Genomic DNA, 264149 nt, shown 5'->3' on the forward strand with positions numbered 1-264149 from the left:
TATGGAAAAACAAAAAAAACCAGGATAGCCAAAACAATCTCATACAATAAAGGAACTTCTGGAGGTATAACCATCCCTGACTTCAAACTCTATTACAGAGCTACAGTATTGAAAACAGCTTGGTATTGGCATACCATTCTTGGTATGGAATCGAATAGAAGATCCGGATATTAACTCACAAACCTATGAACACTTGATTTTTGACAAGGGAGCTAAAGGTATGCAATGGAAGAAGGAAAGCATCTTTAACAAATGGTGCTGGCATAACTGGATGTCAACCTGTAGAAGAATGAAAGTAGATCCATATCTATCACCATGCACAAAACTCAAGTCCAAATGGATTAAAGACATCAACATTAATCTGTCCACTTTGAACCAGAGAGAAGAGAAAGTGGGAAGTAGTCTATAAGACATAGGCACAGGAGACCACTTCCTAGGTAGAACCCCAGTAGCACAGACAATAAGAGAATCAATGAATAAATGGGACCTCCTGAAACTGAGAAGCTTCTGTAAAGCAAAGGACACCGTCAGTAAGACAAAAAGGCTACCTTCTGACTGGGAGAAGATCTTCACCAACCCCTCATCAGATAAAGGCCTGATCTCCAAAATATACAAAGAACTCAAGAAACTAGACACTAAAACTCTAATTAACCCAATTAAAAAATGGGGTACTGATCTGAACAGAGAATTCTCAACAGAAGAACTTCGAATGGCCAAAAGACACTTAAGGTCATGCTCAACCTCCTTAGCGATCAGGGAAATTCAAATCAAAACAACTATGAGATACTGTTTTACACCGGTCAGATTAGCTAAACTCAAAAACACCAATGATAGCCTATGCTGGAGAGGATGTGGAATGAGGGGAACACTCATCCATTGTTGGTGGGAATGCAAACTTGTGCAGCCACTGTGGAAATCAGTGTGGTGGTTTCTCAGGAAACTGGGAGTCAACCTCTCTCAGGACCCAGCAATTCCACTCTTGGGAATATACCCAAGAGATGGCCTATCATACCCCAAAAACATTTGTTCAACTATGTTCATAGCAGCACTATTTGTAATAGCCAGAACCTGGAAACAACCTAGGTGCCCCTCAATAGAAGAATGGTTAAAGAAGGTGTGGAACATATATACATTAGAGTTTTACTCAGCGGTAAAAAACAATGACATCTTGAATTTTGCATGTAAATGGATGGAAATAGAAAACGCTTTACTGAGTGAGACCCAGACCCAAAAAGAGGAATATGGTATGTACTCACTCATAAGTGGATTCTAGACATAATTAAAGGTCTTTGAAACAGTTGACTCTTAAAGTAGTAAAAAAATATTGAAGAACGAGGGACTTTAAGAAGTGGGACTGTGATGTATAGTATATTAACACCAGATGTTGTGTACAAAGAATGAATAGTTAGAGTCCAAAGTGGTGAGTTCAAGTGCCAAGGGGATAGGGTGTCCTAACTGGCTTTCATTGTCAACATGACACAAGCCCACAGTCACTGAGAGAAAAGCCTTGACTGAGAACATGCTTAGGTCACACTGGACTGTGAACACTTCTGTGAGTGATTTCCATGATTATTGATTCATTTAGGAGGGCACAGCTAATGGTGTGGAGACCATCTCTAGTCAGATGGTCCCGGGCTATATAAGAAAGTTAGCTAAATAAACCTGTGAATGAGAGACAGCAAAGATCCTTCCTTCATTGTTCCTGCCTCCCAGTTCTTACCTTGAGCTCTTGCCTTGTGACGGACTGTGACCAGGAAGTATAAATCCTTCCTTTCCCAAGTTTTCAGTTATGGTGATTGTAATAGTACCAGCAAAGAAATAAATACACAATCTGCTCAACTCTCCAGCACATCCCAGCCACTGATTCAAGGACTACAAGAACTACGGTGTTATATGATGTGCACAGCTAATCCTTTGTCATTGGGTGGCCTAGTGCACCTTGTAGTTGTGACTTCTGATTCACCTGTAGTAGGAGTTGGGTTTGGAGCTGTGAAATATTTCCGAATATCTGCTGCAGAGTTTGGTGATTAATTCGATTGTTACAATGATTAGATTAAGAAATACCTATAGCAGGGACCAGAGAAATGACTCAGTCGTTAGGAGCACTTGCTGACCTCTGAATTAGTCACATTTCTTCTGCTCTGATAAAACACCACGACCAAGACAACTGACAGAAGAAAGGGTTTATCGGTTTTACAGCTCCAGAGGGATAACAGGCCATGCTGGCAGAGCAACAGAAAGCTGGAGCGGCAGCCAAAATTTCAAATCTCAAAATGCAAACAGGAAGCAGAGAGAGCAACTGAGGTGAGCTTGTGGCTTTTAAAACCTCAAAGTCCATTGACAAATGTCCTCCAGCAAGGTCACGTCTGATCATCCGCCACCCAAAAAAGTTTGATGAAGTACTGAAATGCCTGAGCCTTATAGGAGGCATCTCGTTAAACTATCACCATCTCCTAGAGATTCCAAGTTTGGTTCCTAGCACCCCTGTCTATGTGACTCATGACTATGTAACTCCAGTTCTAGATCTGATGCCCTCTTTTGGGCTCCCTGGGTACCCCAAACATAAATAAAAATAAATATAAAGAAAAATTTAAAAAAAATACCCAGAACATGAATGAGGCACACCCTTAGATGTGTCGATGATGATGTCTCAGAGGAGACGGACTGAGAGGGGAAGATCTGCCCCAGATGTGGCTGGTACTATCCATAGGTTGGAATCCCCAAGTAAATAAACAACGGAAAAGGAGAAACCCAACTGAGTTTCAGTGTTACCCTTTCTCTGCTTCCTATCCCACTGAGATCTCAAAAGGAAGTTTGCCACTTTCCTGCCAAGAAAGAGCCACCTGCTGCCATGTCTTCCTCACTATGATTTGGGCTGCATCTCCTCCGATCATAACCCTTAAATTGTTGCATATCAGATATTTGATTCCAGAGATGAGAAAATTAACAAATACAGTAACCTCTTCAATGCCACTCAGATCTCCTAGAGCCTCTTTTATGAATCCAGAAGCTCTCCCTTTCTTACCTTGTTTACCCTCACTCTTCTCATCCATTCATCGAGTGACACAGAGAAAGCTTCTCTAGCATTCCCTTCCAAAGGCAGTAGTGACCTAAAGACCTTCCATGGAGCTCCATTTCACAAACATCCTACATTTTCCTACACAACCACCCAAAGGACCAAGTTCTTAGCACATGAACCTCTAAGGAAACACATTTTAATGATATCCAAACCACTGCATTGCAGAGTTCCTCATGAACTGAGGATTTCTTGAGGATTTCTCAGTGAGCATTCAGTGGATAAGCATTTGAGGAAGCCTTGGCTAATACTGTTTTATCAAGATCAGAGGGTTTCCTGGTCACTTTCCTAGCATTCGTGTGTAATATTGAATTAGTAGATTGTTTTTAATAAAGGAGAGATGGTAAACATATCAAAAAGTGAAGAAGGCATTTGAGTAGGAAGAGTAGTTGGGGAAGAAGATGGAGAAAGGAGAGAAGGAAACGAGCAAGAAAAGAAATAGTGGACAGTTACTGTCCAGGGTGAGTTCACACAGCGGACCTTGAGACCAACCTATGGAACAAGCATTACTGCTTGCCTAGGAGAGAAAAAAACCACTCCACTTGGAGGAATGTGAGAACCCACTGAAAGTCTTCCTGCAGTGACTCAGCAGGAATCCAAATATAGAGCGTCTAATGTCAAATTCATGTTCTTGCCATTACATCATACCACTAGAGAAAGCAGACACATGAGAAGGAAAATGGAAACACTGTTGAAAACGATGTCAAAGCATTAAAGATGGATCTGAGATTACAGTTTTAACATCTGACTTTGACCCATTTTCTCAAGCCCTTTTCCATATGACACAATTTATTGCATAAGCAAGCAATAAATTATTTATTCTTAATGTTGAATGTCATAGTTCTATTACATGACTGCATATTTTCAATAGCCAACCTTAATTATAGATGAGTGATAAGTTATAGCATATTTAAGGTATGCAATTTAATTTTAAACTCACTTAAGAATATTACTATGCAAAGTAGGAGTTACAACATCAGATAAAACTATAATGAACTATGTTGACCCCATGAAGGACACACATCCATTGTTGACACCAAGCAACATGGGTTGATCAGATCACAGTCAATAACAACACAGCCTCATGTTTCAAATTAGTGGAGGCACTTCTGGGTTATCATCAAATTCAGGATCTTCCATAGTGGGTACAACTTGGGCTTGAGAGTCTATTCTTTTGAGTTTATGTTTTTTCTCTTGTACTATTGTAGTCACATCAGGGCAGGAATGCTTGCTGGGATCGACTTCTAATCTTTCTGTCTGCTTTTTTCTACAACAGAAAAAGGCAAGGGAATTAGTATTATTATTACATTGCTTAAAATTAAGGTTCAAAAAAATTAAACTCATTTACTCACTCAGTGAATACTTAGCAAATGCCATCTATGTGGCATGGCATAGGCCAGTGGTTCTCAATCTTCCTAATGCTGTGACTTTAATAGAGTTCTTCACATTGTGGTGACCTCCAAACATAAAATTATTTTTGTTGCTACTTCCTAACTGTTATTTTACTACTGTTATGAATTATAATGTAAATACATGATATGCAGGATATCTGACATGTGACCTCTGTGAAAGGATTGTTCAACCTCCAAAGAAGTCAAAATCCATATGTTGAGGACTTCTGCCATAGAGGGTAAGAAAATGCTGTCCCTGGCTTCAATGATTAGGGAGATTTCTAGAAACGATATTTTAACCCATTGAAGAATAAAGAACCTAACAGGCTGTGCTGCTATACAGACAGTAGGAGGTGAGGAACTTGAGAAAACTTGTTTCCTCAGAAATTAAGATGATCCAACCAGCAGGGTGACACAGCCAGGATCAACAGGACACTAGTCAAGTTTAATCCCAGACTGCAGCTGCCTGGGTTTTGTTCTGGTGGGGATGTTTAGACAACAAACTCAGGTACACAACAAAGCTCAATCCACAGCTTCTACTCCCACTGCCCATGCCTAGTTCTTAGAGGCAGTATAGCTGCGAAGGACCAGCAAGAAACTCCTTTGCCACAGGCTCCCAATGCTGTGCTCACGGAGGAACTGTGTGCACCATGCACATTCCTGTGTTGTGCTCATGGGGGAACTGTGTGCACGATGCACAATGCTGTGCTGTGCACACGGAGGAGCTGTGCACATGATGCACATTCCTGTGCTGTGCACACGGAGGAGCTATGTGCACGATGAACATTCCTGTGTTGTGCTTGCTCATGGAGGAACTGTGTGCATCATGCACATCCCTGTGCTGTGCTCACAGAGGAACTGTGTGCATGAAGCACATTCCTGTGCTGTGCTTGCTCATGGAGGAACTGTGTGCATGATGCACAATCCTGTGCTGTGCTTGCTCATGGAGGAACTGTGTGCATGATGCACCATCCTGTGCTGTGGTCACGGAGGAACTGTGTGCATGATGCACAATCCTGTGTTGTGCACACGGAGGAGCTGTGTACATGATAAACATTCTTGTGCTTTGCTTTTGGAGGGAAATGAGTGCATGACTCACTTTCCTGGGCTGTTTTCACAGTAATTTTTCTTTGTTGCACTTGGACTCCAGACCACTGATCTTCACCTTTCTAACTTTCCCAGTTTTGCTTCAAGCACCCAGACACATTCTACAACCACTGCATCACTCATTCATTCATTCATTCATTCATTCATTCTCTCTACAGACACATGTCCAATACCTCCATATTCCTGACATAACAGCGGAAACTGAGGACACCCAGTCTGTATAAAAGGACAGATTTCTGGCAATGACTAGTGCAGTACAATGCACAGACACAGAATGTATTACAGCACTGTGGAATTCTATCATACTGTTCTGTTTTCATACAATGCTGGCATATTCAAGACAGAGATTTTGTATTTTTAATTTTTTCCTTGACATACAGTAATATTTAACAAATGTTTACTCTGTAAGTGAAAGGTATTATCCTTAATTGGAAAAATAATGAATTTCTGTGAGGAACTGATCAATTTTTGTAGGAGTTACAAAGTGATGTCCTCAGGTGACATGCGCCTAGCAGATGCTGTCTGCCACAAAGAGAAAACTGTGTCCCTGGGAAAGTAGAGATTCTCTGTTGTACTTGAGATCCCCCTCTTCATCGCTGAGATTCCCCCTCCTCATCGCTGAGATCCCCCTCTTCATCGCTGAGATTCCCCCTTCTCATCGCTGAGATCTCCCTCCTCACTGCTGAGATACCCCTCCAATGCTGAGATCCTCCTCCTCATCGCTGAGATCTCCTTTCTCATTGCTGAGATCTCCCTCCTCGTTGCTGAGATCCCCCTCCATCGCTGAGATCCCCCTCCATTGCTGAGATCTCCTTTCTCATTGCTGAGATCCTCCTCCTCACTGCTGAGATCCCCCTCCATTGCTGAGATCCTGCTCTTCATTTCTTGCTTCTGCTCAGCTCTTCAAGGCATTTGGGTTAATTCCTCTCAGTGTTCTGAGTAATGCACATAGACTTGTTGAGGGAGAACAATAAGAACAAAGAGATTATAAAATAGTGCAGCTTGTTTATTCTAAATGAACTCTGTATGCTATAGGAAAAGAGAAGAGACCAGAATGAACTGTGCCTTCACTGAAGTAGGGACTGAGATAGGTCAGAAGACAAGGAAACTGGTACTGAGATAAACGACCAGCGCAGAAGAACAAGACCTGGGCACCCTGTCTCCCTTGATCTGATCATAGATAAAAAGACCTGCAAGGCTGGGACTTAGCTGCAAGCCATGTCTCTATAGTGACATGAAACTTTTCTTGGAAGTAAGGCTGCTCACTCTGCCAGCAGCATATGTAAGTAGTATGGTGTGTGTTTTTCTTCTGGGAGTAGAATTCTGGCATGTTCTAGCCCCTAGTGAAAAGACTAAAGCACCAAGCCTCTAATGAACCTGCCTAATGCAGCTTATTAGTGTTTCTCTGCTGAAGAAGTTACATGTTCTGTGTCACTCTAGAGGAGAGGACCTTTAAAAGCCCCATTATCTTCAGACTTGCCCTTGACTAATATTGTTTTGTTTTGTTCCTGTAATAAATATTACCCACAAGTGTGCCTGTGCTGAGTCCTGTATGCTAACAGACCATTGAGCCTGGGGTCCTCATGGAGATGCCAGACATTGCATGCAGATATACCTTTTATTACTTCCTTTAAATCCCCAGGGTGATGTGGGAGTCCCCTCTGTGTATTGCTTGTATTGGTTAATGAATAAAGAAACTGCCTTGGCCTAATAGGAAAGAACTTAGGTAGGCAGAGAAGACAGAACTGAATTCTGGGAGGAAGAAAGCAGTTAGTGGAATACCATGGAACTGCCAGAGACAGACATGCCAAATCTTTCCCGGTAAGCCACTGCCACATGGTGATATACAGATTAATAGAAATGGGTTAAATTAAGATGTAAGAATTACCCAATAAGAAACTAGAGCTAATGGATCAAGCAGTGATTCAATCGATACAATTTTTGTGTGGTTATTTTGGGGCTAAGTTAGCCAGGCGGCCAGGACAAACAAGCAGGCCCTCCTGCAACATCAGGTAACCTTTACTGCACCTCCTTCTGAAGCCGAAGAACAGGAGGATGTCAGTCAAAGCCTCAGAGATAAACAATCAATGCTGAGGAGCAAGGCTGGGTTGATGACAATAACTCATATAAACTGTCACTCAGAAAATAACCATATACAGCACAGACACAAGGCTGGGTTGATGACATGAGCCCACATAAACCATCACTCAGAGAAAAGAACCATATACAGCACAGACAGTAGCTTTTTCACCCTTGGACTTTTATGCTAAACATTCCATCAAAAAGCCTCCAAATCAGTGCTAATCCGACTGTCATCTCACTGACTTCTTAGTCATCTCTGGTTACTAGCTACTAAGCTATAGCTCTAGAGTGAGGGGCCCAGCCATTATGCCTCAGTGGATTTATCATTAAAACTAGAATGATGACAACCACATGTGGATACTGTCCAGACCAAATTAGTTCACAGAAGTGAAGGAGAGGACAGAGTACCAGGAACTCAGCAGACACTCAGTGAGGGTGGGATCCGTGCAGAAAAGAGAGCATAGGTCAAGGACATTACTCCAAGGGTAAGAGCCAGTCATTTAGTTCAGTGTGCTTTTCATTACACCTCTTTCGGCTGCCTTGTGCTATGATCAGTACTAGGAATTTAAAACTAAGACATGACTTGTGTCCACAATCTAAGGAAGAAGGCACAGATAACACACACTCAACTGCCATGCCCCAGGCTGCTTGGCAAGATCTCTGGTATTGACATCATAAAGGCTGTTGAAATGCCAAGGAGGCAACAGCAAATGTGTGGATGTTGGGAGTTATGGAGGAAAGGGCATTGATGCTTTGTGAAACTACGTTTGTAATTAGTATACAAAGTAATGGGCTTCACTGTGACGTTTTCAGACACATACATCATTATACTATGTTCTCATTTGACCCCTCTTTCCCTTCCCCATCCCTCTGACCCACTTTTGACTGATTCTCATCCACTCACCAGTCTTTCTTTCTGCTTCATGTCACATAGAATTACTTTTTCTTCTTTCATGTCACACACACACACACACACACACACACACACCAAGTAAGTGCACACCTTATTTATCTTAGCCTGAATTCTTTCTATGATTTCAATTTCTATAAATGTTCCTACAATTGTCACTCTTTCATGGCTTCTTGCAAATAAAGAAAATTCATCCATCCATCTATCTATCTATCTATCTATCTATCTATCTATCTATCTATCTATTCTTATTTTACATATCAATCTCACAAGACACAAGAACAGCCAAATCCTCTTCAAGAAGGTGAGACAACCTTTTTCTTAAGTTATAAGGACTTATTATAAAGCTATGAAAATCAAGCAAGAATCCAGACCTTCACATTCAGATGCATGATTTGTGACACAGGGGTCTTGATGACCAACATTTTAGAGCCAGTGAAACATAAAAAAAAATCACTCCTTAAACAAAACTCAATTCCTGATAGAAAGCACCCAAACAGAAAAGGCAAGCATACAAAACTCTAAAACAGGATAAGATTCCTAGAGTAAGGCAAAGAAAGCGTCAGTCATAGAACTATTGCTAACTTCAATTCAGGGTGTTAGGTCATGACTACACTATACAATATAAAGGATAATCCCAAAGCATCACAGTTCTGGATCCATCTCTCACTCATTCTGTGATATTCAACTTCTGTGCATCTCAGTAAGAAAGGCTTTTTTCCATGCCAAGTTATTTTGATAATGAAAGATAGTTTGTTTTGTCTAGGATCTCAGCAACTGCATCATAAATATTTTCACTTTTGAGGACCCTGCACGTTTCCCTTTGCATCACAGTATGAAGAGCCACATTCATTCACCAGGTGCTTCCCTCCAGCCATGAGGGATAAACCATCCCTTCTTCCTCCTCTACCTGCTCCATCTGCTCAGCTTGAGAAGCAGACTGATCCAGTTAGGAGAAGGTGGAGGACTCTTTCAGTCCTCCCAGATTCCTGTTATATTGCTATCCCTCTTCTACAAAGACCAACAAGCAACCCAAACTCAGTCTCCATGCACACCTTTAATAGACGACTTTAGTTAATGGAGTTGCCCAGCCCAAAAGCAGTATACATAAAGAAGGGCTAAAGTATACATTGAAGTTTTTCAGGGATGAAGGAGCTCCACAGACAGCCTCCACACGAGCCCTGGGTGTGGGGTTAGGAGGTGAGCTTTCTCCACAATGAAACTGAGAAAGAAATCATTTGTGGATGTACTGTGCTAAGACTTCTCCAACTGCCAAATCTAATCATAGCAATGACAGTCTTTCTGAGGTCTGATAATGACCTCTAAACTACAGTGGTTTGCCTTCCTATCCTGTAATCCTTCGCAAATTAGCTCAGATTGTTTACATGGCTTGAGGGTGTTGGGGTTAATTATGACTCTAATAGTCACATAAGTCGTGATACCCCAGGATCTTGAATCTGTAGTAAAATTCACTAGGTTGACTTTCCAAGGTTAAAACAGCAAAATGGTTTTCAGGAGAAATTCAATTTCGTACCTGTTCTTCACGCAAATTCCATGTTTAAAAATCTCTCTAAAACCTCAATGGTCACCTTTGGCTATACACATGGTCAAGGCTTTATAATGCAGAACACAGATACAGCGCTCGTGCAGGTATTTTTATGATGTGATCCAGAATATACATTTGTAGCACCGAGATAAATTTGCCTTAGTCCAAAATAGATTTTGCCATCTGGATGTTAAGAGTCTGGAAGTCATGAGAAGTAGGCTAGCTGAAGGAACTGGGGCCTTATCCAGAGCCTGGGAACAAGGAGAGCTTCGCACAAACTGACTTCCATGCTGGCATGTTTAGAGGAGATTGGCTTTGTTCTGAAGCTTTCCAGGAGACAGGGCCAGGATCTTGGGGAAGCAGTTTCTAACACAGTGGAATACTGGAAATGAGGGAATATTCTCTTGAGAAAGTGAGAGTTTGGCTGAAAAATGCATTTAGGAAGAGGCTGTAGATAACCTATGGTCAGGACATGGAGAAGAGGGCAGTGATATAGGCTTTTATATTTATGGAATCCAGAAGGTTTGGTGACAAGGGATCATACAGGGGTGTGATAAAAGTGGTATTATGAACATGAACTGGTTCAACATGCTCCATGGCCTTTGGGACACTCAAATCCCTCTTGAAAAGTTGGGCTTGCACAGACTAATGTGGGTACAAAGTAATATCAATATCAATATCAGTAAATATCAGCAGTCATGGTGAATATTATCAGTCTTACTATAATTTTCAGAAGCAGCTGAGACATGCATAGATACAGGTTGGAGTTTGGAACATAAAGAACCTTATAAATGAGGAGTCTAGGGAGTTGAAACAAACATGAACATGCATGGTCCAAGCATTGCCAAACATTAAATGCTTACAATTCTTCTGGAAGCTGCGTTCTAGCCACTGTGTGATAATGAGAAGAACAAAGTCATATAGGCAAGGACAATCAGGAACATGATACCTGTGGTTCACTTGCTCTCTGCCGCTGTCCAGGCTGTTTTTCACAGACGTGGGTGTTCGCTGACCTCCTGTGATCACTTCTCCAACCTAAAATAAAAACATGACATGTGTAGAGTGGTGCATTTTTCCTTGGTATATGTGAATTTTAAAAAAAACTATAAAGCATCTGAATTTTTCTCTTACATATTCCATACAGGAATCTTAATTTAAGCCTCTTAAACACAATAGTCTTGCAAAGCCTCAGGCTATCGAAAGATTGCCAAAACCAAGCATGCAGATTTGGTGAATTAATTTATTTAACAAATGTATTTTATCTGAAAGCCAGCAACATGCCAGCCACTGAAGGGAAGTGTTCGGGATGGATGCTGACTTGAGAAGACTCTTCCTTCCCAATGAACATATGTTCCCAATGAACATATTGACAAAGAAAGCACCCTACCCTGGAGCTCTTCCTATTACAACTTAGACCTCTTGTTTCCATTTTGAAATTAGGAGGGGAACAGACTGTGCTCTCGAAGGTCTTTCTGGGTCTGAGAATTCTGTAATTCCATTACTTCCTTTACACTAGATAAGTTCAGTGCTAAGCATGTTGTGATTTTAATAAACAAAGCTGACTAATTCCATTCAGCAAACAAAGACTATTCAAAGGTGAAGAGAGGTCACCTAATTTGTGCCCTCAATAACTGTCCAAGCTCTCCCAGTGGAGCAGGAAGAGGGCACACTGGTCCATATCATAACCCAGCTGTGCAATAAGCCTAAACTTACCCTTATTATTTATGTTGCATGCTTTACCTATGACTCCCTCAGCCCCAAACATCATTCTGGAGACAGGGATTACTTGTAGGCAAAGGCATCTAAAACCCCTCTCATTGTGTTGCTTGGGTCTGGTGACCAGTTCAGGCTCATTTTTCTTTTCTATTCAAATGTCATGGAGGGATATCGTCCCTCATGCAGCCTCATCATTTCCTCCTCCTTGAGGGAGGAGGATTCATTCCTGAACACATCTGCACAGGCTGAACAGCCCTGGTTTTGAAAGTTGACATGTGATGTGGAATTTCCCTCTGTATGCTGTGAATACCATTGGTTAATAAAGAAACTTCTTTGGGCCTAAGGCAGAGCTATAGGGGAACAGAGCTAGGTGGCGAAAACTAAACTGAATGCTGGGAGAAAAAAGGTGGAGTCAGAGAGAAGCCATGGAGCCCCACCAGAGACAGATGCTGAAACTTTGCTGATAGGCCACAACCTCGTGGTGATGCACAGATGAATGGAGATAGGTAAAATTAATATGTAAAAGTTAGCAAATAAGAAGCTAGAGATAACGGGCCAAGCAATGATTTAAATAATATAGTTTCTGTGTGATTATTTTGGGAGTCTGGGTGGCCCGGAATAAACAAGTGGCTTTCCTCACTACAGACATGAACCTGCCATCCTCTTCTATCCTACCAGAGACTTGGTGTGTTACACAGCTGTGGCCCACAGTCCTACCATGAATTAAGGAAAATTCTTAGGCCTGGACTTACAGGATCATCTGCCGGCACAGCCAAGCATGCTGGACTCATATTTGCATTTGGGAAGGGAGTTGGTGGCCTAGGTTAGCAACAGCCCTAAGTTTGTCCACCTGAATGCATAACCAAACTCACACATAGGAAAATATCCTTTGCCATTTGACTAAGAAATTTGTTTTGCATACTCCACAGAGCTCAGAAGGGTGGGTCAGGCCCTGTTTAGGCTGTATCACTGCTCAGCTTCTCCCGCCTCCCACCCCTGGTACCTTCTCTCCCTTCTCAGGAGTTGATGCTTGGGAACTCCTTGATATTTTGCAATTCATCTACATCTTAGAATCTGCTTGAGGGGGCACAGTGGCACCTTAGCATCTTTTTATTATTTAAATGCTTTAATCATTTTAAACAACATCATTGTGAGTTAAAATGCATTAAAATATCAGCCTTGTTGTGGGGGCAGTACACATTTTATATTGCTTCCCATTGTAAACACACTAACAAGAATGAGAACCTATGCATAATTAGAGCCTTAAAATGCCTACTTCTAACACTGTTATTTGTCACATATTAGGCACAAAGATTCTCTGTGTTTATGGAAATGCAAATAGAGTCGCAAATTTGGAACTTTTCTTCGCAGGGAATTTGCTGTGCAGCAGAATCTGAATGTGCTTCTTATTTTTAAAAGATATTTTCAGCACGGTTTGTTTTTAAGGGTCTTTTAATTTTGAAAGTTGCAGGGAATCAAAACATCAGCAGTGAGAAAAAATATGGGCATTGACATTCTTATAACACAGGAGTCTGTCATCACCAACACTCACAGCAAACACAGGGAGCCCCTGATAGGACCTAACTTGTTGGCGTGGAGGGATATAGGCTCAGAGTGCCAAGGTTTGGAAGTCGTGTCATTCGATTTCCCATGATCCTGCAGTTGGGGGCTGTGCTTCCTCTGGATAGCAATGATCATTATCAGTGTCTTATTCGTTGTCCCATGTATGTTTTAGGGATGACTAATGGAAAAGTTGTAAGGACCAAAATATGTTCAATAAATTAGATAATGTGAGACTAAGAGTTTCCTGAACCCGCAGAGAGAAATGTAATTAACTCCTCAAAAATTCAATTCTGGGACAGGCACAGAGATACAAATTAACATTTTAATGATGTTGCATTGTTTTAACCCTCGGAGGTTTGCTCTGGAAAGCTGGTACAGAATACAAACGCAGTGACAGGGCTCAATTGTTCACAGAAGACTCAAATCCTGCCTAAGGCTTTTCTGACCACTGACTTTCCCAACTTTGCTTGGCTAATAGCCTGAGGGGGGGGGGTCCTCATTACCTCCTGAGCCAGAAGCCTGCATTCGGAGGGTCTATATGGATATTAATAAAATGTATACGGTTGCATTGCTAACAGTAAATGGCACGCACTCTGAGACTGTGGCTGTAGAGCGGCTGCGAAAAAGAGCCTGAGCCCTTGATTCCCACTTTTTACAGTGAATCACGGGAACTGCCAATCTGACTCTTTCTGATGCTTAGGAGAGTAATTAAATATGGCTCAAATCAATATCTACTTATATGACTCTACAAAAATATGAGTGAATGATCACCATTTTAGTTGAAAGCTTGCTTGTAAATTAGAATAAAATAAAATATAATTAAAGATCTTTACTGAGAAAAGTATACAATCACCTGTGGTTGAACACACTGATAATGACCTCTGAGTCACCAATAGTGTGCCGGTGCTGCCTTAAGGAGAGAAATCGTAGCACTTCCCCTTGGTGTCATTAACCAAGTTCAAGCCCAAATTTGAATTCTCTACTATGTTTTCCCCTGTGTCTTCTGCCCTCCCTCACAAAGGGCTTTACTCTGTACTTATTGAACCTCACTGTTAGTCTTCTGCTGCCACTTTAAGAACTAACCACGCCCACCCAGCCACTTCTGACCTCCCCCTTCGCCATCTTTCTCTCTCTCTTGTGTGGTTGTCTCCTGTCGTGTGCACATGTTTCTCTCTGTCTCTGTGTCTTTATGTCTATATATTTGTCTATCTCTGTCTCTCTGGGTTTTTTTATTTCTTTTTAAGTAATAAATGTTTACCCTTATGTTTATTTACTATGTCTTGTGAGCCTTTTATCCGCCGTAACTGCCCACCTGACTCCCACGGCCGCATAGCGTTGCAGGGACTCACGGCCATCCTTGCCGGACTCCGCCAGCCCCCCGGGACATCCCATCATCATATTCTTTTTAAAAGAACAAAACTCACAAGGGAGGGAATGAGAGTTACTTTACAATTTTACTAGTGAACAAATCACTGACACTAACAGATTCCAACTGACCCAGATAACAAAAAGTATTATAAACATCATTGCTTATCAAACAACATCCAAATGTCTTCTTCCACATTTGTGGTGGATAGTCACGTTATGATTGTTTTCCACTTCTATTTTTGCTGTTTTCAGCAAGCGATTGTCAAACATGCCTGCATTACTCTTGGTCAAGAGCATAAAAGAGTACACAATTCGATATTATAACTATGTTTTAGCTTAGGTTGTAAAGTTGACTACTTGGGAAGTCCAAGGTAAGCATACTTGACTGTTACATTGTTCTCTAGAATGCAGGTTAAACACACAGGCTGAGTGTACCCAGCGCTAGTTTTAAACTTAAGTGACCTTAAGGTGTATTATTAACTCAGCTGTGAGGTTCAGCAAAATGCTAGCCTCTCAGAAAGTAAGAGATATATTTATCACAATGCATTGCCACACTTTACTGTTTCTTATAAATTTAGCTCTGCATCTTAAATATAATATGCATGAAAACCACAATAAATTCCTCTTGGAGACTTTGCTTTTCCCCCACCGTTTCAAATGTTACCTCCATTAGGTTTACTTCACTGAACCCCTACACTGGACTAAGCACGAGACCAAGGGACAGATTGAGAACAGATGATGGGAAACAACCTCTGGTCATTTCACAAGGGAAAAAGACACAACCAACTGGAACTCCTGGAGGCATGGAACTGACAGACAGATGTATGGCCAGACCTCAAGAAACTTATTAAAGACAATGGTATTTCATAATGGAAAGAACAAGCTTGAATTTTCCAGAAGACAGAAATGAGAATGTTCTGGGAAAAGAAGAAAAAAAAAAAGCAAGATCAACCGGATGGTGGTGGCACAAGACTTTAATCCTAGCACTCGGGAGGCAGAGGCAAGTGGATCTCTGTGAGTTCAAGGTCAGCCTGGTCTACAAGAGCTAGTTCCCAGGACAGATTCCAAAGCTACAGAGAAACCCTGTCTTGGAAAACAAAATACAAACAAAGCATGATCAAAGGCAGGAAAGTAAATGGACATGTAAAGCACACGTGGCTGCCCATCACACCTGGGGATAAGACTGCAGACCTGGGAAGCATGTGTGCTGTCTTCCTGTGAGGTGTTCAGGTTTCTCCCATGAGACCGTGGGAGCTTTGTGGTGCTTTACTTACTTGTTCCTGTCAGCTCATGAGGAATATTTAAGCTTGCTTCCTCATTCACTTAGGCCAAGTGTGTGGGAGCAACCACAACACCTGTAAATCCCCACAAATTTAATCTGCTTTATAAGGTAACAGTGTATATGAAAATTACATTTCCTTACAGAATTCACTCTCAGTTTCAACATTTACTTCCATTAAAACATCTCAATGAAAAGTGTACTCAAAGCCTTTCAATATCAAAGTAATTGCCGATTTTCATCTTTCTGTGTTTTGTCATGAGGGCAAAGCCCCACATACAGTAGACCAGTATTTGACTAATCTAAGTTATATCTCCTGCCCTTGCTAGTACGGTTTGAGATGCTAATTGATCTGCCCTGTGTTTCTCAGATGCTTAAGTATTACTGTTGGAACAAAGTTCAATACCTCCTTTTAGAGTCTCCAGAGTCTAGTCTTTAGCCAGATGTTTCCAGATGTTTTCTAGGTGGTTCTTACATGCTGGTAAGTTTGGAATTTGTCTTGGCTGACTACATAGCATTCAAGCTTTTCTGGGTGCTGTTGGTAGAGGTGGTGGTGGTGTGTTGTTGAAGTGTGTGTGTGTGTGTGTGTGTGTGTGTGTGTGGTGCTGGGGGACTAACTTTTTGCATGCCGAGAAAATGCTCTACCACTGAACTATGCCTCATAACTCCATATGCACTTACAGAATCTACATTTAAGGAATTATGTAGGAACTGGAATAACATGAAGCTATGGATGAACAATAAGAGCTCTCTAATATTCCATTGTGTGATATACTGTTCTGTAATAAGCTGCTTGTGGAAACTTAAGATGTTTCACAATTTCTTATAATTACATCACACTATCTACCCATTACATAAATTTGTACCATTGATTTATTTTTCTATAGAGTCCAAAAGTATAATTATGAAGTCATAGCATACATCTTAAGACTTGATATATGGTGACAGTTTTTATTTCCAGAAAGATTAGATCACTTCCTATTCCCTCCTGCAGTTTATGAGAGCACTCTTCCATTGTAGCCTCACTGGCATTGCATTTTTAAAACGTTTCTGATAGAAAGCTGGCAGTGGTGTTTGCCTCTGAAAGAGAAGGTTGCTGAAGAAGATGGGAAGATAGTTTGCTATGCAATGTAGACTTTTTAATACTCACGAAATTTATTCTGCAAAACGTATTTTATGCAAATAAACATAAAACTTAAAAGTTTGTAATTAGATAAATAGGCATAGTGCTTTTGTTATAAAGTATAACATTTTTGATACATGGATATTACCTCACTTGATCTTTTGTGTGTGTTTTTCCTGCCAGTGGAGCATCAGCATTAGAAAAACTGAATACTAAATTATTTATTTATTTAGTGTATCTCTTACCCCCACTAAATGCAAATGCCATACAGAAAGGAATATCTGTGCTGGGTATCACTCAGGCCTCAGTAATTTTATTAACTAATAAATAAAATTTAAACAAACATTAAATACTGAAGCTTTAAATATAACTTTTAAATCTTAATAAAAACTATAGAATGTGGCCTCTATTTTAGTTTTGGGAAATATGTCTCTAGAGAGAAATAAAGTGGGTATTTAACTATATTTTTATATTAAAATAATATCAACTACTAAATTTATATGAAATTTATTCTGATATATATTGTTAAATAAGATGATGTTAACTTTCTTTGTGGTGAGGGGAGGGACTCCTCAGGGGTTATGAGCACTGTCTGTTCTCTAGAGAATGACTGTTTGGTTTCTCACAGCCACATGGGAAGACTCATGACTGCCTGTAACTCCAGCTCCAGCGGATCAGATTTTATCTCCTGGCCACAAGAACTGCACACATATGGCACACCCATACAACACAAGTGCACATAGATAAAAAGGTTTAGAAATCTTTTAAAAGATGGCAAACAGGTGGTTTCTGGTTGTTCCAACTTGCCAGTGAAGTAGACATGCCTCTTGTTTTAGGGAGCTTGCAGTCTAGTGGAAGGGGAAAAGCCCATGGGCAGGATTAGAACCATGTAATCCAGGCACAGGGTACCAGTACCATGTGCCAAGGGACTCCCTGATGGCTCAAGGTCAATTTCCACCAGTGTCATTTGAGCTAGGAAATAATTATAAGTTGAAAATTACGTACATGCCTTCCAAAGAGAGGGAAAACCTGTGTGAAATGCTTCCAAACAGGAAAGAATTGAGAGCCCCAGAACTGTTAACAGCTCTGGGCTGCACAGACCTGAAGCAAGAGTCCTGGCAGAGGTGAGGGTGGGAGCTGAGCTTCCAGACCTAACCTGGAAGCTCATAAACCAGCACCACAGCTGGAATCTTATGCTACAGATGAGAAGGAGACACTCAATAGGCTTTAGGACAGGAAAGCGGTATCATAAAGTTGGTGATTTGAGAGGCTCGCTGAACAGCACAGTAGATATGCATGGAAAGAATACCTGGATAAAGCAATACCACTCCTAAGAATGTTATAAGAATAAGATTTAAGATAGGATGATAGTGGCAAAGAGAAATCAGAGTGAGATATAAAAGTGGCAGACCTAGCAGGCTGGAGCACGGAGAGGAAGGGCAGAGGGAGATGATGACAGAGAATCACTCAGAAAAGGGATTAGGGAGGTATAATAAGAATGGAAGGGAAATGAGCTCATATTTTAACTGAAAATCCTGACATACATATTCAAGTTATCAGGCAAAAAGTACCTTAAATCAATATATCAAGTAGGATCAGACAGGAAAAGGTAAAAGGAGAGGATACAGGACTGAGGAAGGAGCCAGAAGAAAGATAAGGATGAAAGCAATAGGCCAACAAAGTAGTGCATGCACAAAATGATGATCAGAGAAATGGGGGAAACAGTAGCACAGGACTTCACAGAGCTATAGAAAGAGCTTGGGAAAGAAGGTGTACCCCAAAGAAGCTCATATACTGGAGGGATTCAATGATTACAATAAATGTTTTTATAGTATGTCCATGCAGACATACATGCATATATACACACATACATATACACATATGTGCATACACACAATACAAATATACACACATGCATACACACAATACAAATATACACACATACATACATACATCATTTAAAGGTATTAAAGACAAACAGTAGAAAACAGAAACTAAAGTGTAGTTGATCTATAGTGGTGGGGCGGGGGGCAGGAGTAGCAACCAACAAGAGGCAAGCTCATATGAAGTATTCCTACAAGGTTCTTTCTGAGCTGGATAAGGAAGCTGGATAAGGCAGCTGGAGCTCAAGAAGAAAAATGTACTCCTGCTGACCTGGTGAGTCAAAAGGTGGAATATCAGTTAAAAAGAGTCCACAGAAAGGGACTCCAAGTTAAGCACGTAAATGCTACTTAAGTCCTCATCTGGTCACACACAAGGTAGAGATTGCAAGGCACACAGCAAAGTGCAAGGACTGAAACAAAACTGAGAAGAGACTTTAGCTAAAACCAAGTTCATAAATGGTACACAGTTTAATAAAATGCCAAGAAAGTGATCAAATGTGACATCTGTATCACAGGCATTCAAGGTTCAGGGAACATTGTAAGGAAGGAGCACAAAGATCTACGTGCCAGAAGTTAGAGAACTGCTACAAAATGGTGTATTCTGGGTATGGCAAGATTACTGCAACTGTGAATGCAACAGCTGCAGCTGCCTGCAGAAAGTCAACCCACTCAACACTCTCACATGAAGTGGGGAGAACTCACAAGGTACCACCCTGAAGAGCAATTGACAAATGATCACTTCTAGGGAGGGGAGAGTCTACTGTCAGGTCAGCCATGTGCTGGTGGATGCCCCCTCGCCTGTGAATTGGACTTGATTTGGGAGCAAGTTGGTAATGGGGTGGGCGGTAGGGTATGACTCTTGGAGTGAGAGGTGAATATAATATAATCAAAATACTTTGTCTGCATGCAAGGAGGTGTTTATGGGAGGGGATAGAGTGAGGGAGAGAAATGATGCAATTATGTTATAATCTCAAAAGTAAAACAAAAGGGGTTTCAATAAAAGAGTGAATACAATTATATTTAAAAGCAAAGACTATCAACATCCTATATCCAGAGAGAGCATCCGTCAAAGGCCAGGATATGTAGCCGTGCTGAAAGCACTAATTCTGCATTTGATCTACTGCTAGAAACACCTGGGAAACAGCAAAGACAAATGAAATGACTGTTAAGGAATAGTGTCTAACAGCAAAGAACTGTAATCTACAAGAATAAGGAGGCACACAAACCGAGCCCTACGGTACACTTTATGTGGATGCACCTTAAAATGGAAAATAAATAAACTAAGTATATAAAAACTAACATTTTAAAAGAAGGGAAAAGATTGAGTTTCTTAACTAAGAAATCCTCAACAAAATTTAACAAAAGAAGACTACCTTTAGTAATTAAAAGTGATGAGTGTTTCTAGTAACTGAGAAGCTTTGTTAAGGCCAACATTTTTTTTAATTACTTTTATTTCTATATATACTAGTGCGTTGTCTTGGTTAGGTTATATTGAGGTGGCCCCATTTCCTGGCAGGCTATCCTAGATTGTGTTAGGATGGAGAAAGCAAGCTGGGGAAAGGCATGCATGCAGCATTGTTCCCTGATCCTGTGTACCGGTGCCACGTAACCACTTGCTTCCTCATGCTGTGTGATTGAGTCCTTCTCCACAATGATGAACTATAACCTGGAAATGTGAGATAAAGAATCCCCTTTCTCTTTAAGCTGCCTTTAACTTAATCAAAATAATCTCCCATGGACATACCCAAGAGGCCCATCTCCCAGGTGATTCTAACTTTTGCCCAGTTGAAATTGATCACTAGCCATCTCAGAAACCAATTGCTTTTACAGAGGGCTCAAAGGAACTCAAAGAGGAAAGGAAAGCCTGGTGGTGCTAGAACTGCAGATTCCTACAAGGAACTATCTCATGCCATACAGAAAATCAACTTGAAATAGGTCATATGTCTGAGAGTAAAAGCAAAAATGGAAAAGATTCTGGAACAGCTAAAAATGTCATGAACAAGAATGGGGGAACAATCACTCAAATGGAAAAAAACATAGAGACTATGTGCTAACAGCAATCCATTAAAGTTGTTTTTATAAGGATATTTCATTCATCACAGGAACTGGAAAAGCGGCCTTATAGGCAAAGGCCTGCATTTAGCCTTTTTAGTTTGCACACTTACCTGTTCATCCTCATGCTGCACTAAGACGGCCTGACTCTACACTGAAGCTGGAAAGCTAGAGCTCTTCCCACCTTGCTGTTTTTATATAAAGGTGAGGACCAGAACCTCAGTTTCCACACCAGAGCCTTGTTGGGATGCCGCTAGAGATGCACTGAATCTGCAGGTAAGCCCGGGAAGAACCAGCTCTTAATAAGGTGACATTTGTCCATGGTCATGGGACTTCTATCCATTAAGTATTTAAAAATTTATCTCTGCAGAAAAACCAGGACTCTGTCATAGTGTTATTACATTGCCCAAAATAAACCAATCAATGGGTGTGAGAAAGGTGACTATATCAGTCATCTTACCCTTATTGTGAAAAAAATACTCACATAAACAACTTATTAAGTAATAAAGGTTTATTTTGGCCTCAAAGGTGTCAATCCATTGTCACTTGTTATGATTGCTTGGGGACTGAGATGGCATAGTAGGCCATGACAGTAGCATGTGGCAGAAAAGTCTGATCTGAAGGCAACTGAGAAGAAGATGGGGAGGGGAACAGAGCAGGGTAAAGAGAGAAGAGGAGGGGGGAGAGAATGGGAGGAGGACTAAACCAATACTGGCTGGGGTCCCAGTATTCTCAATGGCACCCCTATGATCTGAGTTACTCAGCAAACCCCTACCTCAAAGTTACTCCAGGTTTGAAATGATACTTCAAATACCTGATCCTTGGAGGGGTCATTTAAGTTATAGCAATGACAGAGAACATGTCACAGTATCAGCGAAAGCAGTTGGGAAAAGGCAACATTTGAATTAAGACCTGATTATATGTTCCCAGAAATGAGGGGAGTGGTGTCTGGAATGATGTGGTATTCCCCTCTGTATGCTCCGAATATCATTGATTAATAAAGAAACTGCTTTGGACCTACAGCAAAGTAGAACTTAGGCAGAGAAAACTAAGATGAATGCTGGGAGAAATGAGGCACAGTCAGAAAGAAGCCATGTAGCTCCACCGGAGACAGACCTGGAACTTTACCTGGTAAGCCACTGCCATGTGGCAATACACAGATGAATAGAAATGGGTTAAATGAAGATGTAAGATTTAACTGATAAGAAACTAGAGCTAATAAGCCAAGCAGTGATTTAATGAATATAGTTTCTGTGTGATTTTTTCAGGGCTGAGTAGCCAGGAACCAACAAGTGGGCTCTTACAACATTGGAATATATAATAAAGAGGGGAAAGTGAGAGGTGTCAGAAACACAGGCCAAAGCTGATCAAAGCTGAACTACAACAAAGAATGTAAACATTATTCTATGTGCTATAGATGTCATTGGAGGCAGGGGGCCCTGGCAAAGGAATACAAATGCCTTTAATGGGGAACCTGAACTTCTCTCCAAAGAAAGAATTGAATATGGGAAGAGTAGTGAGAAGGCCTAGGGTTGAGAGCTGGTTGAGAGCTGACACTAGGCTTAACAGAGGTGATAGGTGTTAGCATCAACCAAACAAGCAAGCGACACATACCTCCTACTGTGTGACTTGATCACTTGGGCACAGGCTGGTACTGCCTTCTAAGAGTGGTATGACTTTGACAGAAAATGGGTACAGACCAGATATGGTTCATTGGACAAACTATGGGTGGATCAAACATGAACATGCAAGGTCTGTGCTGGCCATTTGTTTGTGACCTTGTCACTTGGCAGGTGCACATAGAATATTCTTTATTCTAGTGTCTGCATGCTTGCAATATTTATGCCTGTTGTATTCCAAGTAGCAATGGACTAAATTTTACTTCCTTTGTCATTCAATAACACCCTGGAACAGCATTTCCATTTCCTCAAATTTATTTGCTGGTTTCTCTGTATTTTATATCTAGTTTTATTTTGTGGACTATTAAATGGAATATCTATATTTTTTTTTTCCTTTGGGAATGAAAATCAAAAATTTCCCAAGGTTTTGTTTACTCTGAAGCTATATTCTGTAAACCCATTAATATTTTATAAGAGGACATTTAGCCTTCTGGCAAGGGATGTTTGTTATATTATTCAAATACTAAATCTCACATATTGTTGATCATATCCATGAAAGAAAGAACGGTGTGCGAGTCTCCTAGTACAATTGGTTCTATTGCTACTTCTAAATCTTATGGTTTGTACACTATTAATGAGCAGCATAATGTGGAAGGACCTTTGGAAGCCATCTCTATGCTCCCTGTGGAATAGGAACACTGGAATCCTTCAGTTGCTTTTCTTACTGCTCCGATAAAGCAGCCTACACAAGCAACTTAACAAAGCAGCATTTATATTAGCACACAGTCTGGCGGGGGGCAATCTATCCTAACATGGAAGGCACGGCAGAGAGAGCACCTGCAGCTGTAGTGGCGACAGCACGAAGGAATTGGCCACACCTTGTTCGCAGGAAGCAGGCAGAGATGCAGACTTCCTCACTCTTTTGACTCAGTCCAGGACCCCTACCCAGGGGTTAGTGCCACCTGCATTCATGGAGGGTCTTCTCTCCTGAGTGAAACCTTTTTTGAAAACTTCCTGACGGGCATCCCCAGAGATGTGTCTCCTGGGTGACTCTCAACCCAGTTAAGAGGACAAGGCACATCAAGTGCCACGAAGAGAAAGACTCTGGGTGCCAACAGTGCTATTTTGCTTTAAGTTTTGTCGACTGATAAGAATTTAGCTGTAGTGACTCCAGTTTTGCTTAGATGTACCGAGTAGAGCTTCTTGTGTCCTCTAGACACAAGGAAGTACGCTAGATGTCAATTGACTGCCTCTCGGCCACCTGCTTACCAATATTCCCCTGCTGCTTAATGTTTTTCTGTACCTTTCGCAGTTTTTAATGCCACTTAACTGTACTGGGCTTTGTTTGCAATTAATTTCTGTAATGCTTTGTAATTTACATGTTTTAATTAAACTCTGCTTACTTTCCCTGACCTGTTTATGTTCAGTATCAGCATGAATACGTGCAATAAAAGCATCTGGGGTAATAAAACAGGGACGTATTGACATTTGTTCTTCTTTGACACAATTTTTCCATGTCATGTTTTAACCTAAGTCCCCTAAATCATAGGACTTTTTCATAATCTCATCTTTACCATTTCTACATGGGAAAGTAGTCACTTTGGGGTGGTTTTGTAACACGACTTATTCCAAACAATTGCCACTATTTATATGAACCATGGAATGCACTGGAGAGATGGCAATTGCTCAGCAGCAGAGCTTGAGTGAGTGAGGATGGAGGAAGTGAAGCGAGAAAATAGAATCACTCCCCAGGCCTTCGCCTCAAGGAATTATGGGAGAAAGGATGTATTGCAGCCTCCATGTAACTCTCCGTGAGGACAGCCTGGGGAAAATCTAAGTCTGCGTGAGACCGCTGTTTCCTCTGCATGTCTAACAATGCATTATAAGTACCTAGCACATAGCAGATGATAATTAAAATTTCTGGAATGAATGACAGAATAAACAAATGCCTACAGGCTAGAACTAACAGAAAAGACCTCTAGAGACACCTGTTCCTTCCTGTTATGTCTATGAATGGAGGAGAGGGGGTCCTGCTGATGCTGGGTATAATGAGAAAGGGCTAGAATTTGGGAAGCCCCAAGAGTCCTCATGTGTTATGAGGGGATGATGGCTATGGACTGAAGGGGGAGGGGACAGGAAGGAGCAGCTGAGGGACACAGATCCCGACTCTTTACTCTTCCACAGTAATTCACACAGAGCTTCGTCTGCACCACAAGCTTAACAAATGTCAGTTGGATTTAATAAATATTTTACATGGCTAATTAATAATTCATCAATTTAAACTTTTTCAGAATTGTGCAGACTGCACTCTGTTGCTGAGTTCTAGCACCTCGCTTCTACATCTGGAAAGATGAACGTGATAAATTATCCCCTCATCTGATATTAATAACTTTCATATCAGTTATTTATGGTGACTGCTTGTCTTCCGTCTATCATCATTTTGCTTAAGTGCACACATTTAACATCCTCACCCATGCCTGGTAAATAATTTCTAAAAATGCTTCCACATATTTTTTCCTGCATAAAACTTCCAAACTGTCTACATCCTTTAGATATGAACCTGCCTTGACATAACGCAATTATGTTACTTGGGAATTGGGGTGAGTTGAATCACATTGTATTAATAGCACTTAGTAATGAGGCCCAGCCATGTAATTAAAATAGATTACTATTTTCTAACAATCCTTCTGTCAACTGCAGAATTTTTTCACATGTAAACAGTTCATCTTATTACATAATATCTGGTATTTATAGTAATTATATATACATATATATATATAATTCTCTTGTATAGCATTTAAGCTCTGACTTCTAGAAAGATGTATTATTCATATTAAACCATGGAAATATAATTTTCTGTTCATATGAATGTTCTGTTCATATATATGTATAAATCTCCCCTAGACATACATGATATGTGTGCATATATATATATATATATTTGATATTTTGATTTCATATTTTTAAAAGGAATTTTTGGTTTTATTTTATCTTCCCTTTTGCATCTTTCTAGATAATTTGTTTGCTAAATGCCACTTGATTTAGTAAAAAGAGTTGCAAAGTTGGTTATTAAAATGAAATTGTAACTGTACTATATGTCAGTACTAAGTCTGCTTTCTTAAAATCTGAGGCTCAGGAATCTATATCAAGTCTACCCACCAAGAGAGTAACACACAGCACACCTTCATAAACATTTTCTGAACATATGAAGTTATGATTACTATATATCATAAATCATTTGTAATAAAGTAACTCACTCGCTATGACATTTCTATACAAGACAATTAAATTTGTATTTACCTACCCATCACCCTCTTTTTGCATTTATATAGTTATGCATTGATTTATATATGTAATAATAACAATTAAAGAAAAAGAGGCCATGAAAGGGGTCGAGTCTGGTGTATGGGAGAAGTTGGAGGAAAGAGAGAGATGTGAATGATATAATTAGGTTTTATTATTTAAAACTGCAAAAAAGCAAAAATAATTTGGCAGAGGATAAGAAGAAATCATAGACATGAGCCATCATGCCTAGCTTGAGTATTAGACCAAAATCAATTTTGTCTATATTGTAGTATACTTGCCACTTTTATTTATTAACAAATATATTAATAGCTGAGAAAATGTGGGGTCTTTTTTTTTTCAAGAAAGGGTTCCTCTTTATCTTTGGGACCTGTCCTGGAACTCACTCTGTAAACTAGGCTGGACTTGAATGCACAGAGATCTTCCTGCCTCTGCGTACCAGGTGTTGGAATTAAAAGCGTGTGCCACTACTGCCCAGACGAAATGTGTTCTTATTTAATCAAACATTTATATACAATATATAAAAATGACTTTATTTGGATTTTATCACCTCTTATCCATACTCATTGTTGCATCAAAATTACATCCTCGAATTAGTGGATTTTTACTTAAATTTTTTCTCATAGCCTATATTTTGATCATATTCTTCCTCTCCCCCAACTCCTCCTATATCCTCACCATCTCTTACCCACCCAATCTCAGGTTCTGTTCTCTCTCTCTCTCTCTCTCTCTCTCTCTCAACATAAATAAATTAAAATACAAAAATCAAATTAAACAAATCAAAACCAATCAACCAAACAAAACCAGTAAGACAAAAAATAGCAAACCACACCAAACAAAAGGAAGTAAGAAGCACGTGCATGTGCACACACACAGAGGGAGAGAGAGAAAGAGAGAGAGAGAGAGAGAGAGAGAGAGAGAGAGAGAGAGAGAGAGACACACACAAAAGCCTGGAACCTATTTTATCTTGGCCACCCCTGAGCCTGATGCCCGCCCTGAAGAATGACTCATATACCCAGTGACTCTCCAATGGAGAAAATTGGTTTTCACTTTCTTAATGGTGTAAATTACAAATAGCTTCATGGTCAGGGGTGGGACGTTGTGTCTTCTCAGCGCTGGGATTTCCCCTGGTTTAAACCTGTGCAGGTCTTGAGCCTGCTGTCATAGTCTCTGTGAGGTCCTGAAGATCGGCCCTGCTGTGTCTGGAAGTCACTGTTCCTTTGGAATCATCCACTACCTCTGGCTTTTACAATTATTCTGCCCGCCCTTCTCTATAGATCCCTGAGCCTTAGGGAGGGGGGGTGATAAAGACGTCCCATTTAGGACTGAGCACTTCAGAGCCTCCCACTCTCTGCACATTGTCCAGTTGTGGGTCTCTATTAATCACCATCCACTTAAGGAAGAAGCTTCTCTGATGAGGACTGAGCAAGTAGGACTGCCCTCTAGACAAAATATTTTATATTCTGATTTTCTTAACTGGGTTCTGACTGATAAGAAAAAGCATATAATTTACTACTTCTCCAAGGAGAACAAGATCTATTTTTCTATTTAAAGCAAGTCATTAATTCACAATATTAGAAACTATGGAAATTACTATTGGCATATTAAAATCTTTGAACAGATTAAAAAGTACTTGCACAAATCAAACATTTCTTAAGTATATTCTATCTCAGGTCAGTGTGTAAGTGCAGCAAGGAAAAGCTCAATTTTGAGAATGATCAGAAGAGCATGTAGGATGAGGGCATACAGCTCTGACCAAAGTTGCCCACCCCGTTGTCTCAGGGAAAATGTTAGAATGGTGCGATGTGAAGTGATGTGCGTTATATGATATATATTATACATGTATGTATGTATGTGTACACACACACACACACACACACACATATATATAACACTATTCTTAGTTACATAAGACAGCAATGTGCTGTCTAAAAGCAGACCAAATGTTACCATCACTAGGTTCCTTTCAATTCTTTCTTCTAGGCAAGTGTAATCTCTCTGACTGTTCCCCATAGACGATCATTAATGCACTGCAGGCTCAGATGAAAGGAGTGTTTTACTAAGTTAGAATGAGCACCAAGAATGACGGTGTTTCCAAAGAAAACATCATTTTACACTCTTGCCAGAGATAGTCTAATGGGAAAAGTCTCTCTCTTCAGCTCTAGAAATTCATGATCATCATCGCCATGCATTCACTCATTCATGCACTAAACATTTATGGAGGTATCTGCTATCATCCAGCCAACTTTCTACATCTTGGGAATTGATTACTGAATACAACTCACAATCCTTTGCGTTCATGAACTTTTATTACAGTGGGAGGGAGAGTGGAAGGAAGCAAATACTGGACCTCCAGAGCACAGCAGTGCTGTGGAGACCAGGACAGCAACAAAGATGAGAAAAAGCTAGGGTGGGCCAGGAGGTGGGGAAAGCAGCATTCAAAATTGTTGTTTTAAGGAAATAGTGAGATTAAGGGAAGGCTTTAAAGAGTAAACAAGCCCTTGAGGGACCTGAAAGGAATGGAAGTCAACAAGTGAAAGGCCTTATAATTTGGTACTATTCTTGCTGCTGTAATGGGATTGGGCAGGAACAACCTAAAAAAGAGAATTGTCACACCGCATCGGAGAGGGCTGGTTGGTTGTGACGGGGAAAGAAAGTGCGGCGGGACAAATGGCTTCATCCACATGGCAGTATGAGTGCTTGGTGGTGGACCGTCACACAGTATGGACGGGAAGGCCAAGTATTCAGGCTGGAACTAGAATTTGCTACAAACTTCAAAGGTCCATCCTCAGTTACCCACTTCCTCTAGCCAGGCCCTGTTTTCTAAAACATGAACTGGGGGTGTCAGGGGTGGTGGTTAAGATTTGCACACTCACCGTGTCCGAGAACAGCCTGCCCTGAGGAACAGCCTGCCCTGAGGAACAGCCACATGGGGCCAGAGAATGTTGTTGGAGTTGTACTGTGGTCAACATCAGGAAACGATGCTTGTGAGGAATCTGGGAGGCACAGCCAAGGAGAGAGACCTCAGCCACTGACTCAGCACAAAGCCTGTGATGAATGTAACGCAAGGCATGTGACAGGCAAGCATTTAAGTCTTGTAACAGGTGGCACTGAGAGCTTTCCATGTGCAAAGCCATTATTCTTAGATATAGAGAGTCTGTTCTTCAACTTGTGGGGTTAGTCCAAGAGACCTCTTCATGTTGCAAAGTTAAGTACAATAAAGGTTCTCCTAAAAGGACTCTGAGTAGTCACCTAGTTGTTCTGGGACAGTCGTAGACTGTCTATCCTGAGGAGAAAAGGAACAAGGTCCTAATCTCATTTCCACATGGAGGTCTCCTTAGCTTCCGAGATGTGCTGGGTTAAAGAGGAACCAAGGCTCACCTAAAGGCCGCCACAGGCGCCAGGAAAGAGGATGTTGGCAAGATAACTCTTTGAAGGTAGAGATGGCCAGATTCTGCATGGCGGACAGCACCAGCAGGGGTTAAAGAGGGCCAGATGTGTGAGTGGTGACGTCCATGCTGCTGCTTTTAAGCCTCTCCCAGGTTGTCATGGGCATTTCTGGATGCTACACAGTTGTAAAACAGCAGGGAACCAGGGAACAGGTACCTACGACTCTTACTGGGAAAGTCATGCCAGTCCTTTCTGACTGTAAAGTTTCCAGACGTTCCGAGAAAGGAAGGCTAGCCAGATCCTGGACCAGAACTACTGCCCTCAATATCACAGGGCGCCCTAGTCTTGTGATCCCTTCTTCTCTTCTTTCCCTCCCGAGAGCAACGGCTGTATCACCCTGAGGGTCTCCTCTCCAATGGAGGCCTATCTTTCTCTTGAACTCTGATGAACCTTGTTTCCAGGCGTCTCCTCTCCTTCCAGCTTCCTTTACACTGGGCTTTGTGTTGGGCTTTCCAGTGCTTTACACTCTTTATGTGGAAAGTTAAGCACATGGAATCATCAGTGTTGGGCTATGCTTTGATCTGATTACTCTGCTCCTTTTTTATCTCCATGGAAGATTTCTTAAATTTCTCTTTGAGATCAATGCAATAAAGAAAGACATAGTGATCAAAAGAAAGAAAATGTCATTTATGCTTTCCTAAAAACTATTGATTTAATTGTGTCTGATGAAAGATCAAGCGACTACAAAATTAATAATATTTTTTTTTTGTAATAAGGGTTGCTGCCACTTTCCCCTCAAGTGGAATGAGGTTGCTGAACTAATAATGACAAGGTTCCACTTTGGTCAATGTGTCTGAGGAATAAACACAAAACAGAGAAACGGGTATCTTTTCTGAGCCTGAAAACTCGTGGGACAGAGTTTCTTGTCAATTGGCACTTCTTCGTGGGCAAGAGGGGCTATGTGGAAAACTGAGGGCTGGGCACCGAAAGATAAGCATGCTTTTATCCCCTTTGGGTTATTATAACAGTACCTGACCCAGACGGGGTAATTTGAAGAGGAGAGAGGTCTGTTTTGGCTCATAGTCTAGAGGCAGGGAAGGGCAAGATTAAGGGATGCATCTGGCAAGGGTTCCATTTTACCTCATAGTATGGCGGAAGTTGGGGAGGGAGACAGTTTAGGTGTGTGAGAGAACAGAGGACTGCACTTCTGCAGTAGGGAATCCATTCCTGAATGAAGGCAGGAACCCATTTGTGAGTGCTCCACCCCTATGCCCGCCCTAAACACCTCCCATCCTCTGGCACTCCCACATTAAGAAGCTAAGGCTCCATTGAAAAACACAGATTCACAACATAGTTCATCTAGAGGCAGATTAGAGGAATTCAACCCATCTCAAGGGTATGTGCTTAGAGACAGCACTGTTAAATACTACTAAGAGTGATCATTTCTTAGGTTTTTAGTGTGAAGTACCCTCTAATTTTTCCTGTTTAGTGATGTATAAAGCAACTAGTTAAGAGTAGGCCATTCCTTCCCCTAATGACAGCTGACAGATCTTTCCTTTATGCTTGGTTGCTGTGAGTGAGAAGCTGTCAGGTTAAGCAGCCCCTGTTTTTGTCCCTCGGGAAGTCTTTTTTTTTTTTTTCACATTCATAAGCACTCTGAGGAAACGTCACTCTAGCTTCAAGGGCCTCCCAAACCACAGTTGCTGCCCAAAGTACAACCCCTGCTCCGGGAGGCCTTCCTCCAGGCTAGCGTGCTAATTTGGAAGACTCCGGTGACACTGCTCGTCCTGTCATTGGTCCCCCTTGGGAAGCAGGGAATAGCACATCCCTGGTGAATCAGCAAAAAGCCCATGATTGGTGCGATGCAAGGCTGATGGCTGGTAAGTACTGAAGGCTGGCAAGTGATAGGTGGCGCTGACAGACTTTCGCATGCAAGGCTGAGATTTCCAGCTATAGAGAGTCACTTCTAGGACTTGTGGGCTTAGTCCAAGAGGCATCTCCAATACACCCTATCAGTCAAGCAGCAGCGACAAGCATAATGGAGGTTCTCCTAAATCATTTTTTATTTACTTGCAATCTTCATCATAGGTAGAATGAGGTAAAATGATTGTATAAAAAAAAGACAACTCCCCGGGCTTTTAGTCCTACATCCATCTAGCAGCAGCACAAAGGGCCGCTGACAGTGGGCAAAGATTCAAAGTTAGGGGTGTTAAGACTCAAACCTTGGGAACTTAAGCACAAGGTTGTGGGCTGGGCTGTTGACGCTCAAACTGCAAAGTAATAGCTCTTGACATAATACCTACATGTATGTGCCTTTGGCTTTGAAGGCTTAGAGGAGCGAGCCTTGAGTCTACAGGGTCTAGAACTATAGGACAATGATTTTAAAAGTCTAGAGCATGCTCTGTCCTGAGCACCTAGACAGATGTCAGGTTTCTAAAGACTATAACCATAAGTCTCAGTTTCTCAGAGCCTTGTGTTGCATATTTCTGGGCTTGTGAGTCCAGGCTGTTAGACTCAGGGCTACCAACACTAAGGGAGCTGTGCTTTGTCTATGTATGTCTTCTATCTGAATAGAGCAAAATCATCCCCAAGTAACTACTGATGACAATCTGATGTGTCCAATTGATAAATAGACACAATATTCTTTTAACGGTGAAAGTTTTGGCCAGGAAGGGATTATAGAGAAAAGATAAAGTTCAGTTAATTGAACTGAGGCAATGAAATGAGCAAATTCGAGAGACCTAACATTGAGAACCTGTGAAGCCTTAGCAGGGGAAAACAGGAAGGTTAGGAGGTGGATGGAGGAAGAGAGAGAGGCAGAACAATGGAATATTTCCTAGGAGCTTATAAACTGGGGGTTAATGAGGAAAGTCAGAACCACATGACTCTGATGCCACTTCTGGTTGCCAGGAAACTGGATTTTAGGTGATAAAAGGGACATGCACAACTAACATATATATATATATATATATATATATATATATATATATATATATATATGTGTGTGTGTGTGTGTGTGTGTATATATATATACATATATATATCAGGATATATCCTGAGTTGTTTTTTGAGCATTACCTTTGGAAAACATCTCAGTGTTTGAGGGGCCTTTGAGCCACAGACAAGAACAATGTCCAGAAATTAGTCCTCTGTCCATCCAAATGGCAGCTCAGTACACATGGCCTACTGCCTCTACTTACAGTGGTGCCATTCATGTTAGATAATAATGTGGGTAAGTAACCAGCCTGGTACTCAAGCATACTCCAGTCTCACCCAGAAAAAAAAAAAACCCTAAGAATCAGAGACTCTTAAAGTAAACAGTAAGTACCTATTTCTTAATTTTTATAGCTTCTGGTTTCTTATAAGACATTTCAAGTTTCACCTTTTCATCCACATTTAATTAGCATCAGTGTCTAAAGGAGACATTATCTGTCTCCTAACCACACCCTTTGGACTTGCAGTGTCCTCTAACAGGTTCTCATACACCATTACCTCCACCTCTACCGCTTGGGTCTTCTCTCTGAAATAACACAGGAGTGCATAGTCTATGGCACCAGAACAACCAAAGTACTTGGAGCTTATCACATAACTACCACCTCACACCAGGTAGCAGTCAGCAACAGCCGTTGGATTTAAACTGGAAGTGAACAGATATCCTAGTTGACATTCCTTCTCAGGTAAAAATGTCCTGATACATGTGTTTTCTACAACATCCTCTAATTTCCTTACCAGGGTGGTTGGTCTAATATAGAACTGTGTTTTGGTTTCTTCCCTTCCCTACTTCTTGACCATTATCCCTTCACTTTTAAAACCAACTGCTATATTCAAATGCCTAATATTCAGTTCCTATGAAGTCAGAATTTAAGATGTGTTTATAAGTATGAAACTGTGGGTTGTAATTTAGTAGCTACAATATCCATGGAACTCTGATTATTACCTCCAGGCAGAAAAGCGACAAGCTGGCATGGCCAGATTCAAACACTCACTGGGTTTCTACAGTATCTTACAGATGTTCTCAGTGTCTGGGTTATCTCTGTGTGCTGGATATTCATTTGAAGTAAATCAACATTCTTCAACCCACAATGAAGCCAAGTCTGATGTGAAGCTTCTGTATGTTGTGCATATGATTGGTTAATTAATAAAGAAAACTGCCTTGTCCTGTTGATAGGGCAGAACATAAGTAGGCAGGGAAAACTAAACGGAATATTGGAAGAAAGGAGGCAGAGGCAGAGAGAAGCCATGTAGCCCTGCCGGAGACAGATGCTGGAACTTTAGGCGGTAAACCACAACAACGTGGTGATACACAGATTAATAGAAATGGATTAAACTAAGGTGTAAGAGTTAGCCAATAAGAAGTTAGAGAAGTGATTTAACTAATACAGTTTCTGTGTGATTGTTTCAGGGCTGAGCTGATGGGCAGCCAGGAAACAAGCTAATATCCTCCTTAAAACACATGTCCTGATAAACCCATTGGAAATTACCTCTGCATGCAGTTGAATATGCACTTAGTAACATGGCCTACTGAACATCCTAGGTTAGGAGTATAACATACTTCAGTGACTTAGCCGTTTGCCCTTATAACTATGTGACTAACTGGGAGCTGTTATTATTGCACTGCAAGAAAAGATCGTACCACATAAATCTAAGATAAAACAAAATCTGAAGAATGGCTTGAACTGAGCACATATCATTATGAAACATAAAAGAGTTGAGTCATCATAAAAGACCATGTGAGTGCATGTGTTGTGTGGGGGGAAATCTTTGCTCTTACATCATACCTCTAGAACAGATTTCCATTTGTAATTTGTAGAAAGTGTTTACATGAGATTCCATTTCTTCATGTTCAAGGCCCAATTTGAAGACCATTTTAAGATACAATGACAATTCACAAGACCTCTGGAGGAATGGCTTATTTCTTGTCTTGATTTGAAATTATAATCCTTCAGAATCACATTTCAAAGTGGGAGGTCATATAAAAGAGGCCCCCTCATTGACTAAATCTGAAATCCAGCTGCTTTCTGTGTAATAACTGTAATGCAAGGTTTATCTTCAGCCTTTCCACTGGATCAGTGAACATAAATTGTTTATTATACTCTTAGGTACTAAAGCTACTAAGATTTTAACTCTCCTCACTAATTATTTCTCCTCATTATTTATTGGAAATTATCAGATGATGGAGCTCTGCGACATTTAAAGTTGTAAAATTATGCAGAAAACAAATATACTGGAACAGAAACTGTCTAGGAATGAAATTGAACACTCCCACTTTCAGGCTACGGTATGAGAAAGAAGCATCCAATTTCTACTGTTCAAATACAGCCAGGGAGCAGACACATTCAGTGACACTCGGAGACACCCCATGAGAGTGGCGTAAGAAAAGTGAGGAGAGGGGCCGCTTAATGGCAAGCAACAAAGCAAGCAAGCAAGCAAACAAGCAAACACACAAACAAAAGCCCTGCACATGGGTCAGATGGGTGGAGGGTGAGAAATGGTCACAGGAGATAGTAGTGTCGGTGATTGCAGACCTCAAGAAGATATTTCAGGGGAGGCCAGTTAGGGAAACAATCCCTTACTGGAGTTGGCTTGAAGGAGTGTGAGGAAAGCCACCAAATCAAGTGACAGCAATGCTGGCGAGGATGTGGGGAAAAAAAAATTAACCTTTGCTCACTGCTTCAGTCATTACGGAAATCGGTATGATGGTTTCTCAAAGGCTAAAAATGGAACTAACATGTGACCAATCTATATCACTTCTGGGCATATACCCAAAGGAATCTATGCACCACTACAAAAATTCTTGCTTATCCACACTTAGCTATGCACAATAGCTAACAAATAGAACCAGCCTAGCTGTCCATCAATGGATGAATGAATAATGAAAATGCTGTGTCATATACAATGGAATTTTGCTGAGCTGTACATAAAATTGAAATTTGAATGCCAACAGATGGACCTAAGAAAAAAAGTACTCTGAGTGAGGTACCCAGACCCAGTATACATGTTCTTTATCCTATGTGAATCCTAACTTCCACTCTTTATATCTGTGTGTTGAACTTGGAGCTCCTATTGAAAGCCAGGAAAACAGAAAGGAGCTACTGGGTGGTGAATACTTTAAGAAAGTGGAGTTAGGCAGATGAGGGCAGAGTACGGGAGAGATAAAGAATTAATTGGGTTTGGGGGTTTGGGGGTTTGGGGGCAATAGGAGGGAAAGGGGTCATATGAAATCAAAACGAAGAACATATGAAAAAAGTCATAGGGAAACCTACTATCTGCAAGTTGATTATAAATATAAACTAAAATGTAAGAACTAGACGAGCTCTTTTGCTTGACCGGATAGCACGACTCCTAGAAGTCATGGATTATTAAACAAAACCCACAGGAACAGCTATGTTGTTTTTATGAGTTTTTCTTTACTTTTTCTTTTTTGGTTAAAGGGTACCCAGAGGCCCTTAAAATTGCATGTTCTTGTTATTCTTCTTGGTCGTCCACCAGAATGAAATGATAAGACACCACATACCTTGGTTATAAGATATAGAGAAGTTAATGCAGAACTGAGCTGAAAAACCTGTCTCCTTCTGCATTAGCTTTCATAATGCTGAAAGGTGCTATGTAGGTAGTAGGGAAGAAAAGGTATTGGCAGTCTTATCCACCTGTGAGTCCTATGAACTACAAACCAACCCAGGCAAGATATGTCCACTGCTACAATAGTGCCTCAACCATTAAGGCAGCAACCAACAGCTCTCTTAATGGTGGTTTTCCATTAAGAGGAACATTCTGCAGGAAGGAATTCATGTCTGGTGTTGAAGTCACAGGGAAACCTATGCCTGTGGATGTCATGAGCCCTAGGAGGGAATCAAATACCATCATTTAGCTAAATGTACATGACATCAAACTACAATCGCTACTCTTAGCTTAATCAGAAAACTGTCTCTTTACAGTGAATGGTCATAATACAGAGACTCTTGGCTGCCCAGTGTACTGAGAAGGGACAATTGATTGTACAACGCTATATCACAGGACATTTATGCCATCAAGTCTAGGCTCAGGAGTATCAGAGGAGATGTGGCAAAAGAACTCAAGGACCAGAAGAAAGGGAGAAGGGCAGTAGGGTGCTATTCTCTAGGCATGCCACAGGCATTCAGTCATGAATTCACAGAAGCTGCTCTTCCATGCAGTGGCAAGGCTAATGGAGCAATACCCCTCCATGCTGTACTACTTGGCCATTAATGGATTCTGGTGGAAAGGGAAGCTATTAACTTCAGACATACCCACACTGATAAGCCCACCAAACTCCACAGGATAGTTCCATACCTGTGAACATAAGATGGGCCTGGTTAAGTCCAGCAGGTCACAAAGCAAAATGAAAGAGAAATTAAAATTGGAAATGGAGCTGCAGGGTGGAGGAGGTGTTGGCAAGGTTGGTGAGGTCAGAGAGTAGCCAGAATGCACTGTATACAGGCACAAAGTTGTCAATTAATCCTCCGAGCTTATTTTGGTTGTTGTGATAAAATATGGAGATATAAAGCAACATAAACGAGGAAGAGGTTTATTTGACTTGTAATCCAATTTATTGCCTATCATTTCAGGGAAGTTAAGGCAGGAATGCAGGCAGCTAGTCATATGGCAGTCACAATCAAGAGCTAAGACAGAATACATTTTTGCTTCCCTGATTGCTCTCAGCTAGCTTCCTCCTTCCTCATGTTGTTCAACTGCCCAGGGGATGATGCTGTCCACAGTAGACTGGGCCATCCTACATCAATTAACAGCCCCCTGTAGACATGCTCACAGGCCAACCTCATTTAGATAATTCCTCAATAACACTCTTTTGCCAGGTGATTTTAAGTTGCATCAGGTTGACAATTAGAACTAACCATCTCAGAGAACAAATTTAGTTAATGAAAATATAATATATGAATAGAAGAGGTCCATTTTAAGAGTCCTATAATAAACCAGACAAGGGCAATAGATACAGGGGAGGGTGTTTTTCATTTTCTATTTTTGTTTTTTTTAGAAAGAAGGTATTTCCAGGATGTTTTTAGTATAAGATCCAGATAAACAAACTTCACTGAAACAGTACAGAGAAATAGAATTGCCAAAGGGGAATGAAATCATTCTTTGAAACTTGAGTGGAAATAGGATCTAAGCCTCCTGGGAGGAAAGATGTGGGAAAGACCACAGGTTTACACAACTAGAAAAAGGGAGGGCAAAAGAAGGACTAAAAGGGTTGAAGTCGGTGGTGATAACCTTTCAATGTTTCCATTTTCTCAGGGATGGAAGTTTCAGGAATGAGTTCAAAACAGAAATAGAAGAATAGCACTCTGAATGCAATAGACAAGCCTGTGAGGTGACCAGTGAGCACTCCTGGCCCACACAACAATCAGAGAATAAGAGTGAGTCTATGTCGGCTATACCACTTGCTTATGTGCGTAGAAAAACATGTGTCTGAGTAATATGGAGGAAGGTAGTCCAGGTTTTATGCAATTATGGTCTGTTTTGGACCTTAATATGCGACCTTCATCTCCTGTGTTTGGTGTAAGCAGAGACAGACATGTTCACCAACCAAAATGGAAATGCATTTTGCTGATCAGTTCAAACAGCAACTTCCTTAATCTCAGTTAATTATTCTAAAAGACATCCCAAAGGAAATCATGAAGCATGGAGCACTCCTATAATTTGTCAACTGAAATATAGATGGGAGTTCAACTAATGAACCAGCTTAACCTGATTGAAGTGAGCAAGGCCTCTCAGTGCATGCAAAATTTCAGTTGAATCTTGTTAAGCTGGACTGTGGGGAGACGGCAAGCCCAACATCCCCAGGTGAATGTTGAGAAGACCATCATGTACAGATTGCCGAGTCTAACGACACATCTGGAAAATGGGCTGGACGGCGAGCATACGCTCTGGGAAACTGTGAAGAATAGCCTCGCTCAGAATAGCAACTAAGATTATCTCTCCGAAAAAGTTACACATGTGCAGCAACTATGCATAGCAGACCGGTGAAAGACGAAACCTTCGGAGGGACAGAAGTACCACAAAGGAGAAGGACGCTATTGTGTTTCAGGTTTTCATAATGTAAATACATCCATTCATCCCACCTACAATCTACAAACAGCACATTCTCAGAAACTGCCATGGCTTGGATGTGGTTTATCCCTATCAAAGTCTATTGCCCAATGTAATCATACCAGAAGTGGGAGGGTGATTTTAAGAGGTGACTGAGGCAGGGCCCCTTTGTGAAGGGATCATGCAAGTCTTATGGAGGATTAGTTCCCGAGAGCAGTCTGTTACAAATGGGCAAGCTTGGGACCTCTCCACTTTCTTACTGATTCTCTTAACACATGGTACTCTGCCCATTGCCCTTTGTCTCCAATCCCATGAACGTTCCACACAGCTTCATGTATCAGGTTCCCATCTAGCCAGGGGATCCTTGTCAGATTCTTGCACTATTTGTTCTTCTAGAACTAGAATTACGAGTCAAATAAGCTTGCTTTCTTCATAACTTACCCAAACCAGGCCATCCTGTTATAGGCCACAGGGAGTGGGCTAAGATACTAATTACAAAGCAATATTAACTGATATTATAGTACAATATTAATAAATAGTAACAAGCAATATTAATCAAAATTATGCATGTCTAAATACAAATAATATTATATTCCAAACACTGTTCTGGGTGCTTTGTTTTATATCAGTTTATAACATGCTTACAAAAACTTCTTGAGGCCTGAACTATTACAATCACTTTATAAATGAGGCATCAGAGGCACAGAGGAATTAGTAATTTTCTAGGGGTCACACAGATGCTGAGAAAAACTAACAAGATTTGACTTAGGCGCTCTAACTCCAGAGGCTGTGCTTTTAATCATTGCATTCCATCGTGTCTGATGGGTGGCAACAGAAACCACAGTGGGCTTCTTTTGGAGGCAGAATCTCATAGGTTTATTTTAAATACTATCTGAATAATATAAATGGGGAAAATGTGAAATAGTTCGAGATAGTTGATAATTAGGATGTTAATGAGAATGTCTTAAAAATTCAAATTCAGTTACTGTATTCACTCATTCAAATATATATATTTGATATATATTTGAATACATCAAATACAGGCTTTAGTTTAGGTCACAGCAATAAGGCAGTTTGGAAAAGGCAAAACCATGTGTTCTCTAGAGGCTTATATTCTTGTCAGGGAGAAACTGACAGAGACGGAAACTACCAGGCAATAAATGCTATAAGGAAAAAGTCAGCAGAATGAGAAGCATCTTTTAGAATGCAGGTGGGTGCTTGCTGCGGCAGCACATACACTAAAATTGGAATGATACAGAGAAGGTTAGCATGACCCCTGCACAAGGATGACACACAAGTGTTTGAAGCATTCCATATTTTTAGAAGACATTTCATATTAGTCACAGGAAAAACTCCATCAAGAGAAAATCTTAATACTGAATGTCTATACCCAAAATACAAGGGCACCCTCATATGTAAAAGAAACACTACTAAAACTTAAATCACACATTAAACCCCACACACTAATAGTGGGAGACTTCAAAACTCCCCTCTCACCACTGGACAGGTCTGTCAGACAGAAAATCAGTGAGATGTTATGACTCAAATGGACTTAACAGACATCTATAGACTATTCCATCCAAACATATAAGAATATCCCTCTTCTTAGTCCCTCTGGAATCTTCTCAGAAATTGATCACATACTAGGTAACAAAGCAAACCTCTACAGATTAAAAAAAAAATTGGAATAACCCCATGTATCTTATTGGATCACCAAGGCTTACAATTAAAATTCAACAGCAACACCAATTTCAGAAAGCCCACAGACACATGGAAATTAAACAATGCTCACCTGAATCATCAATAGGTCAAGAAAGAAATAATGGAAGAAATTAAAGACTTCCTAAAATTCAATGAAAACAACCACACAACATACCTATATTTATGAGATACAATGACAGCAGTGTTAAGGGGAAAGTTCATAGCACTAAATGCCTACATAAAGAAGCTGGAAAAATCTCACACTAGTGAGTTAACAGAACACCTGAAAACTCTAGAACAAAAGAAAGCAAACTCACCCAGGAGGACTAGATGACAGGAAATAATCAAACTGAGACCTGAACTCAACAAAATAGAAACAAAGAAAACAATACAAAGAGTAAATGAGACAAAGAGTTGGTTCTTTGAGAAAATCAATAAAATAGACAAACCTTTATCCAAATTAACCAAAAGGCAGAGAGAGAATATCCAAATTAACAATAATCAGAAATGAAAAGGGGACATAACAACAGACACGGAGCAAATACAGAGGATCATCAGGTCATGTTTTGAAAACTTGTACTCCACAAAATTGAAAAACTTAAAGGAAATGGACAACTTCCTGGATAAATATCACTTACCAAAATTAAATCAAGACCAGATAAGTAAATTAAATAGACCTATAACTGATAAAAAAAAATAGAAACGATCATCAAAAGTCTCCCAACCAAGAAAACTCCAGGGCCAGATGATTTCAGCATGGAATTCTATAAGATTTTCAAAGAAGACCTAATACCAATACTCCTCAAATTGTTCCACACAGTAGAAACAGAAGGAACATTGCCAGCCCCAGAAAGACAAGTATCATATGTACTCACTCATAAGTGGCTTTCAGACATAAATCAAAGAAAAACCAGCCTACAAATCACAATCCTAGAGACCCTAGACAGCAAAGAGGATCCTAAGGGAGACATGTATAGATCTAATCTACTTGGGAAGTAGAAAATGACAGGATCTCCTGAGTAAATTGGGAGAATGGAGATCATGGGAGATGGTAGAAGGAGAGGAGAGGGGAAGGGAGGGGAGGGAAGGAAGGGGAGAGGAGGAGAGGGGAGGGGAGGAGAGGGAAGAAAATATATTGCTCAATGAAACAATTTTTTTTTAAAAAAAAGAATGCATGTGGGGGGGATGAGGAACCACCTCCTTGATCAGAGAACACTTGAGAAGAAATCTGAAGGACAGGGCACCTTACGAGAGTGGCTCCTTCCAGGAACGAAGAGCCAAGCTCCCAAAGAGTTTAGCAACAGAAAATTTAGCCTTGGTCTATGTGACATGAACAGACTTAAGCTGGTGGAATTTGCCTACTGGTCAGTACTCTGAACAGATCTGAGCATCTTTATGAGTAAGAAAAGAGAAAAATATAATCTAGACATCGTGAAAAATGCCAAAAGATGTGTTTACTACATAGCCAGGCCTAGTAGCTCAGATCTGTATTGCAGCAACTCAGGAGGCTGAGGCATAGGACTGTAAGTTCAAAGCTATTTTAGGCAGCACAGTGAGTCCAAGGATAGACCAGGAAACTTAGTAAGAGCATGTCTCAGTGAAAACAATTGTAGAATAAAGGTTGAAGATGTGCGGTTCAATAGTAGGGCAGTTGCCTAGTATGTACCAAGCCCTGCATCCAATTCCTACTTACTGGAAAAATAGAAAGAAAAACATATTTCTGATTTTTTAAATCTCAATAAAAAGGGTTGTGTCTTTGGAAAATGAACACAAATTTCCACAAATCCACATGATACGGTCATTGCCATGTTCAATCAAGCAGGCCAGCCTTTCACATTGTTCTTTACAAATACACCACCGACAGACTTGTTGGACATCAACTCATGATACACTCTGATTTAGACGACCCAAGCAGTCTAAGACACAAAGACTATGTTAGATATCCTGGAAATCCTAGTTTCGCTTTACATGCTAACGGTAATATTCTATGAATGAACTGAAATGCCATGTCTGATTGAATTGGTTTTTATTCGTTTTTAGGTGAGACAATACATTTTTATTTATTATGTAAACATCTTTGAGTCATTGAGTTTTCATATTCTGTTTTGGTTGATTCTCCCATCCCATCTCTCTGCCTTCACCCCTTTTCTTGGTATTCATTTTTTTCGATATTATTCTCCCTTCTGTTTTGTTCTGTTGTCTTTCCCAACCCATCCCTTACTCTCTTAAAAGTTTTGTATTTTATCCAGTCATAGGCCCTTTCCAACTTTCCTGGTCTTTACCCATTTTACCACCATATTCACCATAATTTTGTTTTCTATCTCTCTATATTTGATTTTCAGAAACATTCCACCTTAAGGAATCTTGCGCATGTCCTTTCTGTGCCTGGCTTGTCCCACTTAGCATGATATTCTCCAGGTTAAACCACCCTATGGAAAACATGCATTTACCTTTGTATGAATATATATAATAGTATATATAATAGTTATGATATAGATTTACATGCACAAAAATTTATTTTTAAAATAAATTTACTCATGAATTTATACTGAGGTTTATTCTTAGAATACATTTTAATATTCCAAGGGTTTTTCTTAGTAATCATAAAGCAGACCAGACTCATGCAACTTCCTCATAAGTCAACAAATCCAGACACATGGAATACCTCACTGGGTTCAATGACAGTATTTTAAATGTTTTACTTAGAAGCAGTATTATGAAGGTGTTAGTTTTCAGTAACACTCACGTTAACCATAATATAAATGAACTTAATTTTATTCATTAGCATTTGATGATTCTTAGAAAAAAAATATTTGTTGTCAAGTTTATATGGTCATGAATGAACAACTATTAATTTTAGGCAAAAGGTGTTTATTCTCTGAGGTCTGATTTTAGTGACTCCTCTTTTATGGAGCAGTGGTACAAGATGGCTAATCTATACCTGGTTGCCCTCTCTCATGATATTAGGAGATAATCCCTCAAAGAAAAACATTTTCTAAATCTATTTCTGAAGACAGACTAGAACCAGTTCTACACAGTCTACGTGCACCATCTCACCTAGATTCTACTCTTAACCATGCTACATATGCTACAGTTCTTACATTTTAACATGAAACACAAGGGCAAATATGAAAAGAAGAAACCCTACTCCTCAGGAGGTTAAGGTAGAAAAATCCTGAATTTAAGTCTCGTTCCATTATGGAAGTAAGACTAACCCCCAAAACAACAACAAGACAAATTGCAACAGGTAAATGCAAACAGGAGGCTGTGTTCTTTTAAAAGGCTCATAAGACAGACTACAAAGACAGTGATGGCACTGGGTTTTAATCCCAGCACTTGGGAAGTAGAGCAGGTGGCTCTCTGTAAGTTCAAGGCTAGCCTGGTCTACAAAGCAAATTTCAGGACAGCCAGAGCTGTTACATAGAGAAACCCTGTCTTGGAATAACCCCACCCCAGCAAAGAATAGCAGTTACCATTTCATCATTATATTGTCAGTTATAATAGAAGTTTCCAAACAATTGGGGGTGGGTTGCTGATCATGATGTCACACACATGTCTCTTTTGAGTATGGAGGTAATTATGCTCTCTCTTAGATTTCCCTGCAGATGTTCTAGTTAATATAGGCACACTCCTTTAGTTTGTTGTGGCCACCAAGGACAGCATAATCCTTACAGTAGTGTTTGTTATTTTATTGCCTGACAACAAATTTCACTTTCTATTTTTTGCCTCAGGAAAAAAAAATACAAAATTGATTATCTATGGTCAATCTGTTGGAAAATTGGCTATGGAAAAGGAAGGACTATTCAATCACTGTGGAAGCTTTACTGGCTAATCAAATTTATGTTCTTCCTAACAGACACTCTCCTTCCCATTATCCTTTCCTTCTCTGGCAAAGAAAGCCCATTACTGGTTTCTCTGTTCTTCTCCTGGAAACCTAAGGGGCAGTGAAGAAGGTAACCTCACCTTAGCACAAGGGATGACGTCTAAGGAGAGATCAATCAAACTTGTCACCAGCCCATTGGCCAAAATGGTTTTATGTTTCAGGGTGAAGCTAATCAAGAAGACTAGACAGACTCTCCATTTAGTTGGACTGTTTTTTTATTCTAGAGGGACTTTTGCTCCAAGGTGATGAGAGATTCTCTCCATGTGTCTTTGAATTCTGCCCATTTTAAGTCAAGTAAGGTTGGGGCTGGGCAGGAAGTGTAACGCCTGCTACTGCCTGTGCTCATCTGACAGGAGAAGTTGCTTTGAAAATAAGCTGACATTTCAGAAGGTCCTTGGCTCTACCCACTTAGAGACTCTCTACTTTCTCCTACCTTCCTATAAAAGACAAAATTGTTTCTTTATAGTTAAAGTCAGTTTGTGAGGTGAGATTCTACAAATGACAGACGAAAACAGTTCAGCTCTCTCAGTAGCTTATAACAAGCAAAAATTTTAAAGCATCCTTCCTTAATCTTTTTCAGAGTTCTCCTCTATGATAAGACTATGTTAAGTTATGTTTCTGATGTTCAACCTCGAGATCAAAGGAAAATTGCATAAAATCTGAAAGCAAACAGAGAGGATCCTTCCAGCCTGCAGCAGTTATAAATGCCAGGGCTTTAATCTACCAGGGGAACACAGACTGGATCCTTAGCTTCGGTTTCCACTCAACATTCAGTGACCCTTTTATAAACTCAACATTCAGTGACCCTTTTATAAACAATCTCCAGTCTTGAAGTCCACCCTTGACTCTTCATCCCTGGGTAGCCATTGGCCTGTTGCTTGATTCCCATTTTCAGCAAAATTTCCAAAACTAGCTGTCTGAACCTTCTCTCCCCTGTGTTTCTAATTCTGGCAGGCTTCTCTGAGATGGCTCTCAGCACTGTGGCCTCCATTTTGACAAATCCAGTGAGCACACTGGTGTCTTTCGTGGACTCAGCTTCCTTCTTGAAAAGGTTTATCTTCTAGACGTCCCTGGTACTTTCATGAGTCTTGCAATTCACAGCTTACTCACAATAAAGCTGTAGGCTGATCTCAGAGTGTAGCTATGTCCCCTCTGCTGCTCATGAACTCACACCACCTGTGCCCACAGAAGCCTTTTTTTTAGCACTCCCTTTTCCTACCATTTCTATGCTCATAATTTCCGGTTCTCTACCTCTGACCAGTTCTTTCTACTGAGCTCAAGGCAGACACATGTAAACACCTACCTAAGAATTCAGCTAGATGCCCCATGGCATTAAGTTTTTAGAATCACTACACGAAACTGTGACCCGCTTAGCTTAAATCCTTCAGAGCCCTCCCCAGCTGATAGGGCACCGGAATACGCCTGTTAGTTAAAGCATCTTTGACTTCCTCCATCAAAATATATCCTCAATGTGGTGACTCATCACCTGTCTGGCAGCTCTCAATAGGGCTCCCTCACTGCAGAGACTTCTCACTTCCTTATTTTCTCAGTCAATTTTTTTTTCACCCTTGGGGTCTTTATCCACACAGAAGACAGAATTACCTCTTTAAAATGTTTGTGGAGAGCAGTTCTTCCCAGAGAGGTGAGTGGGTGCTCACCGGGGCAGCCTGCCTGCCCACGAAGAGAGCACAGCCCCCCCCCCAGCTTCTGCAGCAGGGTCTTCGGTGTTCCAAGGGACCCCTCCCCTCCCCCCACTGCTGCGGGCCCTTTGTCTCCTGAGTCCTGGGAAGACCAGCTAGCCCTGTTGCCCTGCTGAGCAGTTCTTCCCAGAGAGGTGAGTGGGTGCTCACCGGGGCAGCCTGCCTGCCTGTCCGGGAAGGGAGCACAGCCCTTCTCCCCTCAGCTTCTGCGGCAGGGTCTTCGGTGTTCCAAGGGACCCCTCCCCTCCCCCCACTGCTGCGGGCCCTTTGTCTCCTGAGTCCTGGGAAGACCAGCTAGCCCTGTTGCCCTGCTGAGCAGTTCTTCCCAGAGAGGTGAGTGGGTGCTCACCGGGGCAGCCTGCCTGCCTGTCCGGGAAGGGAGCACAGCCCTTCTCCCCTCAGCTTCTGCGGCAGAGTCTTCGGTGTTCCAAGGGACCCCTCCCCTCCCCCCACTGCTGCGGGCCCTTTGTCTCCTGAGTCCTGGGAAGACCAGCTAGCCCTGTTGCCCTGCGGAGCAGTTCTTCCCAGAGAGGTGAGTGGGTGCTCACCGGGGCAGCCTGCCTGCCCACGAAGAGAGCACAGCCCCCCCCCAGCTTCTGCAGCAGGGTCTTCGGTGTTCCAAGGGACCCCTCCCCTCCCCCCACTGCTGCGGGCCCTTTGTCTCCTGAGTCCTGGGAAGACCTGCTAGCCCTGTTGCCCTGCTGAGCAGTTCTTCCCAGAGAGGTGAGTGGGTGCTAGCCTGGGCAGCCTGCCTGCCTGTCCGGGAAGGGAGCACAGCCCTTCTCCCCTCAGCTTCTGTGGCAGGGTCTTCGGTGTTCCAAGGGACCCCTCCCCTCCCCCCACTGCTGCGGGCCCTTTGTCTCCTGGGTCCTGGGAAGACCAGCTAGCCCTGTTGCCCTGCTGAGGAGTTCTTCCCAGAGAGGGCTGAGGAGCTCTATCCAGAGAGTGCTGTGAAGTCCTACCCAGAGAGTGCTGAGGAGTTCTATCCAGAAAGTGCTGAGGAGTTTCATCCAGAGTGGGGAAGATGGGCAGGCGCCAATGCAAGAATTCCTCCAACAACCTGAAAGGCAACATGACACTGCTAGAATCCAGGGAGCTCGAAACTAGAAGAATTGAACACCCTACTCCAGAAGAAATAGAAGAAATCGACTCTAAGCGCTTCTTTATGAAAATAATAGAGGAACTTAAACAGGAGGTGAAAATCTGCCGTAAAGAAATGGAAGATAAGTATAACAAAAAAATTGAGGAAATGAGTAAAGAAATGGAAGAGAAATATACCAAAAAGTTTGAAGAAATGAGTAAATCCGTAAATGAAATTCTGGGAAACCAAGAAAAAACAATCAAACAGGTAATAGAAACAGTTCAAGATTTGAAAACTGAAATGGAGTCAATGAAGAAATCACAAACCGAGGGCCAGCTGGCTATGGAAAATCTGGGTAAACGAACAGAGACTTCAGAAACAAGCTTAACCAACAGAATACAAGAGATAGAAGAAAGAATCTCAGACTCTGAGGACACCATAGAGAAATTAAACACTCTGTCCAAAGAAAACAGCAAATCCAACAAATTCTCATCACAAAACATTCAGGAACTGTGGGACACAATAAAAAAAACCAAATCTAAGAATAATAGGAGTAGAAGAAGGAGAAGAATTGCATTTCAAAGGTCCAGAAAATATACTCAACAAAATTATAGAAGAAAACCTTCCCATCCTAAAGAACGATATTCCTATGAAGGTTCAAGAAGCATACAGAACACCGAATAGACTGGATCAGAAAAAAACATCCCCTCGTCATATAATAATCAAAACACAAAGCATTCAGACTAAAGAAAGGATATTGAGAGCTGCAAAGGAAAAAGGTCAAGTAACTTATAAAGGTAAACCTATCAGACTTACACCAGACTTCTCGATGGAAACCATGAAAGCCAGAAGGTCCTGGATAGAGGTACTGCAGAAACTAAGAGACAATGGATGCAAACCCAGACTACTTTACCCAGCCAAGCTATTGTTCACTATCAACGGAGAAAACAAAATATTCCAGGATAAAAACAAATTTAAACAATACGTAGCTACTAATCCAGCCTTACAGAGAATACTAGAAGGAAAATCACAACCCAAGGAATCCAACATTCCCAACACTGCCTACATTAACTCAGACATCTAGCGACCCTTCACAAGCACAACTCAAAGAAGGAAAACACATACACGCTACTACCCAAAAAAATGACCGGAGTCATCGATCACTGGTCATTAATATCACTTAATATCAATGGTCTCAACTCACCTATAAAGAGGCACAGACTTAGAGATTGGATACGAAAACAGGATCCAACATTCTGCTGTCTACAAGAAACACACCTCAACCACAAAGACAGACACCTACTCAGAGTAAAGGGTTGGGAAAAGGTTTTCCAAGCAAATGGACCTAAGAAACAAGCAGGTGTGGCCATTCTAATATCTAACAAAATCGACTTCAAACTAAAATCAATCAGAAGAGATGGAGATGGACATTTCATACTCATAACAGGAACAATTCATCAGGAAGAAGTCTCAATCTTGAATATCTATGCCCCTAATATAAAGGCACCCACATATGTAAAAGAAACTCTTCTAGAACTCAAGGCAGTCATCAAACCACACACACTAATAGTAGGAGACTTCAACACTCCTCTCTCACCAATGGACAGGTCAATCAGACAGAAACCTAACAGAGAAATAAGAGATTTACTGGAGGTACTGAATCAAATGGACTTAACAGACATCTATAGAACACTCCACCCAAATAGGAAAGAGTATACCTTCTTCTCTGCAGCCCATGGAACCTTCTCGAAAATTGACCACATACTTGGTAACAAAGCAAACCTCCACAGATACAAAAAAATATTAGTGACCACCTGTGTCTTGTCAGATCACCATGGATTAAAATTAGAATTCAACAACAATGGTACCCCCAGGAAGCCAACAAACTCATGGAAGTTGAACAGTCAACTACTAAATCACCCCTGGGTCAAGGAAGAAATAAAGAAAGAAATTAAAGTCTTCCTTGAATATAATGAAAACAAAGACACAACGTATTCAAACCTATGGGACACAATGAAAGCAGTGCTAAGAGGAAAGTTCATAGCACTAAGTGCCCACCTAAAGAAAACAGAGAAAGCACACATTGGAGACTTAACAACACACTTGAAAGCTCTAGAAAAAAAAGAAGCTGATTTACCCAGGAGGAGTAGAAGACTGGAAATAATTAAACTGAGGGCTGAAATCAACAAAATAGAAACACAGAAAACAATTCAAAGAATCAATGAAGCAAAAAGCTGGTTCTTGGAGAAAATTAACAAGATTGACAAACCCCTATCCAAACTAATCAAACGGCAGAGAGAGAACTTGCAAATTAATAGGATCAGAAATGAAAAGGGGGACATAATCACAGACACGGAGGAAATTCAGAGAATCATTAGATCTTACTACGAAAGTTTATATGCCACAAAGTTGGAAAATGTAAAAGAAATGGACATTTTTTTAGATAAGTACCATATACCAAAGTTGAACCAAGACCAGGTGAACAATCTAAATAGACCTGTTAGTCGTGAAGAACTACAAGCTGTTATCAAAAATCTCCCTACCAAAAAAAAGCCCAGGACCAGATGGTTTCAATGCAGAATTCTACCAGAACTTCCAGGAAGAGCTAATACCTATACTCCTTAATGTATTCCACAATATAGAAAAAGAAAAGTCACTGCCAAACTCCTTTTATGAAGCTGCAGTCACCCTAATACCAAAACCACACAAAGACACAACCAAGAAAGAGAATTACAGGCCAATCTCACTCATGAACATCGATGCGAAAATTCTCAATAAAATACTGGCAAACCGAATCCAAGAACACATTAGAAAAATCATCCATTATGATCAAGTAGGCTTCATCCCAGAGATGCAGGGATGGTTCAACATACGCAAATCTATCAATGTAATCCATCATATAAATAAACTGAAAGAAAAAAATCATATGATCATTTCATTGGATGCTGAAAAAGCGTTTGACAAAATTCAACACCCATTTATGATAAAGGTGTTGGAGAGACTGGGGATACAAGGATCATACCTAAATATAATAAAAGCAATATACAGCAAGCCGACAGCTAACATCAAATTGAATGGAGAGAAACTCAAAGCCTTTCCACTAAAATCAGGAACACGACAAGGCTGTCCACTCTCTCCATACCTCTTCAATATAGTGCTTGAAGTTCTAGCAATAGCAATAAGACAACATAAGGAGATCAAGGGGATTCGAATTGGAAAGGATGAAGTTAAACTTTCGTTATTTGCTGACGATATGATAGTGTACATAAGCGACCCCAAAAACTCTACCAAAGAACTCCTACAGCTGATAAACACCTTTAGTAACGTGGCAGGATACAAGATCAACTCCAAAAAATCAGTGGCACTCCTATACACAAAGGATAAAGAAACGGAGAGGGAAATCAGAGAAACATCACCTTTCACGATAGCCACAAACACCATAAAATATCTTGGGGTCACTCTAACCAAGGATGTGAAAGACCTATTTGACAAGAACTTTAAGCCTTTGAAAAGAGAAATTGAGGAGGATACCAGAAAATGGAAAGACCTCCCCTGCTCTTGGATTGGGAGAATCAACATAGTAAAAATGGCAATTCTACCAAAAGCAATCTATAGATTCAATGCAATCCCCATCAAAATCCCATCAAACTTCTTCACAGACCTTGAGAGAACATTAATCAAGTTTATATGGAAAAACAAAAAACCCAGGATAGCCAAAACAATCTTATACAATAAAAGAACTTCTGGAGGCATTACCATCCCTGACTTCAAACTCTATTATAGAGCTACAGTATTGAAAACAGCTTGGTATTGGCATAAGAACAGAGAAGTCGACCTATGGAATCGAATAGAAGACCCAGATATTAACCCACAAACTTATGAACACCTAATTTTCGACAAGGGAGCTAAAGGTATACAATGGAAGAAGGAAAGCATCTTTAACAAATGGTGTTGGCATAACTGGATGTCAATCTGTAAAAAAATGAAAGTAGATCCATATCTATCACCATGCACAAAAATCAAGTCCAAATGGATTAAAGACATCAACATTAATCCGTCCACTTTGAACCTGATAGAAGAGAAAGTGGGAAGTAGTCTACAAGATTTAGGCACAGGAGGCCTCTTCCTAAGTAGGACCCCAGCAGCACAGACAATAAGAGAAACAATGAATAAATGGGATCTACTGAAACTGGGAAGCTTCTGTAAAGCAAAGGACACTGTCAGTAGGACAAAAAGGCTGCCTTCTGACTGGGAGAAGATCTTCACCAACCCCTCATCAGACAAAGGTCTGATCTCCAGAATATACAAAGAACTCGAGAAACTAGACACTAAAACTCTAATTAACCCAATTAAAAAATGGGGTACTGATCTGAACAGAGAATTCACAACAGATGAACTTCGAATGGCCAGAAGACACTTAAGGTCATGCTCAACCTCCTTAGCGATCAGGGAAATGCAAATCAAAACCACTTTGAGATACCATCTTACACCTGTCAGAATAGCTAAAGTTAAAAACACCAATGATAGCCTATGCTGGAGAGGATGTGGAATGAGGGGAACACTCATCCATTGTTGGTGGGAATGCAAACTTGTGCAGCCACTTTGGAAATCAGTGTGGCGGTTTCTCAGGAAACTGGGAGTCAACCTCCCTCAGGACCCAGCAATTCCTCTCTTGGGAATATACCCTAGAGATTCCCAAACATACTACAAAAGTATTTGTTCAACTATGTTCATAGCAGCACTATTTGTAATAGCCAGAACCTGGAAACAGCCTAGGTGCCCCTCAATAGAAGAATGGTTAAAAAAGGTGTGGAACATATACACATTAGAGTTTTACTCAGCGGTAAAAAATAATGACATCTTGAATTTTGCATGCAAATGGATGGACATAGAAAACGCTTTACTGAGTGAGGTAAGCCAGATCCAAAAAGAGGAACACGGTATGTATTCACTCATAAGTGGATTCTAACCATAATTTAAGGTCTTTGAGCCTATTATTCGTGATCCTAGAGAAGCTAAATAAGAAGACGAACCTGATGAAGATTATTTAGCTATCCGCCAGGAGGTAGGAAATAGTCAAGAGTCCCAGGTAACCTTGGGTGCATGGGGGGTGGGGGGGGTGGGAGGGTTGTTGGAAGGGGAGAGGGTTAGAGAGAAGGGAGTAGGGGAGGAATGGAGAAAGCTTGGTTGACCGAGATGGGGGGAAGGGAGGAAGGATGAATGTGGGATCAGGGAAGAATATATTTCAACTTAGGGAGTCATTTTAGAGTTTACAGGAAACTTGATTATATATGGGATCCCAGGTCCAAGGAGAGATCCCCAGATTGTTCTCTGGACAGAGGAGGGGGTGCCTGAACCGGCCTTGGCCCGTGACCATACTGATGAATATTTTGCTTATCACCATAGATCCTTCATCTGGCGTTGGATGGCGATACAGATGGAGGCCCGCGTTGGAGCACTGAACTGAGCCCCCCAAGATCCAAATGAGGAGCAGAAGAAGGAAGAAAATGACGAAGGACTGCAAGGGATACTATCACCCACTGATACAAGGGGTCGGATCTAATGAGAGTTTACCAAGGCCAGATGGTCCGTGACTGAACGAGCGTGTGATCCAACCAGATTCTCTGAATGTGACCGGATTTTCTGAATGTGGCTGGCCTGCAGTCTTTCTGAGAAGCCATTGACAATGACACTGGGACTGGTTTCTTCTGCATATACTGGATTTTTGGGATCCAGTCTGTTTGGATGCTCACCTTCCTGGACCTGGAGGGAGGGGGGAGGAACTTGGACTTCCCACAGGGCAGGAGACCCTGACTTCCCTTGGGGACAAAGAGGGAGGACGAGAGGGAGGGGGGGAGTGGGAGGGCGTTGGGAGGAGGGGCGTAAATGGAAACTTTTTATAATTTAATAAAATTACTTTCAAAAAAAAAATAAAATGTTTGTGGAGCTGAAAGGATGGCTTAACCATAAAGAGAGTATGCTGCTCTTGCAAAGGACTTGATTTAGGTCCTCAGAATCCATGGTGGAAGGTTCACAATTACCTGTAATTCCAGATCCAGGGGATATGACTCCTCCATCTGGCCACTTTGGGCTCTGCGCGCACACACACACACACACACACACACACACACACACACCATTTAACAAATAAATCTTTTATACAAACATAGGTTTTAATTCTTGCTGAATAGCTATCAGTGAGTGTCCTTGGTCCTTGGACTAATATCTCATATTACTTGTTATAGCCCAGAAAACTATGTGAAAGTTCCTTCTGCCAGCATTTCTGGCATCTTCTTTCTACTTCATTCATTCGGTTTCAATTATACTGGATTTTTCTTTTATGCAGTAGCCTCTCTTCCATCAGTTTCTTTTTACTTACTATTCTTTCTACTTAGCACAATACCTTTCCATAAATGGATCAAATACATCATTCAAGTCTCAATTTAAATGTTGTTTAGACACTGTTCTATTGTTGCAAAGAGACAGCATGACCAAGGCAACTCATAAAAGAAAGCATTTAACTGGGGGCTTGTTTACAGTTTCAGAGGCTTAGTCCAATATCATCATGGCGGGGAGCATGGCAGCACACAGGCAGACGTGGTACTGGAGAAGTAGCTGCAATCTACTTCCTGATCTCCAGGCCGAGAGAGACACTGCACCTGGTGTGGGTTTCCGAAACTTCAAATCCCACCCCCCCAGTGACACACTTCCTCCAACAAAGCCACATCTACTGCAACAAAACCACACCTTCTAATCCCTTTAATCCTTTCTAACAGTAACACTCCCTGGTGACCCAGCATTCAAATATATGGGCCTATGTGGGCTATTCCTATCCTAAACTACCACAAATGTCATGTTTTTATAGGTGCTGTTCTTGATCCTTCCATCTAAAGGAGTTCTTAATGTTACTGTATGTTTTATCTTCAGCATGGGGCCTAGCTCCTTCAACAATAATCTCCTTTGTTTAACTGTTTGTGGTCCCTTGGTTCACTCAGCACCGGGAACAGAATCTGACTGCTGATAGTATGTGCTCACCACACTGAATTGTTCTTCTACCTGGATTCTTCCAGGGGCTGCCTGTCTGGCTTTTCTAACACATCCATACTAAGAAATTGTATCGAGGGGAGCTTGGGTCTGAGGTCACCCACGGGGCTTTCTGATGTGCCTCCTGGCTCGCTTTTCCTGTCCTCTCTGACAGTTGTCCTTTGCTGCAGTCACACAGAATCACTTTCCAGTCACACATGTGCTTCACCTTCCTTGTTTCCTTGCCATTTGGCTGTTCTGTTTCCCATGAATCACAGCCAGCTGACCCTTCCAAATTGGTCACACGCTTCTTTATCAAATTAGCCAGTAACTCCACTATTTCTAGCTCATGCCTCCTTAATTGTTTTCTTCTCAGACTGTGATTATATACTTATAATCATGTCTCCCAATTAGAATCATTAACAATTCTTATTCATATTAATCATCAAACTGGAAGCTGACAGCAGGCAGGCATTCAATAAATGTATTGAACTGAACCACTGCCATACGAAAATATAGAACATCAACTACTTTCCTTCAAATGAATGAAATTTAAGGAAAATAATGTATTATATTATTAAAAAGCTATATTATCAGCATCACAGAATGGTATTTATATTGTAAGTTTTGTTCACATTCTCATTCTTAAAAATTATAAAAACTGGCTGGGTGGTGGTGGCACACGACTTTAATCCCTTGGGAGGCAGAATCAGGCAGATCTCTGTTAGTTTGAGGCCAGCCTAGCCTACAAGAGCAGAGAAAAAATCATAAAAACTAGAAGCCTGAAGTGTTAGTAACTTCCCCAAAGTTATAAAACTATTAAGCTGACTGTTGAGAAATCAAATACAGTATTATTAGCGAACCAAGGCCAGCTAGACTCCCATGCAGTAGACAGGATCATCAGGACCAGTCTCACTTAAAAGAACCATATGATCTGTCACTGCAAGTACTACACAGACTCTGGTCTGTAGAAGTGATCAGATTGGAAGGATGAGTCACCCAGTTACACCCCAGTCTCAGAAATTTTTCCTCTGAGGGCCTTTGCTTTCGGACCTGAGCAGAGGTAAGAGTATTTCTGGTTTTCTCAGCTAAGGGCACACTAATCAGAAGTCATCATTAGCCCCCAAAAGTCACACTCCTTCAAAAACCATCAAACTCAGACGTGAAGTTTGTCCAAATGCCATTTCCTACCTTGGGCATGCATATCAGCAAATGTCCTGTTGTTTGAGACCTTTTAGCGGAGCTCTTGTCAGGCTGGACCTCTGCAGAAAGGACAAGCTGAAACGGCTGGAGGTGAGAGCACCAGGGGGAATAGAGAACAAAGGCATCTTAAAAGGAAAGTCCACCTCAAGGGACATTCTCACCGTCAATTCATCACACACTGTTACATTAATAAAGCTGATCAGAAGCACTTGAACATGCTATATATGCCATTCCTGATATGCTTGGTTTATGTGCAATCTAAAGAGTATTCACCAGCCACAATCAGTGAAATCTTCATGAGACCACGTAGGGTAGAAGGGTCACTTGTAGATAAAACATCAACCTATTTCTATTTTAATGTCTCTCTGGGCTAACCCAAATGAATGCTCAGAATTGGAAAAAATGCTATTACATAATGATCAAAGTATAGTTTCCATGAATGAACTCACTGACCACTTAGAATGGACATTCAATTGAACTTTATGGCCATGATATGAACTTTGGAAGATTACAGTGTACCAGATGCAGGTTTAAAGCATCCATATTTCTGAGATACCGGAAGGTAACAGCCATCCCCACTGTATAACATCCCTGTGGTATAAAACCACACACCTAACAAACAGCACACTGGCTCGGTTTCTAGTTTTTCTAATTAGGTAATACTTTTTAAAAACTGGGACCACACAGCTTAGGTCAAGACTTATCTCTTAAAAGAACAATATTCCACAGTTATGCATACCTTTCCTTTGACCATTACTCGAACATACGTGGGCTGCACATCAACATCAATTAATGAGGTATCCATGTACCTTAAAAATTAAGTATATCAGATCTAGTAATTGTTAAAAAAACATTCATTTCAAAGCAGTAAAACATGAAAGCATGCTTGCAAGACCATTTTAGATGAAGAAAGTTTTAAATGTCCATGCTAAACTGGTCCTAAAATACCAACCTTAAATTCTGCCTAGTCCAGAGGAAACTCAACATATCAGCAATTTCATTTTTAGACATACAAGTACACTTGGCATTGATTGCCCCAGCTCAAAAATATCTGAGGTCTGAAATGCCAGAGGTTTTCAAAAAAATGGTTTGTCATATTCTTCCATGAATATTTTATTGAAGCCCCTAGGATGTCAGCAGCCTGTGGTGCTGATCCACCAGCTCTGCTTTCTAGATGCTCTGTACCCTACAGCTGTTGCACAGGTGCACAGGACCTTCACCGCTGGGGTGGTGGCTTCTTGCCCTAGAAGGTAGAAGCAGCTGAACTACAGTGCCTTCCAGGGACAGCAGCCACCCAAGGCCAGGCTGCTTTATTTTTCCCAGGCAGATTTTATACCCCATGTTAAAATAGGTTTAGTCCAGTAACTATATCTTAAAAACCGATTATGAATATAAGGAAACGGGGCAATGATTCACAATTAAGATGGGGGAGGGGCTCATCCAGGGAGCTGTGGTGAGGATCAAAGGCCCAAGCTTTGGACTCATACAGGTTTGTGAGGAATCCACTCCTCTGATTCCTGTTTCATGGCCTTGGACCGCATTCCCGAGTTCTTGTTCAGTCTGTTCCTTCCTCTGCACAGCAAAGAGCACCCTGCCCTCTAAAAGTGTTCAGAAGGCACACAAGCAGTGTTCCTCAGACAGTTCATGCTAATAGAGTATTATGTTATCAACTCTTAAATAATAAGAATGAAAAACGGACAGAGTTCTCTCCCATGCTTGAAATTCCCATGTGTTCACCTGCTCCTGCCTATAAGACCTTTGTTTGTTTCTTACCAGGTTTTTCTGGGGCAAACTACTTCTCATCTCCCTGTTTTTACTGCTCAAGCCAACAAGTTCCACTGGCTACCCCACGCTACCAACCACCAACCTCACAAGCCTGACATTCTGCTTCCCTGACCTCTCCCTTCTAACTTACTTTTCTACCTAGAGCCTTTCTCTCTCCGTAGTTACTGGCTAGGGGTCTGACTGCTTAGTGCCCATGTCCTCTGCTGGGGGCACAGGATAAAGGGAGCTGTAGTCATGTGCAATGTGCTGGTGACAAGCCCTCATGCCTCTCACAGTGTGGGCATGCTGTGTTTTTAAAATAAATCCATTGTGAATGGGTTGAACTCCTCCATAAAGTCTCATGTGCTGATAAACTCCAAAAACAACCTAAAAAGGAAAATAACCTGAAAGGATGGAAAAGGTGACAGCTATTTACCACCAAGACAACAACAACAACAATAAAAACAGAAATGGGGGCTGAGCATTGTAAGAATGTAGGGTGTGAAATCAGTATGAAAAAGATCCAGAGTTTTCTTCAACGGCAGGGAGGGCCAGGCAGCAAGTAGGCAGAGATTGGAGAAGGTGGAGGGAAAGAGTGTGGTGTGAAAAAGAGGAGAGCATCTAGGACTAACCCCATTCAGCACAGCTGAAGGGAAAACACAAATACCCAGAAACTGAAACATAAACAAGATGTAGTATACCTACACAATGGAATATTATGAAGCCAAAAAGAGAAATTCTAACACACGACACAAATAGATAAGCCATGTAGGATCCATCTATATAAGATCTATAAAATATGCTCATTTAAAGATACTGAATTTACATTAGTAATTAACCTGAGGAGGAAGAAATGAAGACTGCTTGATAGATATGGGGTTGAGGTAACAATCGCTAATGGCTAAACAGCACTGTGAATTTACCAAGTGCTACTGAACTATATATTCCAAAATGTTATGTAATGTGTGTTTTGCCACAATAATAAAAGCAAAGTTGATAAAAGACATAAATGATTATGTTCAACTCCTCCAATTGTTTACTGTGTCAAAAGTCAGTCTCTAAAAACACACCTTCTCTAGATCATTATAGAGTAATAGTCTCTCTTACCTCCCACAGCTACTGCCAAACAAAATGAAACACAGAACATGTAAGAAGCCATTAACTAGCTAGGCAGTGATACCTTTAACCACAGGACTTGGAAGGCAGAGGCAGGCGGATCTCAGTGAATTAGAGGACAGCCTGGTCTACAAAGTGAGTTCCAGGACATCCAGGACTGTTACATAGAGAAGTCCCATCTCAAAAAACCAAAAAAAGGAGAAGGAGGAGGAGCAGGAGGAGGACAAAGAGGAGGAGGAGGAAGAGGAGGAGGAGGAGGGGAAGGAGGAAGAGGAGGGAAATGGAGGGAGGGAGGAAGGGAAGGAAGGAAGGAAGGAAGGAAGGAAGGAAGGAAGGAAGAAGGGAGGGAGGGAGGGAAGGAGGGAAGGAAGGAAGGAAGGAAGGAAGGAAGGAAGGAAGGAAGGAAGGAAGGAAGGAAGGAAGGAAGGAAGGAGGAGAAAATTTGCCAGAGCTTTCACGGACATGTTCATGGACTCCATTATTGTCAGTCACTCACTCACTACCTGTGAGGTCCTCCTGGCCATTATTTCAGATACTGAAGACATTCAGGCCATACAACATTTCTTCCTGGACCTCAGAATTTAAAAACTCAATGAAATCTATATTTTGTCAGAAAGCAAGTGAATAACAAGAGTGAATGAAAGTTCTGGGGAAGGGCAGGCCCTGTTCTTCTCAGACAGTGGGCAGAGTCCTCTCTCATAAGGTGGCATCTCATCAGGGGTTGAAGGACAGAGACATTGATGATGACAATGACACAGGCACGGGAAAGTGGGTACAATTAGAATGGGCAGCACAATGATTAGATATCACCAGGGCAGTAATCAAAATCTAACACTGTCAAGAAATGAGGTGCAGTGTGACCTGGAAAGCTTCGGATTCTTGTTGCAGGAAGGGTAGGTGACGATACAGGCTGAGTGTGAGTATCAAACCCCGGGACCTTTAGAAAAGAGAATTAATAGTCTGCCATGGTCATGGGAGACAAACAGGTCACACCTTGCCACAGTAGTCACGCCTGTCCACTGGAGTAAAGTACAACTGGAAACCAGTCACAACGTGGGGAGCTCAGAGAAGAGTGTCTCTTGTGGCCAAGAGTTCTAAGGTGGAGTGAGGAGGAGAAGGCTGACCATCTAAGACTCATGACTATGTCACAGCATTTTGTAAAAAGAAGAGATCTGTCAAAGTAAAGCAACAGTCCTGGAATAAACAGTACCTGAGATATAGCATCAGAAAAGAGCACAGCTCTGAGAACCACTTCAACTCTGCTTGCATGATTCAAGAGCCCATAGCCATCCGGCTGCGGGGTTATTGGTTTCCCCCTTTTCATCTTTGTACACTTAGATTCCCATGAGGGATGTAGAGATGACTCAGTGGCTACGAGTACCTGTTGCTATTGCAGAGGACCTCGGTTCACGCTCCAAACAAATGGCTCATGACTACCTGTGACTCCAGCTCCAGGGACTCCAGTGCCCTATTTTGTCCTCTGTGGGAATCAGGCATGTACATGGTGCACGCACATTCATACAGGCAAATTTTATACATATAAAATAAAAATAAATCCTTTTTAAAAATTACAGTGAACACTTTATCTCTTTAAAACAGCAAACCGATTTCCATTTCAGTGTTTCAGAATTCAGGAGAATGCTACCTAGAAAGAGATCTGATGGGAGGGCCATGGGAATGAATGCATAATAAAGTACCTTACCTATAGACAGCCAGGTCCAGGATGATCTGGTTGTGTTTCTCATCATCTTTCAAAGAGAAATCAAGTCTATAAAGAACACATCATGGGGGGTGTGGCTTTAGTACGTTGTAAAGATAACCCAAACATATAATCGAAAGTAAATGACAACTGTATATAAAAATCCTCGAAGCCAAACATACTTTGCTAATTAGACAATAAGACATCTACGTTAATTTAGAAAAATCTAAGAAGCCTGAGTGGCCTATGGGCAGATTGCTCTTGCTGATTTTGTTTGACATGTGGGTTTTAAAGGTAAATCATATGCAAAGCACTTGCTGGGGTTTGGTGCAGAGATGGAGACACCTGGTGGCCGAAGTGTTCTTTTCCATTCAGTTTGAGTTTGCTAGAACCCAACTAGACTATGGCTGTCCTTTTGGGGACAAAAATGCTGGTCCTGCTTGCTGTGCTCCCGATACCCCACCCCTCAAGTCCCTGGCAGTCTTCCTTATTTTTCCTTACCACATCGTCTCATTCCTTTTCATGTTGCCATCTTTTGGTCCTGAGACAGTGAGCAACTTATGACATCTATTTTATAGCTAAAGAAACAGAGGTTCATGGAGGTGGAGATGTTCAGAGAAAAGGCATGGGGACCTGGATAGGCAAGAGCCAAAGCCCCTGACTCTTCAGCTATACTCCCTGGCTGAGTCCTAAGTATAACTGCCACACTGGCAGCATATTTTGTGGAATTACTTGGTCAGTTTCATTTTGAGCAACTCACTTACTAAACTGTAATCAGTATAAGGCAACAACATTAAAAAATAGACACAAATTGTTTGGAAAATACAAATTAATCTCTAATTTTGGTTATTTTTTCAGGTCTGCTGTGGCAAGGACTCTTGTCATTCCCAAGGCTAAACACACAGGCTTCTTCAGGGTCTGATATAAGCCCTGTACTCATCTCCTGGGAGCCTTCTGTGCGCTGTGCTCTGTGCTTTGATACCTTATCTATAGTCAGTTAATCTGAACTCTCTTCCTCTGTAACTTAAAACCAGTTTTAGAGGATTTTTATTTTTGTTTCCTATTGTTGAGGATCACTAGAAAAGTCCCTACAATTTTCCTTTTATCTCTAGTAATAGAACCCCACAAAACACATGCTACACAGAATAAAGAGCCCGTTTTCTATCCTCCCTTGATCCAAGGTTAGAACATATGAAAGAATGTGTTGTGGGCACTTCCCAGCAATTTCTCTTAAGAAACAATGTGTGTGTGTCCTTTCCTGGCTCCTTTATTCAGCCGAGAATAACAGATCACGCTAACACATGAATGGCGGAGATTATTTATTAAGCTGCTGCGATCGTCTAGGCAAAAGGCAGCCTCGACCCACTCTGAGATGGAAGTGAAGGAGCTGATGCACAGATGGACGCTGGTACTTTGGGAAGAAAAGTAGATGGTGATCACTGATAAAAGGCCAGGAGAGGAGAGTCGGGAATCAAGGGATTCGCGCTTTAGCATCAATGAGTGGATAATTGTAACCAAGATGGAGACGGTGGGAGGCAATCACGGTGGAGAGGTGAGAGCAGTAAACAGCGGCAGAGAAAACAGTTGTCCTTTCTCAGTCATGTACACCAACAAACTGATGCCACCTAGCTGACTGGATACTGAAGCCTTGAACACAGGGCAGAGGCAGGAACTTGTCCTGCAGTCTGAACCCTGTGATCAAAGCTACAGGGTATATTTTTTAATTATTTATTTTTGTCACATTTAAATTTGTTTCATATGTGATATATTTTGATTATATTCTTTTCTCTCCCACTAAGTCCCCCCAGATCCTCTCCACCTCCCTGTCTACCCAAAATCATGTTCTTTTTCTCTATCTCAAACAAAACAAAACAGACTAAAAATAATAACAACAACAAAAGCATGGAGTCCATTATGTGTTGGCTACTATTCCTGAGCATGGGCCCTGTCCTGCGGTGAGGTTGATAGAGCCAGTGTCACTCCATTGGAAAAGACTGACTTTCCCAGCAGACATCAATGGCAAGTAGCTTCATGATTCGGGAAGCTTTGCCCACTTTCCCTTCTTAGTGCTGGAAAAAGCCACAGGATTTGATGAAGTCCTGGCCCAGAAAACATGACAAAAGTAAAGAAGGAGAGCAGCTGAGAAACTTCCTCTAGAGCTCACAGAAGCAGGAGGTCCATCCAAGGATAAGAGCAAGAAGAGCCCACTTTCACAAGGAAGGGGATGCCCTGCTGGATCTAAATTCCTGAGACAGAATACGATGGGGGCTGGGCTTTGAATGCTCACCGTGCAATGATGGGACGATGAAAGTTTTCAGACAATGCAGTATTCAGAGGTGGCTTTAAGAAGAAACACAAAGAGCTGTGTGGTGGTGGCACATGCCTTTAATTCCAGCACTTGGAAGGCAGAGGCAGGTGGAGCTCAGTGAATTCAAGGCCAGCCTGGTCTACAAAGTGAGTTCCAGGACAGCCAGGGCTACATAGAGAAACCATGTCTGGAAAAAACACAAACAGGGAGAAGAAACCTAAGCAAAATGTCAGAGACTGGGTACTGACAAGTCTGCTAAGAAATTTGGCTACTGCTTGGGGCAGAGGAGCTCACAGGTCCTGGGGGAGAGGAGGTGCTGTTTTTGTTAAAGTTCCTGAAGCCTGCCTGTTTGCTGGTGCCATTGGTCCGGTAGAAAGGGGTGCTGCCGGAGAGCAGGGGTTGCTGAGAAGCTAAGCCTTGGATGGTAGGAGACAAAAATCCTGAATCAGTGAGTCAGCAAGGGGGCTGAGTCTGAGAACAGATCCAGCCACCACAGAAGAATAGTGTCTACCACAGAAACAGAAGATGCCTGGTTGAGGAGAAGGAGATGTGAACACTGCCTGTGAGCCACTGAGAGAACGCTTTTCAGAACAGTACAGGGCAAACACAGTTGACTTAAGACCTGTGGCCTCTCAACTGCACAGCGAGCAACAGGTAAAGGTGGATACCTCACTCCATGCACACTGAGCAGGAGGAATGCTCAAGATTAAGCAGTGCCTGGATTTGCGAGTTGGTGATGATGAACAGAGAGAGAGAGAGGGGACTGAGGATGAATTTCTGTGAGGGATATAAATACTAAATCAGGAAGAGAACACAGTGTCGGGACCGTAAGCACAGCTAGAGTGTGTGTAGGTTCCTGCATGAATGGCGCTTGTGGTTGCCGGGTGGGAGGGAGTCTGTGACACCGGAGATGATGTTCGGTGAATTGATGAGATTACGGCTCAGGACATGGGCTATTGATGGCAGCAACTAGAGAAATAAAATCAGGATCTTGTGGCTGAACTGAGGGGAGACAAAATATGTCAAAAGTCACCAGGATTGAGAATAGGGTTGATAAAGCAGAGAAATGGGGATCAAAGTGTTAAGATCTTCCATGAACAGAGAGGGCAGGTTGGGGACTGACTTGGGTTATGCAGAAGACAAGAAGAAGAAGAAGGGATGGACATTCAACAGGGGCTGGGAGATTTTAGGGAAAGGGAGTTGGATAGACTGAATCTTACCTGAGGTGTGTAGAGAGAAAGAATAGGATCAATGATGGAAGCAGAAACACTGACCTTAGTCCCTGGACAAAGATATGCAACACCCAAAGGAGGAAATGATGCTGGTGATGAGTCTGTAAGATCCAGAAAGTGTAGGTGGATGGTAGACAGGAACAGGAGGGGAGGGAATAGGGATAGACATAAGGGGATATAATTCTGATGAGGACAGACAACCTGGTACATGAAGGAGGAGAGATGTTCAAGGAATCCAGGGACTAGGGGCAGTAAGGAGTAATTTCTTCATAGAGGCTTCTCAAGAGAAGTGGCTTTAGGACAGGTAGGGTAGTTAGTGTGAGAGATAGGACTGGGTGCTCTGTCCAGGAAAATGTAAGGCTCTGAGGGTCTTCCTTCTTCCCCGTCAGGCTGGAGACAGAGCAGCTCCTGTCCCACACTCTCCCACACCAGCAGTACCTAGCCTAGAGTCAGGAACTGCATTCTTATCTGCTGGATGAAGAGAAGACATGCTACGCGGAAGACTATAGACTCGATCGTGGAAACCATCACAGTGTGTACAAGGCCGAGGCATCAGCTTCATAACTGTGTGACTTGGGCCATATCGCTGGCTAAGGAGATGTTATTCTGTGTCCCAAACATGCTTTCTGTGGAGATGAGCAATGCCTGGGAGGACTCGAGATTGTCTTTGTTGTGGTAATGGCATCCAAATGAAATGATGGCAATAAATGGGTTTTGAGTAATGAAATGAAGCTAATGAGATTTAGCCCATAGGCTTGTTATCTGCATTGTGACTGTAAAAGGCACTGTGGGTATGCTCTCTAGTTATCAGCTTTCAGACAGACAGGCAGACAGAATAGCTCAGGTATTCTGAGACTTGAGGCTTTCCAGGTTTTTCTCTCTCCTTGACTGAGGTATTTCTAGCACTGCCTTTCACTAGCTTTTGAATGCTCTGTAGATGTGTTCCAAGGAAAATGTAGACATAAAGGAGATGCCTCGGTGTTCTCAGACAGATTGCCTTGTAACAGAGTCTCAAAAATTCGTAAACACAACAATGACGCAGTGACAGTTTTCAGGCATAAAACTGTACATGGTCCAGGATTTCATGGGATGCAGAAAGAACTAAGATTCCCATATGTCAGGACTGTTTTCTAGAAACCAAGAGAATTATGTGCTAGAAATAATCAGAGATATCTAGCTTCTATCCATACACAAAATGACATTCTGTTACCCCCATCAAACTTATTCACAGTGGTCAACATGCTCTCGTCAGAGGAAGCCTGTCATGGAGGCCACAGCAGTGTGCGTGCACCAGTGCGACCCTCAGTATCTCCACCTGTCTTCACGTACTTGGCTTCATTGACATTCAGGACCTTCCCATCTTCAGTGACCAAAGTCCGGGGTGGTTTCACTTTCTTCTTATTTCCACTTAAGGTTACGGGTGACAGGAGAGACCGGGGGCAGGAGTGGTCAGGAAACACAAAATGAGTATGAGTATAAAAATTACTAATGCATCTTTGTGATATACTTTAAGAAACTTAATAAGGTATTTATTATTATATTTGCAATTCACTTAAGACTTTGTCCTCTTAATCCTATACTGCTAGTTAAAAACCAAGCCAAATTTTACGTGGTTATAGCTATATCTCCAAAGCAAAACTGTGACCAAGACAATTTGCCAGGGAATTTGAATTGGGGAAGTAAATTCCCTTTCATGAAATATTCATGAATATTTAAATGAGTCTATTTTATGCATGATTTACCCAGATAACTGTCAATTCTCCATGTGTGTGTATGCAACTTCTGCTTTAGTTAAAATGACAGTTTTTGAAATGCAAGTGAAAACTATCCTGTGGAGATAAAGATACCGGTACATAAGGAATGTGTTACCTGACACTTCTCCCAGCATCATTTCCAGGGGCAAGTCCCGAACTGCTCAGAATGTCTATCAACACTGGACTGATTGGCTCTACTGTGGTGCAGAACATCGAGCAGCACCTCACAGCTGTTAAAAATGTGTCTGCTCCTTACACACTGATGAAGAAAACTGCTGATGGGGTATTCAGCAGCAAATATACATACACCACAGAAGTTTACTTTTTTGTGTGGAGCTGTGGATTACATCAAGGGGTGCATACAAGCCAGGAAAGTGCTGGACCACTGAGCTAGGCTGAAGACCACTCTTTATCCGACTCAAACCACACTATAGGTTGATCTACACACAGGTTAGAGGTGATTCACACAGTTGCAGGGAGAGGAAAAAGCAGGGTGCTACCAATCCACACTTGGTCACTCTTACTATGCTGAATGGCAGTGTAGGAGAAGCAAAAAGTTAGCACATGTTTTTCTTTACAGAAATAACATTTGAATAAGTAAATGGGCATAGGTGGACACAAGGAAGGATGATATAACCAGAGGTAATCATGTGCCTTGAATTGTTACTGTCTTTTAATAGAGATTTTGTGTTATCTGACTTTATTGTTCTAATATCACATTCTTTTGCACAATAACAGAGTGTCCTGATCTGATCCAGCTATTTTAGTGAGTTGGGTCAAAAAACGGAGCCAAAAACACCAAGCTTCACTATTATCAGCACAGGCAAGAGTTCAGGTAGGACAAAAGGCACACCTGTGTTCTTGCTTTCTCACAGCTAATGAAAATGCTTGTGTATTTAAAAAGGCAGGCACATCTCAGAGACTAAACAGGGTGACTGAGACCTCCATCCAAATACGTTGTATTTTTTTAAGTATTAGGAAGAAAAAAACCTTCTTGGTTTTCTAGATTGCTCTAGATTTAGTGTAATATAAATTATTTATTCCATATATATTCAATATAAATAATGCATACACAATCAAAACATATTCAGGTACATATGTTAAGAATACTGTTAGTCTACAAACATGCAGAATTTATATTTCAAAGGGCTCCTAAATCTGTATAAAATCTTTGTGTTTAACTGGCTCATCTGCTTTTCTCAAAAAATATATATATATATATAGTGGAGTGTTAAAACAGGTCATATGTTCTGCTTAACATAGTAGGACCAGATGAAAAGTTAGGTACTCGCAAGCATGACAGCAGGTGGTGGGGTCAGGACATGGATGCTCATTTTCTGATGCGGCCCTCCTGCTCTTCTCAAAGCAGTATGTGGCTTTAAACAAATCACTACATTTTGCATCTTCCTATCTCTCCAAATAGTGAAGAGCATTGCACGAACGCAGGAGAGATTTTTAGGAGTCTTCCTACTCAGATTCTTGTTTTCCATTGACAATCATAGAAAAAAAAAAACGGTTTTTTTTTCCCACTTCATTGCCATGCAGACAACTATTTCAGAGATTATTGATGACATTCTCAAGCTCACAGATTCCAAGTATCCCTGTCAGTGATATATTTTACATACTAGATTTCAGTATTGCCATGGAGTGGAAGGAAACAGAGCCTGTTTATGAAAAGGTGCAGTTGACAAAAGAATTGCTTATGGATCCTAGAAATAAAGAAGTAGTGAAGTTACATCCAAACTCTTGGAAGTGGCACCGCACTGTGAAATGTCCGGGAGAGCTGCACCATGAGAACGAAAAGCTTAATGATTCTAATTCTAATTCTTCATTCAAATTAACAGAACAGACTTAAAGAATTTCATTCACCCCACAAAATAATCTTTTCCTTTGAGCCATACGCAGTATTTTTAACTGAAGCCAAGCTATTTCTAGATATACAAACAGCAGATTAAAAAAGGAAACTCCACCTAAAATGGCAGAAATCCATGATGTTCTAAACTTGGATTTTTATGTTAATAGAAGGTAACAAATAAAATTTAAGAAAAATAATCTACATTTGGAAAAGGCAAGATTCATGGGTGATGGTTACTAATGGTTTGGCGCAGACAGCACGTGAGGCATCTACATTGTGAACACACAGTCCATCAGAGAGGGCTGTCTGGTTCATTCATAGGAAAATGGAATACCTTAATTTTTCTTGGGCTTTACGTTGTTTTTCCATGTGTCTAAGAGTTTCCAATCTAGATTCAGGAGTGAACAAAGAGGGTTTGTTCCAGAATGCCAGGTCATCTTCACTTTCATCTGATTTCTTTGTGATGTGTTCCTTTTCTTGTGTTTCTGGTACCTGGAGATGGTCTTTGTCCTCTATGGAAGATGGGCTGGACAAAGCAAATAGAGCCAGAGCATGTAAGGCCAAGAATGGACGTAGGAGCTTCAACTTTAATGCTTCCTCTTATGATTTTCCTCAGTTAACTTCCTATCTGTGAATGACAAATGACCTTAGGAGTCCACATTAGCTAAATTGAAGGAAATTATTGCCTTATCATGAAGGCAGACCCTCATCTTCTGTCTTTAGAATAGCGCAGTATCTAGTTCAAATGTGCATATGCCTAGTTAATGTGAGTTGGCTGGGAAGCTTTATAAATAATAGAGATTTCTGAGCTCTCATTAGATTAGGGGCTCCTGGGTCTTTGTGGAATCTTGCAGGAGGTTCTGATGACCAGCTGGGCATGGAGCTCGCTGAGCCTTTGTGATTTCCCCACATCCAGCCCTATCCCTGTCACACCGCCCACTCTCCACATTGTTCCTAGTTCTGGATCTAATTGACAATTTGATCATTTGACGTCCAGGTTCTTCAGCAACCTCCCCCTCTAAACCCTTTCAGGAGACGCGAGGAACTCTCCTGCTATGCCCTCCAGTCTATTCATGGTTAACTTCTGATTATGATGCTGCATACATCAGCCGTTCTTTGTTCTCTCCTTTATTCTGTTTTGTGTATTGTCTGGGAATTAAATGATCTCTCCATGTAATTGAATGAGATTACACTGATATTACATTTGCTCAACATGAATTCAAGACATTTACTGTGCCAGAATCCTGGGCAAGATAGACCAAAAGACCACTTTCAGCACACGGTTCTGTTCTAGTAGAGAGAAAATGATACCAGTGAACAGCAAACGCTGGGAAAGGACTCTCTCCCCTCAAAACGCCCTAGAATACACTCTGTTAAAAAAATGGTATTCAATGTAAACTTATTTGAAGCTTTAAGTTCATTATTCATTAGGTTTTGGAGTTGTTAAAGTAGTTATAAAAAAAAAAAGAGTCAGAGACAGCCCCTGTTCCTGCTATTAGGAGTCCCATAAGAGGACCGAGCTACACAACTGTAACATATACACAGAACAACTAGGTCAATCTCATGCAGACTCCCTGGTTGTTGGTTAAGTCACTGTGAGCTCCTAACCCTAGGACAGACGACTGTGAGCCTTCCCATAGTGTCCTTGACCCTTCTGGCTCCTAAACCCCTTTCTCCTCCTCTTCCCCAGGATTCTCAAACTCTACCTAATGTTTAACTGTGGGTCTCTGCATATCCATCCCATCATCAGTTTGATGCCTGCCTAATGACAATCGGGCCAGGCACCAATCTGGTCACAGGAGATGGCCAGTTCAGGCTACATATCTGTTACTGTGACTCTTCTACTGGCTTTGGGATTCTACTTCTCATACTGGGTCACCTTGCCCAGCCTTAATGCTTGGGGAGGTGCTCAGTCATACTAAAACTTGATATGCCATGCTTTGTTGATACTCATAGGAGACCTGCTTTTTCCTGGATGGAGACAGAAGAGGACGGGATGGGTGTGGGAGGGGGAATGGAGGAGAGGAACTGAGAGGGGTGGATCGGGTGGGGGAGGCTGCAGTTGGGATGGAAAATAAATAGATGAATAAAAAATGGTTAAAAGAAATCCTCTACTTACGAAAAGCCAATACCACTATTCTTCTAAATGAACAGAGCACCAAGTGACTCCTTCTGACTTGTTGTCCATAGGTCACTGCACTGCTCTCCCAACATCAGAGAAGCTTCTTGCAGCAGACCCACAACTAGACCGTGTGCAGAGAGTGAGAGATTTTTAGAGCACTCAGAGTTAAATGGGATGTCTTATCAAATTCCTCCCTTAAGGCTCAGGGTCTATATGGAATGGTGAGACAGAAAGATTTTGAGGGCCTGAGGTGATAAATGACTCCAAGGAGACAGTGTCTTCCATACTCGTGAAGACTGATGAACACAGACACTCATAGCGACTTTGAAAGCAAGCACAGACCTGCACAGTTTCAAGCCAGACAAAATCAGCACTGAAAAGGGGAAGTGAACACACAGTCCCACCCCTAGCCAAGATGCCTGTTTGCAATTGGCAGCTGTTGGAGAAGGAAACTCTGTTTTCTCCAATGGGGTGTCACTGAAGGAAACAATTCAAATCACTGAGAGGAAGTGCTTTGCCCTAGAGCTAAAGTGTGGTATATTAACCACACTCCAGGGCAGGCTGCGAGCCTCATACAGTTGGTCAACACAAGTCAGACTCTGTGGTGTGGTATGTGTGTGGTATGTTGTGGGGTGTGTGTGTGTGTGTGTGTGTGTGTGTCTGTGTGTGTGTGACACACTTATGCACTTTTTTTGTTTGTTTGTTCGGTGTCTTTTAAGAAAGAGAGTGAGAACACGAAGTGGGTGGGTAGAGAAAGAGGAAGATCTCAGAGGAGTGAATTAAGAATCAAACATATTAAATGAAATTCTCAATAAAGAAATAAAATATAGAAAAGATTTTTTTAAAAAAAGCCAGTAGAATCATTAGCTAAGTGACTTAAGTCTTCAAAATTGAATCAGATCCAAATGTAGGTAGCTGGTGCTAAAGTGTCGGGGCTCTCCAGAGAATGAACACAGTTCCATCCTCAGCACTGCTTTCGAGTCCCTCTTTTGTCCCTCTTTCTACCTACCTGTGAGCAGAACCTACCATCACTGCTGAAGGATAAACTGAATTCAGCTAAGACTCACTTCCAGGCCTTAAAATATCTACAGTTTAAATAAAACTCAAGACTTCCATCTAAGCTGAGGCCCCTTACTCCCTCTCCAAGTTCCGGTCTGGCTTGGCCCAGCTCACAGTTGGTTTTGCCTGGGAGATGCGTAGTCTCCTTCCATTTCCTGCCTCATCTGTTGTTCAGCTCTGTGCTCGTCATTATGCCTGGTTAGATTCTCCAGCCCATGTCTGCCTGGGAGGATGGGAAGCAGAGGTAGGTGGTGGTCATGCCCACTTGACCATTGCTCCCGTAACCTTGCTGGTGCTGCCTCTGTCCAGACAATGACTTCTCTTTCCTGGGGTATCTTGGACATTTTCAGAGACACCATAAGAGTTCTCCAACCACACTGTTCCCTGCTGAGGTAGTCAGAATACTTGATTGACCCTTCTGGGACAACTCCTGAATGTCTGACCCTGACAATTCAGGTCACAGACTCTTATTGTGGCCATTCTCTTGGTGGTATCCCTTCAGAACACCTCAAGCCTGATTCCTCTTAAAATCAATACTTTCTTTGCCTGTAAGAGAGTCCCAGGTCAGTACCATGGGAGATGCTGGCAGTACCCCTTCCATGGTCACTGTGCTCTAGGCTGTTGCAACTCACTACCCATCTCTCCCACTCGCCATTAAGCAGAGAGGGGAGACGTTCGCTTGCCCTCCCTGTAGACCCTGAATCTCAGTGTTTTTTTTTTTCTGAAACATTTGGGGAGGCACTTACTTTTCCTCTCCATCTAAACCAATGACTCAATAGGTCAGCAGGTTCCCTACCTAGCCTGCATCATTGAGGGCTTGAGTACAGATAGACAGACGTCATGTCAAGAAGGATTTCATAAGCATGATAAAAAAGTACCAAAATAACATTAACTACATTAAGATATTTTTTAGAGAGATGTCACTGCATAGCTCTGGCTGGCCTGGAACTCACAAAGATTTGCCTGCCTCTGCTTCCCAAAACTGGTGATAAAGGAGTGAGCCACCACACCCAGTTACATTAAAATATATGCCAAGTATGTGCAGGCTTCAAGGCAGCAGACACCACTGAGGATGAAGAGGGGCACAGACCAGAATACTCAGTAGGCTTTTAATGCTTTCATGGCATTTCATTTTTTTCTAAAAGATTCATTACAAGCATACAAATGACTATGACAATTCTGCCTGGGTGGTGGAACAATAGCTTCTTGCTTATATTGTTTATAAAGCACTTGTATACATCTGAAATACTTTAAAATTACTATTTTCTGAATTTTAAGAAATATCTAATACTTTCTTATGTAGAACTGAATCAAGTGACTATAATTATGATCACGTAAGATAAATACCATGAAAAATTCAGATCCATACACAAGATCAATTAGAGGGTTATTAATCACATTTTAAAATGCATTCACTATATAATTCACAAAATAGGATGTTTTATGATGCAATCAAAATTATTCATTATATAATTGTGTGATTTGCATTTAACTTTCTAAACTATTCCTGCCTTAGAAATCAAGGTACACCTGTTAATTCATCTTCCCTGTACATGTTTAGAGAGATTTCTTTTGGTATAATTTCAGATGCAAATGCAAGTTGCTGGTTGGGAAAAGCAATTTTTCTAAGAAAAGAAATCCTACTAGACTCATCATCATGGGATACTCATGATACCTGCCCCCTTGCCATATTATGTCCTGGGTAATAGATGCTGTGAACACTTTCGGGAGGGAATACTGCTTCTGTTTTGATGGGAGTTAACAAGAAAACAAACCACTGATCTACGCACCAAGCAGTATGAATGTCTGTGTACCAATGCCCGTCAAAACCTGGGCAGCTTTTCTTCTTGTCTTCTTCTTCCTCGAGTTTCCTCTGAGCCTCCTCTTTCTCTTTGGCCCGTCTAAGGCAGTAAGCTTTCTCTTGTTCTCTGATTTGCTGTTCAACTGCTGGATAGTCCTGTAATGCCTGGATCCTTTCGGAACGCTCTATTTCTTTCCCATCCAACCACTTAAACAAAAAGCAACACAAAGTACAATTATTCAATTCAGCCAAGCAAAATTATTCATGCCTGTAATACTAGCACTCAGGTGACTGAGGCAGGAAGACTTCCAGGAGTTCAAGGGCAGACTACGCCAATTTGCAAAGGTAGGAAGGAAAGGGGCGGGGAGAAAGAAATGGAAAAAAGGAGGGAAGATGGGAACGATCAGTCCCAAGTTTATGTTGATTGATATATTTTTAAATTAGAAATAATGCTGCCAAAGCAACAGAAAATTAAAACAAAGTAATTAATGAGAAATATCAGAAATAGTTGTCTAAATCAATGCTTATTTCATACAAGTAATAAAGTTTACAAAGCACCATTACTGGAAATAAGTGGGTCTTCTGTCAAAATAATTAATGACAAGCTCTCAAAATATTTCTATCAATTTCATAACTGCTCACTATATTAAGGGTGTTGATGCTTAAAGCAAGTCACAGCTCCTGTAACAACGGCATTCTACAAGTTTCTTCATAGAAAGGACCCTAGACAAGATCAAGTGCCACCCTGGAGGACGTTCACAAAGTGGTCTTTGTTGTATACAGTGTTTACACGATATGTATATAAATTTTCCAAATTAAAATGTGTACATAGAAGGTGAGATGGTGGCTCAGTAAGTCAATTGCTTGCTGTGCAAGCATAAGGACTGTGCTCTATCCCTCGTACCCAGGTAAAAAGCCAGGCATGGAGGTGCACACATGTAATTCCAGAGCAGTGGAGGTAAACACAGGTAAGGCTCTGGGACTTTGGTCAACTAGCCTACCCTAATTGGTGAGCCCTGTAAAAACTGTATAAAAACAAACAACAAATGGTATACAAGGTGACTCTTTAGGAGGAATCATACCTGAAGTAATGCTCTGCACTCTACCTACATATACATACAATCCCAATATGTATCCATGCCCCCCACATGAACACACAAGCACGTACATACATGCATGCCCCACCCAAAAAATACACAAGCAAATGGTAAAAAAAACATGCCAACTAAAATACAAAAAGTCAAAGCTTCCAGTTCAAAGAGATCTGTTATTATCCCAGCCTCATTCTGCAGAAAGAGGTAGGGATTTAGGTTGCTGCACTTCACTGACAATGGTTCCCCTTGGTGCCTGTGATCTAGTCACTGTGAATGTCACCACACCTGGTCAAAAGGACTTCGATGTGATGTAGTTAATGATCTTCAGCGAGCAGCTGGATTACTATCGGATTACAGAGAGCCTATAAGTAGGAAAGTTGGAAGTACATGTACAAGCCTCAGAGTTACAGAAGTAGGTGAAGACAGAGGACTTGAACTTGTTAATTCCATAGTCAGACTAGTTCCTGGACCCATTTGCCTACTCACATTTACATATTTAAAATGTGCAGAATACTGAATTCCTTTCAAAACTTCACCTCCTTTTTAAAGCCATTCTTGACCATTTTTTAAAAAGGTGTATCTCTCTTCTTGTGTGTGAAGAGAAGTCATGCATCATTAAACTTCATTATATAAAACTAAAAAGAAAGGAAAGAAAGAAGGAAGAAAGGAAGGAAGGAAGGAAAGAAGGAAGGAAGGAAGGAAGGAAAGAAAGAAAGAAAGAAAGAAAGAAAGAAAGAAAGAAAGAAAGAAAGAAAGAAAAAGTAGCCATAAACCTAAAGATACAGTCGCCCTCTAGAGGTGGCAAACAGCAAGGCACATGTTTTTCCCTATGACTAAGCGACCTTTCAACACCTAGATTTCTACACCTACATTTCACATTTCAAACCCTCTGAAGCCTAAGGTGAATTTGTCTAGCTTTAAGGCTTTAAATTTGTGTTAATCCACTGAAATAGGAATTGAAAACCAGCACAAAGTGAATTTAAAGAAAGATAAATTTAATGAAGTATAAAATTGCCAACTATTAGGATAAGTCATAGTATACATTAAAATGATATTGAAGAGATGAGGAAGCATGTTTTCATGAGACTCACACAGCTGCTATGCATAGACTAGAGATTTCATTTTAAGCTTCCTGGCAGTCAGAGTAAAAGAGGAAAACATTATTAGTCAGATGTTTGATTCTTTTCACTCTCTTGAATTTTAAAATATATTAATTTCTGGCTTTCATCTAATATCTGGCTTTAAAACAAATCTTTAAAGGGGAGTGTCATAATGGAGATCAGGAGAAATGTTACATACTATCTGCAGAGAGATACATAGCAGAGTTCCAGACTTTCAAAGGCTCTTTGTTTAGTATCCATCCTTGAAGACTGAGGCATGGTGACGACACCTCCTGTTGAAGCTATCACTTAAGGTAATAACTGCAATGCACTTTTTAAAAGCAACTCAGTTCAAGCTTGAGTTAAGGTCTAATCAAGCTGGAAAATTCTGAATGAAATATATTCATGACACAAGTAAAATAAATCTCTGCAATAAGCACAATATGTAAATTTGCAAGTAAATATTAGCATGTGTATGTAAATGAGACCATAAAATATTAACATAAATATGGATTGGACATTATTGTATTAGATTGGGAGATTCCAGTTAAAAAGAATTTTTTAACCCAGGATTCTGATGAACTTTGGGAAGCAAGGTGCTGTTCTTGGTGGTGTCTGGAGCATATTTGCCTATTTGATTCATAATGTCTTCACAAATGTTTTAAATTTGTATTTAATCACATGTACTGTTCCTAAGAACATGAAAAAAGACCCATCTATCACCTTCCAGACTAGAGAGCTCACACAGAGAAGTGGCTTTTCATTTGGCCCTGTGCCCAGCACCTATCATAGGGACCACATTTATTTGAAGATTTCTGTGAGGCACTGTCTAAACTTCCCCCACATATTTTCCAAGTCTGAACAACCCCTTCTGAGCAAGGCAGGCCCAGAGAAGCAAAGGCAGTGGAAGCTTTAGCATTTCCTGACCTTCCTCCAGGCAGGGTTCCTGCACCTGGAGAAGCAGGGTGTTCAAACTTGGTGATGATAACCTTGCATGGGTCCACACTTATTGATAACTGTACATAGTATCCATGTTTGCTGGTGATAATTGTCATGGGTACACACTAATGGTAACCATGCATGGATATGCACTTACTATTGATAACTTCATGGGCCCATGCTTACTGGTGATAACTGTCATGGGCTCAAACTGATGGTAACCATGCGTGGATATGCAGTTACTGGCTATAATTTCATTAGACCATACTTACTGGTGATAACTGTCATGGGTCCACACTAATGGTAACCACGAATAGATATGCACTTACTAGTGATAATTTCATTGGTCCAGGCTGACTGGTGATAATTGTGCATGGGTCACTACAGAGGAAAGCAAATGGGGCTTCACTAAAGTACCCTAAAGGAACAATCAACATCCAGCTAGAGATGAGTAAAATAAAAAAGGATCTGCAGCTCACAGGTTGGATATAAGTAACACCATGCTGTGTGCTATCATGGTCAGTCCTCACTGACTACCTGGAGTGATGCAGACTTCAGGAAACCCTGTGAATGGTTGGGTCTCCTCACATATTCTCTGTTCTTGGAGGCTGAGTTAAAGTTCTAACTCCAGGACCACAAAAATTGACTATTTGGACATAGGAACAGTATAGGTATGATTCATTTGGGGAAAAAATGGAGTAATCTCATAAAACTGGTGTATTTACAAGAAAAATTTCATGTGAAGGAACAGAGGTCTAAGAACAGTGTGACATGATGAAGGCAGAGGTCAGAGTGACAAATGTACAGACAAAGAATGCCAAGCAGTACCAGCCAGACCTGCTGGGTAGGAGATAGGCATGGAGTCTCATCATCAAGAACCTAAGAAGGACCCAACTCAGTCTAATTTTCTATAACTTTATTGGACCATTTGTTCTCCCGAGCTATGGGATAAGCGGTTTCTGTCATTTAAGCCACAGATAGTCGGTGCTTTTCTCACCGCAGTTCTAGCAAATTAACACATTTGCCGCCACCACGCCTTTCAAACACACCTCACAGACCCTCGACGACACTGTGACTAAGATTGGAAAGTGCACTGCTCTGTTTCTAAACATCGGTAAACACATTTCCTAAAACTATTTTTCCACAAGCACCAGTGGCCTTGTGTGGAGGCTGAGTGAGTGCAGCCTGCTGAAAGACTAGTGGCTGACATAACTGGGAGAGCAGCAGTGGGCATGTGAATGGTGGACAGCGGGGGTCCAGCGTCAGACACAGGGACGAGCAGAGCCCTCCTGTTCCATTTCTCAGGAGTGTCAGGCCAAATAGGAAGAACCAATTCTTTGAGCACCAACTTTGCATCACTAATACACTTCACGGTTGAGCCTGGGACCTCAGAGACATAGTGAACAAAGCGCCCTGTACCACTCATAGCCAAATCCAATACCTAATGATATCTCACAACCTTGACCTGATCACAGGCACACAGACAAGTTCAACTGTAGAGACCATGCAGTCCCAGTCCCTGATCCCTTCAGGTTAGTGACTTTCACATTTAGTCTCCAGGATCCATCTCTAGCATAAGCGGTTTCACTTCATTCCTTTTCTAGGAAGACCTCGTGGGATGATGACCACTTGGCTTATACATTAAAATGATTTATCACTTATTCTAGGTTCAATTATCTGACTTATTTTTATAATCTAAGAAATTTTATATCAGAATAAATGTGTTCTAGACTCTAGCAGTTGTTATGCCCAAATCACAGAGTCCCCCCCCCCCAAACCAACTAGGAGACTGAGTCCTGCATGTAAAAGCAAAGAGCCTTTCTTCTTGCACAGGTTTGCAAGCTCGGACTTCCCGTGTGTCCAACATATTAGAATGATCAGAGAGCCCCAAGCTCAGTTAGGGCTAGATTTTTATAGTAGTAAAGGTGGCAGTGAGGGATTTCTAAGAGTCAGGAACCCTGATTGGCCGCCGTTTGTCTGGGGGTGTCCTGGTGAAAAGTGATGCATGTGTGCTGGCAGGTGATCCTATCTACAAGGGTTGGAACATTAGGAATTTCCTTTTGATGGTCTTGGTAGACTCAGCTTGTGGTCTTTCTTGAAACCAGGTAATGCTTTAGGGTAAACTGAGACTCAGGCCTACATAGAGCTTGTCATGACTAGGTCCTATAGCAGTCAGCGATTTCTCAACCACAGAGAACACTGAAGATGGAAGAACAAATACCCAATGAGAACTAAGTCAATCAACGTCATAAAAACCAATCCATTCCCATTTTCTTTTATTGCAGAAGCTTAGAGCCACACATGGACTGAGAACTTTGAATTTGTGTGAAAACTAATATTCTCCCTTTAATATTCTCAGTTGTGTACTTTCTCTAGAATCATATTTTTCCTAAATATTAGATCTAATATTATCCCAAATAATATTAACTCTAAAATTATTAGATTTGGGGAATACAATGACAAAATATGAACATATTGTGATACACAGTTTGGTTCTAACCATTGTCTCTGACCTAAAATGTCTTCCCCAAGTGAATGATGTAAAATCTATAATGTGTCCCTGCCTTTAGGGGATCATAAAAAAATTCTCTAGAGCTGAAAAGATGGTTCAGTTGGTATAGTGTTTGTCTCATCAGCATAAAGAAGTGAGTCTGATGCCTATTTTTTACATAAAATGCCAGCCAGACATGGCAGAACACACTTACTCCACCATTTAGGGAAGCAGATAAAGGAAGAACCCTGGATTTCACTGGTCAATCTGTCTAGTCTAATTGGTGAATTCCAGGTCAATGAGATACCTTGCCTCAAAAGAGGTGGACAATGTTCTTGAGAATGACACTAGAGTTGTTCCATGACTTATACAAACACATACACACACACACACACACACACACACACACACACACACACACACTTAAAAAAAAGAAAAATTCTCAGAGCTACCTTGTAGTAATGCCCTCCTCATTCAGCAAACTTCCTGTTCCATACCTATGGAGGAATAAAGGGTGGAGGACCTAAGTAGACTTTATGCCATAAGTGTAATGTTAAAAATAAAACAGCACCATTCCCCGAGGGGCAACCGTGGGCAGCAGGCCACAAGAGGCAGCAGCTCCCAGGCATGGAGCTGCACAGCCTGTGAGAGAACTCAGTGGGTTAGCTGGTCACATGAGGAGTCATGGAGGGTGAGAGACAGAAACAGATAGGCATGCCATGCAGAGTAAGGTTGAATATTTATTCAGTGGGTTATGAAGGGTAAAGGAGGGAAGGGAAAAAGGGAGAGGGAGGGAGAAGGGGGATAAGGAGAAGGAGAAAGAAAAACAGAGAGGGGAGAGAGGAGAGGAAAAGCTACATCTTCAGGAGAGAGATGGAAAAGAAGGAGCTCAGGCTAGAGGCCGAAGGAAGATCTGCTTGCCTGGGTGGATGGGGTAGGGAGTGGGCAGGACTTGTCTCTTAAAGGGGCAAGACAGACCATTACATTCCCATCTCTTTTTTATAATGAAAAGTTGGGAGTTTAGGCATAGCAGGTTAAAGGAATTGGGACAGTGGATTCTCAAGACTGATTTATGCTTGTTTGTGGGTGTCTTCTTGGAGGCAGAATGTGAAAAAGCTGGGGTAGCTGGTCTCTTTGCTCCTGTCTGGTGTTTGTGGTATGGAAATGTCTTGTGTCTCTTACATCTGTTTAAGTTATTGGCAGAGCAGTGGACAAAGTTAAGTTTAGGAAAAAAAATATTTAGGACCAGGGAATTGAGAGGGGTGTGTCTGACCTGTTTAAAGTGGATCCTTTAATTCACCTCCCTGGAACTCACAAGATTTTTTTTAGGTTTGTGAAAATATAAGTTTTAAACAGCAGCATATCTATATCAGAATGACTGTGACAGATATTTTTGCAAAAAGAAAAGTATCTTTAAGACTATGGAAGGCAGCATGAGAGAGAGATTTGATAACTTTTATTTGTTTTCACACCTTTATAACTTGCAGGTACACACTTAATAACCTGTATTTGTATTTTACTAAATATTGATTGGTGAGGTTGTCCTTTCAAACTGAAAAAACCTCTCAGCTGTCAAACTGTATCAGAGATCTTTGAGAAGGATAAAATTTTACTTGAGTTATTGATTAGAAAATGACAGAAAACTCACTTGGTTGGCACCTAGAGCCCCTCCTCAGGGTCCTCCATGGTCGCTGAGGGTTGTATTTTTCTTTTGCTCTTTAGAGCAGGGCCTGCCAGGCTCCAGAAGATCCTGTGGGCTAAGAAATCTGTAGGAAGACAAGTCTACCTTGACCTGAGCAGCTAGGCTGTCAATTTCAGTGATTCTGTTCACTGTCGGAGATGTTCAGTTTAGGTGAAAGGCAATTTTGCACAGTGGTCAGTACTTGGCAGTTGAAACAAATTGCGGATGGACGTTGTTTGTGCCCATTTGTTTTCTGTCTTCTTTGGAGGAAATAGAGTGCTGCTGCTAGGAGGCAACGCTTCTCTTTTTGTTATGAAAAGTTTTTTTAATAATTAAATATTTAAATACCATATTCCCTAGATATCTGAACAATTGATGGCTGTTTATCAGGTAAGACCACAGTATAAAATATGCCTGGAGAGCTGGGTCCAAGCTTGACTGTATTGGCTCTCAACTTCATAAGCAAGATTTACACTCGCAAAAAGACAGAAAGAAGAAAAAAACTGCTTGCAATTGGTTAATGGCAGAACTGACAATAGTAGAAAACAGCTTAATATATTTTATACCATACTTTTGTAAGAGACTTAAAGGTACGCACCAATTTAAAACATGAGACTTATTGTTTTTGCAGTCTGAAATGAGACACAATGAACAGACAATTATAACGTTTAACAGTAAACATAGGTGCATTTAAGTTATATGTATGACATATACATACAGTGAACAGGAATTGGGCAAAGTGAATGTCCTTGATGACATTCACTTGAATGACCCTACCAAAGGCATGCCACTGCACAAACACACATATAACAGAGTCAGCAAGAAGAATTTAGAGACAAAACCATAGGTAAACCGGGGGACCAGGCAGGGTATACCTCAGTAAAGATGACAGGACTTGGTCACCTGACCTGGTCATCAGTTAAGATGGCAGTAAGGTCACCTGACCTTGGTCAAAATGGCAGTGGTCAAGTGTTGTATGAAAAAGTCACATTTTTTTTGAGCTGTGGGAGTTTTTAAATATAATAACAACAGAGACTTAGAGGCATAATCTGCCCTGCCACTGTGCTGCTGCACCACAAGCCGCAGAGAGGAGCAAAGACTGGAATTGAAAACAACTGCCTTGTGGATCCACTTAATTTTGTCAGTTTCCACAGGACCGGTGGTAGTGGTGGCAGTGATAGTTTGAGGAAAAGCAGAGCTGGTGGGACACCAGCAGGTGGCTGATACTTTGAGAGTTTATATTCCATGGATGAAAATGTGAAAACCTGTAAAAACAGCAAACAAACTGCAAAGCCTGCAGAAAAACATCTTCTCTCTACAGGCGGGGTGTTAATGAAGTCAGACTGGCTCTGGGTCCCGGTGACTCGGAAGCCAGAGGCTACAGGCTGCTCTGAGTGGTCTCTCACGGCGAGGACCATTTCTGAGTGGTCCAGAAGAAAAGAAAAGAACAGAAAAGAAAAGAAAAGAAAAGAAAAGAAAAGAAAAGAAAAGAAAAGAAAAGAAAAGAAAGGAAAAGAAAAGAAAGGAAAAGAGAAATAAAAATCCGAGGGATCTCGGGCACCAAAGCAAAGGCACTACTCAGCATGTGCAGTGCTAGCGCGGGAGGACTACCCTGGGTCATCCAATCACATTTTTAGCTATGGAAGGCAACCAGAAATGAATGTCAGCAAAGGTTCAACCATAGCTGTGAAGGCTGTGATTGGGGGTAATCTCCCCATTTCTAGGAACACCATAGGATTTCCAGGAGCTCAACAGTCAATTCTTCGGGTTCAGAAAAATGGTTTAGCTGACTGAAAGAGAAAAACTCACCACCAAAGCTGCTGGTGTGCTTAGAGGTTGGCATTCAGGCAGATAGAATGTTGGGCTATTGTAAAGAAACCTGGTTCCTGAGCCCAGGGTTCCACATGTCCTCAGCTGGCCCTCTGTTGGTGGGAGCGAACATGGAGAGAGCCTGGCCAAGTCATGGAGTGATGGAGTAGGGTGATATGTCTATGTGTTACTTTCATTGGTTAATAAAGAAATTGCCTCGGCCTTTGATAGGACAGTAGCTTAGATAGGCAGAGTAACAGAACAGAATGCTGGGAGAAAGAAGGCAGTGAGGCAGACGCTATAGCTCTCCTCTCCAAGATGGACGCAGGTTAAGATCCTTCCTGGTAAGCCACCACCTCGTGGTGCTACACAGATTATTAGAAATGGGTTAATCAAGATGTGAGAGTTAGCCAATAAGAGGCTACAGATAACGAGCCAAGCAGTGTTTAAATGAATACAGTTTCTGTGTAATTATTTCGGGTAAAGCTAGCTGGGAGCCGGGCGGCAGGAATGCGGCCCACAGCTCCTTCTACACACGAGCACCATTGTAATGGTAAAAATAAAATAGCACCATTCCTTCAGTTCCAGCAATTGGCAGAGGGCCACAAGGGTCAGCAGGTCCCAGTCAGGGAGCTGTATGACAGGTGAGAGACCTTGGTGGATCAGTCGGTCCAACAAGGAGCCACAGCAGGTGATGGAGATGGATAGGCATGCCATGCAGAGTGAGGTTGGATATTTATTTAGTGGGATTTAGTGGAGGAAAAAGGAAAAGGAGGGAAGGAGAAAGAGGAAAAGGAGGGAGAAGGGGAACAAGGAGAGGGAGGCTGAGAGATAAAAAGAGAAACAGAGATGGTTGAGGAGAGGAAAAGATACCTCTTCAGGAGAGAGATAGGAAAGAGAGAGGAGCTTAGGCTGGAAGTGGAAAGAAGATCTTGCCTCAGAGAACAGGGGAAGGAGTGGGCAGGGCTTGTCTCTTAAAGGGACAGGACAGACCACTACAATAAGGGTCAATAAAATCTATCAGGAGTGTCACATTTTTGGGGTGACTTCTGCCACCTAGCCACAGCAAGATCATTCCAGGGTATGGGTATGAGGATTAGAAATGTTATACAGGAAGAACAGAGATAAGAAAGAAACACAGAGACAGGGGAGAGTATCAGGAGGGCAACTCAGCATCTCTAACATACTGAGTTCACCATACACTTTTATACCCCAATACAAATGGGGGAAGAAGGCAAAAGACTGCTTTAACATGATACAAAGAACAACTAGAACAGTTACTTGCTCCAATACTTAAGACATCAAGTCAATAATTCCAGAGTAAAGTATTTGATGTTTGGGCAGTGAATCTACCCTAGAACAAGTATCTTGCAAGCAGCTACGCCCTAAGTCAAACTTCCTATTTCAAAAGAAGAAGCAGAAATAAGCTTGAATTCTCCGACCTTTGGTGAGGGTGGAGCAGATCTAACTCTATGGGCCATTTTATGTCCAAAACACCAAGTAACCACACCTTAGGGCAAAGTATTGTCAAAATCTAACCTATAGACAAGGAGAAATAGGCTCACATGTTTGGGTCCTGAGAAAAATAAAAAATAAACTCAACTAAATTCTCCCTTGTCACTGATCACAAGCATGTTCCTGGAGAGTGGCACACTCGGGACATTAGAGGCCCAAGCTCTTTCTCCCAGACCTCATCTTAGTCACAGTGCGTAACTATAAAGGCATGTCCTTTAGTGTTCTGTGAGCTGTTCAAGTAAATTAATAAAACTGAATAAGAGATCATAGAAGCCCTGATTATAAACAGAAGTGTAGATTAAAACTACAAGGGCTCATAACTGGCGCCTAACCTTGGGAGGCAGTCTGGCAGGCTTGGGATGAGATCTGAACACCATCTCCTGTAGGATCAGGAGTGAAGAAGATCAAGGGCACCAGATGCTGAAGAAATGACCCACTGCTTGATGTGCACAAGAAAACCTGGTACATTTGATGTCAGAAAACTCATACTGTTCTGATGTGAGAACAGATGGGGAAGAAATGAAAGTAACTGCTTTTGTTAAATACACAAAAAACAACAGTAGCCCCCAGGTAAGTATCCTGAAACATTACCCAAGGGTTTGCTGTATATGTAAATCTCATGCCCTGTGTGATTAAGACCCAACTCAGGAGTCTTGAGAATGGGGCATGGCAGCCTGTTTACTTTGGTTTGACTGGTTATTGCTGTTTTAAGGCAGGTCTCATTATATAGCCTTAGCTAGCTTTGAATTCATTGTGTAGACCAGGTTGGCTTTGAACTTGCTTCCTCTGCTTCTCTGCCTCTCATGTGCTAGAATTGCAGTGGTGACATATTAGTAAAGATGGGGGTGTACTTCAAAGAATGAAACAACTGGTCAATAAACTGCTACATTCTGTGCTTTGATGAGACAGTGGCAAAATATATGATTTACTTTTTCAAATTTTGTAAATGTTTCAAAAACAATGACAAAGGTATAGAAAACAAAGAATGTGATCTTATTCTGTAGCTCTTATTCCTATCTCTAAAGCAACAAATTTTCCCAAACAACTCCAGGAAAAAAAAACAGGAATTACTGTGGTTGCTGATTCTTGTATTTCTCTGCATTTCTTGCCATCTTTTCTCTCTTTTATTTTTTCTTGTTTTGCACCTTTACTCTAAGCATACCTTTAGCTGCTGTAAGGTCACCACCACAAACTGCCTGTAGCCATCAAAGTCAGCACACGGGTTGCCCATGAGGAAGAGCTCCTTCAGGTGGATGTTGTGCTTCAGGGTTTTAACACTGCTCAGCTCACCAATAAAATTTACAGTTAAGTCAAGTTTTGTCAGCCACTCACATCCTGTCAAGATAAGAAGAAAGAGAGAAAAGAAAAAAGAGAAAAACGGCTGCAGCAATAAATTTATACAATAGCAAATAATAGATGGAAGAGATGTTACATTTTTAATCTTCTGATTAGTTGCATTTCTTGCCAATGAATGATTTTTCAGAAATCTCTACTAAATTCATAGTCTTATCTCACTTTTCTATCTATAGTTTTGATTTTCAACCCCCTTGATTCTTCCATCCAGATAAGGACCATATCCATTCTCATATTTGTAAGACCCAGGCTGATAAAGGTTTGGATTTGGTCATTTATCTGGAACAGAGAAATCAAAATGTCCACTGCTCCTAGAGTAGGCATTATATAGGCACGGTGCCTGTAAGCAGGCTTCTCAAAGATTTTACTTGGAGCTTAAGACATGTCCTCAAGGAAATACATGATGGAAAGTATCCACCAAAGAAAAGACATCTCCTAAAAGTAGTATCTCAGAATTCAAATTTGCAGAGTCACATAGAGGAATCACTGGCTCTAAAGCCACCAAGAACTGAAATATCAGGAGAAGGAGAAATAAAAGGTTTAAATTTCCTGTTTAAAAAAATACGGAAAAAAAGCCAGGTGGTAGTGAAAACCTTTAATTCCAACATTAAGAAGTAAAAGCAGGCCAATCTCTGAGTTCTAAACCACAAAAAATGTGAGGGGCGAGAAGAGAAGAAAAGGGGAAATAGGAAAAGGACAAACTATTGTTGACAGAGATTTCTGTCCCACATGGTCCTGCAGTTGTTCAGTCCCAAAGAAGCACACAGAGGCTTACATTCATTATAAACTGCTTAGCCTAATACTTCAGGCTTCTTATTAACTCATATCTTACATTAACTCACAATTCTTGTCTGTGTTAGTCATATGGCTTGGTACCTTTTATCAGTGAGGCATTTTCATCTTGCTTCCTTTATGTCTGGGTGACAACTACACCCTGAACCTTCTCTCTTCCCAGAATTCTCCTATTCTTGATGTCCCACCTATACTTCCTGCCTGGCTTCTGGCCAATTAGCATTTTATTAAACCAATACAAGTGACAAATCTTTACAGGTTACAAGACCATTGTCCCATAACACTCCCCCCCCTTTGAAACTCTGAATCGAATCTCCTTTGTTTAATGTTTTTCCGGATCATTATCCATAACAAATTGTAACCAACACTTTAAAAAAAGACCAACATCCATAATCTACTTTTTTTTCAGGGGGAGGAATGTGGGCATAGTTTTCAAGGATACTTCATGCTGATTAGGAGCACTGATTAGGGGCATTAGGGGACCTAAAGATAATTTAGGATTATGATCAAGTCCTGACTGGAATATTCTGTGAGGCTTGATCATCTCAACCAGCAGTCTTGAAGCTATTTGGATGAAAATATTTGAAACTATTTTTAAGAGAAAACTCCAACAGAAGTACTCTGAAATGGGAGATCATCTGGGCATCTGCTCCTATCAGAGATTTCCAGAAGTCTTGGTCCATCAAAACTAATTTATCTGGAAGGAATTCACAGGTTTTTATCCTCAATAGAAACAAAAGAAGAACCTCTTTTCCAAAGCAACATATACTTAGACCCAAATTTTGAAGACACTACCCCCCCCCCATTTTGAAGCTTTTGGGGTAGATGGCTCTTATAAAATACTAGATAAAGCTGATATTTGTAGATGGTAAAACTCCGAGATGGAGGAGATGTTGGGACTGACTATCCCCCTTTGGCAAATGTTGAACACAACTTGTCTTGTACACCAGACAACCTCTTCTTAACCTCACTTGTGATATGGCTGAAGTGTGCCCAAATATCATGGGTATTTTTGAATCTGCCAAGAGACAGGGGTTACTCCCTGCTTATCTGACCTACTGATCATTCAGCATAATGATACTTGCCTGCTTGCATTAATTTTCTTTTACAAACTTTACCACATACAAGATCACATGCAAGAAGAATTCCTGCCCCGAAGACATAAGAGAGAGTCCCTAATGGCACTGGATGTCACCACATTGATGGGGCTAGGGGTCGCTGGGACTGCCCTGGGCACCTCATCTTTGGTGATTTTACAACAAGAAATGGGAATAATTTACCTACAATTGACAGCAACCTTAGAAAAGACAAAAACTGCATTATGTTATTTACAAAAGTCTTTGGATTCCTTAGCAAGGGTAACCTTACCAAATAGGAGAGGTTTGGACTTGCCATTTATGGAACAAGGAGGAATTTGCAGGGCACTTAGGGAAGAATGTTGCTTCTATTCAGACCATTCCAGGATAGTTACAAGAACCCTAGATGAGTTAAGAAAAGATATTGATTCATTTAAGTCAAGGACCCCCTTTGAGACCTGGTTTAATTGGCACCCATGGCTTACCACACTCAGTTCTTCCCTAATGGGGCCAATGGTCATTTGTTTATTAATCTGTCTTTTTGGCCCATGCATTTTCCAAAGGCTGAAACAGGCACTGCAAAAACAGGTACAACTCATAGCCTTTTGAGTACATTATGATAGGCTCAATATATCTCACCCCATGGATGAACTATTAATTTGAGGGTATCCAGGCTGAAAGTCCAGGTGGGGTGGCCCTGACTCATACACTCTTCCCAGTGTGCTATTCTGACTTGGTGACCAGGGTTCAGGGTGGGTATAAAACAAAAAGGGGGAGATGCTGAGCCAAAATTAGCTGAGGGCCTGTACCTTGAGGTCTGTAGGACAGAAAAAAGCCTGGCTCAAGTTTGAAAGATAGTCTCAAAGCTAACAAGTGAGAATGAGACAGCAAAATCAAGGTAGACACCCCTCCCGCCAGAGGGAGGGCTTGGCTGTCTCTCATTGGCTGGAGGTACCCCTGCATCACAGGATATCACTTAGCCTATATAAGCAGATGCTCACAGTAATAAACAGAGTTCCTGCTTTGACTTGACTCCCTATCGCATCTGATTGTCCTGCGTCATGGGGCTGCAGAATGGGCAGATAGTGCACTCACCTTTCCCTGGGGAATAAGGCTAAGATTCCCTGGCAAATCATGACACATTGACTTCTTCCTTTCCAATTTGTATACCCTTGATCTCCTTTGTTATTGTTATAGCTCTATTGAGTAGATATGGAGAGAGTGAATAGCTTTGTTTTGTTCCTGATTTTAGTGGAATTGCTTTGAACTTCTCTCCATGTAACTTGATGTTGACTTGATGTTGTTATATATTACTTTTATTGTATTAGGTACCTCCCTTGTATCCCTGTTACTCTAAAAGACTTTTACAGGAAGGGTTGATGGACTTTTTTGGCATCTAACGGGATGATCATGCCATTTTTTTTCTTTTTCTTCAAGTTTGTTAATATAGTGGATTACACCAACAGATTTTCATAAATTGAAGAATTCTTGCATCTCTGGGATGAAGCCTACTTGGTTATGGTGGATATCTTTTTGATGTTTTCTTGGATTTGGTGTGCCAATATTGTATTGAGTATTTTTACATCAATGGTCATGAGTGAAATTAGACTGTAATTATTTTTCTGTGTTGAGTCTTTGTGTGGTTTGGGTATCAGAGTGATTGTGGCCTCATAGAAAGAATTTGGCAATTTCTGTTTCTATTTTGTGGAATAATTTTAAGAATATTGGTTTTAGCAGTTCTTCATAAATCTGGTAGAATTCTGCTTTAAAATCATCTGGCCCTAAGTATTTTTGCAGGGGGCGGCTTTTAATGACTGCTTCTATTTCCTTGGGGGCTATTGGTCTATTTAAGTTGTTTATCTGATCTTGATTTCACTTTGGAAAGTGGTATCTATCAAGAAATTAGTCCATTTCTTTTAGATTTTCTAATTTTTTGGCTTCTGGTTCAGCAGGAGGCTGCTGCCTGAGTTTGGGGCTGAAGCCCTAGCTGTGTATGTGCATGGCTTCTGATCTGGTCAGGCGTCTCTGCGGCTGAGATAGTGGCTTGACTTCTGATGGGCTGTGAGGCTTCTGCCTGATTTTCATGGAGTTGGCCTGGTCTCTGGGGTTCCGAATGCTAAACTGTTCTCTGGAGATCAGGATTCTGGCCTGGCTCTGATGCAGTGGAAAGATTCTGCTAGAGGTGTAGGCCAAAATATGGTGACAAGGAGAGGAGGAGCTGTGGGGGTTATGTTGGGAGGTATGGGCAGGGTTGGCAGACAGTCTTATCTGGGGTTCAGGATGCTGGCCTGAACTCTATGGGAAGAGGAGGCTTCTATCAGAGGTGTGGGCCTAGATGTGGTAACCCTATGCTTTTTGATTATACTGTTTTCTGTTGTTTTCCAGAAGATAATTAACTTGAAGTAAACTTGGGTATGTCAGCAAAATGAATTAAGTTCAGATTGGTTCATAGTTCTGCAATCTTGTCACATTTGATGAATGACCTCATTTCTCAAAGTTGTATAATGGAACTGAATTATTATATGATAGTTTCCCTTCCCACCCCTTCCATTCACCTTTCCTTGAGTTTAGCCCTTGATCCCATTTTGGCCTGGGTAGGAAGTCATTTACTGTAGCAAGGACAGCTTGCCAGTGGCTATACCACTCATGAGAATAACACCCCTTCTCATTTTTCTCATATATTTCCTTTCTACTAAACTACTATGAACACTCTAATTTTGGCCTACTAACTTTTGTATAAAATATGAAAATAATCTTCTAAACCCATTCATAACAAGGATATATAAAGCGGAAAATGAGATAAAGTGGATAAAGGACAGAGAGAACCCAACATCTTGGCATGCCACAAAGCAAGGATTTGTTCAGAGACTGTCAAGAGCATATGAGGACATGGTTTATCTGTTTGGAAGGACTGCGCTGGCCATGCTTGGAACAATGTGAACACCAAACTATAATATTAAAAAATAGAACACCAATCTACTGAATTAACACAATGACACAATCTACTGAATAAAGCAAGGGTCCATGTACACAGAAAAATATAAAGTGGAAGAGAAGGTGAAGTTTTTGCTTAGAGTATAATGTCATCCAACAAATAGAGAATAACAGAATTGCAGAATCATTGATGAGTATATTAAAACCAACACATAAAAAATGATAAGGGATAGGCTATTCACATAATGTCACCTAATTTCCTCCCATCAATTGCTTAATAACCAAAAATGTAGGAACTGTACAGTAGAGTGGCAAATTAGATACTGACTTCCTTTGGTTCTTTTTGTGACATTTAGACATTCTCTGTTTTAATTTTCTGTACAACTTTTGCTTTTCTGATATTTTCTTGTGCTGTAATTGAATTCTTATAACTTAGCTTTTTCTATTATAATCTGAGTTCCTTGGGCATTGGAAAACTGTCTTAAACTTGTCTTAGTTAGTTAGGGTTTCTATTGCTGTGAAGAAATACCATGACCACTGTAACTCTTATAAAGGAAAATATTCAATGGGGTGGCTTACATTTTCAAATATTTAGTCTGTTATCATCATGGTGGGATGTTGCGGCAGGCAGACATGGTGCTGGAGAAGGAGCTGAGAGTCCTGTATCTGGCAGGCAACTGAAAGTATGCTGAGATATTGGGTGTATCTTAAGTATATATGAGACCTCAAAGCCCACCTCCATAGTGGCACACTTCCTCCTATAAGGCCACACATACTCCAACAAAACCACATCTTCCAAGAGTGTTACTCCCTTTGGGAGCCATTTTCTTTCAACTTACCACAAAATGGCTTTGCCTACTACATATAAAAAGCTCCTTAGCATAATATAAAAGGTTAAGAAATATTTGTGGAAGAAAGACAACAATGGGGGAAGAAAGAGAGGCAAGGAGTAAAGAGAATGATGAAGATTTTAAAAAGCCAGGGGATCATGGATAACTGAGCAGGTTGGATGCCAGAGAGATTATTTAGTTGGCCAGATAAAAATTAAGGAAAATACAGCCTTAAAGATAATGGGGCAACAGAGGAAAGATAACTGACAAGGCTGAGTACAGATCAAATTCTTTCTGTGCCACTAGATGACTATTACTGTTGGATGTGATGTGACAGTCAGCAAATACACTTCATAAAATACATCAGCACATAAAGAAAATTAGCCACATTCCTAGCTTATAAAAGTGCTTAAATGTGGCTGGGAGATAGTCCAGTGTATAAAATACTTGTTAAATAACCATGAGGATCTGAGTGCACATGCCCAGAACACACATGAAATCTGAGCACAGCAGCATTCACTTCTAATCCCAGTACAGGAGGTAGGGTAGGGAGAGGTAGATACTGGGTCTCACTAGCCAGCCAGTCTAGTCTAATGGCAAGTACAGGGTTCAATGGAAAACCCCACCTCAAACAGAGAAGAGGAGGGGAGGGCAAGGGAGGGGAGGAAGGGGAGGGGAAAAAAGAAGGGAAAGGAAGGCGTAGGGGAATGAAGGAGAAAGGAAGAGGAGAGGAGAGGGAAGGAGAGAATAGAGGAGAGGGGAGGGGAGGGGAGGAGAGGAGAGGGGAGGAGAGAAGAGAAGAGAGGAGAAGAGAGGGGAGGGGAGAGGAGGGGAGGGGAGGGGAGGGGAGGGGAAGGAAGAGGGGAGGGGAGGAGACCTTTGGCCTCCACACATGAACACATAGACAAGTTCTCCCACACACACATATTACTATGCATAGACACATATATACAACTTTTTAAAACTGGCTAACCAAACTCTATTGTATCTTTTCACTCCACTCTTACCCAAAAAGCATTAAGAATTATGGTTACGATATCTGTATCACAACATGGGGGAGCTAACGATCAAAGTGAAAAGAACTCAAATTTACATTGTCCGTGTACTGTGGCTGTGCCCTAGTACAGGTGGGAAAACAAGCATGGACAAATGGCAATGGCAGTGGTAGAAGTGAGAGTGAACCACTCTTTATTTCAAAAAATTGCAACATGGCTCTGTCTGATATTTTATACAAAAATAGAAGAAAATTACAGAAAGCCAAGACACAGTTTCTAAGATTTTCTCTGATATCCTGCTACAAGAGAGGACAAGGATTATCAAAGTGTAGTATACAGATATATCAAAATGTCACAGTGAAATTACTTTTTATACTTAACATAGGCTGAGGAGATAGCTTAAGTGTAGGAGGGACCTGTGTTTTTTGATCCTCAGAACCCACATACAAAGCTAAGCATAGACACACATGCATACCTGTAATCATAGTGCTAGAGAGTGGAGACAGGAGGATTGTTTGATCTTACTGGCCAGTTGGCCTAACTATAAAATGGCAAGCTCCCAGTTTAATAAAAATTCTCATCTCAATAAAGAACAATAAACAAGGGTATTTGATGTCTTCCACTGATCTACATGCAAACAAGTCCACATACATGAATAAAACATAATGAAATATGTTTTATAGGCACATAATGTGCTTGCTACCTATATGACAATATCTTATTCAATCCCAACACCATGCCTATGAGCAAGAGATTATGATGATCACTATTTAAGGTCAGATTGATAATGGTGGCACTTGACTCCATGATGTTGCCATCTTCATGGGCACTCAGGCCATTCCATGGAAGTTGGCATCTAGTTCTATTCACTCTCCCGGTACCTCACTTGATCTCAGAGACTTCCAGCTGATACACTGCAGCAATAACGAAGTTATACATCTTCCAAAGCTGAGTCAGATGCTCATAGGGTCTCCCAGAGTATGAGGATGTTTACCAATGCATATAATGTACACATGAATAAGTATGACTTGGTACTTCCTAAGTATGCACAGCTTTTATGTTCCAGTTAAAATGCAGAAAAAAATAACACATTAAAGCTTGCTCTTAGAACAATTGCTGTAGGCGACTCAGAAGCCAGATGAAAACACTGATCTCATGAGCTCACTGAACTATCAAAGTTCCAGCTGGTTGGTGCAGAAGTTGAGAAAGGAATCAACAGCCATTTGCTCTGAAATTCTGACTTATAAAACTGTTGGAGCAAGGCGGTCTACGGAGATGTGAAGTTTTGTTTAGTTTGTTTTTTTCACTGCATTGGGTAACTGGAACTCTACTGTATATGAAGCAAACTATTGCCCATGTTCTCACAGCTCCTGAATGGTTGAACTGGGGCTTGAACTCAGATTTGCCTTCCTTAAAAGCAATGCTGAACCAATATGTCAGTTTATTTACAAAGACCATCATCATCACCATCATTAATGATCATCACCATCATCATCATGAATCATCACCTTCATCATCATCACCATCACTATCATCATCATCATCACTATCACTATCATCATCATCACCATTAACCATCATCACCTACATCATTATCACCATCATCATCATTATCATATTAAAGTTCTCAAGTTAAAACTTTTATGAAACACATTTTGGGGTCTATAAATGAAAACACTTGTCACCACAAAGCTGGAAGTGGCCCAGGCTGGACTGAACTGGAATCCACAATGGCGAAAAAGGATACTTCCTTTCAAAACCATAAATTTGGTTTGTTTTATCTTTAACTGAGTTTTAACACAAAAGTTCTACATTCTTGGTTTGACAGCATATTTGTTATTATACATTACATATTTGTATATATAATATATGTGTATTAAATTGTATATTTATATGATTAAGTAACCCATGAAAGGGTATGATTAAAATAAAACAAGTAAACTATCATATAAAATTAATCTAGGCTCTAATTTATAAAGTAACATAAGTTTTGGGACAAAAGTCCCAGCCTTAATGGCCCCATCAGATTCTGGTCCCAAAGCAGTAGAGCTGAGTAATGGTGAGCGCAGGAGAGAGAAGGTTTAATCAATGTGGCCTTGTTAGAAGAGACAAATGAAAAGGTCCAGTAACTCCAAGTCTATCTTTGGGGTACTGAAAGAGCTCTAGATTTAAATAGAAAGTAGGACAAGGGGCAAGAGGTACATATAACTAAAGTCACAGTCACTGCGTCCCTTCACTGATCATGGTATAAGTTCTGGTCTGCAAGTACATATCACATGGATGGACAAACTCTCCCCTAAAGACTGTCTTCTTGCCCACTCAGATGCAATACTACCACTTCCTACAGAGAAGTTTTCCTAGTGTCATGGGACATAAACCATCTTGCTTCTGAATGCACAGAATGCTTGACCAACAAGGCAATGGTAAACTCCCCAGAAAAAAGCTACACTTATATTGATTGTGGCTGACTGAATGATTAGAACCCTGTGACTGTGGGGAGCTGAAACAGTGTAGATACAAAGTCTTGTTGTCTCATCTATATCTAGTTACTTTAAAGCCATTTGGCACTCACCTTCTGTATCTGACACATGTCCTTTCAAATACCAGGCAAAACCTTCAGATGGTATGAAATTAGCAGATCACGAACTGCCAGCAACTCCAAAGCCATCAGACAGCATTGACACCTATGGCATGGGGCATGGTTTACCCTGCTTTGCTGTAACCCACTAATCTAATGTCTCCACTAACGCATTTGAAAAGTGCCTTAATTTATGACTTTATTCAATGACTATAGAAGTTCATGTAAACTTCCGTGTGGTACACTTTCTAGGTTATTTCTAGGTCACAGTCACTCCTATTTGGCCCAGAATAAACAATCTCTAGCTACCTGTGAGGTAAGAATTGTGCATTGTGTAGATGGTTGGTATTACACTGACTTCGAAAGGTTCTGTAAAACATTTAGAGGTATCTTTCTTTTATGTAAGAAAAGACTGATTTCCAAGATTCCAACAAGATAAAAATTTCTTGATTTGGGGATTTGCTGCAGTTTTATGTATCGATGACTCATGATTCTCTATATGTTCATAATAGTTTTTTTTAAAAAAACAACTCCATTTTGCTTATACTTGACCTAAACATAAAAAAGTTAAACATGTTTTCCATGCTATAGAAGAGCATGGTCTTAGGTGCCAAACTTAACCAAGTCTTCCCTGCCAAGGCAACCATTCTCTCCTTTACCCTTTGCCTTCTATCCTGAAAAAGGCCAGCTACTGACCTCAGGGATCTAAGGTCATTTAAATTAATAAGATGATGGCCATAGGTGGGGAGGCTGCTCGAACACAGTACCCTTCCAATCCCTCCAGATTAGGGCAGGACGGTTCTGTGCGAGGGGGAGCGGGCACTTCATTCTACCCTGGTAAGTCCTAAACATAGAAAAGAAAAGAGGGGAAAGAAAAATAGAGTCGTTTCTTTGTTTTGATTTCCCCTCCCTGCTCCTCCTCCTCTTCTTTGCCATCTAGGTAAAAAGGAGAGAGGGTATAAAGGTGCCCGTTTCCTTTTGAAAATCAAACTGAGATGTACTGTAGCAGATGGATTGAATATATACATCCATCTTCATCTTCTCTCACTTCTAGCCCTTCAAAGTAAACAAACAAACAAAAAAGATAACCCTCCTTCTCTCTTCACCCATCCCTCTATACATCCCTGATCTCGAGATGCATGTCCTCAAACTAGCCTGTAACCGGTTCCTCCGCATTAGAGCTGGAAGGCACAGAACGGAAGAGAGCACCTGTCCAGATGGGTGAAACGCTGGAGGCACACCACTGACAGCCTTTTGCAAAGTTCCAAACACAACAGCAGCGTTGTTGCCCTCTAGTGGTGGATGTTCAGAACATCTGTTAAAAGGGAAGTTCCCAGTCCTGTACCAGTTTCAACAAAAACAAACCCTGTATAATTCCAAAAAGTGAAAGTTGACATTAAGTTGTCATTTCTGACATTTACATTAAAATTTTATTACCATAAGCATGCATGCTGAGTAACTGTTGTCACTTTGTTTGAACAAAAGCTAACTGTGACAGAGCTGTTTTGTACAGGGAAACAGTCGTGTCTACACTTCTAAAACAAGAAGACACTGATGGTGCTCTGAATCTCATCACCGATACACTCACTGGGTTTGGGGATTTGATAAAGACAATTTCTAGGTTTTGAAGATTAAAAATTCAAAAGGAATAATGTATATTTATGTCTGTAGATACGTCACTGAAATACCCATTCCACATGGGGAGGCAAAGAGACTAGATTCACTGTGTCCTAAGTGAAATCCTCCCAATTTAGCTATTGACAGATGGGAGTGGGCTGGCAGAGCAGCTTGCCTGCCTCTGCTCCACGCCCCTCACTCTGCAGCAAAGCTGCCAGTCAGCATGCTCCACCCACTCAGAGGGCACATAGCCCCGCCATACAGAAGAAAGGTTGACTGGGGAAACCGAAGCTCACAACTGCAAGCTCGCGCCAGCCACTGGACACACCCGATCCTCTGTGATTACTGTGGGCCATCGAGTTACCACCTAAAGAAAACAGCCCAGGTTAGAGAAGGCATTCAGAGAATGGAAAGAATTTAAGTTGGAATTCTAACTACAACCACACCTGTGTGAGATGCTACTTTATCCATCCAATAACAATAGCGCTACAGGAAAACAGCTATCATCAATACAGGAGTGAGAAGGGATGAAAATCGTGGCCACATCAAAGAGTTAATTGCAAATGAAATGAATTCTAGAATGAGAAAGAATTAACATAGCATAATTATTCTGGGATTTAAATCTGGTGAGATGTCTCAGACTGCAGAATAAAAAGACGAACTAGTTTAAATAGACATGCAGCTTAAGAGGCCTGGATGTCAGCTGAGTATAATCAAATCCAATTAATACACTAAAGGTCATGAGAATGAGATAGAGATAATTAGAGAGACAGAGAAAGGATGTCAGAAAATAAGAGAGAAGAGCAAAGAAAAAGGAGCAAGGGAGAAAGGAAAAATGTTAAGAATTCTTCATCTGGAAAACCACCCTTCGAAATGTTTTTTTACAACTAAACAAAAACTCAGATTTTGTCAACAGAAAATCTACCACACAGGAAAACATGAAATACAACTTTTGGGTTGAAATGAAGTCACTGGAGAGTAGCTCAGATTCATATGAAAATATCGGAACCAGCCTGCCAGCTGTTGTGGATGGAGCTTTTGCAGGCACAGGGCTACAAGCCACTGTGTGGGTTATTGGTGTTCTGGCCCAGGATGCCTTGCACCGGGAACTGGAATCATGGAAGAGTTACTCCAGTCTTGCCCCACAAATTACCATTGAAGAGAGATACTCCTTCTGGTGGAGGCAGAGAGTTGAGTCCACTGCCTCTATAAATAGGATTTCAATCTACTGGAGGCAATGACTACTAAATGCAAAAAACAAGATGGATTACATCTGACTAAAATGATGCCTTCACAAATTCAGGAAGAGCCACAGACAAAAGGCCGAGAGAGCTTCATGATCTACACTAACTCGGACACTGGACTGGGGGAGGGGGTGCTTAGCTGGGGAGTTGATAGCAAATGTCATTCAAGAAACTCAGTCCCAATACACAGTCTATTACCATATCAAGATTTGCAGTTGAGAAGCATGGACAGGGAAAAGCAAAGCAGTGTGGGCCAGTAGTGTGGGCCAGAAGAAGATGTTATAGAATGTGAACGGGGGCCACAGAGAAGAATTCCCTCCCCACCACCTATCAAAGAAGCAAGGGCCCAAATGTCTATGTTTGGGATTTGTCAGGTCAAAATCAATGATGTCCCATAGAAATATTCAGAGGTAGAAAATGTATCTGCGGTGATGCTGCCAGCCCAGCTGAAGATGATGCAGAAAAAAGTTGAGTTCATTAAAACACATGTGTTCATGACGGTGATCTGATCCTTAATATGTCATCAGCAGGTAAGGAGGAACCCACGTGCACTATATGCTAAAGAAAGTGAGGTTTCTTTTTCCATGGAAAATAGAAGTGTATCAAAATCTGATGATGTGTGCATTCACACTGGTAAATTTTATGGTATGTAATTTGTATTTCAATTTTAAAGTATGGTCCAAGTACTTCAACCATGCTACATTTTGAGAAAACAGTACCTTCTGATTTAGCATACATGGCAAACTTGAGATGGATTAGAGAGGATAAGTGTGAAAGATTAAGTCACTGAAAGTAGAACTCAACACAAAATAGACTGTATTTAGAAATTATAAGAGAGGAGGTTGATAGCCTAGTATATTATAGTATAAAACTTCTGCATACCAGTATCATAACTGAAAAACATGAAAAAGTGGTACATAAAAGGAAAATGTCTGTATTGTGTGACAAGAGTTTAAGTTTCAGAATATGTGAGAGCACACTTTCCATAATGGCAAATCAATCAAAAAAACAGGCTAACACATAGGAAACATGTTAGAATTCACCTAAGAAGAAATATCAACATTCTGTAAGTGTCTTTACATGGTAGCCAAGATCCATACTAGCAAAGAATCTGAAAGCAAACAGTGATGAACAGCGTAACGCTCCCATGTGTGTTCCAGTGTGCGGGAGGCTTTCACAAAGACATCAGAAATGACACTCATGTGGACCAGCAGGTGCAAAGAGAAATTGATGCAATCCTTCAGAAGAAAACTTGGCAGTGTATTTCAAAATTTGCATATTTAAGCCTAGGAATTTCAAGTCTAAATAAAACCTGGAGGTGGGGGGAGCATGCTCAAAGAGTGGCTGAAGAAGGGTGCACACTGTCGCCAGGGTATTATAGCAAAGCACAGGAATCCTCAGATGTCCATCTACGGACAAATGCTTAGCTAGCCCCCTCTATATTTATGGCATTCCACAGACTCAGATCCCTTTGCTTACATATCAAGACAACAAGGTATTTTCCAAGAAGAAATGAATTTTCAGAATACTCCTCCTAAGGATCAGAGAGAGAGTTCAGCACCTGCTGTCAAACCCCAGTAAGAATCCCCAGAACCCATGACATGGAAGGAGAGAACCGACTCCTACAAGCTGTTCTTTGACATCCACATGCACATGCACACATGTGCACACACATGCACACGCACACACACACCAAAATCATGTTAAGAATGATATGGAAATATGATCTGATAGAAAACAAAACAAGAGAGAATCGTGCCACAATTTCCAAGATGTCGGCTGCAGACCAACCTAGGGAGGGGTGAAGTGAGGTACATTTCTGGCTTTGAATTTACATAGCACTCTATTGTGGCATTTCTATAAAAACTGAGATGAGCAAGATTTATGGAAAATATAATTTTAAAATCTACTGTTTTGTATCTACAATACTGTGTAAAGCTACTTTCATGTTTTCATTGATCTCATAAACAAAACAGGAAAATTCTTACCTTCCAAATTTTCAATTCTTTCAATGTTGTTTAGTGCTAAATTCAAATATTCAAGTTTCTTGAGTTTGCTAACATTTTCTGAAATACAAATAATATAATTAATTAAGCTTCAGGAGAGAAGACCATTTCACAACTTATGAAAATATGGGTAGCAGGTGGCTAGCAGCTTTTCAGATCTTCACTATCTTAGTCGGGATTTCTATTGCAGTGCTAAATCACCAGGACCAAAAGCAACCTGGGGAGGAATGTGTTTGTTTCTTCTTACATGTCCAGATAACAGTCCAACATTGAGGGAAATCAGGGCAGAATCTCAAGGGAAAAAAAAAATGGAAGCGGAAGCTGAAGAAGCCATACTGAGCTGCTCCCCAAGGCTGGCTTTGCTTGCTATCTTATACCATCCAGGGCCACCTACCTGGGCTTAGCACCACCTACAGTGATCTAGGCCCTCCCACATCAATCATCAGTCAAGAAAATGTACTTTAGTCTTTCCCACAGGCCAACCAGGTGGTGGAATTTTCTCAACTGAGTTCCTGATAACAAGGAAGCGGTTTCTGGTGGCTTGCAGCAGAAAATCCTGAGAGCTGGGGTGTGGCCACTAATCAAGGAGAGCACTGTATAAGCTGCCCTGGAGCACAATAAAATTAGCATTCATGTTTCAAGAGTGATCCATGTCTCTGTGGGGACTTTTTAATCCCCAGACCCTTGCCCCATCGCAGTTCCAGATGATGCAGGAGCCACACTAGGCTGTCTGCAGTTTTCTTCTCTTCCTCCCTTCTTCTCAAGAGTGCCAATGGTAGCTCATGTCTCTACCCATCTCCAACTCCACTGGGCTATATTAAGAAAGCTGAGCAGTGTATAGTACTTGGTATCTCCGGCTCCGTTTTGAAGGCAACAGAACTTAGAGTTAAACCAACCTCACAGCATCTTCTGGCAGCCACATCACAAGTATCCACAGTCAGTTAGGCAAAAACTTAATCCTCTCTGTTTTGGGGCCGCCTGTCTCTTTTACCACAAGATGGTAACAGGGAGAGAATTCTTCTTCCCTATAGTACTAAAGCTTGGTCACAAGCTTGTACATAATGTCTACCCTGTGGTGGGGGAATAGAGAAAATGGATCCACTGCTTCTGAAGTCCACTTTATCTTGGCCTATGATAGGACAGAATAGGTTTGCTTACTGTTAAGCCATGGGAAATGGAATTTCCTTTACTTAAAGCTAAAATTAAACTAACATAAGATTATTTTTTTAAATAAATCTGGAAGGTTACTCAGACAAAACAAGTATGAGCTGGCTAAGGAATTGCTGTTGAATAATTGTCTCTAAAAACAGCTGATAATAAGGCACCACCATTTTGCATATGCCATATTATATCCTAGACTTATCACATATATTACACTGTAAAAGCCATTTAATTACATTTATGTATTTCGTATATATGTGTGTGTATACATATATATATATATATATATATATATATATATATATATATATATATATAAATGAATTGCCATAGGATGTGTGTGGGCAGTTGTGGCAGTTGAATCTCTTCCACCCCCATGTGCATCCTGAAGTTTGAACCCAGGTCATCATGTCTAATATGTAGAGAATTAATGTACATGTCCAAGATTAAATGATAGAGCCAAAAGACTTTGATTCAAGAGCTGTGCACTAAATCATTACACAGTCCCTTAAAAAAACAATTCCTTTAGACAAATAGAAAGATGGCATCCCTGTGAAGACATGCACATTTGGGTAGCCTTGCCTAAGTGAAGCTGCTCTCCCAGATGCTCAGAGATACTATGAAGAGCAAACATGCCTTACTATCATCGCACTAAGCACTATCCAGAGTTCATCTAAACTTAAGTCATAGATATGGCCTCATAGATCTGAGAACATTAGTTCTCAGGGCCTCAGGTCCACTCATTTTTAAAATGAGACCCTAAATCAGAAGTAAGATTCTCTCAGTAATTATTCAAGTAGTAATGTTGTTTACAAAAGGATCTCTAGTAACATCTGAGCATTCAGTAGTCAACATATTTGGAGGTTTCTGTGTGCCAAGAATCAGAAACAGCGGAGTGTCTTGTCTACATCCTGGATAGAGATACCCAGTCACTCCTGTCACAATTGCCATCCACAGTGGGACACCTGCTAGGCAAAGAGCTCTTTCTCCTGCCCTTGTTATTTGTGTGGGCCTCAGACCCCGGAGTCACCCAATAGGAACTAACACAAGAGCCCTTTAAGAGGAATTTCCTCAGTTAACACCCCAAGAGACAGGGAATCAAACTGGCCAGGAGAAAGACAAAGACTGTAAGTAAAACTACATAGGCCCTCTCCAGCAGTCTGAAGGGAATTTGAGAGCTCTAGCCCTAACCACCGTGGGAGCTATTGACACCAACTGCCACAAGTAGGCCCACAGACTTCTGGTTAACCAAATCCCTTCACCCTTGAAAGAAGCTTGTGCACCACCCAGCCCCCCCCATCTTTACAAGGCCCACAGGGGAGCTGTTGGAAGAGTTGATCACTGGTGGCTACCCCCACACACACAGGCTCTGCACTTTGGTGGAACCCCAGATGGTCCTTGGCTCACACTTACTTCATGGCTAAGCGGAGCCATCCTCCTACAGTCCATCTGTCCCACCCAACGAGCCAGGGAGCTCTAGGAAAGGCAGTTGCTTTGCAAACTTCCACCCCAATGGCAGGACAGCATGTGTGGATCCTGGAGAAGTACTTTTACTTGCTAAATACATGCCTAAATACCCATGGGTGGAACAGCATTGAAAAATCCCATTATTAGAATTTAAAAGTGTTTAATTTAAGAATACTTTGGAAGCAAAAATTTAAGCTTTCTCACAGCTCTGAAAAGGCCTGAAATACTATGCTACTAATTAGTAATTGTGATGGACCCAGCTGTGGAGATTAAAATTTCGGGAACTCTTTGAGATCCGTACAATTAGCATCGTTCTTCAAAGTGCCCATGAATAAAAGCTGGTGGTTTTCTCTAACCGCCTTTCTAATTGAACAGCGTGCCAGAGTTTCCAGTTCCTGGTAAAGCAAAGGATGCCAAGAATATTTATCTGAAGAAATATATAGTTTTCCTAAATCTTCTAAAATGATGCAAATCTGGGCTTTTTATAATCCGTGTGCCAATTTTCAATTACCCACAGAATCAGAGGCACCCACATGACCAGGGTTTCTCGGTTTCAGTAATGCTAGCATTTTGAGCTGGATAATTCTTGTCCCGTGCGATAGTGTCCCTGGCCTCTTCTGAGTAGGACCAGTAGCTTACACAAGTCGAACACACACACACACACACACACACACACACACACACACACACACACACATGCGCGCGCGCGCGCATGCACGCATGCACGCACGCATTTCCCATAACCAAAATGTCCCCAGTTATGGTTAAATGCTCTCTATTGAAAACTTATATATAACTTCAAAGCTGACCCCTGTACTCCAGTGGTAGCATTCTCTCCATCTCAACTCACTTCATCAGTTCTTCCAATTCTATTCACTTCCCCCTTCTGCCTCTGGCTTCATTTGGCTACCCAAGACAGCCTGGGCTAAGACAACATCAGTAGACTGGCAGCTTTCAACCACAAAGCTCTTATTTCATTGTAAACACAATAATCTCACATCACCACATGCCATCCTGCACCCCTCATCACAAGAGGTGTCTTAACAGTGTTTTATGAATACTCTAACTCAGTTTTGGTCAGTTTAACTGATTTGTTTATTTTCACACAGCTCACAAATAAGTGACAGAGGAAGGGGTCATAGACAAGTCTACTTTCGGCCAGAGACTTGTATGCCTTTACATAGAGGTAGAGTTGCTTTAACAAAAAATATGTCTCCACTGTTCCCATGCAGCAGGACCCCACTAAATGACTCTGTAGATCACCCTTATATCAGTCCCATAATTCATTGTTAGGGCAAGGAGGGATACAAGGAACAGGGGAAGATCAATTTCCCCAATGGGTAAGGTGGGAGAAGAAACTGGGCATTCTAAGTCTTCTTCCTTCCTCCCTCCCTCCCTCCCTCCTTCCCTCCCTCCCTCCCTCCCTCCCTCCCTCCCTCCCTCCCTCCCTTCCTTCCTTCCTTCCTTCCTTCCTTTCTTCCTTCCTTCTTTCCTTTCCTCCCTCCTTCCTTCCAGGATGTCCTACCAGAGAACATATGAATCCAGTTCCCTCCTGCCATAAAACATGAACCTACTTGGTTGGGGGAAAGTTGTGGGTGCCCAGCTTGGTCTGTAACTGAGAGGTTTATTCTGAGGGCAGTACTTGCAAGTCCATTTATGCACTAGTCTGTACTATGTTCTGCAAAGAGCATGATCAATTTAGTTTATGGTGGCTATAAGAGCTACCATAGGCTCATAGGTTTTGAATAGTTGATCCTTAATGGTACTGTTTGGGAAGGATGGAAGGGAAAGGAGGTGTGGCTTTGGAGGAAGTGTGTCATTGGAAATGGACTTTGAGACTTCAAAAATCCATGCCTTTATCTGTGTCTATCTCTGCCTTGTTGTTATTGTCTCAATATGTAAGCTCTTAGCTACTACTCTGACACCATGCCTGCCTACCTACTGCCATATTCCTCACCAGAATGATCATGAACTAAGCCTTTGAAACTGTAAGAAAGTCCCCAATAAACTCTTTGTTCCATAAGTTGCCTTGGTTATGGTATCTCTTCATAGCAACGGAAAAGTAACTACGATAATCAGTTACAATGCTAACATTTTGATCTTTTTTCCAATGACTTCTACATTTACCTGTCAATTCCATTTCAGACTAAAACCACTTTAATACACTAAACTGATCACACTACCTTGTACTCAACAATATGGTATTACTGGCTAACATAATCTGTAGAAATCTCACGAAGACATTTAAAAATATATTCCTATTTATGTTGATAGAAAAATTTAGCAAAACTTACAGCTCTCATATACTCTATTCCTTCCCTGCCCAACCCAAATTACTGTCCCCAACACTTTATAAATAATCTATGCCAGATTATAGGACTCATTTTAATTGATAAGCCTACTTTGACATATCATCAATCACACATTTTCTCTTGGCATTATACATCCTGTGTATTTTGACAAATATGCAACTACAACAACATGTATCCACCATTATCCTTCATGCCTTATTTGTTCTTCATTACTATTAGCTCCTAGAAACACTAATCTTGTTTCAGTTTCTATGGTTCTGCCTTTTCCAGAACATCAGAGTTGGACTGATGTCGGCTCAGTTTTTTCGTATTGGTTGCTTTCTCTTAGTGAGGACATTTAGAGTTTCTCTATGTATTTTTATGATTATGTACCCACTTCGTTTAAGCTATGAATAGTACTTCATTTTAGGGATTAAGCCATTCATCAACTAAAGGTTATCTTGGTTTCCTTCAAGCTTGGGTTCTGTGGGACAATGGTCTGTACCCTGTCACTTGTACTTTAGATAGAAGCTGATTTGCCAGTAGCCAGGCAGGAAGTATAGGCAGGGCATGGAGAACAGGAGAATCCTGGGAAGAAAAAGAGGCAGTTTGTAGTCATCACCCAGACACAGAGGAAGCAAGATGTGACTGCCTCACCAAAAAGGTACCAAGCCACAGGGCTAACACAGACAAGAATTATGGGCTAATATAAGTATAAGAGTTAATAAGAAACCTGAGCTAATAGGCCAATCAGCTTATAATTAATATATGCTGCTGTGTGTTTATTTCAGACTAAATAGATGTGGGACCTGGTGGAATAGAAACCCCTGTCAACACTTGGACATCTGTGATCTTTATTAACAAAAAAATTATTGGTATACATATATGACAAGAACTTTTAAATTTCAACATGATCTTTCCAGTTTTACAGATATAGAGCCACAGCAAATGCATGACTCATATCCACCCCCTTTTGAATGCTGGTAGGAGATCATGTGCACACATAATTCCATTTCCAGTTCCAGAACAGCATCCCTCTAGGCACCATGGCCAACTATACATAGGAAGTCCTGGGAAATATTCTGCAAGCAGCTACTGAGAGGGGGTTGCATCTCTTTTCTTGTGACCTTCTTGTTCAGTTATTTTCCAAATTTTTCCCACTCAAATGTTAAAATGTTATTAGAACAAATGAATGAGACTTACCAATTTTTCCAATGAGGTTATTTTGAAGATAGAGAATTTTTAAATCTCGGCACCACTTGTCAATGTGTTCTAGTCTTTCTATTTCTTGCTGATGCAGGGAAAGTTCCTCCAGGGAAAAAATTACACAGTCATTGTGCTCAGCATTCCGTCTAATAAGATCTTCTGTGACTGAAAGAAATTTTGCAGCATATTATATTCCCATTGTTCAGTGCTGGGTTATTATATTATTAACACACTGGAGTTTCTTTGCAGCTATGTGGTGATTCTTCAGGCCCAAGCAATTTTCAGACAAATGTTGCTTGCTGCCCACCTCAAGGAGTTTGAACAAAGCTGCGATGTGAGACAAAATAAATCCTTAGGTCTCATTTGTCTTTGTATGTGTAAGATCTATGTAAGTTTTGCTGCATAGATGGAGGAATAATTGACATCTGACAGCTACAGGAATAAGAATATAGGCTCTCCTGGTGGAACCAGACCAAACTGGATGAAATTCACTATCGGACCTAAGAGAGCAACTGAGTCACAATCTCACTGTCAAGGGACAGAACATAAAAAACTTTTCCCACCATCCAATAAGAAAGACCACTCATCATTTAACCAATAATTGTTCATTTAGAGCTTCAGAGAAAGAAAAGAAGAACCCAGATTCCGGATCTTGCATCGCAGATTTATAAAGTAGCTCTTATTTGCTGTGTTTCCTGGAGGAATAAGAAAGAAAGAAAGAAAGAAAGAAAGAAAGAAAGAAAGAAAGAAAGAAAGAAAGAAAGAAAGAAAGAAAGAAAGAAAGAGAGAAAGAAAGGAAGGAAGGAAGGAAGGAAGGAAGGAAGGAAGGAAGGAAGGAAGGAAGGAAGGAAAGAAGGAAAGAAGAGGTCTGTTTTGACACCAGCAATCAAGACTTCCTTACCAACACTGAAACACCTGATAGCTTATCACAGTTTCTGGAAGTAGGATGATGGGGTTGTTTTAACAGACCACTTATTCTTAGCCACTGAATGACACTACCTTCTACATGAGCAAGTGAGAGCCTCTGGAAAGTCCTCAGGCTCCTGAATGTATAGACTCATTCAGCTGAGACAAGTCCCTCACAGCACTATCAGCTGCCACAACTCCATGCCACATTCCAGAAAACAGAGTAGATATGAACTCCACTGCTTGTTTGCAGTGTATGTAACTCTATGCTCCTTCCAATGGGAGGAGAGAGGAGTTAAGATGACACTTCTCTAGAACGCAGGTTGAGAGGCTACAACACTACCCAAGATGAATGTTCATGCTACTCTAAGGGCCGTCTCAGAAGACAAAGAAAGGTGGCTGCAAACTCAGTCCTGGGAAAGACAAGCCAAAAGTATTGCAAAGAAGCAGAAAGAGGAAGCCTAAGCAGCTCTGGCTTGCTGGATCCCTCTGCTATGTCCGGAATGTCACTACTCATTTATAAGCCAGCTTGCACTACTATTTAAGAGAAAGGATCAGGAAACAAAAGCAACATCAGCAGCAACAAAAATCTTCCTAGTAACCAAACACTGAAATGGGATATTAAACTTGCCCTCCTACTGGACACATAACATACACACACATGAAGGCGTAAGTCACAAACAATCCCACACCAGTTTTGAATTTTGATTAATAAAATGGTTATTTATTCAAAGGGGAAAAAACTTACAGATTACTGTCCCAAACAACAGCTCCTCAGTGCGATCAGGAAAGGAGTCTAGGAGCCTGAAGCGGAGTCAGAAGCCAGAGAGGGAAAGGAGGACAGCTGCTGCTTTTTTAAAGAGAGAGAGACCACGCCCCAATGGGCTGGTATCTCAGCGGCTATTGGCTGAAGGAGCAGAAGGAACTCCCGCAGCAAGCAGTTTTGTTTTTTTGTCTTTGGGGGTGGGGATCAAATCCAGGACGTCTGCCACTAGGCATGTGACCTATGGATCTACACCCTTAGTCCCACATGTTTATTAAATAATTGAAATCAACAGACAATGCATAAGTAATGCCACCCACTTGAGACTACAACAAATCAGTTGTATAAACTAAAATCATCACCTTTATCTGCAATCTACAACAACTCTCTTAGCAAGCATGCAACTCGTGTTATGGTTTGAGAGGCATAACCCATATTATCAGAGCTATTTTAATGAGATATGTAATTATTCGCCACTACTGACTAGACTCTCAAGTGCCTAATAGTGTATCTGTGACTTAGACTACAAAACTCATAGGAGAGGATGGATTGTTGGAGGCCGTTGCTATTAGAACCAAGATGTCCCCATTGAGAAATTATTCCCTCCATTTAGACCATGTCTAGGCAGGGAGCAATGAGATTCAACACTCAAGGAGCCCCGTATCTGCTTCTAAGTTCCTCACTATTCATGTTGGAGGGTCATTTCCAAAACTGGCTATGCCACAGTGTTCACATTCCCAATACCCACTGCTTCCAAGGAGCTTCCATTTGCCAGACACATGGATGACTTGGATGTACAGGCTGGGGTGAGCATGGGATGGAGGAAGAATGGGGGATACAGACAGGGAAGGAGGAGAAGTGGGAAGTGAGTCTTCATACTCTAGCAAAGACCCACATGAGTATGAAAAGTTATATTAACTGTATCCTTTGGGTTGTATGAAAATATACTTCTCAAAAGAGGAATATGTACTTTATTAAGCAGTTTGGTTTATAACTTGATGGTCCATTATTTATCTTGTCCCCAAATTCTGGTCAAGGCTTCATTTGGTATCCACATAAATACATAACCTAACTAGTCTGAACACAGAAAGTTGCCACCATGGTCAAGTCAAATATGCTCATGGGAACCCTGGCAGCATCTGAATTACCATGTGATCCATGAGTACCTACATGGCACACCCAGATAACCTGGCTGCTAAAGGTTTCACAGCCTCCTCCAGCTCTGTTGTCTCAAAGTCTTTGCCACTTAGAGCATGGATGAGGTTCCTACTTGTACCAAAATTTCTTCTCTTACTGCATTTCCCACAATATAAGAAAGTCATATCATTGTGTTATAATATAAGTAAAGCAGGCTGTCAGCATGTGATTGCCAAATTTTCCCTTTCAGCATTGTGGATAGACTTTAGGAAAAAAGTATGTTTATTCTATTTCCTAAGCACAGGAGTTAAAATGGTAAGAATCACTATCAGTTTAAGTGGTCCTTTAGCATGGAAGCTCCTTTAGCATGGATAACCAGTCACACAGAGAGGAGGGATCCCACAGCTATGCTCAGAACAATGTTTCTGAATAGCAGCTATTGTATAACAGTAGAAATATTTAAAGTGTAGAATCACAAAGGAAGGTAGAACTGTGATTATATGAAATTTCCTAGTGGCCCTTTTCTGAACTATTTTTAAAACTAACAATTTTTATGTAGTCACTGAGAATTTCATACATTTTATATTTTGATCATACCCATCTACCACCACCTCCAAGTCTTCTTAGCATTCCTACTTTAAATCTCACAAAAATTTAAGCTATCTTCTTTTGTCGTTAATAAACTCCTTACACCCAATAAGTGCAAGTCATATGAACGTGGGTGTGGGCCTTCTACCAGATCATTCAAGACTCAGAAAACATCACAGAAGAGGGGGCAGACAAAATGTAAGAGCTGAAGTGGGTGGATGGGAGGCAAAGCTGTAAAATGTTCACTTCTGGACAGGATAGGTTGTTGTATTCACCAACTTAGAGCAACTGTGATTCCAAGCACAAGATCAAGTCAGTCAAAATTCTTAATAGGTCTATAGGAGGCCAACTGTTACGTGACAAATTATGTTATGGCACTCAGAAAATTGTTACTTAATACTACCTTACCTGTAAAGGCAAACATCAGTGTGAAATCTAGATTCAGGCCCCTGAGAAGAGATGTCAAACATGTCTACATGGTGCATGGAGATGATAGTGTTTTGCAGCTTTAAGTAGGAAGAAATTTTGTGATTTTACATACCACCTAGTTTAAACTATGCATTTTTCTAACTTTAAGCAATATCACCCACTTTCAGAACATCCTGAAACAAATAATATAGTACTGTGCTTATAGGAGATCATTCTAGGCCTTACAAATTCCTCAGCAGCATTAAACGCTCATCACAACAGCTTCAAAAGCAATGGTGTTGCAACACCTACTGGATGGTATAGAGGACATGACACATAAAATTTCTTTATCATTCAGAAAATCACAAATAACAAAATAGAATACTCATATGGAACTTAAAAAATGTCCTACTGCAAGGAGGTTCTAACCAATACCTCCAGAATGAGAGACCAATAAAGGATACTAGTAGCTCTAACATACTTATCTCACTAAAGAAAGGCACTAAGGAATCAAAGGTTGAATTAACACTGATTAGCCAGCCTCTTAATTCTTTAAAATATATCTTCACAATGACCTTGTGCAGCCTGAAAAGACGGATTAGTGGATAAAACACATGCTATATTGTTGGAGGAGGGTCCTCTTGTTCCTGCAGGCCAACCGGCTAGCTTAGTCCCAAAATAACCACACAGAAACTGTATTAATTAAAACACTGCTTGGCCCTAGTTTCTTATCTCTTACCTCTAGTTTCTTATCAGCTAATTCTTACATCTTAATTTAACTCATTTCTATTAATCCATGTATTGCCATGTGGCAGTGGCTTACCAGGTAAAATTCCCAGCGTCTGTCTCTGGCGGCTCCATGGCATTTCTCCTACTCCACCCTTCTTTTTCCCAGCATTCAGTTCTATCTTCCCTGCCTATCTAAGTTCTCCCCTATCAACAGGCCTAAAGCAGTTTCTTTATGAATCAATGAAATCAACACAAAGACAGAAGGACCTCCTACACCACCATGGAAGCATGAGGACCTGAATTAGAATCCCCAGAACTCAAATGAAATAGCACATATCTATCATCTGTTCCTACAGCAAGATGGGGCATGTCGACAGTAAAAGCCATGGAAATTCACAGGCCAGTCAGCCTGACAAATAGCAAAGATGTCCTGTCTTTAACAAAGTGGAAGATGAGGCCAGCATCTGAGGGTGTCCTCTGACCTCCATTTGCATTTTATGGCATACACACAACTGTACTCACACATATGAACATGTATATTCACACACACACACACACAGACACACACACACCACAGAACCTTATAGGGGTTCTGTGTGCAGCAGAATAAAGCTTCTCAGTTATGAGAGCATGTCCCAGTATGTTCACTTCTCCATGATTTTTGAGGTTCTCAGTATTTAACAAAATTCCAAAGCCAACAATTTGGTATTTATCTTTTAGGATTTGTTTGTTTGCCTGACTCAGGATCTCATGTTGTAGCCTAGGCTGTCTGAATCTCATTATGTAGTGCAGGCTAGCCTCAAACTCATGGCAATCCTCCAGCTTCAGACTCTCAAGTAAAGGCTGGCATTCTACCATCACATAAAGATCATTCCTTTACAGTTTATGTCATGTTTTTAAAACAGCTCTACCTTTCTTCCTGGATTACACTAAAATCAATATGTTCCCAGCAGATTTCAAAGATTTTTCCAAACATCTTGAAATACACATATGGGCATATATGTATATTATATATGTGAAATAAAAGATATTTAATAGAAACACAGGATTACAAATATGTAGTTTACCTCTCATAGCATCTAAATATTTTTCTGTTTAGAAGATACCATTTCCAAGGTAACACATACTTCTTTTTCTTACAGACTTAATGGGCATCAGGATACATACTGATCCCTAATTCAGTGATACCTTTAAGGGCTATTGATGTGACTGTGGCATTTTAAAAAACACAAAGCACCAGTACAGAAGAACTCAGAAAATGTGGGTTGTGCTACTGATTCAAAGACGGGAGGTCAGAAGAGGTTGCATGGAGGAGAGGCCTGAGCCCTGAAATGTGTGTAGATGTTTGCCAGGCAAACAAATGGGGAAAGTGCATTCTGGGCCATCTTGGAGAACACAATATGTTGCCCGATTTCCCCTTCAGAACTGACAGATTAATTCCAGCAGCTGCTGGGAGCTCTGCCAGCAGTTCATCCTCAGCTGCTCACCTTCTTCCCTTCCAGTTGCCTTAGCTGAAAAACTGTCACCCCAATCCAGCTAATGGCCGCTTACAAAAGTCCATAATGGGTGACTTGTTGTTAAGAGCCTATTGAGGCCCAGTCTTTTATCTCAGCGTGAGCAAATCAGAAGGTGCATTCCAAGTTTGGAGCCCTTGGAGTTGAGTATCTTTGGCTTCCGTTATCCATCCTGTCCAATCTTGCTTTCTTGCCTACCTTTCCCAACAATGCCCCAGAATAAATCTCTAGCATGCTAAACATGAAAACTCTGTTTCTTGGGGAGCCCAACCTTTTCAGTGACACCCAGCACGGATACTCAAAGTGATCCACTGAAGCATGTGTTAGGTAAGATGTGGGTTTGAATTCAAATCTGTTGCCAAAATGGCAACACGGACCCCACTACCGGCAGTCAGTGGGGCACAGGCAGTGCTGGGCCCACGGTTGCTGTGCATTTGTGGAGAATTGCTCTGGTTTTAGCAGTGATGGAATATCAGTGGAAGGAAACACAGTTGTGAGTGTGACCTATTGGTCCTGCCATTTAAAGGGCAGTTGCACTGAGAAGTTCTGACTAAACACAACTGCTGAGGAAAGGATGAGAGACCCTAATGGACTATTAAAGGCTAAGCGTGAAGACCATAAAAAAAGGAATGGAAGGCTATAAAGAGATTTTCATCTTGAAACTATAGTTCAGAAAAAGCTGAGCACCAGAAGCAGGCTAACTGGTAAAAGAGCGACAGACCCTAGCTTCAGGCATAACGGAGTCCCAGGTTAGGATTCACACTCCCAGACTCCACTGACTAAACCCAGGCATGATATATGAAAATATTATTTTTAAAACATCAGACATCAAGAAACAACAAAAAGTTTTCAGCATCAAAAAAGTCTTGGTGACAGGAATGATTCAATCTAATCTAAAAGTATCTGCTCATCCATCACCTTGCAGACACTTAATAGTTTTAGATAAACACTTTCACATTTACTTAGTCTATATAATAAAACTCTGTTGTGGAAATGAGGCAGCTGAGGCTCAAAGGTGAGGTCCCAGAGCAAAGGCATCGAGCTCATAGGGTGGCCATGGGGAAGGGTATGTGTCAAAGCATGGATCTGGAATCGGTGCCCTCCTTCATTAGGCAGCCCTATCTTCCTTGGTGAGGTGGTGGTAGTGTGACCCAGGACTTCACAGCCTAACCAGTCGTGTACTAAGGATAAGCCAACAGGTTGTCCTGAACTCCCTCTCTCCATGGTGCCCACTTCACAGACTGACCGGCTGCTGAGAGGACCTGTAGAACCTAAGGAGACCTGAAGAGATTTTACCCGATGGGACTCCAAGGACCCCTGAAAGAATTTAGGGAGAACTACGTGATAATGTGAGGTCATGGTAGGACTTCAAGGGTCCTAAGTGGGTCTGAGACCTGAGAGGTCTTGAGGGGACCTGAGAGGACCTGAGCAAAACGCAGAGGGCCTGGTTCCAGCTTTAGGCACCTGAAGGCTGCTGGTCCTGCCGGTGGGAGGAGGGGAAAAAGGGGAAGGGGGTGATGGGGGGGTCGCTTACTCAGGCCCATGGTGCTTTTCTGGATCACTGATCAGTGAAATACAACGAGGAAGGATTCCCTTTAGTCTTCACAGCAGCGCCTCTGCGTTTGGACGCAATCCGGGAGCCATGGCAACGGGGATTCTATGGTGGCCGCAGGAGGTCAGGCGGCGCGGAGTTTCCTGATCTCCAAAGAGAAGCGGGAAAGAAATCAGAAGTGGAACACCTGGATCCTGGCCTACTCCTGCTCCTTGTCCGCACCTGTGGCACTTCTTGGACTGTTTTGTCATACTAAGGCAGTCGCCCGCCCAGATTAAAGAATCGTAGGGAGTTATTACTTCCTAATGGTATCTGTGCGCACCGCCGCCCCCCTCCCGCCCCCGTGTGTTCTGCTGGTTTCTGCCTATTCTCAATCTTATTTGATTTGTGCAGAGCCAGGAAGATTGGATTTGGACCCCACTGAAGGGTATTCCCGCACGCCGGGGGTTTACCCGGATTAAGCACAAACCACACCGAAACACCTGTTTTCACAGACAAAAGTTAAAGTGGCTGCTTTCTGATTCAGGCAGATGTAAATTTTAAAAGAAGCAGAGGAAATCTGTTTTAGAATGGGCTAGGATGCCATGCTGAAGGAAGTAGAGAGACAGGGAAAGGGACAAGGGAAAGGAAGGGGGCAGGAGTATTTGTCCCAAAGGGACAAAAGACAGCCTCTGGATAGAGAGGAGACAGATTTGGCACATAAGTCAATGTCAGTTTGTAAAGGCAAAGGAGGAAACCCGGTGTTAGGATGAGGTTTTAAATTTTAATTGGGCATGTTAATTAGGTGAGCCAAAGGGGGTTTCTGATTGCTGGACTTCAATACTTCATTAGCTGGACCTCGGTAGTCATCCTCAGGAGAAAGAACTGGCCAAATGAGGGAATAGACTTTGGTCGCTAGCTTTAGGAATGAAATCAAACAGTTTTTAGCAAGGCAATGGGAATGGGGGGGGGGGGGGCAAGGTCTGCCAAACCCACATGCTTGAGTGTGTTGCTGTTTCTTCACTCGCTATATTTAATGAAGATGTGACCTTAAACATTTTTAGCATCTGTCTCTGTGTCTGTAAGATAAATAATAACACACACTCCCGCAAAAGCAAACAACACCCCCCCCAAAAAAAAAAACCCACCAAAAAAAAAAAAAAGCCCCACGAAAAAAACCTCCCATAAAATGAACAAAAAACCTTGTGGAGCTTAAATACAGTATCTGAACTGAAAAAACTGTTGTTGTTTTTAAATTATTGTTTAAGAATTTAAGACACATTTTAAAAACAGACTCAATATAAATTAGTTGTTACCATTAAATTACAACCCTTGAAATCATAGCTCTATCTTCACTCTCTTCCTACAATTTTATTTTCTAAACATACCACCCACTATCCCTTCCTACTTCCCATACATGCCACCCTTTTCATTGTAAAGCATAGGGGAATCATTTCGAGAGCCCTAGTGCATGCCTGGTATCTCCTCTGGCCCCACTTCCCAAGTGTCCAAAGGCTTGAGGAAAGGTTGAATAACATTGATCCTTCATCCTCAAATGTTCAGATACATCGAATGTGCTACAACTTAGTAAGTAAATTTGTGTATGCCATAATTGCAAAAGTAAGCATAACTCCATTTGCTTTGAAAATGTAATGGGGGATGAGGGGCAGGAGAAGGAGAGGGAGGGGAATTGGAGTCGGTATGTAAAATCAAAAATAATTTTTAAATAAAAAAATATGAAAAAAGAAAAAGTGTAATTTGTAAAAGGGTAAAAAAAAACACATTCCAGTTACAGTAAATTAATACAGTGCATGGCTCTTGATTTGTGCATTATCGTTGCATTTTAAAAGATTTATTGAGCACGGTTAAGTGCAAAGGAACTTATCATTTCAAGAGGTGCCTGTTTGGCATTTTCTGGCCATCATCAGGCTTGGCCAGATATAGATGAGGGGATGGATGTGGCAGAGACAAGAAAGTCAAAAGGTGTGACCTGAGGGAGGACCAGGTGATGTTCATCAATATGGCTTTGAGTAGGCTACACGGAGGGATTCTAAGCAGTAAATCCCAAGATAGTAGATAAGAGATAATGCACCTCACTGGCCAAGCCAAGGAACTGAGCTGCAATGGCAGGATTTTAGGGACCATGCCCTCTTAGTGGGAGAAGTTCCAAGGAGTCTCCAAGGAGATGCCCAGTGGCACTCAATATATAAATTTAGGTGGACATGTACTTCCTCTACAAATATGTCCAATTCTTAATTTCCTGGGTTTTGTTGTTGTTGCTGTTGTTACTACTGCTGCAGTTTGGTTTTTATTTTTGTTTCTTGCAACAGAACAAAGTAGTGCAAGGCTTACCAGCTCTGCTGTTAGACATACGATTCAAATCTACATGTTTATCTCTGCTTGGTACTGCACAGGTGACTCCGTCTCTGAAAACTGTACCTTCCCCATCTCTACCAGGGCAACACTGGCAATCATCTCTGACTGCGCCTCTAAACACTGACGTCAGACTGCTCACAGGAATGAAGTGCCCAAAACGGTGAGAGTTTAGCGAATTTACCTCTGATTGAATTGAGAAGTTTTGACGTTCGGGGCTTTATGGAGGCTAAAAGGGTCTAGTTTCTCAGAGAAAGTTGGTACTGGGGTATTTCAGGTAGAAAGGTGAGTTTCTGGGATAATAAAAGTGTGATATCAGGCTCCGTATAAAGGATTTCAGGACAGTGTAGCTCAGTAGTTCTCATATGCTGTGACCTATTAATACAGTTTCTCATATTATGGTGACCGACAACCATAAAACTCTTGTGCTACTACATCATAACTATCATTTTCTACTGTTATGAGTTGTAAAAATATAAATACCTGATATAGAATATCTGATATTCAACCCCTGTTGGGGTCATGACCCACAGATTGAGAACCATTGCTCTGGAAGATTCTCAAGAGCTCTTGTGATTCAAGTGTATGACGTGTTAGTTCTGCGGGTTGATTCTCACTCTGACACCCACTCACTCTGACCTTTACACCTTACTTTGAAACCATCTATTTGTCACAGAAGCTGATGTATTTTGATTCTCTTGGGAGTCTGTGTTGGAACTTAATCTCCAATGCAAACAGTATTAAGAGGCATGGCCTTTAGAAGGTGACTGCACCATGACAGTAGATTAGGTGCACTCAAAACAATTTGAAAGAAGCAGTTATCCCCTTCCATCCCTTCCATCCCTTCTACTGTGTAAGGACACATGGTGTTCCCTACTAGAGGATAATAATATCATTTTCAAAGCAGAGGCATAGACTCTGTTGTTGCCTCAATCTTGGATCATGAGTGCTCCTTACAAACAACCCAGGCTCAGATATTCTATTATAGAAGCATAAGGAGACATGGACTGGGCCTTGGAATTTTCCTGTGAACTTTAATATCTGCAGGACTGAATTATTCCATTTCTTCGTTCATAAGCAATCAAAGGCTGGAGCATCTACCCTGGTTAAAACTCTAATGGCTAAACATTCCTTAAATGTTTTCAGCACTGGGTGCTCAACCTTGCTCACATACTTGGCTTTGGGATTGCTAACTCATTACTTCTCATAGAGTGCTTCAGATGCAGGTCATGTTATTAATAGCAAATAGTAGAAAAGGAACCAGAACCTCAGCAAAATTATACTACTACAACAAAGTGGACCAGAATTTTGTGCAAACCTGACTTCCATGTTCCATAGTGTTCCAGATCGAAAGCTACTTGACTGAGTTCTTTGCCTGATGGTTTGTTTCTACCTTTGAGTCCCAGCTCTCTGAACAGACATTGATACTTGGGTACTAATCAGTATTTGCTGAGTAAGTGAATAAATGAATTCATGAACCAGGCTGTCCACAAGTTCAGTCATCTCCTGTGTAACAACCACACGTACGGCTTTAATAAAATCACCACGGAAGGGTCTAGCAAATAGGCCAGGAAGATCCCAGACAGTTTCTCATCCTGGGTCATTTGCAACAAAATCTAGGATGAGAGCTATTCCACAGGCAGGGTCTTGACAGATTGCCCCACTACTGTGGCGGGACAGCTTTGAAACCAGGGATATCATTGCTCTTTGTTACAGAATAGGCTAGGCTGCTTATGCCCTGCCTTTCCTTGACTGACAACCCAGAATGGTATTTTTCAGAAACAGAGGACCCAAGAGGTATGAGGGCATTGTGCAATGTGCTGTGATTGTTACAGAGTTCACTGACAGCAGGGGTTATTGGGAAAGAGTGTGATGTCTCCGAGCGAAGCCAAGTTCACTTCAAAGTGAGTGAAGTGCTTTAAGATGTCAGGATGAGTCCTGCTTATGCAAAACCTGGCTCATAAAGACTCAGTTCTCTGACTCCTGCAAAGGCAGCCAGGATGAGTAGTGCCCCCCCATGCACACCACTGCAACATTCTGTGTATGGAAACAAATTAAATAAATCTCAAGGAACATTCTAGTGTTAAGATTTCAGTAACAGCAAACTAGTCCTCCTACTTCTTTGCTTTTGGACCTGCGTCAGTTTCAAGGACACCCACCTAGAATGATATCCATGCTCCTATTTTCCTTTGTTGGGCACAATTTAGTGTTTTGTTAACGTGTAGCCACTACAGTAGCCATGGTGCCATTGTATTTGGTATTTATTTTCTTTCAAGAGGATTTCTTCTCTGCAAAATCTATTTCTTCATTGTCAGTTCCTGAGTTTACACATACCTTTACTACAACACATGTCCCTTCCTTTTTCTCCCTCTCTTCTTTTCTCTCTTCTCTTTTCCTTTCCTTCTTTCTCCTCCTCTCCCTTATTTCTTTCCTTTAACTCTTCCATGGATCAGTCTCTATGAGAGGTGATTAATACTGTTCATTTAAAACTCTTAGGGGAACTAACCTGAACTCTATGCTGCATCATACTCTAGATTGAAAGCTAAAGGAGGGCAAGGAGGGAGGCTTTTTCCTGATTAGTTAGCTTCCCTCTCTGGGTCCTCTCTGCACAAATCCTGATAGTTGGATGCCCAGTAAATATTTGATGAGTGACTGAACACATGCATTATTTAACTAGTCTGTTCTGGAGTTAGTTATTCTTTTTTTCTAGCAAAGTAATCACCACCATAGATGGTCTATCTAGAACATGGGTACCAATATTATCCCCATTTCTTAAATAAAAATATTGGTGCACTTTGTCCCAATCTGCTAGAAAAGACCTGATAAACTCGAACTTCCTTTTTTTTTTTTTTTTTTTTTTTTTTTTTGATAGAGTCTCATGCAACCCAGGCTGGCTTCAAGTTCTCTATGTATCTGAGGATGAACTTGAACTTCTAATTTTTCCTGTCGCCATCTCCTGAGTACTTGGAATACTGTTGTGTACCGCAATGCTGTGCGATGTTTGTGCGATGCTGGAAAACCGAACCCTGGGGCTCAAGCCTACTAGGCAAACACGCTACAAGCGGAGTTACCCACCCCCTCCAGCCCGACATCATCCTCTCTCTCACAGGTACCTAGCAAGTCATGTTTTTTTCAAGGTCTCCTGACTGCTTTTCTTACTTGTACTTCTCTGAAGGCTTCAGTCCTCTCAGCTCCATCCTTCCAGTGCCTCTGTGAAAAGATAGCTAGTTGATATTTCTGGCTCCTCCTATCCTCAGTGAAAAGACTCTTCAGAATCTTCTGAGCAGATAGATAATTATTTACACCAAGTGAAATCTTGCTTGGGTTGACCATGCCTCATAGTCTTACATTTAATAAGGACACATATTTCATGTTTTGGTATCGGGTACTTTTCCCCTGGCACAAGGCAATCTTATGACCCAGACTTTTTTGTTTGTTTGTTGTAAAAACTAAAGTCATCAGAATATTTTTCTTTCAATCCTGGAAAATCAGCCAATGCATATGCGAGGGTGGGGGATGGGAGGTAGCATATGCGGGCCTTTATCGGAAGGAACACTCACAAATAAGACACAGGAAAAACCTGCACACTTGGTGTCTTGCCAGACTTTTTCATCTGGAAGATAGCTGCTATTGGTCCTGACACTAGCATTTCTAGCTTCTGATGTTGCAAATTCCTGTCTCTGTTGCACCTCATTAAGATGAAGTACAAAATTCCCTGTGTACAACTTTCTGCAGCATGACACTCCCAACATGTTTGGACTGGAGGTTCCAAAATCACCCTCAAATTTAGATCTTTTCTGGAAGGACTCACATATTTTACTCAAGCTGTTGGATTCTCAGATTGTTTCCCATAGGTAGAGTGTAGGTAAGTTTCTACTGAAGGGAGAGACCTTGAAACAGAGGGCGGGACTTCCTGCTGTTCTCCCTGTGGTAAGGGCCAGTCATTCTCTCAGCACCATTTGTAGAAAGCATACTTGTCAGCCTGGAAAGCTGATCTAAGCTTTGGGGTCAGGACATTTTTTTATGTGTGCTCCACCACATAGGGATGATTCATTGACCATGTGGTTAGTTAATCTCAGTCTTCAGATCAACTGACGTCATGTGACTTAGAGGATTTATCTCCAACACCAATTATAAGGTTGGTATTTCAGATGTAGAAATCCCTCCCCCCAAAATATGTGGGTGCAATTGGCTCTCTCCATAAATCATTTTGTCAGGCTAATCACTTGATTCTAGGTCCCCAAATAAAGCCAGGAAGAAATCACCTAACATTGAGGACCAATGTCAGACCTCTCTTTGATCGAAGCTTTAGTGCATTCCTCCCTACACATCCACTATGTATAAGAACCCTCTGATGCTTGCTCTGTTCTCTCAATTCTATTGCCTGGGTTATTTACAGTGCTGATAACAAAGACCTTCATTGATACCAAGTTTATGCCTTGGAAAGGTCAAAGTCGTTATTCGCATTGGGGAGGAATGGCAAGATCAGAGGACATAGGAGAGTACATGTTCATCCTGTCTGCTGGTGGCAGAAAAGATTCTCCCATGGCACACAGTCTCAAGGAATGAAGACACTGCTGATCTGAGCAAGGCTGTGCCCAAGTTTTCCCTCAGTTATTTGAGTTGCTTCAAATTCACCGAATTTGTCCCTTCAGGGCACTTCCTAGAGACAAGTGGCAAGAGGTGTTAAAGACCTGAAAAAATAAATAAATAAAAGGGAGAAAATTTTTAAAAAATTTAAGAAAAACAGTCCCTTATCTACTAATTTAATTTTCTCTGAGAATTGAGTAAACAACAGTTGTATTCAGACTCAATGTTACAACTCCTGGGGCTAGTTCACAGAAACCCCCCACCCATGACTACAGATTATTATCTTTGGACCACTGAACTTAGCTAACTACAGATAAGGACAGAAGTAAATACAGTCCGCATTAAAACAGTGTCTCCAAACCCATTAATCCTTCCTCATATAATCCACAAGGGAAAATAAAAAGGGAAATGGGGCCTCTAGGGAAATTGCAAGTAGCTGCCAATTTTGCTAATGATAATAACTTTATTTTACTTGCTAATATATTCCTAATTACTCTGGTTGTAGAATGTTTATCTTGCTGTCAGTCATCTTCTTTGATTTATATTCTTTGTGAGAAAGCCTTTGTCATATCAATCAACCCTTTTCAAGTTTGGTGGCAGCAGCTGAACCTGATCTCACCTTCTCTGTCACATAGCCCTGCTGGGCACCAAATCCCCCTGACGGAGAGGGAGGCATGGGCTGCAGATTCTTCGAGAAAGAATTCATAGCTGTCCATTCCAGTTTGGAGAGAAAAAAGCATTTTCAAGGCTTTGGCTACAGGAAGAGAAATGACATTGTCTACACTGGAAACTGTTTTTATATTTCTGTGTTTCTAAAACACTGAGCCAGTGTCTGCATTTTCCAAACTATCATATGATGTTTGCACTTATTTCAGCAACAGAAGATGATTATTCAATACATGTGCATATGATACATAACAATAATCTAGGCTTGTACTCTTCTAAGCCTACTCTACATTTTACCTGCTCCCTGCATGCACAGACCCTATGTGTCTTTCCTCTGTCATGTGTGCATGAATGTAGACAAAATATTGTTTTAAGAATATCATGCCTAGGGCTATGAAGTGACTCATCGGATGGATGTACACGTGGCAAAAGCCTGATAACCTGAGTTTTGGTCTTCCAAACCTGCGTAAAACATGAATATGGTGGCATCCATCCATCATCCTAGCATTCCCATGGTAATTGGGAGGTGGAGAGACCAGATCATCATAGAGAACCTCACAGACCAGCATGCCTGGAATATGAGGTGTAGCAGAAACAGAAGAGGCCCTGTTTAAACAAGATGGAAGGAGACATTTGACTGCTGGACATACATATGCACACCATAGCATATGTTTGCCTGCAAGTATGCTCGCACACACACATGCACACATACACACACACACACACACACACATACACTCACACACACACACATTAGTTTTATACACACAGTTTTTAATAATAGGCCTTAGAGTATCATGCTTTTAATGTGAAATTTTCTAATTTGCTTGGGTAGGAAGGACCTATTACTTCATTAATTAATTTCAGAAATCATGAGGTCCTGGGATTGAGGATAGAGATCAAGACGGAAAGGTCTGAACCACCTTTCCTTTTCTCCTCCTGGAGAGGATTTGCAAATGATAGACAAAAGAATATTACATTAGACTGAGGTCTACAAGTAGGGTAAGAAATAAAACTATGGAGACAGAAGAAGCATGGAGGAAGGATTCTTTCAATAGTCAGAGTAGCTCACTGCAACCATGGGGTGAGATGCGGGTTAAGAAGAGAACTATCAGACTTCCTCAGGAAAGAGCAAGGCAAAAAGCTTGCAGTAGAGAGAGAATTTGGCTTTCTAGAAGGACGGGAGTGGGAGGCTGATAGGGAGTGACTGATAAGTGAGGATACGATGTCAGGGGGAGGTAGACAATCAGCCTCGTATGGAGACAGGGTATGGTTCCAAGTGCAATGGAGGGGGTGTGCTTTATCACAGCTCTAAAGGACAGTTGTGGCCACAGTGTGGCAATGGATACGAGGAAGTCTAGCGAGAGAGGCAGGAGCAGCAGTCATGAGAAAGATAAAAAAGAGACAGGATAACAAGGCGGGCGGCACGGCAACAGGGCCGAGGGAGGACAGTAGTTGTGGAGAGAAGCAGATGGTTAGGCTGGCAGGAAGAGGAGACTCTGAGACTCACCGAGGAAGAAAAGGAGAGAAATCTGTGTTCTTCCAACTTTCTTGTGCTCAGTGTTTGCTGAGATGTAGAATGAGTGGGAAGAATAGAGAAATATGAATTTACATATGGATTCCAGATGTTGGATACAAGAGATGTGATATCAATTTCTGTCCACCTGTCAACTCTTTCATTGCTGCTTCTGGGTCCAGTACTTGTCGGATTTGGTTTAAACCTTTTCAGCCTGTTCGTCTCCTGGGCTGTGAACTTCATGCAGACAAAAACCATTCTTTTTCTATCATTATAATTATCATCATTATTATTATTATTATTGTTGTTGTTTGGTTTTATGAGTTAGGGTTTCTCTATGTAGCCTTGGCTATCCTGGAACTCACTCTGTAGACCAGGCTGGCCTCCAGTTCACAGAGATCCACCTGCCTCTGCCTCCCAGGTGCTGGGATTAAAGACACATGCCACCACCACCCGGTATTCATTTTCTAATTTTGTCTCCATAGAACCTACCACAAAGTCTTATTTATGTCCAGTTCAATACTAATGCAAAGCAGAAATCAAAGAGGGAAAGTTTGCCTAGAACCCCAAAGGATGTTGGCACTCCAAATGGCTATATATCCTTACCACTTGGAGACTTCTTACATCACACTGGTGACTAAATACCATGATAGAAATGATTTGCTCAGTCATTCAATAAGCATTTTGGAGCAGCTCCTACATATGAGCCATCATTATCAGCACTTTGGAGCACCAGTGAGCAATGTTGACAAAAAGATCTCCCTATAAAGTCTGCATTCAACAAAATGGTGGTATTACTGTCATCCTGTTCCAACCAGCCTGTGTTTTTCTCAGTGTATATATATGGGAAAGATATAGTGTCTTTCCCCAAAGCAAATATTGCCTCATTTCAACACGATGGGTAAGCAGTTGTCGTCATTCTTGTCATTAGTAGGTAAGCCCCACCTTCATTGACTTCTTCTAATGCTTCTACTGCATTCTGCTAATTAATCTTCACATGTATAAAGAAACTGGCTTTACTGACTTACAGATGATGATGAATTAGAAATTCAGGGGACATCTCATTCAGTGTTCTATTGCTGTGAGGAGACACAATGACCACAGCAACTCTTGCAAAGGAAAGCATTTAGCTGGGGGCTTTGCTTACATCTTCAGAGGCTTACTTAGTCCGTTATTATTATGGAAGGAAGTATGGCAGTTTGCAGGTAGACACAATGCTAAGGAGCTGAGAATTTCACATCTGGATATGCAGGGAACAGGAAGAAGTTGAGAGTCACTGGCTCTGGCATGGTTTCTGAAAACCTCAAAGCCCACCCCTAGTGTCACACTTCCCACAGTAAGGATACACCTCCTAATCCTTAGTGGTGCCATTCCCTGATGACGAAGTATTCAAATCTATTAGCCTTTGGGGACCCATCTTACTAAAAACACCACAGGGTATAAGTGATTTTGCGCAGATGGGGAATTCAGGAGCTCAGCCTAACTGTGCCTGATGCCAGCCACCAAATAATACTTTTTTTGTTTTCCATGTACACCGTCATTCATTGTGTGCTAAGTTACCACCCAGCCCATCAAACACTAACTGGGATGTGGTCCTCCAGGAACTACCTCGTTATCTCCCCTTCCCTGAGGTGTTTGAAGCTAGATATAAAACATGCATGTCTGCAGCTTTATGACAAAAACTGAATCTTGCCCTACACAGTGCAAATCTATCAAAAAGATGAAAGCGTTCCATGGTCTAGAATGAACTGTGGATGGATTCCTCAGTACACACTTTGTAGCTCCACCTTCAGAATCTCTCTATGCTCTGTTGTGTTGAAGACAGAGTTGTCAGCTGCCCAGTATGGGTGCAGGGAACCAAACCCTAGTCCTCTGAAAGAGCAGCAAGTGTTCTTACCCACAGAACCCACCCTCAAATGCCAGAAATCAGCCTCAGATGTGTAACATGAGGGGGCCTGCTAGAAGGGCTTGTTAGTAAGCCATCTGTAGCATGAGGGCCGGCTTGTTGGGGTTTCTGTCCCGCCTGGTAGGTACCCCACAGCCGGCAAGTTCCAAAGAAAATCACACGGAGTCTACATTAGGTTATAAACTGATTGGCCCATTAGGTCAGGCGACTTATTAGCTCTTATAACTTATGTTACCCCATTATCCTTATCTATGTTAGCCATATGACTTGGTACCTTTTTCAGCTGTCAGCTCACATGTTGCTTCTTCAGTGATCTGGGCAGGAATGGCAGAGGGAGCTTTCTGCTTCCCAGAATATTCCTGTTCTCATCGCCCTGCCTCTACTTTCTGTCTGGTTGACCCACCTATACTTCCTGCCTGGCCAATCAGCGCTTTATTAAAATACATGATTGACAGAATGCAGATAATTCTCCCACACCACAGATGTCTTCCTCATTGTTCCCCATCTTAATTTTTGAGACAGGGTCTGTCATTGAACATGCAATTCGTTGATTCCTGTGGACTGTATAGCAAGTGAGTCCCTTGTTTCTGCAGCCATAGTGCTGGGGTCACAGGTATGAACTACTACACCAGGCTTTTTCACATGGAAGCTAGGGAATGTGAACTCGGCACCATCGCCCTTACCTTCCCATTTTTGTTAAGGATATATTTGAACTTCAGAGAGGTTAAATGCTTTCCCTTAAGACACAAAGCTCTTAAAGAAAATAGATCTGACATCAACCACTCCCTGTGTTGCCTCATTCTTGTAAACCTCTTCCCAGGGACAGCTCTCCTGTGAGGTTCCATGCTGACACTGAACCAATAAATTAAACTCAAATCAATATATTCATATTGGAGTTCCTTCAGGACTATGACGTGCTATGTGAGAGGAATTCCAAAGCTATATTACAGTGAGGTCAACACTGAGATGGCATATTGGAGAATCTGAACAGACTCAGCATTGAGGAAGGGATGCATACACTAAAAGCATGAAAGAAACTCTCAAATAACAAATGCAATTATTTATATGTAAAATATAAATATTTTTATATGTGTACACTTGTGTAAATGTATGTATGTATATATATGTGTATGTATGTATGTATAAATAACCAAAATTGAGGAGGAAGAAACCCTGGCCATTTTAATCTGTTTTGTTTGGCTATAACAGCCTGCCTCACAGCTGGGTAAGGTGCAGTTTATTGGTTCTGGTTCTAGAGCCTGGGAAGTTTAGGATGGAAATGTTGGCTTCAAGCAAGCAGTTTCTTACTGCATCACCCCAGAGAGGAAAGAGGAAGAGCAAGACAAGAGAGTGAGGTTGGGTAGAACGTGCCCTTTTATAATAGCACCAATACCATCCACGAGGCCGAAGCCATTTGGCTTTATCGCCTCTTAAGTATCCCACTCTTGGATGCTATAACAATGACACATTTCAATCAGAGTTTTCTAGGAGACAGATACTTCAATCATGGCACCAGTATCAATACAAGAAAAGAGTTCTCTGCTGCAAACATCCATCAAGTTAGACATGATGTAATAGCGTCACCTGGCCATCATTCACTGTGTACCTCCTTACCTGACTCTGCACAGGCCCCGGGCAGAGAGTGATCACATGCCTGAGAAACACAGAGGGAGAGAGAAAGAAGAGAGGGAGGACAAACTGATGAACGCGGACCACACTCAGGGTCCTTCTGATAACGAGTCTAAAGGTAATTGTCCATGTGTTCATCTTGCCCTATGTTGAAAGCAGAGCTGGGAAGATAGCAATACCTACCACATGACTGCTGATGGTACTGCCTCCAGAATCAACACAGCAGGGTCTGGGCCTGTCATCTGGTAGGTGCGTCTCCTTCCAACAGGGCAATGTCATATGACTGACCACAGATGGTAGCTCTGTACCTTCCAAAGTCTCTCTGGGGGGCCTGTTTCCATAACCTCCTTGCAAACCAGTTTCCTTTGGTAAACACGATGGTGTCAGTCTTGGGATGCTCACACACACTCATGCATACACACTTATATCAAATATACACACACACATCATACAGGAGTGGGGGGGGAGAGGAAAAAGGATGAGTTGGAGGGAGTAGAAAAAGAGGAGGAGGTACAAACACAACTAGAAAGATGGGCGATGTGGAAGACACTGAAATGAAGTGTTTGATTTTATTTTACCTTTTACAGAAAAAGAAAACAAAAGAAAGAAAGAAAAAGACCAACAGAGAAGCTGCCACTTGGTCTCACCAGACTCCCACAAGCCCATTACTTATGAATGGAACTTGAGCTTCATTTACACAAAGGTAGCTGCTTTGGTTGAGTTGGGCAGAGGACTAGGCTGCCCTTTCTTTTCTAAATGCAAATTCAAATGTAAAATGATTTTTGCATTGGAGTCTTAGCATACCATTTCCAACCACACCGGCATCTCATTTTCTTTGTTTTTATTTCCTGTAAGGCTACAAAAGAATGAGACAATTTTTGCAAAGTGGTTGCCAGTCTTTGGCATCCACCTGCTTATGTGCCCCCATCCCAAGGTACCCTGTCTGGTCCTCTAGCAGGTGTAGCTAGCAGCTGTAGCAGACTTCACCCAGCATGGGCAGATGGATGGGATACAGCCCACACAGTGGGATAGATTTTGAGAAAAATAATAGATGATCAGACCTTCATCAAGGCCCGCCACGGAAATGTGGCAGCGAGGCAAAGTGTGCCAAGTTGGCAGGTGCCTGGTCTGCTGTTGTGTGTGAGCAGTAGTGGGATTCCTGTTGGGTGGAGGCTAGCATGCTCGGCTGTGCAGGCTGATCATTCTGCATCTCAGTTGTTTGCTGTAACCATATAGTAAATAGCTTTTGGAGCAGATTTGCCGTGGGGGTAGGATGAGGCTGATGGCAAAGGAAACTTCGAGACCTGGGGCAGTGGAGTGAGCTTTGGTCTTCGCTGATCCATGTGACTTGGGGCAAGCTATGCATCCACTCTCACAGCTGACCTCTTCTCCTTTAGCGCAGTAGAGTTACACCAGACCTGGGTGTTTCCCTGATCTCCCCTGCTACCATACAAGCCTTTCCCAGAGAGGATGCGTGAAGCAAGTTTGGAGGCTGTATGTGATGGGTGGGGGTAGAATTCTTGTAAGATGAAGGGCAACTGTCTAGGATGATACCTGAGTTTGCTTTTCGTGGCAACAACATGATATAGGATGGTGATGGGGCCTGCAGGTGAGGTAGGGAAAGCATTAGGCACCTGCAGGTGCTCCATTAAGGAAACAACTGGCTTATGAGCCATTACAGCTACATAGGCCTTTGTCTGCAGCAGCCATTCTGAAATGGGACAGACAATGGAGTTCTCCTTACTAAGAAGCTCATTCATAGAAATTATGGAATACTGCTTTGAGAACCTTGAGATACAAATGGAAAAAAAGATCATAGCTCTTTGGGCTTTTATTTCGTCTTTCACCTCAAGGGAAAAAGTTTCTCAAGTTAGCTATCTAATGGGAATGGCTCTTGAACTGTTTGATCTTTGAGGCAATATCCCCCCTCATACTCCTTTCTCAGTGACAGTCAGCAGTGGGGAGAGCACTACAGTGAGTCAGATAAGCTTGATTGAAATTTAGAGTTCCTACTTAGTTCCCTGGGAAACTAAAGATATCTTTAGGTTAGCTACAAGATGTATAGAATGAAATTTTCCATACCTACTGCAATAACCAATTGCCCCAGAGAAATATCACCAATAAGGTATATGACGTATATTATCTATAATTACATTTTCTATGTCCTATATCCCATTGATCATAACATAGCTTAAATTTATATATTACAGATCGAATACTATATTATATATTCTATAAATATGCTGTACTATGAAATTGTATTCTCTATTCATGTCATATATTGCTGTATTATAAGCATTAAACAATGAATTCTATTGGTTCTGTTCTCTGGAGGGCTTGACATTGTATTCATTGTGTGTTTATGTGTGTACATACTCACATACATGCATATATACATACACACATACACACAAATACACATACATAATACATATGTCCATACGTGTATACATACTCATGTCCTCTGGGAGAGCAGCAAGCTCTCTTAACTGAGGAGTCATCTCTGCAGCCCTGCCAGGAACAATGATTTTAAGATTTCTAGGCTTGTGGTTGCTAGCTAGTAAAAAAACCATTGGGAGTAGCTGCGACCTACTGATTCAAGTTGAGACACTATGCAGATGTCTTGGGTCTATAAGCTGGAGATCCAGTCAGGATGCTTACATTCACAATTTCAAGCTGAATTCATTCTGTTTTTTGAAAAGCCTCACTTTTTGTTCACTAACTAAGTGATGTGTTACTTACTAAGTAAGTAACTAAGAGGATGTGGCACCCACACACCATGGAAGGCAAGGTGTTTTACTTAATGCCAACCATTGCAAATGTTATTTACATTTTTAAAATGTTTTCTCAGCAAGGTCGAGACCAGTATTGACCAAACAACTGGACATCATGGCCTAACCAAGTTACCTCAGAGCGTTAACCTGATGGAGGGGCTTTTATGACATGTGGTAGGTTATGTAATGTAGCCCTTGCAAGAGCAGGTTTAGGTAAAAGGCATGTTCCTCCAGTGATTCTTTCTTTCACTGCTTGCTGATTCTCATGACTAAGGCCATTTTTGAACTCATCTTTCCTTTCCTCATTCTTAATGGTTTGTTGTCTTGTCTTTCCCTACTCTCAAGAGAACTACAATACCTGGTATCTCAGTATCCCCAAGGAAGAATTGACATGAATTACTGAAACTTTGGTCTTTGTAAAGGCCTTTTAAATGCTTTTATTTATACATATCTTGTCTTGTCCCTGAAGCATATTTGACACTTGAAATTATATGTTTAGTTAGTTTTAAGTCTTTGGACACATGTTCCTGGAGAGACATTTTTTCCTGATTATCTGTGATCAGTAATTATAATGAATGACTAAATTTCATATAGGTGAATAAGATCAATAACTATAAATTATATGTAGCTTCTAGAATAAAAATAATATCTATAGTAAAGATCATTAGAAGATTCACATAAATCAAATGTACTCTTTTTAGCAAAATTTGATTCTTTTAGTGCTAGACATATATTTTCTAGTTTCATTTCTGTTTCTATGATGAAATGCCCGACTAAAAGAAACTCAGTAGAGAAGTGAACATATTTAAGCTTAAATCCTAAATTTTAATCTGTTACTGTTGGGGAGTCAAGGCAGGAACTTCAAACAGCTACCACAGCATGTCTAGTCAAGAGCAAAAAGAAATGAATACAGACATGCTCATATACTTGCTTGCTTGTGGCCACATCAGTTTCTAATACAGTTCAGGATCCCCATCCAAGGGAGTGTATAACACACAGTGGGCTGGGTCTTTCTACACCAATTAAATTAAATATGATAATCCCACACATGCCCAAAGGCCAACACAATGTAGACAATCCCTCACTGTGACTCTTTTCCCGGGTTATTTTAGATTGTGTTGTCAATTAGAAAAAACCATAGTGAGCATCAGAACTTTTATTTTGTCTTATTCATGTCCAAATTCATATGCTGAAGCTCTCGTGCCCAGTGTGATGGTATTAACAGGTAGATTTGGTAAAATAACTAGATCATGAAGGTGGTCTCCTGTGAATGGGCTCAGTGACTTCATGGGATGAGAAAGTGATACTGTACCTTTCTTCTCCAAATGAGGACACAATAAGATGGCCATCTGCGAACTTATAGTGCCCTCACCAGGTACTGAATCATCAATAACTAGGGTTCAGCCTTCTCAGTCTTCAAATTTATGAGAAATAAATGCTTTTATTTTATTTAAATAATGACATATATCATTTTATCTAGCATTCAGAACTAAGACCTTCAATGAGCAGGGTCTTCAGTGTATCTTGTCACTAATAATAATAATATTATATCCTTCTTGTTTTACGTAATACTTTCTTTCCCTACTAGACAAAGTTCTTGAAGGCATGTGCCAAATCCTAAATCATTTTTTAACCTGCCCCAGTTCTTGCAGTAGTGTGTCCTCAAAAATAATACATGCTGATGAGTTACTCTTTTGACACATTTTTGTCCATTTTCCCTTCCCCTTTGGGATCTTGAGATATAAACTGCCCAAATATTGGAAGCTAAAAACATGCTTTCTGAGAAAAACCTGTATATGAAACAAATTCCTGCATAGCATTCTAGTCACCGTTGAAAGATGATAACTTTTTGTTTTGAAACTCAGTAAAGAAAACTAAGCATTCATTCTTCTAGCCAACAAAAATAGAAGCACAATGCATAGGGCATTACCAAAGAGCAGGCATCACATTGTACATACTAATAAACAAATAAAGGACACAACTGAACTGGAATGTCATTTTCATCCGCTAACAAATTTAAGGTTTTAGCAAGCAGAAATAGCTGTTGACATCAAAATTGTTTATTGTGCTCCTCTCAGTGAAGAACTTAGAAAATGTTTGAAGCAGCTATGCTCCCAAACCTCAAAACTTAAAAGAATTAAGCCTCCACAATCAAGTTTCTATTAACAGGAATGCGGAAAACTGCAGTGGGGGGATCCTCTGCAAGTCAGATGGTTTCTTCTGCATGAAATCTCTGCTTTACCCAATGAGCAAGCTTCACAGTTTGCAAAGGGTGAAAGCTGCAGGAAGTATGTGTGTAGTAGAGATCCCACAGAAATATTACATAAGCAAAGAAAATTGGGCCATGCTCTAGGATGGGATTTAGAGTACACACTGGCAGTAAAAATACAAAGCAATGTACTGAAAGTCTCATAAAAGACAGGACAGGGGCGGGGAGGTGGATAAGGAGAGCTGGAGGCCTGCTCATATAGCTAGAAAATCTTACCTCTTTTCATGTTTGCTACTTACAGGACATTCGTCCTTAAGAATTTACAAGTGTATTACTTTTGTACCACCCACCTCTCTGTTTCTCTAAAACTTTTACCCTAAGGCTACTTGAATCCTGGGGTATCTGTAGAGACAGGTTTTTTATTTGTTTGTTTGTTTGTTTGTTTTTGTTTTTTGCTGGCAGAAGCCAAGGTCCATGAGTGAACAAATCAAATCAGGTTGAATACTTAGAGGTCTCCACCACATCAGTCATGGCTCCTGTAATGAGCACTGGACCCAGACATGGCCTGTGTTCTTCCAGGTTGTTTTAGGGGTGGTGGTCCTCTCCATACTCACCATGCTTGCTGCCAAATGCCACATCTGCCACCAATACACTGCCAGTTATTGGCATCACTCACTGGAACAGGGGGTGGGAACCATCCCTGATGGGTGAAGATGGAGATGACAATGGCTTTACAGAGGACAATTACATTCATCCTGGAGTTGGTGAGGCGGAAACAGAAGGAAACAGGGACCACTTCTCTCTATGAGCCCCATATTTAGCCACTCCTCACATTCCTTCATGTCTGACAATTTAAAGGCCGTGCTGCCTCAAGCTTCAGGGACAGAAATGACTAGTACTTAAAGGTTGACCAGTAGTCTATTTTCTGATACCACCGAAGTAACATGATCCTATACTTCTCAATAACTTTTAAGAGTTCCGAGCTGTCCCAGGGTAAAGTCTGACAATGTGTGGATGTTGAGAAAAGACCCCTGCGACCAGGGCTCCTGGTTTCTTTTGTTGGCTTCTCTTCTCTCTACTTCACTAAGGGGTGATCATATTTGCCGCTCTCCCCGGACTGCTCTGCCCTACCTCATGACAACAGTTCTGAGCTGTAGGAACACGGACGCCACATGTGACTCAGCAGAAGACTGTGCCAAATTTCTTACAAAAATAATTCATATCGTTAAAGTGTGTGATCTTGTTGTGACAATAAAAAAGTTCAAACCTATATATTCTAACTCCTTTGCCATATTTCTGGTATTTTAACATTTTAAAATCTTTTATCTCTTCTTGTTTTATGTGCTTTAGTATTTTGACTTGAATGTATGTAAGTCTGTGTGAGGGGGTCAGATCTCCTGGAACTGGAGTTTACAGATAGTTGTGAGCTGCCATGTGAGTGCTGGGAATTGAACCCAAGTCCTCTAGAAGAGCGGCCAGTGCTCTTAACCACTGAACCATCTCTCCAATCCTCAATAAAACATTTTTAAATAATGTCTTTCTCAGTATTATTTTAGAGAGTGAAAAGAAACTAAATTACTATCATACCTCACAATAGTAGAGACCTAATTTGTCTTCTCTAGTATCACATTGCCAGGTGTTAGCTTGGCTCTTGACCTACCATTGGGTTATGCAAACATGCACTGAACAAATACAGTCTTGATTGTCACCTCGTTCTGATCATTTATCAACTAAGAGGCATGCCTCTGGGAAGATCTGTGAAAGTACTTCCAGGGACGATTATCTGAGATTGGAAAACATTTCCCCAGAGGGGACAGCACCTTTCAGAGTTGTCCAGATACAGAAGTCAGGTCAAAAAAAAAAATCAAAAAACAAAAAAAACAGAAAACAATGATGTTTACCTGCCTGTCTTCATTTCTTCACAGTGAGTGTATTTATCCCTTCATTGTAGCTGCTGCTCACAGCCTTTGGTAATATCAGACTCCAGCATCTTCTGGTTCCAGCATGGGCCAAAGACCAGTAGAACATCAAGACTCCTCCAGGACTTTGGTACCACACTGGTGCTACTAAGATTGTTTCCAAGCAGGGGAGACTGACTCCATGCCATCTCCCAGTCTCTCCAAAACCTATGTCATTTTTGCTTTAAGACTATTACTCTTTATAAAGAGTTACGTGTGTATAAACTATTAAAGGAAAACAGTTCTCTAATCCTCCACTTAAGATGTCAATCACAGGAAGTGGGTCCCTTTGTTGGTTCCCATGTTCCCATCTGACTTGATTACACGTAGGAATTCATCACAGCTACCTGTTTGTGTTAAAGTTTTTAGTAACCGAGGGCTGAACTCAGATAATAAAGTGTTATTACACTTAGTGATTTACAGTAGAACATGTCATCAGAATATAATGCATGAACAGATGAATCAGTATCAGAGCAAAGTCAATGAAGAGCTAGGTGGACTCTGCTGCTGTTGAGTTTGGGTACATCTTCCACTCACCCTGCAAATGAATAATAGCCAAGAAGGTGTCCAAATGTCACACTTGACAGATTTTTGTGGAGGCTTCATCACAGATTATGATCCACAGTTATGTCAGTCTTTGAACCTATCATCCTTCCTACTACAAGAACTCCTACTACAAGAAGGGGTTTAGGATTCCAGGCATCTAAACATATTTTGCTCTTTCTAGTGACCAGTCCTCTTCCTTAGACTGTCCAGGAGTTCATTAAGAGTGTCTTCATTAGATTAGAAGACACACCTGACGTTTAGAAAATCCCAAAGGTTTCAGCAGCTCTGTGTAAGATGTTCCCATCATCCCTGTTGCCCAGGAAATTGTCAGGGTTATTAGCTCTGTGTCAGGGAGCAGAGACAGAGATCAAATGCACATTTGTTATTCTGATATAAAATTATAATGATTTTGTCACAGTTTCATATTTTGGATAAACTTTAAAAGAAGAGTTGGAAATGGTTAATCAAAATAATCCTTTCTTATGAACCCCATATTTTGTATACTAAATCAGTGATGCTGTGGTTGGAGATGATGAGGCAAAACACAATGCATATATCCCTGCCTTGCTCCAGATCTGGACGGTGCCATATTTTTCTCCTGGCAAGCTTTACTTGTTGCTTTGAGGCCAAATATCTCAATTTAAGAAGTTCAGGATATCTTGATAAGCAATAAATATTTTCTTAGACCATTTAGCAATTATGAATATGTTGTGACATCCCAGAAGGAAAAAGATATCTTGCAGTTCTTCTCCAGTAACATTTAAGACAATGAACTTCATTGAAATAGCTGGAAAAATTAACACCAGTCACATTTCAACACCTTCAAGAGGTCAGAAGAGCTGGACTGTGAAGCAGAGGCAGTTGGTAAGTGATGTGAAGACTTACCACAAAATCCAGCACCTGCTCTCTAGAATACATGTGGTTAGAGTTTCTAGATTCTTGATTAATAGTGGAAGAAAAGAAACCACAGGGACAGAATCACCTAAAGCATCAATGATCACAGTGTCTTAAAATCTCATTCATGACTACTTTCGAAGCACTATTGGGACAGAATAAGGACACTATTGAGAAAACGGAATATCTACATGCAAAATAATGAAATCAAATCCCTACCTAACAGCATCTAACAAAAATACCTGTCATAAATAACCACAGGAAGAAAAGATCAGTTGTGCTCACAAGTTTAAGCATTTCAACCCCTGGCTACTTGAAGGCAAACATCATGGTAGAGAAATGGTGTTGAAACAAAGGCGCTTAACTCAAGGAAGCTTGGATAGGAAGGGGCCAAGTCCCAACATGCCTTTCATGGGTCTATTTCCAGTGACAAATTACCTCCCTAGGTCCACTGTCCAAAGTTCCTACCACTTCTCAACTGTGTCATCAGTTTTCAACCAAAGCTTCACCATGTGAGTTGGTGGGGGCATCCCATATCTAAACTACAACATGCCATATGTAATATCAACTCAAAAGGTGTTGAAGTCCTAAATGTAAACCTTGAAACCATGGGAAACAGGAGGGGGAAAAAAAGGCTTGTTGATATTGGCTTTGGCAATCATTTTTTTTATTACCATACAGAAATCTCAGGCAAAAAAAATAAAAATAAACATGTGGGAGTATATTAAATTAAAAACTTATGCACAGCTAAAGAAACATCAACAAAGTGAAAAACACAAGCAATGCATTTAGGAAAAAATATCCCTATGCCATCTAACCCATAAAATACATAGGACATTCATGTAATTTAAAGTAAAAGTACACAGTTGCTCTTCAAGACTCATGACTGTCATCACAACACTCAGAAGGCTAGGACAGGAGGATTGTCATGAGTTCAAAGCCAGCCTGACTTACAGAGAGAATTCTAGGCTATTTGGGAACTGTAGAATGAAAAGATCCTATTTCTGAAAACAAACACAAAAAAGGTCAAAACCCAAATAAACTAGTAAAAACAAATGAGCAGAAAATCCTAATAATCAAGACTAATAGGTGTGTGGAAGGTATATGTACATAGGTAAATAAAAATTATATGACACACATACTATATATGTATTTTGATGGTGAGTCTGCTTACTTATTAGTATAATTTCATTCAACCAAAAGGTATAGAAGCAAAAAAGTGATATTATATTAGTTACTTTTCTTATTGCTTTGATAAAATACCTGACCAAAGCAACTTAAGGAAAGAAAAGTTTGGCTCAAAGTTTAAAGGGATACAGTTCATCATGATTGGAAGGCAAGAAGCAGAAGCCTGGGCAACTGACCACATTGTGTCCACAGTCAAGAAAGAGAGAGAGATGGATGCTGATACTCAGCTTCCTTTCCCCCTTCCTCTTTTTTATTCAGACCAAGATATCAGCCCATGAGATGTTGGTACCCATATTCAGGGCAAGTCTTCTCTCTTCAGTTAAATTTCTCTGGAAACAACCACACAGACATGCCTAAAGATGTGTCTAAAAGGTTATGCTACATAGAGTCAAGCTGACAGTGACTATTAACTGCCACAGGGTTAACTACAAAAGCGGTTAATATGGCATTATCACTTTAATGTATATAGTTTTCTACACACAGAAGTTTCTTACCAGAGGAGATAGCATAGAGCATCCTCAGCGGTCCCTATCTGAAATTTCCTGGTGAGAGGTAAGAAGAATAGGTGTCTTCTATAACTTTTAAGCCAATTATTTAGTTTTACCATTTCCTTGTGTTTTCAAACACTCTAATTTTCCCTTTATTTTATCCTTAAGGATTTTTTTTTTATTTTTAACATGTATGGTGGGGGGTGGGGTTTTTTTTGAGAGTATTTTTCTTCGTAATAGTCCTGGCTGTACTGGAACTTGCTTTGTAGACCAGGCTGGCCTCACTGAGTTCTGCCTGCCTCTGCCTCCCAAGTGCTGGGATTAAAGGTGTGTACCACCACTACCTGGCTTAGGATTACTTTTTTTTTTAGGGAACCTGGAAATCTTCCTAATGTATTGAAGTCTCCAGTGAAAACCACTAGCAACACCAGAGCATCTTTGGTTTAGTAATCTATAAACAAATGATTTCTTGCTCCCAAACCTCCTATGTGATGTGATGCCAAATACCTTGAAATCACCACTAGAATGAAGGAGATGCTGGCACCTGCGTTTGAACCTCCGGAACTGTGGGCCATAGGAATCCTTTTTCATTTCTAGCTATTTTACCTTGGGTATTTCATTATAGTAATGGGAGCCAAAGATGAAAAATGAGCAAGGGAGAGAGCTGCTTGTTGAAATACTAATTCTTCTCTTGAATGGCTTTCATTGGTGTTTTTCTTTTTATTTCTGTGGAATAAAGATCATTTTAATTCAAATTGTGATGAAAATGTGATACATAAAAGTTCCTTAAGGACCAAGGGGTGGACAGAAAGCTAGAGACAGACTGAGGGTTTGATCATTTACACATTCTGAAGAAAGTTCGCCAACAAGCTAAAATGTTCCACTGGTTCTGTTTCTTAAATGTCCTACCACTGCTTAACACTGCCCCACTTGTCCCACAGAAATCAGGCTTTCAACACATGGACATTTGGAGACAAACCACAGCACCTAACATCACCATCAATGGATGTTTCAAAACGGGATGAATTTTTGCAACAATACATTGTATGTAGAAACTGTTCCTAATTCTTATACAGCATGCATTAACTATATGAACTTGTTTGCATTGTTTAAAGTAGGTCAGCGAGGCATAGCCGCATGCTGGCAGACCAGAGATATTTATGCTTCAAGCCACTCACAGAACTCTCTAATTAAAATTAATGTTTGAGGTCCATCGCCTTGGGAACAACAGGGGACGATAACTCCAGGTGGTCTGTGCTCTGTCACTGTCTCCCATCCCTTCCCTTTCAACTGACAGCGTTCATGAAAGAAAAGAAATTTAATATTGATGTCAAGATCAATTACTGTTACATGTGGAAATTGAGATTTTTAGAAAGAAATTACTTGGTCAAATTAAAGTTTTTTTTTTTTCTCAGTTATCCTTTTGTTCATCCCCTTCCAATAAAGTGGTTGATTCATTCCAAGTAGACTACAAATTGTGTTTCCAGATAGTCAGACTGAAGACATTCATTACAGGTATTCCTCAAGGGCTGTCAAATCTAGATGAGAAAGAAAAGAGGAATAAATGATTCATACGCTCATGCGCGCATGCGCGCGTAGACACACACACACACACACACACACACACTGCAGTATCTAATTATGCACAAAGGAGCCTAAACAATCACAACTAGTAAGAGCAGAGGGTCAACTTAGGTTAACTCTACATCAATTTCCCACTGGCAGTCTTCAATGACCTTTCCTCAGAAACCACAGGGGTCTTGACCTTTAAAGTTCACCACAAAAAATTGGCTAATCACCATTTTATAATATTTTCTCATCTGCACCATCCCAGGAGGAGAGTCTAGAGCAGTGGTTCTCAAGCTTCCTAGTCTTCCGACCTTTTAATACAGTTCCTCATGTTGTGGTGACCCCAACCCATAAAATTATTTTCACTGCCACTCCATAACTGTAACTTTATTACAGTTATGAATCATAATATAAATATCTAATATGCAGGGCATCTGATATGTGACCCTTGTGAGAAGGGTCATTAGCCCCACCCCTGCAATGGGGCCAGAACCCACAAGTTGAGAACCGCTGGCCTAGAGAGTAATGTGACTGTAGTTTCCATGACTTAACTATACAGTTAATTGATTCATACATTATAAACATGAATGAAAAGTTTCCACCTAAAAGTAGAAAGCACGTGTGTATTCTGGTTACTTTTAACTGTTAACTTGACCCAACCTCTTTACTTGAGAAGAGAGCCTCAGGAGAGGAATTACCTAGATCGGCATGTCTGTAAAGAATTGTTATAACTGTTAATTGAAGTGAGAAGACCCAGTTTGTTGTGGGCAGCCTTGGCAGGGGAGCCCTGACAATATAAAGATCAAAACCAACCAACCAAACAAACAAAGCTAGCTGAAAGGAGAAAGGATGCATTTTTTATTTTTGCACTACACAGTGGATGCAATGTGAGTAGATACTCAAGTTCCTGAGTAGATACTTGATTTCCCCTTAGTGACAGTCTGTAACCGAAAATTTTAGGCCAAACATACCCATTCCTCTCCTATATTGATTTTTCTCAGGACATTTTATTATGGCAACATAAATGAAACTGGGGCAATTTTCTACCTGCTCTGGTACAGGGTGTCTGTCAAAGGAATGCAGAGCATGCGTACTGATGATTAAAGAAATCGTGAGAGGCATGGGACACCTGTGATGACCTTCAGGAGTAAGGGCTGCTCCAGCCACGATGAGTAAGTAGCACAACCCTCACAACTGTAGACTTCAAATTCAAGGGGGAATGTGGGTGAAAAGAAATTGATTTATGATGTAAAAAGAGATATGACTTGAGAGGACTGAAATGCCAAGAACGAGGTACCTAATCGAATTCATCCTCGCAAAGTGCAAGATGAGCATGGGAGGGTTGCAGTGTGGATGTCTGTTGAACTGAACTCAGTAACTTCCCCCAATTCCTTCGGCACTCATCACTGATTGTGAGAGGAGACTTATGAGTCATTCTTGACTCTTGATATTAATCACCATGTATGTGTCTCATTATCTCTTAGATACATTCAAGCAAAAAGGAAAGAGTTGCAGTATGGTGGATGCACAGGCACAGAACTCTTTGCTGTAAAAGGAGTCCTTCAAGCAATGATGCAGAAAACATCTTTGGGCTGATGAATATGCATAGAGCACCTACTATTTTAAGCGCATTGGGGTGTGTACACTTCTTGTCTTCACAGGTCTTCAATGTAAGGGCATGTGTACAGGCAAGCTGGTGTGCAGAAAGCAGAAAAAAATGGAGAGACAATAAGAGAGGAAGAAGAGGAGAGGAGGAGGCGGCCAAAGTATGTATATAAATCATTAGAGAAAGGATCTTTTCCTATAAATGAAGATGCAGATGAGAATGTCAGTGCAGAATAGACATGCAGTCTTGATGTATTTGCTTTTAGGAGAGAATAAGGAAAGAACTCAGAGCAATGGTGAGATACCTAAAATCCAACTTGGGAAATTAACTGTGGCATTTCATCTCACACCGTACCTCTTTCAGAAAGGCCTGCCTCTCCCAGTCTCGGCCTAATTACTAGCTCCATATTTTTATTTACCATTTATAAAAAAAATTACCCTGCTTATTGTATGTATTTTTCTATTATTAAGCTCTAAAGTATTAAGACTGGCCACGTGCCTTGGTTTTGTGACCTTGGAACCCATGTTGAATACTTATTTCATGACTGTTCAGAAGAACTGAGCACCGTACTTGGTACAGAGCACAGTTCCCAGCAGAGTTTTGGTAGGCTAAGCGATGCCACAAATCAAGGAGTAAAAGGTACAGAAATCATCTTTCCAATATTATCATTGCAAATGTACAAAGAATTACCCAGAGAGACTGTTATAACTAAAGACCTTCAGGACTTGGATTCAGAAGGCCTAGAATGGGGGCAGAAGATAGCTCCTCCATGGCTTTAGAGCCTAAAAGCCCTACCCTCATCCCCATTTTGAGGAATTCTTCTATACCTGATGGCAATGCATCTTTCCAATTAATTGTACATTTAATTTTTTTATTAGGAGTGATTCATATATATATCTCACTCTCTAGCAAACCTTAACCATGCTATTGCTACTGGACTTTGGGTTTCAATTGCTCCTTGGGTTAAAAAAAATGTTCTTTTTTGTTTGTTTGTTTGTTTATTGTGGTGCTAGAGCTCAAATGTAAGCCTTGTGCATTCCGAAGCAAGCTTTATACATCTGGGCTACACTTCAGGTCACGTTTTTGCTCCCTTTCATTTTGGTGGCTCTGATGCTCAAGCCTAAGGTCTTGAACACGCTAGGAAATGCTGGGACTGTCTCTGCTAGTCTAGTACTGGCTGGTGTCATCTTGGCATACAAAACTGAACCACCATGGAACATCACAGAATGACAGGGTTAAAAAGTATAAGCGCTAGAGGTGAAGAGCAGCACTGACAATACAAGTCACACGGGTATGACACACCCCAGTTGAGGTGTCTGTGAACTCACTGAAGTTTTGGTTGCCTGCAGAAGATCCGTAGGAGACTGAACCCATCAAAATTTCATCATGGGAAGGGGAAGGGCTCAGAAGGTCACACCCTTCCCCGAGGGACTATTGAGAGTGAATGATGGTTAGGGAAAGGTTGTCACTTTCTTCAGTGGTGTAGCCACTGGTAAGTTGCTCACGCTTCAATAAATAAGCGCCCTCTGTATTCATTTTAACTCAGTGGGTCACAGATACAAAAAAAGATATGAAAAATAAGAGGGGTACTTAGTAGGAAGGAGGGTTTCAGCAGAAGAAGATGAGGAACTGAAATAGGGTAAGAATGGACACAAGTGACTAAAATTTATTATATATGTAATATAAACTATATATATATATATTCACATATGAATGAATGAAACTGTCAAAAATAAAGACGACTAAGTCAGAATACTTGATCCTACCTAAAGAAAAAAAAAGCTGTAGGTAGGACTGGATAATGAAGCCTGGGAGCCTCCACTTAGATCTAAAATGACCTCGAACATAAATAGGAGGTAAACAGTTATCTTAGAAGAATTTTAAATAAATGTGACTAACAAAGGTTAAAGAACAGGGACTTGGGAGATGGCACCAACACCCAATTATCTCACTAGTAGATTCTACGAATCTTAGTTACATCAATGGCTGTGTTCAGAAACCTGAATGGCTGGGAATTATGGGAAAGGTCACTCAGAGTGTCAGTAAATTCTCCATATTACTTAGAGTTGTAAAGAAAATAAATCTCTACTTACCCCACTGTGATTTCAGAATCAGGACCAAGATATCATGAACAAGGATGCAGAGAGGCAAGTTCATTGGCAAGTAAACTGATTTGATTTGCAGACCCTGCTCTATCTTCAAGCCACTGTAGGTAGCTGGTCTCAATAACCCCAGTGAAGGTCAACAACACAGCCTGTCTTGCAATGAGATGAGCCTGAGGAGCCTGCTTTAAATTCTGTGAGCATCTCCTAGATCGTGGAAGCCCTCTGAAATTCTCATTAGGAGAGTTAGCAAGGGTGGAAAGATTGTAGCTCATAACAGATCATTTCACGGGCACTTTGCCAGGCATTTGGGAAGCTGTATCATAAAGACATCTTACTAGGAAAAGTTTTGAAAGTGCAATGTCATGAATCTCTAACAACACTTTTAAAAAGAATTGAGGACACTGATTTTCCTATTATTTCCAATGTCTTGAGGCCCTAAAATATCATCCTAGTTATTTTGAGACTAAGTGTATTTCTATGACTGTTGCTAGGTTTTATCAGTAAAAAAAAGTGTTCTTCGCATGCTGGTGGGGCTGTTCACCTATGTGGCCCTCACCATCTCTCACTCAGCAGAGACCTGCCACAAACACCAGATTCTGACATCTTTGATTAAACAGTGATGACATCAAAGGCAGCACTTACTTAGCCCAGGTGGTGGCTTTGAAATATCTGGCAAGGCTGAGAAACAGTGGCTTTGCAACGTCTTGGGTAGAAAAGAGAAATACACATTGATTTTTATTTAAATGATCATTATTTGAGAAAAGTTCAAGAATTAGAGCATCAACCTTGGAAAAGTTACTTACAAGCTGCTGTGATCACCACTGTGCAGGTAAAGATGCTGGCTAATTCTCCTCCCATAAACCATCTGAAAAAAACACAATTGTGTTATTGTAGCATATTAATCCTGTATTCCCAACACATCAAGTGTTCTTTCCGACCAAGAATAGACTCTGAATGTCAAGACTGACTGTATAGATGCAAAATAAAAATAGTATGTTTCAGCAAAAGGACAGACAGGGCGACAAAAGAGACAAAGAACCCTGAATTAGAAACACATAAATGCACTAAATGGATTTTTAAAAAAAAAAAAAAAAGATTTTTGTTTTTGATTATGTGTGTTTCTATGCATGTAGGAGGGACAGTATGTGCCTGTGAGTGCAGAGCCCACAAAGGTGGACGTCAGAGGTATTAAACAGGCTATTATGACCCCCAATGAGGGTTTTGGAACCTGAACTTGGGACTGCTGTAAGAGCTTTTGTTCTTTTTTTTTTTTCTCTTAATAGATTTATTGGCAAACTAGGCACAGTAGAAAGAAACCTCACTGAACAAACTAGGGCAGTAGAAATTTTTCCAGTGAAGACATTACACAAAAACTGAGGAAAAGAACAGAGCAGCCAAGAGCTCTAAGACCATCCCACAGTCTCTCTAACATGCAGAATTGATGTCCTCCTTGACAGAGAAGAAGGAAAACACCCCAGAAAGGATGATCAAAAGTAATGGTGAAGAGTGTTCCAAAATCTATTGCTGTGCTCTGGAGTGAAAAATATTTCCCATCGCCACATTTATCTCAACTTGGTCTCTAGCAGGTGACACTGTTTGAGAAGGTCATTGAAACTTTAGGAAGTGGAGTCTGAGGGAGGAAGCGTTCATGCAGAAGGGTACTGAGAGTTTATAATTGACTTATTTCATCTTGCTATCTCTCTTTCAATTTGCTTCATTTTTTAAAATTTATTTAAATTTTTAAATTTTTTTTAATTGAGCTATATATTTTTTCCACCCCCTCCTTTCCTGTCCCCTCCCCTTCTACTCTCACCCATGGTCCCCATGCTCCCAATTTACTCAGGAGATCTTGTCTTTTTCTGCTTCCCATGTACATTAGATCCATGTATGTCTCTCTTGGGGTCCATATTGTTGTCTAGGTTTTCTGGCATTGCAAATTGTAGCCTGGTTTTTCTTTGCTTTATGTTTAAAAGCCACTTATGAGTGAGTACATATGATATTTGTCTTTCTAGATCTGGGTTACCTCACTCAATATGATGTTTTCTAGGTACATCTATTTGTCCACAAATTTCAAGATGTCATTTTTTTCAGCTGTGTAGTACTTCATTGTGTAAATGTACCACACTTTCCTTATCCATTCTTCAGTTGAGGGGCATCTAGGTTGTTTCCAGGTTCTGGCTGTAACAGACAATGTTGCTAGGAATGTAGTTAAGCACATGTCCTTGTGGTACAATTGAGTATCTTTTGGGTATATACCCAAAAGTGGTATTGCTGGGTCTCGAGAAAGGTTATTTCCTAATTTTCTGAGAACTCACCATACTGATATCCAAAGGGGTTGTACCAGCTTGCATTCCCACCAGCAATGGAGGAGTGTTTCCTTTACCCTATATCCTCTTCAGCATAGGTTGTCATCAGTGTTTTTGATCTTGGCCATTCTCAGACATATAAGATGGAATCTCAGAGTTATTTTGAAGGATTTTAATTGCTGCTTCTATTTCACTAGGGGTTATAGGTCTGTTTAAATTGTACATTTTATCTTGATTTAACTATTGTTGCTCAAATAGATCAAGAAATTCATCCAATTGTTGAGGTTTTCTAGTTTGGTGTAATACAGATTTTTTTTAAAGTATGTCCTTATGATTCTCTGAATTTCCGCAGTGTCTGTTGTAATGTCTCTTCCTTTACCTTTAATTTTCTTAACTTGGATCTTCTCTATCCATCTTTTGGTTAATTTGGCTAAAGATTTATCAATCTTGGCCTATTTATTGAGGAGAATCATTCAAGTTACTGACTATCAGTGTGTTAGAACTAAAAAAAAATTCAGTAAGAATATTGGAAACCTTGAGGATAAGATGTTGACAAAAGAAAATAACTGTGTTACAAATGGATGATGTAACCTCACTTGGAAGAAGGCAAGAGGTACCAATCTAGATAAATTCAGGAAATGGAGCTTCAACTGGAACTCTAAGACCAGAGATGGGAGGAATTAAGCATAAATATTGTGTTTGCATCAGTAAGACTGCCTTTTATGCAGGTATGAGTTACTAAGTCAACAACTTCTGCACATATACAGAAAGACTGAATCAATTCAGTACAAAGTGGTGAAAATTGAGGTGACAGGAAAACCTGGCATGAATCGTATGACATTGGGTTAGGGTTAGATATATTAATATAAACACATTTGGGTTAATACATATATTCCACACACATGTGTGTCAAGGGTATTATATATGCACAAATATCCTTCATTTCTGTCTGTACATGGCCTAGAAGCAATCATATTTTAATATCAATGAGTACTTGGCACTCTGATCAATTCTGGGGATTTCAGAGAAATGACTAAAGCTAGGGCAGATACAAGGTGAGTCTGAATTATTTGTTACTTAATTGTTTTCTAAAAAATATAAGGAATATGGAAGTACTAAACAATGATGATTCATAATATATTTTGAGGCAGAAATAAGATTTACTGATTGCGAAATTTGGATAAAAGCATGAGGAGAATAAAAACCCAATGTGACTAAAGATCTTTGGTTGAGCTGGCCAAGTGAATGTCAGCTTTGCATACAAGCCTTATCTCATCGGTTTAAAGGGACATGTACATTCTTTCAAATCAGGAGTCAACTTACAGATGATAGTGACTCACTATCACTGTCAGTATATGGTGGTGCATTCTCACAGGACTGTCTTCATGTTTTTATTCCTCGTTGCTATACTGTTATCATTTCAAGTTAACTGTGTATGTTGCCAGCATTATAGATGTTGGTTGATTTTAATTGCTATTAAATAGCTTTTTCTAAGGAAAGCAAAAGCCAGGTGTGGTCTAGCACTTGGGTGATAGAATCAAGAGGTGGAGAAGTACAGCTGCATAGAGAATTAAAGAGCATCTTGGGTTATAGGAAACACACACACAAAGTAAATATAAAATATAGAGGTATAGGAAAGGGCCATAGTAGCTAATCTGCAAGATTGCAAGAGTTCCCAATAGAAGATTGAGCAAGAATATTTTGTTGTTGGTTTTTTTGGGTGGGGGTGGTTTTTTTTTCTTTTTTCTTTTTTTTTTTTTTTTTGGTTTTTTGAGACAGGGTTTCTCTGTAGCTTTGGAACCTGTCCTGGAACTAGCTCTTGTAGACCAGGCTGGCTTCGAACTCACAAAGATCCACTTGCCTCTGCCTCCTGAGTGCTGGGATTAAAGGCGTGTGCCACCAATGCCCAGCAATAATTTTTTTTTTAAAAAAAGTGAACAAACCATAATGTTGAATTATAATCCCAAAGTACACATTAAAATTCTGTAAAGTGAGAGGATGATAGAGAGGGTGAAGGGATGAATATTATCAGGATATGTTATATACATGTATGAAATTGTCAAAGAATGAATTCGGTAAAGCCCGTTTAAAAAAATCCTTGCGTCTGTACAGATATGAGATGTTTAAACTTGGGTTACCAGTTTTCACCTAATGGCCTTTTCCTGTTCCAGGGTCCCATCAAGGAACCGCGTTACATTTAGTGGTCATGGCTAATTGGGCCCCTCTGGGGTATGACAACACGGTCCTGATGGCCTTACTGGCTTTGAGGAGGACTTCCAATGTGCTGAATGTCCTTCTTTTAGACTTTTTTCTTCATTTTTCTCATGCCTGGACCAAGGTTTGGGGCATGGAGGTAGAGTTCCATTATTACTGCCCTCTGTCAAGGGCACATACAATAATCAGTCTCATCTCATTGATGTTGGCCTTGGTCGCCAGAGGTGGTGCCAACCAGTTCTTGTCTCCATACTCCACAGAAACCATTTCTCCTCTCTTCTTTTATCTACCCTTTGGAAATTAGTTTCTAAACACAGTTCACACAAAGGTAACATGGAGTTAAGCTCTACTTCTCAAGGCTGAATGCATTCACATAGGTTAACTCATGAGGAATGTTTCACTGATAGCCCTGTCTAACGGGGTTTCCTGACCAACTTGGAAGTTTGGAGCACACTTAGTTAAAAGAATACTGATTGTGATTGCTCTGCATAATTTCTTCCAGTCATTATTGTCCTAACACACATTATCAGTTTCCAGCTTGGGCTATGCAATGAAGAATGTTACAATCCATTTTTAGCCAGAGATCCTCCTCCTTTTGTTCTTTTGGTCCCATTGTGATCTAAAATCTTTCTCAAACCTCATAATTAAGTGGGAGGCTTGTTTTAAAATACCAGTTCTCAATAGGACTAAATTCATATCTCAAATGAGAGGATCTAGGAGTTGGTATTATAAAAATCAACCTTCCTGAGCCATACAGAGACATTTGACCCTCAGGATGCAGGAATTCAGAGTGTAGCATTTTCCCACCAGAGTCCAAAGATTGTGGAGCTTTGAGGGCTTTACTGTTCTTTTCGTCTCATCCACTCAAACAAAAATATCAATGAACTATTGTCATTGAGGATATGGAAGTAAGAACAATACATCAATGGCCCTTCTGGATTGTTCATATTCTATAGGAAATACTTTAAATTTTACCTATTTTGTGTATGCACGCAACCTCATTGTAAGATTTGTGTGTGTACATGTGTATATGTTTTCCTGGCACATGTGTGTTAAAGGGGTAAGTTTCAGAAGTTGATTTTCTTGTTCCAGTGTGGGTTCCGGGTATTGAACTCAAGACATTTAGCTTGTACCAAAAACACTTTTACTTGCCAAAGTGTGACATTGGCAGATTGCTCGCCTTATTATAAAATTTGGATAACTGAAATATAGTAATGGGTCAAGAGTAGAAAGGGCTTTTAAGTAAAGGAAAGCACCATACTGTCTACAACATCATACTGTCTGCACACACTTGCAGGAAAGGTCTCTGTAATAAAGAATGTGAAGAGAGTCCAGAAAGAAGTGTGGTTGCATGTTACTAGTGTAAGTGAAATAGATTTGTACCAGGCAATGAATAAAGACCCTGAGGCATGAACAGGCTGAGTGCTGAAGGGACTTAATAATTTCCCAAGAATCTTTGGAAAAGGCAGACCAAGAAAGCATGGCAAGAACATGAAGGATAGGAGGGAGGCGTTAGTACAACTACATCCGGGACTTAATGTTGTGTATCCTGCACTGCTAAGTTGGCTTCTCTGAAACTGACAGTTGGGTGAAAGTTGACAAAGTAAGACAGAGTCACTTGTATCAACCCCAACAACAAACAAGCAAATGCAGAACAGTATGAAAAATTAATAACATAATTACCTGACAGTAACTATTCCAAAAGACTCCACCCAGGCCCCCAAAATTCTCCCAGCCCAATACAACCTTATATCCAAAGTACTTCTACAGGGACATTTGCCCACCAAATTCTTTTCAATCTCAATATATCATCCTTATTGTCAGTCATTTTGGCCAAGCATTATCATTTCAAAATACTTGATATTATTCTCTTTATTTCTCCCTTTATAAACATCATCTTCTTTTAGCCTCTGAATTCACCCATGGCTGTCTATGTGTTCCCATGTTGCACTCTGTTAGTTCCAAGTAAGTATTGTTACTCTTTAGAGAACATCTTTTGATTCTTCAGTATTTTAGGATACAAACTACAATAGGAGAAGTGGGGACTCAGTGGGAATTTCAAGTGTTCTGGAATGCACTGGAATGGGAATGTAGATTGTAACTACCCTTGCCACCGCTACTTAAACAGAAGATAACACATGGTAAAATCCATTTCTAGGCAAGGTACACTGGCTTCTTTATGTACTGTAGAGGATGGAGAGGCTATGTTTAGAGTTAAAGGTACTATCATGGCGGATAAATGAACAAGTCTTAGCCATTGAGCTGCCTAAAATAGTTTGTAAAAGGGGGAAGGAAATCATCCACCACTTATAGCTCCCCATCGGTTATGAACTGTTATTTCAAGAAAGCAAAACTAGATTACCTGGCACATGCAGAAATGATTAAGCACACTGTGAGCAGGGCTGCTTGTAAGGAGATCTTATGCATCAGACCAGCTTCTGCGGGACGAAGAAGAAATGAGTCATAGATTTCTGATTAAATATCTCTGAAGAACAAATTCCTGCTAATGTTACTTCATAGTTTTCAAATGTGTGCCAGTTTAAACAATTGACCATCAATAACAAAACAAAATCAGGCCCAGTGGAGGTGGAATGATGACTCAGTGTTTAAGGGCACGCCTAGTACCTATATGGTAGGTAGCTCACATCTCTAGTTCCAGGGGATCTTATGCTTTCTTTTGGCCTCTGTTGACTCCTGCACAGACATGGTACCTATAAGCTCATGCATATATGTACATATACTCATAAATTTGAAAGATCTTTTCTTAAAAATTATGTCACATTATATGAATCCATTGATTAGAAAATTCCACAGACAATGAAAAAAAATTCCTTTTATAACAAAACAAGAGTCTATGTTCTAAATGCCCCAGCCTTACTGTTTGCTTTGATATTGGAGGAAACCTTTGTAGTTTATGCTAAAATCAGAACTCTTAAAATGTGATGATGATTATGACTGTGCCAGCCACAACAATAATAAAACCGCCTACAATTTACAGAGCGCTTTGTTATTCACTTTTCATACGTTAGCTTATTTCATCAGCCCCAAACCATGCAAAGCAGGGAGCATTATCTGGGTTTTGTGGATGAGTAGACCAAGACTGAGAGACATGATGCAATAGTCCAAGATCAGACAGCTATGAGGTGCCAGCACCAAGATTTAAAAACCACATCTAGACAGGACATAATGTTTTGTCTGAAATGAGGCATAGAAAGACAATAGCAACTTCGCATACTGGAAATCTCTAAAGACCAAAGAGACAAAAAAAATATGTATTATGAAATAGTCCTTTCAAAACTCTGAAAGCACTGAACTATTTCAACATTGTCAAATCATGGTAGAAAGAAGTACAAAGTTTCCAGCAGTTACAGCCACAAGAATCATGACAATCATGACCTTGAGGCTCAGACTAACACCTGTAAGTAATCAGAGCTGAGTTAGATTACCACCACATGAGGACTTTAAAAAATATCTATGAATAGATTTCAATTTAATTTCCCCCAAAGGCTTCAGGGGCTTAATTTTACAATAGTTGTCTAAAACTCAGAAGGTGTTTTACTGTGAGTGTTTTTATTTTTGTGATTTTTGCTGAATATCGGGTAGCGTTAGCTATAAATCTCACTGAGCCCCTGGTGCGGGTGGAATCCTGAAGTCTGGCAATTCAAACTGGAGCAGGAGTAAATTATGTCACTCAAAGTGTGGAGGATTTATGTATACTGTATGAATTAAATAAATTATCGAGGGTTCAGTGGAATGTCAATCATCCCTCTAACGTGTGTTTGGATTCTCTATCTATCCAGATTTCATGGGCAATTAGGGAAATAAATCCAGCTTGAGACACAGCAAAGATCCCTGGCTGTGCACACAGAAGGCTGAGTGGGTGTCTCTTTGAATTTGATAAAGAAATCAGTTGTGTGACTTTGGACCTGATGTTCATTGCTCCTTCAGTGGCAATTGACTTGGTACCTATTTTGACTTATCTCATCAAGAATCTGGCTTCTCCCAATCTGTAGATGCTCTTTCTCTGTCCTCCCCCTTTACCACCTTCTATTTACTTTAACATCTTTTCACATTTAAGATTTTTTTGTTTCATTTCTCTATTCCCCCCTCAAATAAATATATATATATGTATGTATATATATATGTATGTATGTATATGTATAACACCATCTACCTCCAGGTTTTGAAGGCAATGCCTATTCTTGGTGTGGAATCACTTTTTTCTACTAGAGGGTGGACCAGCTAATTTCTTTTGTTTTTCATCCCAGCATCTGACCCATTCAATGACTTCTGGAACCTCACTCATCAAGAAAGTGACTGCTTTTGCCATGAAAATGGAATCCTCCCAGAACTGATGTAACAATTTCAGGTCTCATATCATAACTCTAAATGAATGAAATCTCTTTTGACAGATTAGAAATCTGAAAGGTATGTGTTTGCAGACTCACAAGGAACCATCATGAGAAGATGGGCTCCGAGGAACAACACCAACACAAAAGAGAGGGCAGGGAGGCAAAGACTGGGAAAAGGGTCTCTGCTAGGAATTAGCACTTGCATGAGACAGTACATCCTATCTCTGTAACTTAGGCCTGGAACTCAAAAGTCATGACTAATACAAATAATGATGCAGGCCAGTGTTCTTAGCATCTTCTGTGCCACCTGGAACAGAATGCTCACTCAGGTCCTACACATAGAGAGCAGAAATGATGGAGATGGCCAAGCAAGTCAGAGCCCAGTGATAAAGGACAATAAATATTTCAGTGAAGCTGTACATGCAAAGTGCCCTGGAATCATAGGCAAATACTTTATTTCATCTGCCACCGGTGCAACATGGAGGGAGCCTGCTTGTTTGGGCTCTTGGTTCTGCCCGACCCCCCCAGCTGTTTAGTCCCAGAGAAAAACCACACAGAAATCTCTATAAGTTATAATGTTGATTGGCCCCTTAGGTCAGGCTTCTTACTGGCTAACTCTCACAACTTGATTAACCCATTTTTCTGATCTATGTTAGCCATGTGGCTCAATACCTTTTTCAGTGGGACAGCTCACATCCTGCTGCTTCAGTTATCTGGGCAGGAGTGCGAGGAATCAGCTTCCTCCTCCCCAGAATTCTCCTGCTCTCCTTGCATCATTTCCACTTCCTGTCTGGTTTTCCCACCTACACCTCCTGCCTGACCAATCAGCGTTTATTTAAAACATGATTGACAGAATACAGACAATTCTCCCGCGCCAAACCGGGAAGAGATAAAGAAGGCCCATCAGAGGTATTCCCATTTAGAGTGGGCTTTGATGAAGAACAGGGGCCAACTTGTACAGCAGGCTCAACAGACACCCCACTTACAGCAAGAGCATGAGGAGAAATATAGACAAGCATGCAATAGTGATGCAGCTCATGAGCATGAGAAAGAGGAGTTTTGGGCAGCAGAGTTGTAAAGGTTAGACTCCCTGGAAGAGGTGGTTGCGAAATCTCAGTAGGTATTGATAGCCTGGCACTTAACCAGGAACTCAAAGCTAGCTTTTCTGTTATTGAAACTCCTGTATGGGGAACTTAAAGAACCTTGAGCAGTTCCTGAACAGCTGCAGTGAGAATATAAAGCACAGGGCATATGAGTGAGCCTTTGGAGGGATGCTCGATGGGACACTATTCATTCGTAGTTTATCAAGGTAAATAAAGACGAGATCGTGTCCACTCAAGCCCCCTGCAATGATAACCTCAAATCTGTTCAGTATTTATGTGGACAAGACACATTAAATCGTTTGGGCCATTTTAGACACTGCAAAGTAAGAAGTAGGATTGTCTCTTTGCACAGATGCAGGATTAAATGTTAGAGTTAGGCAACCTGCTTGCAGAGTCTGTTTAGGTTGGTGCCACACCACAGCCCCTGGAATCCATATATCCAAGGAGTTTGAAATGTTCGGATGAACGTTCCATCCCAAGCCCCCTCCCCTGGGAGTTGCCTCAGTCTAGACTCTACCTCGGAGAAAATCTGCCAAATGATGTCCTCTCCCCAGAGATGCTCAAGACCACTCCCACAGGGTATTTAAATTGTACCCCGGAGAACAAACACATGGTTTTCTGGTCTCCCTTTCCAGTCTCCTCTCTGGGGGGCTAGAAGGCCACCTGGGAGCACTGGTATCCATTAAACCGAGGCTTTTCTAATTTGGATTGATTTGGTCTGATATGGATTATTGCATTGGTGGAGAGGTTTATCGGGGTGCAGAAACTTTCCATCTGGAGGTCCCACCAAAGGGGCTGTTTTTCTCACCTGCCCAGGGCCACATGGTAAGAAAGCACCCTCCCTTGCACCCGCTCCCCGTCAAGCTAAGCGTGGCATTTTCTGGGTAAGTTCCTAGTTCCAAGACATTGCCTTAGAAGCCCAGGGCCTCATGCAATTTTTGGACTGTCCTACGAAAGAAGTGGCCACACCTGGTGCCCCACCTGATCGGGACAAGGGCCTGCCTTGTCCATGTGGGATTCCTTTTTCAGGAGATGCTCTGTTGTAGGTATTGCTTACCCCCCTCTGTTTTCTTGATCCAAAGTCTACCACAGTGGATGTATTGCTCTAGGCTATGGATCCTGGGATAGCTTTGCAGAATGGTTACCTACAATTCGAGACCTAATCTTCAAATGCTCTTGCGCGGCCTATTAAGTCAGCCAATTTAACAAAGTCTTTTTCAGTTGTGGCTATCTATCACCATATGTCCTTAATGCCTAAATTTTTTTGCAGGCATGAGAACAAGGAAACAACTCCCACCCCCAATGCCCAGAGTTTCTGGATGCTGGGCTCCCACTCCCTCTCCCCACCTCTCTCTTTGCTGTTCACTGTTTGTCTGCATTCCTGGCATGTGGTCACGGTGGGATTCTCACTACAATGGATCTGCTCCCCCTGCCCTTCCACTCTAAAACTGCATAGGTGTTCCATCCTTTTGATTTTGTTCTCCCTTACAGCATCTACTGATCTGATCCATAATGGGATAACCTGTGTACTTGCCTGGTTTCAGCAGCCTATTCTAAAATTTTTAAGTTGGTCAGCTGACACGGGTTCCTAAAAAAAGCTTTGTTCATCTGTCTGTTAATATATATGTGTAAACAATATGACCACGGTATGCTTGTTTTATGTCTGTGTGTGTATGTGTGCTTGTTTTAAAATCTGTAAAACTTGTAACTCCAGATTGCTCTGAGCTCTGGAAAAATACAAACACGTGGATAGCCACCATTATTGGTTGAGGTCAAAGTCCAAACCTCAGCGCCATCTTTGCTAAGAGTACCCACATATGCTGGCCCTATCAAGGAGACATTCTGCCTCCAATATACTTTGGCTTACTAAAATATTCTTTCTAATCTTCTTGCCTCTACTGACATTGATAAGCTGTAACTGATTGGGTAAACTATATGTCCAAATTTAACTTATGTCTAATTTAGATATATACATGACGGGAAGTGGTACCCTGACTCTCAAGTACCTTTGCAGATCTGAAGAGTATGACATTTAACAGAAAAGCTTCTTATGACAGAGAGACATGTCAGCTTCTGCAGCATCCTATAACTTCTCCAAGAAGATGCATGCTTGTGGAAGACCTTCTGCCAGGAGGCTTGCCTTTGGATATGGCAAAGCCACTCACACAGCAAAAAGTTGCCTTCCACCTCATCTACTTCCTGGATACTACACTGAGGGATCAATCATCTCATCCTGCCAAGACAGGTAGACTGAACCCTACCCCTGCAGGAAAATCCACCAGGCCTCCTGGGCTCAGCAACCAAAGGCAAGTACTGCTTCTAAAACTGGTATTTGTCAAAGACCACAGAGAATCTTGGGATTGCCTGCTGCGTAGCTGAAAAAAAAAAGCTGTCTGATGCCATTTAATGACTTAAGGTACTAGGAGCTCATTACTTCCTTTGTTAAACTCCCAGGTAAAAATACAGACAGATGTACCTCTTTCACAGGCTTCATAGTCCAAAATTAACAGGTTTAAGATTTATCTTCAGAGGTTCAACATTTCCAATTTCCTTTAATTGTCTTCTAAAATGCTTGTGCCTTTTAACCTAAAGTCTGCTATGGCACCAAGATGTAATACTGTTCCAGCTGTCTTACAGATACCTACAGGTTCCTTGGAAAAGTTCTGCTGCTGTATCCAGAAACCTGGTCTGGTGAAAACAGTCTCCAGAGGCTATTTTGATCCTACCCATTTTCAAGCATATTATACACGTCACTTCTGTTGTCTGGACCAAGATCAACTTACAGAGGGCCCTGTAGATAATGCTCCTAGAACTTCACCATTGGTACCACCTCTCCTGGCTAAAATGGGCACCTACCCAACAACTAAAATCTTGTTTTAAAGGGCATATCAGGTCTCATGCCTCACTTATTCACCAGCGCCTCTCCTGTACAACTAGGGCAGTTCTTTCTGGTAGCTCATCCCCCTTCCCATGGCTAGCCCCATTTATAGGACCAGTAATAACAATCTATTTTTTTCTCCTAGCAACCTGCCTTCTCATCTCCTTAAAGAAACAGATGCCTGACAGAATAGCAGTTAATCAGATGCCTCTCCAACCACACCTCCCGCTGAATGTGAGCCCACCAACTGCCAACTCTCCCCTCCCCCACATTGCCCCATGCCCGCAGGAAGTAACCAGACTTGAGCTAGCACCCCTATACCCAAAGAGTCTGGGATGTTTGGTTGGAAGTGTCACCTTAGCCCCTGACATCCATATACCCAAAGAATCTGGAATGTTTGGTTTAAAGCCACACCATACCCCCTAGCAACCATATATCCAAAGAGTCTGGAATGTTTGGATGGAAGTTCCATTCCAAACCCCCACCCCTTGGAGTTGCTTCAGTCCACACTCCACCTTTGAGAAAGCCTGCCAAACAATGACCCCTCCCCAGAGATGCTCAAGACCACTCCCACAGGGTAATTAAATTGTACCCCAGAGAACACGTGGTTTTCCTGTCTTCCTTCCCCACCTCCTCTTTTGGGTGCTGGAAGGCCACCCAGGAAAATTGGTATCCATTAAACCTGGGTTTTTTCTAATTTGGTTTGATTTGGTCTGATTTGAATTATTAAATAGGTAGGCTTATCGGTGTGCAAAAGCTTTTCAGAGCCTAGTACATTTTTTTTCCTATGGTGGCTCATAGAGCTGTAAATTATGAGTGGAGGCCTGAACTTAAATACTCGGCAAACTCAACAGAACCAGCTCGGCTCTTCCCCCTGGATGAGACTGCGTGAAAACATCATTAATGTGCTACTGAAAAACTGGAGTCGGCAGCACACCGGTGAGCTTCTTCCATTACACACGTAAGGATATACCAAGAGCTAAATACCATTTTCCTTCCTGGGGGCCTAGCACTAAAAGGTGTGTTTTTCTTCTCTTATTTCTTCAGTGTTTCTCTTCTTTTTGAGTATGTTAAGCACATAGCTCAAAATCAAGACTCCAATAATCGAAACCTGTGCTCCGTCTCAGTTTTATCAAAACCTAATGTTTGTCAGGCATCAAGGTCCTTGAAAAAGAAGGCACTGTAAACTCAGGGCTGCTGAGGACTTCATGACTACACTCAAAGGCAGGCACTTCCTCTGCGTCATCTGCACACCTCAGGAGCCTAGGTTTCCCCTTCCTCGAGCAGGTTGATACCAGTTCCTTAGCACATGTTAGTCACTGTTACCTCGTTCTCAGATGGCAAGAAGAACGAATTCTTTGGGTGTGGCAAAGATTAAAAAGGACTCACTTGAATGCACCGAAATGTTCTCTGGGAAATGTCCTGATGTTCTTGTCTGAGGCTGAAGAGAGGAATTCTCAGAACTTTCTTTGAGATGCTGAGACAGGATGTGGCCAGAAGAGGAGGCTTCTGAAGTGTCTGTGATTGGCTTCTGAGACTCCCATCCATCACTCAGGGAAGAACCGTCCAGATCACTTCCTGGGAAAGCAAAAGAGTTGGTCTTTCTCCCTCTCTCTTCCTCTCTCCCTCTCCCTCTCTCCCTCTCGCACTCTCTCTCTCCGTGTGTGTGTGTGTGTGTGTGTGTGTGTGTGTGTGTGTGTGTATCCAGTGATGCTGTTGTAGTGATGAGATACCCTGACCTAAAGCAATTTAAGAGGAAAAGTTTTATTTGGCTCAGAGTTCCAGGTTACAGACCATCATTTTGAGTAAGTTAAGAAAATACCTCAAGCAGCTAGTCACAGAGCACCCCCCCCCGGCAATATTTAAAAGAAAGAAGTCCACCCATACCAACTGCTTGTTTCTGCTCAGCTAGATTTTTTATTCTTACACTGTTCGGGGGTGCCAGCCTAGGAATTGGTGCATCTCAAAATGGGCTGAATCAATTAAAAGCAAGATAATTGCCCATAGACTTACCCACAGGCCAACCTGATCTAGACAAAACCTCGGTTGTGTCAAGTTGACAGGAGAAACTGACCAATAGAGCTGCCCTGTGTCCAGTTCCCAACAATCAGTGTCTACTGCACTAGTGAAGGAGGAGAGGGGGAGCCTTTCTGGATAAGATGGTGTTTTAATTTGTCTCCATCCTAAGTAAAAGACTTATCTTCAGAACACTGAGCAAAGAGGAATGAGAGTTTTGTGAAGGAAGACAACTATAGCGGTGACAATAACATGACCCGGGAGAATCCAGGAAAATACAATTTTACAAGATAGAGGACAGATCACAGAACACACTGACTTCCCAAGGGTGAGGGATCCATTTATAGATGATGGGGAGTGATGTACTATGCCTTAGTAAGGGTGTCACCATGTACACATTCATGTCGTATTTCAAATAGGTAAAATAACATACAGTATGGTATATATAGTAAAATCCAGGTGGCCCTGGAAGAAATCATGAAATGGTATTCTAATACCCACGTAGGCAGAGAGATGTGTTATCTCACCCTCACCCTCCATGTGATATTAGATGGTGAATGGATTTTTTTGAAGTATACGTGTGAACAATTGAGCATCACGTCTTTACAACATTGAGCTTCATAGCAAGGATAATTCCTCCTTCCAATTTGCCCATTCACTTATTTGGTATTTATTGAATGTGACTGTATATCAGACCATGCTGTGGAGAGGCATTAGTCAATTAGACACATGTCACATTTGTTTCATGAGGTTTATATTCAGGTAGGAAATAAGTGGCAGAATATATTGTGATAGGTGTCGCTATGGAAATCCACCATCTATCAAACACATGGGAACACCGAATGAAATATTGAATAGCAAATGCATGCTTTATCATTCACAGAGGATACTTGGTGCAAATAGTTTATAAAACACACGTGTGCTCTCTTATAATGGTTCATTGATAAATATGTTTTACTAACCCTGGAACTAGACTACCAGTGCATCCAAAAAAATAGTCAAGTTTAATCTTAAACCCTGCATCATAAAAGGTTGAACCATGCCAAGATAACTCCTAGGAACATCTGGTATCCTCAATACCAGAAGTCACCATGGGATGATATTTGGTCGCTGACTGTTGAGCTGATTCGAAGGTTAAAACTCCAAGCCATCTAAGTTAGAACATTGCTGGAAAGGATGAAAGCAGTAAGTAAGGATGACTTTCAACTATATAGGCAGTGCCTCCACTTGACCCACCAGAAGCCACTGATTTGATTCATCTGGAATGAATGTCCTAAGAATTCTCAAGGCTCTGGCTTTAATGGTCTGTGTGATATCTCCCCACAGCTTAGTTTCACTCCCCTGTCTGTAAGTGAGAACTTGAGACAATGCAGAACACACTGGCTTGGAGACACAGACATTCACAAAGAGCAGGCAGAAGTCCTGCCTGGAATGCAGGTGTTTCCTGGGCTGGCTTAAAGGATGGCGAGTATCCAACACACATTCTTTTCAAGCTGTGTACTTAAACTCAAAAGAAAAGGTCATTCCCAGCAGGCAAGCTGAGGCCACTCACACCCCTAAACAAGAGCTGTGGCTGAAACTGACAGGAATGGGGGATGGAAAGGAGCATTTGAAAGTCATAATTAAATGGTTCCTGTTGAAATGGTGCTGTAGCGCATGAAGAAAGGCTCTTTATTCTTAAAAGAGGCAGAAAATTAGAACCAAGTCCCTGCAGGGTTGAAATACTCTATTCCCCCCATGAAAAGATGAGGGAAAAAACAAAACAAAACAAAATGAACAAAAATACGTTCAATAGCTCAGGCCCAGTCAGGAAACTATCTCCTTGAAACTCTCTTGAAAGTGGGTTTCAAGTTCAAGTTATACTAATCCAAGGAGTTAAAATTTCTTCCACCAGTGTTGGCCTTCAATAGCTTCCGGGAACCAGTATAAAGCCTAGATATAGCATCAGTCAACCCAAGCAGCATGGCTTCCTCCAGAGAACGTCTAAGAGAGCCATCCACAATCCTACATTACAAAATGTACACAGATATCATCTCACATGGCAAAGATAAGCATGGTTGTGAAAGATGGAGAACCCTAGGTGAAAGATGCCCAGAGTACTCATGCCGTCATTGCTTGGACTTCAGTTTTGACCTGCTGGCCTAGTATTTGGGGAAATTGTTCTAACTTATTTTTGTTTGGGTGGAAGCCTCACCCCAGCCCCTGGCATCAATATATCCAAAGAGTCTGGAATGTTCAGGCAGAAGATCCATCACAAATCCCCTCCCCTGGGAGTTGCCTCAATCCAGACTCCACCTCAGAGAAAGCTCACCAAACCATGACCCCTCCAGGGATACTCAAGACCACTCCCACAGGGTATTTAAATTGTCCCCTAGAGAACAAACATGCTTTTCCAGTTTTCCTTTCTTGTCTCCTTTCTGGGAGTCTAGAAAGCCAGGTAGGAACATTTGTGTCCATTAAACCTGGGCTTTTTCTAATTTGGCCCTGATTCTAATTATTGTGCCAGTGGAAAGGCTTACTGGGGCGCAGGAACTTTTTAATTTTATTTTGGGGAAGATAATAGAGTGGAGATGGATATTTTGTTTTTCTCTCATTTGCAATATCACCTGATTTTTTTCAATTGTCTAATTAGACAATAATTTTTGGGTTCATAGGAGTCTTGGTTCCATGACTAGTAGACTATTCAGATCACAGACTCAAAATGTTCACTGAGTCCATACATTTCAGGTCATATACATATAAAAGGGAGCAGAGACAGACACTGACCCAAGGGAGGTGAAAATTCTATTGCATATAGGGGTGGGGAAGGTCAATCAGGGGAAACAGGAAGAAAGGCATTGTTGAATGGGTAGAGATGCATATAACCAGATATCATTTATTAAAATACATCATAAAATTGGATGGAAACTGCCAAGACTTAGGCTTCAGGAAATCTGGAATATGAATTATAGTAAGAGGGACACACAGGTCATTTTATTTTAATTTTATGATCTCTAATTTCTTCATCTAGGAAGCAGATAGTTTCTAACTTCCATAGTGATGTGATGTGATGACTGAGGAAGATGAGGAAAATGTAAATATCTCATGGCGTGGGATAGATGAAGACCCTGGAGCTTTTACTATTAATATGCATTATAATATGCAGAGTTTGTGGTTAAGTGTGGGATGGTCACTTCAGGGGTGGAGACAGGAAAATCTGGATTGTCATTAAATGATGCTTCCAGATGGCAAAGATTATCCAGAATGTCTCCTTGGCAAAAGGAAGATCTTTCTTATTTTGAATTTGACGTTTAGGAAATTGTCCCTCCATGTAAGGATTTCTTGATTCTTCCCCCAGATTCTTCTAGGCTCTATTACTTATCACGTACTCTAACCTCCCCTGAATTTACTGTGGGACAAATGATATCCTTTACTACCTGCTCCTTACCTGGCTGAGTGTACAGTGAGAGGATCTCCAGCAAGGACACAGCTGAAGTGTGGTGGGGAATAGCCATGGCCCTAAAATGATTTTAGAGGGAACAGAAACTGAAAGGAAGGGGGAGAAAAAGGCAGCAGTCTGGAAGGCATTTTTTCCCCCATGCATTTGGAACCTCAAGAGAAGCAAGCTGAAGTTGATCAGTCCTAGTAAACAATCAGAAAGGCTTTTTCTGGTTCCACTGTTGTCAGGGAAAGCCCAACACATGAGAAGACGGAGAAAAGATGCCAGATGGGAAAAGGACAGAAGCAAGGCAGACTCCAGTGACCCCTCAGGGAAATCCTCAAGCCAGAGGATTTCAAAAACTGCCGCAAAATATGGAAAGCCAGGTGCTTCGCAGAAGTAGAGAGGGGAAGTCTGTTTCCTTGATGCACTTATCATGTACCCAGAACGAATCGTTCATTCAAGGAACTAGAGGAGCCAAGCCCTATTATAGGAAACGTCTAGAAAAGAATGCCTGTGTCTGCCTGGGAGAACACAGGAAGATTTCACAGAGGAGGCAGGGCTGAAGCGGAAAGCTGGAGGATAAGCAGGAATTCTACTAGAAGATGGTAGGAAGGTAATGGGCCAGGCACAGTGAGAGAAGATGAGAGGAAAGGGGAGGGGCAAAGCCAAGACATCAGTCTCAAGAGACAATATGGTAGGTTCCCAGTGAGCATATATGGCTAGATGGAAGAATGAGCTTGGTGAAGAAGACCTCAAGATGATTCTCACTGGATTTAGACAATATGATATTTTCAAAGCTTCCTGTCATGTTTGGTTTCTAAGACTATTAGGAATTTGGAGTCATTAATGAATGTCCAGAGTGAATGTGACTCAAGCCTCCTGGCTAAAACGCTCTAAGCAGTGAGCCCTTAGAGCTCCTGAATCCTCACTTGAACTGGAATGGGTTTGGGAATACTAAGCCACTTGGGGTCCCCCTATAGCAAGAGTTTTTTGTTTATGTGATATTTGTCTTCCCTGGGACTCCTTGATAACATCTGAAGACACTGTTGCTTATCATAACTGGGGATGAGTAGGCTATTTCTGTCATCTGTAAATAAAGGCTGTGCGTGCTATGAACATGCTTTAATGTACCGGGTGTCTGACACACAGATGCACAACCATCCCCTAAGGCCAGTTATACAAAGTTGGAGAATCCTGTCAAAGGGATAATAGACCAAGATTACAAAGAACTGTGAGTTTTAGAACTCTTCTAATCACCCTGAGGAGTGTTGTTAGTTGTTTGCCCTTACTCTTATCCAAATACCCTGTTCTCGGCCTTCATAAGACAATTCAGAACTTAAAATATCTTACAAAACTCGACTATGGAATATGTAATCCATGTGACCTTTTGATTAATGCCCACCTCCATCAGCGATTAGATTGAAAGCTTAATGAGGAACAAGTAACCTCATCTGCAGCAGAAAATGTAATCCGTACTTAGTTCATAACTCACCCTCAATTAAAAAAAGAAAAGTTGACTATGTCCATGAATGGGGAGATCATGTGAGGCTGAGAAATTGAGACAAGTACAAGGCTACAGTAACCACAGGCAGTGGGTCAGTGTTCACCCCTATGGATGCTGAGGCTGATGTGAAATAGAGGCTTCAAGAAGTCCAAGCCTGTGGCCTCACTCAATCTGTGGTCATCCATAGCCTAGATACGGAACCAATGATCTGGTACTTTTGGATGGTGGAGTCCCTGCCACACGTGCATATCCCTTCCTGCCATTCTCCCATTGCTTCTGGGCACTTGCCAAAGCAGTCTAAGGAAACATCTTTATTGGTTGCCATAGATAAAGAAAACAACAGGTAACCAGTAAGGATCACACAGTAGAGTTTGTCCTAGAACATGCTCACAGCAGCCCAGACACAATTGAAACTTGAGTGGCTGCCCACAGATGAATGCATAAAGAAAATGTGGCATGCGGATCTAATCGAATGTCACTCAGCCTTAAATAAGGAAGGTAATCCTGCCACTTGCAACAACATGAAAAGACCCGCATGACAGTTTGCTAAGATTATTGATTCAGTGCAAAGGGGCAGATACTGAGACTACTTCTATAAGGATCTAAATAGATAAACCTACAGAAGCAGAAAATTCAGTTATGGTTACCAGGGCTTCGAGAGTTAGGAGGTGAAGAAACACTGGGAGCATAGCATTTCCATTACATTAAGTGGATGACTTTTAAGGATGTGTGTGGCACAGTTAGGTGCCTGTATTTAACAATTTAAATTAAGAAGGTGGATTGTGTTACATGTTCTTAAAACACACCTACATCTGTGTGCAACACAGAGGACATAAAGTGCCTTAAAGAGTAGCTTTGTATGTCCGTTATGTTAATTATAGTGATAGCTAACAGGTGTCTGAATATAGTTAACTCATTGAGTTATACATAATAAATGTGTACATTCCTTTGTATGTCAATTACACCTCAGTAAAGCTGTTTAAAAAGAGAGAAAGAGACTGCTAGATGACCAAATCAAGATGGAAGTGAGAAAGGATCCAGGATATCCTGGCTGATCACACATTCCTGAAAGGCTAGTCTATGATCCCAGAACACAAGGCAGGCTCTATGGCAACCGAAAAAATACCCCCATGCTCTTTTTCAGGATTACCTGGTCTAACTTAGAGACTTAGCACTGATAGCTGAAATAAATAAAACAAATGGCTCTTATGAGGCATGTTGGCAACCCTACAGAGAACTTTTAAATGATGGCATTAAACACAGAAATCATAAAAATTCTTAATACTCAAAATGACCAAGGAGATATCTGTCTCTAAAAAGACATGATCTGCCCCAACTCAAACTTTTATTTGACTGATTTTTATCTTTTGCTAAATTTAATAATCAATGAATGGCTCTTAACACATCAAATATTTCAGAAAATATCTTTAGGTGTGTTATACTTGAAAGTATTAATTTTATGCTGTTTCACCTATTTTCTTTAAATTCAAGACAGATTGTATTTGTTTGAAAAAGACAAGTTTGTATACTGTATGCATTCCATGAACACTTTCGACACCATTTCACATTAAATAAGCATTCTCTTATTTTAGAGAGAAGCACAAAGCCACTGATAGACATAACCGTTGAGGACACATTCGGAAGGGGGCTTAGTCCTAGCTAGAGAAAAGCTCAGAACACAAGCTTGTGACTTGCCTGTCCTAGGGCCAACAGACGGGGCTATTGGAAGACCCTGTTGCCTTCAGTTCTCCCTATGCGAATTCTCTATTCTCTTTCCGGGGGACTCACAACTCTGGGAACACATTCCAAATTGCAGTGGGGGGTGGGGGAGGGGTCTTGGGAACTGCAAAATGCCAAGGCAAAAGAATGAATTGCTACTAATGAGGGAAGGTATCTGTGTGCAGCTGGGGAAGGGGTTAGAGGAGGACAAACCAAGTAGGCAAAATAGTCTCTCGTCTCAAAAATGAAGTATGAGAGAATCAGGGGAAATAGTGTTTGATTGCAGCCACCGCACAGAGAGAAAATAGCAAAACAATTTAATTTTGAATTCTTCTGGAGTCTTCTAACTAGGCTAGATTTCCAGAGAAAAATAAGTTGCTGAAAAATCAAGAGGCCTTGGGTAAAACCGGAAAACTAGACGTCTGAGGAAATTTGATTACAGCTGACAGCAGAGATGAGATGAGAGACTTTTCAAGTCTTGTGTGCACCCAGGTTGACTAATTACTGATTTTTGGAAGGGGTGGTTTGATTTGTTATATTTAGAAGATATTTGACAACCATGAGAATTTTAATAAGATACCTCATGCATGTGCAGCGCCACTGTGGTCCAACTGCTTTCAAGTTGTTTGGGCACGTTTAGAAGAACCAACTATGGATGCCAGATGCCAATTTCCAAACACGTGACAGTGGCCTTTGTAAAAAACCATTCCCCCATTCCCCAGTGCTGTGGTCGAAGTGTGAAATGTCTTCCATGAGCTCATGTGTTGGTCACCACCTGGTTTGAAAATGTGGCAATGTTCTTAGGAGGTGGAACTTTGCGAGAGGAAGTAGGTAATTCAAAGTAGGCCTCAAGGTTTTATAAACACAGCTGCACTTCCTCTTTGCTCTCTGCTTCCAGACCCATAGGCACAACTGGACTGGCTACCCCACTCTTCGCCATCACATCTTCCCTGCTGTGCTGGACTATATACCTTAAAACTGTGAGCCAGAATAAATCCTTCCTCCTCTAAATTGCTTCTTTTCCTGAATTTTGCCACAGAACAAAAAAAACAACCACCTAGACACGAGCTATAGTTACCAGGCACCATTTTTGTGTTCTTTGCTACCTTACAAAAACTGGCTTCTCTTGGTCATTTCCAGTTTTCTGCTGTCTCTTTTGTGCTTTTATTTTAAAGGAAACTCAATCATTTATAGTCACAGTGAGAAAGTAAACACACACACACACACACAGGAAAGTCTGTTAAATACTGAGCATCTTGATTGGCAAATAGGGGGCAGGAGAGATGGCTCAGCAATTAAGATCACTTGATGCTTTTCCATATGACCCTAGGTTGGTTCGCAGAATCGACATGGCAGCTCACAATCATTTGTAATTCCAGCCCAAGGTGTCCTTAGCCCTCGATTTTGGAGGATACTTAAAAACAATAAAAACAAATGTGTTGAGTAGAGCATCAGCCCCAAGCTCATTTGAAACTTTTTGTGAATTACTGCATTTCATCTTGACAGCAGCCCATATGGCATTATCTTTGTCATTATATTGATGAAGTGGAAAGTCAAGAAAGTTAATCAGTATGCCCAAGAACACACAAGTGGGAAGAGGTAGTTCCAGGACTTGAATTCAGGGGCACTTGACCCAAGAGACATGTCCTCTCATCACTCTGCCTTCCTGTCTATGAGAGCTGACACTGTCAGGTGTCTTTACACAGTGCTCCAAATGAAATACATCCATTTGTTAAACTCCCCTCACTTCCTCACAATCTCTTTTAATCATTACAAACCTGTCATATATATATATATATATATATATATATATATATATATATATATATATATATATATATATACAGCCCTTAACTCTTTTCCTTCTATTTCCTCTGCCTTGCCTTGGAATGCTTGTTGCCTTTCTTTACTTTTGAGCTCATGCCAGTGACTCTTTATCCAATCTTCACTTGCATGCTACTAGAAAAATAACTTTGAAAATCAAAGTCTGATGTTTCTTCATTCTGCTTATGATCCTTCAGAATTTTCTTGAATCATTCGATCAACTCTGTCTCCTCAATATGGCACAGAAGGTTCTTCAGGCCTCTACCATCTGTTTTTGCTAGTCCAACCCCCGAGTTCTGCCTCCTGTCTGTGTCCTGCTTAGATTTCCTTGTTATTGGAACTAGATTGTACTTGGTTTCATTAATCATTTGTTCCTATTATGTGACTGATTCTTCATTTGATGAGCTTTTATTCTCTTAAAATGAATCTAGCATTATACGCACCTTCATGTTTGCACTTGTGCAAGCGTGCGCGCGCGCGCGCGCACACACACACACACACACACACACACACACTAGATCTTTATATCATGTCAATTGGGAAATTTCTACTATCCATCCAGTTTTCTCTTTTTGGTAAAAGTACTTCATAATATTATCAAAACCAGGAAAAACATGGATAGATGGTACAAATTTGCATCCTCATTGTTTCCCCTTTAATTTTTCTCTGTGTAAGTCACAGTTTTTTTTAACATAATAAATAATATATTTTGCCTATTTCTTACAACAAAATATAGTGTTCATAAGAATCAGTAGCTTCATTGGCTTTGTTCAACACTATACTCAGGGAAAAGATAGTTTTAGCCTCCATTAGGAAAAAAACTCTTCCTAATTAAAGGGATGGTTTCTTGTAGAGTTCTCAACCTGAGACCACTCATTGAAATGATCCATTCTTGTAAACAATGGTGTATCTGGAGTGATCACAGTACAACATATGTAAAGGAAAAGGAAAGAAAGTGACACTGAAGATGGTACCAGAGGCATGGAATGGAGGTAAGAGCGGTTGTGACTTCAGCACGCCACTATGACATTTCACACTGTTTGCCCCAGTCTCTTTCTTCTCACTTTGTACTTGTTGCTAAAACTTAAGTCGATTCTGACTAAGACTCACAAGAAAGCCAAAGAGATTTATATGTGTTATGAAGGAAAAACTGTCCACAATTTATGCCTTGGAAAGTCCATAATCCCAACAATTTGGAAAGTGGAATAGAGCAGTCAACAATGTCATTCTGGCTTCTGATTGCCTAGTAAGCCATTCCTTTCTGAAGACCCTCTTGGGTGTTATTATACCTGAAACCCTTCTGGCCTTATCTAGGCTGAGCTCATGCTATCATTCTGGCTTATGCATTAGTTTTCTCACCACCATTCTCTCCATCTTCCAAACCCTGCTACAACACTTAAGGCCTTATACTGTAACAGTTTGCAAACCTATTTCCCTCCTTATCTGAGAAAGGAGTTTCCCAAGTTCTTTGTTGTGTCTTATTTAGCTTAGAACAAGTGCTCAGTACAGTGGTTTCCACAGGACATGTGTAAAGGATTTGATGAGTGAACAAGAGAATGGGCTTTGAGTTCTAACACTGTATTTATATATATGCACTTCGGTGCATGAACACATAAGCACATCTTTATGTTAGATATGTAATTTATATATGTGTGTATCATCTATTTCAACATAATACACACATTTCTGTATAGGCATATGATGTGGGATTCCCCTCTGTATGCTGTGAATACCATTGGTTAATAAAGAAACTGTCTTGGGCCTGCAGAGAGCAGAATAGAGGTAGGCAGGGAAAACTTAACTGAATGATGAGAGAAAGAAGGTGGAGTCAGGAGAAGCCATGTAGACCTGCCAGAGACAGACGCCAGGCAGAACCTTGCCGGTAAGCCACAGCCATATGGTGATACACAGATTAATAGAAATAGGTTCAATTAAGATGTAAGAGCTAGTCAATAAGAAGCTAGAGCTAATAGGCCAAGAAGTGATTTAATTAGTACAGTTTCTGTGTGGTTATTTCTGGGTAGGCGGGAATGAACAAGCAGCTTCATGCAACAGGCATATGCATGCATATACCATGTTTTAAAGTAAAGTCATTGAGACATAACAAAGTTGCTACCCCAGGATGTCAAAACTGAGATTTAAACCCTGATTCCAGGTCACTGTCTCCAATACAGGTCTTATGAATTTGCCTCCATTATCATTTCTCCACTTCTATTCCATGCATGTAAAGTCACACTGGAAATGGGCCAATGTTTTATGAGTATCAACATTCTGATGCAGATTTTACACTCTGACATTTTTTCATGATATGACCTTTGTATTTCAGTCATTGGGTACGTGGAAGCCATGTCAATGAAATTTTAAATTCTGGCATCATCCTCTCCGCCAAAATGATAGTCATCTCTAGACTATGCCTTGGGTTGGGACCATATGACTGTCCTTCATAAATGGCATTGCATCATGAAATGCAAAAGCTGAGATCACCATTTTCATTGCAATGGTACATACCAAAGCTTCTGATGCCCTCCAGCCAGATGTCCTCACTTGGAAGTGAATCAGCATCTCCAAAGATGCTTCCATGCAGCCAAGATTTAGAGGCTCTGAGGTCCAGGAGAGAAGAAAGAGAACGGTGGGTTCTCTTTTTCTTTCTAAATATTCTGGAAAGAAATGAAAGCAGTTGAGTAACAGTCACCTCAGGTTGAAAACTATCCACTGGAAATGTGTTGTAGCAGATCACTTCCTGTTTGCTCAGCCCCGAAATAATCACACAGAAACTATATTATTTAAACCACTGTTTGGAACATTAGCTCTAGTTTCTTATTGGCTAGCTCTTACATCTTAATTGAACCCATCTCCATAATCTGTGTATTGCCACATGGCTGTGGCTTACCAGTTAAAGTTCTGGCATCTGTCTCTGGCAGGACTACATGGCTTCTCTTTGACTCTGCCTTTTTTTCTCCCAGCATTCAGTTTAGCTTTCCCTTCCTAGCTAAGTTTTGCCCTGCTATAGGTCCAAAGCAGCTTCTTTATTCATTAATGGTAATCACAACATACAGAGGGGAATCCCACATCAAAAATGACTTGATGCACAGAGTAGGTCTACAACCCAAACCCATACACTCAATTCCTCAAAAGTTTTTTTTTTACAGGTTACTGTGTTTTGGGGTTGTGAATTTAAGTTCCCCCAAAGTAATACCTTAAACCATATATCCACTATAGAAAGGTTTGAATGTTACAGAGCCAGAGCATAAATACAAATTATCTTAGGCTCTCTTTAATCCATTTATAATTTATAGAAATTCATTGCCCATATCAGTTTGTGACTATCTCTGGAAACCCACTGCAATCTGTTGACATAAATAGCCACTAATCCACTGACCCAAAAGCTAAGAATGTAGTCTGATTGCGCCAAAGAACTATAGTAGAGTTCCTCACTTGGTTGTGACCCACTATCTGATGTTCCCACTAATGCATGAAAACTGTCTTGATTTATTGTGCTGGTTAATTTTATGTCAACTTGACACAAGTAAGCTAGAGTTATCGGAGAGGAAGGAATGTCAATTGAGAAAATGTCTCAAGTTTGGGCTATAAGCAAACCCATAAGAAATATTTTAAATTATTGATTTGGGAAGGTCCAGCCCATTGTAGGTGGTGCTACCTGTAGGATAGTTGTCCTGGATTCTATAAGAAAACAAGCTGAGCCAGCCAAGAGGAACAAGTCAGTAAGCAGCATCCCTCCATGGCTTCTCCATCAGCTTCTTCTTCCAGGTTCTTGTCCTGCCTCTTGTCCTGTTTCTTCGTCATGGTGCTTCATCACCATAGTAACTCTAACTGGGACTTTTATTATTCTCTTTTTCCCCCTTCACAAGTTGCTTTTCATCGTGGTGTTTCATCACAGCAATAGGAACCTTAACTGGGAATTTTATTATTCTCATTTTTTCTCTTACTGCAAAAATTTCATGAACTGGAATGTGAAATTTGAGGAAACCTAAATCTGTGTTCCTGAACCATGGTCAGCCTGTTTCTAGAATAAGTGATTTCTTATCCCCTTTGAGATGAGAATTAAGTTTTCATTTCAACAATTAAATACATACAACTGAAAGGATCTTGAAGTACTCAGAACAAAAGGACAGACCATCATCCAAACCAAGGGCGATCTGAATCCCAGCAAAAACTCACCAGCATTCACCTGAGGAGATGGATTGGTCATTAAAGAGCCATACTGGTGAAAAGTAGACCCATTTGGGGGTCCAGAGTTTTGGCATAATAATTATTGACATAAAACAACAGCTCTCTTCTCAAGATAGTTTATTTTGCAGCTGAGGATGAGTAATTGTGACTCAGGGATATGAAATTTGGGGTGCCTAAGTCTGTGTTCCTGTGACATGGTCACTCATATTTGGATATGTAGTAAACTATCTCTTATCCCTTTTGAGGTGAGAGCTGTGTTTATCACATAAACAGGTCCTTGAATATGTCAGCTTGTCAACGATACTGAGGTAAAGGTTAACCTAAGTATACAAAGTGGTTATGGTCTATGCTCTAGGAAGCTGACAGGGCACTGTAAATACACTGATGCCTCTAAGGAGCTCACCTGATGCAGGTTAGATAGTTATCACTGTTATTTCATTTCTGAGATTTGGAAAATGAGACCAAGAGAGGTTTTATGGTTTGGCTAAGGTCATCCAACCAGGAAATGACATAGCTTGGAAACAAATCTAATCAGTCTAACTGCACAGACAATGCTCCTAACCATCATATTATGTTGGAGATATGTGCTCTGAAGAACTATGCAGAAAATGCCCACAAAGAACTGGAATTGCCAGGATAATTGAGAATCAATAAAGCTTTCTGGAATAAGTGAACCATAAATTATATGAGACGATTGTTGAAAAATAAATGTCTTTCATATTGGATCATGGTAAAACGTGAAGATGGAAAGATAGTAAAAAGTCCTGCCTGTTTCCTAGGGAACCTGGGGTTGAATGTTAGTGTAAAAGAAACCACAGGAATGTGTCTTGGGAAAAGGGTGGGTAATGATGTAACTCAGTTTTTATTTCCAAACCACAAAGAATGATTTGGAGAATCAGGGAGATACTGAAAATTCATGACAGTATCACTTCTTGTCTACCAGTCTGGAATGTGTCAAGCCCTGTGCTGAACCCACTATGTTAGTGAGAAATGGAAAGGGCTGACCCAGAACCAAGTAACAAAGAGAGGAAATGGATGCTTTTATCATGGCAACATTCAGATGGGCATCTAGAATCAGTTTCAGAAGATGCATTTTGAAGTGGCTTTCCCATAGTGTAAAGGTAGGTTAGAGCAAGTCTCCATGGGTTTTATTTGTTTAATTTGTACTGTGTGTGTGTGTGTGTGTGTGTGTGTGTGTGTGTGTGTGTGTGTGTAGGCCAGGGGGCCTCCTTGAGTATCTTTCTCTATCACTCTCCATCCTATTGTTTGAGACAAGGTCTCTACTGAACCTGGAGCTTTCTGATTGGACTGGATTGTTCGGTCAATGAATTTCATGATTGTACTTGTCACTGCCTCTCCAGTTCTGGGATTACAGAATCACAGTGCTGTGACTGGTTTCTGTGTGGTGCTAGGGATCTGAGCTCATGTCCTTATGCAGTTGACTGACTGAGATATTCCCCAAGTCCTAAGCCCTAGTTATTCATGATTCTCAATTAGGATATTTTATCCTTCTTTCTTGTAGGAAGCCCCTTCCTTAAACTGTATCCACACCAAGATTCTTGCATTCTCCCAATTGTATCCGGGTTTCTCAGAATCCTTTGCCTGTGCCTTTCTTCATGGCTCTCCATTTCCTATTTTAACAGGCAATCTAAGTCTTTTAGAATTCAAAACTTCCACTCCAGCATGAGTATCACTTCATTTTACTTTCATTTGTTTTCATGTTGGCTTCCCCTGCTTCCAATTCCTCTTTTATTCCCATACTCTTGGGCAGCATTGAGCTGCTTATCAATGTGTGGATGGACAAACGTTGGGAAGAATGGCCTTAAGTTGCCTTTACACAGTGTTCTCTACTTACCTAACTAAGTTCTCCTTGTACATAACACTGGTATGGGAGGGGTTCAGAGTGATGTGGCCATCTGGGTCACAAAGGAAACTGTCCTCAGTCCAAATGTAGTAGCCATTGGTGAGGAGCCGGGGGCTTCTGCGACAGACATAGTGGGAGCCTGTCAGCGGGTCTACGGAGCAGCATTCAAATGAACTGTCTCCATCCAGGAAGCCACAATCAAAGCTGAAAAGGGAAAAAGAAAAGGTCCTTTAAGTCACTACCAAGTCCTTACAATCACACAAACACCATAGGACCATCTAGACACCATGAAGGAAATTTCATTCTTCACAATAAAGACTTCCAACTACTTCCTCAGCCCTTAGCAATGGTGCTCTTAACTTACAGGGCTTTGGACCACACAGCATTTAGTTCTTTCTATTTTGAATTTTGGTGACAACATTCTGGCCAGTCAGCTTCTTCACCTTATGAGGGATTTACTACACACTTGATATTAGTTCATTCTTGTGGAAATATCACCAAACAGCCTTTTCTGGATGTTGAAAACTCATCATTCCTTTCACTCAATACAGCTTGAATGTCATGTACCACATTGTCCTCTTGCCACTGTAATAGAGAAATTACAATTTCCTTTCTTTTAAATTTCCCACTTGAGAGATATCCAGCTCTTCAATGGCAGCCTCCATATCTTAGCCAAGTTCCTTCTTTACTGTACTAAAAGGTTTCCCTTTCATGTAATTCATCTTCCTATGACAGAAGGTGACTTCAATTTTTTATTATGATTGTTTTTTTTCCTCTGTTTTTTAGTTCAAGTATCCTCCTCTTCCTTGTGACAAACAAGGGCCCTTAGTTGTATCCATCCAGAAGAGAACGTGATTGTCACATCCCTACTTACAGAATACCTTTCTTAAATTACAAAATCCAAGACATTGGGTCCTTTTGTTTATCTACTTCCATCACCAACATACTGAAACAATTGTCAATTTCGAGTATTTTTTCCTATACCCTTAATATCATCCCTTCCAGATGTCTATGCCAACTTCCCCTTAGAATATCAGTATATAGTAGACTAAGGAGAAGAGAACTTGCATCTAATGAGAGCTAGGTTTTTACTTTGAGTTTTCATCATAATTATGCAAATTGTTTTTATTCTCCCTACAAGCTACTTTCCTGTGTATTTTCTGTACATCCTGTACAAAAATATGTACACTGAAGGTTATTTAAGACTCATAGAGTTTCATCAAAGATGAAATAAGTTCATGAACTGTTCTTAATACTGATGTCTTGCATATTCTAAATGTTCTAAACCAAACACGTTGACTACTATTTATATGTGTTGATGTTTTATGCTTTTGAATTTTGGGGGGATTCTAACTGTCTAATTTAACTTTTTGTTACTGTGTTAAACATTTGGACTAAAGGCAACTTGGGGATAAAAGAATTCATTTCATCTGACAGGTTACAGTCCAACCTCAAAGATTGACAAGGCAGGAACTTGAAGCAGAAACCTGAGCAAATAGAGCTTATTGTTTTACTTCCTCTAGTTTGCGAAACTAGTTTTCTTACATAGCCCAGGTCTACCTGTGTAGGGCTGGCACCACTCAAAAATGTAGCAAGTAAGAAAATGCCTCACAGGCATGGTCATAGGTCAATCCAAGTGAGGCAATTCTTTAGTTGAAGATAATTCTTCACAAGTGACTCTAAAGGTGTGTCAACTGTCAAGTTGAAGGTAAGTATGACACTAACTCTATCAATGTAATAGTCTTAATGTCTTTGTATAATTTCATTAAAATAGAAATGTAGGTAAAAGCTAATAAACTAGAAAGAAGACTGAGAGAAGATAAAAATGAGTGATGAAAAAGGATAGAGGGTAGGAGAAAGGACACACGGCACATGAAAGAGGAAAGCAGACCAGTGAAAGAATTTAGAGGAGGAGAAGGGAAAGCCTAGGTGATAGGAGTTCAGCCAATCACATTCTGTTTGTGGGGCGTGTCGCCCTTAGGTAAAACCTGGCGAGTGCTCTTCCTCTCTCTCTCTCTCTCTCTCTCTCTCTCTCTCTCTCTCTCTCTCTCTCTGTCTCTCTCTCTCTCTCTCTCTCTCTCTCTCTCTCTCTCTCTCTGTCTCTCTCTCTCTCTCTGTCTCTCTGTCTCTCTCTCTCTCTCTCTCTCTCTCTCTCTCTCTCTCTCAATCTCTCTCGCCTGGCTCCTGCGTCCGGATCGTTGGGACTCTGGTGTAAGTCTTCCTTCTGTTTATTAAAGCTGTGTATTTTGTATTAAGCTAGTCTGGTGGATCTTTTATTACCGATCTCACCGTGCCCCTTCACCTAGGGGTAACAATAGTGGGGAGAACAGAGGGAGGAGAATCACTGAAACACAGTCTGTTCAAAAAATGCCCCAATAATTTCTAATACTTTCCTGCTAATTAAAGACAACTTAAAGACTTACTGATGGTGCCAGCTTCTTACTTTAAATCACTGATGAAAATATTGAACAGAACAAGTAGAGAGATCTGAGACTTTGGAAATGCCAGAAATTATCTCTCTCCAGGGAGGCCTGGGCCACTTCATTTCAGCATCATTTTTGTTCATCATTTCCTCTTTTTGTACAAAAGAGGAAGACACCAGTAATAATAACAGACAATAATCGTCCAAGATCTTGATGCTTCTGAGTGAAAGGTGAGTTACAAATTTCTATTTATTTATTTATTTATTTATTTTGGCCTCCTTACCTATGTTTCCCTCTCCATACTGTTTATCTTCTCAAGAATCAATGGAGATATTCAAAATGCACTGGGCGCTTGGGAACTACAGAGCTTTGGACCTGCATTTCTAGCTGCCCTCTGAGGGTCAGTCTTTAACAATTATTATCAACCTCAGGTTTTTCTAATCCTGGGCATCCCTTCTTTCAAGAGTCCTTAAGTTTTTCTCTTCTTTCTTGACTGTTCATAAAAATGGAAACATTCTTGCTACATCAACATACTTGTAAAAGAGTGTCCTCGGTGATACCAAATCTTTTCAGTGGTTAGCAAAACTACCTCTAGGTCTTGACTCTCACTTGAATTAGACTAGAGCCATTCTAGAGGCTTATTGTCATTCAATAGGCTCTTTTCAATGGATTTCAGAAACCTACCTACACATACAACCAGCAACTCGCTTCATTTCCCTAACACCAAGTCCTTTCTTGTCTTGAGAGATAACTAAACAAGTCCTGGGAGAATTTTGATTTCTGGTGTTAATGAAGGGACAGACCCTACCATAGCCTTTAAAAAGTTTGTGTAGTTATTCATCTATTGTAGGTTGTAAGTCATGTCTCATCCCCTCTTTCTATATTTCCCACAGACATTTCTAACTTTTTCAATTTAAAAACCCATGAACAATTAACATATGAGCTTGTTGTTAATAATATACTAATTAATATAAATTATTTGTTGAATGATTGGAGAGATGGCTCAGAATTTAAGGGTACTGGCTGCTCTTTCAAAGATCCTGAGCTCAATGCCCAGCAACCACATGGCAGCTCATAACCATCTATAATGAAATTGGGTGTCCTCTTCTGGCCTGCAGGCATACATTCAGGCAGAATATTGTATATATAATAAATAAATAAATAAATCTTAAAAAGGAAACAGAAATTATTATTGAAGTTGCACCATGTATATAGCCCCCAATTTTTATTTGTTCTGCCCTTTGTAAATTTCTCTAAAAGGCAGGGATAATTAGTTATTTTACACAGCTTGCATACAGGGGAGTTAGGATAGAATTTTAGTTAAACCAACCCAACACAAATTCATATTTCTGCCTTATATCCTTGGCTGACTCATGTATCAGAAGACCTGATGTTTACAGGAAGGACAGATTCTAATATCAGTGTTAGATTCTTTTATCTTGCAAGTACATTTCAGAAAATGCTGGAGGAAACCTCAACTAAAGCCTATGGAAAGGAAAACAAAGATTCCATTGCAGAGTAGAAAAAAATGATGAAATCAACTAGTGTGAGCAGAATATGAAATATGGTCAGCTTGCTGGTAATAACTCTGACCCTTGTAAAATGAAGTGAGAAGACAAAAGTGGTTTGAATGGGAATGATCCCCATAGACTCACACATTTGAATGCTTGGTCTCCAGTTGGTAGAACTATTTGGGTAGGATTAGGAGGTGTGGCCTTGTTGGTGGAGATGTGCCACTGAGGATTGATTTTAAGGTTTAAAAAGAACATGCCTGTTTCTGTTAGTTCTTTCTTTATCTGCCTCTTTCTTCTGGATCGTACATAAGCTCTCAGTTACTGCTCCAGCACCATGCCTGCCTGATTACTACCATGGTCCCCTCTATGATGGTCATGAACTATAACACTATAATTGTAAGCATCCATAAATAATTTCTTCTATAAGTTGTCTTTGTCATCATGGTGCTTTATCATGGCAAAAGAAAGCAATTAAGACACCAGCATAAGAAACAAAAACCCAGTGATATCTAAGAATTCAATGTAGTTTTCCACCCAGTAAAGATATGATTGTACCTGCCTACATACTCACACTAAAAAGGAAAAACAAATCATTCTTAGAGGAGACAAGTTTTCAGTTGCTAATGCACAGGGCGGAAAATATATAGCCATGGTCCTTTTAAAGGAAGACAAAATAAAATGGGCATGAAGGAAGTTTGATTTGACAGAGAAAAGCCCTGTGGCATACCTTGGGAAAATGCATTTGGGGGACAGCTCTCCAGAATGTCCTCTGTGTGACCTGGTGGAATCTGTGTAAGGAAAAAAGAAAGAAATATTCAACATCTCACCAACATGTATGATCACGATTGGCAACAGTGGAGACCCATGAGCAGGTATGCCTAGATGTCCCAGTCTTAGCAAGAAGACAACAATGTACTAGAGCAGTGTGAAAAGCTAGTTCCAGGGAATCCACCAACTTGACACCTATTCCCTATGGGAAGCATAAAGCGGTCGAGAAATTTCTGTCTTCTGTCCTTTCTCACACTCCACAGTCCTTGAAATTTTTCTTTAAATCATGGCCACCAAACTGAATTTATGAATGGAAAAGAGAAAGAAGCTTGTGTGATGTTGTAAAAAAAAAAATCAAGATCCGTGACTCAATGTATTGGTTATTGCTGATTACTCCATAATCTGAGAAATTCAATCACTGGCCACCAGTTTTGTTATGTGTGCATTGTAGATTTCTACTATGGCAAACAGAAGGCGTCTGGGCGGAGTATAAAATTTTCATTTTGTGTGTGCAAATGTGTTTGCATGGTCTTCCTCTATTGCTCTTCACCTTTTTTGAGGCAAAGTCTCTATCTAGATCTCATCAATTCTCCTAGAATGTCTCCTATCAGTACCAGGATTACAGGTACCATCATCCATCATACCCAGTCCTTTCTGTGGGCTAGGTGAATCTGAATCCAGGTCTTCATGCTTGCGTGGTGAACACTTCACATCACAGTGCCACATCCCCAGCCCTGGGTTTGATTTTGTTTCTTTTAAATATAAGATTCTTAAAGGTATGAAGCCTGTGAGATTTTTATTAAAAAAAAGACTCAAATACAAACTCTGGTCTATGACAACGGGCTTCACCTGGAGGAGGGTTGCAGGTGATTAATAACCTAAGCTGTGCCACATAATTTTATAACAGGTACTGATGGTAGCAAGACTTCTAACAGCAGGGCTCAGTGAAACTTGGTTTCCTTACTGACAAATACTACTAAAAACAAATAAGGTAATTTAGACTTTCAGCTTGGACCTTTATTATGAGTAGAAAACTGTGGGTGTGAGAGAGGGAGAGAAAAGGGGTGTAGGCAGAAAAATAAGAGGAAGGAAGAAACTCAAAACCACTACCGTTTCAACAACGCCCTTATTTCGTGCAAGTAGCTATCAATCTTGCAGTATTTTTTTGTAGACAGTTTTGCATCTTAATTGTAGCCAGTAAACAGTCTCCTTTCACATTTATGCATAGGCATCTAAAAAAAACAGTGATTTTTTTTTTATCCTAAAAAGAAAAAAATGCCACATTTCTCTCAAGGAAAGAAATGAAGTCAAAATCATTGCCAAAGCACACACTGGCATTTAAGAAACACAAGCTACTGACAGATGGCTAATGGTCTAAGTATCAGCAAAATCAAAGCAAGGAAATTGCTAAGAGGACTCTAATCATTCAAAGATAATTGCACAGAGCAGTTTCACATTTACTTGCTACTGGTGTCGACATCAGTTGAGAGACTCGGTACATCTTGAGAAGGCCGCTTGTTCAAATTTCACAGATTTTTTTTTCTCTGCAAAAGACGTTAAAAAAAAGATGGACTATATATTAAAAATAGACAAATGATGCCAAAACAGATGGCATCTACTAATTGTACTAGTCAGATTTGTTTGCTGAAGTGATAGAGAGACGTAGGATTGAAGACAGCAGACCAGATTGTGGGACTTCAATGAGGTGGTGCCTGCTTCAAAGACTTCAAATTCTATTTTTCATTGTCTCATTGCATAAGGCAGAATATTCTGTAAATAAGGACCCCGTTTTGGGAGGAAAGCAATACTGACAAAGGTTGATTTGTCCTCCAGATTAAATAGTGTGCATTACTTAATTAAGAAATCTGAAAGCGTGGCTGGTTCTAGAGTCCTTGAAACAAACTCGTGTGTATTTAAAGCAGCCTGCAGAATGTAGATTCATTATCAAGTTGCAGAGAGTGCTTAGGGACCGGTGCCTGTCTTCTTTGCTCAACAACATGAACCATTGACAAGTGGCCATGGAGAAGCCTGGTGCTTTTTGTGGTGGCTATCAGTTTGAACATTCCTAAACAGCATAAGCTACCCTGAGCTACAAATAGCACACCACCACCCAGATTACAAAGCTCCGTTCCTGAAAGCATACATCTGAGCATACTATTTGTGTAAACTTTGATCAGTTACTTCTTATTACATAGTTTTATCTGCAGGTGGCGTGTGTGTGTGTGTGTGTGTGTGCGTGTGCGTGTGCGTGCGCGCGTGCTTGTGTGTGTGTAATCACTACCCTGGTAGTTTTGTAAGGTGAAAGTCATGTCTTTCATGATCCAGTAGCTCTGTCTATACTTTTAATAAACATGACAAGTAATAATTGACTGTTGCAACATAATACGTTAAATCAATCACATTAATTTTAAGACTCAAAATGGAACAGTTTAATGATGTATGTATGAACCATTCAAGGAATCATATACTCCAGCTCATAAGATCCCTTTAAAGAAGACAGGGGACATTTCTAGAATTCTCTAAAGGTTTCTAAACCAAAACACACATTTAAAAGAAAATCACTGATTTGAAAAATAAGATATTGCACAGAAACAAGCCTATTAGCATGTCCCTTGTCACTTCAGCATTGACAAATACAACAAGCATATATCCGGTGCAAATGACTCTATGCTAGTTTCACTTGAGCGGTAAGCTTACTTTTAAGCCACGACATTCTGCAGCAAAAAGCAAGGACAGTCTCACTGTTTGATCTTACAAAAGCGAGTAGCTGTGGACAGTGAGGACAACGCCAGTTAGTCAAGCCTTAGGAACTGAAAACAACTTGCATTAACAGCTCAAGAATTTTTCACGAAACAGACTCTGTCTACCAGTTCATCAAAGCAACGCATCTGTTCTGAAATAGAACTCGCTCATACATATTCCTCCACTGGGAGTCCCCAGGCTCTTCTTCCAACTGACAAACGACAGGATGGTTACTGAAATACGAAGCTTCCCCGTGGTTGGCAGTGCAGAAAGCTGGACCCAGCAGTCCTTCGGCTGAAAGCCCCGTTAGAATGCCAACAGGTGCAGAAGTTCCTTCACAAAGGGAATCCCTTCTCCCTTCTGGTGGAAACTGCCCGCATCCCCGCTACGTGGAGGCATCCACAACGCAGTTTAGTTCTTCGGTGACCTCTGGAGCTTTCAACTGTTTCCTAGAATAGAATAGCTTGTCATTCTTGGGAGAGTTAAGCCTCGCAGCCCTTGTTTACTTTCAAAATCAGCCTTCTGAACCAGACGCAGGGCAGCAGAGTGAGGTCATACTTCCTGTCATGATCGTATCAGTGGTGTTCACATGGTGGAACATGGTGAAGATAGCAAATCTCCTTGACCATGGTAGAACATGGACAACCCAGAGTCAGGTCAGCTGGATACCTTCTGGTCAACGAAGGTGCTTCTTAGAGATGCCGTGTCACGCCAGCATGTGTGAACGCGACAAAAACTTTTAATCAAGCAATTCTTCCTGTCTGTCATTTTCTGATCACATTTAATTATGGGTAGTATATAATTATGTTCTTGGTCCAATTAACCTAAATATGTGAAAGATAATATATCAAAGCTGTTAAATTCAGGAAGAAATAGGATTGTGTGATTTTCCTGAGAATTTGCACAGTACTAAACTGACAAGTCAAAAAAGTTTGATTTTTTTCAAAATATTCAATGGGTAGCAATCTTCATTTGCTTTTTATTAGGGTTCAAATCACTGTGCACTTCTGCACATATCAATGCTTTTTAAATCATTCCAGCAGCACTGAGCTAACGCTGAGTAGTAGAAAGAGCCTGGGATTCACCGTCTCACAGGCTAAGATTAAAACGGCCTACCATGTTAGCTATGGGACCTCAGACTTGTTACTTCGCTTCCTTGAGCTGCGAACTTCTCAAATTTAAATGTAATAACCTATACCCCCAAAGTTACCTTGGAAAATTAAATGAGGGGAAAGACGAGAGAAATAGCTGGGTAGCTGAGAAAAATGTAAGATACATTCCTTATTAGAGTTTATTAATTGACTTCTCTTTGGAGAGTTTGGTTGGGCAGTCTGTTGGGGAAGTTGGTGTCATCACTTCTTAGGAATCCTTACAGTACTGAGGTTTTGTTGATGCTGAGAGACGTCAGTATTATTTCACACACAGACCCCACCTCTGCTGTCTCTCCCTACAGCCCTCAGCTATCACCAGGGTTTTATGCTAACATTCCAACTGTCACTCGGCCTCCCTCCAATACATTATGCATACCACATACAGAATTATCTCACTATGAAAATCTGATGATGTCATTCCTTAAATTAAAACCTTCAAGGGCTAGTCTTTGCTACTTCCTTTCAAAATCATCCCTGTAGCCTCTGAAGTCCCATGAGGTCCAGCGTTGCCATAGTTTTAGCCTCATAGTGCACCCATTCTGTCGTCTAAAATCCAACCATCCTGACCTTAGCATTTGATCTTGTCCTGTTTTGCTTTCACCTTAGAGCCCTGGTAACATACCACCTTTGTCTCTCCATCTTGTTCCTAAGCAGCTCTTTCTTTCACCCCCTCTGACCCTCCCACATTGTGCTATAGAGTCCGTGGCTCTCTACATTGTCCTTAGGAATGTGCATTGTAGTTACAGGTAATGAACCACGAGCCTCTTGATGTACTATTTTCTGCTTTACTGTGAGTGTTGGGAGCATATAGCCTGTTTTTTCTTGTTATCCACCATCTTTACATTTATTTTCAGGTCCACTGCACATTAGGGACTTAAAAATATGTGAGTTGTGTGTTTACCATCCAAGTCAGTCTGAGCTTTTCAACACATATAGTACAGAATTTGATCACAGCCTGACATTGCTCTGCTGGTCATAGCTTGGGAAAGCTAATAACCCCTAAAGAGCTGTAGGGAAGTCATTTCATCACAGCAATTACTCCACAGTAAAAGACAAATATTTGAACCTTAGTTGTTCATGGTGATATGCTTTTACTTTAACAGGTGCTGGCTTTGCAATTGGTCACCATGACTAAGCTGAACGTTTCCCCAGAACTCTTTCCATTTCATTCTTTACCCACCAACTTGCACAGAAGGCAAAATGTATAAATGGAGTGGGAGCCTTGGTTGGCTATGAAAACGTCCACATCTGGTTAGTTTTGAATGTCAACTTGGCATAGCCAAGATTTAACTGAGACAGGAGTCTTAATTGAGGAATTGCCTGGATCTGATTGGCCTGTGGCCAAATCTTTGTGGGGATACCATATGGTTAGATCATATAAAAAGATCCAGCTCATTGTGGACAGCACCATTTCATGGACTACATAAGAACAGAGAAAGCTAACGGACAGCAAGCAAGCAAGGATTTTAGCTGCGGATGTAATGCAATGAGCTGCTTGAGTTACTGGCTTGACTTCTCCCAAATAATATCCTGCAGCCTGAAATTGTAGTCCATGCACACTCTTTCCTCCCCATGTCTCTAATTTGTCAGGCTATTTGTTACAACAACTAAACAATCCGTGTAGGTCAGACTCAGTTTCTATCTTACTCATGCATACCTGCATAGGACATTTGGATCTTTCTATGGGCTGAGCTCAAAGCTCCAGTCCCTACTAAGTCCTCGTCACCAGCTTCACAAAGCCTAGGAGAGAAGGAAGTATGGCTGTAAAGAAACAACATCAGATTTTCTTCAAAGCACCTGAGGTGTTGAGGGTTAGGACTGTCAGGTGAAAACAGGACAACACGGCTGTCAGTGACAGATCTGATGCGGGTTGATTCTTAAACATTTCAGTTTCCATGACTCTTCTCCCCTCCATGCAAATCTTGTGAACCTCATCAACTGTTGTTTGTCTTCCCATTCTGTACCGCTTATAAGAACATTAAATTTGACTCTCTAACAATAGTGTATACTTGTGTGAGGTTTGCTCCCTAGTTTACAATTGCATGACCCACATCACTGCTAATTATTCTCCGTCTCTGCTTCAACTGGATTAATATACCCTGTCCTGTGTTCGCTGTACAATAGCTACAGTCTAATGTGCTTTGGACCATTATAGTATTTTGTTTTTGTGGTACTGGGTATTGAACTTAAGAATTTACACATCCTAGGCAAGTACTCTACTTAGAGTTAGAGCCCTAGCCCTAGGCCACCTTTGTTTTAGTACCAAAGGCTGGAGAGTCAGTCCCATGATGGACATCTCCCTTTATTTAAAATCCTATTTTCAGAGAGGTCTCCTATTTTATTTCATGCGTATGAGTGTTTTGCCTGCATGAGTGCACCATGTGTATTCAGAGGCCTGCTGCTACATGGGTTCTGGGAAGTCAACACAGGTTCTCTGAAAGAGCCACAAGAGCTCTTAACTGATGATCCACCTCCCCGGCACAGACATCCTCATTTTAATGCAGAGTGAAAAGAGCAAGAGAGTTTACAGAAACACATAATGACTTGCAAAGCTCTTTTGTACAACAGGCGTTTGAAATTTCCACTCGCACGCTGTGCATGAGTTGAAGCAACCTGAACGGCCAAGTTCAATGTCTCCAAAGAGCCAAAAGTTAACTTTACCAAAGGAATCATCAGAGTCAGAGTAATGGACAAGACAAGAGCAGATAGCTGGAGGAGGAGGATATTGCTGAAATAATCTCTAATTTACTATAGTCCTAGGCTTTGGTCAGAGATCCACACATTCTCCACCCTTGACTTTCAAGCATGGCATATTCATTTCCCCCCAGGGGACATTCAAGATACAAATCCTTCATGATGACAGAATCCAAATCTAGACTCGCACAGTGACCTCTTCCCCAATGTGATCCCTTTTGATACGGAGGCCATGGAACAATCTTGGATTCTCTGTCCAACAAGAACCAAGCAGAATAAATTCCACCAAGACTCTAGAAAGAGGACTGATGGGATGGACAGGGCAAGATCATGGAACTCCGAGACTAGGAGGTCTGATGCTCCGATGCTATGAGAGCCCTGGATCCTGTGAGTGATCAATGTGCTCAGTACAGGGCATGTTCTAGCACTGCAGCCAGCACCTCAGGCAACCGGTCTGGGCTTCTGGTTCTGGATATTAAATGCTTTTATTTCCATATCACTCATCATCTACACCCAGTTAAGAAAATGAGCTTTCCATGGCCCTGCAAAATCCCCCCAACAGACTTCCTTCTTTGCAGAAGTTGGAAAATGAAAAGAAGCTCTGAGTCCATGGGTTCTTTCTCATAATCTTCTTGTACCTTAGCACCTCTTTGGTTATGTTTTACATCAAAAACACAGTTGGCATATTTCTTCTGTTTTATCTCATCACATTTCTTATGTTTGTATCACTACCTGTAGTTCATTTTAGACTTGTTTCTGTCTTTGTTCTTAATTGCTGACATGTTGGGCTTATGCCCAAATCTGTGACTTGCTTCTTGGATTTCCACCAAGTGTCCTAGGATTCATTCATGGACACAGTCTTAGTCACTGTTGACACAGTCTTAGTCACTATTCTTTTGCTATTGAAGAGACACCGTGATGAAGGCAACTTATATGAAAGAAAGAATTTAATGGGAGGTTTGCTTGCAGTTTCAGAGCCTTAGTTCATTGTCATCTTGGCGGGGAGCATGGCAGCAACATGGCACTGAAGCAGGAGTTGAGTGCTACATCCTCATCCTCAGGCTGAGAGCTGGTAACACTGGACCTCTCTTGGGCTGTGATAACCTCAAAGCCCATCTCCAGTGATGTCTTTCATCCAACACAGTCACCACTCCTAATCCTTGAAATTCTTTCATAGTGCCACTCCTTGGTGACTAAGTATTCAAATAAATGAGCTGGGGAGGCATTCGTATCCAAACAACCACAATGGCTTCAAAGTTTGCAGTTTTATGAAAACTAGGTAGATCATAATGACTGCCTAAACTGTCACCATATTGTAGGACAGGAATACCAACAAGGGTCTTCTACCTTGTGAGGATTGTGGAAGTAAGGATGGAGATTAAGCACATGAGTATAGGGAAGATGTGATAATGATACAGTTGGGGGTTATACAATAAGAAAAGGCAAATAAGAAAAATGGTCAGGGGGGAGTGGGGGGAGTGGGAGGGTGTTGGGAGGAGGGGCAGAGATGGAAACTTTTATAATTTAATAAACTTTGAAAAAAAAAGAAAAATGGTCAGGGTAGGTAGATTGCGAGGCACTTAAGGTGGTTTTAAACTGTAACCCCTGAATAAAAGCTATGATCTTTCTTGTCCAGATAGTGACACAATATGAATTCTTTAGTGGAGCCTTCTGAGTTTGGCAATCTATAATTTTTATGTGGTTAAACTCATTTCAGTACATTTAGTATTTGCTTTCGGATTAAATTTTGTCTGTATTTGTGCCTAATGAATCTTTCAGGGTTTATCTATTTCCCTGAAGCTTGAATTTCTTTGGAAAATTCATATTTGAAGAACATGAGTGTTTTAAAAAGAGAAAAGTAACAAGAGGGAGAAAGAGAGAGAGGGAGAGTAGATGAGGAATACCATCAGCTAGTTGCAAAACTCTAGTGTAAGTTCTTGTAAGCATGTTGATCTAGGAGGCAGCAATAGTTTCTGATTGTTCTCCATGATCCCCAGCAGAAAGCATGAGGGTGTATGTAAAATACCTAAATATTTCTCAGAAAATGTGTATTTTCATGAACATGTAATGAGTGGAGGTAGAGCTACCCCCTAGTAAAGGGATCACCGAGAACGGTGAGAGGACTAATGGGAAGCCTCTGGCATACGGATATTGTTTATTGTTTAGAAAGCATGTGAGTCTTGTTCTCATCAATTCAGTTCTCATTACAGCTCCATGAAACAGGTTTGCAATCCCCATTAACATGAAGAAAAACCAACCAGAGACATATCTGCTTTCTAAACTGCTGGCTCCATATCATACCTAACATAATTTCTGACCTTATTCCAAATCCCTGCCTCTGATACACTTTATTGGTTGAGATTGCTACTGAAACAAGCAATAGCATGGAACAAGCCAATAGATTTATTTTTTTTAACATTACAACTTTCTGTGATCTTTAAGATATGTCTAATCATAAAACAAGAAAAGCAAAGCAAAGGAGACTTGCCCTTATTAGGGTAAAGTTGTTTCTGTAGAATCTTTTGCCAAGTCACTAGAAAGGAAGTCCCAGTAGCTGACCACAGGGGATGTTGCCTCAGAATCTTATAAAGGGAAGCCAGCAAGCCAGGAGGGTAGCAATGCTGATGCTGACATACCCTCTGGGCTCATCCTCCCCTAACCCTTTCCACAGTGAATACCCTCCTCTATCTCAATGTCCAGCAATTACCTTGGGGATGTAGGACAAGAGGACAAACAGCAAGGCAAATTTCAAGTGGCCCAGTTTACATGACTGTGTGTTCCTTAATGCTAACCCTTGTATTCAATGCAAATGACCTATTAATTATTAAATACCTTATGGCCAGGAATTGGAGGCTGGAGATATGACTCAATAAGTCACAGCCCTTGCTCTACAAGTATAAAGACCCGAGTTTGAAATCCCAAGACCTACATCAAAGCCAGACTGCTTGTACAGGTGGATCTCCAAAGCTTCTGAGCTAACCAGCCAAACCAAACCTATGAGACTCTAGTTCAGTGTGACACCCTGTTTCAAGGTGGAAGGTAGAGAGCAGTATTTTTGGCTCTAGCTTCTACAGAAGGATGTTTAGGTCTATGGACTGGCAAAGCCATGTGAATTGACCCCCAACACACTCTTAAGCCTCGCACTGTTCTTGGAACATTGGGGATATTCAATGATTGCCTGTGTAAAAGAAATGGAAATAGAGTCAAAATTCTGTTGGTACTGACTCACACCTATGAAGAGCTATAAGGGACTACAGTTCGTAGGAGATGACTGGGGAGATGGCTCAGCAGTTAAGAGCACCTGTTGCTTATTCATAGGACCTTGGTTTATCTCCCAGCACCAACACAGCCGCTCACAACCATCTGTAATAGTAGTGCCAGGAAATTTTATGCCTTCTCTGATATTTGATGGTACCAAGCACACACACAGTGAAAAGACATAAATATAGACCAAACACTCTTATACTCATAAAATAAACTTAAAATAAATGACTGCATTTGGCATAGAACTGTTATGTGAAGGTTAAGTATCCTTCAAATCCTAGTTAAAAGTTGGGCCCCTTCTCTTCCTGCACCCTTTTCTGATCTCCCCAGGAAGAATGCATGGATTCCTACAATACCTTTACTTCATGATGTTTTATCTTTGGCCTCACATCATGTTTGTTTCTGTAGCCATCTTCCTTCGCAGAAAGTCACCTTAGTATAGAAACCTACTTTTTTTTTGCTTCCTACTCCCTTACTTTAAGTCACTCACATTTTAGCATTAGAGAAGGGAAAGTCTAATGCAAACAGAAACAAACACCCTGAAGACTGTGATGACCTACATATATACTTCCTAAATTCTCATATTAAAACGCTAATCCTCAATGTGATGGTGTCTAGAGGTGGGGCCATTGGGAATTACATGGGTCATGAAAGCAGGGCCTTCATGAATGATATTGGTGCTTTAGAAGAGACAGCAGAGATGACTTCTTGCCACACTGTGAAGAAACAATGAGAAGAGGGCCAACTGCAGACCAAAGACAGTTCCAAGAATCAAATTGGCTGGCATTTTTTTTTCTAGAACTTCCAAGTCTCTAGAATAGACATACACTTTGTGTGTTTAATCTGCCTCCTTTATGTGAGGCATAAGCTTTTAAGTGATTTAGTAAGTGAATGATGAAGGAATGAATGCAAACCCCGAGGCTGTCCATTGCATTGGAAGATGTCACCAGACTGAGCATGTTTCAAAGATAGAAGCTATCACCTAGAGACCTTGCTTTATCTCTTTCTGACCCAATTTATTTGCTTATTTATTTTTAAGGTACTGAGGGATGGAACACAGGGTAGGAAAGTATTCTTCAATTTCCACCATTGAGGGATGCCCCTGTCCTGATAATTTTGTATTCATTTTGTATATTTAAAATTATCTAATTCAAACAACTAAGGCAAATCATTTGTGCTTCATCTTATGGGACTTGTATACCTACGTCTGCAGCAAACAATAGTTGGTAGGTTTTTAAATCCCGAATTAAAAATTCAGTTAGTTAAATCAGAGAACACACTTATTGAAAGGGACGGTGTTGGTGGCTGTTGCTTTGTATGGCTGCTTTGTTCTGCTGCTCAGGTCCCATCCCTGAAGTTGCAACAATCCCCAACAATGTATCCCTAAGTTGTAGAGTGGCTGGAAAAGAGAACACTCAAGGACTCTGGAACCAGATCAGACCAGTCTCTCACTGGATTTGTCCTTCATCAGACTTGATTTTCTAATTTTGCGGACCAGGAAGTACATGCTCAGCTGTGGAGGATGGCTGTAAACTGTAATTTGGAGCTACAATTAGTCTACACCATTTGAGCTGAATATTAGTTATTTTTGTTGCCAGCTCTCATTTTTTTCCTTTCAGAGGAAGCATCCCTGATTTCCTTTAAAGTTCCCATGCACTTCCATCCCTCAGCTGGTAGGGTTTGGGACAGTTTTGACTTTTACATGCAGGATAGGGATTTGGATTTCTGTCAGATCAGGGCAAGCCACACTCACAGGTTCCACTCTTGAGTCAGAGTTGAACCTGATTTAGGTCAGTGAAAGAATGGCTTCTAAAACTTGTCTTTTTGCTCCAGAGTATTTCAACGAGAAAACTGAAGCTGTTGGGGACCAAAATATAGATGATAAGATTCAAGCCAGCCTCAGAAGTAGAGTGCAGGATGTTAGGTTAAACTGACCTCAAAGGAAGACAAATCCTTATCTCATACTAGTTCTCCAGTTTAGTAAGTTCTCTTTGTGCTTAAGACTGTTTCCATTTAATTTTCCTGTGGGGTGTGTGTGTGTGTGTGTGTGTGTGTGTGTGTGTGTGTGTGTGTGTGTGTGTTTTGTCCTCAGAAGCCACTGGAAGTTATGGGGTTTGCTTTAAGTTTCCAGTTTACTCCACATGCATAGAATCTCTCACTAAATCTTGAGTTAGACTGGCAGCCAGAGCTCCCAGTTACTCTCTTGTCTTTGCCACACAACATTGGAGTTACAGGCCTGAACATGGCCAAGACCAGATTTGTGGTTATTGTTGTTGTTGTTTATACAGGTGATTGGGATTTGAACTCATATCCTAATGTTTGCTCCGCAAGTTCTTGTGAACCAGGTCTTCTCCATTAATCACTAGCGAACAAACAAGTCCTCACCCCCTTCAGATCTGATAATTTTGTCCACAGAAGGCCCATAGTGTGGTTTATTAAGACATCACTCCCAAACTCAAATAAAAATCAGAGTCTAGGTGTTTGCATTTTAGCAAACCACCCAGGGAAGTCTATTACAGATGAGTTGGTGGGGTAAAACTTGAGAGATGCTATCATGGAGAGTAAAAGTGATACTAGTGAAGAAGAAAAATCAGAGAAGATACCATCTACCACCACAGCAGCTGAAAGAAAAGAGCCCTTCTCCTTTCTTGACACGGCAAAGGAGAGCATGTTTTGAGGCCTCAAGAGGGATTCTTAAGTCAAATGCTATTTTGAATAAGGAGCCTTCTTCGTCTTCTTTTCTTCTTCGTCTTCGTCTTCGTCTTCGTCTTCGTCTTCGTCTTCTTCTTCTTCTTCTTCTTCTTCTTCTTCTTCTTCTTCTTCTTCTTCTTCTTCTTCTTCCTCTTCTTCTTCTTCTTCTTCTTCCTCCTCCTCCTTCTCTTCCTTCTCTTCTTCTTCCTCCTCCTCCTCTTCTTCTTTTTCTTCTCCCCCCCGTGCCCCCTCTCTCTGTTTTTATACAGGGTTTCTCTGTGTAACAGTTCTAGCTGTCCTGGAACTAGCTCTGTATACCAGGCTGGCCTTGAACTCACAGAGATCCACCTGCCTCTGCCTCCCAAGTGCTGGGATTAAAGACATATGCCACAACTGCCTGGTCCTTACCTTAATATTAGCACTTTCTCGTGATGTATATGACATTATTCTGTATCTTTGTCTGAGGCTGCCAGGGGTACACCTGTTGCCCTAAAATAACTATTACTAATTAGCACTTCCTTCCACTCTCAAGGTGTCCAGAGTTGCAGGATAAATGGCTATAGACCATTCTTGCTTCAGAACAATTGGCACACTAAAACACATTGTCTCTCTCACTGACATACATACACCTGCACGTGGGTATGTTCACACATACATGGACACATATCTGTATATGTATACTTTTAGAAGTAAGATCTGTGATATCTTAAAAATACTTCTACCAAGTAGTAATTCTTTAAAATTGCAGAAACTCAAGTGCACATGGACATTTCATAAATATGTACTTATATTAACTTATACATACATATACATTATATATAATGATATCATCTGACATTCTACAATTATGCTATAGCCAGTTGTCAATAAGATTGGAGGAATTCTACATGAACAGAAAGCTCTAGTAACATCTAGAGATATGTCTGCCAGTTTGCTGGTAGCTTTGAGATTTGTCTGTAATTGATACATTCTGAACAACCTGAGGACTGGATATAGTCAGAGAGATAGGATATACAAGCTTTTATTCAGCTGAAGGAAGTTACATTAGCACCATTTTCAAATACGGTAGAATGAGAACATTTGCCAGTGCTGACTGTTGCAGCAGCAGTTCTTCATTAAACCGGTCCGTTAATGAATATTCTTGAATTATTATGTCTTTGATGAAGCTAATCACAAATATTAGATGAACAGAAAAATACCTGCCTTGTATTTCTGAGGACAGCTTCTACTTAGCAATGACTTTTCCCTACTGTAAGTTACATACATACTCAGTCGTTAAATATTCCAGCAAGCATTATGGTTCCACATTCATATTTCTAGTGTCGGAGGAATTCAGATCAATGATTCCTGCCTTACAAGTGTTGCTTCAAGATACTTTCCCCGCTGTTGGCTTGGTTCTGCCCAAACACAGCTGTAAGGCCTTTCTTTCTATATTTGGAGTTGGAGTGACTGATGGCTTACATCCACCATCTGGAAGAGGGTCTGCTGAGTAGAGAGAATAGAGAGGAAGCAGGAATACATGGCTCAGTTACATGGCTGGGAGATACTCTTAGAGTCTTGTCTACCCTGTACCAATGCCCTGATCTTAAATTCAGACTCTGTATGACAATAAGGGAATGCAATGTGTGAGGTTCTCTCTCTCTCTCTCTCTCTCTCTCTCTCTCCCTTCCTTCTTTCCTTCCTTTCTTTCTCTCTTCTTCTTTCTCCCACTCCTCATGTGTATGTGTGTAATGTTTCAAGAATGTAGATGCACGTGAATGTGTGTGCTTATAGAGGTCCAAGGTGGATGGTAAGAGTTTTCTTTGGTAACTCTCCACCTTAGTCATGGAGACATGGTCTCTCAATTGGACCCAGAGTTTAACATTACAACTAATCTAGCTTGCACCAAGGATCCCCTGTCTCTGCCATCTGAATACCACCACGTCTGTACACCCACTTAAAATTTAAATGGGTTATAGGGATACAAAGTCTAGTTCTTATACTTACATGGAAAGAACTTTAACCACTGAACCACGTGCATAGACCTAGGTGAAGTTTTTGTTAGTTTTGTGACATCTAATGCCTCCATTTTAGAGTAGATTATGTATTCCTCATACACTCACAAGATGTCAATATAACTGTGGTGGTTTGAGTTAGAATGGCCACAAATAGGATCATAGGGAGTCACACTATTGGGAGATGTGGTCCTGTTGGAGTAGTTGTGGCCTTGTTAGAAGAAGTATATCACTGAGGGTGGGTTTCAGAGTTTCAGAACCCGAATCCAGGCCCTGTGGTACTCTCTCTTCCTTCTGCCTGTCCCTCCAGATGTAGAACTCTCACATATCTTTTAGTTTAGGGATAGGGTTAGGGTTTCCAGCACCATGCCTGCCTGCCTGCCTGCCTGCCTGCTATCATGCTTCTTGTCATGACAGTAATGGACTAAATCTCTTAATTGTAAACCAGCCCCAATTAAATGTTTTTCTTTATAAAATTGCTGTGGTCATGGTATCTCTTCATAGCAATAAAACTCTAAGACAATGACACAAAGATAACCAAAAGATCAAGCATAGAAATAATGTACAATAAAGTAGCTCAATACACTATTTTCAGTCGTGATTTACAAAAAGACACAATGTTATACTCAAGTGTTTCCGTCTCAGTTGAATTCCTCTTGACTGTCATAGATACAAATACATGTGGATACAGGATTGCCCTAGCAGCGCCTCCTGTTGATGGGTAGAAAAAGTGCCCAATTTTCCTTCCTAACATAGTGGTTTCATTCTCTGGAAATTAAATAGCCTCCAAACTTACCTTGAGTTTACACATGAGACTCAGTTTTAGGCATGTTCAATTGTAAACAAGTTTTATTTCATTCATATGAGTATCTGGATGGACATCCAGATGTCATGCATGACTTGGGGGTAATTCTTCAAGCTAAAGAGCTGCATTGTACACTTCAAACTTTTTAGAAGACCTTGTGCCTTCTTGTTGAGTACTAAAGATTTCCTATTGCAATTTAGTGACAACTGCACATGACATTCTCATTTCCACCATGCAATCTGAGGGTGGGTATTAACTCCACAGGAACAGAAGCCATTCAAGGCACCAATTTACATTAGACCTCAGGACCACTAAAACTTTTTTCTATATTTGATAATTTTATACACTTACATCATAAATTTTTGTCGTGTTCACACCCCATTACCCTTCCTTATCCCTTCTCTAGCCAGAACCCCTCGCAGCGAGTCTCCATTTCACTTTCACATCTCTGTTTTGTGTGTTGCCCACTGAGTTTGCTCAAGGTTACTTGCAAGTGTAAGGAGGAGGTCCTTCCCAGTTTTCTTCTACTCAGTATTATTTGAGGGACGCTGTATTTGTGCTCCAGTTGAAATAGAAGGATCATCATTCTTTAGGGGAATTGGGTTGGTAGACACTTAACATAGTAAAGAATATATATACTCATATAAATATATGTATTCATGTATATATGCATAAATATTTATTTAGAAATTTACTGGTTTAAAGATCAGTGGGGTTTCTGCCAGGTTTCAGGAATATTTAGGTGTAGGTTCAAAGTCAGAAACTTTAGTGGTAGTGCCACTGATGTGATGTGTAGAAATCTTTCCTTATTATGAACACTGCTACCATCTCTGCAAACAAATTCTTATAGCAATACAGTTTAATTAGCATTTAAAGCCAGACCTTTTGCCACAAAGAAGACTAAGCTCATTAGATTCTAATATTTTCATCCCATTTAGTGAGAAGTTAATTCTTCCTCCAAGATTCCTTTAGTTTTGGAGAGTTAGACTTAGCAACAAATAACACACACACACACACACACACACACACATTACCTCTCAACATTGTTCATTTTTATGTTTAAATTCTTGTTTATAATTGCATGCTTGTTGTAGATGATGTGTGTTTCCTGGGCTCATCCTGATGTATCAAGGACATGTGCTGCTAAAACAGCAATTGTTGCAAACACTGTAAGCCACAGTAGGAAATTTGTTGAACTGGCATCATACATTGCCAATTCCTGTGATAAATATTACTTATATTTTAAGTTTATAGCAAATTAAATGAACAAGCATATTACTAAGAAAAATAGAAAGTATAATTCTGCCTGTGGCAGAAGAAAGGGTCTAGAAATATTTAGTTCATTTTGACTAATGACAACCATGGAGGAAATGTATGAGACATTCAAAAGAAAAACTGGATGACAAACATCATCTATCAACTTATTTACATTGTTTATAGCATCACCAAGCTCAGTATAACTCTGCAGCTATTAAAAACATATCTTTGAATGAATGTCTTTTGAATAAAATGTTGAATATGAGTATGTTTGCTCAATTTACAAAATCTCAGTATCATTGAAACTTAGAGTTACTTTGCTATTTTTTCTGTACACGATGAAGCAAGATAAATATAACTTCCATTTGTATGCAATGATGCACTTTAAAAACGTGGGAGGCAGAGTGATAAGAGTGGAGAGAGAAAGAAAATATAGATGTTTCCTCTCAGTATTTTGTCTGTGATCACTTTTGGGTTTTCTCAGAGCTGGGACAGGGACTCTTGTGCTTAATTCTGACAGACTCTGGGGCATGATAGTTACCCAGTAAAGGTAGTCCCTCTATCATTAGTTGTGTTGATTCGTGGAAGTCACGTCCTGGTAGCTATAGGCTCTATAGCTGAGCTCCACTTCTTAGGAATGTCTGTTAGTTGTTTAGTAAGAATTTCTGAGGTTGGAGAGCAGTATAATTGTGCGGTTGGGATTATTACATGTTATTTTTATAGAATAGTGTCAGTGATAAAGAATCCATTCCAGAGACACTCTGATTTTGTAATAGAGATCATTGTGTCTGTCGTTAATGTAGGCTGGAACAGATCTCAAGGAAAGTTTGTGGTGCATTTGTTTGCCCAATGTGTCAGCTAGAGAGATAAGACAAAAACCGACATCAAGAAGGCCTTCATCCTCTTCCCAGCACTAAGGGGAATCCAGACCTCAAGTCCCTTTACTCCCTACGAGCCCAGCCCCGACTGAAGCCCCGCCTCCAGAGCTGTCCTCCAATCAGCTGGGCCGCGTGAGCCCGGCCCTCACACGTCACGTGACGAAGCCCAGCCCGCTTCCGGTGCGTCGCGGGCGGCTGACGTCCCCGGCCGGCGTCGCGTCAGGGCTGGCCGGCGGCGGCGGCGGCGGTGGCGGCGGTGCGGCAGCGAAGGCGGCGATGGTAGCGGCCCCCGAGCGGGCTTGAGGGCTCGGACCCGGCTCCTTCCCCGCGTTTCCTCAGGCGGACGCGGCGCCGCTGGCCCGGCTCGCTCGGCTCCTGCTCCCTCCCCGGCCGCTGCCCGGGCAGACGCGGACGAGGCCCGCGCTGGCTGCCTTGACGCACCCCGGCTCGGCCCCGGACGGCCCGGTTGCTGTGCGGAGAGGAGGCCGAGTCGGTAAGAGGCGGCGACGGGGCCTGGAGACTGCCGGGTCCCCGGGCCGCACTCGCGCCCTCGTCGCTCTCGGCCGGCACCCGGCTCCCTGCCACCCGCCGGCCCTATTGTCTGCGCGCCGCCGCTCTCCCCCGCCTTCTTTCCCTTGCCGGGTGCTCGGCTGTCAACCTGCAGCTCCCGGGCTCCGGGCCAGCAGCGCCGCGGCCTTTCCTGGCTCCCCTTGCCACCCTTGCCCATATGGGCCCGCCTCGTCCTGTTCTCCACCTCTGCTTAGCTTCGCGGTCTTTCCCTCACCTGCTCACTTGCTCTGTGTTCCTGTCTGTCCTCTCACTGTCATCTCCGCTAACTTCACCGTCCTCACACCGCAGTTCTTTTTACCGCTTTTTCTGCCTTTTTTTTTCTTTTTATTCTTGTTGTGTTTCACCTACCCTTCTCTGTGTTAAGCAGTTTTGCTGTTAGGATCTTTCCAGTAGATTGTCTCTTGTAAAAGTTTTTAATTCAGATGCCTTCTTCATTTTCCCCATTTCCTCACAAGAGAATGGAAGTGCCTCATTCCTGAGAGTCACCGGGGGATTAGATTTACAGGCTGGAAGTTTGATCTTAGGAAATGTTAGCTTAACTGGCACATTGCCTCTTCGGATTCGATTTCTGCACATTTAAGTAACAGCCTTGTATGTTGCACACTTACAAGATTGCTATTTAAAATATTTAGATTTGTTCCCATTACACCCAATGCACCCTGGCTAGGAATCTTAACCTCACTGACACCATGCCAGAATATTCTATAGCCCCTTAGGCATGGGCTTGTAAACTTGATCCCCCCCCCCCCATCTTTGTGGCAAGCATTGATACTATTTCTTTTTTTTTTTCCTTTTCAGATTCAAAAAAAAAAAAAAAGGAAGGCACATTTGGAATTCTGTTTGCCATTATGTTTTTGCTTGTTTTGAGCAGTAACCAAACCATTATAAAAATAAATTTCAGTCGTGTGAGGTTTTTATTTATTTATTTATTTATTTTAGGGTTTTTGTGTTTGTGTGAAGTTCTTTTTATAAGCCGGAGAGAGTCTAGTCAGTAGGAATGTAAAACATGTTTTAAGCATCTTCCTCCAACAATAACAGCTTTATATTCCTGATTGCCAATTGTGTTTTGATAAGACTTGGCATACCAATTATATTTTCACTCCACTATCGATACTTGGAGAATGTATTCATTTCCCTCAAATACTTAGTAATGAAAAAGGCCTCAGGAGGCCAGTGTGACCTAAACAATAGTAAATACTTGATCTGTGAATGATCTACAGAGAATTTCTTTGCAGGTTTTATTTATTTTAATGATTATCATTGTGGGCACTATGTTGAGTTAACAATGGAAACCATACTCAGAGTCAAACTCCGGCATTATTGATTATTAAACGTGAAACTTAAGAAAAAAAACCCTCTGCAACTCTTTTTGTCAAAATTATGGAGTGATGTACTGCTGAAGTAGTATGTACTAATGCATGCTAATCTTACAGAAGATTGCTTAGAGTCCTCAGTGGCATAGGGCATGTCTACTGCTTCCTCCGGGATCTTAATGTTTTATATAGGGTTATACATTTTGACCTACTGAAAGATTTCTGGAAATTAAGTGAAAAGTAATTAAGCTATTACCCTCAAGGATTTCAATAAACAGGATAGTCTTAATTTTTAGAAACAGCATTTTCATCCTTGGGTGGAACTTTCTTGGGCATTTTTGAGTTAAGGTTTAAGGCATTTTAGCCATTCTTAAGTCTTAATAGCTTGTCCCTTCTTTTTTAGCTAGTTTTCCTTTCTGTTTTCCTTTTATTAATGCCTTGTCAATATTGCCTTCATATTGCATCCTTCCTGCAGGTGTTGGTAATCATCTAACTAAAAAACTGGAAAGTATTATAACTTTCCATGTATTATTTTGAAAGTTACTTAAATTCTGTTTGTTCTTTTAAGCCATATTCCCTGTGCATTTCATGCATTAGAATCTAACTGTCTTTTTTCCTCTTGAGGTAGTGGAAAGAAAATACTGAAGAATAGGATCTCAAGATGAGTAAAAAGCCCCCAAATCGTCCTGGAATCACTTTTGAGATTGGTGCTCGTTTGGAGGCACTGGACTACTTACAGAAATGGTATGGAAAATACAGAACTTTGGCCAAAAACATCAAATATGCAGCTTTAGTCAGTCAGTGGCTATCCTAACCACATGTCAGGCGAGTGAGTATATCTGTCCCTTGACAAATATACGTGCACATGGGGTTTTAGTTTTAGCCTTTATAAACTTCAGAGATTGTTTAGTACAGTACTTTAGATATTTGAGATTTTTTGAAAGTATTTTTTAAAATATGAGTCAAATAAAATGGTACCCTTGAATAACTAACAGCTATTTTTGGGGAGGGGAGGAAGGTTAATTCACATAATCGACTTCCTAAATTTGGACAGAGACCTTGACATGTCTGTTTTCTTGCTATTTTTCAGTGGTTAGGATTTTCACTTTCATAGTAACCATGCCCATCCTTCATTATCCCACAGAAAACCAAAATCACATCTAATCTCTTCCTTCCTAATGAGCAGAACCTAAAGGCATGTTGTATGAGAAAGGCAGAGTCTCTCAGAACTGCAAATATCTGTGAAAGGTGGTCAGTATATATGCGTGTCACTTACACAGTGGTGTAGGAAAGGGTGATATGGTAGTGTGATATTCATCTGGTTAGGAGGGGAGGGAAATAGCACACAGGGGTCCTTGGGCCACAGAGGAATAAGGATGAGGGAATGAGTTGCTCATTCTTATTAGAGGCTCATCATTCTGCCTGTTAGGTTAATGTCCTCTTGTTGGCATTCGTGGACCACTGAGAGAAGCATTTGATAGTTTCTGCCTTGCACCTTTGCTCTTTCTCCTGCTGCTCATTTGTTTTGGAGAAGAGCCTAGAAGCTTAGCTACTCCAGGACTTTATTTACTACACACTTTGACATTTTCTCTCACTGTATCTTCATTATAGCCATGATAGGAGCCTGTTTCTTACAAGGTGAATTGTGTTTCCTTGAAATTGGGAAGCACCTGAGAAATAGGTTTTATCATAGCAAGGATGATTAAGAAACAGTCTCCAGATTTTAACAGATATCAGCGAGGATGCGTTGATGACACTGATGAAATACTCACAGCTATGAAGTAGTACCTTTGCACTGTGCAGTAAAAGATGCCAGTTTGTGCAGAATGGCTTTCTTGTTTGTGATTTAGCCACCATCGTTTTACTGCAGAAGTACGCTATTGAGTTTTTGTGAGATATGAGTATAGAAAGAATCCTTTTTTGATGTGAATCTTCACCTTTTTTTAAGCTACTGCTTTTGTGAATAACAAGTTATTTCATATTTATATATTCGCATAGGCTTCTCAATCAACAAAGTGCCATTGAGCTATCGTCTAGCTTTGAAGAAGCATATAGTTTATTAGATCATGCAGTAGTTTCAGAGACACTAACATAACTTTGGCCTTGTTGTATAGGAAGTTTACCTTTGGTGATGAAATGTCTTCTAATTTAGTGGCTGTTAAATTTTGATTCAGTAATTAAATTTAAAAAGTATTTTTAGAGAATTCTTGTTCAGACCTTGGCTGATTGTATGTTAGTGTCCTGTGCTTCAAAGTAGAATTCCTGAAAACACATCACAATTGTAGCTTCTCAACAAGAGGTTCATGCTAGTAGGTTTAATGTCTACCCATATTTCTAGTGAGTTCAGTGATAATGATCTCATTGAGAAACATTGGTTAGAGTAATCACATGGCAAACACTGAAATTTGTTCTGATTTTAGTTTTTATAAACTCATTTATATAAACACTATTCTTGATGTGGCTCCTTACACATATACATATACACTCATTTGGGTAATTCAGATATTTTCTTAAGATTGAGTTTTGCTTTTTTTTTGTTAGTATCAAGAAATAGAGTTAGATCAACCTTAAATTTAATATTAAGTGGTTTATCACAGAACAACTGTTGAAGTGATAAGATCTACTTAAATTTCTAGGTAGCACAAAAGTTATATGAAGCTTTCTGTTTGTTTTTTTTTTAAAGCGGTTATATAGCTAAACAAGACAATTAACTATTCATAAAGAATAGTATCTATGTATATCATCCTACTTATAAAAATTTAATATTTCATATAAAGTCTTCATATATTTGTTTTAGTGTCAGATAAAAATTAATAACAATTTGGTTTTTAAAACTTCAGTAATTTTATGAGGACCAGAATAGCTAATATTTTAAAATATACTAAATATAGCTGGGCGGTGATGGTGCATGTCTTTAATCCCAGCACTCAGGAAGCAGAGTCAGGAGTATCTGTGAGTTCAAGGCCAGTCTGGTCTACACAGTGAGTTCCAGGACAGGCTCTAAGCTACACAGAGAAACTCTGTCTCACAACGAAAACAAAAACAAAATACTAAATAGAACTTTTTTGTTCCCTCCATTCTTTAATATTTTTTCATGTATAGTGAATGCTTTTAATATCCATATACATATGCTTTTATCATCCGTATACATTCAGTTCCATTAGAAAATTATTGGTTCATATTTGATATATACTTTGAACTGTTAAGTAACTGGATAGGCAGTGTAGAGCAATATTGCTAATCTTGTTTACTTTTTGTCCTTAAAGACATGTACACTGAACCACTTACTGTGGAATCAATTTATCATACTTTCTTTTAAAAAATAATTAGAGGTAACAGAGAGGTGGCTGAATAGTTAAGGGAACTTGTGTCTTTCCCATAGGATTCAAGTTTAGTTTCCAGTATCTGTGTGCAAAGGCTTACTACAACTGCCTCCATCTCCAGCTCCACAGGATGTGATCCTTCTGGCTTTCGAGAGTACCCTCACACACACACACATGCACACACGTTTAAAGAATATTTTTATGTTATATGTTAGTCTTTACCTGTTTGATTCCTGAGAAGGTCAGAAGAGAGTTACAAAGGGCTGTGACCCAACCATGTAGGTGCTGTTAAATGGGCCCAGGTCCTAAGAGCTGCAAGTGTTTTTAACCATTGAGCCATTTCTATCCACTTCTCCATATATAAAATTTAAGATAGAGAAAGAGAGAGAGAGAGAGAGAGGGAGAGAGAGAGAGAGAGAAAGAGAGAGAGAGAGAGAGAAACCAAGCATAGTAGCACACTCAGCAACTTAGGAGGCTAAAGTGGGAAATTAACAAGTTCAAGCATGGTAGCTCATTGTGCCTACCTCATAATAATATATCCCATTTTTGTCTGGCATGTACAGATTCTTGAGTTCAGTCCCTTGTACCATTCACCTCAACCGACAATAGCTAAAAAAGCACAAATACTGATAATGGTATAATTCTCAAAATGCCAGTTAGTTTAATCTGTATTTATAACAGGATTTTCATGTACAAAAAAGAACAGTAAATTTTGATGTATCCTAGTAATAAAAGGATATACTAAATTTAGTGGGAAGAAATAAAATGAAGATAAGCAACTTCTTTTATGTTTATGAAGACTTGAATTACTAGGAAAACGTCAATCTGTTTCCTAGGAAAAATACCATCAATAGTGCATAAACAACCAATACTACACTCTCCTTAAAGTTCATAAAGATAGCTTCTCTTTGAAAACTCACTTATATTGTTAAGTAGTGATTTGTTACATCCTATTTTCAAAGTAAACATGCAGCTATATTTATGAAAGCTGTTGATGGCTTATCTATTTATCTCTCTGCACTAATGAATACAGGCACTGAGAAGTCATTGTGGAGTTTGACTTTGTATTTGCCTTTGTTTCCTAGATCTTTTCTACACTGAGTAAACTCCTACTTTTAATTTTTAAATATTTTGTCATCTTTTTAAAAACATTTTCTTTTAACTTAGTTTCTGAGCAGCCTGCATAAGGACTTTAATGTTCTGGATTAGCTAATGTAATCAGTTGTTTTAAATTGTAGTTTTCTATCACATTATCCATCGTTGCCTACCTATGTCTACTCACACCTTGACATTGAGTTTTATCTCTGGAAGACATCATAAGAATACCATAACAAGTATTTTGATATAGGAATATATTTGGAGAAAGAGAATATTTATAATAAAGTTTTACCAAAGACACTAAGTGGATGGTTTTTAATTGATGCAGTTATTTATGATCTGGTAAGTATGGGCAAGTATGGTTTTGTTTAACAGTGCCACTGACTATTATCCATACAATATTTTCAGGATCAAATAAAAACATATCTAAACTTGGTTTGAATTCTACAATTTCAAACTTAAAACACTGACATAAATGTAAAGGGAGAGGGACAGCTACAAATTAAACTTCTGTGTATCTGAAGTCTTTAGTGTCCAGTCTTTTAGTAGACTGTAATATTGGCATGAGAGTGAGGTAGACTCACACAAGGAAAAAGATGTCATTGCAGCAGGCTGTTAGAGCCTAGTCTTTAACTGTTTAGCATATCTTCCTCCTCCGGTAGACTTCTAGATTGCAGAGCTCCTGTAGACACAGCAGCAGCTAACCAAGTGGAATATAGTTCGTAAGAAGTGATGATACTGGTTCTTAATAGTTTAACTGCTGCCATTTGATCAGGCTGTTATTCTGCAGTTAGTGATTTATTTATGAGAACATTGCAGATGGAGTGATATGCTGTTAGTCTTAGGAGATTTGAAATACAGTCAAAGTATTCAGATGAGTTCTGCTCTTCTGACTTCTTTTGGAATATTTCTATTAATTCTCTTCTAGATCTAAAGAAAAGGAAAGTGAGAGATTAAAAAGTGTGGAGATGTCTCCAAGTATGAGAGTTTGCTAGAACAGTTTAAATTTGAGTTGGCAAATGCTGTTCCCACACATTTGGAGGGTTTGAACTGTATGGAACATTTGCAAATGTGAGTGTTAACGTTGTTCCCAACAGAATTTTAATATGTGAGAAAGTTAAAGAAGTTAAGATTGTAGTAATGATACCTGTAATTGAAAATAAGTGCATATTTCCAAAATAAAAAGTTAACTTTATATTGGTGGCTTTTCAGAAGAATAAAGCAACTTGTAACCTATATCGAGGGCAGGAGAATGCCCCTGGAAATTAGTCACTTTAAAAGTAAAGTGGATTTAGATGAGTTCAAATAATTTCAAGATAGAGATTATTTAGCTGATGTGAGTAAAGTTTTTGTCTTTTTGTGTTTGGAATTTCAAAAGATTATTTTTAAAACTTGAAATGTAATTACTTTGAATCATTCACTGCCAATGAAAATTATATTTCTGGTACAACTCAGGAAAAAATGTGTAGTTGCATGTATAATACCAAAATAATTGAATTATATATTAGGTTCATAAATGCACACACACACACCAACACACATCAATAGGCAACAGTTTAAGGGCCCTTTGTGCAGAGAACTCAAAGTGAAATGGTAAGAACTTCGTTTTAAAATTCTGATGTTTAATCTGATCATTAGGTGGGCCTGTGCCTGCATGTAAACACTAACCTATACACCAGAGCTCTGCCTGCTGTGTTTAAGATGCTAATGATGAGACCTCCGCCTCCTGATAAAAAAGTATGAAAAGCAAGATTAGAAATTGGATAGGGTAGGCTCATCAAACACGCTTGGTTCCTTTGTCCTTGTGCTCAGCATATTGGTGTATTTTTAAATCCATATTCTGGTTTTCTGGTTGACTTTTGTTTGTTTTTTTAAGCCCTATTTTCTTTGAAAAAAGAAAGGGTTATTTGATAAAGTAAATTTAATTAGAATCCAGAAAATATGTGTTGTCAATGCTTTTTGCGTCATGTGTTTTGTGTCTCTGTGTTGGTGTTCTTCTAGTGAGTGTGTCCCATTGTAGGGTTTTCCCAGTTACAACCCCACTTTCCTTTATCTCTTTTCACCTTTTCTGGGTTGACAGATAATTGTATTTATAGATGGACCTGTCACAGATCTGAAATAGAAATAAAGTAGGTATGAAAATTTTATAGGTAGTTTTTCAAAACTGCTAGTCACTTAGAAGAAGAAATGGTGTTCAGACATGTAGAGAAAGGCCAGTATAATTTGGAACCAAAATATAGGGGTCTGAAACATTTGGATGATAGAAACCTTTCAGTCCAGGTAGGGTGAGATCACCAGTACAGTCCACTGCATCATGTAGATTTCCAAGAGCACTCACCTGTTGGCTAAATGTGCCTAGCTCAGCACTGTTCCTGACTTCTCTAGTGGTGTATGTACATGGTATGTAAGAACCCTCTGGTGCCCTTGTTCTTAGAATTACAGTTTTTAGGCAAGGCAAGCTAATTTCAGGTCTGCCTGTCCAAAGAACTCCCTCCTGATTTTGGCTTAGAAGCCAATCTTTAAATTAACAATTTTGTTTCATGGCTTCATCGATTTGTAAATATCTGAAGGTGAAATCTCAGGCTGGCTGTGCTTTTTTTTTTTGTGAGTTCATATAATGGCAGAGATTGGGCACAAACTAAAAAAGAGTGAATGTTTGATATGTGGTTTAATGGCAGCCATTATTTTCTCTACATATCCCTTTCAGCATTCTTATTAAATGTCATTATTGTTGACATACCATTTTGTATAGTGGGTATTTATTTTGTACAAGATAATAAGAACTGTCCTATATTCTTTGGGCTAACAGAAACCGATTTCAGACATGTTTGTTTAGGAAGCAGACTGTTTACAAGAAAAGGTAAATTATTTTAGTTTCCATATTGTTTTCACTGGTAAGAACCTACTGGATTTGAACCATCATAGTGATGAGTTGACCAACTAGTACATAATGCAGAATCTATAATAATTGGTTAAAAATATTTATGGACTAAAATCTGAGTTCAGGGATCTGTCATTTATTCTCTAATTTGAACAAGTTACTGAACCTTTGGGAACACTGGTGATCTCACATTTTTAGAAAAGTAGCAAGAGTCTAATGTGGAAACATATCTATACTCCTAGCTGAGACATTATTTTGAGACCTGGCAAGCTTTGTCTGCATGTAAGACCCTGTCTCAAAAACAGCAAGTAGTGGGGAAGTAGTATCTCACATAAAGAATCCTTTGAGGGTTAAAGTACCCACTACATTGAAAAGTTAACTTAGCATGACTTCTTCATGGTAAAGATACATGATAAACATTAGCATCAAATATGGTAGAGCCAAGTGAAACAAAGCTAGTGTAAATCTGTAGAACTCTCAGTCGGGGAATAAACAAACCCTACTTTTGGAAATATTCTGAATGCTAAATATTAAAGAGAATTAGACAGTTGCAATCTAGAACTCTGAATTTTGCTGACACAATTTTTAAATGTCTGGTCCTAGAAATTCAGACAAATTGTTCAAAGTACGTGAACTTTGAATCCAATACCAGGGAAAGGAAGAGCATGCTTTAGTAAAGGTGGGAGTCCTTAGTAATCTAATGTTTATAGTGTGAGAATGTAATGGGTACAAAACTAAGAAGCAGATTGAAGAAAGAGTTTCTGCTGACAAGTGTCACAGGAGTGTTTGCAAAAATGTGAAAAAAAAATCACTGATAAGAACTTTTTGAATTCAATGTTAGGATTTTTTTTTTACTCTTCCTTAATTAACAGTTTTTCCCTTTATTTCACATTCCAACCACAGTTTCTCCTCCCTCTTTTCCTTCTGTCCCCCTCCCCAACACATACACTGTTTCTATTTCCCTCCTCATCCTCCCCTGTCTCCTTTCAGAAAGGGAAGGTGTCCCATGGACTTAAACATAGCATGGCACATCAAGTTGAGGTAGAATGAGTTCTTCCCCATGCATAAAGGCTAGGCAGGGTAATCCAGCATGGGGAACGGGTTCCCAGAAGCCAGCTAAGTGTCAGGGACAGGTCCTCATCTCACTGCCAGGAGCCTTACAAAGAGACCACGCTACACAACTATCTTACACATTCAGAGGGCCTAGGATGGTACCATGCAGTCTCCCTAACTGTTGGTCCAGGGTCCATGTGCTCCCATAAGCTTAGATTAGCTGTCTGTTTGGGTTCCTCTGTCATGACATTGATATCCCCCCACTCCCACTTGTACAGTCCCTCCCTTTCTTCAGGAGGACTCCCAGAGCTTGGCCCAATGCTTGGCTTCCATCTGCATCTGTTTCCATCAGTTACTGAATGAAGGCTCTCTCTTGACAAGGTAGCCATCAATCTGATTATAGTAGATGGCCAATTCAGGCACCTTCTTCACTTATTGCTAGGGCATCTTTCTTTGCTGGAGTCATTCTTGTGGATTCCTGGGAGTTTCCCTAGCACCAGGTTTCTCCCTAGTCTTCTGTCCCACAACCAAACTACATCTATTATATCATTGTTCTTGAGAATCTAAACTATTTCATATTTTTATTTCTTTTTATAATACCAAGTTTAAATTATGATTTCTGTTTACATTATTGTGTTAAAATGTGAAAAACTAGCATGCATGTGGGACAGCAGTAACATTAAACATACTAACAGTGATATTGTTGTATCCTTAGTGTAGTAGCAGTGAATAGGTGAAGGAATTTTGAAAATTACAACGCATAATATAAACTTAAAGTGCTTCCAGGAAGCTAACAAAACAAAACAGTTATTAGGTTACAAGAATATTGTATTTATCTTAATTTTTATTTGGCAAGTAACCATTCAACCTAATAGTCATACGTAAGGCAGCCCTTACCTCTGTTTCGGCTATCCTAGTAGGTTTTATATGCTTTTAGTAGTTACATGATATAAATGAAATTTTTTATCTACATAACTTCTATATTGTCAGTACTTACCTACCTGAGTGTCCTAACATTAGATTATTCTTAACTCTTATTTCAAGTTTCTTTATTACTATCATTTAAAACTTAGCTAATTTTGTCAAGATTTCCTAATATTCTCTTTATATTAATCTTTGTGCATGTTTTATGTGAATGTTATACTATGTCATTACTCATACTGCCATGGTTTTGATTTTCCTTTTCTGAAATGAACAAAGAACTGTTAATTCCTCAATTACAAGATTACAATTTTTTATTGACATAAACAAATAACTATTGCTTAAAAAAACAAAACTTGAAAACTTATTGGCGTATTTCTTAAAAGTATCTTTGCCATTTTGTTTGCTTGATATTTATTCAAAAAGTTTGGAAGCTTGTTCTGGATATATTTGCTGAGTTGTAACCTAAAAATAGTTGTCAACTCTGCCCTTTGGTTTGTGTGCAGAAGATTCAAAAGTCTCTTTCCTACAGTTGACTATCAGTATAAACATATATCAAGATGTAGCAAGCTATATGACAAATCAGAATGAATTCCTTAAATATAGATAATGCTTATTTTACTGCTTCTCTAAAAATCTTAAAATTAATCCATCAGATTATCATCTAACATTGCTATTTCTAGTGTTATACATGCCTGCTGTCTCATGCCTCTGCTCTCTAAAGATAATAGATAAAGAACTGAGGGTAGTAGATTGCCTTGCTTTCTAGAAGATATTTGTTCTGGGCATTCCTTTAGTTTTTTTTTTTTCTTTTTCTGCCCCCTCCCCTTTAAAAATCTTAATTCAGTTTAGGAGTACTTGTCTGAAGAAAAGTCATCTACATCTACACTGCATTTGGCAACAAAGAAATTGTCCAGTCTCTTAGGGGATAACTTAAGACAATTATAAAGTGAGCAAATATAATCACACACATGTACATATATAACAAGTATATTTTGCACATATATGTATATTTATATGTGTTTATATAGCATATGTGTGTCTGTAAATTTGTGTGTACACACACATAGCAAATATATATTCATATAGCAAATATAAGACAAAAATGAGCAGTGTGAGCCAGGGTTGGTATTCACTAGCAGTGGTGGCTCCTTTCTTGGACTGCTTGTGTTTTCCTTGTGTTTTCCCAGCACTTGGGAGTCGATGCAGTTGGGAAATGAAACTGTTCAAGTGCAGCTAACTTCTTTGTCCTATGGCTTTAGCCAATGTATGTTTCTTACTGAGTAAGGATTTAGTCTACAATCAATAGGTCCTGTTACTCTCTGAACAGTCTTATACAAGTTAGATGCATCAGTTACTGTTCTAAATAAACAAATCTTTATTCAAGTTGGAAACATCAGTTACAGTGCTGAAATTACAGTATTTGGGCAAGGCAGTGAAATCTCAAGAGTTCTGAGATGGTAAAAATAGTTTTTATTTTTGCCAATAGTATTTCTGTGTTTATAGCCAGGGCTGTGGTTAAACTTGGCTGTTAGAAGACATAGACCTGGAAAGGCTCAAATACCAAACCTAAAGGCCAATTAAATTAGCAAAAAATATTTTCAAGTCAAATATATTCTGTCTCTCAGCTTCCAGGATGTAGGACTTAGAAAAGCCAAGTTAACCCAGAACAGTGCAGTAAATCCTGCCAGACCAGACTCTGGTGTACTGACATCATCTGCCTTTTGAGGTAGGCTATTTGCAGGGAAAGTAAATGGTGAAAGCTTTGTTATTTTTCAGCAGTAGTAGAAAAAGGGGCAGAGAACATTCTATAGGATTTTGGCATCAAGGAGTCATCCTTTTGGTGAGGTGACATTCTCTTCATCTCTTTCTATTAAATCTTTGAGATGGGGTAATCTATGGAGATTCCCTCTTCACTTTTGTCTCTAGTCATTGTGGCATCTTACTTGACACTATGGATTCTGAAATCTTTATCTCCCACTTAAATATTTTCCTGAATCATTCATAAATGTCTGGGACTAAGCCTAATCACTATTCTTTACTGTAACAGCTTTCTGTGATTCAGCCTTTAAAAGTGTCAAAAACAAAAACATTAACACCACATCTTCCAAATTCAGGAAGAAAAATCTTATGTTCAATTCAGTCAATTATAGTAAAGCCTAACTTGCATGTGAAAATAATACACGCTTTAAGATAGAGAGGCATTTGTGAATAAATATGCTCAACAAACTTTTTCACTGTGTGTATCAAAACATATACTATTAGTATGGGCCATCTGCTGGAAGAGAGGAACTATTTTACTGTCTAGAACGATATGTGAAATGCCATGTTGGAATGTGCATTGTACTTGTGTTGCAAAGATCTTAGCATGCTTTTTTCTTTCCTAAGGTATAACCAAAGGCCAAATTAAAGAGAAGCCCTCTACTCCTTAGAACAAAGAATCATTTCATGAGCTTGCTATTTCAAAACGCTTTAAGTTTGAAACAGGTTAACAAGTCCAGTTTAATGCTCTCCTATTCTCATTTATCTCCTGGACTGTCTATCATATAGTCTAGCCAAATGGAATACTACTGTTGCCTTCAGGTGCCCTTAAATCTCTGAAGGTGAAGTCCTTGAGGACAAATGATACTCTTTGTTTTCCTCTATGACCTCATATGCTGTAGTTTCACTCAGAGTCATAATATTTTTTAATAATGAACATTTAGTTAAATATACACTGTGTATACATTGCATTTGTACTCAGAGTCTTAATTCTTCAAACGTCCCACCAAGTTCAATATGGACAGTGTTTCTTAAGAACCTTCAGTGAAGTTTCCATTGTCCTCATTGTTAAGCATATGAAATAAGGTTGTCTATTCAGTTAGAAGTTTTTCTGTATGTTTTAACCACTCATATATAGACTTTACCCCACTTCTACTGACATGGTGCAGAGGCTTTTTATCAGCCTCTGCTCTGAAAACTGTACCGTGTATATTTTTTAGTCCTCATCTGTTAAAGTAGATTATGATATCTATAGCATGGAAAGAAACCAAGATACAGCATATATAAAGAACCAACTTTCTGTATGCAAAGACGATATACAGGGCTTCATTTCTCATCCACCTCTCCAGACTGAGCTCACTGATGAAATGCTAATAGAATTTAGTAATCTACCAACAGTGCCTTCCCCTCCCTTCCCTCTCTCCCTCCCTCTCTCCTTCCTCCTTCCTTCCTTCCTTCCTTTCTTCCTTTCATTCCCCCCACACCTTTTCATAGTGCCCATGAACCAAACCTCAGGCCTTGTTCTTGTAGGCAAGCCCTTTGTTACTAAACTAAACATCCATTACTACCTTTGACTTATTAGATATGGTGGATTTTTTTGATAATATTTCTGACACCTTTTACCTTTGACTAGTAAAACATGTGAAAAATAAAATAGATTATAATCCTGTGCATTTGCATTTTTTTAATTCTTGGCAGCAGTATAAGTATGCATATCATCCTCTAGGCATTTATATAGAGACTCTGTCATGCTGTAACTTACCCTGAAGAGGTTCCCCAAGATGTAATTTGTTCAGGCTGTTGCTTTAGGCAGCCTTTCAGCCAACAGAATTTAAAATATTTTTGGAAAACCATAAGTTGCTTAAAAATAACAATCTAGATTTGCATTATTTAAATTCATTCAGATTCTGATGTTTTTACTGAATTAAATCATGTAATGAAGTAGAGATATATTTGACTCTGTTACTGTGGACTCTTCTCACTTTGAAGAATGTTTTAAATATATAGAGTTCCATACATTAAGAATTTGAAGGAACCTAGAGAGCAAAGCCCTTGGATTTTACATAAAATTTGAGTGATGAGATCAGTGAAATTAAAAGCCCCTATGCTTTGAGAAAGATTTACCAGTTTTTGCAATTAACAGAAAGATCTCTTTATAGTGCTTCAGTTGCTAGTAATGTTGAATAGGACATCCTTGTTGAGAGTTTTCCTGTATGCTATAATACTTTTATATTTTAAAAATTAGAGCAACAAAAAAAATCAAGGGTAGCACTACAAATGATGAACTCTGTAGTTTTGATTTTAGGTGGCTGTATAGTCATGTCTACCCAAAAGCTAATCTAGGTTTGCTGGGCTTGATATTTTTCTGTAACAAAATGTTTCCTTACCCACTTCTCCCTGAAGACTAAGAGTTAAGGTTAGAGTCAGCCAACAGTCCTCATAATTGTTAGGAAATATGAAGACTGTCTGCCTTTCACACCGCTTCATATTCCTGATGAAAACTGCTCCAGTACCTTTTGTGTGTTATGGCTGTGCCAGATGCTGGGGACTATGGGAAAGGAGCAAGGCTTAATTACATCCAGAGCTGATAGGATAGAGCATATTCTAGTGTCATGATTGATCCTTAGCTATGCATTGTTTGTAGACTTGATAAATATTTTGAGAAAAAAACATATTTCCTGTTTAGTAAAATCAGGTGTTTTATCTCCATTTCCTGATAGCAACCATAATTCTTCAATTAACATAACGTTTTGATCCAGTATTTCCCCGACGTATTTGACATTGGAAGCTTGAGACACATATAAATGCCTCTGGCAGTAGAAACACTCTCCAGCCCATAGTTTTGGAGCCTATCTAGAGGAGCTTTTAACAAATGGAGTTCTGTAAAGACAACAGAAAGGAGTCCAGGCAGTCAGATGTGAGCTTCGCATGTTGAACAAGTCCTTAACAATGAGAATAAAAAGGACAGGAAAGTCAGGTTAGAGTATGCAGGAAGCATAGAATTGGGAAGTATGAATGGAAGGTGAGGGAGAATGGTGTGTGAGGAACTACAACAGCTCAGTGTCATGCTACAAAACTAAGAAATCGTGTTAGGAAAATTCAGCATATTTAGATGTGTAAATGACTAAACAACATGACTGACCTATAAAATAGGAGGTAACCTCAAAGTTACAAATGGCTTTATGCTTAGAAAGCTTTTCTATTTTTAAAATAGAAAAATATGAGACAAATTACACCCTAATCATCTTTCATGTATGGCAGTTGAGTTCTAATGTTATTCATTTTAAACAACTGAGTGGACATTTTAATGTAGTATGTTAGGAATAATGCAGTTTTCCTTATACAAAATTAAAGTGAATTATTTTTTTTACTTTGAAATTAATCATAGAATAATCTACCTGTGAAGAAAAACAATCAAATATTTTTAAATTTACAGTCTTAGATTTTTCCTTCCTGGAATCTATGCTTATAATAGAATATAGAGAAATAAAATGCGTGCTGACATCAAATGGAAGGATATGTATTGTCTGGGGAGGTAGCTCAGTTGAAATTATGAAGTCTGCTCCTAAAACCTACTCAACAAAAAACTGGAACTGATATTGTATACTCTAATCTCAGCTCTGGAGAGGCAGATATAGGCAGATGCCCAGGACTGACTGTCCAGCTAGCTTACCTTATCTGGCAAGTTTCAGATGAGAAAAACAAAGTGGATGACATGTGGAGAGTGATAGCTGAGATTGTCTTCTGGCCTCCACATTAATGAATTCACACTGGCATGCACTCACACAAAGGAACATACACACAAAAGGAAACAAATGTACATATTGAAATATTTTCTAAACGTAATATACATATGTAATTCTAAACACAATCTTCATTTAATTTTTTACTATGTATGTTACAAAAAATGACATTTGAAGATTGATATTATACTGTTTGATATGTCATTGTTTGTGTAACTGGAATGTCTTCAGCTCTTCCAACCATATTTTTACCAAGTTTCTATTTTTTTATTGTAAATTATACATTGCATATATATATATATTCATAACTGGGATTATTAAGTCAAAAAAGTAGGGATGTGTTTATTACTTGACAAATGTTAAAACATTAACATTTAAACAGTACAGCACTTTATGTTTTGCATTTGGAGTGTGTCTGAGGGTTTATTTTGCCAGCTTTTGAGATCATCATTTAAAAATGACAACGATGCATAGTTTGTGGGTTTAGTAGTTTAGGAGTATACTGACTGTTTTTTCTCATAATTTTAATGGTAAGTTGTACCCATTAAAATATTTCTGTTTAATACTTGACAATATAAGAATTACTCTTGATATGAAGCTTTTTTATTTTTTGAGGTATCCATCACGAATTGAAAAAATTGATTATGAAGAAGGGAAGATGTTAGTCCATTTTGAGCGCTGGAGTCATCGTTATGATGAGTGGATTTACTGGGACAGCAACAGGTTGCGACCCCTTGAAAGGCCTGCGCTAAGAAAAGAAGGGCTAAAAGATGAGGAAGAATTCTTTGTAAGTAGAAAGGCTTTCCCATTTAAAGCTTTTCTAGATATATAATGACATTTTAAAAGAATCATGTCAAATTTAGCATCCTGTTTTTGTTAATTAAGTGGGTATCTTGCATGAAATTGATCTTATAAGTTGTTTGACTAGGATTTTAAAGCTGGAGAAGAAGTTCTGGCTCGTTGGACAGACTGCCGCTATTACCCTGCCAAGATTGAAGCAGTTAACAAAGAAGGTATGCATTTGACATGACCTAAGGCTTAAATAACAGTAGGAAAATTTCCTTTATTTTAAATTTCAGTTAAGGTATATAATTGTTGTATAGAACCTTCTTTTTGTTTCATGTTTTCCTGTGTGAGTTCCGTGCTAGTGTTCTTTATGGGGCCATTGTTATATATCGCATGACTCATGACTTCACAGTATAAATCAAAAGAAAAAAATGATTGTGTTAGTGAGATTTCCCAAAAGCCTGAGAAATCTTTCAGACAGATAATGAACTAGACTACTTACTGTTTTTCCAAGGAAACAAACACTGCACCCTGAGTGATAGCTTCTTTGCAGGGGCACTTGTTCTACCCAGGGCATACTTCCTTAAGTTGTGAAAGACACATAAACTAGCTAAAGAAGAGCTGTTTATTCTATTTGGGGTGGAAGAGTGAGGAAATGTTTAGACAGAGGCAAATAGCAATATGTGAGGGACTTCAGAACCTTGCTAAAAGATGTAAATTTTATTTGAAAGTGACAAAAGAAAGGGAGTAAATTTAAACTTTGGAGTAAAACTAAAATGAGCTTGAAAGAAATAGAAGGTAAAATAGAAACAGCAAACATTTAAAAGGGTGTCAATGAATTTTGTATGAAAAAATAAATCACAGTAGTCCAACTCATAATCATGGTATCATTTTACAAAGATCTTAGTCCCATTTATTGTTGCAATGATTTGGAGCTGCAGTTGAGACTGGTTTCATTTCTGGTGGTTACCTAGTGCAGGAAGAGGTGGGAGATAGCTCTGTCACTGAGTATGCAGATTGTTTCCCCCTTTCCTTTGGGTGCTCACTCTTCTGTGGAGCTGTGTTCCATAGTGTATTGTTTTAAGTCTTGTACCTGTGCACTCTTCAGCGTCCAGTGCAGAGCCTAACAGAGTAGGTGGTCAGTAGCAGTGTTGACAAGAAGAACTAAGAAATCTGTTTTCTTAAGATCCTCCACAAACCAGACAATGTAAAAGCACTTAATGCTCTGTCACTTCGATCAACTTGTTGAATATGGAGCACTTTAGGACTTGCCATAATTCGTAACCATGTGTTTGGGCAATTGTGTACATACACAACATACTCAAACAAATCGCTGTTATTGTTTATCCTATTCTATTCATCCACAGGTTTTAAAACAGAAAATTAAGTTGACATTAATAGAAATGTGATGCTACTGGTACTGCCATTTCTGTAGTAGTTCGGTGAATTCTTCTCTGAATATTCATAGTTATTTTTTAACTCTCCATTAGAAGTATTAATTTTGATTTCTATGTGCCTTACATAGTGGATGAGCTTGCCTCTTTCTTCCAAAGAAAAATAGGAGTGGGGGAACCTACAGTTCACTGTAAAAGTGAAAGGAAGCTAGCTAATGTGGACACTTAGATATTTGTGATAAAGCTTACACAAGTGAAGAGATAGCACTATAAATCTATAATTATAAACATAAATATATAGAAGTTAGTTTAAAATCATGACCTTTTAGCAAAATAACGTCAGAGTATTCCCCCTTGAGCCTATGACTTTCCTAGGCGTCAGTCTTGAGTGCGTTTACAGTATCAGTCCTGAACCTGTAGAATCTACCCACCCTGGTGTATATTGTCACTACTACACTAATGAGCACATCTTGTCCAGTGGGTTAGTATTGTTGCATGTAGGCTAAGACCATTTATTACTTTCTCCCCCAGCAACCTGTATATATTCACATGAGCCACAGTAATTAGATTCAATGGGTTATTTTATAAAAAAGAGACCATGAACTTGGAAGTAAGGTATGAGTTATGAGGGTGGAGTTTGATGGAGAAAGTAGTTGGGGAATGGATGTGATTAAGATACATGTGTCCATATATAACATTTTCAAAGACTGAAAAAGGTTGAGAAAGAGGGTAAGAAATGTGGGCTAGAGTAGTCAGAGATGTTTTCTGCTTAAGGTTGGTCATTGAAAAGTGGTTAGCGTTAAGTGCAGTAAGAGATACAGGGTGGCATCCAAATGGAGGAAATAGTATGAACAAGGGCTGGAGTAGTAGGCACACCAATAGCTATACAAACAACATGGGCTACCCAAGAGTACCTTATGGAGGAAGGAATTGAAGAAACTGTTGCAGGAATAATGATAGTGCAAGGTATGTATACAGTTTGACATTCTTAAAATTTTGCCATTGTCTTTACATCCCTACTGCTCACTTTATCATTAGTTCTTTAAGTTCTACCTTAGGTTTAGAACTTGGTCATTATTTGTAGAATTACATTAATTATATAAAAATTTGAAATCAAATTGTGATTTTTTTCAGATTACAAAAAAAGAAAAGAAAGATTTTTTTATATATGTGCCATTAGCTCTGGAGTTAACTTCATACCTGTGGATAATCATGAGCACATTTCTTATTTGTACTTCTTTTGTAAAGGCCAGTTATCTACTTAACGTGCTGGTCCATTTTTCTGTTAAGTGTAAAATCTAACACTACTTTTTCTAATAACCCTGTTTTATATTGATTTGCTGGCATGAGATCTGCCACAGAAAGTGAATTACTTCAAGACCTACAAGCAGATAGATGCAGGAAGACAAAGGCACAGCTGGCTGCACAGCTGGCTGCACAGCATGGTAGAAATGACTATATTGCTGCTGAGATGAGTATCACACAGTTGCTGTCCTCAGCTTCTCACATTGGTCATGATGATCTGCTAATAACTTCCATCTTGATGCTTTCTAAATTATTTTCTAGCTTAAACGTCACATGTGAGGGTATTCTTTTTTGCCACTTTAACACTATTGTAAATCTCCCTGAGAAAATTATCTTCATCATATATCAGATCTTTTCCTCTGTTACCTACTTTAAAAGTAACTTTTGAAGAGAGCCAATGATCATTCATGTAGAGATATTGTTCTTGTAAATAGTGGTTTTATTTTTATGAGATAGTCTAAGGATATTTATGTCTTTTCAAAATAAATTTTAAAGTTCTTCAGTAAAGATCAAAGTTACATGCAGCTAAGTTATTAGGACTTAATTTGTGCTGCTTTTCTTTTCTTTTCTTTTCTTTTCTTTTCTTTTCTTTTCTTTTCTTTTCTTTTCTTTTTTTTTTTGAGACAGGGTTCTTCTGTGTAGTTTTGGATCCTATCCTGGAACTCACTCTGTGGACCAGGCCAGAACTCACAGAAATCCCCTGCTTCTACCTGCTGAGCGTTGGCATTAAAGGCATGTGCCACCACCATCCAGCAATTTGTGCATATTTTAAGGGAAATGCTAGTTGATAATTGTTTAAAGATGGAGAGAGAAAATATATTTTGTAGCTCAATGGAATACTTACAGGAGACGATGCTTGTGTTAGTGCAACCACAAAGCATTTTTTTACATCATATCACTGTTAGATTTCAAATGTTACCTTAATGTTGCATGACACTTTCTAATTATTCTGACTGCTCCTATTTCAGGAACATTCACTGTTCAGTTTTATGATGGAGTAATCCGTTGTTTAAAAAGAATGCACATTAAAGCCATGCCTGAGGATGCTAAGGGGCAGGTAAGAGTGTTCAGTATTCCTGGCTACTTAAGGGATGTCTTCCTGAATGGTGTTTGATCAACATACAAATGTATATTATTGAATGAACTAATTGTAGGCTTATGTGCTGAGAGCCCCAAATAGCAGCAAGAAAGAGAAGCTTAGACTGTAAAATAAATTATACAATTGATTTTTGCTTCTTTGGCTTTAGACCTGCTAAAGTTATAGGTCACTAGTTTCTGTTCCAGGTGAAATCCCAGCATCCACTAAGCTGGTGTTGTCCTATCGACCCAGCTGGATCGTGTAACCAGTCTATGGGAAGTGAGGTAAGTGCCTTTTTGCTTTTAAATTTTGTTTTGTTTTATTTAGTATAGAGTATTATTTAGAGAGATAATTTTTAATATGAAATTTTACTTGAGTTTCTTATCTTCTTTCCTTCTACAAATCATAGTTATTCACCTTCCTTAAAAGGCGCTTACCTGACACTCTGTAGGCTGTTTCAGGTAGGGCTCTCTAAGTAACCTATTGGAAGCTGTGCATTCTATGCTTTGCTACTGCTCAAAGCAGGAATGAATGGTGAACATTTGAAGGAGAATCTGGGATGGAGCTAAAAGCCATGTTCCATTTACTGAATGTGCTTCCTCTGTCATTGGAGAGAAAGGTGCCATTAGAAACAAAAACTGTTTTCTTTCATGTTCTGCTGTTATTTGGGATTTTCAGCACCTGGACCTACAATTAATTTAAGAACTTGAAAGTAATCTATGAAAATGTCTAATGTGAAAATATGTTCCCTCTTTGTTCCATACCATGTAGCAAAAATGTTATCCTGAGGTGTGTTAACAATTGCCTGGTTAGTTTCAGTTAGGCATGAGCATTTTATGGTCTGCAAATATCTAATTCCACATTTAGAATAATTATTTTTGGGTATTCTAGAAAGTGTGATTGTTTCTGAAATGATTAGAGATATATATGTAAACACAATTAAAGTGAAAGTGCTTTCAACCAGTGAATCACTTTGTGTCCTCCTGTGCATTTGTATTTATAAAATAGCTGTAACATCCAGTGGTGTCATTTTTGGTTATGGAAATAGAAAGACTAATTAAAATATTGGGAGCATAGTTTGTCATATAACTTTAATCAATTTCTTCTTTTACTTTAATACTGTGATTCTGTAGTTATTCAGATGTCATGAGATGACCCTCTTATTTTGCCTTGAAACTTTCAAAGAGGAGCATTGAGACAATTTGGTTTGTGGTTGAATTACAGACTATAGATGTTAGACTTATTCAATGTCATATAGGGAAATATTTAGTCACACCATGGCATACATTAACATTAAGGTCAGTGCCAAAATACAAAACTACTTAAAGTGTACTTGATTGGCAGCATATTTCCTTTTTTTAATTTTTAATATTCCCTTATAATTCTTAGTTATATGCAGATTAAAAGTATTAACTAAATATTTTATAAGTTATATTGTGAGTTTCTCCCAAGCTAGATGTTTACCTCACCTAGGAAATATGATACAATAGGATAATTAGCCAAGGCTAAGATTTACTTTGAGAACCTTTTTTTTCCTTTTTTTTTTCCTTTGAGAACCTTTTTTATGAATATATAAAGTGAAGAATCTTTTACTAACTTAGCAAAGAATAAACATATAATAAAAACTTCTCCCTTAAACCCTCTTTAGGAATTATGTAAGATAAGGCTTAATAGAAATTTTATATATGAACTTCTAGAATCATTTTCTTAAGCTTAAATAAAAGTCCTATTGCTAGTATTGTTCTTAACTTTGGAACAGTTGGTTGATTGTATTTAACTTGACCCTTCAGAGAACTTTAGAAATGCTTTTGTTGAAGTGTAAGCTGTATGCCTTTTTGTGCTATGTTTGAGACATTGTTCTCCACTGGGCAATGTAGAGTGGTAGATATATTGACTGTTCAAACTAAGATTCCCAGGACATTTACCATGATAGAGATCAGTTCTTACGCTCGTGTGTAACCCTATGTTACTACTTGGCTATTCTCCTTCTTGTTTCACCATTATCAAACATAGCAGCAGTAACTGCAGGTCAAGATACTAAGGCATTTATTTTAAATTTAAAGTCTATAACAACAGTTTCACATCTCCTTCATTCTTTCTGCAAGTGTGCTCATGTAAAGTGTGCATTGAAATGCACGGAAGATTGTCTTATAAATGGATTTTAAATCACTTGCAACAGATTTTTTCGTATATACGTGGTTGATGTTTTTAACCTTACAATGAAAATGTCAGAATTTAGGGTTTCATTCTCCCATTACTTGCAGAGTGACTCCTAACTCAAACCTTCTGATTTCAAAACTGCATTCATTGTTAATGCACTCCTCTATTGTACCAGCTACAGAGCGTTTCAAGTATGTCATTGATTCTGATTCATCAGTTGTTTTTGAGAGTGAGGTTGTCTTATGTAAAAGTTCAAAGGAGGTACACTGGAGGTATTTAATGGCATGGCTGTAATTTTTGCTGTGACTGCAGAATTTAGGATTAAAAATATTTTAAAATATTAAAAAAGCATTTTAAAGTTTTTAAAATTTGAAAGCCACAATGATTCTTCTGCTGTCTTTTTTAAAAAAATAGAAAATAACTCGAGTTGGAAATGACCCTAACCTTCTCTGACATTTCTCTGACAGCTGCAAAAGAACCAAATAAACAACAAACAAACAACAACATCAACACTACCAACAACAACAAAACAACTGTAGTGTAGAACCTAAAGTCACATTTTCTTCTTTCAATAAGTTTGTAAACTCTTCATGCAGCTGCTGGTGTGGTTATGCTTACTCCTCCTTCGTCTGTGTTGGCCACTCCTGGATTCCTATTGTTGTTGGACTTACTCACTGCACGTTTTATTGTGCGCCTCAAAGCTCAACCTTTAGCTATAGTAGTCCCCAGCTACTTTCTCTTCGCCTAAGTCCTTCCGCATACATACCCATCCCACACTGGCTTCCTTGCCTTTGTTTAGTGTCTTAAATCTTGTTTGGAAGACTTGGTTTCCCTTTTTAGCTATCCCTTTTCCAACCAATTCTTTTTGTATTTAGAGACCATCTCTTATGCCCTTAGCCCTGAAGTCTCCCATTAGTTTTTCTTTTCAGTCAGAATACTCTCTTCTGTTGTCTCATTTCTCTGTGTTCTGTCACATTATCTTTTCTTTTATATATATATATATATATATATATATATATATATATATATATATATATATATATATATATATAATATATATTTTAAAGATGGTCTCATGTAGTCTGGGCCGTCCTTGAATTTCCCATATAGCTGAGGATAACCTTTAACTTTTGATCTTCCTTGCCTGTTCCTTCTCTGTCACACTGTCTTATGGTTGATTTTATTGTCTTATAAATTCCTTGTCTAAACCCTTCTATTTTATTAGCTATTGTGTTTTAGTATTATACTAATTCCTGGCTTGTCTTGTGGACCATTCAATAGAAAATGAGTTAAAACAAAACAAAACACCTTATTAGGTAAATCACATGATATTTGCAGATCATTTCATTGATGGAGGGGAGGGATCGCTGAGGATGCATTTGTTGTTTGTTCACGATGGCTTCTTTATCACCGTGTATTTTCAAGGGCAACTAGTTAGTACCTTTATTTTTTGTTTAAATTTTCTAATGATCATTTTATTTGCTTATGTTCATTCATAAAATCCACTAATTCAATTCATTTTTGTCTTAAAATTATTTCAGTTGCTTATAATAGGAATTAATCATGTTGTACGTACATTACTGCCCATTTAGACAGTGCTTTAGGGACATGAGTAGAAGATTAACTCTGTAGAGACATCACAAATCTTTATTTAAAAAATTTTCCTACTAAAATTCAATATAGTACCATTTATACTATGTATAGTATAACCACCGTGTTATAATTTCACAACAAAGAATTTTGAGTTAAAAATGAAACATTAAGATTCAGTTAAGCAAGGGAGATGGCTCAGCAAGTAAAGGCATTTGCTGCCTAGTCTGATGACTGAGTTTGAGCTGAGTTTGAACCCAACAACTCACATGGTAGAACTTTCACAAATTTTTACCATATGCACGCCAATGCATGTGTGTCCATCATCCTGACAGACACAGAGTAAATAAATTTAAAAACCAATTTAGCAACTAACAAATTTTCTTTACCAGTATTATGAAGATATGATAAACTGATCCTAAAGTTTAAATGTTTAAAAAGTAAAATCGTAGTTTTATTTCTAAGAAATTAACTGTGAATTGAATGGTATGTGCTTCTTAAAAAGGAACAGTAGTAATATATTTCTCTTAGTACTTATAAGAGTTTAATATAATTCTCTTCTTATCCATTGTATTATGGGAAAGAAAGTAATGTCACTTTTAATTCTGAAATAACATGTCATATAGCATTCCATATTTTCTATAGGCTTTATAAATTTTTTATTTAATTATATAAAATCATATCCAAGAACTATACTCTGTTGAATATTTTTTCATCTTATAGATAGATTTTCAGCTTAGTCAACCATTAATTTATTAAACTAAAAGCTCAATCATACTGATAATCCGCCACATAAATGTAGTTAGCCTAATTTTTACATGTGTGTATGTGTAACTGTCAAGATGTAATACATAGTTTTATTTATTAGTGAACTTAAACTTGGATTTTTAATACTTCATATTTTATGTTTTCCTTTGGAGGACTGGATTGCTTTAGTCAAAGCAGCTGCTGCAGCTGCAGCAAAAAATAAGACAGTGACTAAGCCTCGGACCAGTGCTAACAGCAATAAAGAGAAAGAGAGAGACGGGGGAAAGTGGCTTACAGTGCCTTCAAGGAAGGCAGAAGCTCCAACTTGCAGATCCACAGTAGAGACTGAGAAGAAGGAGGAGCTACCCACATCTAGTGAACCGTTTGGTACAAAATACATTCTTATTATCCTTTCTTGTGACACAGGTAAACTGAGGTAGCAATAAGCCCAAATCCCTTGATTACCTATAATTTTGAAGTTAGAATTAAATTATTTGTTCCTAGTTTAACTAGGTGACTAGCTTTATTATCTCTCACATAACTATGAGGATACTGTCAAATACTGGCATTAGATGCTTTCAATATTCTTGAGTATAAATAATTTGATATTTGTTAATAGGTTTTTACTTGAAAGTTTTGGTTTAAGTGTTTAAGGGATTGTGCTGTTTCAATGTGCTGTGTAGAAGAAAATATTCTCTTCAAGCTTTCCTTCAAGAATAACTTCTTAGGGGACTTTTATTTTTGTTGTATCAATCCAGAGGGATTTTTATTTCTTCCAGTCATAATCAAGCATTATATTTTAAAAAATAATGTGCAAAGAACTTTTACTAATTTGTTATCTATTAATTGTATGTTTTAATTTTGGATTCCAGACAAATTCTCATATATGTGTTCTGTTAAAAGTAGGACTTCACATAGACAGCGTTCCAAAGATCGTCTTTCCACAGCCAGAGAGCACATTAACAAACAAGAGGAAAAATAATCAAGGAAACTCATTTCAGGCAAAGAGAGCACGACTTAACAAGATTACTGGTAAACTACAATGATTCTTTTGGCAGTGGGGGAGGCTAAGGGATTCATGTTAGAGTAGTTTCTTTTTAATAAAGGAAAATGGATCTCTTGACTCAGTGTAATGAGTTGATTACTTTCTGGTTCTTCAAAGTAAGCATCTCTCAACACTGTCAGCTTTGTCTGTTACAAGCTGAAAATACCATGAATTTCTTACCTACCTCACAGGGATGTTGTGAGGATCCATCAGTTCCCATGTTATAAGAGTCTGTAGTCTTGAAATCTCTTCCATAGGTAGGAATAGTTTCTGTCAGAATGCGTTATCTGCTTTTATCAACTTGTGGTGACTTCATTTCTCTGGTTTTAAATATTTTTACATATAAACAGTCTTATAGATGACAAGGCTTAAGAATGGAACCATTTATTATAAAGATTTGGATATCTGAGTAAATTAAGTTCCTTACTCATTTGTTACTCCCTGCTTTTTTCTTGAGGTTTGTCTCTAGAGTACCTTCTTGTAAGGTAGCATATAGTGTAGGGATAATGAAAATACATACAATCCTAGCCAGGCTACTGCTGACAGAAGAGGGAATTGAAATATTCTAGGCTGTCAGCCTAATTGGTTTCTAGTGTTTAAATGAAACATGATTATAATTCATCATTTAGAGGGAAGCTTAAATATTTTAATTGTTCAGACATTGATTTTTTGTCTTCTTATTTTAAATTTTTATTTATTTTACATACAAACCATAGTTCCCCCTCCCTCCCCTCCTTCTGCTTCACATCACCTCCTTCCCCAGCCCCCATCACTCCTCTGATAGGGTAAGGCCTCCCATGGGGAGTTAATTAAGCTTGTCATATCAAAATGAGGCAGGACCAAGTCTCTCCCCATACATCTGATTTTTAAGAACAAAATATTTTCAAGGGCCTTTGGTTTAATAAAAATGAATAAACCTTTTTTGGCATTTATTTAAGTACTTTGAAGAAGATTAGCTCCTTTGTTAGGGCCACAAATAAATATTAAGTGTGGTTGTGTCTGTTTTCAGAAGAGAAGGCCTACTGACAGATGCCTGGAGCAGAGGGCTTTTGTGAGCTGCTCTATGACAGGGCCCATTGAGGATTTTGATTCTTTCAGCACTGTGGGGATCAGGCTCATTCCATTTGTTTATAGTACTTTCATGGATTTCTCTGATATGGATTGTTTTTGCCCTTAGTACAGGAAATATCTTAGTATTACTTCATCCAATGAACCCTTTTTCTTTAGAAATTGTTAGCCTTGGAGAAAGCCTGAATCTTCTCTAAATTGATTCTTTTGCTGTCAACTTGAGACTTTGGTTGTGGCTTAAAATACAGAACTCAGTGCTACTTGCAGGGCAGAGTGGAAAGCTGCTTCTCTCTCCTGTGATAAAGATTGAAACTACACTTTGAGGATTCAAGACCAAGGAAGACGGAAATGCCACTGACAGGATACAACTAATTGCCAGCTTCCCAGCATCATGGGTTTTCCTTCTTCAGCCATATCACCTGTTTTTAGTTTCAGCCAATATTCTTTGACATATGCCTGTTTCTAAATGCTTTATTGGGAGGGGCAAGCTCATCTTCTAAAGAAATAACCAAACTAAAAAACAGGTCAACTAAGTCCATAGTGATGCATGGCCTTGGGGAGACAGTAGTAAGGATAAAAGAACCTTTTACCTTGTGCCTCATATTGTCATCCTGGTTGCTTAGTAACACCTCAGGCCTTCTGTGAAGGACTTTTTCTTCAGTTTTCCATAGCAATTTTAAATGTGATGTTTAGCAACAAGAATAACACATAAGGTCTTACCCATGTGAAGCCTTTATGGTTTTTTCCCATTATTAACTCAGAAGATTTAAATGTATCACAGTTAGCTTCTCTGCTTCTAATTTTGATTTCATGTCACAAATATGCCATGCAAAAAAAAATTAGATGTTAAGATTGTCTTCAGTTGGCTAACTCTAGATTTGCTTATGTACAAGATATTTTATTTGTGATCCATGAAAAGAAATGAGAACTAGTGTAAAATAGCAGATTCATATTGAAATTTTGCTGTAATTTAAACTTACCACGTTCTATGTGTGTCTTTCCTTTACAAGAGAAATGGGCAAGAATCATGGCAGTTTGTTCTCATTTACTCTCTTCTCATTCCACTCTACTTTTTAAAATCTAGCTGAAGATTAGTGAACCAGCAACTGGATACGTTTAACTGTGTAATGATTCACTGTTTTGCTTTCCTTCCCTTCCTATTAATCCTATGGTGATTGTAATCTGATTGTTGTATAGAGAATGTTAAAGTGATGAGGTTTGCAAAGTGCAGCTAGGAAGAAATAAAGTTGTAGTTGGATTCTGTATATGTGTGTATTCCCCTTGGTTATTGCCTTTGAATATGTGATGTACCTTATTGACAGTTCTATCATATGGTATATATATATATATATATATATATATATATATATATATATATATATTCATTTGAGGTAGATAGTTTTACACTGAAAGCCAGAATTCATAACTTTAGAAACAAGTTGCAAGCAAATTGAGTTTTAGTAGATTTCAAAATAGCAATTGTAAAATAATAGCACTGATTAAAATAATAAAGAATAGTTTGTAGTACTTAGTATACTCTAATCATTGTAGCATTGGTGGAAGTAAGAAATGCTTGTGCAATGTCAGGGATTTTTGAAATATTTGAAAAAATCCCGAGATTAAATTTACTAGTGACACATAAAGTTCACCAGTATTTTGAGTACTCCCCTTTTGTGTTTCAGGAAGCTCTGGTCTCCTGCTTCTTAGTAAAGTAGATTATTATGAAGTGAATTTGTTTGCTGGTAGGATTCGTGATGATTTGATATTTTACTTCTACCTACTGTTTAATATCTTGATTCTGTATCATGCATTCTCTAAGATATTACAAATACATATTTGTAATGTATTAATAATAAGTATTTGCAATAATTAAAATTAATTTCATTTGTGTCTGTTATGTGTGTTGCATTCAAATTCTCATTTACTTCAGATTTAGAATTGACAGGGAAAGGTAACTGGTTTTGGACTTTCTCTTCAGGAAGAAGTAGATTCTCCTCTTTAAGTGTCTATTTTGTCATTTGTCCCCTTTTGTTTATGCTTAGTATTTCATTTTAAATAGGGATGTCCAGAATACAAAGTCTTATTGCTTATATTTGGAGCTTTTGAATTCTCTAGATAGCAGTGTATTTTAAATCTAATTTTAAGTAGTTTGTTGTGTCTCATTATTATCTATGCCCACATGAAAAGACTGTCCTTTTTCTTCCTGACAACTATATGGAAATAGCTTTTTAATCAGTATGGTCTATACTATTGTAATGGGTTATGGATGGATTGATTTGTTTCTTTTACAACTTGTACCATATTTTGAAATTTGAGCTTATAATTCATCTTATCTCCTGATGAATATAAAAAACCATTCTATCACTTCTATGAAATGAAGTAGAATAAGTATAATTCATATATTGAATGACAAATATTTGTCATGTTTGAATAGCTTTAAAAAAATAGAACTTCTGCTTATTTCCAAACATAAAAAGACCTTGATTCTGTATCATTTAATAAAAACTTCAGTAGCTCATTTGTTCTCAAGAATGTTAACTGGAAAAGAAAAAAGAACAGTGACTGTTGTTTTAAGTGTTAAAGAAATAATCTAAACTATACCTTTGTGTTCATATAAAATGTTTACAGTGTGATTAAGATTGAATTTGTGGATTAAAAACTTTATAAAATAGTTTATATCCCTTTATTTCTCATTTAAATCTAACAATGTTATGTGGGAAAGGGAGAAACTATATGGACTGTTGTTTCAAAATAGGTAGAGTACCAGTCACTGATGTATCAAAATCATTGATTTCTACTGAGCCTCCATTTCATACTCAGCTGTAGGTATTCAGTTTTCTAGTAAAGCCAGGGTGCCTTCTGCCTCATATAATATTTATCTCTCTTACTGCTTTAGGGAAGCCATGTGAATATGTGTGTTTCCACCTAGGTCACTTAATACCTGTGGAATAGTTACTTGAGAAAGTCAGGCCATGTTGCCTTGTTAGTAGCTCTCTATCCTGTAGTGTTTCAAGAAACCTTTTCTCTTCTGTGAAGTAATGTTAACAGTTTCAGTAATAAAGCTGATAAAAATTGCTATATCATGTTTACTATTGGTACCACTTGTTATATGTTTCCTCTTCTAAACAAAGCATCCATAAAACCGAATATTTGTCATTTTAAAGTCCTAATAAACCTGGTCTCACAGAAAGTACTGAATGAATGAGCAAAGAATTATATTCAACTAAATGCCTTTATTAATGAAGGCAGCAGAATTTTGATGTTTTTTGAAAAAAGCTATATTATAAATCAAGAATTCTGTCTTCTAAAATTAGGTGTTAGTGATAGAACTTTTCATTTTGTCACCATTTATAGAATGAAGTTGTCAGGCCAGGTGTTCAAATGACCCGCACACTCTTTCCTTTCATATGAAATGGGTCCATGAAATGGTCTTGAAACTTTTGTAGGAAAAATACGACATAAATGAGCACTGATACAAACATACAAAGTTTAGGTTAAAGAATTTAGGTTGGAATTAAAATTTAGTAATACTTTTTTAAAATTAGTAAGATGACAGAATGATATTCTACTCTGTTTTATGAGTATTAGCAAAATAAACCATCTTTATCTGGACTTTGAAGCCGGAAACTTTTTCCCAAAGTAAGTGTGTATATTTAATGATCTCAAAAATAATATTTAGAAAAATACTATCCAAGTATGTGAACAACTCTCAATATTGACTTAGTCTCTTGTTAAGGGTGTTTGCATTTTTTAAAAGATAGCATTTAAATATTTTCTATATATGGGAAATTTCATCTGCTATCATTTTAGAAGTTTATTATGCAGAAATTACTATTTTTTCTTTCTAACAAGCCATTTCTCTACAATTCTTCTCAAGGTTTGTTGGCATCCAAAGCTGTTGGGGTAGATGGTGCTGAAAAAAAAGAAGACTGCACTGCAACAGCTCCAGTCCTGGAGCAGGTATGAAATGGTAGCATTTGATTGTTTCACGTCCCACTGGAGTGGTCACGGAGCTGTAGTACCCACGTGATTGCAGTTGTCCCTCTGATCAGATATGGGAATAGAGCACTGACTCATTGATGATATATTTTTATCTCTGCCTTCTCCCGAGTATGCAGATAAACTATGGACTTCATTAGCTTATGTTTTCCATAGCCTGATATTAAAGCCATTGTCTCCAAAATTAGAAGGCTTGGAGACAGGCGTCCCAGGGTATGATCTTCCAGCTGGACACCTTTAGCTTTCAAAAAGACCCTTACACAAATACTTTTTATTTGTGAGTTTAAACAGGGTTTTTTGACATCTAATTAAACTTCTTTTATAAGAAGTTTCTTTTATATTGTAACAGTTGGTGTTGTTAGACTGTGTTTTATGAATTGATCAATGAGCCATAAATTTTTTGCTAGGATGTATATTTTAATAACTACAATAAAAGAGAATTTAAAAATCGTTTAAGGGTCTGTCTTAAACCACCTAATAGAGAAATTTAAAACTGAAGGCTACGGTTGCTAGAATTGGCCGTGTCTACCTTTGAGTTCCCACAATACTGTACATAATGAGCTGTGCATGTTTTCCATCCTCTAAGGGCTTACCTGCTTAGGCACTGTACGGATACAGTAATAGCCATAACTGGATTTCTTTGGTTCTGTTTTAAAATCTGAGCCTTAATGTAGTTTCAATATACCCTTTTTGTATTATCTTAATTTTCTTTATTAGTAGCCTAGTAAAGAAAACTTTAAAATGAGTATCTTTTGTTCTCTATATGTGTTTAAAGAAGAGCCCAAATTTAATTGATATTGTATTGAGTTTTTCAGTGTTTATTCAGGCCTGATTTGAAAGCAGTACATTGTTTTGGTGCCTCCATTAATGTTGTATTAAATCAGTGGTCTTTTAAATTGATCAATATGTCAATGACTCATACTTTCTGGTTTTCTATCAGCATCAAACGGTTAAGTCTTTGCCGTTATTGTCAGTATGCCAACCAAATTTTAAATAACTTTTACTGTGTATGACTATATTCAAGGTCCCAGATATAACAATATTTTGTACTACTACAACTGTTACGTTATACTCAGAATGCAACATATCAGGGACTTGGGTAATAAAATATTTCTGGAAAATTCATTACAATGTCAATCTTTCATTACAAATAATCTTTGAGGTAAATGGTGATTGTGAAAATTAATATATGTGGAAGTTAGTTTAGAGGTCAGTAACCAGTTCAGAAAATCAGTTTTAAAAGGAAATTAGAGTGACTCGGCTATTAGTACTTACATCATTCAAGACTTTTCAAAGTCCTTAGCAGTTTTGTAACAGAGACCAATAATCATTAATGGAACCTTTGTAAACTGTTCTAGAGTTTAAGGAACATCATGCTGTTCCCTCTTTTATTTTGTTATTCAGGTTGATTTCAATGTGAAATGTTTTGTAACCAAACTCTTCATTTTTATGCTATATGTTAGCCTTGCTTCTAAGCTAAAAAGCCGAGTTATAAAACTCTTAACTATCTCAGTTGGTATCAGCAAGAGACCTAAATGAGTTTTGATTGTTGCTAACTTCTGTTGTCTAAGAAGTTACATTGCCAGTTATGACAGGTTGATAACATGCCTACAGCCACAATTTGCTGTGCTAATGGAGTTATAGATTCAAACTGTGGTCTTGAACCCCATTTTCAGATTATTAGTTATAGATTACTTAATTGTACTAGGGAAATGTCATGTTATATTTACTTTTGGATAAAATTTGCATTTGATGCATAATAATTCAGTAAGGTTTAAATATGTTAATTTGTCCTTGTTTAGAAGTTAAGCACCTTACCAAGTTATTAATTTAAGTTTTAAAATCTTGTTTTATAACTTTGTAACTGAAGAGTAATGGATGCTGTAGTGATGTCTCTCACATATGTGAAGATGAACAATAAAATTGTTTATTTACAAGTAATGGCTCTAATTACTTTCCTGGCAACACCTTTTATGATAAGCTTAGGAATACTTTCCAGTCATGGAGTTCTTTTTCAAATGAAAGTTCCACTTGCACACATTTGTAGTGAAGAAATTCAAGAGTAGAAAATGAAAGTTGAATGAATGGGACACTTGACACAGGCCCTTTTATGTCAGATTCTTAGCATGCCATCTTAGAACATTTAGTGATGTCATATTTAATATCAAATATATAATTTTCCCCACCAGAGTCTGAGTAACTTTTATTTTAGTGAGAACAGAATTATTTGATTCCCAAGCAATGATCTTTTATATTCTAGAAAACTGAAGATTACAATTTCAATGATCATTCCCCTTTCCCAAATACATGGAAATTAAACAGTTTCTTGGGGACAGGCATGTTATCCATAGAACTAGTGACTTTACTCGTTAGAGTGGCTTGCTATAATACCAAGTTTTAGAAGTTCATATCTCATGTTTTGCTGTCAGATATCAGCATGAAAGTCAGCATAGGCATTGCAGTATGACAGAATGTGGGCCGACTGTGGCTGCTTTCTGTTGTTTTTAGCAGTCGATACTTTCACACTTATTTTTACATGACCAGGGAATTTTACTGCCACGTGAATAAAATGTTCTTAATGAAAGAACTGACAAAAGTTCTAATTTTTTTAAAAGTATCAGTTGGCAGGAATAAGGTAAAAACTCATCTAAGAATGCGACGTATTTTGTTTTTAAATCCAATGTTTTAACTTACACTTTATCTCTTTTATGTTGTTGTTGTTGTAGTTGTTGCTTGTTCTGTATTGTTTTTTAGTCTTTTAACTCTCTACTGCTGGTGGCTCTGATTTCATGATGCATTTTGCTTATGAAACTAGCTTTCAGCACTAAAATGAGTTAAAGGTAATGTTTTGTTAATTTGGTCATTGTTTTCCTGTTGAGATCTTTCTTTAAAGGGAAACTGTCTACTGAGACAGCCACACACTTGATGACAGAGGCTATAAAAACTCTTCTAAAAGACAGACATTTGAATGTATTTTTTCAGAGCTTCAAAACCTGGAATATTATTTTCGTTCACCTAGCTGATTGACAATTACAGTTTAAGAAGAGATAAGTTTCAAATTCATGCTGAAAAAGTTTGTTCAATAGGATATTTAATATTGGAAGAATTTCATAGGCATTAAAAACATAGACTCATAGTTGACAGTATCCCTTTAAAGATAGCCTAGTCAACTTTTAGTTCATAATTTGTGGGGTTCTTTTTGGTTTTTCATTTGTAATAGAAATGTTATATGTTGCTTAACAATGTTTTTGGATACTAAAGTTGCATAACAATCAAAAATAGACTACAAGAAGAAAAATGAAGAAACCAAAATAAAAATATCAATTTTTTATTATTTATTCAGGCGATTTCACCTAAACCTCAAAGTCAGAAAAAAAATGAAGCTGTCATTAGCAGTTCTGCCAACACTCAGAAACCTGCACTGTTATCCTCAACTTTGTCTTCAGGGAAGGCTCGCAGCAAGAAATGCAAACATGAATCTGGAGAGTCTTCTGGGTGTATAAAAACCCCTAAGTCACCACTTGCCCCAGAATTAATACAAGCCAAGGATTTGACGCTTGTATCTCAGCTTTCTTCAGTGATAAATAAAACTAGTGAGCACAGACTTTACAAATAGTTACTTATCCTGTAAGATAGATTCAAAACAGTTTTGTTGTAGTCCTATTGTTTTTTTATGAAGTTAAGTGGATATGACAGAGAAAGCTTAAAACTAATTCAAGAGTAGAAATCATGGACATTTTCTACTGCTTTACTACTGTTCCAAGTCTGTAGTGCACCTTAAGAAGCCCTGCTATCAAATGACAGGAGTCCCACTGCAGTTGTACTCTCCTCAACTAATAATACAAGGCCTGATTCATTACAAAAAACAAACAAACAAAACACCCCTGGAAACAAAAAGAACTGTAGAAAGACCCTTGGTGGATGTTTTACGTAACTCCTCATTCCTCCTGTGGCCAGGTAGGAGGCATCTCCTTTTACCTGTAGTTCCCCAGTGCACTTTATTTATTTATTCTTATGTTAACAAGGCAGCCTTGAGTCCTATCTCATTCTTAGTGAAAGGAGAATGCCTTCTTGGTTATAAAGATTTGACTGCTGGCTACTACCCTCCCTTTCAGTGTTAGATGTTTAAAAAGGGGGTTTTGGTTTTTGTTTTGTTTTGTTTTTAACATGGATTTGGCTAGATAAAGATAAGGCTTATTTGACTCCAGGTTTAGCATTCAGAACAGTTATCTGGTGCATGCCTAGCTAGTTGACACTTTCCTTTTGCCCCTTTATTCAGCAAATAGGTTAGTGTTGTAATCAAGAAATAAGAATGGCAGATTTCCTTATGAACTGTCCTCTATCGTGTCTTCTAGAATAATGTTATTGGTGTTTGGAGGACTTTATTAAACATACTAATCTGTTTTTCATTCAGTTCTCACATTTATCATTAAACCACCTATTTTAAACTTTGATCAGTCTTTATTTTTTAATAAATAAGGAGAAGCAAAGGGAATAGAAAATTCTTATCTCTGAAACTTCTTTATGAAAGAACATCAGTAGTAGTCATTAGATTATCATCACACCAATAAGCATTTTATCTTGAAGTTATTTTATATATTAATACAACCACAGTATCACAAAAGTTACATTTGTCTTTTAATTTTCCCCATTATCATCTTGTCTTTTTTCATTATTTTTTCACTGTTATCTTAAATACTCAAAGCAGTAGATCCTTTAAACTACTTCTTTCTAAATTAGCAGTACTATATTACCTATGCAATCCTACCTACTATATAATTCAGCAATTCATAGTCCAGGGTAAAAGAGGAACTCTCAAGTGTTAAAGAATCATCCAAACATTTAGGTTAACATTGCTAAAAGTTAAATAAATGATACAATTAGTTGTTGGAACAAATGAAAATATTTAAGGGCAAGAATAGTGTCAGGTTAACTATAGTCTAATTTGGCCATAATAAGCACATTGGTTTGTTTGTGTTCAATTTTTTGAATGAATCAGGCCCTCGATTTCTGTAAGAGTCCATGTGGGAGAGTAAGGATGGGATAGGTTATTTGCAGTAACTTCACTTGGGGAAGGAAAGAAAGCAAAGCACCAACTGTGTAATGTATGTACAAGCTATCACCTGTGCCCCTGCCTTCCTTTCCCTTTAGATTGCTTAGGCTTGCTATGTAGCTAAGGAGTTGCTCTCCCTGCTTTCTCCCTTTCTCCCTTTACCTGCCTCGCACTATGTTTGCTTACAAAGAAACTACTTTCCTGGAGGCAAATGACAGTAGCACAAGACTCCACTGTTGGAGAGCCCTTTCCAGTCTCACACTGTGGGAGAGCTACTGGAAATGAATGTCCCGTAGAACTGTCTTAGAGTTCTAGTAGGGTTAGATTTTAGACGTTCTGATGAACTTTTTTGTGAAGAGGGCACCTTTTGATTGCCTCTGGAATGTTCGAATTCTTGTGGTTATCTAGTAGCAGCACCAGAGGGCAGAATATGGCTCATTTTTTCCCCTGCTTATCTCATTAAATATTATAAGATGATCCTGGTATGTATCTGCTTCGTGAACATTGAAGATCTTTTTCTAGGTCCTCCACAGCCTGTGAATCCCCCTAGACCTTGCAAGCATAGTGAGCGGAGAAGAAGATCTCAGCGGTTAGCAACCTTACCCATGCCTGATGATTCTCTAGAAAAGCTTCCTTCTTCCTCTTCAGCCACTGATGGGAAAGTATTCTCCCTCAGTTCTCAGAATCAGCAAGAATCTTCAGTACCAGAGGGTAATGTATATTGACTTCCTACAGAACCAAATGTAAAAGAAGATAAAATATCTAACAGCAATTGTTTGAACATTAAGTTTTCTTCTCAATGTCTCTTGAACTTAGAAGCACTTCACGTATTCTACAGATACCTTCTGGTGTCTTCTTTTTGCCAAGCACTGTGTAAATACCAGTGATCTACACTGATACGAACTGAGCCATTTTGTCTGTGTTAATATCATGGTTTTCTTTTCCTTTTGATTTTATATAGTTCCTGCTATTGCACACATGCCAATCCAGAAGCTGGGACCCTGTCTCCCTCTTGATTTAAGTTGTGGTTCAGAAGTCACAACACCTCGAGCCCCAGACTCCTCTTCTTTTGGTGGTGAATATTCCAGGGAAGAAAAGGAGGAGACACAGTCATTTGCAAATCCCTCCTCCAAAGTAGTGAGTGATGTAAAAGGAGCTTCAGCAGCCTCTGGTAAGGAATCTCTTAGTTAAGTTTGGCCTAAACATTTTGATATTTAGTTCCACTTGAATTAATACAAAATTCCACTTCTAAGGACTTCTAAGGCCAGGTCAAACTACTAAGTTTTAGGTCAGTTAAGGCAATACAGCAAGACCCTGTCTCAAAACAACAAGAAATAGATTATATGAAATCCTTACTTTTATAATTAGAAAATATTAGTTAAATACAACTGCAGAAATTCTTATTCATGAAGTAAGAAGATACTTCAGGGGATGAGTTCTTAGGTTTACAAACGTTGGTAGAATTTAAATCTAAATAGAGTCTAGATTGAGTTTTATTGTGTTACCTGTGTCATAAGTGTGTGTCCATGTTTGGAGACAGAATATCCTGTCTGAATATAATTTATTATTACGTTTTGGGGGCAACCATGTTTAGCTCATTTTTAGGTAATGTTATTGTTTATGATCCAAAAACATGGATGGTAATTTTTTTTATTAAGTTGATCTTTTAAATCTAACAGGGTTCATATTTCTTATATAAAGTTGCAACATTTTATTTAGAAATACTATAATTTTAAAGTTTCATAAAAATAATATATATACACACATATATATAAAAAATTTTCAGAAGTCAAATAGTACTTTTCAGTTGTCTTCTTCCTAGTAAATTATTAATTTGGAACTGACTGGTGAGAGATTGTAATCAAATTAGATCAGGAGACAAATATAAAGTAGCTAAATGTGTTGGTAATAATTATGTTTAACAACATCTTCCACAAAGAATGTGGTGGCAGCTTCTTGGATGAAGCCAAAATATAGTTTGCTTTGTTCTGTCCATGCTACACACTAAAATCATGACATAAGTAGCTTAATGTAATCAGCTGCCTTTAACTTGTTCTTTCTTTCAAAGTATTAATGTTAGTATTCTCAAGAACATAATTATCTACAATTCCATTTTACCTATAAAGATTTAAATTGGTTTTTAAATGATGATGTTTTCTTATTTAGAAAAAATCACATCTGAAAATTGGTTGGTTTTGATAGTTTTTCATTGCTCAGATCTGATCTGTTGTCCTTAGATATTCATCTTAACCTGATCTTAGAGTAATTCAGTTCATTTTCTCCTTTTTTTGCACAAAATTCCTGACTTATCATTGACCTTTCGAGGAAGTTTTCCTCGTCAAGGTCCCATGTACTATTTAATGGTCTGTAACTCCTCACTGCATTCAATATATGAAAATGATCTTAATGTCATAATAACATGTACCTACTGGAAAAATTATTTTTGGTGTGTATGTGAAGATATTTGTATGTTCCTTAAAATACATATTTGAATTGATTATAATAAGACTGAAGTACAGATCAATATAAGTACGTGTCATAAATAGTGTCATGTAGGACTGGAGTGATGGCTTGATAGTTAAGAGTACTGGCTACTCTTCCTGAGAGCCCTGCCTTTGATACCAAGCAAACACACGGTAGCTCACAACCATCTGCAGCCTCACTCCTAGGGGATCCAGTGCCCTCTTCTGGCCTCTTAAAGATATAGTACAAATGTGGTGTGTAGACATACAGGAAAATACACACACCTTTTTTTAAAAAAAAATGTCCTGTCAATCATTGTTTATTCCAAACATCAGAACAGTGTTTGTACACCAAAATCCTTTGTCTAGATGATTTTGCTTCTAATCAGGAGATTAACTGAGACCTCTTTTGTTTGGTTTGACTGTTTGTTTTCCCTTTAAATTTCTGACAGATTTGTAGCTATATACTTGACTACCTTGGAGAGGTAGTCATTATGTTCATAATGTTGAATTACGCAAGAGCAAAGAGAAGGCACAACCATTGTCTTCTCTTTTAAAATGTTAGCAGTAACTGTTTGGAGAGTTTGGTGGGATGTAGGTCAGTAGGTAAAGGATTCACCCTTTCCACATCACTTAAGTGTAGAAAGAATCAGATTTCTTCAGCATATAACAAAGAGCAGTGGACATGGCAGTAATAGAAGCAGTGTGTACAGCAAAGGTCTGGAGGGTTGGGAAACTGGGATCTTCATGGGGTTAGCATCCTGCTTGTAGATTTTTTTTTAGCAGGCGATTCCTGCCATTTAGATGTGAGTGATCCAGTTGAAGTGTTCAGTCCTGGGCAGTTAGAGCCACTCACATGTAATTTCACATCATGCAATTTGGATGGTGTGTATGAGGACAACTCTATGGAAGCTGGTTGTGGCTAGTTTTGGTTGGCTGTTCTGTTTTGGTGACAGGAGCTCTATTTTCCTGTTTGAGGAATACTCAAGGGCTAGATTTGCACTGAAGACTGAGCCCATCTTTGTCTCTCATTCATGCCGTCCCCTCCACAGAAACTGAAAATAGCAAGACAATTTCCAAAGAAAGTGAAAACTTTGGATTTTCATACTCTACATTTAAAGATCTGTTTGTGGGACTGTAATCTTATTGGTCTGCATGTAAGTGAGCTTAACATTTTAAGAGCACAGTTCTCAACAGTTTTGTTTGTTTTTGTTTTTGAAGAGAAAGGTTCGTTTGGGCTTGTAGTTCTAGGGAGTATAAAATGAGAAGTGTTCTGCTTGCTTTTTCCTTTTAATTCAATCCAAGACCCAGCTCATGAAATGGGGTTACCCATGTATAGGCTATGTCTTCCTACCTCAGGTAGTCTAGATATTTGCTTAAAACAAGCAAATGCATAGTTCTAAGCTAGCTACTTAAAGTTGGGATGTACGTAATCATGTATAGTGTACACAGAGTATTTGAACGGGACAAGGTAAGACTTAATTCATTTCTGTGACTCTTGAATTTTTCTTTTTGAGGAAAGTAATGTAGTTTATACTGTTATTTTTTATTTAAAATTGGGTCCATTTGTTTTACTTTCAGTGAACTTCTATGTGGTCTGCATGCTTTTTTCTCGTAGTGTTTTTCTGTTGTGATAATAGTTTTTTGTTTTGTTTTTTGAAACATGATCTCAGCTATGTCCATAGCTCAGGTAGTATGAAACATAATATATACCCTGAACTGGTTTGGAAGTCTCAGTTTTCTTGCTTTAGCTTCCAGAGTGCTTAGATTGTAGGCATGTGCCATCATATCTGACTTTCTTAATATTTTTGTTACCTAGTGTTGTATACTATTTTGAAGTTATTTTGGACTTCTGTTCGTTCCCTATGTTGAAGTACATCTAGAGTCAAAGAGCCAGGTTTTTGTTTCTTCTTTATGTATGCATGTAAATGACTGTATGTGTACATGCATTTGGTGGGTGTTTATCCTAATTATAAAAATAAATTCTGTTTCTATTTTAAACCTTCTCTATAAGGAATTGTTTACAAGAACTTTATTAGCAGCTTTTTAAACTTGAAACTCCTGGGGAGCTTAACTGGTGAGAATGATAGTTAACTGGGAAGTAGTTTAGCAAACTTAGGACTCTTACCAGGTTAAACTTTGCTTTTAATTGTTTTTCCAATAGAGATTATGAGCTTGCACTAATTGATCTACATTCTTCCACTGGGATGGATGCCTACATGACTGACTCTCAGGTTCGGAATACTGTTGCTGCCCACTTTAGCAATAAGTAAAAATAAAAGGAAAAGAAATGGTACTTTTCTGAAAGTTAAGATATCAAAACAAAATAACAAAAATACCAAACACCCTTGATATTGTGTTATGATAAGTATCAGAATGCTTTTTCTAACAGCCAATGAATCAGAGAAAGAGATTCGGCTTCAGAAATCTTACTTCTCTTACTCTCTGGGAGGAAAAGTAGATAAGTTTCTTAAGAAGGATCCTTTTCAAAAGAAACCTTTCCTGACCTGGGTCTGAGGGTGTCTGTGTCCTGTCTAACACAAATACAGGGACACAGAAGCTGCACTCAGGATACTCAGCATCTACAAAGAAATCAAGCTAGTAACTGAAATACACATATAAATGAGAGTTGCTTATTGAAAGATGTAGAATTCTTAAGCATTAGAAGTGGGACAAAGAGAAATAAGTCAGTGGGTAGAGGTGTTCCCTAAGCCTGAGATTTGGAGTTTCAGTCCCTGGTCCCTGAGGTGGAAGGGAAAACTGACTCCAGTCAGTAAGTTGTCCACTGACCACCAAGTGCACAATGGAATACGTGTACACCCACAGACACGATAAATAGTTTAAATAAACATTTAAATAAAATTTAAATTTTAATTTAAATTAAAATTTAAATTAAATTAAACATTAAAATAAAATTTTAAAAAATTTAAATAAAAGTTTAAAAAAAAGAGGCACAAGATATGTTGTATACAAGGGAAGAAAATAGAAAATAAGGCCCTCAGAAGCCCTCAGACCAAGAAGGTGTGCTGTTACTAAGGTGACAGGAACCATCTGCTTGCCCTCTGTTTTCACTTTCTTTCAGCAAAATTGAAATCATTTACTTTCTTAACACTGTTTTTTTTTATAATGGGAATTTTATAGTAGGTAATGTCTGTGGCAACTTCCAGCTCTGAAGTTTTGATTATTTATTTTTTGTATCATTCATCATTCATTTCAAGAGTCATTTGAAAGAAAAATCATGATATGATAATATTAACTTTCATTTATAGTTTTCAAATAGTTTTAGAATGGTAGCCATTCTTAAGTAGCCTCCATTAAGATAAAATTGGAATTAATATATTGTATGAACATAATTCCAAATAATTTGTTAGTCCTGTATTGGGAGGCACATTGTAATATACTTTTATTTTCATATTTTTGAGTAAATCAGTATGAAAATATCAAGAAATATTTGTTTTATTACAGAATATTTTAGTTAACGTGGATACAAGTGTTAGACTGATAAACGTATGAGCACTATATCGTTATACTATCAGAATGTACATTTGCAGGCCATTTAACTTTTGGCAAATTTAGTTTAGTTTTAGATGAAATTCAATGTAATTTCTTGAATTCATTTTTAAATAAAATGTAAAAATAATAGGCATGTAAATATGTTGATTGTCACAGTTAAGTGAGGAGAGACCTCTGATAAATCTTTGGTAATGGGTCCAGGGATTCCTTTATCTGGTTAATATAGCATGTGTTATCACCAAGAAAGCCATAGATGGGTCTAAGACTGCTCTAAATGAGGATGACAGTAGGTCTACATGCTCTTGACTGTGACCACCTTTTAAATGGCATTCATTTCTATCTCAATATTTGATTCTGACTCTACACTTACTGTTTAACAACTGTTTAAAGTCAGTTCTGAATTTATTTTCCAGAACTTTGCAAAACAAAGCTGTAATCGTGTTTTCTGTTATCTGCTCGCGTGCGCGTGCGGACACACACACACACACACACACACACACACACACACACACATTTTCATGGCAATTTTCATGGCTTTTCCCCAGGGATTGTATTTTGTTGTGTTCTGGAAGCTGGAAGACTTACTCAGCGCTCCTCACTCTGCAGTTGTATATAAAAGAGTGGCCAGGCTTCTCCTTTTCTTACTTGAGTCAGGAAAGCCTTTTGCTTTGTTCTTGTATTACAGTGGCTCTAAGAATTTATTTGAAGAATATGTCCTCTTGAGAAAATTTAAAGAGCATTGTTCTTTGTACTAATACCCTAGTATTTCGTTTTGCAAATTGTAGCACATGGTGTTATAATAACAATCATAGTTTATAAAAACCACTTATATTCTTTTGTTGAATCTAGAAAAGGTATGTTTTGTTTCTCTATTTGTAGGCACTTCTAAAAATTTTGCCAGTGTTGCAGATCTCTGTGTCCGTTTTAATGTCCTTTCTCATATAAAATGTTGACAACCCCATGTCAAGTTCCCAGTTTTGTTTTTGAAAGTTGACCATCTGTGAAGTCTTAGGCAGGAAGCCAGCACAGTCTGGAGTTTGCTTTCCTAGAATCACTCAGAATGGCTGAGTGTTTTCCTGTGCCATCCCCTGGTCTGCAGTGATGGACTGCTGCCATTATTATCTGTGCTCCACCTATCTGAACTCCCTTAACATAGATAATTTGATGGTTCTTTTGACATCTCTCTCTCACCGTAAGCAATCCTAAATCCTGAATATCTTTCACCTGGATATTCAACACTCCAGATGAGGAACATAGGAGATGGAATCATTGTTAACTTTTCTTCTGCATGTTATGCCACCGTTATGGCCTAAGCAACACTTTTCCCTTTATTTGATTTGTAAATGTTTTCTTAGTTTTAAGAAAACTACATTATGCTTGCAGTTTCCATGGTCCAGTAGTCAGTAGAAGAAAGTAGTGAATGTATTCAGTAATCTTGATAAAAGGGGCAATGTTACTGTGTTTATTTTTGCTGTGAGGTCTCTTTCATTCTTTCTGTCACAATCAATGTGATGATCATTATTTTTATTAATCTGAAACTTTCTAGAGCCTTGTTGCCACTTAAATTGGGTAATATTTTGATAGTTTTATATTTAAACCATATAAAATATATTACATGGTTGGTATAGATTGATTTTTAAAAATCAAGAATAAATCTAATAAATGGAATTTAATAAAAATGTATTTTATATACTCCAGTGTTTTTCTTAGATTAACCAAAGCCACAAACAAGACATTGAGAAATGTTAAGCCAAGTTGTGAAGCTTCATTAAGGAAATCTGGTGTTTTAGTTATAGTTAGTGAGGTACAATATTTTCAGTTCTAATTTGGACTGCTAGGTAATACGTATCGTTAACAAGGTATATTTTTATTATATGTGTACCTTTGCATTTCACATTTATGCAGTCTAAAAGTAATTAGCAAAATGGTTCTGTTTGAGTTCTTTATGTTACCTAGCAATAAGGGATTCATGTGGATGATATACAAGTGATGATATTCTCATATACTACCTTGATTTTATGGAACAAGAGGTAAAATATCAGTTTACATGTCATTGAAATAATTTATATGTTGTTGAAAGCCAGTATACTATGAATTTGAATATTTCTTTTGAATGTTCTGAATAATATCTGTATCCAGATTGTCACAGAAGCAGCAGTGATAATATGGGTTAGCCATTCAAAAGCTGTCAGTACCTTCTAGGTTGCCTAAGGTTGTGGTACTGCATCAGCCTTCAGTGATAGTTAAGGACCTTTTCAAAACTTCTCTTTATGGTTAGAGCCCTATTTTCACTATTTCTGAAATAGTGTAGCTTCAAATTACCCACTCCCAAAGAAAAGGTAAAGGTATTTACCAGGCACCAGCCTAAGCATTTTGCATACTCTGTTTCATACAATCTTAAAAGAACATTGGTAGATACTCTTACTCATAAGTACAGAGGCATTAAACCACAAACTCGAAACATACAAGTAATGCATTGTAGAGTCCAGGAATTCAACCCAGGTGGTATAAAGGAACACAATTATTCCTTGAATAAGTTTTGATTACTAGTTCAGGTGATAAAATTATACAGACCTTCTGGAGGTAGGGAATGATTCTTATTTAGATTTTTTCAAACAATAGTGATTTTAAAAGCTGTATCATATTTTTATCTTTCTGACTAAACTTACATCTTGTCCCCCTAACCCACAGGAATATCGAAAACAGAAAAAAAAGTGAAATTGGAAGAAAAAAGCTCCACTGCATTTGGTATGGACAGAAAGTAATCTTTAAGCAAAAGACTAGAAAGCTTGACAGAGGACAGCATCTGTCTCTGCCCTGCCCTGCTAGTGCTCCTTACTGTGCTGAGAACATCTGCTTCTGTGTAACCTAGTTCAGCATCAGAGGCACCCACTCTCCAGGGCATAGTCGTACTTATGTATGTTCTGTGGGGGTTCTCTGAGTACTTGCTTCTGAACGTCTCTGGTTAAAACTATGGATAGCTGTTTAAAAATAAACCTCTATCTAATACTGAGACTTAGAGTAGTGGGTGATATGGTAAAATAGTCATTCTTTTCATACGTTCTTCAGTATGCCTTATTAAAAGGTTACTGACTTTTCTACTATCTTTTCTACCTTATGTTGAGTAATGACCAAAAGTCAAGAAATGATGGGTGACAATATAAAGTATTATTTCAGTTAGCTAGCTGGAGTCACTGAAAATTGACTTAAAATAATTAGAAAATTGAGGGCTAGCCCATTCTGAACTGGAAAAAATCACTTCTAGAATTCTGTTCAGTTTTAATTTGAAATACAGTGTTCTGATATACTGCTAAAACATGTATTTATCCTCTTTAAAGTAGATATGATTAAAGAAAAGAATGCTTTTTGGATATTTAGAATAATCAATAGAATAAAATAATTTTTTTCTTGTTCTTTTCATTCATGTATAACAGGGGAATGCTTATATATGGAAGGAACTATGTATAGATTAATTTGATTAAAATTAATTTTGTCTTTCTTTTCTGAAGGAAAAAAGCCACCCATCTTTTTAAAACTCTTTAAAACCTTATTAAAATCTATATAGAATTGCTGATTCTCCATAATGAGGTCTTTTTTAAATTATGGGATTTAACTTCTTGGCACATAGTAGAAATTTTAGTCTATTACGCTTTTAAAGATTTTAACTACTGTCTGTGTTAACTTTAAGGTGTCAGGAGTTGGGATTTTTCAACACTGCTAATGAAGATCCCCTCTTATAGTCCAATAAGCTAAGCAAGAGTTCCAGACTCATGACACGAACAGTTTAATTGAATCCGTCCACTCTGGGCAGGTGACTGGAATCACTGATGAAAACATACATGCTGCTTTGAGGGTAACCACAAAGGAGCAACTAAGGATCACTCATGATTATTGAAGAATTTATTTTTATTTGTTTTAGGAAAAAGGAAAGAAAAGGATAAGGAGAGAAAAGAGAAGAAAGACAAAGATCATTACAAATCAAAGCAGAAGAAAAAGAAAAAGAAGAAAAAGAAATCCAAACAGCATGGTGAGTATGCTGAGATCTGTTTTACAGTATTTTGAGATTGTTCAACTCTTCTTTTCTCCCACCAAAGTAAGAGTATGATAAGGTAACCCACCATGTTGTTAAGAACGGAGACATTCTTGTAACTTTCCTTTGTCTTATCATCCCCAAACCACACAACTCTGTTCTATAAACAGCTGACTGGAGTCTCTTTTATTTTCAGCAATATGGTGGAGTAAGTACTATAACCAAAAGCCCTTTAACATGATGAAGACGGTTTATTTCCCCCACCTTATATGTGTGTGTGTGTGTGTGTGTGTGTGTGTGTGTGTGTGTGTGTGTGTATGTATATGTGTACATGGTCTTTTATTCTTTTCTTTCTGTCTGTGTGTGTCTATGTATACAGTTATGTATCCATGTGCACTTGCCTATGCATGTCTGGAGGCCAGAGGTCAACATGGTATCTTCTTCTATAGTTCTCTTAGTTTTCGAGACAGGGTCCTTCACTGAACCTGAAGGCAAAGCTTTCCATATCACCTAAACTAGCTGTCCAAGTATCCTCTGGGTTCTGAGAAGTTCAGTTTAAGGCAGGAGTGACTGCACACATACCTGCAGTCCCAGAACTCAGGAGGCAGAGGCAGGAGCACTTACACAAGTTTGAGGTCAGTCTCAAACTTGGGCTACATACTAAGTTTTAGAACAATGTGGGCTATAGTGTGAGATCTCGCTTTTAAAACAAAATAAAATGAAATAAAAATATTTCTAATATAAACATCAAAGAATAGTATGATAGGGTATAATTTTCTAAATAGGAGAGAAAAGAATATAGTAAATTATCTATATCAAAAGCCAGTTTGACTGAGGATTTGAAACAATAGACTGTTGCAAAAGGAGCAATGGGCTGCGGCTCCCCGGCTAGTTTACACCCGAAATAATTACATGGAAACTGTATTCATTTAAACATTGCCTCACCCATTAGTTCTAGCCTTTTATTGGCTAACTCTCACATATCTAATAATCTATATGCCACCACGAAGTCGTAGCTTACTGGCATGAGTCTAGCCAGCGTCCATCGCAGGAAGGGGAATCATGGCGTCTGCCTGACTCTGCTTTCTTTCTCCCAGCATTCTGTTCAGTCTACTCCACCTATCTGAATTCTGCCATATCAAAAAGCCAAGGCAGTTTCATTATTAACCAATAAAAGTAACACATAGACAGAAGGCCCACCTTCTCCAATACACTATGAATAAGGTGTTAGAAATAAATATATCATTAGTTATAATTTATAAGAATGAGTGACAGGACTGAAGCGATAGTACAGTCGATATACATACTTCAATGCCTTGTAAGTGTGAGGACCTAAGTTTATTCCCAGAGCTATATTTGTATTGATACTCGTTAAAACTTTAATAAAGCTTATTTAACACATTATTTTAGGCAGAAGGTGCCATAGCAGCTAATCATGAGTAGACAAATTTTTCAGATTTCAGCTCTCTACAAATCTAAGTTTTCTACAGAAAATGTCATTTTCACATTCTCCAACTCTAAAACTGCCAGAGTAAATTTGAATATTCAGTTTCAAAGTGAGTTGACAATCTTAAAACCAGTTCTCAGGGAATTCTAAGCATCCTAAACATTCCTGTGTCTACCTTGTTCCTTACCCACCCTCATCCCATGCTCTCCTTGTTCCTTCATTTATAACACTACAGGATACAAACCCGTGACAACCTCAGTTTGCGAAAACAATGGAGTCATGTAAATAAATACCTCTAACCAGGGCCGCTGAATAAGTGTCGACCTAATGCAACTTATGGATAAATTCTGGCCTCCCGTGCTCAGGGCAGTGGCAACGACTGGTTCTGTGTGCTTCAGATGCTGCGTCAGTGCGCTGGTGTGCTACACCATTCAGTACCAGACAGAAAAGCTGAAGAGTGGAGAAGGGAAACAACTAGGGCAAAGTTGGGGACAGGGAGGATTTGTGAGCTGGCGGAAGTGACCCCCTTGGGGGAGGAAGGGTATTAAGGATTAGCAGAGGACAATCTACCCTTGGAGTGGGGATCAATTCAGCAACCTTTTATTAAGAGCCATTTTTAAAATTACACCTTAAATTAATTCATCAGTCTCCTGAAATAAAGACATGGCCATACCGCTCATATTTTTTTAACACTTATTTGTATATATGCATTTTAAAATGTGTGTGGAAGTCAAAGGAAATCTTGCAGGATTCAGTTCCCTCTTTCTACCTTATGGGTTCCATGGATCAAACTCAGGTTATCAGGTTTGGTTGTAAGCATGTTTATTTACTTACTGAGTCATTTCTCTGGCCCATATATTTATATGTCGTAACAAAAAAGTTTTCCTACTTTTGTTTTCAAGAGATATGGCAAATATGGAGGTCTTGCTATTTATAAATGAGAGTTGTTAAGTTTGGTCATTACCAACATCTTCAGTGTTAATCATAAAGTTATTCTGGGTTGTTTGCATTCATCTTTGAAGTGTTGCTTTCACAGGTAATTAATTAGAATGGTTTTTAAACAGAAAGAAAGAGATTTCAAATGGCTGAAATTTTAGACACTTAGTGCTGAACAGTTCTTATTGTTGTATAAGACTTATTCTAAATGTTTGAGTCTAACATTAGCACAGTGCGTGAATTTAATTCTTTTATTTATTTTTTAATTAATTAATTTATTTATTTAAAATTTCCATCTCCTCCCATCCTCCCATTTCCCTCCCACTCCCACCAACTCTCCCTCCCCCTCGCTCTCCAGTACTAAGAGAAGTCAGGGTGCCCTGCCTTGTGGGAAATCCAAGCCCCCCCCCTTCCTAGGAAGGTGTGCATCCAAACAGACTAGGCTCCCAAAAAGCCAGTTCATGCAGTAGAATCAAAATCCAGTGTCATTATCATTGGCTTCTCAGTCAGCCACATTCAGAGAGTCCGGTTTGATTACATGCTCGTTCAGACCCAGTCCAGCTGGCCTTGGTGAGTTCCCACTAGATCAGTTCACAGTCTCCGTCCCTCGCGGTCCTGCCTTCCTTTCTTATATTCTCCCTCCTTCTGCTTTTCATCTGGGCTTTGGGAGCTCAGTCCAGTGCTCCAATGTGGGTCTCTGTCTCTATCTCCATCCCTTGCCAGACGAAGGTTCTATGGTGATATGCAAGATATTCATCAGTGTGTTTATGGGAGAAGCCAGTTCAGGCACCCTCTCCTCTGCTGCCCATGGGCCTACTAGGGGAAATCCTTTTGGACACCTGGGAACCCCTCTAGAGCCAAGACCCTAGCCAACCCTAAAATGGCTCCCTTAGTTAAGGTATCTTCTTCCCTGCTCCTATAGCCACCCTTCCTCCATCTCAATTATCCCATTCCCCCAAGCTCTCCCCAATCCCCCTCTTCTCCCTTCTCTTTCCCCATCTCCCCTTCCCCCCAACCCACTCCAACCCCCCTGCTGCCGACTTTTGCCCAGCGATCTTTCCTACTTCCAACATCCAGGAGGATAACTATATGATTTTCTTTGGGTCCACCTTCTTATTTAGCTTCTCTAGGATCACAAACTGTAGGCTCAGTGTCCTTTGTTTATGGCTAGAATCCACTTATGAGTGACTACATACCATATTTCTCTTTTGGGGTCTGGGTTATCTCACTCAGTAAAGTGTTTTCTATTTCTATCCATTTGCATGCAAAATTCAAGATGTCATTGTTTTTTACCACTGAGTAGAACTCTAAAGTATATATGTGCCACACGTTCTTTATCCATTCTTCTATTGAGGGGCACCTAGGTTGTTTCCAGGTTCTGGCTATTACAAATAGTGCTGCTATGAACATAGTTGAACAAATGCTATTGTAGTATGATTGGGCATCTCTTGGGTATATTCCCAAGAGTTGAATTGCTGGATCCTGAGGTAGATTGACTCCCAGTTTCCTGCAAATTAGAGACTTAACAGTGCACCTGAAAGATCTAGGAAAAAAAGAAGCAGACTCACCCAGGAGGAGTAGAAGACTGGAAATAATCAAACTGAGAGCTGTTTCATTTTTTGTATACCAAACAGTATCTGAGGGTTTCATTTATATGAATTTATTTTATTATGTTACTCCTTTGAAGTGCAGCCTGATAGCTGCATTTTATAGCTAATGTAACAGAGATTTGTTTATTTCATATAGCTGCCAGGTAGTGAGAATCAGATTCAAGCCTGTACAATAGGCTTCAGTCTTAGTTTTTAACTTTAACCATGAAGCTAGGTTGTTTATTTTGCTTCCTTTACCCTAAAGATTGCTTCAGACTGTATTCTTACCTTGAACAAGTTTTCGCTTGTCTCTAGTGGTATACTGAAATGTCCTTTCTTCACCTGTTAGTATAGGTGTCATTTAGGAAAGTAATCATTTATTCAAGTAGCTCTTTATAATCATCCCACGCAGTAGTGGGTTAGCATAGGCTTTTATTATCAGAACTGCTTTTCCAGATATAAAGCTGACATTGTGTCCAGTATGTGCATGGTAAGTTGCCATTTGGGGCTTTAGGAATGACATTTTACCAGTTTTTAGCTTTGTTTCTTTGCAGAGGTCTCTTCCATGTATTTGTTACTGTGAGACCAAAGACCCTGAGGATCAAAGGAAAGTAGAGCTAGAGATGTCAAAATGCCCAAACTACAGTGGAAAGAGTTTCCTCCAATGAGCTTCAACACAAGCATTGGTGTATCTAGTGTAAGTGTTAGGACACAGACATAAATGCCTGGATAGCTTGATAGTTCTGTAAGAGTGCTATAAAGTCTGCCTCAAAGCTGGAGGGATCAAAGAAGGGCAGAAATGATACTCTCACTTAACCATTGCGACTTAACAGACTTTCTTCCTGATAGCTAGAGGGGATTGAAGTGGAGATGTATGTGGACTGTAGAATGCCAAGTCATTGTATTTATTTGCTAATATAGTATAGACCAATTAAGTGTTAGCTATGTTTGATTTTTAGCATCAAGTTATGCTTTCTTTCACTATTATGTTATTGGCCTCTACTTCATTTCCTTTTGCCCAGAAAGCAGTCACTATAAGTTATAGGTTTCATTTCTTGGACATAACATTCTTGGACACAACATTTCTTTGACAGATCATTTATATTTCCTATGTCTCAGTCTCCTCTCCTCTAAAATGGTTACTGCAGAGTTTGCTTCATCTGAGTAGCATCAGGATTAACTAAGGTTATCATTGTGCAGTGCTAGACCCTGTATTTAGTATGATAATCACTGTTTCCATGCTTGTCTAGATGATTATGTGGAGTTATGCAGATGGCTCAGTTGCTGTCAAGTCATATTATGTAATGATCACTTCATCATTTGACAACAGCAGGATAGGTTGGCAGTGTTCCCACTTCCTGTATCCTGGGATGGTAGACAGAAACCTGGGCTTTACCAGACATTCCAGTTTCCACACATTTTAATTTTACTCCTCTTAGAGGTTATTGGTTAAGAGTGAGCTTCCTGGAATCAGTCTTCTAGGACTTATGGGTGTGAATGCAGTGACAGTGGACTGTTTTGAACAGTGTACTCAATATATTAGGCCTTGATTCTTTGATTCATAAAAATAACATTAGTAGCCAAACCCGATTCACTGGAGTTTTAAGAGCATTAAGAGTTAATTAGCACACAGAACTTATTTAAGCTCTCATCTTTGCAGAGAGTCCTTAATTGGTGGCAGATTAGTTATATTCGAGTTTGTATGGTGAACATTGTGTAAGCTCTCCTAGACAATGCTTTACAAACCATCTTCAAATTTTGGAGGTTGGAAGTCCAAATAGCTCTCTAAAGCCTTGATTCCTTTTTGGAGGCTCCAACAAATAATCCATAAATAGTCAATGCTCCTTTTCTGGTTTTCAGAGGTTGCTGTGTGTCTTGGCTTCAGTCTTCTCACCTTATCTTCAGAGGAGAATCAGCCAGTCAGATCTTACCTGGGGTTGATTCTTTTGCCTTTATCATTTTGAAATAGGCCCCTAGGATTTCACTGAGCCCACAGAGGTAGTTTGTTCCCTCCTTTACAGACATCCCATTAGTTTAATTCTATCTGCAACTTGAATTCCCCTTTACCATTATACTTAAGTGTTTATTGGTTCAATTAGGGCGTGAACATACATGGAGGACTGAACTGAGTAGCCACCAGTACTGTCATGACTATGTACCTATGAACTTGCCCTATGTGCCTATGAACTTGCCCTTCCAACTATTTACTCACTGATCTGCCCTAGTCATGCTCAGTTGAGAAAAGACATGGGAGGTGAAAATTTGTTTTCTGTCCACATGTATGCACTTCCCTGAGCATGTCCATGTTTTTCCACTATCCCTGTTAAAATGAAAGGATTGTCTCTTTGTATTGAAATCCTGGCATTTCTCAGCACTCCACACTGCCTCTCTAGGTTCATATAGATGGAGTCTAGGTAGTTTTCCCCATCTGAAAAAAATCTTGCTCTCTAACTACCTGTTTCTTCTCTTATTCCCCATTCTCTGTCTACTCCCTAGCCCCATCACAGACTACCATCACTACTTGATTCCTTAAATAAAACTTGGGAAAACAATCCTGATGTCACCCGCTACTGTTCTCGGCTTTCATTCTACTGTTACTGCATGTTCCTCCTCAACTTCCCAGTCCAAGTCACCAGCATATTTTGTGTACACCACTGCTATAGCCTATGACCAGATTCCCCTTTTTCCATGTTTCTTCTGCTTCCTGTTCTGTCCTACTATTGGAGTGGTCTTGCAGAAATGAAGTGAGCCCATGTATCATCTTGCCTTCCTTTAAAACCTATGAATGGCTATTGGTTATATTAGAATAAAGCCTAAAGAAGAAAAAAATCAACAAAGAGTCTCATGTACTTTGTTGCAGCTGTTCTCAGTGCCTGTCCTACTTATCTCCCATACTGCCCCAGCAGTAATGAACTTGACAATCATGCGCTGTGCTTTTGACTTCAGTGCTTCCTAGCACCTTGGCTCCCACCCATGCTTTTCTCCCTCTATTCCCAGACCCTTCTTGGTAAGCTATATGAGCCCTTCTTGCTTGTATGACTTACCCAGGCTGAGAACAGCAAATCTTTGACATACAAGTTCATTTCCTTCAGAGGTTTGTCTTATATGTGCTTATGTAAAATTGATTAAATTATCACTACAGTTATGCTAAACATCTGAGAAAACCTCTTACCTAATTGATGGAAATAGGCTAATTCCTTCTTGCCTGCCTTGCTGGAGGTATAGCTGTGAATACAATGGAGAGACATGTAGACATGACCCTTTATCATTTCCTTCACTTTAAGAGTTTACTTATAACCATGTAGATTCTGGCAGTCTAGTTATCTACACTATATGGAGTTACCGATTTCGCTTGTTCCTGCCAACATATTCATCAGCTGCATAATGATGTTGCTGGTCACAGATGACAGGGAAAGTGGTTGTGGGGTTTTGTGTGTCCTCATGACTGTGGTGACTCCTGATTCCTTGAAACTTTATTAATGTGTCTTTCTGTTTTCATATTGCAGACTATTCCGACTATGAAGACAGTTCCCTAGACTTTTTGGAAAGGTGCCCTTCTCCATTAACTCGATCTTCTGGGAGTTCTTTGGCTCCACGAAGCACATTTACAGACAAAACTACAGCCTATCAGTACCCGAGGGCAATTCTGTCCGTTGATCTTAGTGGTGAAAGTATGTGTGACTGTGTAGTGGCTATAATAAGACCTGAGATTCCTCGGTATAAAACTGAGAATAAGTATACTTCTTAGGTTGCTGTTCAAGGAAGCCTCACAATTGACAGTAATTATATAAGCTAATAGGAAAATCTCAACATTAGACTTAAATACATGTGTTTCACTGCCAAATAATAATGTTTTATTATTACCTAAATCTTAAAGTTCATTAGGCAGATGCTTGTTTAAGTAATTATGTGGGTGCAATAGTGTTACGTGTTTTTTGGACTATTAACCACCTAATCCTTTCTGGGCCAACTCATCTTCTTACCTTATTGTTAAAAATAGGCAAGAAGTGACTTTCAAGATCTTAATTTTCAAAAGTTTGAGGTAGCAGGGAGGGTTAAGAAAAAGCTCCTTTCTTCCCACTATTCTCTTTACCAGCAGGCACGGTTCCTTTTTCCATTTGGTCCAGTGGTTATGTTGGTTTTTTTTTAAACTGGACCAGATGTGCACATCATAATCCTTGCTTTTAAAATATTACAGTCTTGAGTCCAACCACAGAGCACAGAGGTTGTTAAGATAGAACAACTGCTTGGTGACTCTGGGGAACTTATAATGTGACCCATCCCATGAGCCATCAGGATCTGCAGGTGGGCTTTTGCTCAAGAATACTGTAGGCAAGGGATGGATCAGAAGTGACAAAACTTGAGAGAGTAGAGACTCACAGGACTAAACCCTCTTGCTGTTTGTCTGCCCTGTCTTGCTTGGAGAAAGAAAGGCAGAGGTTCTCAACCATCAGTGTTTGACACAGCCACCCGGAGAACTTGTTAAACACATTCTTTTAGCCTTGCCCTCAGAGTTTCTATGAACAAATATTCAGGTGATGCCAGCATTGCCTGATCTGGAAACTCTCCTTTAAGAACACTGTCCTGGGACATAGCAATGAGAGCTGAGGGTAGCAGTTTGAAAGGAGCAGGTCTTATAAAGCTGCTCAGAATCATTATCTGTGACTTCTCCTGTGACAGTGTAAGAGGAACACTGATATGTATATCTTATGTAACTTTCACCCCAGTGACTCACTTGCTCCTCCCCCAAATTGAACCAAACATATGCTTAATACTTGCGAGTCAGTTATATAAACAAGACTCCCTGGTGGATTTCTTAAGTATGTGTGCCAGTAGTATGAAACCTGATATTGATATTTAGACCATGTATGTTTATGTTAATTGTATGCTCATTCCTTTTAGTAATATAGTTTAAAATTATTTTTATATTGTGATTGCCATCGATTTAGTGTCTTACTTTGTAGCCCAGATGTCCTCAAATTCTTGATTGTCCTGTTTTAGCCCCCAAATGCTGAAATTAGAGGTGTGAGCCACCATGCCCTGCTAAGCAGACGATGCTTAATTGCCATTATCACTACCTGGCTGCACAATTCAACCACATTATATATTGTATGTAAATTCTCGATATAATGCTTGGCATACGTAGTACAATGATAGTTTATTAAAAGATTATTATCTCTATAGTGCAAATTATAAAATTCATCCTTTTACTACCAGAAAGGGGCTAATATCTGTGAACATTCAATCAAAAGTTTGCAAACTGTATAGAAACCAATAAGTTTTTTGTCAGTATCAGCCTTAACCATAGCCAGTGTTAGCAGGAAGGTAGTGGCTAGTCAGTATTACTTTCAGCAGTGTAATTATACATGAGATGGAGAGCACCTGATCTACAAAACCTTTAAAGATGACCTGGTTTTTGTTCAGAGGCAGGTACTCAGTTCACGTGTGTTTGTTTGCTGAAATGCTTACACTCACTTCCCATAGCTCATTTCTTTCTGATAAGTGACATGGAAATGGCTTGCACTTTCATGTGTTCTAGACTTGTCGGATATGGAATTTCTGGATGACTCTTCCACAGAGAGTCTGCTTTTGAGTGGAGATGAGTACAACCAAGACTTTGATTCAACTAATTTTGAGGAGTCTCAGGATGAAGATGATGCTATTAATGAGATTGTGCGATGTATCTGTGAAATGGATGAGGAAAATGGCTTCATGATCCAGGTACTTGGTCAGCCTCTGCCCTGCAGTTCTGGATCACGTGGGTGTTGAGTAGGTGCACTAGAGGTCTTCTCCCCTTTACTGGCCATCCCTCACAAGGTAGTTTATAACACATTGCTGTGCTTTCAGCTCCACCAGTACTGGTTAGGAAGTCTCTCAACTGAATGATGCAGACACGGCTTGTGAATATCACTGTCCACTTGTAGGCTCTCTGTTAATAGCTTGAGGCCTTCAGGTTAAAATATTTAAAGGTCCATAAGGTGGGATTTCCTCCACAGTGCAGGGTCAGGCATAGCATGGCTTTTGCTGACACTTAATAATCAGCAATATATAGTTACCCTTTGGGGAGTGGTAATCAAAACCCAAATGTCCAGGATTCCCAAAAGAGAAAAGAACTTGGTTGCAAGGGTAAACAATGCCTCCTTCTAAGACGGGTGCCTCTGAGAAATCAGGGCAGCATGGCCCATATTTGTGTTGGTGTGTAGGAAAATTAGAAAACAATGGCTACAGGAATGAAAAAGGTAACCACCTTCTTTGTCAGTGGTGATGGTGTTCTCAGATAAAGGTGCTGTGAATTTAGAATTTTACCATGAGTATTACCTTAGTGTCATTGCACAGACATTTTATAGATTTGCTTCAGTAAGTGTTTTCAGGATTGGATTGTCTATGAATCAGGAGAGAACATGGGACATTTCTCTTAAGTAGTTTGTTAAAATGTATTTTAATAGATGTGATATAAAGAACTTTTTTAAATAGTTGGCTATTTCAATGATAAAATTCTTCTTAAACATGATTTTTTCTTATGACACATAGGTCTTGAACTGGCCGTGCCAGAAAGTAGGTCAGCTAGTTAAAAGGTGGCAATGTGTGTCTTCCCTTGCCTGTCCTGGTCTGAGAGTGCCATTTCTATCCTGGTCTGAGGGTACCATTTCAGCCAACACTATGGGTCTCTTCTGTTCTCTGCAGTGTGAAGAGTGCCTGTGCTGGCAGCACAGTGTGTGCATGGGGCTCCTGGAGGACAGCATTCCGGAGCAGTACATCTGCTACATCTGTCGGGACCCTCCGGGTGAGGCCCTCCGCCCCGTGTGGGTTGTGTGACGCGGACTCCAGAGTATGGCCACTGTGTAGAGCACCTGCACTTCTTGGTTAGCTAGACTCCTCTGCCATAATGTGGGTTGAAGATACTTTTTGCCTGTTACAGCATGACTATCATAGTAATCACCTGCACAAACACATGTATGTAGACATGTTGACATACCAACCATCTTTCCGAAAGGGAGATCATGGCTTTCTCCTGTAGCTAGCTTTTGGCTACTCCTATGTATTGATTTCTAGCTGGCCTTATTTATACTGATTTGAGTGGACCAATGTTCATTGCCTGCTATCCATCTGATGAGTTTAGAAGTTTTGGGTAGTGCCACCTACACAATTATTGTAGAATAAATGGGATTCCAGAGCCTTGCCTATATCTTTTATTTCTCTGATGAAGCAGCTAGATGTGGGAAGTCACATGTTTGTGCCTAAAGTGGCGCCACTAAGTAGCAGACTGAAATGAAGCTCCCAATCCTTTGTAATTGCTTTGTTATGCCCTCCGCTATGCTAAGTACCACATTCTACTTGTAGAATATGGTTTCAGCTACCAAAGCAGAAAATAACTAGTTAGTCAAGTGTACTCTGCCCATACCCACCAAAAAGACAAAGGAAAAAAAATTATAAGAATTAAGAGAGATACGGGGAAGGCTTAGTAAGGTGTTTTCATTCAAGCAGGAAGACCAGTGTTCTGATTTCTAATATCCATGTAAAAGCTAGGCATACCTAGAATCCCAGTGTGGAAGTAGAAACAGGGGGGCCTTGTTGGCCAACCAGTCTAGCTGTGTCCATGAGTTCCAGATTCCACGGAAGATCCCGTCTTAACAACTGAAGTGAAAAGTAATAAAGAAGCATAGCCTCTGACCTCACACATGTAAACAAAGAAGAAAGAGAATTGTTCAGAGCTATGTGAATATAAACACTAATTTATTGTTTCTGCTTCTATTATAGATGTTTGCTATTCATTGTATGTCTTCAATAACAAAAATAGCCTTTTACTGTTCCTTTGATTGCTTTTTAAAAATACATTCTATCTGTAAACACCTATGAAAGATAACTGATTCAAACTATTCATGTTTCTCATAGTTACACAAACACAGGAGCATCTAATTCTAAGAAGACCTGATACATATTAACATTGAGCTCTAAGATATTGTAGCATTGTGTGAGATCACTGTCATGAAGACAGGATCTGTACTTGCTCTACTATAGCTTTACTTCAGCTGGGTGTGATCATGTTAGTGAAAGAAAGACCTATGGTTTCTGCCAGCCATCTTAGAGGACAGCTGGCTGATTTATAAAATTGAAAATAGTACACCAGAGTTCTCTTGGCAGGTATCATCTGCCACTGACCACACCCTCAGTGGCATTCCTTCTCATGTACAGGCTCACCAAAATTGCTAAGGGGCTCTTGACATCTCAACTTTCCTCAGCATGCTATCTAGTACAGTTTAGAGGTCACTTTTAGTGGTAGAACCCGTCTTAATGAGGAGCATTAGTGGAAGGATCTGAATAAATAGGATCCTTTATTATTTTAATTTCAACTTCATCTGCAGGTCAGAGATGGAGTGCAAAATATCGTTATGATAAAGAATGGTTGAATAATGGAAGAATGTATGGGTTGTCATTTTTAAAAGAAAATTATTCTCATCTCAATGCCAAAAAGATAGTTTCCACACATCATCTGCTTGCTGATGTCTATGGTGTGACTGAAGTCCTGCATGGGTTACAGCTGAAGATTGGGATACTAAAGTAAGTGAACTGACTCGTATACTGCCTTACACATTTTTTAATATTATTTTTATTTTATGACTGCATTTATGTATGTGTATCACATGGGCTTGGTGCCTGTAGAGGCAAGGAGAGGGTTGATTTCCAGGAGCTAGTTATACACAGATCTGAGCTTATCTTTGCAGTCTCATTCTTACAATATGAATACAAATCTAATAAATAAAACTATAATATTAGTTAACCATAAATATAAAGACAAACTAAAAGAAATAAATTTAACTAGGTTTTTTAAATTATTTTATTGGGAGGAGGTTTAGAGATAAAATTGTCTTCACAAATTGTAAGATAGTTTATCAGGTAGTCTTTTGGAGGTCCAGAGGAGTACTTCAGAAGACAGAATATTTAAAAGACATCTACTTACTTAAAAGTAAGAAAAAATGATTAACTATTTGTTGGCCTGCTCTGTCTACCTGATTCAAATCCTACTATGTCAAAAGATTTTAGAGCTAATGTTGTGTACAGAGAGCTACCTGCAGCTGTTGAGGTGAGTCTGTTTTCACTCTCTGATGTAATATGCAATGAGTTCAGTCAACTAGAGCGATGTGTTCTTCAGTCAACTTAAGAATCCGAAAGGGCAAGGGCGGAAACAGATTCTGGATCGCCTTTGCTGCTGTGCACTATAATGTTTTAGTCTCAGGATATTCCCATTTAAGGAAAGCTCAGGTCCTCCTACCTAACGTCTGACTAGTTTTGAGGGATTGTGCTCATTTCTTTCTAAAGCCAGGCCAGCCTTATTTTAAGAACACAAGAAAGAGCTTTTTATTTTATATAAAGTGGATGGTCTACTCCCAAGATTTCCTACTTCTTCCCTTTTGCATCCAGAGGCCCCATGTCCTTTCCTGTGAGCCTGAGATTGCTGTGTTTTTGACCTGCTCCTCTGCCTACTCTGTTGTCTCAGCCAAGCAGCTTAATTTCACCTGAGAAGTTTCTGTACCTTTTCATTTCTGTGGTGCCAGTTGTTGTAAAAGGAGCGGCAGGCTGCTTCCCGCCACCTGGCTAGCTTTATCCGAAATAATTACACGGAAACTGTATTCATTTAAACACTGCCTGACCCGTTAGTTCTAGCCTCTTATTGGATAACTCTTACATATTGATTAACCCATACCTAGTAATCTGTGTATCACCACAGGGTTGTGGCTTTTCGGGAAGAGTCTAACCTACATCCATCTCAGGCCGGAGCTTCATGGCATCTGCCTGACTCTGCTTTCTTTCTCCCAGAATTCTGTTCTGTCTACTCCACCCATCTCAGGGCTGGCCTATCAAAAGGCCAAGGCAGCTTCTTTATTTAACCAATGACAGGAACACATAGACAGAATGCCCACCTACATCATCTTGCTTTGTTTTTCGCTCTTGATAGCAGCATTCACATTAATGACGCAGAACATTAGCCTCTATTATGCTGTAATTTCTTCGTGCTGCCTCTGACAAAAGACCTTGAATAATAAGATTTTATTGCATACCTTCCTTCTTACTATTTTGACCAATCATTCCAGCTATACCAAAACATAATCCCTAAATGAAGTATGATTTCTTAGACAGTCAAGTCTTTTTACAGCTAGTTTCCCATGATATGTTTACATCATTGCCTGCTGGCTAGATTTGAGCCTGCTCTACTCAGTACATTGCATGTATACTAAAATCATCATTCCTTTTAGATGGGCTTTGGACCTTGAAGTCCTCCTGAATTAGGATTATAAGTGTGTACTACCAGGCCCAACTCTAGGTATAGGTTTTCAGAGGGTTATGTCACCTCTCCAAACTGGCAGAATTCATTCCACTGGATTGTGGAGCCAAAGAATTAGGTTTATTCCTAATATACCTTCTACTTACTGAGAATTATAAGTACCTATTTTCTGGATATTAAATTGCTAGAAGTCTAAAAGATAAAAGATGATAAACTGAGAAATTATAAATGTGTATATAAATACTAGAAGAAAACTGATTAGAGTCTCATTTAGAAATTATTAATTTACAGCCATTGGTGAGCCTTTAGGAGGAGTCATAACTTCTGAGTAACCGTGTACTTAATTCTGAGCAGAGCCCTGCTTTGCTTGAACATTACTATAGACCACAATCAGGGTATGAATAATGACCCTTCCTAGGAGGCCAATTGTATAGTAACTAAAATAAAAATATTGGGATGGACTAGACTGGCAGTTAATATCATTTATCCATTAAAATCTAAATAAATAAAGTCTGTGTGTACTGGTATGGTAAGATGCCCACTATGTGCTGTTTAGGAAAAAGGAAAGGTATGATGAGTCCTATTTGTATAAACAATTTTTTAAAGTATACTTTTCTTTAAAAAAGCATAAAATACAAAGATTTATTTGTTCCTGTTTGTATGTGTTAGTACCCACGTGTGTATACATCAAGTTTGTACCAGAAGAGGGCACTGAGTCCATGGAACTGGAGTTATAGGCAGTTGTGAGCCACCTGGTGTGGTGCAGGAAACTAAACCATTTAGATCCTCTGCAAGAGCAGAAAGTGCTCTTAACTCCTTAATTTCCTCTCCAACCCCTCAATTTCTTCTTTTTCATAATTTTGGATGTATAGAAAAAGTCCGCAAGATTATATTGCATTTAAAATTGCTACAGTGAAATAGACTTTGTTTTTTATGTGCTTAGTTGTAGTACTTTACTCATGAATACAGCTTTTGTTTTTGATTGACTAAAGGTTATAAAATATGCTCATATAAAGTTTATGTATCATACAGTGATAGTGAAAAATATATAAAGACATGTGTATATCAATCAGTGACTTTAATCAACAGAATTAAGTTCATTGTTGATTTTCTGAGTAGTGTTTCTTTAAAGCTGAGAGGGGATTGAATTTTGGATGAAATGCTAGATGAATCAACTTAAGAACAATTTCTTTGATCCTGACCTATTTCTCACATGGCTACCAAATTATTGCAATTTTCAGGTTGTTGTCATTCTTTTCCTAAGTGCTATGTCTCCATTCTTCTTTGAAGGAATAAACATCATCCTGATCTTCATCTCTGGGCTTGTTCTGGGAAGAGAAAAGACCAGGATCAGATAGTAGCTGGAGCAGAGAAAAAACTGACACTTCAGGACATAGCTAACTCGGAGGGAAAGAAATACGTACAGAACCACAGAGAACCACCTCTGAAAATGGAAGGAACGTATATAACAAGTGAACATAGCTATCAAAAGCCACAAAGCTTTACTCAGAACTGCCAGTCTCTCACAGACCCTGGAAGCTCAGATGATGATGATGCTAGCAGTTTTGAAGAAGATGGAGAACTCCGCATGGGAAATAAAAGCCATCTTCTATATTCAGCAAAAGAGCATGGAGTATCAGAGAAGGTAGTGGGTCCCATAAGAATAAGAGGAAAAGCTGTTAGCATTAAACACATCTAATCCATGGGCTTTGCTAATACAGAAATACTTGGCTAAAGATTTTAAAGTTTTATCTTTTCTCCACCACAAAACATTATCCGTGTAAACATTGAGCTGTTATAATCCATTCATTTGCTACCCTAAAGTTCATAAGAACTCTTGATGTCTCCAGAAATTAATGAGTCACATTTTATATCAAAATGAAAAATGAGTTTCATGGGACCATTTGGTTACATATGGTGTCATAGTTTTCTTCCTTTAATATGTTTTGGACAAAGCATGACCCTATCCTTCCAAATCTGTAGCATATTTGTCTGCATATCAATCCCATTATCAGTAACTGTTAACATGTCTCCTGTTTGTTGAGCTTAGCACTGAGATTGAAATGGCTCCTAATGCTTTATTGATTTTCCACTAGCAAGGCCACTTTAAAACTTGTTCTTTATTATTCAGGCTTTTAAAATCATCACCAAAAGTTCACAGCTAAATTTGGAAAGCTTATATTTCATGAAACTTGTAGCGAATTATTTTGTCAAATTAATATTCTTCTCTGAAACTAATTACCTTTGGCAAATCTAAATCTAGATTTTATGTGTTTTGAACAGTTTGCATTCTGATGTTTTTTAAAAGATTCTTATCTTCCTTTAGTTTACCAGTGTAACCACAATAATAAAGGCCAGTATATCATCAACTGAACTTTTAAACTAGTGTTTTATAATTTGCTTGATTTTTTTTTCAATCATTGCTCTTCCTTCACTCCATGTATGTCACCAGTTAGAATTAATGAATTAACTGAGGGGAAAATGGTTCACATTACTAGTCAATCCGACTATGAAATGGAATTAGTGTGTTCCTTTACTTAGCACATTTTACTGAAATCGTCTCCTGTGGGGCACACTCTGGGAGGCATTGAGGAGGAGGGATTTAGCAAGACCTTTAGTTTGGAAGAGCACTAGATGGAATTTGATGGTGAGCAGGAACTTTCTCTGAAGACTTTCTCAGAGTCAGATTGTCTTCTGCCTGCCTATGTAGGGGGATGGGTTTTACTCTATCTTTCTCATTTTGAAGTAACATTTCATCCAGTTCTCTGTGTTTTGTTTTATTCTATTTTGTTCTATTTTTTGCACTGGTCCTTTGTAGAAGAATCCTGCTTCAGGGAATAAAGCGTTTGTTTACAATGAGAAAAAGGGCACAGAGGGCCCAGGAGACTCACATCTTCAGTGGCAGCTAAATCTCCTCACACACATAGAAAATGTGCAGAATGAAGTCACCAGCAGGATGGACCTCATAGAAAAAGAAGTGGATGGTAATGTAGCCAAGAGCCCAGGTGTAACTACTATCATCTATTTAGTGTTGTTATGAAGAAGCTGTTTGGAGCTAAGTTGTAGTTTGCAAACTATCTAGACCCTACCTGCCTGCTGATTTCTGTCTCTTCCTTTATGCTGTATTTAGCATATGCAGGATGTTGTAGGACAGGATGGTGGTATTATCTTTAGTAGTGGTTTCTTGTCTGTTTTGTTTTATTCAAAATTTAGATATTTATTAAATACTGCCCATTTGCCTGGTTTTATATGGAATATTTGGGGGAGTGTTAGTTTATTGAAGAATATTTTCTTCAAAGTCAGCACATTCATAAGCATATTCATTTGCACTTTGGCTTCTATTTGTTAAGTAGAATTAGTTCCTGCAAATTAAACAAGTAAACCATAAGTTTGCAGGCAAATTTTCAAATAATTTTCTCTCACGTCTATCTAAATTTTATCATCACATAGAAACTCTGAAAAGTAGCCAGAAAAATACCCCCATTTTATATTTGAGAAACTAGAATAAATTGAATTCCAGGAATCTCATATGTTTCTTTTGGTTTGACTGTTTTGTCCTGACCTCATAGAACATAGCCTGCCTCCACCCTTTAGTCCTTTTCCTATAAATACTGCATTGTGCTAAGGTAGACTTGCTGCTTATGCCTTTCTCTCCCTTAAGAGAGGAAGTGGATACCTTTTTCAAAAGCATCTTACATTTGATTTTAATTTCATTAGCTAGAGGTAGTTTATCTTCTGTGGACTTTTGAAGAAATGAAACTGTGTTTTGACAGTTCCATGTTTTTAATAGATTTTTTTAAAAGGAAACAGTGAAAATTGAACATGTAATTGGTTGATTGAATTCTACCTAGTATTTTAGTCCACTTAAATATTTTTTTTAATGTTTCAATAAAGAAGTGATCCTGAAGGACACTAAGAAACTGTTACATATTTTCTTTGTTAATGAGGAAGATGTGGCTTGGAGAGATGGCACAATGGTAAAGCATTTATTTTGCAAGTATGAAGACCTAAGTCCACATCCCTAGAAGCCATGCAAGAAAAAGCCAGGTGTGATGGCATGCACTTATAATCCTAGTCATGATGATATCGGAGGTGGAGGCAAGTTGATTCCCGGCACTTGCTGGCCAGCAAGCCTAGCTCCTTAGCAACATTCCTGGCCAATGAGAAAACTGGTCTCCAATAAAAGGTGTATAATGACTAAGGAACAACATCCAACTTTTCTTCTGACCATCACATGCACACGCAAACACATGTACACAAAGTAGAAGATTAAGGAAAAATGATTTATATCTAAATTAGTAGAAAGTTTGAACAAGCACAAGGAACTGTTATTTTCTGTTGCTGAAGAGTGAATGAGGCATACTAATGAATGTGTGTGTATTATATATACTAGAGGGAAGACATCCTAAATGAAGTATTTATGTATGTATATGTACATGTAGGGTGGCAGGGAATGGGTCTGGGTATGTAGCTCAGTGACAGAACACCTGCTCTAGGTTCAATCCCCAGTATTTCAGGGGGAAAGTGTCTGAGATAGCAGATGAAGATCACTAGAAGGATTAGAACTGTTGTGGGTGGAATGACTACGAGCTTAGCCTGAAAAGAGGGAAGTGAACTCCTTCAGTCACCATTCCATCCTTCTAGTCAATTGTCTTCTGGCTGTTCTTCTTAATGTCAGTTAACATATTTTCTCTCTTTCTCCTAGTTCTGGAAAGCTGGCTTGATTTCACAGGAGAATTGGAGCCACCAGATCCTCTTGCAAGACTGCCCCAACTTAAACGCCACATAAAACAACTCTTACTTGACATGGGCAAAGTACAACAAATTGCAACTCTTTGCTCTGTATAGCAATTGTAAATACTCCGTGGCAAGAATGTGTCTTCAGCTAAGTGGATAGTCAAAAAGCTTAGTAATGTTTGGTCATTTACTGATTTGTGACATCAGTAGTATGGCATCGTGGAAGGAAAATGAAGAACAACTTTATTAAGGAAACTGATACTAAAAATGAGTGAGCAAGCTGCAAATGCTAATGTCATCTATGCCAAGAATCAGTGTGTAGAATATCGTGTGCTATACTAAAGGAGTGGAATTGGCAGGATTCCTATAGTTGCTTTCACGAAGCTCAAGATACCTGTAGAGAGAAATATGGTGTGTTTATATAGACTCTAGAAGAGATACCCATCTTTATAAACCAGCATTTGGCCAAAACGACACTGTAAGGAAATTCAAGTTCTGGAGAGTTCTACACATTTGCTCTAAGAATTTCCTTCTCAACAGTTGGATACAGCTGCAAAGATACTTAGGTTATTTAAACTTCTGTAGGATCATGAGCTATTTCTTGGGTGATGAATGTATTTAATCAGAAAACTGACAATGGAAGTCTCACTTTTCGGGGAAACAATTGTGGAATTCTAACTTCATTATATGAATGTATTTTAGGAAACCCACCAAATAATTGGAATCTATTGCGGGCATTGTGCTCTTTAAAAACAAAGTGGCTTACAAAAGGGCCCAGTGTGCCAAATGTTGATACTGCTGGAAAGAGGGTTTGAATATTGCAGGAGTCCTGCCACCCGCCATACACAATGCCATTAACCATACAGCCCTGTACACCACATGCCATGTGTGCTCTGTGTAGGTGAGTGGCACTATCCAGGCTTCAACATACAGTTTGATCCTGGATATGCTTGGTGTGTTTATCTTTTGAAAAAACAAAAAACAAAAAAAAAATCAAACCTCAGCTGGGATGAGGAGTGACAAAAATATCAAAATAATCTGTGGCTGTAGATTTTTTTAACTGCTAGTAGTGGAATACTGGAAAAGCTTCATTTCTGAAGACAAATTTTATTTTAAAAGATAAATATGCATTCAAAAATTTTAGCTTTGATCATAAATGGATAGATTTATGAAACCAAAGGCAACTAAGTTGCTTACTCAGCTCTTGCTGGATTTTTGAGCCTAGGTCCTACTGTCTGCCAGTCCTGGTGTGAATTGTGTGCACTCCCCAGTGCTACATGTGCAGGTATGCGTAAGTGAGTCTGCTTGTTTAAATAGTCAACGTACATATGTACATAATCAACACATATTTATATCACACATATCTAGTTTTATTACTATAGACTATACAAATCGGTGGTTAACATAAAATGTTACCTTTTAACAGACTGTTTTTAAAAACGAAAAATGTATGTACATGTTTTGAAATTTTTTTAAAAAGGGGAGAAAAGACTGTAAAGAGGAGGCTATTTGATGACATTACACTTGAATATTTTTTGCCTCATTCTGTTTATCAGTTCTAGTTCTCTGTATAAACTCGTTTAGAACTGATAGACAGTGAACTTGAATTTATCTTTGATAAGAATTCATGCCACTGTACATTCAGATATTATTTAAATTTGCAAACACACTGTTCAATATGTAAGGTACTGTATGTAAAACTCTATTAAAACTATTCCACTTATCCTAAAATTTCAGCTTGCCTTTTTGTGGCCTTATGTTTTGATGTGAAGATTAAAAGAATGTGCAGAACATTGAGAAATATTTTTATTGCCTTTTGAGATTTTTCCAACTGACAAATGTGCCAAAGATCACCATACGTAAAGTTCCACCCTCTGTATTTACTTGTCATATCCAAACTTGTCAGAGCTTTAGCAGAAGTCATTGTGGGGTGATTGCTTAACTTTGCATATTAAAGTAAAACTTAGTGCCTATAACCCATGTGTGGAGTAATTTTACTAATGTCTGTTTTAAAAATGATACTATATTGTTGATTTGTGTTTTAAAACGATAGCTCTAAAGCTCTCAACTGCAGCTGAGACATTGAATTTGCATCTTCTTTTCAGAAATAGAGCCAGTAATGTCCTTAGCCTGTGAATAGTGGTGTTGCCTTGATTTTTGTCATATATGCAGATTTGCTCTGCATTCAGTTATACTCAGCTTCTCAGTTCTGGTGACTTTGGTTAAAGTAATGCACAGTGTTGTGGTACAGACTAATGTCCCTAACACAAAAGTCTAGAATGCTCCAAATGTAGAGTGCCAGCTGATCTCCACAAGGGGAAAGTTCAACATCTCACTGTGTGTGGTAGGATCTCGATCAAAATACAGGCTCTCTAAAGATTCAGTGTACAATATCTTCAAGCTATGCGCTCCAATTGTACACAAAACAGTAGTGAAGTTCATGTTTAATTTTAACTCTCATGCCAAGAATGTGTCATGATAAAATGTAAAGATTCCACTATTGAAGAAAACACCAAATCCAAAACAGTGTCCTTCCTGAGCATTTCCAGTAATGAGCAATAAACCTGTATTTCAGAATTCAACCACTTTGTCAGCAGTCAGCAAATTGAGTGCTTCATTAACAGAACATGTTAAATGCTCTGCTTGCTTCTTTGTCAATGAATGAGAAAGCTGATCCTTAAATTTCTACCTTTAAAGGCTATATCAGATTATGTGCACACACGCTGTTAACTATGGAGCCTACCCACAACTGTGTGAGGCCTGTTGGCAGCTAGAGAGGGCAGAACTTTTCTTTGAGAGAATGTTTTAACTTTGGAGAAGCAAATTGATTGTGATGTGTCAAGTAAGATTTGTTTTTCCTCTTAGTTTTACCTAAAATCATTGTACTGAAATGTGAGCAATGAACTGGAGAGGGTGTTTCCTTCAAAGATAATGTTTCATTTCCCAGACAGAAGAAAACAAGTCTTGGTGGAGGGATTCCTCCTCGTAATCTCTGGAAAATTTAATTTGTACTTCCTCGTGGTTGTCTGTGGGTCCACTGACTGTGGAAGTAATGTACTTTCTCCTTAAAGGAATTGTTATTCTCATAATTTCAGGCAAAGCCCCAGTTCCTACCTGTTTCAACTCCATGTTCATACTAAAATGTGCATGCTTCACATGCTCAGACTGAAGCATACTTCTTCCCTAATAAACCAAATCTGCTGCCATTGTCACTGTCTTGGTTAATAACATCCTGTCGGTCTATGTTTGACATGCAGAGTCAGCATTTAACAGTCATTTCATCACCACAGGTAGTGATTCCTTAGAACAACGTTACTGTCTTCCATGAGCCTGCTGGGGACTTGTTGTAAACAAGGTCATGAAGGTATGAGGCAGTTTTGCTTGCTTCTGTCATTTTAGCTGTGTTTTCATTCTGAGTCTTCAAAACTCTCATGCTAGACTAGAGAATTGCAGTCAGTAAGCACCTGCTCCATGCCAAACATTGTACATGCTTCCTGCATTGCCTAAATTTTTTCACAGGACAGGTAAGAATGACAGTTTTCTAAATGATTGTGCTGAGTTTCAGGCTTACGTTCAGATACATCCTGGATAATAAGATAGTTTCATGGTCTGTGAGGCATGTGTTTCTTGGCTATTCTTATTATTTCAGTTTTCTACTGTGAAACCTCTAGGGACTATTTCAAACTGTGTTTGGTCTGCGGGATTTAGAACATGTGCAAGCTGATGTAACCGATTCATGGCAATAGAGCCTGGGTATTAAGATTATGCTTATTTCTAACTCTGGCATTTATATTACTTCCTATGTGGAAGATCCTTACTTGCTTATTTCTCTGTAAATCCAGACCCTCTGTCTTGGGTTTCTCATCCTAAATGAGAAGTAATTCATTGCCAAAGGCTCCTTTATTATCAAATTTGGGATGAATTTTCTAGTGGGAGCTCAACCAAAGAGACCAAAGGAAAGAAGATAATTAGACTTATAGGTGATGGAGCAGGGAAAATAGATGCTGTATATTCATTGAAACAGTGTTCTCTTAAATTTGAGTAGAACCTCTAGAAAAATTTAAGACATTGTAATTCCTAATGCCTGTTGTTGTTGAATAGCTCTTACAATAAAGCCCAACACAAGACTTCTGAGTGTACTTAGTTTATTAGAAACAAAATCTGAACAAGTCAGTAGCAGTAGAAAGGTGAGGGGAATACAAGAGAGAAAGAGAAAGCAAATAAGCAGAATTGAGAACACTATTATGAGCAGCAGCAGGGCTTTGATTCTGCCCTCATTAGTTCATTCTAGTGGACTGTATAATTTCCAACTTGTAAATACTAATATTATAATCAGTCACTTAGGACATTTTTAAGTGTATCCAGTTGTGTCTGTGCATCCCAGTGGTTTTGTTATTTACCAACACTATTTTTGAAAGGACATGAGGAGAGCTTTGGGGTAATATGACAGACTAGACGCTGCCTACATGTGACTCTGTAAAGCAGAGTCAGAATAAGGAAAAGCAAATTCTCTCTGATAGAGAAGGTGGAAATCCATGAAGATGGTGTAGACCGGTCTAAAGTATATAGGAAAAGATGAACAGTGTACTGAAAAGAGTCAACTAAGTATGCAGAAGTATACCTCTCTGGTAGAGAGAGGGGAAGCAGAGCCTTATCAAAAAGGTAAGCCAGGAGGCTCTGGTGAAGAGACTGACAGTTCTACCCTTGGAACAAGTGTATAGTGTCCACAGCCTTAAATTCAGATGCAGATTTTGGTAAGACAGTAAATGCTCTAGTAGTCAGATCAGCAGTGAAAAGGAATCCTGTTTTATTGCTGGATGAGTGCCATCTTGATAGCTTGTTTAAAATTGAGCCATCTTAGGTGACTAAAAAATAGGACAATCACTAATCAGACTGGATTTAACTTGCTACACCCCTAAAGTAAAGGACAGACTTAGGATGCCTTTGTGGAGAGGGCTACCAAGCTTGAAAAGCTTAGGTGACAGGAAGGTCTGCCTAGACTTAACTGCATAGAGAAAGGTAGCTCTGTCTTTGATGGCTGGTAACAGTCCTATAGGTTGTATCTTGGGGTTTGTGATTGCTGTGAAGCGACATCATGACCACAGCAACTCTTAGAAAGCATTTAATTGGGGCTAGCTTTCAGTTCAGAGGTTTAATCCATTATCATCATGGTGACACGCAGGAAGACATAAGTGCTAGAGAGGCAGCTTAGAGTTCTACATCCACATTCTTAGGCAGCAAGAGGAGAGACCGATACTGGGCCTGACTTGAACAGTTGAAACTCCAAAGCCAAGCCCCAGCAACACTTCCTTCAACAAGGCACATCTCATAATAGTGTCACTCCCTATGAGCTTATGGAGGCTATTTTAATTCAAACCACCACAAGTTGATAACCCTGAGTCTGACAGGATCAAGGAAAAATCAACCTCTGGAACTAACTATTTTCCTTCACTGCTGTAGTCTTGAGAGTTTGGAAGATCCCAAAGATTAGTTGTTCAGGATAACCAACTAGTTTAAGGTGTCCTGCTAAGATCTTTGCATCCCGTGAAGATCCAGCAGATTACTTGTCATCCACATCTACTTTGCAACAAGTTGATCAGTACTTAAGGAGGTCCTGGCCATATATAAATCTATTGTGGGAAGATACTTAAGTGGGCTTGGCTCTGGTGAAGTTCAGACACTTGTGAAGTACAGAACAACTTCAACTGGCCTCTCCTTGGCCTATGCAAGAAAACACGATCTCTAAGTCTAGAGAACTTGGAAGACACTCTGAAACTTCTCTTTTTTTCCTTTTTGCCCCTGTACCCCTCCCTTAGCTCCCTTAGTTACTTTTAGTAGCCTTTACCTTACCATAGTAAAAAGAAAAACTTGTTCTATTTTTATGCCCTTTCATAAATTCATCTGATTTTGTTGATGTACTTTTTATTATTGGCCAATCCTATTTTCTTTCTTTTTTTTTTTTTGGCTCTGTTTGCCACTACCACCCTTCTTTTTATTATACATTATTATTTTGACTTTATCTTTTTGGGGGAGGATTTTGAAACAGGGTTTATAGACCAGGCTGTCCTGGAACTCGCTATGTATACCAGGCTGGCCTTGAACTCAAAGATCTGCCTGCCCCTGCTTCCCAAGTGCTGAGATTAAAGGCGTACACCACCACCGCCCAGCAACTTTATCTTATTAAAAGAAGCTCTTCTGTATTGGTTTTATGTTTTCCTTGTCACAATTATGTAACTTTGTTTTCAAGCTTTCTTATTACTGGAAAATATTTTCTATTCATTTTTCGTTCCTTATTTTTATTTCCCTTCTACTCCACTCCCTTTTCCTCTTAGCAAAGAAGTTTTAAGAAAAACTAAAATGTTAAAAATGAAAAACAAATATAGAACAAAATGTCAATATGCTCAACCAAACAGAGAAAGAATATCAGGACTAGAGGTCAGGTTCAAAGAAGTAGTACACCCAAACATCACTAGCAAAAAGAAACAAGCATAACTGTTGCTTCTTTTACACATGACGACAAGATCCAAGAACTCTGGAAAATGTTCAAGGAACCAAACTTCAGAATATATTTGGAATAGAAGACTAAATTGAAATTTTTAAAAGGCACATAGAACCAATTTTATGAAATTACAGTCAAAATTTTCACACATATAGAGAAAAAGTGAACATTCCAATACAAGAGAATTGAGACATGGTCAAAGGAAAATTTCTCTAGAACAGAATATGTCAAACGTACAAGATAATATTGAACGCCTCCTCCTTCTGGACTACCTTTCATGTCAGGTGAGTAAAATAATTATTAATCCTACCCAGCTACAGTGCCCACAAACCACAGTAATAACCATCAAGCAAGATATCCCTAAAGCTACTATAGTGGACATTTCTTGGCAGTAACAGACAACTGTGTAGTTGGACTTAAGGCAACTCAACAGGAAGGAAATCCATGTGACTAGTGAGATCTCTGATCTTGAGAGGATAATGTAGCACTCACTTTTCTAAGATAGTATAATTCCTAATTCTAACTTCATTCTTTATTTTCCTTATAATCACTGATAAGTGTAGCTCTCTCCTCTCATCAAACCAACCTCATTACTCAGCAGACAATGGCCATTACAGAAAGCCGCAATTGGTCACAATGTGGAGAAAAGCTG

General features: G+C 39.6%; 3 protein-coding genes and 1 non-coding gene across 16 annotated transcripts; 2 read left to right on the forward strand and 2 right to left on the reverse strand.

The window, feature by feature from the left end:
* Positions 1 to 756: 756 nt before the first annotated feature.
* Positions 757 to 111643, reverse strand: Dnaaf11 (dynein axonemal assembly factor 11). The gene is made up of 12 exons (XM_048457208.3): positions 111528 to 111643; positions 103946 to 104113; positions 97806 to 97883; positions 83561 to 83733; positions 71759 to 71976; positions 67122 to 67313; positions 64508 to 64585; positions 59642 to 59707; positions 55799 to 55868; positions 55048 to 55143; positions 11062 to 11147; positions 757 to 4343 (listed from the first exon to the last, which is right to left on the reverse strand). The coding sequence occupies exons 1-12, from the start codon at positions 111535 to 111537 to the stop codon at positions 4166 to 4168; spliced, it is 1413 nt and encodes a 470-aa protein (XP_048313165.3). The 5' UTR covers positions 111538 to 111643; the 3' UTR covers positions 757 to 4165.
* On the forward strand, positions 39683 to 39789 carry LOC125415277 (U6 spliceosomal RNA). The gene has a single exon (XR_007236593.1). It is a non-coding gene; the product is annotated as a U6 spliceosomal RNA (small nuclear RNA).
* Positions 111644 to 135564: 23921 nt separating the features above from the next.
* Tmem71 (transmembrane protein 71) lies at positions 135565 to 176921 on the reverse strand. Of its 5 annotated transcripts, none has more exons than XM_048457221.3 (10): positions 176506 to 176918; positions 175100 to 175182; positions 173598 to 173658; positions 168925 to 169137; positions 165387 to 165535; positions 153784 to 153972; positions 146424 to 146499; positions 140345 to 140406; positions 140184 to 140244; positions 135565 to 135799 (listed from the first exon to the last, which is right to left on the reverse strand). In XM_048457221.3, exons 2-10 carry the CDS (start codon positions 175137 to 175139, stop codon positions 135784 to 135786), a joined length of 867 nt encoding a protein of 288 aa, XP_048313178.3. In that variant the 5' UTR covers positions 175140 to 175182; positions 176506 to 176918; the 3' UTR covers positions 135565 to 135783. The 5 variants fall into 5 exon arrangements, with proteins under 5 accessions (XP_048313178.3, XP_048313176.3, XP_085535045.2 ...); XM_048457219.3 differs by having other exon boundaries at positions 176554 to 176917; XM_085678919.2 differs by lacking the exon at positions 176506 to 176918 and adding an exon at positions 176336 to 176466.
* Positions 176922 to 191341: 14420 nt separating this feature from the next.
* Positions 191342 to 260207, forward strand: Phf20l1 (PHD finger protein 20 like 1). Of its 9 annotated transcripts, none has more exons than XM_085678910.2 (21): positions 191344 to 191607; positions 193622 to 193741; positions 208393 to 208564; positions 208706 to 208790; positions 212231 to 212319; positions 212535 to 212624; positions 217011 to 217224; positions 217741 to 217869; positions 222828 to 222910; positions 226293 to 226542; positions 228525 to 228713; positions 228964 to 229173; positions 236669 to 236725; positions 237897 to 238004; positions 245486 to 245650; positions 247519 to 247700; positions 248664 to 248763; positions 250343 to 250538; positions 253552 to 253906; positions 255080 to 255245; positions 256967 to 260207. In XM_085678910.2, the coding sequence occupies exons 2-21, from the start codon at positions 193659 to 193661 to the stop codon at positions 257107 to 257109; spliced, it is 3066 nt and encodes a 1021-aa protein (XP_085535036.1). In that variant the 5' UTR covers positions 191344 to 191607; positions 193622 to 193658; the 3' UTR covers positions 257110 to 260207. The 9 variants fall into 9 exon arrangements, with proteins under 9 accessions (XP_085535044.1, XP_085535036.1, XP_085535038.1 ...); XM_085678912.2 differs by having other exon boundaries at positions 217744 to 217869; XM_085678913.2 differs by having other exon boundaries at positions 212547 to 212624.
* Positions 260208 to 264149: the final 3942 nt, after the last annotated feature.

The sequence above is a fragment of the Myodes glareolus genome, chromosome 19, assembly GCF_982192425.1.
Source record: "Myodes glareolus chromosome 19, mMyoGla1.1, whole genome shotgun sequence".
In the NCBI taxonomy this organism is placed as follows: Eukaryota; Metazoa; Chordata; class Mammalia; order Rodentia; family Cricetidae; genus Myodes; species Myodes glareolus.

Bases quoted from the DNA above. Each gene is read 5' to 3' on its own strand.
- Phf20l1 (XM_085678910.2), top strand. From the start codon at position 193,659: ATGAGTAAAAAGCCCCCAAATCGTCCTGGAATCACTTTTGAGATTGGT. The intron at 238,005-245,485 runs GTGAGTATGCTG...TTCATATTGCAG, and splicing joins AAAGAAATCCAAACAGCATG to ACTATTCCGACTATGAAGAC. The intron at 253,907-255,079 runs GTAGTGGGTCCC...GGTCCTTTGTAG, and splicing joins AGCATGGAGTATCAGAGAAG to AAGAATCCTGCTTCAGGGAA.
- Dnaaf11 (XM_048457208.3), bottom strand. The intron at 83,734-97,805 runs GTAAGAATTTTC...TTATCTTGACAG, and splicing joins AAGAATTGAAAATTTGGAAG to GATGTGAGTGGCTGACAAAA. The intron at 11,148-55,047 runs GTAGGAAATGGC...TTTTTATTTTAG, and splicing joins TGCTGATATGCATGCCCAAG to GTTGGAGAAGTGATCACAGG.
- Tmem71 (XM_048457221.3), bottom strand. From the start codon at position 175,139: ATGTACCGAGTCTCTCAACTGATGTCGACACCAGTAGCAA. The intron at 169,138-173,597 runs GTATGCCACAGG...TTCCCTTTTCAG, and splicing joins CCCAAATGCATTTTCCCAAG to CTTTGATTGTGGCTTCCTGG. The intron at 153,973-165,386 runs GTATGTACCATT...TTGCTTTCCCAG, and splicing joins GGAGGGCATCAGAAGCTTTG to GAAGTGATCTGGACGGTTCT.